This window comes from Astatotilapia calliptera, chromosome 23 (genome assembly GCF_964374335.1).
Source record: "Astatotilapia calliptera chromosome 23, fAstCal68.1, whole genome shotgun sequence".
NCBI classification, from domain to species: Eukaryota; Metazoa; Chordata; class Actinopteri; order Cichliformes; family Cichlidae; genus Astatotilapia; species Astatotilapia calliptera.
In genome coordinates, this window is record NC_137443.1 from 3,410,096 (window position 1) to 3,698,453 (window position 288,358).

The following is a 288,358-nucleotide window of genomic DNA, read 5'->3' on the forward strand; positions in this document are numbered from 1 at the left end:
AAAACAGATCAGTTTTCTCAAGCATTGGGGAAGCAGAAAAAGAGAGAGAGAAGACGAGAGCGACAGAGAGAGACTCAGACAGAGAGCAAAAGAAATGAAAAAAGCGGCCCACACACGATAGAAGGCCTCCCCAGAATTGTGTGTGTGTTCCACTCTCTGCGATGTGGACAGGCTGCGGCTTCCTATGTTTGCACACAGTACCACCGAGAGCTCTGGCCCGGTGCTGATGGCCTCAGCGCACTCCAAAACACCAAACTGGATCTGTCACACTGTGAGTCTAGAGAGTCAACAACAACTTAACAATAGGAAAACACCACTCCAATGGGTCATATCATCCGTCTGTGCGCCGCAGCCATTTTTCACGGAGGGAAAATAAGAGGAGGAGGAGAGAGAGAGAAAGAGAAAGGGTGAGAGAGCCAGAGGGAGGAGCAGAAATGGGAACATGCTGGACATATGGATGTGTTTAAGGACCACCAGGGAAGGGAAACTTGTGCATTTTCGCATAAAGCCCGATAAACTCCAAATATGTAATTACACGGGGTTTAGGGCTTGTCTGTTGCCGATTCATTCAGGAATTTCTGGTTACGTCTCTCTGAGAGTTCGGGTGTAACATGGCTCTTTATCGTTCTCAAGTGGCGGATCTGCTCAGCTTTAGTGCAGCCAGGCCTTCCACTCACACTTAGCCCTGGACCTGCTCAGTGTGAGAGTGCCATTGTGCCCCCACCTATTTAACAAGGCGGTGTGTGAAAGAGGAAAGCAGTCAAAAGAAATACCTCCTACTACATAAAAAAGCCAAAGGAGAGGGACCCTCGTAAACTACCTGCGGCACGTTTAAAGATTTCATCACGTAGCAATATTTATAGTTCTTCGATTCCTTGTCAGTGTTTGTAGCCAATTTGTTGTGCTCCAATAAATAGACTAGCTTATTTATCAGCACACCACATGGCAGCCATTTATTGCGGCTAACAAGAGGCAGATGTGTTTTGTATATGTTTTCACATGCAGGTTTGACGCTCTGACAGGCTGAGACAGATAGCCGAGATGTACAACCTCTGTCCTGACTGCAGGAATGGCTGTAAACATTGGCTCTGATTAAACCGGGCAAAACACAAACATGACTCTTTGGCCATCCTTGAGCCTTATTTGTCTTCCCATGACAAAGGTCTTTGAATCATACACGGGGTGCGTCATTTCGACTGCGACCGAGACATGCGAGCGCCCGGGGAGCGTGCACCTTTTCGTCGGCTGCCTGTGAGGCCTGGGTGTGTGTTTCTCTGTGCGTGTGAAATCCACTCCCGAGCGTAAACACAATGTGTGCCTACACTAACTGAGCGAGCATTCAAAAGTGTCTATTTCTTTGTACTGTCTTGTGTTGCGTGTGCGTGTATAATGTGTGTGCGTGTCTGAGTGTTGCCAATTACCCCAGCTATAAATACAAGATCCCCATCCGTCACTGAGTTTCTGGGTGGCTGCAGCGCCGCCATAATTGGTTTCAGATGGTCACCCAGATCTTTCTCTCTCGGCTGCAGCACCATCACACTGGCTGTGTGTGAGAGAAAGCCACAGGGGAGAGCGAGGTGGAGAGTGGAAAAAAAGAAGAGTGACAGGAGTGAATAAATACAGAGGGAGCACAGGAATAAACAAGCAGACACTAAATGTTTCTTTTGTTCTGAAGTTCTCGTCATCCTGCGTGTGGCGAGCCGGGGAGGGGAAGGAGAATTTAGCTTGTTAACGCAATAAGTGCTCGTGGCTTTTATTTTGGCGTGAGACTGCAGGGATACAATATTTGGATTAGAAACAATAAAACATGGTTATATTTGTTATCAGTTATGAATGCTCATGCAAATACAAAAAGTCAAATATTTGCTGCTTCATGACAGCATTACAGAAACACAAAAATATCATCATTAGTTACATTATTGTAAATTATAGCATCACCGGTAAGAACTTTTTAGTTCCAAAAACATCTATTTAGAATGTATGACTTTTGCTTAATGATATTTCTGTGACGTGTGATCTTACCCAAGGAATTAGTTAAACTAGGCTTAACTGTGAGTTCCCAATCTGGTCCCCGAGGACACATAATCAATGGACTTATTAACAATAAATTAGCAGACTAGACCTATTGATTTCCAAAGGAGAGGACATTGTGACTTGGTGACAGCTGGTAAGAGGTTGAGTCTGAAAAGGCTGGATCAAAAAGAATTACAGGCATAAATTGGTCCACTAAATCCAAAGCTTCATTGGCAGAAATTAAGACACGATGACGTCATTGATGGCATGTCAGAACATTCACCAGCGAGAAATTCATTTTACAGATGGTCCTGTTTTTCTTGTCTTTGTCCCTCCTGCTACGTTAGTATATAATGTCAGTTCAAATGTCCACTTAACAGGACATGTACACTTAATCTTATGCCTTTGAGATCATTAAGTGAAGGATTTTTAGTGTATTAGCTTACTAAACACTTACCCATGTAAAATACATGCGGCATTGTATAGATTACTCATTCCACCTTTAACAAACTCAACTTCTATAAGCTGCAAAACTTCTGTGAAAAAGAATGTGAGAGAATTTCCTTCATTACGAAACTGATTTTCACACAAACACTTTCACACTACTCCCACAGTCCTCTTCTCACTGCACTGCATCTGTGTTGGCCTAAGCTACCTGTTCTCATCACTGCCGTGGGAAAGCAGTTTGAGAGGCATTTTTTCACCCTCTTTGGTCCGTGCTAATGTGGAGGCGGCTCACCAATTATTACAGACGTTTCTAGTCAGTGAAGCCAAGAGCCTGCGGACACGCAGGAATCCTCCACTCCTATAAATCCATTAAATCCCTCTCATTAGAGCGCGGGCCTCATCACTGCGAGCCGGGATGCGTAGCGGCAGGCGCGTGCAGTTTCTCACACCGGGTGTCAGCCTGCCCTCGTGTGCTCCCTTCACACCACAGTCATTACTGGCTTGCTGGGGCTCTAATTGCCTCACTTTGTTCACAACAACACGACATCAGCACAACAACGCACGCAACGCTTATTTTAACTCAAACGTGCACTGTAAAGTTAAGTCAAAGTTAATGCATATACAAAGGCCTGCAGTGAAAAAGCCAGAGTAAAATGCAAGCGTCATCATTTAAACATATTAAAGACTAAACATGAGCAATACTAGTAAATGATCAGTAGCCGACAGCTGGCCAGCATTTCACTGTTTTAGTTACTATAATTACATTATCATGTTGCGTTAGTATATCTTAAGTTTTCCATATAAAAGTGAAGTCCTATTTTTCCTGTAATCCACAGAGCTATATAAAGGAATCAAATGGAAATACTCGAGCAAATCTGGACAAGCACCATATGTAAGTGTACTTGCTTGCTTTCATCCTTGGATCGTAGTGAATAAAGCAGGTTTCCATGTTTAATTTTAGCTCCACAAAGAAGCTGGCGAGCATTCATTACTTCAGCATACACTTGAAAAGAGGCAAACAAACATTCTCGAAAGCTCAGTCTAGCAGTGGGCTAACATTTATGGTTATTATCACTGATTTGATAAAACGCCCAGCTTTGGGCTACAAAATACATTCTAAAGACTTAAAACGAATGGTTTTTTTTGTTTTTTTTACGAGGAGCAATAGCAAAGTGAAGTCCAATTCAGTGGAAGGCCAATTTATAATATTATTCTATTTCCCATAATATAGTATGACACACTCTTAGATTTTATTGTTCGACTGGAAAGTGAGTGAAACAGGAAGCTAAAATAACAAACCCCACTTTTGCCAGGGCGAATTTATTGCAATCCAAAACATCCAACAGGATCAGAGCTCCATTTTTGAAAAGGAAAGTGCACAAGTTGTTTCTATAACACAGCGGAGCCTCAAACTTGATTTATACATGGGTCTATAAATCACTGTGGCATTTTCAACGGTGTCAGCTGAATCCTGTTTTTCACAGTATTCTCTAGCCCGTCTGTCTACAAGTGATACATCTGTGTTAGAGGGGATTAAGACATCAGAGCCTTTCAAGTTCAGTTTATGATAGAATATTAGAATTTCTGCATTTTAACAAATGGACAAGACCGTTGAAAAGAGTAGGCAAGAGAGAGAGTTTGTGTGGAGGAGGAGAGCTCTACCGTACAGAGTAAGAAGGATACTACTGGAGGATGAAGAGGAGGCAAGGAAAACGAAAGGAGGAAGACTGGGAGGTGAAGGAGAGGGCAGTAGGCACTCATCAGGAGGAGAGCTGAGAGGAGCGGAGGCCACAGCGTGGAGAGCAGGCCCTTGTGTAAATGGAGATGTACTAAACCTTTGCTAACCTGCGTTGCCCAAGATAAAATATTTATATATGCTATTGTGAGACAGAGCGCTGGGATGAGCAGAGCCTTAATTTGTTTTCCTCCAGGGTAAATTAATTCCCTCCCCATCATCAACAGAGTGAACCTGCAGTGATTACTGCCTGGTCTGTCTCTAGCTGCTCCTGGAACAAGCACTTGAGAGATTTTAATGGTCAAAGTCCAACTTGCAATTATACTTCATCTGCTCCATACATTTCCATAGATTAAAGGTGAAGCAGATGTGCTTGAGGTGGATGAATACTGTTTCCTCGCTGCCTTTTCTGCTCTCCTTTAACTTTGTATTCGTTTCCTCTCCAATCAGCGTGTTATTTCTTAACATTCGTTCTTAGGTGTTGATTATGAAAACAGTTTAAAACAGCATACTCACCAATGATTTGAAAAGTGCACACAGTCAACTCTTTATGCTTTAGATGTTGGCTACAATATAGTTCCAAGTGGGTATTTATGAGGACATCACTATAAGCAGTGTATACGTACGCACTGTACAGCACGACTTCTCGACACTGATAGATGTAAAAGCAGCATGCAAAGAGTGGAGGCGAGGGAAAATCTGTGTATGCTAACCATATGTAAAGCACACAGTCAAAGGACACAGAGTGCGAACAACACTGGGAGCCCAGCACAGATTGTCACTGATTGTCATACTATTACAGGCAAATAGCAACACTTGGTCGGCCGTCGACAGGGCATAATCATGTGTGACTAACAGCGATGGAGAGAGCGCTACAAAGGAAAGGCGAGATGGTGGAGGTACAGGCTCTTTGTCTCCCCTGCCATCTTCCTCATCTCTGAGTAGCCTGGAGGACGCACAGAACGGGAGATGATAAAAAGATGGAAGCCACTCAAAGTTCAAGGCAGACATGCCCTTTCATCTATTTCAAGACAATCATGTTGGGTTCTACATGTGCATTACTGCAAACTACCAATCTTTGCTGCCAACAGAAGTAGCCAAAAGCAGCAAGAAGTGAAGAGGTGGTGGCACAACTAACTCCTGCATAATACTTTTCTCTTGCAACTTTGATGGGTCTGGCTGTGGAATAGAAGTTCAAATATATGTAAGACAACACACTATTGTTCTTCTGTTTCAACCCCGTCTCCTTTATATCGCAACAGCAAATGCATTCTGACAGAGACATCAAGCCCACAGAATAGCAGTTCCATTTGCAGCAACTAAAGCATGGTTGACATTTTTCATGGTTGTGATTAGGCATTCAAATGAGTTTAAGGGTGAGTATGAGACGGGACATGTTTACTTTATTAACTGAAACCAAAGAGCTTTTGTTGCATAAATCATACCCAGAAGTCAGCACACATAAACGGAAAAAAAAAAGAAAGCTTGGGAGGAAATTAAAAACACACATACATTAAGTCACTTAAATTCAAATATCTCTGGCTGAGCAGTTACTTTACATGCAAAACGGATTTGTAATAATAAAGTAATTAAGAGCTTGGCCAATATGTCAGCCCCACACTCAAAGTAATTTATGTATTTTGACTTGATCATTTGTAGAAATGTATGTACATGTACATGGAGATTGGAGATGATGTTCCAAGCCCCAGGCCCACAGCAGCAAATTTCATACAGTCTTTGTATTTTAGACATGCGTATCATATGAATTCCCCCCAGCTGCATTTATGACTCTGCCATAGTCCTTGTGTATATATCTTATATCTTATGTCAAGTACAGTGGAGTAATCCACACTTTTCACCCCCTACCTCACAAGCACACAGAAAGGAAGTAGTGGTGATTCAGCAGCTCGGATAAGTCAGGCAACGGGTCAGTTGGGAAGCCAGTAAGTCCACCACAGCCCGTGCAGTCTTTGTCTTGTCCTTTAGCATTTCCTCAACACTGGTGGGCAACCACAGCAAGAAAATTACAACCGCTAAGCCCAATTTCCTCTCATGCACCAAGTAAATGCAAGTCCAATGTTAAGAACGGTTTTGATGTTGCTACATGCAGCAGAACCACAACTGGAACTGATGGACAATTAACTTTAACTGTAATTAACCCCAGTCAGTGCTACTGCTTAATCCTCATTGGAGAAGCAGCCTTTCCTGTGTTACTCATCCCGTGTTACTCATTAAATAACCCTGTACACACATATACACACACACACACACACACACATATATATATACACATACATATATATATATATATATACACATATACATATATACATATATATATATATATATATACATATATACATATATATACATATATACATATATATATACATATATACACATATATATATATATATACATATACATATATATATACATATACATATATATATACATATACATATACATATATATATACATATACATATATATATACATATACATATATATATACATATATATATATACATACATATACATACATACATACATATACATACATACATACATACATACATACATATATATATATATATATATATATATATATATATATATATATATATATATATATATATATATATGTATATATATGTATATATATGTGGCGGAGTCAGGAGGCCAGCAGTCAGACAGGACAGAGAGTGCAAAACAGTTCCTGCCACGCAGTCTGATAACGTGTTCATTTCACCCTTACAGTGGAGCAGAAGCCCATGGTTTAATGAATGTAACCTGAGCTCCTTGTTAAACAAACAGGCTGAACCTGTAAGGAAAACCTCCACATCGCCTTTTATTCATCTCTCATTAAAGTTTCTTAGACCTACAGTGAGAGCCAGACAAAACGGCTGCCTTCTATTTCTTTAATCTTTCAATTATAGTTACTGCGTTATTCTGCGTATTTTCATAAAGAAACATTAGAAGCTTGCTGCTGATGGGTTTTGCCCTTTTACAGAATGTGGATGGATAACCTAACTGATAATTCTTGACATGGCTATGGAAGGAAACACATGCTTGATGTAAAGATTCCAGATAAATGATATACATTCCCTTAATTGACATCTATCTGCCTCATACTTCATCCCGTCTCTCTTCTACCCATAATAGACCGATCTAGTCCAACTCTACATTCAAGCTACAAATCGTCTTCTAAACTTTTCAAACTTTATATTTTTACCTTTAGTTGACAGTTGACTTTGTTAGTAGGAAAGTGAGAAAGTTTTGCATGGATATACAGCGATAATAAGAAAAGATCTCTGCAGAAACACATTTTTTATTATTATTTTTTAGATGGTTATGTGGCCTATAATGAAAAAAAGATTCACCCTGCCCACCCTCTTAGTATATGCTTTGCCTCAGCTGCCTATCAAAAACCAATATCCTCAAATTTGATGCAAGTGTTGTTGTTTAAAATTAAGAAAGAAGCTGTGTCTAATGCAGTAAGCCAAACCTAGCTGCTGTGAACTCTAACCTCCTTCAACTGATCTCCATCTCCCCCTTGTTCTTCTTCCATCCTCTCTGTTCCCCCAAGAACTCGCTGTCCAATCTGTGCTGCTGAGGCCGAAAAGTAGACCAAGGATTTAGAGACCTACAAACCCCTTTGTGCCCCCCCTCCCCTACCCACTGCACAAATCCCCAATCCCCCAACCAACCCTCCTCTCCCACACCCCTCTTTTTTTTGACTCTCCAGTCATTTTTAAATACAGTAACACAATCTTAGGGAAAGCTGATATAATCTTTTCTAAACTATAAAAGTCAGTCACCCAGAAAAACATCTGCACGGTCAAATTTAAAACAAACTGTCAGAGAGTCCGGTGTCCCCATAAAGAGGGAGTAGAGCAGGAGGAGAGGTGGGGAGGGGTAAATGGTGGAAAATAAAGAGAAAGGGAGTGATTTTTAGGAGGGAGTTTTAGTGCTTTCCACTTGTGTTACTTAAACGCAAAGCTCCCTCAGGCTATCCGGATCCTTGCAGGGTAAAGCTAAGGCAAGAGCAACGTTACCAATCGTCTTTTATGGCTGCTTGAATTACCAAGTTACTGTCACTGTTTTACAGTCTCTTGACACCTGAGACATCCAAATATGCAAAAGTCCTCACAGCTAACACCTTAACAGGCCCACATTAGTGAAAAATTCACGTTTAGATGAAGCGTACGAAGCGCTGCTGTAGGTAGAATCAGTGCAGGGTAAACATTTAATTAAAATTGCACATTGAAACTTTTATTATCACACAAATGAAGCTGATTTCACTTTTAAAATATGCTTTTGTTAAACTGTACGCCACGCAAAGTGAAAATATAAAAAAGTGACTCCCAATTAGAGAAGCCTTATTAATGCAGTTAATAAAAACAATTAATAAAAAGCTGATGAAAACAAAACTGTTATCAGATCACAGTGTTTGCAACCGACGCCTCCTCAAACACAATTTGTTAATAGCACTCGGACAACAAACAAGCAGAAAGCAGTAATTGTTGGGTTACACTATGATGTTTTCAATATTCAGAATGTATTTCAGCCAGAATCACACTTTATTTATGAGCCTACGCAGAACAGCAAACTGATCCATGAATTCACGGCACCATCTAACATAATCTGACCATGGACGTCAGGAACAGAAGCTCAAGAAAGACTTCAACGTCTTTCTTTCTGATTTATATTTAGCCTTTTTCTCTTTTGTTAAAAATCTATTTCAGTCATAAAATCTAACAGCATCAGTCAGCATGACGGAGAAGCTGAAGACTCCTGTTCATGTCTTTGTTTAATACCAAATATGAAAGAGGAAAAATTCAATAACAGACACTATAGGATTTGGGTGATGTACGTCATTCATGCTTCAAACAATGTAAATTGACCATACAGTTTAAAAAAAGAGAGAGAGAAGAAATCAGAATGGACATATTGTTATTCATCTCAAGGCCTCAAATGTAAACGGGCCTCTACAGAAGGCATTATCCTGGAGTGAGTATAGCTAAACAATCCAACACACTTCAGTCCAATTTCCACGGGTTTTAGGTTAGAATGCCACTGAAGTACACGTTGAACAGGGGGGCACAGTGCCTGCTCTACTCTGCCCCGTCTGTTTTGAGCTGAGTGTTGGATTGGTTTAATTGATTTAATGGGAGAGCATGGAGTCATAGTGGGAGATGGGGAACATGGGATGCTTTAGGGAAGTCAAGTGTGTTGCACTACCTCAACTCGATCTTAGACTGCCTGTGTCAGCTGGCAGAAACAGCCGATGGTGATGATACATGACAGTAAACACAACAGGCGAGTACACACGAGCAGAAAGAGCCACACACGTGAATTTCCTTTCTCACATATAAACACACAGAAATCCATACACACTTGTTCCGAGCCTAGAACATCATGCACCCTGCTAATGGTTTGAATAACACCCAGAGTGGCCTGATAATGCCTTAGTGAGATGTGTTTGTGTGTGTGTGAATGCTGCGTGTTTGTATTCACACACAGTGTGAGGGACACAGTGGCAGAAGCCTGTGCTAATGCCACCCTGAATGGTGTGTCTAATTACTTGGCCTACAGATAGCTTTTAGCTAAATCACCCCGCCTTCTGAAGAGCCAGTATCAACAGTGACAAGGGCCTGGACAATTACATTAGCCCTCTCCCCATCCACCGGGTCCAGCACTAACAATCAGTGTGATTTGCAGCCGCTTCATTGTTGTCATCCCTCTCTCCATGACAATGATGTTTTCCCTGCTGGATAGACAGAGAGACACAGCGAACAACAGAGAGAGAAAAAGGAAAAAGAGAATGCAGAAGAGAGGCCAATATAAGAAGAGAGAGCGAAATAGAGAGGGGAGAGTTGACAGAGAGCTTACTTATGTTAATGTTTGCCCTGCTTGTGTGTTGGCTGCAGCAGAGAGCCGGATAAACCTGGGTGACAGCCGCAAGTGGAGAGAGCTGGTGAATTAATTGATGCTGGAGAGGGGTCTTCTGGATGGATTGCTCACCAGCCCACTGTGCCAAACACCACCACCACACACAGACACACATAAAACCACATTACACCAAGTACAGTAGCCACCCACAGAACAAGCCAAGTATCCAAATCACATTACAGCTAAAGTAGAACTTTCATTCAGCTCTACTTAGTCCTCTTGCATCTGCCAACTATAGCGTGAGTGAATGCAGAATACCGTTTCCCAACATGGATTTTTTACCTCAGACATTCCTCCGGTTTTATTTTCCCTATTTTTCTTTATCTATTTCTCTGACTTGCACATGACTTAACACACACCCAACACAAAATAAGCAAAACTTTTTTTTTTTAAAAGCCAGGGACTAACTTCACAGTGTCTAAATAGGAGGTCTTATGGTTCCTGAGTTCAAGGTCAAATGAAATTTAGCGTTCTAGCTACATCAAACCAGTTGTGCCAGTTTTGAGAACAAAGACTGACACGATTCCTCTGAAAGACCTTTCCTTACTTTTGAAAGCCTTTTTTTTTTTCTTTAACCTCCTAGGACCTGGCATCCACATATGTGGACATCACGTTTTGGGACTAAAATAAAAAGATTTGCTCTACAAGGGCCTAATTTCCACTTACGAGGATATTAGACTGCCACTGTTCTATCGAAATTTAAAACGAATATCCTCTTATGTGGATCTCATTTTTCTCAGAAACAAAAATCAGGTAAAAAAAAAAAATCTGGTAATTCTTTGTTTTTACATTCATCAGGTCCCAATCATGCATGCCACGAAAGAGTTCGGGTCTTAGGGGGTTAAATTAGAACATTTATGATATAACCATGTGTGTCATGATTAGGGATGGGTACCAGTGTCCGGTGCCATGATGGCACCGGTTCTGACATAAACGGTAGTATTCCAGACCGAAAAGCAGCGCACATTTCGGTGCTTTATTTCGGTGCTTTTTTTTCCTGAGCTGTGATACACTTCTAGCTAATCATTTTACGTTTCCGAGGATAGTAGGCGGGTCCAGGTACGTACGTTCTGTTAGAGCAGAGCTACAGATTAAAATGCCCAAGGCGAAGCGGTCAAAAGTCTGGCTGTACTTCACAGCAAAATATGCAAACTCAGCAGCAACAAGTGCTTTAAGCTGATACTGTGATACTGTCAAAGGAGGCAACACCTCGAATCTGATGAAACACCTGGCGACGCATAGCGTTTTTGTTTTTTTTAAAGCCCAGAAATGCGCCGTATGATAGCTTGCTGCGAGACCTCACACCGAGCGCATCTACTGTGCGTGGGTTGCCTGTTATCTGACCCGGAGTTAGCAATATCCCCCAAAAACCCCGAAGAGGAGAGTCCTGGCCCCTAGCCCTGCCAGTGTATCAGAAATGATGAGGATGATGATGCAGCAGCAGCCGTTCTTCTCTGCGTGAGTAGCTTAATGTTGTTCGTGTGTAATTTACGTTGAGTAGGCTAACCACGTTATTACATTAATGCATGTAAGGTGAACTAGCAAACATCATCATAGCTACATGCGGCTGTCTTCTTGTTTGATGGCAGATGCTCCCTTCACCCTGGCCAAAAAGGCTAAAATGACCAAAGAAAAAAGTGGAAAACAGTTAAACATGAGAGGGTTTTGGACAAAGTTTGTGTTTTTTCCATTGTTTAAGCACTGCTTCCAGCCAAGAGTGATACCATATATGCCCCATAGCTGCAGAAAAGGCTAACATTGTTATCTTTTTACAAAAAACCAGCTGAACATGAGAAGTTTTTGGACCAATTTTGTGTTCTCCATTCTTTAAGCACCGGTTTGAGCACCGTTTGAGCACCGGCACCGTTTCAAAAGTACCGATTTGGCACCGGTATCGGATAAAACCTAAACGATATCCATCCCTAGTCATGATATTGTATTGATGAAGGAACTCAGGCAAAGCATAACTAATGCAAAAATCTAATGATCTCATGCTAATAAAACTTGAAAAACAACTGAAAGCACCTGAAAAGGAGAGTTGGAGAACTAGAAAACTCCTGCACTCTTTCATATAGACAGGACTGTGGAGCAAAGTGGTGCCAAATGGGGTTAGATCACTCGACAACAGCCTGTCTCACCCTATTACCCTTTGAGTCTCCCCATACCCCTTTTTGCCCCCCTACCCGTGTTCCTCTGCTCAGGGAGGTGCACTACCAGCTGTAGAACAATGACACCCTCACTGGCTCTTATTGGGTGAATGCATATAGAGACAGAAAAGAGCTTGAAAGGGGACAGTAGGTTGCTCTTAATGTTGAGGGATTTTGCAATAGCTGCAAATATCTAAAGATGCACAGTATCATTGTAGTTGAAGTCTGTGGCTCAAGCTTAAAGAAAATTTGCACTGCAAATATTTCAGTATCTTGCAGTTTAAGGAAATTACAAAAAGGTTGTTGCTTTGGTGAGCTTTTGTGTTTCTAAGATTTAAGTAGTCTTGAGCAGGCTTCTCTATGGAGCTACTGAGTGTTCCCAATGTGCAGAACATAAATTCATAATAAGCACAGCCAGAGCCCAAAAAAACCCCCAAAGTATAGTCACCAACATGGGACATACACGTCACTTCTCCTTGATGTAGATGACATAGATTGGTTCCAGAACCCTTGCTGTGCATTAAACCTAACTGGATGTGACCAGTATTTGGGTTTCTTCCCCGCACCAGAGAGGTGGTATTCACTGCCCCAAAAGCCAGTTTGACTCACTGAGAACTGGACTCCCAAGGCCTTGTCATCTGACTTTATGAATCGCCACCGTTACATGGTGGAAGGATTTAGATCCCCATTATAAATTGACTGGCACTTTTCTGCTTTGAGCACTTTCTTGAGTGCTTTCTTACTATTCACCCATTCACGCATACATTCATACAATCTTTTATTTCTAGGTGTGCTTTTTAATGACATTCACATACACTCACACTCTGAGGGATGCATTGGGGATAAATTAGGTCTGTATCCTGCCCAAGGTTCTTCAAGTTAAAACTCCTCCTGTGTGAGTTGCCTGACTAAGTTCAGCCACATGGGTCTGCCTTCCTGAGGTCCAACCCCTATAAGGGTTGGCGGTGGTAGGATAACCAACCTTACTATTTATTTTCAAGAACAATAATACTTAAAAGTGTCTTATAAGTACTACGGTGTATTTTACCATAACAAATACTTCATACGATCAATAACAGACATAAAATGAATGAATGACTGAATGAATGAATGAATGCCCTTTAAGACTATTTTAATTAAACATGAACAGTCACAGTTCAATATGAGCTTTAAGAATTGCACAGCAGCTGTTTTCTACTTGTGAGTCTCTGTGTACATAGCCTGGATGCAGCAGATTGAGGACAAAATGCACAATGAATCAATAAATAAATGAAAATGAATAATCAAGCGTCATTGATACAGGTTGGAGCCTGAGTGGGGTCATTATTTGTGGGCGGATGCAGGTGGGCGGGTGGACAGGATGGGTGGACTAAGAGGAGTTAAAAGTAGAGCGCTTTTGGAAGCACTCTGGATCTCCTGATGTTAAGGAGGTGCTCCCAGAGGTCCGACACAATGGTACCAGTCAACAACAGAAGCTGGCCTGCCTCTTTTTCATGTCTCTCTCTCTTTCTCACTCTCTCTTAGCCTCAGTGCCTCTTCTCAGTGCCACACAAAAAGCTTGTTGGGGGGATAGTAAGGTAGACGGGTCGAGAGAGCTGCATGGCATTTTAATGGTGGTGGAGAGAGTGAGAGAGGAGGGGAGGTGGTCGGGTTGGATGGGTTAGAAGCAGAGGATCGCCCCCCACTCACACGCACACCCCTACACACACACATAGCAGTATATGGGGCTTTTTATCTGAATGATTGCCCTCAATTAGATCCCTGATCAGAGTAGGTGAGAACAGACAGCTATCTGGAGAGGGGAGGGTTAGGGGTTCAAACCAGTAGAAGGCAAGAAGAGTGAGATGGGGCATCAATCAGTAAAGGGAGCTCTTCCTGCTCATGCTGAGGACCAAAAATGAAATGTGTTTGTGGTTTTCAGTTCATAGACACAGAATGAGTAAAGAAAGAAAGAAAGAAAGAAAAAAAACACAATCAATCTGTTTTTGAAAATACTCTTTTTGGACATTTCACTGCAGAGAAATACAGGACAGTTTGACCACAGGGACAGAAAAAAAAAGACTGAAACGTGCTTTGAGCTTAAAAGCCTTAACAACACATACAATGTTGAGAACAACCACCAGCTGCCACGATGGTGCCAAAACAAACCACTCTGTGTCCTATAAATTACTTTTGTGAAATATACATTTATTTTCCAATAACAACTGAACTGCATGCAAAATAATATTTTTCTTACCCACAATTCGACGCAAATTAAGCTACAAGCCACGTGACATAATACTGATAGGTAGGGCAATAGTTGTTGCTTTACAGCAAGAAGACGAATCTTCTCCCTGTGCATGCCTGTCTCCTCTGAGTACTCTGGTTTTCTCCTACAGCTTAAATACATGATTGTTGGGATAACAGTTGATTCTAAACTGGCATCTGTTATCCCTGTTATGGACTAGAAACATGTCCAATGTGCACCTCCAACCCCTGGGATGAGCCCCAGCCCCCCTTTAACCCTACATTAGATATATTAGTTATGGAAAAGGATGCATTATCAGAAATTACATGTATGTTTCCTTTAGTGTATGATCACCTGTACCAATAAATCACTGTGTTTTCATTAGTTTACAATGAATGTTTTATTCTGGATACAGAGAATGCCTTTTACATTTTAACCCATCTGAAGTGATTGCTACTACAAGTTCTCCTAAGTGTAGTATTCAGTTGGTTGTACTCTGTAACCTCAACGCTAGACGTGAATAAATCCTGCACGCTGGTCTTACAGTGCAACAAAATCTCCAGTAATTTGTAGTTCGCACCTCATCTCTGAGCAATTCCTACAACCTACCTATAAGTTGCATTAACTGACACTAAAATAACACATCTGAAAAACCAATTAAACTCCTGGCAGTTAGCTGGCATTGTGGGGAATAATGGTGTTGTGTTTTGACACTGAAAAAAAATAGGTATAGCAAAAAGAGATCATATCCCCCCGTCCTGCTACGCTGATTTTAAATTATGTTTGTAATGCGTCCCTGAACTTTAACGAGTTTGTCAAATTGCAAAGAAAAAAAAAAACAAGAGTTCTGTCTATTTTCAATGTGGTGAGTTTGCAGGTTTCATTAGTTAAATTGCAGTTTTAAATGCTTTAATCAACGCAAGCAAAATGTAATTTCTTCACTAAATAAATATATATATATATATATATATATATATATATATATATATATATATATATATATATATATATATATATATATATATATATATATATATATATATTTACTTATATTCATTATAATATATATGACTTTTTTACCATTCTGAGATTAAAGACGGAATATTTTTTGCCAGTGAATATATTTCCCTTTCTGTATAAATAGACATAAACTAGCAGTTTAAACATTATGAAAATGTTTTAAAGGAAAATAAGTTCATCGCATTGGTGACAAGCTCCGTCTTTTTCCCCCCCTCCATCTTTGTATGGACTTGTAGTACTTATAGGACTGATAAATCTATCAAATATAACAATAAAAACACCCATTACAGTTGGCTGCCTGTATGAAGGCTGCATGCTATCGCACAGAGCAGCACACTATCACATACACAGGATACAGAAGGTTCAACCATCCCCACTGCTGCCCACTAAATCCCAGTGTTTACTCTGTTTTGTTTTTAATCACAGCAAGCCTAAACTCTAGATGTAATTTTCCACTCTGCATACACCTAAACACAAACACAGACACATAGAAAGATACACATACACATTCACACACACACACGCACTAACACATACAGTACGGTAAACTCAGCTCCACAATTACCCCTCAATTAGAGATAATAACATGACCACTTCCTGACCAATCACCTGCAGTCTTGCTATGACTCACACAGTGTTGCTCTCATACAGACACACACACACACACACACACACACAGTCAGATGGCTTATAAAGTTAGTGGTGGCTGCAGAAATCATTGGTTATTTTGTCTGACCACTGAGCTTTGTGATTTTCTCTGTATCAGGCAGGTGGAGCAAAACCTTTCCCTCATTTTATGGAGACAAATGTTAGCGTTCTGTGGTTTCCTGTATGTGCTGACTGCTGTTGACACACACACATACACACACATGTGTGCGCATGCATGCACACACACACACAATACAGACAGATTTCCTGGCAAAACTGAAATAACCTTTCCTGTCTCCCTGTCTCTCTCATGGATGAGTGAGAGAACACAATCTTTTCCCACTCTATAGCTTCCACTGCCAAGACATCAAAACTTCCACAGTTAGAAAGAACAACTTTCCTCTGCCTACTGAGTATACCTGGAGGACAGAAATTGGTATTTAATAGCTGACCGTATTCCCACGGCAGCCATTTTCAACTTAAGTCACACTCAAGCAGGAAAAATCTGACCCAGATTTACAGCTGAAATCCTTTTGCAGATTCATCTGTTATTAGATCAGCCATGAGGACAGCAAAAGTCAGCATTTCAGTGAAGAAAATAATCATTTTTCTTTCCATTTGTGATACCAGGGATATATTTTTTGTGATTTCTTCAAAAGTTTTTCCTATCTGTTTCTGTGTCAGTACAAAAAATGGATGACACCAAGTTGGGAATCTATAATAGCGGTGCCTTGAGAACAAGCCTAAGGTCCTGAAAGATTTGTTATTTGGAGTTTATTGCAGGCTACGCTTGACTTTATTTAAACTGCAGTGTTCAAACTGTTTAAAAATAGGTTAAGCCAAAGTTCAATAAATGACAGCTCATGATAGTTGATATAGTAACTCAAGGCCTTTACACAGTTTTTCAGGAGCTCAGTTAAAACAGTGACCATGAGAACAAGTGATGGAAATACCTGACACAAGTACTAAATGTTGAACAAATACCTCTCAGCATTAAGCCCAATCTTACGTGGCTGCATCTGAGCACCAACAAGTTAAACAACAGCTTAACAAGCAGGTTCTGACTGCCAATGGAACAAAAATATCCTTTTTGTGGACTTGCAGTATCCGCCCTCTCTGTGTACCATCAGGATTATCAGGGGCTTTAAAGGCCTCCAAACTATTTGTTTTTTCCCCTGTATCGCAGAGTTTATATATATATATATATTAATTAATATCTATATTATTGCTAAAGCACTTTCTGGATGGATGCAAACTGCGTTTCATTACCTTGTACTTGTGGCATGTGCAATGACAATAAAGTTGAATTCTAATCAAAATTATATATAAATAATCTACATCATTTAAAACGATGTAAAAAAGCAAACAAAAAACGCACACACACACACACACACACACACACATATCATCTAACAAGGACTCCTTTAGAGACCACTAGATTGATCAACAGTATATTTGATGTAGGCCACCAGGGATTTATGCTTATGATTTAATCATCTATTGCATCTATTGTAACTGGCCTTTTCATTTTTGTCAATTCCTCCTGTGCATTTCCAAATATTTTACACAGCAGTCTCTGAATATGAAAAAACCCCCAAAGAGTGGGAGGGGAAAACAAAGTTTTAGCATTTTATTTGTTTCTGTCATGGCTGGCACTGCATATAGAACACAAGGTAGCTAGCTAATGTATAATACACCAGTACAAGCACAAATGCCAGCAATGATGTCAGCCACTTACATAAGCCAATTTTTGGTATGTTAAAATACTGATTTTTCAGTAAAACAACATTTTCACTAAGCCGTGGTGTTAGTAATGTTACCCGTGAGTCCAATGAGGACACCATCCCTAATTTTAGTCCAAGTGTGCAGTTTTTACCATGTTCACATTTGCTAAGCGTGACCACATTGCACACATGCACACCAAAAGATTAAAAAGAGAGCCAACTTAAAGAGTGAGCTTTGGCAGTTTGGTAAAATACAACATAGCAGATTAAAAAGAAATTAACAAATAAAAATTTACTTATTTATAAAATATCTAAATGGGAGTAAATGTAATTTAAGCCAAGCGGGTTGTTACAGGCATTTAAAACAGATGCCAAATTGTAATTGACAGTAACATGAACATGAACCAAACAAAGCATCTTCAAACTACACTGTCAGTAGAAAAATGAATTTAACATTACTTACAGATAAAGTCTCTCCTGTACTGACTAGGAATTTAAATAATGACGGTTTATTTAAGGTTGAGATAACACCAGGTACAGCAGGCACATTATAAATAAGTGAATCTTAAAAGTGATGCTTCCATTGAAACAGGAACCATTAACTAGTTTTTGTGGTCCTAGGAACACTTGACTACACACAATAGGCTACAGTTTTAATACTAAGTGGTAGAGCAGTATAGGCAACCAAGTCAGGACAAAAGCTGAACACAGCCTGTACCTTGGAAGAATCCTCTCCACTGAATCATTTCTGTTTGCTGGGAGCCTGATCCACCTCTTCAGCACATCACAGCTCCACAGTTGTAGTTGATAGGTGCTTCCAATGCAAGCAGTTAGTTCGAATCTCTGTGAAACGTATAAGAAAAAAAAAATCCAAGATACACACAGTAAATATAAAAATAATGCATGGACACACACACACAACACTGCAAAATCAACCACATGTAAATGCTTGCATGTGACACACTGACACAAATCCTCAAAGAGCTCTCCCCTCATGTTCATAGGATCATTTAGACTCCAATACAAAACATTAGCGGATTGACACTATCACACCGGCTATCCGGCAGAGCCCTTTTCACACATAATTACTGGCTCTCATTTCCCCCGCCGAGGGAACAGGTGCAGGCGGAGAGGAAGAATCGCTTAGGCCCACTGTCTCCTTGGGCTTAGGGCCTTTTCCTGGCTCTGAGAGGCCTGTATTGACAACGACAGAGGGAGAACGTCAGCGCCAATAAATCACTGTGAACGTGTAAATGCCACTGCACTGCATTCCGCGAAAGAAGGGGAGGCCAAACGGCTACAAGTTCCTTTCTCTTTCTGTTTCTGTTGTTTTAAGACCTTCCCCCTCCTCCCACACACACACACATATATTATCCATGGCTGCCCCCCCCCTCCCTCCCCTCATTCTCTGTTACTGCTCCCCAAAGCAGCTAATAGCATAATTTGAGGAAGAATGTTCCTGGAGTTTCCTGTGAATTCTGCCATTAGTCATCGGAATGACCTCTCTGTTCCTCTCCTTTTCCTTCCCTGTCACTAACATAGCACTGCTCTGAAGCAATAGCTGCCTGGGGAGGAGGGATGTAAATAGGAACCAGAGGTGAGCTTAGTTTAGCCTACGTATGTGTGTGAAAAGCATCTCTACTTACAGTACATATTGTGTTTTCTGTGTATGGGTATGAAAATCAGAGTATGTATGTCTATGTGTGTGTGGGGGGGTCTGTGTGTGTGTGAGTGTGTTAACCCCCCCTCTGCAGGGTGGAGAGGCAGGGCCCCAGTACTTACCCCCTGACACTGAGCTGTTAACCGGGAAAAGTAGAAGAGATGTGTAGGGTGCACTGGGTGGAGGGTTTGTATGTGCATGCATGTGTGTGTGTTGAGTGCAAAAATAGAGTTGTGCAGCACACAGAAGGCAACCAAAAAAAAGTTTATGTCACCACCACCATGATAGCTGACATTACTTGTTTATGTTTCTTTCAGCTCTAATAACCAAAGCAATTATTTGCTTTCACAGCGCAGTTACTACTTTGGCTGCGTTTCTATATAAGATTTATTTGAACTGATTAGAAAACAAGACAGAGAATGGGGTTGTTATGCTGCGCAGTTACGAAAATTACATACATATAAACATCATTGTCTGGGATAAGTTGGCCTTTGCTGTGGTGAGTGTGCAATTAGTGTTGGGGGAGCGAAAGCAAGGACAGTATTCAAAAAGCAAACAGTCGCTGACAAATTTAACTCCAGATGATGCAACATTTGCTGGATTTGGAAACAGAACTGGGAATCTGAAACCAATTATTTACAAAAGGAGATTGGGAAAGACTGAGAGTTAGCTTCATAACAGATGTTTTTGTAACTTATGACTGACTCTGGATAGGATTATTATTAGCAGTTCTGCTCAGGTCTTTCCAACATAATCCTCAGTGGAAGATGTAATTGGCAGACCTTGTTCTATTATTCCAAAACATTTATGTTAAAACCATCAGATCGTCAATTATATTATGTTTCAGACTATAAGATATGGTGGATACAGGGAAAACATGGTGGCCTATATCGATAAAAGTACACAGAAGTCAGTAACGTCAATATATATCAGACATGCACTGTGGTGACACAGTTGTATATAACAGCAGACTCCTCTGTGGCCTTAAGCCTGGTTTTTACCTATCCGTACACTCCTTCCATCCTCCATCCCAACACCCTGAGCCTCTGCACCTCAATCCTCTATTGCGCCACCCCTCCCACATCAAAGACCATCAATCTCCCACAGTACAGGGGGAAAGGCAAATATTTAGAGAAGGACTGAGCCCCCATAAATCTGTAGTAGGAGAGAAAGAGAGAACATGATACACCCTGCTCCTCCAAATTTCTACCCCCACCACCATCGTCAGCGTCCCTTGGCAGTCCTACGTCTCTCTTCCTGTGGCCTCCTAGGAACTGGAGAGGAAGAGAAAAGGAGGTTTGTGGCAACACCAGTGAGGAAGACAACAGAGATTAAGAGATTAACAAAAAGAGAAAGAGAGAACACCCTCCCACACTCTGTAGAAACACACACTCCCCGACAGCCAAAGAAAAACACACTCTCATGCACAAAAAAGGGAGCTCACCACAGCACACATGGGCACAGTGGTTGGACTCCTCTTCTTGGCCTTTGATTTACTACTCTCTCAGTTCCACTTGAGTGAGACTCTAGAATATTAGCAAGTATTTATGTCCCTTTTTCATTTGAAAACAATATGGCTTTCAGCAATAAAGAAAGGAACGCTGCACTGATAGGTCGGGGTTGGGAGGTCACTAGGAAAGTAAATTGGGGGCAGATGAGATCCCGAACAAAGTGGAGCTAGCTAGAAAAATTCCCTGGGTAGAGTATGGGGGCTAGTCCTGAACAGCATAAAGGGAAGCTAGGCACGAGGACAAAGACAGCTATTAGTTTACTGTCTGAAAGATATGTGGATTTTTATATATAAAAATTAATTTTTACTGAAGAATCGAACAAAAATAAATAAAAATGTAAAGGAATTTGACACGTATTAAACATTAGAAGGTAGAGAAGCACACGTACAAATACACACATACACTTGGTCTGAAATACACAGTCACATCCACTTTAAAACTACATTTTTTCAGATCAATGCAGACAAAACCAAGCTGAAAAGCATTAATTATAATAATAACACTGCGCCAAATGTGTTTCTTTCATTAAGAGTCCAAATGAACACTTGCACCCACATTCAGGCATATACCCACACACACTTAGAGAAGTATTCCCGGCAGGCAGCTGTCAGAGAAGTACGAGGGATTTAAGGAGCTTTGCAATACCCCCACTGACTAAGCAAGAGCCTCAGGGGTGAAGGGTATTGATCCCTGTGCAGAATATGCATCCTGCTCTCCTGACAGACTAGTTGATTGACTTTTCAGCCCCACTGGGCAGCAACACAGGCAGATAGAGACACATAAATGCCTTAACATCACTGTGTTTGATATAGTAATACATTTACTTGTCACTGAGATAGAACACAAGTGCAAGGACATACATTATTTGTGGGTCAAATTACATTTGCACATAATGCTAGTGCATGCATGCAGTAGAATACAGTACGTGCATGTATTTTACACACACGCACATTAATGCCTTTACTGCAGTCACCACCACAGCTGCCATATTCATGAGAGGGATCTGCACTGAGCTGCATTATCATGGCCCAGCTTCTGCCTTTGTTCTGCCCTTTGTTGGCTTTTCTGCCCGCCTCTGCCTCTGTCAAATGTCACGTCTCTGCGGACTCTGTATTTTGAGCATCAATGTCAATAATTACACATACAACATTATGGAAGCCCGTAGACCCTCCTGCACAAGACACATTAATACATTTTTATGTGTGTGGTTTTGTGCTTTCTTTCTCCCTTTGTTCACCATATGCCTAAATATGAATTTAAACCGACCTTGCCGTACCTTGCTGTTTTTCATCTCATCTTCCCTGTTTTTGATCACATGCAGTCTGAATGCCAGATCTTCTTAAAATATGTCTAAAGGTACTGCACGACTCCTGTGAGAATCTATTTTTTGGCATCTGGCAAAACCTTTTGACAGCTGGATGACTGTTTGACATTTTTTAACTGCAACACAGAAACACTTATTTGACATTTTATTTAGTTTTGAAGAAATCAAGTTTGAGGCAGTTTATTTATGATTTCCCCTCGTTCACTGCCTTCTTTCCTTCCTATTCGTACTTCAAACACACATATGTAAGCACACATGCTAGATGTGCTTGGGGAAGGACAAAGGTTTGGGATGTGCTGGCAATGGGCACCTAATTGCTTCTTACTGATCCAAATAGTACATCAGAGGCAACAGCACTTCAGTGGACCTCCAATGAGATCCACTACGTTGGGCCTGTTCATTACCCTGCTGACCTCCCAGCTCGACCCCATATATGCACACATATTACACACACACCTCCACCCCTTCACCTACCCCAGCTCATTGTCTCTGGGGTTTAATTGGGGCGATGTTCTCCATTGTGAGCAGGCTCAATGGCTGTGGAGGGCTCCATTGTGGGGCTGAATGAGGGCAGGAGTGTTCATTAGGTGAGTCTCTGAATAAGGCCTTCTGGAGGTAGGGTACTGAGAGCAGGGGGCTGCCGGAGACCTCCGGGGTGGGTGAAACTGCATGCTCTTCTCCTTTCCTCTCGTCCCCTCACTTCTCTTCTTTCTTCTTCTCTCCTCTCCCTGCCGCTCTTCTCCTCTCTGTCCTCACTGCTCCCCTGCTCCTCTCCGGTTGTCTACTTTTCCTTCAACAGCCTGACGCTTGGCCCTGAAAGGCAGCGGCTGCGTTTGTTGGAAGGACAGTCTTTGTCTGTTCCAGGAGAGTGAATTGCAGGAAAAGAAGAGAGAGGGATCAAAGACGGACTACAGAAAAAGCAAGGACCACCTCCTCTGATAGAAGGAGAAAAAGAACCAATGAGTCCCGCACTACGAGAAATTTCATCATTCCTAAGTTTGCATTTGGACCTCGATGCTCAGTGGTGGTCCTTACCAAAATACTTTATGAAACAAAACTATGAAAGTAATAGTTCACTGATGCCTGTGGGGAATATTCTCTACACTTTCCAAGAGTCAGGAAGGTCAGGATATTGCTTCAGCTGCAGAGCAACACTTACTGGGCTTCTGTAGGTCACTTTAGGTTCAGATTGGTAAGCCACCCTGCAAAAAAAAAACCCGTAAATGCTATATAAGCAGTTGGCTTCTGTTAAAGCTCAACTTTCTTCAAGAAAAGCGACAGTTAAGCGAAATAACTGTCTGTCTGGGTTTTGATTTAAATAAAGGCTAAATTCCCAAAAATTGATAGCCGTGCAAAATAAGCACTTATCACGGTAGCATTTCGAATAAATAAATATAAAAACTGAAGGAAGGGAAACAGGTGGGCATTTCTGCACACTGTCTCACTGCTGGAACTGGCAACATCCACACTGGGCTGGCACACAGCCACACTGCCGATCAAGAGACAGAACTGCATCGCAGATTACAGGGATTCTCTGCTCGGCTTTTTTTGTGACCGAGTTTGTTGAAAATTAATTAAAGCAACGGAAAATCCACTTAAAAGAGAAAATCGCAATCAGCTACATCTGATTGGCTTTAAAATGTTAAATTTACCATAGAAAAGTACACACCATTAACTTCATACGGCCACGAGGTTGAGATGGAAACCTTTTAATGTAGAAATCCAATGCCAGCCTTTCCTGTGACTGTTACTTTTCTCAGTCCAGATTGCTGCACTGAAACGTTTAAGCTGCCACGGAGCTGACAGCTTTTGGCAGACCACCGTCAGCCAGCCCTCAAACCACTGCCAGTGGCTGAGTGCTCTGTTGTGAGTGTGGCTTGCAGTCGCACAACGTCTGTGTGACAGACTTGACTTTCACACTGACCAGAGCCCCTTCACCCCTTCCCTGCCCAGCCGCTGATGTCATTATCCCTCTACCGCACACCCATGCATACACACAAACCCACGCATGGAACGTCTCTGGTCTTCCACTCTCCCTTAGCCACTACCTTCCGCTGTTTACATTTCTCTTACTACCCAAAAAACAATACCAGACATCTTGTTCAACACACACACACACACACACACACACACACACACACACACACACACACACACACACACACACACACACACACACACACACACACACACACACACACACACACACATATAAACACAGGCTCAAACTCACGCTTAATGCTAATCTGACGTCATCTGAGTCGTGTGTAGAGTTACACTGGCGTATGTGTACACACAGAGCCAAGTCTCAGAACTGTGTTATTGCTGCCACACGCAAACATACTACCTCTGCTTAACAAGGGTGCGTTCAGGTTTCTGAAACAGGATGATTCATCTGTCTCTCAGTTCACTCTGCAGCTCCCCGACTTCAAACATACTTGCTTTCCTCTCGTCCTCTGACACTATTTATTTTTCTGTCTGAATAGCACACATGAGGCTCTGCATGGACAGTGTACCGTCTGCCTGCTGCCTGGACTGGCACGACTGTTGCAACACACCAGGTGTCGACTTGCAAACAGGAGTACAGACTCGATATTGCAGGTGCAAACACAAATCCCTTTACAGCGGGGCTTTGACTTATATGAAGTCACTTACAGGTGTTATGAACAGTGATCATGTATGACCAATGGCAAGCCTGAGGCATGCTGAGGGGGCGCCCTTTGGGTATAGGTCTGATTTCTGAATCCCAAATGACGGTCTCCTGTCCCTTCCTGTTTAGCCTGGGCGTCTGCCACACATAAACATTTTAGGGGCCTCCTCTGCGCCACAATATGTGGATGTATGAAAGTCAGGGGTAAGAGTCATGGTTTCAATCCCACAGGAAAGCCACCTCCAAGAGGGCCAGTGGAGAAACTGAGTTGAGAAGGGACAGAGTGTGACTCGGCGTGTTTGATTTGGCAAATATTTATGTCAAATGTCCTTCCTGACGCGACCCCACAAAGATTTATGTCTCCTCCAAGGATCAAACCAGAGATCTTTTTGCTTGTTAGGCACATGTGCAAACCCCTTCGCTGCAGAGCAGGGGTCGGCAACCTTTTTTATGATGAGTGCCATCTAAAATTTCCTCACAAGTCAATGTGCCATATGATTGCATTAGCAATAAATGTAATAATGCTCTATATGAACAGTTACACACTATATAGAACAACTTTACAGAATTACATTTGTTTACAGATGTTGGCAGCTATCAGCGAATAGTTATCAGCTATTTTGAAACAAAAAAAATACACTTTTTATCCATAACAGTAAATGAACTGTACAACATGCGAATGTTATTCATGGTCTCCTCACAACAATGAAAATAAACGCTGTTGTGACAATGATGCACACTGTCTTGTTGGTATATGTATGATTTCTATACATTTTACATCAGACAAAAACTTTGGTTGTAAGATTCAGATAATTATTTATTAAAAGCGAGACATTTTAAATAACAATAAAAAAGAAAAGTATTTCTTTGTGCCCCCCTTTCCCTGTTAATGCCCTACCTGCCCCCCTGGCAAAACTTTGCTAGACCCGCCCCTGCACAGTTACCAGCTGTCAGCTACATATAAAAGGATCCTGGTGTTACTTGTCTTGTTGGCAACTCTACTAACTAACCTTATGAATAAAATAAAGTTCACTATCAGTAACATCATAGTCCTACCCAGCTGAATATAAACTCCGTCATTTGTTTTGACATGTTTCAATTTATTTTAGTTTTCTTTTTAGTTATTTATTTTATCTTATCTCATTTTAATTTTCTTTACTTATGCTTTTAGCATGTACAGCACTTTGTGAACTCTGGTTTTATGTTAAAGTGCTTTATAAATAAAGGTGGTATGGTATGGTATGGTATGGTATGGTATGGTATGCTAGCTAGTACGCAGTACGAGTTATTGTAACTGACTGTAAAAAGTCAGCTAACTCCACCTAATCTTGGTTTATATCTGGCCCAGATAGACTGCAGGTCATAACTTCTTACTTGAAGTTCAGTTCACCGCCTCGGGTCTCTCCTCCTCCAGCCTCCCCTTTCCCTCATTCCCCTGCTGGCCTCTGTGGAAGCTCCGCCATAGCAACCACCAAACAACTGAGTTATTTTTACATTTTACACATCGGCCAGCATCTGGCCAATCCACCACCTTTCATTGTTTATACCGTTACAAAAAAACAAAACAACAAACAAAAAAACATCAGCCCATAAAAACGAAAAATCACAGATGACTAGTCTAGCTATGGTCGTGCCATCAGTTAACCCTTCCCATGCCAACTGTGGCATGCGTGCCCAGGGTTGCAGACTCCTGCTGTAGAGCCACACAGAATTACTCAGGCAATATTCCACACTTTTCTTTTTTTGTCAGCAATTCCTTTGAAAGAGCCCAAACAAGAAATGATTTGACTTTCTAATAAGATTGTGCAATTAATTGGAATTTATATTCAAGTACAATTATAGTTGTCGACAATTATGTAAACAAGAAAATGGAAATAAAGCAATTATTGTGCCACTTTCTTTTCTAAACCCAGCACATGCTTTTTCTTCATAGCGCAGGGCTTTTACACCTAAGAATTTAACCTAACTCTTGTGGTAGGTTTCATTCTATTAGAGCAAAAATGACAGAAAGAGGCTTTAGTCATCAAGGAAAGCACACACAGTTCACTGAGGATGAACAAACACAAGTGCAATTTTTGCTAACAAATGTTCAACAAATGCTGTTGTTTCAAAAGTGCAGTCGTTGTGTTAAATAATTGCGATTTTTTTTGTACCTAAAGCCTTGCAATGTGTAATTAATTCTGCTGTGCCGTAGACCTCCGCTCTTGTCCTCACCCCAGCAGATGGCTGTCCTTCCCTGAACCTGGTTCTGCCGGAGGTTTCTTCCTGTTAGAAGGGAGTTCTTCCTTCCCACTGTTGCAAAGTGCTCTCTTGCAGGGGATCATTTGAATGTTGGTGTTTTCTTTGAAGTATTTTAGGGTCTTTAATTTACATATAAAGCACCTCGAGGTGATTGTTGTTATGATTTGGTGCTATATAAATAAAATGAAATTGAATTGAAGTTGGCTAACAATGATAAAATGAGACAAGTTGCAATAGGTGACATGTTCATCGTGACACACATGGACACCATCCTTCTGATGTAAATCCGCAGAAGCCAACAAGTGCACAGTTGTATCCTGTTTTGCAAACTTCTTGCAGACCATTTATATAAAGTTCACTAAAGGAACAATAGATTTACAGGCTGATCAGCAATTTGTTGGTACATGGCCTTCATTGTATTCATGTAGCTCCTTTTAAACTTTAGCAAAGTACTACAAAGAGTTTTGAAAGGTGTATCTCATTTACATATTTCCTCATGGACCAATTGCGGCAGAGCGGCCACGGATACCCAAGGACACTTCTTGGCTTTACAATGCATAAAATCTTACTAACAGGTCTTCTTCTGCCCACCTTGTGTTGACATTTTGCAGGCACTGTGTAACCTGCGCACTTATCACTGTGTACATAGCAACAACTCACAAGCTACAAACAGAAGTCCACTCCATAGGGCGCAAGTTAGCTTTGGATTTAATTATATGTAACAAAAAGGTCACTAGCATAAGTACACATAGTTGTTCTGCTTTGCTCTCTGCTTTTAGGTTGTTTAATTTTGAGCTGTGTATGAAGCAATCAACATGCAATTGTGTGGCTCGCAGAGACCGTATGTTACTTTGTTAAAAGCATCAATTAAATAAACTACAATCACTGGATCAATCACTACAGATGTTTACAACACAGAGCCCACTTAAACAAGGTATGTGCACGTGCGCGCGTGGATGCGTGCAGCACAGATGCAGTTTGAAAGATGAACAGGAAGAACGACTTCCCTGTCCTGTTACTCTGCCATTCTGACTGCTCTGATCACAGGGGACGGATTTGGTCAGAGATAATGAATTCAAGAACACAAACGCAGTGTTGCCGCACCCAACTCCTTCTCATCTCTAACATGGAGGCGAACCGCTATGACACCAGCTGCAAGGGCCACAGAGGGACCACACAGCAGGAGCTCAGTTATTCATCAGTGTGAACATCTAGTTAGGGTTTGGGAATGATAAGACGTTATGGTAACTGTGCAACATGGGCTGTCTGTCCCCAGTGTGATTACGATAATAGTTCCACTCTTACTGCAGACACTGCTGCAAAGAGGAAGTAATTAAAAATTATTTGCCATTATGGTAGGGTTTAACGCAACTGCATAAAACATTGTGTCTCAACTGTCACTGTTTTACTCCTGTAAAGTTCTAAATATTTACAATAATTTTTTTTAAAAACAGAATGCCGTGCCATGAAGTCATCCATAACAAAAACACTTCTATCAGTAATCTCTGTGTATGACACCCGTTATATATTGCATGTGTGTGTGTAAATTCAAGTACATGTATTTACTTTCACATCAGCAGGCTTCCCTGTGTATGTGCTTGAATTACAGCTGAGGGAACTTGGCAACACTTGTCCCCTGTGGCACTGTGAGAATGTTTCACAGACTGTGGCGTAAAATTCTCTAGTTTGTTTGTTTTCTCTGTCTTGGTACCATAAAAACTCAAGGCCATGCAATTGGCACTGCCCTGTTTACTGTACAAACTGAGACTGCAACTCCAGAGAGATGAAGCAGAGTAGCTCGGGGGAACAAATGCCTCCCCATGTTAATTTCCCGCAGAAAGGAAGCCGTAGGGAGTTTGACCAGTAAACAAACATCGGTTTGGGGACTGGGGACGGGTAAAAGATGAATAGAAGACATTAGTGAGTTCTCTCCTCCTTGTTTGGTCCCACTGCTTGTCTTGGGAAATCTGAAACTTGAGTAAAACCACATTACCAAGAAAAAGTGGAGAAGACAACAAAATAAGCGACAAAGACCAAACTAAAAAGAAACTCTTGGTGGTTTTTCTCTATATCCAAGAAGTTTTGTAAAAGCACAGCAACAAAATTCACTTACACAAAGGCCACTGTTGATATGATGAGGACTATTTAAAAAGGGCATCAAATAACAAATTTGGAATAATTTACATCCTATTCCCAAAGCTTGGACACTTAACTCACAGCTTAGGACTGGAAATAAATATTAATGATAAAGTGAATGCATGCCAGATTAACACACTATACTTAATCATACTACAATTAATGAGAACATTGGACATGTTTTAAGAGGCAGAGCTATTCATCCACCAATCAGAGAGTAAGTAGTACAATCCCTGGTTCCTGCAGTCTGCACTGAACTTGGACCCCACCCATCAGAGTCTGAGTTTGGGCAGTTACGGCCCCAGTCCACATCCCTAGAGACCAGTCATCGAAACCACTGACCGCAAAGAAAAACTGTATTCCCCAACCTGTTGGTGAGTGGTTGCTGGAGGTTGCTGAAATCAGTTACAAAGAGGTGGAAAATCTCAGTAGCAGACTGCCTGTGGTTTGCATGCAAGATGCTTACTTGTCTGCAAACACTCAACAATGACTTGCAGAAGTGACACTGTGAGTAAAAGTTGTGCCTTTTGAAATATATCGGCTATAACACTAAGGCAAATTTATTGGTCCTGCCAATTTTCACTGCTCCTTCTTTCATGCAACCCTGGTTGCAGCAACCCTGGTTGCAGCAACCCTGGTTGCAGCAACCCTGGTTGCAGCCGATATAACTTACCAAAGTCAGCAGCATCCAGCAGCCACTTCTCAATTGGTCAGGAAATATATATTTTAGCCTAAGACATGAATGTGGCTTGTAGTAAAAAGTGCTTTGAGTACTCACAGTAGAAAAGTGTTAAGTACTAGTACTACCATAGTTTTACTATGTGTAGAAGTGCAGAAAATTTTAAATGCTACAGGAAGACATCGGACTGTCACCAAGAATTTTTTATTTTCATTAAAAAAAAAACAATTAGACCCAAAAGCTGTTTCTCCTTAGTTGGCACAGTTCAGAATAGCATCATTCTCAAAAGAAAAACCTCATAGCCCAAATGTTAAACACCAGATAAAACAAATGATGTCAAATCTTCCACAAGAAAAAAAGTGATCTGACCTCACTGAGCATCAGTCTAAATATTTGTCTGGTGTAGACCATGCTGGGGGGGGGGGGGGTTCTGTGCTTTTTCCTCTCATTTGCAAATTAATACATTTTGTTTTTTGTTTGTTTGCTTGGAGTTGTTTGTGCATCACCATGTGTGACACAGAAAGAGCAGTTTGTTGTTCATTTTGTTTGTCTGGCTTTATTGACCAACTGCTTCTTATTTCTAGGAAATAAGAACAGAATTTCTAGGGGGGGGGGGGGGGAATAAGAAGTGAGGAAGACAGCCATAATAAAATTGAATTTAAAACCGTTGGACAAAAGCTGAAGGACACTGAAAAGAAGACAGCAAAAAGAAAAGGAAAAACACATCCGTAAGCAATGAACATCCTGGCTAAAGGTGTGCCATCTGGGGCTGAACACTGAGTGGAAGAGAGCTGGGATCTGTAAGAGAGAGAAGGTGGAAGTCCAGCTGGGTCCCATTAGGGCTGGACCACATGTGTTCGTTGGGGGGGAGTGGGATGGGGTGGCGAACCGAGGGGGCAGAAGGGAGCAAAGAGGGCAGCGGGGAGGAAGTGCTGAGAGCGATGGGCCTAGACCCTGTGAAGCTTTATTAGGCCTGTCGTCTGCTCTTCTCACCAGGGCCGCTAACACCCCCTCTGCAACACCCGCCGCCTTACCTCACCTCCCTCCTCCCAGACCTCCATTGCCCTCGGGCACCGCCAGGGCAGAACAGTATAAAACTATTAGAAGGAAGAAGACGGGACTAGACCACCCAGACCCACATATACACACACACAGACACACACACACACACACACACATACACCCATAATGGCTACCAGGAGGAGGCCCCAGCATGAGAGGTGCAGCTGGAAACGGAGAGGGACGTTCACGAACACACACATATGCACTAGAATGACACAAGATGCACACACTGAAGTGGGGTGTATGAGCAAGCAAAGTGTAACAAGGACAGTTGAGTCTTTTATTTAAATGTCAGACGCACATGACGGTTTTCTGCAGTTTCACGTGTTTTACTTGAGTCTAAATCCTGAGGGGACATTAATGTGACATCTGTATTTATGTTCATGGTTTGCAAATTGTGTGTGTGTGTGTGTTCATGTGTGTATTTCTGCCATAACCACCTGTCGGTCTCTGACACCTGTGATTTTGATAGGTACAGACATCAGAGGTGTGTGTGCGAAGGAGAGAGTCATGCATACATCTGGCTACCTTTATTTATTTACGTGGTTGCATTTGACATATCTTACATTCTTGGATGATCCTCTGCCCTTTGCTTTCATACCACCCAACTATCCATCTATCTGTCCTTTCACTGGGGCTGCTTGGACTCGTGAAAAAGGTCGGCCTAGAATTTGGCAAATTCCATGCAGCACCATGAATGGATGTGTCAGTTTTGCTGGAGCAATGATGGCAATCACTCTCCATTGTAAATAAAACTTATCACTGCAAGTTAAGTGCTGCAAGTCCGGTATGTCAACATTAGCATACAGTTCAAAGTGCCTCAGCAGTGGAGGAAGTCCCAGCTTTTACTGTATGTGTGATGCTTTCAGAGAACCTGATGGTGCCCCACAGTGGCTGAGCTTCAAAGCTCCACTTGTATATCCAATGCCACAAAGCCAGTATTTGCTATTGTTATATGAGATAATATCAATGCGAAAAAATATTTAAAATATGTATGCAGAAAAAAAATAAGCGATGACTTGCAGATATAAATGTGAAACACTTACATAAAGAATATTTACTGTTAATGTCTGTAAGATTAAACAAACGAAAAGGCTACTGAAACGTGTTTTATTGTAATTTTAGCCAGCATCACGAAGAAGGAAAATATTGAGGGTCAAAGTCTGATTACAGTTTGTTGTGTTTAAAGGGAACTGAAGGCTTTTTGTTCAGATTTAATCATTCACTTCAGTATCCATTCCAACAAAAAGATTTACTGTGGCAAATCCTTTGCCAAGGTAAGTCCCGGGGTGTGTATGTCACTGTATTAGCTGATACAAGCATCTGAAAGGTGTGTGCACTGGTAGATTTTCCCCTATCAAGCTGCTATAAAAGGACTAGTCTCTTCTCCACCCCTGTCCGGGTCAGGGCCCAACAGGCATAGTTACAAGGTTTAATACTTCAGCCATTCAATCATTACGGCGTTTTATACAGTCTGTCCCCAGGCTTCTCTTGCTCATAAAAAAAATAATATTTGTCTTTCCAGCTGCACAGTGGACCACAGAGTCCTCGTGTTTTATTTTAGTCAGAGCAGTAAAACTGTATTCTTCCCCCTGCCAACCTACTGTACTTCCATGACAAGCTGTTGTTCTTGTTTTGTAACTGTACAAGGGCATGTGTGTGTATGTATGCACTAGGCTGCTTAAGAGTTTAAGAGCTTTTGTTTTTTGGGTTTTTTTTTTATTTATTTTTAAGCTGGAGAGATGATATCACGAGTGATCACACTTTTGTACTTAAATTAAATTTTCCCAATAAAGTTCTGCTTATTTTCTTCCGCGTAAGGAATGAAATGTCACTTGTGTTTAACCTATATTTTAATATTCAATCACTGGGACAGAAAATGTTTGATGGGGAACGTCATTTTCTTTTTGGCTACAGAATTTACAGACTAAACGTGTTTGAGAGCAACATGCACATTAAAAAACGATTTAAATCTATTTAATTCATGATCTTTGGCATAAATGTTTTGTAGATGTTAAATGAACTACAAAGCTCTGTAAGCAAACACAACAAAAACACAGAGAATCCAGGACTTCAGCAAATGAATAACGTCAGCCAGAAATCTGACACATTAAGCATTTTCCTAATTTTTGAAGATAATTTCGTTTTAACGTGAATAAGACAAAGCTATAGGAATGTTGTGCTGAGTTATTGTCAGTTATGTGGTTTAAATTCTTATGAGGCCCATTTGTGTATTTTTTTAGCATTTCCACTTGTAATTTATATATCCAGACAAGTCTGTATATATTATCGGAAACGGTCACCATGGAGGAAGAAGTTTTTTGTCATGCATGCTTATATGAACATGTTGCATGCAAAGCGCTTATCTTATTTGAGTTGCAGTTACCCGCTGGCTATCAGGCATAATTACTAGTCGTTTTTCACCCTCAGAAACAAAGTCACAGAACACAGCCACTTAAGTGTCTGGCAAACAAGCAAGATAAGGACAGACCAAGAGATGAACTGCTAGCTTAACCACATAGAGATGCACTTGAAGTGTGCTGGGGTTTATTGATAGGTCTATTTGACTCAATCCTTTTAGTATGAGACATGTTTTAGTACTCAGCGGTCCTGGCTCTATCCACCATATAAGCTAAACAATTTAAAAGTTCATTTATATAGACATACTTGTGCTTTTGGAAAGGAAATCCTAGGGTGTGAGCTTCAAATGGAATGTTTTTGAAGTGCATACGTTGTTGTCTGTCAGCTATAGAATGCTAGCATCTGAGTTTTCCCTCACGCTGTAAGACTTGCTGCATAAACATTTCCATGCAACACCTGAGCTGGATAACAGAAAAAATATGTTAGAAGTTTTCAGTTTTTCTGAAGAAGAATCCCATATTGGCCATAGTAACTGTGGATTTCTTTTCATATATTAAATAATTCTGTGCTTAGATCATGTTTTTCATTGGTGCAGCGGTTAGGATTGTCCTCACAGCAAAATGGCTCTGAGTGGTTCAAACCCACTGGACAGCTGTGCCCTTTCTGGTTGGTCTCTACATGTGCCTGCATGGGATCTACATATTTGCCTTGGGTATGAATGTGAGCACGAGTAACTCTCTGCATTAGCCCTGCGGTAGACTGGCGACCTATACTCCCTCTTGTCCAATGTTAGATGGGATAGGCTCCAGCCTGGATGATTGGATAAACAGATAGAAGGATGGAGTGCGAAAGTCTTATTTGTAGCCTTAAAGTGTTACATCCTCAGTGTTGACAGAAGTAGCCCTAACTGAATAAATAGTTTTACTTACTTTAAAGATAAATTGTCTACTTTTTTAGTTCTCACTGCCCACATTAAATTCTCACTGTGGAAGTTCAGTAATGACACAAGCAGGTGCTTTCACATGCTGAATTTATTTCATGCTACAACGCAGTTATTAAAGCCTCACAGCTGTCAGGCATCATCAAATAAGAAAATGCTGTTAAAAGATATCCTCACACGTATTAAAAAACTTTTGCTTTAACACAAGTAACACATTGAAAGTAGTAAATGTCCCCTAAAGTGGTGCCCTTCATTATACAGCTGAAGACTAACTATACTTCTTGGATCGGGTATTTTCAGTACTTTACAACACAACAACAACCAGACTTCAGGAAGCATATGAAAAATTACTCAATATTAAAACTGCCAAATATATTAGAAAATCTAGATGATCTTATTCTAGGATATGTGAAAGCTCAAACCTATTTTTAAAGTGTTTCTTAACAATCAATACCAGACGAATCACTCAATTTTCTACAACGTAACAGGGCCCGCTGAGCATTTAAATACACAACGCTGAAGCATTAACCACAAGTGCATGTGTAATTCCACCTTATTAGCTAATCAAGTGAGAGTCGTTGACACATCAGAAAATATGTCTCATTGAGCAAGAGAGGAGACGATAAGACGAGAGAAGAGCCATCTCTTAAAGCTGTTGCTTAGGTCTTTAAATGCTAGAAGACAAACTCGAAGTCCATGAGTGGTCAGGATTGTCATTTATAAAAGTCTCTTGTGTACAGATTTGCTCAAGGTCAGAATTTTGTATTACAAGCGATTTATCAAACCACTAATATCTAAATCAGTTGCTTGGATCTATTTCCAGCACTTACACCCAGAAAGCTGTTGATCTTGTTTGAAATAGAGTAGTCTCAAAAGGAAAGCAGCTCAAAATAGCTGCAAATAACAGATATTTATGTGCATTTCAATTTATGTTAATAATTTAAAATGATGAAGAAAAGTATGGAAACAGCTTGTCATTATGCAGGTCTGCGAGAACGAAAAAGCAAGGACAGTTTGATGGAGTATGTCAGAGGTCGGCTTTGTTAGGGGTATGGATTTGAGAGAGCTGGTGTACATTAATGACCAATGTTTTATCCACTTGTGTGCTAAAGCATAAAAGTAGTCACATAATGGGGAGCTTCAAGTGTTTGTATCAGGTTTTTAGATATTACATGAGCATAAAGGGTTTTTTTCTAACTGGTAAAGTGTAGCTGTACAGTAAGAAGGAGCAGCTATAACCCTGACTGCATCATTACTTGCACCAAACAGAGCAGAGCTACTGCTGTGAGTGGTAAATGGATGTTATGGTTGTGATTCATAGATTTGCTCTACAGGCATTATTGAAGAAACAGTCTTTGAATATTTTCAAACGAACATTAACTCGTGTCCCAGCTCTTTGCTTCCACCATACAGCTTTTAAAAGCTGCATTCCCTTTGAACGCTTCTCTCTCGCTCTGTAATTTCCTCTGTCCACTCTCCATCTCACTTTTTCTCCAACTTTTTTAGCTTGTCTTAAAACTCCTCGCTTATTTCTCCCATGAAACGATGCTGTTGTCCCGTTCATGTTTGCTCACAAAATAAAGTCATGTTTCACGTAAAAACACCTGTCGATTTTCCTCTATGATATGACTCATTATATTTCACGCCTTATCAGATTTTGACAGCGATACAACAGCAATCTGCAGCTACTGCAGAATAAGATGCCAAGCTTGGCTGCTGCTTATCAGCCGTTTACGGTGCTATTAAGCACAGTTCTTTGCCACTTTTTCTACCTTCACAACAATCATCACCATCACCACCATGCACCATCAGAACTTTTATCTACATTGAGCAGGTGTCAAACAGGGAGATTTGAACTCAGTGACCACGACAAAACAGCGCCCACTGCAGCTGGTTACAAGTGTCGTGCATTTAAAGGATTAACTTCTGACTGTTCATCTGCACTGGTGGTAAACTATAACCTTTGATCAATGTATGCTCACTACATAAATCTATTACAGTGAAACCACACAAGACTACACTGGCTGTGTGTATTATTCTGTCTTCTTCTATCATTTTTGTCTTGTATTGCTTAGTAATTGGAAGAAAACTGGTATCCCACTGCACATTTCCAATGTGAGTGATCCAAAGAAGCAGTTTGTTTTAAAGTACAAATATTATGTCACTTGAGTTTTTTATGAGACTCAACTTGTAAAGCCTTTGTGGAGTTTTATGATGGAGCAAACTGTCAAGTAAGCAGGGTAACAACGGACAGCAATCAAGAAAGAGGCCGTGAAAAAAAAAACAAGGCATGGAAAAAAAAATGTATACAAAAAGTGTCGACCTGTGACACCCAGACAATCTTGCACACACACACACACACGCACACACGCACAAAGATATACACATAAAACCATTTGCTGGCTTCTTACGTTTGTTTGCTTTTTTTATTTCATTTGTTTAACTTGCACTTTGAAATGTGCAGGTAGGGTTGATATTTTCATTTTTGTTAAAGCAGGATTTTTTTAACCTTTTACAGCATTTTTCAAATGACTTCCTTGAATCGAACTGAGGTACTCAGAAAAAGAAAGAGAAACTGCAATGGTGAGAGAGCAAGAGAGAAAAGCAGACAGACAGAGGCTTGCATTAGTTATAAAGAAAATGGATGTCAGTCTCTACCCACCATGGAAAGCTGAACCAAACAACCCAAACAAATAAAAAGAAACAGTGTGGAAGATAAAAAGTAAGAAAAAGTGACAGACAGAGGGAAAAATAAACATCCCTGAGGAGTGTGATGTTTGTGAAGGGGAACATGAAGTGGCAGACTGAGTATTCAGTGTCAGGGATAGGCTCGGTTTCCAACTTTAGCATTGTCAACACTCTCACTCCTGCGCCTGATCCTGTGTCATTCTGCAGCCCACCATGTGTTGGCCAGGAAGGGGTTCACCCTCAGAACAGGAGCTGGCGTCACCATCCGTGCCAAAACCACTCCAACTTTACAACACATGGACTCTGCGAACATAACACCGGTGCTCGGTGGAAAACAGCACGCAGGACCAATTCTGTCACGGCCTGGGCCATCTGAGATGAATGTTCTCACTTGATCTTGTTGATCCGTACCTTTACTCCTGCCTGGTTTGGATTTCCCTCCTACCAAACACGTCACACACGAACCCGCCGGATCAGCCTAATAAATTGAAAATGCTTCACTTCTGACAGCTACGTGTCACGTGTGCATCTGACAAAAATACAGTCGCCTAAGAATGGGAAACAAAAGAACTGGAAGATCAAAGATGGGTGTGGATCAGATAGGAGACAGAGTGGGGAGGGAAAAATATGAAAAAAGAAGTCTGAGAGTAATACTGAAGGAGCAAAAACATGTGTGCCTGTTTAACATCGTGTGGGAAGCCAACAGGAGTGTAGTGACTGGCTAAGAGAGAATAGGGTCTGTGGCTGCTAGTGTTTAGGTTTAGCAGTGTCTGATGACAGCTAGCTATTCTTGAATGTGGCTACACGCTGCCCACACTGGGGCTACAGAAGTAGAAATGATAGAAAAATAAAATATGACAAAACAATCCACTCAGCATGACAGCTAAGTGGATTGGTGGACAGATAACAAGGATGTCGGGGTGTATAAACAGATAATGCATTTAAAAACATGAGTCAGTGTGTTGCAAACAAAAATATATTTTCAATTTAGTGGTGTGTTGTGACATTTTGGGATGCTTACTTAGCTTCTCGCCAAGAGTTAATTCAGAAAATTGATACCAGTCTCATGGAGCGCAGCAGTCTGTTTCATCATGCGTAAGATCTGTCAGATGACTTGTTCCTAATATGTCAGCTCGCTGCATATAACACATAGGTTGAGGAAAGCCGTCAGCCTCCATCAACGGAGGATCAACTATGTGTTTGCAGCGGGGTTGCTGGTAAATAAATAAATACATAAGTTAAAATGTAAATTCGGAGTAAACAGCAAGCTTTGTCACAACTGATTTTTGGCTAGTGAGTACCTAGCAGAGTCATAGGAAGTGTGTTTGTTCTGGAACCAAAAACAAGGTTTAGGTCTGATTTATTTTTGTAAGAGGTATCTCCCTTTTCTTGGGCAAACAATGATGCATCCATGCTTCAAAGTTCAGTGTAATATTTTGTAACCACTGGCAGCCAGACCAGTAGATCAAAGGTTTACTGGTGCCTTGGATAAATGACTTTTCAATAAAACGGTTCATTTATTTGTTTGTACATTTCTAGCCACTCTAAAAAAAGCAACTTAAAAGTATGGCCCTGGGACAATGGCCGATCGCTTACGCATTGTGGGAAGACGGCATCAATTAAAATGATACCAAAGTGAAAGCAATCTCTCTCCTTACATGGGAGAACAGCAGTTTGCCTAATTGCATCCATTTTCTCATTTACTGCTTAATTATGCCTAAAGTTAGCCATTGCCTCTGGAGGCGAACCTGTTGTTTTATTATTGTATGTGTGTCCTGTTGTCAACACAACAAGTGTTGATGTCTGTTAAATACTCTAAATACAAAGAGGAAGCAGAGACAAGAGAACAGTCACATTTTCCTACGATTTATCAGCTGAACAGATCAGCATCTTTTACTAATCATCATTATCAAGATGTGCGACAGCCAAGCAGTTAGTTTGTCCGATTGTTTTGATTAAAACATCTTGATTTTTCTTACATATTTTTATTCTCCGTGGAGATATATTTAGTTCTGCGTTTTTGGAGGAGGGGGGCTGAAGGGACTAAATGAGGCATGAATGCATTTTAATGTTATTTTGTGGTCACTCGGACAGTTACCGTGTTGAGGTCATGACAGCAGAGCTTTCAAAAAATGTTATTGAAGCATATCATTTTAATAAAGCACTAAAAGGACTTTTATAATTAGTAAAGCGCTAAAGCAGAGGGAAGATGACAATTTTTTGTTCGTATTTGTTTCTTACATTTCTTCTGGAAAACGCTGCCGAACAGACCTCTGCCAGTTTCCCACTGCTCCCAGTCTGCTGAAGGTAGTCGCAACACAGATATGACTGCTATGATCATTCCATCAAACCCTCCACAAAAACTGAAAAAGCCTACTTCTCCTAATTTCAGACTACTCCATTAACAGCATCATCCCTCTTCCCTAATTTGAAAATCACTCTGTTTGCTTGTGTTTTTCTTAGCACGGGTCTGTATGAAATGAAACACTCAGGCTTTCATTGCTCGATGCCTTTTTTTTATTAAGCCTGGATATTTTATGGTCAAGAGGAATGAATTATATTGGCTAAATGTGGTCTGTTGTTTTAGGACTCGTGCAGCTACTCGATTAGACCAGTCATTTTGGTCTACACCTCATTCTGCAGGCCGTAAAGAGCAAAACCTCAGAAAATGTGCATGTGTAAGCTTTGTGTGGAATAACAATGACACAAGAATAGAAGCAGTACTCTGAGGGAAAGAAAATTCTCTGAAAAACATTAGAAGAAAGGATCAAACAGCCTTAAGCAAATATGGAAGACTTTTTCATCATCCCCACGCACGAATTCAGCATGGACTAGTCCCTTTTCTCGCTCTTCTCTTTCTTGCCTGCTTATATGGACACACAACCATTAACACACAAATAAACACACACAGGGCAGCGATCGCGCTGACCACCCAGCCAGTGCCCTCTGGGCCCCACCTCTCACCTCGCTCAGAGGCACTATAGCTGAGAAAAACTACACCATTCACTTCCTTTACCTCCCTCCCTACCTAGTTCCCCCCTCCCTCCCTCTCTCAGTGCTCCCATTCATGTTGTAACAACTCGTAAAGGAAGGAGACTTTGACCCCCTCTGTAAAAAGCTCCCAATCGCCTCTGTTCATCTGCTGTGTGTAGGAGTGGGCTAGGCAAATTCAGACTGACTTCTCTGGAGATGACGACTGCAATCTCACATCCTGTTCAAAGTCCCGTTGTAAATGTCAGAGCTACTAAAAGGATTTTATTGAAACAAAATACTGACTTGCATTAAAACTCCGTACAAATAGGACTTATACCAAATGTCATGACCAATCCCTTTTAAACAGTACTGTAAACTTAAAAAGGGGTAAGATGAAAAAACACAGCCAAGCTGCTTTTGTATGGCGGCCATTGCTATAAAATTAATGTATGAAAACAAATTTCTCTTAGCACATATGCTTTGGCACAATATTTGCATCGGTACAGTTATCTCCCAGCGATGGGTCAAATAGATCGGTGTTAAAAATGGATTGTGCAGCTTCTCTAAACAACTGCATTAAATTTAGTCTCGTATTGCTAAAATAAACTGTCGAATCATGAGATTAGTGACAAGGTGGAAATACCACGCCATCAGCTTTTAACACGATGCAGACTGTTTCATGTTGTAGCCTACTGCCTCTCAAGTCAAAGTACTCCTGATACGACACTCAAAATGAATGTTTTTCACTTAATAGACTGAATAAGTCGGTGAGTGTTTTCAGTTTACATCTTTGTGCAGTGCTGACAAGCTGAGCTTTCAGCATACAGCGAAAGAAGTTCCAGTCCTGCAAAATGCCTCCCATGAAATTCTCCCTTTAAAGGCTGTAGTGGACATCCCTCTAGAGGGAGCAAATCCTGACTTCTCTGTCTTTTCAAGACTCCAAACTGTTCTGACAACAAGTGTTAGAAACCAATACCGAGTTGTAATTATTTAACAAAAAGACTATGTCAATGCTGCGTATTGCTGGTGTTGCTAGATTCCAAAAGTCAGTTTTCCTCATTCTTTGACTTTATTTCCACTGACAGTCTCCTGCAGATGTGCCATAACTGTGAAATATACTTTACTGATTGTTTGTCTCATAGCTTCTTTTTTTGGCACTTGTACCAAACCCCTTTACATGATGACTTGTGTTTTTGACACTTTGACAGCAGTTTGACTTCTATGGCTGCTAGAATTTTTATTATAAAAATCTACAAAAACAATGAGATTATTTATTTTTTTACCTCTTTTCTGCATTTACCATAGACGGCATAAAACATGGATTTAGCTGCCAGGTTGGAAAAATTAAGCTAATGCTAATGTGCCATAAAGCTGCATTCTGCAAAGCCACCAGGTGGCGATAGCTGTGGTAGCAAACAGACATTTAGTCTGTAGAAGTCTATGAGAAAACGCTTTCTTACTTAACCTTTATAAACACTTTCCTAATGAGTTCATGGGGCCTGTCACTCATTCCAGGTTATACTGAAAACTACATTTAAAAAAATAAATAAACAAATAAAATAAATGTGTTTTAAAATGAAGGATTATTTATGCTCATTGGCTAAGGACTTGTGACTGACAAGTCTTTAGCCAAAGACCAAGAGGTTTGACAGTCAGACCCACCTTTCATCACATTAGGTGTTTTGAAACTAAGATGAAAACACTAATCTCAAGGCTTCAAAACAGAACTTCAAAAACCAGGCGACGACATCACAGTAACTACATCCATCTTTCATACTAGCTGTGGCATTAGTGTATGACTTACCATTGTTTTACAATGGACTGAAGTTGTCTATGTGAGGGCTGTGAGCAGTGCTACTTCATGATTTTCCAGCTCCAGTTCAAAATCATCTGGATTCATTTTTTGAAAGTAATACTTATCACCTTATTTTGGAATTACTACTAATTTACTGTCTTTTCATGCTGCCGTTTTGATCTTTAATGGTGTTTTTTGTGCTTTGACATGTAGACTCTGCTGTCGCTCCCTTCCCTGTCCTGGCCGGATTTTTCACCAAATCGACATTTAACCGATACATCGTCCCCATCGAGCACCATGCAGTTGGAATTTTAGAGGACTGCAGAAAAGTTGCCTTGGCTGAAAACCCTTATCTGTAAGGAAATACCTCCACAAACAGATACAATCGCTCTGCTATAAATTAAGCATGGCACAGGTTGACACTGTAAGATCAGGGAATAGTCCTGTCTTTAATACAGACAACTGAAGAGACAGCTAAACTAAATCCATGCAGGAAAAACGTCAGGCAGACAAGACAAGTCAGGTAGTCTTTTAGTAACTCCAGCCAGGACCATATGTGGGCCCAGTAGTAGAGGAACCAAACAGAGCGCAGAGGTGAGGTGGGATTTGGGGTTCCTGCTTGTAGTGACCTGTTGCTCTATTTTATTTCAATATTAAGTGGAGCTGCTCTTACACAAGCAAGAACAATAGGGAAAAGAATTGCTCTTAATGAGGTTGGTTATGCGCACATTTACTGGTTGAGTTAATAGCTTCTTTTGTCATTTTAACTATTGTATTTTTACTGTAATATTTTCACATGCTTTATGCACATCATACACGCATGAATGGCATATGAGGGACATTTTAATCAGCTTGCAAAGTTGTTTTTCTGCACACACAGTCAAATATGTGGGTTTCTCATAGATGTCCGCACATGTGAATTTTTCATGCATGCTGTTGTTTTCATTACTCACTTCTGTGTGCTTGTGCGTGTGTGTGTTTATGGGCCACTGCAGCCCTCTTTATAAACACATCAGCTGGGCTGACAGTGCACAGCGGGAGGGAAAGAGAGCCTTGAGACAGCCTGAGACAGAGGTCTCATAAAAAATCACTTCTAATTTATTTCCCTCCAAATTGGAAAGTGCACGCTCACACCTGACTAAATCATCACGCGTCAACTGGAGACGGCCCCCCACTGCACGCTGACGAAACCTGATCTCAGTTTTACCGCTCAGGCCAAAGCCAGGCCTGCCAGGGAAACACAGCATCACGCCGCATACATACACAATTCTTAATGGCTTTTGCAGATGTGTTGTTCCTGATAGCCCCTCTAGCCTTGATCCCTAGTTCTCTCTACCTCACTGCACACTTGATCTGACCCACACTAGCAATCAAACCAATCACTATTTTTTTCATTTGTGGTTTACGTAGCCTCCATGTGACCTCTTGCTTTTTGCCACCATCTCCAGTCCAGCCTTTTGCTTCTTTGTATGATTCTACCAGTTTATTTTTCACCTCTCTTCTTCCAACTCTATCACATATCACACTCTATCAATTCAAGGCCTGAGCTAAGGATTCCTGCAGACCGACCTCCCATTCTAAGTGACTCCCATTCGATTTTTCTCTTTGTCCATTTCTTATTATGAATCTCACTACATCTTTCCTGTTGTCCAAGATAGATTGCCTATGTTCTAACATGGCTGCCATAAACCTAACACTACTCAAACAGCAGGGGTGGAGGGGTAGAGGCCATGGAAATATGTGCATGCATTTGGGTCTGTGACATATAATGTGTTTCTACACAAGCATCCACTGATGCAACCCCACCGGTGAGTCACGGGTCCAAAGGGTAAAATAAAGCCCGTTCAATATATGACATACTAACTAACACATCCACTCATATTGCAGCTCGTGTACTATAGGTCCATATCCAGTATCTGATCACAGTTCAACTCATAGTATTTTTACATTTGCCTAATAGAAAAATCAATGCATTTAAGGATTTTAGTTTTAGCATCTTTCATATTACTCATGCCATGGTCACATTTGCTGCTACCTCCTGTAAACCAGAAACGAATCAAAAAGAGATGGAAAAGGAACCTCAACAATTGAAGCTATGGCTGAACTGAGTGTAGATCAGAAGCATTTTGGACATGCTTTTGGGTTTATATGCAAAAGTTTTCCTCTTTAAAATGAATTTATTACAACCTGCAACTAGAAACAACAAGCCAATCGGTTCAGGCTTACTGTAATGTATTTAATCATGCAGGCAGATATGCAGCTAATAAATCTGCACCAAGTGTGTGATGCTATCATGTCAACATGGACCTAAACCTCTGATGAATCTTTCCACCAGCTTATTGAATCTATGGCAGGAAGAACTGATGTGGTAAAAAGGGGATCCAACCCACTACAAAATTTTAAAAAAAAGTAAATATGCAAAGAATTCAAAATTAGTTTGCTTTAAATTAAAAATACTGATATGTCAACAAACATTAACTATGAAAATGTCTAAATTCCTACCAATGAATCTATTAAAAAATCCAAAAGTATCTGGCGCTCAAAGAACGCGCTCCACATATTCATAAAAATCAATGAAATATTTTACTTACTGTTTTGTTTCAGGTGTAGAGATGTGTGTGGCACAAAAGCAGCTGGAAATAGCGCAAGATGAAACCGTCCCATTAACCTTTCCGGATTACCTTTGTCCCTCACGAGCTCCCATCGTCTAAACTCCCTTGTTGGGGGATTCAGTTCTCTTCCAGTCATCCTGGGTTCTTGTAACTTTAAAATCAAAATCCTCGGTAATTCGCTTCACACACAAACTAGCGCTGGCTTAATTGCATTGAGACCAAACTAACCCCAAACGGGTTCACGATAATTAATTGAAATGATAAGAGCTGTCTTCTTTTTTGGCTAACCCCGCCTCCCCATCTGGTCACGTGGTCATAGCTTACTAAACACGGCCCAAACATCACACTTACAGGTTTAATATTTTTGTTTTGTTTTTTTATTTATTTGTTTGTTTTTTGTTTTCCCCCTCGGGTAAACCATTACTTTCCTCTATGTACACCACGTGTTGTTCTACTGCTCACCCCTCTAACTGAGGTCAGTTTGTATTTGCCACCAGTCGAGTTCATGTTTTTGTGTATTACTTTCTTTATTCAGCAGTTTTTATTTGTGAAAATTTAGCTAAATAATCATTAATGTTGCTAAATTTTTCAAACCTGCATCACTTTTGTCTCCCACTTCTGGTAGTTGAAGTGATTACAAAGACATGTTCCCGATCGGTAGTGTTTCATGTCTGTCCTGCCTTTTATTTCTTTAGACTGTCGTCTTTCTGAATGTCAGGTTTCTTTTTCATATGAACAATTTTATTTTTTTACCTTCTAGGATCTCTTCATAGGCTACACAATGCTACCGTTTTGTGTCTGAGATCACATACTAGATGCACTATATCCAGTATATGCACCACTGTTCAAAATACTTTAATGTCAGTAGTATGTGTTTTGTTGGCTGCACCACTGTAGATTGCAAGTCATGAGCTTCACAGTTAGAGACATGTTGTCATGGTAACCTGACCTTGTTTGAGATTGGCCAAGTACGGACAAACATTAAAAATATATATTACATGGGACAAAAAGAAACTTTTTTTTATTTAAATACTTAAGTTGAAGAGTTACTGATGTCAGATCTCAGCTGCCTTTCTCACCGTCAAGCAATGGCCTTGCATTATGAGATATTTATGTTGGCCTGCTGTCCGGTTCTTGCATACTTTGTCATTACACCAGAAATACTTGGCATACTTTTCTCAAATACTACATTAGCATACTAAATAGCAAGTCAGTATCTCATTTTTAATCCAGCACCAGTTCCTGTGGCTAAATCTGTCTTTGTTACTACAGTTGCTTCCCTAGCTATGATCTGCACCAAAACACATATGGCAGTTGTTTTGCTGAATCTTCAGTCTGCATAACCCACCGTGGTTGACTGACCAGTCATGCATGTGTGTTCCAAACACAGATTTGACCTCCATCTGCCCACCACAAATACCGTCCCCCCTCATTATATAATGAAGACTGTGGCTAAGGAGTTGCAAACCAAACAAAACAGCAAATCTCAACATGTCATGTAAAAACAAAAAGTGGTGAGAGAGAATGAGGCAGGGAACAAAACAGTTCACTCATATACAAATAGGCCTAGAAGTGCAGATCTCCACACAACATAGGCTTACCTTAAAAATAGCCAAACACATTAAAGGGCAGACAAATGAGCAGCATGGTAACATACATAATATTTATTGGTCTTGGCACTGGTTTGCCTTTTGTCTCCTTTATTTGTCATTGTGCTGCCTGTTTGCCCTGAATAGTAAAATGAAAAACATGGTGTCCTTCAACCTTAGGATAAAAGCAAAGACTATAGTTAATATTAATAGTAAAGCTGAAAATGATTGTTTAGGTAAATTATATTTTTTAAATCACATTTAATCTAACAGCTGCCTAAGCTCATTGTGGCCAGCAATACCCATTTAGAACACTACATGGACATCTTGCTGAAGTCTTCTCGCTCAATAGCCGACTCCGTTGAAATATTCATTGGTGTTTTGTTCTGAAATGTTTTTAAAACCTGACTAACTTAAAAGATGCTTGAATGTTGATTCTCAGTGGAACTGATAGTACTAGTAGCAGTGACTCTTAGATTGTTTGACATCCTTTTCAGCACAATAATAATTTCTAGTCATCTCTATCTCCCGATCTTCTTGTCAGAAATGAGTAACTGTATTTCTGCTGTCTGTGTGGCGAGCTGTTCATAGATGCACAAATCCAGACATATCAACTTGGGTCCAATTCAATTCAATTCAGTTTTATTCATATAGAGCCAAATCACAACAAAAGTCGCCTCAAGGCGCTTCATAGATACAGAGAAAAACCCAACAATCATATGACCCCCTATGAGCAAGCACTTTGGCGACAGTGGGAAGGAAAAACTCCCTTTTAACAGGAAGAAACCTCCAAGAGAACCAGGCTCAGGGAGGGGCGGGGCCATCTGCTGCGACCGGTTGGGGTGAGAGAAGGAAGACAGGATAAAGACATGCTGTGGAAGAGAGACAGAGGTTAATAACAGATATGATTCAGTGCAGAGAGGTCTGTTAACACATAGTGAGTGAGAAAGGTGACTGGAAAGGAAAAACTCAATGCATCATGGGAATCCCCGGCAGCCTACGTCTATTGCAGCATAACTAAGGGAGGATTCAGGGTCACCTGGTCCAGCCCTAACTATATGCTTTAGCAAAAAGGAAAGTTTGAAGCCTAATCTTGAAAGTAGAAATAGTGTCTGTCTCCTGAATCCAAACTGGAAGCTGGTTCCACAGAAGAGGGGCCTGAAAACTGAAGGCTCTGCCTCCCATTCTACTTTTAAATACTCTAGGAACAACAAGTAGGCCTGCAGTGTGAGAACGAAGTGCTCTAATAGGGTGATATGGTACTACAAGGTCATTAAGATAAGATGGGGCCTGATTATTTAAGACCTTGTATGTGAGGAGCAGGATTTTGAATTCAATTCTGGATTTAACAGGAAGCCAAAACAGGAGAAATCTGCTCTCTCTTTCTAGTCCCTGTCAGGACTCTTGCTGCAGCATTTTGGATTAACTGAAGACCTTTCAGGGAGTTTTTAGGACATCCTGATAATAATGAATTACAGTCGTCCAGCCTGGAAGTAATAAATGCATGAACTAGTTTTTCAGCGTCACTCTGAGACAGGATATTTCTAACTTTAGAGATGTTGCACAAATGGAAGAAAGCAGTCTTACATATTTGTTTAATATGTGCGTTGAAGGACATGTCCTGGTCAAAAATGACTCCAAGGTTCCTCACAGTATTACTGGAGGCCAAGGTAATGCCATCCAGAGTAAGAATCTGCTTAGATACCATATTTCTAAGATTTTCAGGGCCGAGTACAATAACCTCAGTTTGATCTGAATTAAGAAGCAGAAACGTCCTACCTCAGCTTTTGCTGGGACCGTCACAGGAAAGTCCTGCAAAGTTATTTTGCTTTTATCCAATTGTACTTTATTTTGACTAGGCATTCAGGAATGGGAATTGTGTATCAGTTGCTTTTCTCATTGCTGGCATGTTATTCTGACAGTTGCACACTGCAAACTCATAGCAGCGGAGGTTTTGTACACTTGGTTTACCTGTTTTTAAGGCTGCATTCAGACTATCTTAGAGATAAACAATCAGCAAGAAAACTGATCAAGAATCAGTAGGAAAGTGATAAAGAATCACACGTGTAAACAGATTAGCAATACAATCTTTAAAATAATCACGCCTAATACTAACTGATAATCCCTTCGATTCACTTAACATGCTGTAAATTAAGACTGAAATGTAAATAAAGTAAACCTTATTAGTCAAGTCATATTATATAAATGTAAAGAGCATTCTAATAATATGACTTAATTTATTATGACATTATATTGTTTGTTAACAACAATCATCAAGTCAATTTATTTATGAGCACATTTAAAAACAACAAACATTCACCAAAATCCTGAAGTAAAGGATTAAACCATAATCGGCCGTGGTTCAGGGGGTTGGGAAGCTCATCTGTAACCGGAAGGTCGCCGGTTTGATCCCCCAGCTCTCTCTGTCCTGGTCGTTGTGTCCTTGGGCAAGACACTTCACCCTAACGCCTCCTGGTGTTGGCCAGAGGGGCCGATGGCGTGATATGGCAGCCTCGCTTCTGTCAGTCTGCCCCAGGGCAGCTGTGGCTACAACTGTGGTTTGTGTGAATGTGAGAGTGAATGAATAGTGGTATTGTAAAGCGCTTTGGGTGCCTAGAAAAGCGCTATATAAATGCAATCCATAATTATCAATAAAACACCATGAGCTTCTAATTTTAAGGTAAAATTGTTCCAAAGTGTAGGTGCAGCTACAGCAAAGGCTAAATCTCTTCTGCGCTCCTCTTTCATCTGCTTTCTGGTACAATGAGAAGCATCTGGTCAGTTGACCTTAATGATCTTTTGGGACTGGGCATAGTTAAAAGATCAGAAAGGTAAAGAGATGCTAACCCATTTAGTGACTCTTAAAAACAAACAATAAATCTTGAAATCAACTCCAAAGTGCACTGGGAGCCAGTGTGAAGAAGCCAGCTTCAAAAAGTTTAGCGCCATCATTGATTTTATGTTTGCAAGACCGTCAGGCATGATTTTCAAAGGGGTTGTGGAAGAAAATTTTGTGAATCACTGGCATAACACTGAAATGAAATTCCAATTTTTCTGGAAAATTGAACCTAATGGGAGCATGTAGAATGAGAAGAACAGGAACAAGAACTGGTCCTTGGGGGACCCCAGACTGAGAGGGGAGCAGGTGTTAGCGAAAAGCCACCTAAACTGATCGAAAACCTTCTGCCTGTTAAGGAAGATCTAAAACATTGGAGAGCAGCCGCTTTAAGGCCCACACAGCTCTCCAGTCTAGAGATTAGGATACCATAATCCACTGTATCAAATGCACCACTTAGGCCTTAGGTCAAATGCTCACTCAGGTCAAACATATGAAAAATGTTATTACATGTGTGCTTCCACTGAGATATACCAGTAGTCCAAACCAGAAAGCTGTTATATATGGGCCTGTGTTATCTTTTAGCGTCAGTGGTTTTGGACTTGAAATTAAATTTGCACTGACGTATTGTACACATGGATACGGACATGTTTTCCTTCCCATTTATCACCAACTGGTAGCTATGTAGGGCACCAGAGGAGAGACCGAGCAACCTACAGAACAATTCCCTGTCCTCTCATATCCTGTTGGGCCACAGAGGCCAGTTTGTAGGTGAACCTCTGAACTTCATTACATAATGACAGGGGAAGTCATCCGTCAGTGCAGTGAAGTGTGATGGACCGCAGCTATGTCCCCCTTTTTCTCTCCCTCTGTGAGGAAGCCGCCGCTTCCAGTGTGTGAGGCTGACAGCGCAATGAGTCTGAAGTGTTTGTGTAAGCCTAAATCAGTTTGAGAGAGAGTCTGGGGAAGCGATCCAGGGGGCTCAAAAGCGCATGTGTGTGCGTCCCTCCCTAATGATTTATTGTGACAAATGATCGGCCATAAACAAACAGCAAGCAAGCCACCCGCCTGTCCACACAAACAAACAAACAAGCAGAGGAGACGGACAAACAGGCCGTCAGGCAGAGTGATGGCAGAGTTTAAGATGATCAATCAAAGTTCGACAGGCAGGGATGAGTGAGTTCAGTTGGTTGTGATAAACGATTAAGAGTGCACAGTTGTTTGCGTGCTCATGCATGCCTGCACACGGACTGGTATTAATAAGCGTGTGAACATGTGTTTTTGGCATGAATTTAAAAGTATGTGCTGTTGCCAGTCTGGCCGTCATGAGTGCGTATGCGTGTGTTTCGCAGAGAGCAAGTGTGTGCGATGTAACCCAAGCCAGAGCGGCACAACACAGCACCCTGTTCAAAGGCCTGTTTGTATTATTACAGCTTGTGCAGCTGCTCGGTACAGACAAACAAGGCTTAGAGCTCTGAGCTACAAAACACAGACCTCCCACCCCATTGCAGAAACCCCTGTGGTCCAGCCCAGCCCAGCATTGTGGTTCAGAAATGGACAAACAAACGCCTGCGTAGATAAACTGCCAGGCATGAGGAGAAGTTTGCTGGAAAGCAGCAAAGAAGGAATGCAAATTCAGATCACTGCTAAAAGCAGCGTCCATCCTTTGTTTTGTGCTTTCCGTGACTTGTGGAAAAAAATTGTCCATCTGAGTCATTTCTACTGAATTTCCTCTGAACGGGCTCCATCGTTCTTAACTGCAGTGTGCTTTTGTTCTGTTATTAAAGGCGTTTCCATGATGCACAGCTTTGTTTCCAAATGATGTTGTTTATTTCTTTAAAGTAGATATGCTATACTTAGGTCAACATTTATGTAAGGAGGGCCCCTCCATGCGGCATTCTCTCCCTGCGAAAGGTCTGGAAAGTGCCTATACATTTCTACGACGCAGTGTAATGCGTAACGTTAGCTCCTGTCAAAATATTGAGTCTCCATTTCACATTTGCTTTTTAAATCTCACATACTACTGTGAGCAATCACCCTAAAAACAAAATATTGCTTTATATACACAGGGATCAACTTAGAAAGCTGATGAAAATTAATGCCTGTGTTTTTAGTGCAGACTTTTTTTTCCGGCAATATTTCTTCACTGTGTGTACTCAGTGTGCACTTAGTTGCCCTCTGAACAGCGCTCTCCTCTGGAGATCACCACAAATGGATCTGATTGTGGTGATTAAGATCAGAGTAAGCTAACACTCTTGCTCTCCTCTCGCGCCTCTTGCTCCCTCACCTTCTCTAGTCCTCTACTCTGTTCACCTTATTCCATGCCTATGTTTACTCCCCTGCACCCTCTGTCCTCATCACTCGTCTGCCTCACTTCTCCATTCCTCATCTATCCCGCTCTCTTCCTCCTCCTCTCTCCTTGTGTTCCTGCTCCCTCTCTGACTCGGGGTCCCTGTGTGCCTGTATGTAACATCAGTAAAGCTGTCAGGCAGCCAGGCCAAGGTAAACAGCCCAGCACCGGGTTCAGGGGTGATGGGGGCCGAGATGTTTTTCCTCAGGAACCAAGGGACCCCTGGAGGCTTCTGGCTGGGGCCAGGGAGGGGCCAAGGGGGGGAAGATGATCCCCTAAGTTGCCCCCCAAAAGAACGCACACTAACCAGTTTATCTTTTTTTCTCTTCCAGTCGTGATCTTCTGCCTTTTGTCACTTTCCTCCTCATCGCTCTGTTTGTGGTTCTCTCATTCTGCATCTCTCTGCGTTCTGTGTTGGCATCTGTGTACACAGCCCTTCAGCAGCATCTGCTTCACACATATACAGCCATTCATCATCACTCTTATACACACTTTCATTCACAGTCTTTTCCCCAAAGCATTCCTCTGCTGGAACAAAGAAGATATGCACATGTGTGTACCTTTAAAATTTCCTGAATACGTACAGTATGCAGCACCTGGGAGAAGTGAAATCAGGAAAAAAATAAGGCGTTTATTTCAGAATGCAAGCCAGTTAAAGTGAAACAAAAAGAGTATTTTAACTTGATGTGCTTCTGGAAATATTCACTAAATCCATTATGTCAGGAGGATGAGGGGGAAACTGAGGAAGAAAAGAGGAGAAAGAGGATAAGGAAGGATGTCAAGAGGAAAGAAAGGGACACTGCAAAGGGAGAGAAAGAAAATATAGAGAAGGGTTGGGAAAGGAGGAAAGGGGAATAGGGAAGGGATAGAAAGAGATAGGTGTGAAGTGATATCCCTCACCCAGGCGTGACCCCTCTCAGCCCCAGTGCTGCTCTGTCTGAGTGAAGCAGACGGCCCAGAGAAGGAGAGAGAGATAGGGAAAAGCCAGAAGTTGCATATCAGAGCCAGCACTAAAAGCACAGCAACTGGGAACAAGGAGACAGAAAGCTGGAGAGGAAAAGAGAAAGGGATTGCTGGAAGTTAAAGAAGAGTGTGTGTGTGTGGGGGGGGGGGGGGGGGGGTATGAGTTTAAAGGAAGAAGTCAAAGAAGAAATGCAACAGGCAGAGGGGAAAATTGTTGAATGAGGATGGGAGCTGGTCAGGCCAAGAAAAGCATGTAGAATTGAATTAGGGGAGGGAGTGCCACCAAGCAAACCAAGAGGAGAGGAAAGCAGGGGTGCAAAGAGGAAGAAGAGGACCATTACCCTTCGTACATCAGCCGTTACGTCCTTTAGCAGCTGTCGGTGAAGGAAAAAAAAAAGAAATACTGCAGAGTGGATGGAAGGATTACGATAATTGGAAAGGAGTTAAGAAAGGGAGAGCAGATCCGGATGAAAAAGAGGTTAAGACCAGACTTTGCAAATATTGTTTCTTTTTAACCTTTTGCGAGCAACAGGTGGGACTGGTTTAATGGACAGAGGGACACCCAAAGCATTATATGTATTTACTGTGGAAGAACAATTCAAACCCTGAAAGGGTGCCAAGATTTTCCCTGGGTAAAGTTTGTCAGAAAATTAATATTAGTTTACCAATGATTTTATGTGGTTAATCAGTCACAACTCCAATAAATTATTTACTTTTTTGACATTTAAAACTTTTCTCATTGATATTCAATCCAGACCAGATCCTGAAGGGGTAAATGTAAGAATAGAAGGTGAGGGAGCAGGAGAGATCCTTAGCCCAAGAGACCAGTAGGAGTTTAATTTTAAGAGATTTGCTGACATTCCCACCTGCAGACATGAATCCCTAACCTTTTGATAAGCACTTCAGTTATCTGGATGGGTCATGTTATCAATCTGTCTATTTAATTTGTCATCACATCTCCATCTCTCTTCCTCCTCGCCTTCTACTTCTCATCTGTTCTTCTTCCTGTTGTAGTTTCCAGCAGCCTTCCTGTTGCAAGTCCTCATCAATCCCACGCTGCCACAATTGTCTGTGACAGCACACTAACAGGCCTGTGACTGACCTGCCACCCAGACAGCCTGCCCCAACCAGCCACAATATGGTGAAAGACAAACAGGCGGGAACACCAACAACTCATTTCCCTCCTCTCCAGATCTTATTGGTGCCTGACTGCGTGTCCTGCCTCTCTCTGCTAATGCAGTCTAAACTTCTCTCAGCGCAGTCACTGCCTGCTACCTGCCTCCATATCATGCTGTAAAACTGCATGATTGCTCTAGGGTTGCAATGTAGGTCTCTCAGTCAGTCCAGCACTTCAGTCCAGACTGAATAATCCACCCACAGCTGCCATGAATTTTTGCAGACATTCAAGGTTCCCATATAGTAAAACCAAGTAATGCTGATGATCCCATTTTTTTCCTACCAAGAACTTGACATTTGTGGTATTTGAGTAAAATTTCTCATAGGGGACCTATTATGCGTTTTTTTCTCTCATATATATGCTGTTACAATTGTAGATGCTCATATTAAACATGGCCCAAATTTCAAATAAAAGAGTCAACATGTGTGCAAGAAAATAAGTCCAAACCTCAGGATTCAAGCTGCTCTGAAGACCACAGTTCAAACTTTTTTTTCTTCTTCTCTGCATCATATGGTTATCTCAGGCACAGCAGCCGTACCCACCTTCTGTTTCCAAGGGGCAGCTAATCAGAAAAAAATGGTTCAAAGTTGTGATTATCTGGCTTGCCCAACTTCAGGAGCCAAAAACGTGCCATCCCACACTGCACAATATTTATTTATTTATTTATTTATTTATTTATTTATTTATTTATTTATTTATTTATCAGTCATTAAGCTTAAAAAAAAGAGGGGGGGGGGGGGTAGGCTGATTCTCATTTTGATAACAGCAAACAAACAAAACCTGTGGGGCTTTTTTGTTTGTTTGTTTTAGTTAATTCTCCTGTTTAAGAAAAAAAAACAATAAAAGAAAATCATCTGCATTCAGCCGGGTCCCACTTACAGTGGCTCACTTCACAGTTTGAGAACCAGCTGCCTTAAAAAGAGAGTGGGCTACTGGGGGAAGATCCCCACCCCAGTTTCATAGTTAATAGCCTTTCTTGAGGACAAATTTCAGTGGAGGTTTTTACTTTAATAGAAAAAGATTCATTATTTCAACCTTTCATCTCAATTTATGCTTGAAGTTAACATTTGCATTAGAAAACAACGGGAATTTTAAAGTTTGTTTGTTTTTATGAATTATGATCCACACATTGTGTCCAGTTAATATGTTAATTTTCATTTTGTCAAACTTCATAAGGCTTACATTTGATTTTTTTGTTTATTTGTTTGTTTGTTTGTTTTGCAGATGAGACCACATTTACCAAATAAATGTCTTCAAAACTTCCAGTGATCCTATAAACCCAAATAATCTGAAAACGAAAGGCAACTGGAAACCTTTGAATTTCATTTTTTGAAGCCACATTAGTCATCAAACAGACTCTAACACACTAACCAGACTTTTCATTTTTACGACTGCAGATGACCATTGAACAGGAAAATTTCTGCTAATTACCCACACTTTTGTCACTCAGTTCCACTTAGAAATTAATGAACTTCAAGCTGTTTCTCACTGCGGGAACACATCATGGAGAAACAGGAGGAAAGACAGAGTGACTCCACCGTCGTGTTCCTATGCCGAATAGATAAATAGCAAAATCTGTCAAAAATGCAGCATTCCGAGTACGATTATGTCTTGGTGGCACTTTTTGAAATATAGCTTGTGAGTAGGGGTCTTTCTAACTCTTTTGCTCTAACGCTTTTGCTCCCTTTCTCTCTCACACACATACAAACTCCCACTCCCCCACTCTTGATCTACTTAGATCTGCAACATCTAACTGCCACTTAACCTCACTTTCTCTACTTACCCATCTGCTCGCCCCTTCAGCTTCCAATCCATCATCCAGCCGCGCCTCTAGCCCTGTGAAATGACTCTACTAGTCATGAACAACATTAACCTCCCCCATCCAAATGCACACAAACACACGCACACATCGATACACGCACGTACGAGCACACATGTGATCAGATGCCCCTTTACCTCTACTTAGAGTGCAATCTCAAGCTACTTCACCCCTGCATCAGCCTCTCTCTCTGTTGTTTCTCTGCTCTGCTTTCCCTTCTTTATGTGTGACATTTCTCCTCTGGATGGGGCCTCAGAGTAGCCCTATCATCTTTGGCCTTTTCATTTGGCTCGCCTTTGAACCTGGGTTTTCTGTGAACTCCATTGCAATCACACACAGACACACACACACACAGATGAACTCACAGATGTTAAAATACACTCCATTTATGATACATCAGGCCTAATTGGATTTCAGCATTCCAGCCTCAGTACAAAGAACACGTACACGGTCTTGAAATGAACCACAGTGTCTTTATCACATTATTTCTTTTTTTTTATGAACCGACTCAGATTAATAACATGAAAAAGAGGGGAAAAAATCTAAACAAAGGCGTTGCACTCTTTGATGCTTTTCAGGGACGATTTTCATAAATGAGGTGTGTGATGTGTGTGTTGAGTCAACATGTTTGCGGTGTTTAAAGATGGATTTTGTACAGTCATACCTTTGTTAGGCTCATACTGTGTTGTTTTTTTGTCTACCTGCATGCATAGATGAACTATACCGCTAAAAATGACATTTCAAACCAATATAAAACCACAGATACGCTGGCTTTACTTTACTTATCATTTAATAAGAAGAAACATGAGTCCATGTATGCATATTTATGCAGTATTTTCTTGTTTTAACTTATTGTGTCTTCAATAAAGCCCTAAACTCCCTGCAAATCAGAAAATGGGATCCTCCTGCGTTGTTTCTTTTTGCAAATAAAAAACCTCAGCTCTACCAGATGGGACAAAATAATTTAACTGTTTAAGCACAATGTTGTAACCATGGTTTTTTTTTTTTTTTTAATCTCTCTTTATCCACGTCTTTCAGTCTTGTAATTCTTACTGTACACTCTGCCTCTCCACTGAAGTGGCTGCTCGCAGGCTATGTTGCTGCTGACTCTATAACTGATGTTGTGGCTCCTCAGGGCTCTTATGTGCTGAAGAATCATATGGGCCTATATTGTGTGCAATTGTACAGCACTTTCAGCCAATAACTCACATAGAAACTGTATCCACAGCAAAACTCTTCAGGCACAAACACTAACAATAACCACCTATATATATATATTATTTTTCAATCATACATAAACATATAGCAAACAGATCGATATATCTACCTATCTGTTTATAAACGTTTTCCCTTGAGCAGCTGCAGGCATAGACATATTGATGACTTATGAGATTGATAAATAAATAAAAACTTTTGTTTTCGAAAGCACCCTCACCTGGCCTTTAGACTTGGCCAACCACTTTAAATTTAAAATGAACCACACAAATCCTAACCATAAAGTTTTTAAAAACAGTCCCTTTTATTAAGCATGGACTCAAATTAAGTCACAGAGCATATTTTGCACAGAAATTGAATTTTATAAAAAAGAAAACAGCCCCTGTCCATTAGAGCAAGTCTATCCAGGAAAAAAAAAGTGGCCCATGTGATTAACAGTGTCATTTGACAGTCGTTCCTGTCCACATGTGATTTCCTCTGTGTATACAAGCGCTTTCCGCTGGGTGAAATGTGTGCACAATGCGCATGCTCATGGGCTGCAGGGCTCCCTGTGTGCCTTATCCTTGTCAAGTCTGCTTCTCAGATCAACGCTGGTGGCTGACTGTGAGCTGTTCCGAGGAGGAGAAAGTTAGGTGTTGGGGGACCTTAGGGTGTTGGGGAGGTAGTGGGGGTGGTGGGGTGTTCTGGTGGGTCAGCACAGAGAGATTGTAAAGATAGAAATAAATGGACAGCGTGGACACAATGTCTGATAGCAGGTCCAGCTGAGAAAACAAAAATACCCACGGAGCACTAAAACCTGAGGGGTGAAAAGTATGCCGGTCTGGAGAGAGGTCAGATTCCCCACCATATCTAATTCAATTTTACAAACTGTAAGAAAACACGCTGCTGTTGCTGCTGCTGCTGCTGCTGCTCTCCAAGCGCTGGGGAAAATGTGCTGCAAGTATGTCCGTTTTTACACTTCGTGATCAAACTTCTTTCTTCTTCCAGTGAGTCGGAAACGGCAACGTTTCGTTTCGCTTGTTGAGCAAACCGAACAAGGAAGGCTTCTGAATCCCTCCTCGATATTTTTATTAGAAGGGAGATTTTAAAAGATTGGTAGTCTAAAACAGCTTAAAAAATCCGATTCAATATTATTGTTAGATTAAAAAAATAAATAGGAGCTTAAGACTCAGTGGAAAGGATTATCTTTGCTGCTTGCAGTAGTACACGTTACGAGTTTAAAAGACAGCAAACCTGCTAAAATGAAGCCTAATGTTGGGCCAGGGGGACGTGCTTGCACGGTATCTTGTGCTGAATGTGGTCGTGTTTGAAAAGGCCACAAGAGGCTACAGACTGCACAGAGCTGCATGCGCTCTTGCTGGTGGTCCAGTCGGGCCTGGTAAAGACATTAGTGCAGCATTCTGGGAGGACGGGGAGTCCCATAGACAGCGCTCACTTCTCTAAATAAACATTAGTCTTAAAAAGTTTGGCCCCACGACCTCAGCGTGATCGCATTTCACTCTGGATAGTAAACTTGAATTTTATCACGAGGTTTTCGACGACTTTTGAAAACACACATTCACGCTGGAAAATAAAAATAGACGTCAGATTAAACAAAAAGTTCGTGTTCACATTTTGGTGAGAAATACACTTGCAACCAAGTTTGAAGTATAATCATTATGCTCTTGAAACCCACCAGCCCTGTGATCAATTAACAACCAAACACGCTGAAGCTGGCCTACAGTAGACTGGCGGGAGTACACGTGTGCATAATTTGTCCTCGCTTAAAAGAACTGGGATCAGTTCCTTCATTAGAAGAAAGATTTGTGTATTTAAATATGAATGTTTGTTATAAGTGGCTCGCTGATAATAACGGTTTAATTCATATTAAATACACGAAAGGGCAAATCTGAAGGTTTAACATCCACACTTTTGTCAACAACCCGATTTAATTAAAACAATAGCAACATAATGCTTTTTCCCGCTGTTTGTTCTATGGGGGTTAAATTAAACGCTTTATCTGCTCGGAGAATATATCCTAAATCAATAATTATAGGCTTTGATAAGTGGGTCGCAGCCATTAATCGCAGTAGATCCTTGCTGTGAGTCTAACGCGCTGGCATCAAAGGTCAACTGGAAGAAGCCAGTAAAAGCGCCCGCAGTGACACCGCTCAGTGTGCAAGAGCGACGGGCAGCAGCTGCGCCTCTCTGTCAAAGCGATAGAGAAAAGTGTTGCACTGTCGCCTTTCCGTTAGTGCGGCTAAGCCAAACCGGGGAGACGGACTGCGGGAGGAGAAACCGAGTGCCAAACATAAGGTCCGAGGACTACCTGAGGGCCTTACAAGGCACTCGTTAGGTCCCTTTTCGATGTAGCCCTAAATGCATCGAAAGTGAGTGTGCAATGCTTTCAGATCAATAGTTCTGGGGGGATTCTAAGGGAGGATACGACACACTCACATGACACTTCAACCTGAGGATGAGGATCAAGTGCTCAGGTCCCAAAAACTGTCGCTCACCAATCATTTTTCAGAAATCCCTACTTGTGTGATAGAATAAGAGCGTAAATTCAATTAAAAACGGAACCAATACACGAATACAAACAGCTAAAATAAAAAAAACAGAAACTTTAAAATAACTTAGACATTGTTTATGTAGAAAACAAACTGTATTTTCTCCTATAAGTGCTCTCCGTGTGCTACATGATCTGTCACTGTAGTGTTTTTGTTTTTCTAAATTTTGCTGATATGCGCAACTATGTGTTGCGCATTGTGCCATTTCTTTAAACTGCTTCCAGAGACAGATGTGTGAACAGTCACGGGATCGCGTACGCGCAGGCCTTCAGTGGCGTGCAAAGCAGATGTACCCCTAAGTCCACGTATGTGGCCATTAAAAGAATGTATACCAATTTGCGCACAGGCGACACATTTATTAGTCACGGGCACTTCCCAAAGCTTTATTTTATCCACGTGGATCGTAAAATATGACAAATTAAAAATGACCAATAAAAAAAACTTTTTTTTAAATCCAGTAAACACGAACCAGACTTTATACGATCCCCACTCTTCTTAAACAGGCTAGAATGACGGGTGCAGTAGCCTTACCTGATATCATATTCTGGTGATCCTTGCGCAGTAATACTATCTTCAGTCATTAATACCCCTGCCCCGATAAAGCGTGTGTGTGCATAGACCAGGCAGGCCATCGTCTTTATTTTCTGCAGCAGGTGTTCTTTTAGTCTGTCGAGTCGGCAGGGCGAAGATCTTCCAAAGTTAATATTGTGTTTCCAGAGATGATGGGGAGTTCACTGTCCTCGCTTTGTTTACACATTCTAAATTAATTAAGCGAAGGATTCCTCTGTCTGTTGCAAAAACACGGAGGCTGGAGGGAGGCTGGGTGCAGCGAGGGGAGGCTGTGATTTATTGCGGCGGTGCAGATATAGGGCCGCGGATCGCCTCTCCTCCAGGCCGGGGAGCCGCGGACCGAGCCAACATTCCTGTGCGGGGGCGAGAAAGGGAGGCTCGCCTGCACGCACATAAAAACACAAGGGACGTGGAGAGGGTGATCTCTATGGGACAAGAAATGGTCATGTATACAAGTGAAAGTATCTGGGGGGAAAGTGCATAAAAATGAAGGAAGGAAGCCTCACCAGTGCTTTCACAAGTCGAGGGGAAACAACGTGGAGTGTCTCTGTCTATGTGTGTGTGTCCAGAATGTCCCCACCAGTATAACGAGAATGGTTTGTTTTTATTATTAGCACACTCCAGAGTTATCCCAACTGTGCAGCAGCAGGTTTTATAATTATGTATCCAGGCAGGCCTGTAGGAGCATAACCAGCGGAGGTTAAGGAGGAATCTGATTTCTCTCATCAGAGGAATCTGTTTGTATCATAGAACAAAGTTGACGGATTTTAAAGCTTATAGATGAATCTTTTAAAATAGGAAGCCAGCTTTTGTGCCTTTAAGGCTACAGGAGGCGGGTATTCTCATCCTACATATTGGCATCTTTATATTATATTATATTATATTATATTATATTATATTATATTATATTATATTATATTATATTATATTATATTATATTATATTATATTATATATGAGTAAACGTGACTATTCTCTTAACACCCCGAAATCAGGAACTTGACCTTGATTATCGTACGCAGTCACACATCCCGCAGAAAAATCACACACACACTCATGGTGTCCTTGTACTGTCAGCGCACTCTGTCCTTACGTCCTTCAAGATGCAGCGGTGAACGATGCATCGATCGGGGGCATGACGTTATTGGCAGGGCTGTGAGATATTTAAGTAAAACGATTTTATTCAATCCTCTGGGGTCATATAGTGTGTACTGAAAAACATTAATAATAATCATCATTATCATCATCATCATAATCCTGGTTACCATATAATTTATTATTATTATTATTATTATTATTATTATTATTATTATTATTATTATTATTATTATTATTATTATTATTACTATATGACCTAGCTCTTTATTTTTCCCGAGGACTTGAAGAGCCTAAAGGGAACAAATATTTAGAATGAAATGAAAATAGTTCTAAATGTATGTTGACATCTAAAGCCTATAAATAAATTTTAGCGGGTTTAAGGCTGCTTATACGCCCAAGCAGGGGCATATGGAAGCGGTTAGAAAGAGACTGGAATTGCCCCGAAAACTAAAATGTGTTTATGGTGACTGTTGAGTCATTTGGCTGTCACTTCACATAGCACTCAGTTATTTCGTTTGAGGGAAAACGTCACGAAAATGACGAATGTCGTTGTGGTGTCGGGATCAAGTCGCAGTCTGGTGCTGAAAGCACGGGTGGTCTCGGAGTGACAACAGCACCAAAGAACTTTATGAAGCATTAAGCTATCAGTGTGCATGCAGTGATTACATGCTGCGTGGGACTTGCATGACAAATTAAAGAGTGTTTTTAAAGATGCGCCCCTGATATCTTTGTGTTTGTGCTCGTTGCTCGCAGTGGTTTGAGGAAGAGCAAGTTCCACTTCTATTCTGGTCACAAGCCTTTAATCTTACAGCAGAGATGGAGCTTGGATGGTCAGTGCGCATTCGAGCTGAAAATCCATACAAATTAGTTCAGTCTCAAATGGTCCGTTTTCAAAGCTCTTTCCCTCTGCATGAACCTCCCCGTGGCGGATCTGTAGCTTGCATTAAAAGTCTCGCGATTTTTATTGGCTTCGTTTTCGTTCCTGTCGTTATTTAACCGTTTAACCACCTCTGCACACGCTTGATGTGGATTTTAATGGTCTGATGCGGCGCATAATGACTCCCTATCAGCGTGGGCGTGCGGAGAAAACTCTCAATAGTGCGCTAATGTTTTTTCCACCTCATTTACTCTGCAAATTATACATAGAGGATATCAATTAACACTGTGGATATACCGGGAGAGGCGCTAATCATAATGATTTCCCAAAAGCTGTATGCGACTTTTATTAGTTGTCCAATTTTAGCTAACAAGGAGAGGAGAAGAAATAGAAATGAAATAAAGGCTGCTTCTGAGTAAAGAAAGTAGTCATGTGTTGGTTTTCGTTTCAAAGACTTTCAGTGAGCTGTGCTGAGGGGAAAACACAGGAGTCAGCCCTCCCACCCTTCATCCTTAATAATCATCTGTCAAAACACCCACAAACTAATTTAACCATTTGCGCACAGATCTGGTAAATAAAAGAGGCTTTACACCAGCTTCTGTCTGGAAACATGTGCTCCAACAACTCTGAAAAAGACCAATAGGCCTGTTTTCTGTAGCCGGACTTGTCCCACTGTTTCTTTTGAACGTATCCCGAGACAACACAGATGACATGAAAGCCGAGCAAACCGAGGGCCTTTTGAGAAGATTGCTTTTCAGGGTCCAAATGCATGTGGCTGGTCTCACAGGGGACCGCTCGCTGTGCGCACATTCACTCCCCTGGGCCAGGGGTCCACACTGACAACATCAACAAACGGCCAAAAAGCCGCATTATGGTGGATTAGGAGCCTGGTGAAAAATGCTGCTACAAATTAGCAACGAAAGCCCAAAAGACCGTGGGTATATCCTTGTTCACTTTCAATTACAGACCGCCGAGGCCCGCTAATGTTCCCATTCATTTAAAGCCTTTGTAAGTCGCTAGAAAATGGTCCTTTACAAGCGAGCAAGAGCCACACAAGGGGAATGCATGCCCACTGTTGCGTGATATTCCTGAGTGTTATAAACGTCGAGCCGTGTTTGAAACATTTAAAACCGAATTTTGTGGGTTTCGTTTCTCACAGCTTAAATTAGTCTTAATTTAGCGGACTGCATGCCCAGGACGCCAAATTGGTTTAATTGGTCAAATCAACACCTGAATTAGTCACATTTAGGAATTGAACGACTGATACATCGTTAAAACTGTGGGTTATTCAGGTGGGCAGGATATGGACTGTAAGTGTCATTATAAATAAATAAATAAAAGTAGCTTAAATGCAATGAAATCTACGACATTTAGTTTTCAGTTTAAAAAATTGTTGCAAATATAACATGAATGCAATTCGTTATTGTTCAGTCTATGGCGTCGAGTCTGCTTGAAGGTCATCTTCCCATGCAATAAAAAAAAACATTTCTTTAAGTCACAAACATTTATTATTCTTGTCATTACAACAAAAATGACCTATGAACATTTAGGTGTTTTTCTATTGGCAACACATGACATACTGTATGCTTCACAGATTAAATTGCGAATAGGTAGGAACGAACAATTAAAAGATTGAGAGAGGTAATACGCTCTTTAATACCAAAAGTCACATAGCCTAAGGGTCCACTGACAACATGAAATGATATTGTCACAAATTTACCATGTAGAGAAGATTCAGGGGGAGTGATAGTGGAAAAATTGTAGTGTTATTTTTTTAAATTTCAGAAACACCCCTTTGTCTCCGTGTGCTTTCTAAGTAAAAACCTGAGTTTACAGTCTCTTGTCAGCATATCTCAACAACAGTGCCACTTTTTCTATAGACACAAAATAAAAATAAAAAACAATATAAATCAGAATAAAATTCTCAATTGTATTTTGGAAAAAAAAATCAAAAATAATCCCCCGTAACCACTTAGGACAAATTTAACTTATGTTAAAATAACAGACTCCTTTTTTCCCCTCCACTGACAATTGAAGGCCACACGCCACACTGCAGGCCAGCATTATTTAAAAAGCTCCCTCTCCGAGTTTCTCTTGCTTTTGTCTCTCAATATTATACACATATTTACACCCTATAAATAAACCTGTCTCTCCTCGTACACTGTTAAGAAACTGGGAGAACAAGAAACATTCTTACTTCCCGAAGAATGTTTACCCTACCTTCACAGAGGACGACGCCACAATTGATTTTTTTTCATGAAAAATATTCAGAGGGCATTCTGGCAGTCTTTTCTTTTTCTCCTATTTCTTAAAAAGGGCAAGTGTTCATATTCGGTGTTTTACTGGAAAAAGTTTGACTCTGCGGCCCAGGTTGTAATATGCTCTCCTGTGCTAAGTTCAAATGACTTGAGGCAGAGGCCAGTGCTGGGGTCAGCATGGCCAGAATCTGAGCCTGGCTTCCCGGCTGTGCGCTGTAGGAAGAAGCGGTGGAGTTGGCTGCACCAATGATATTATCAATGGAGAACGAAGGTCGACTCGGGGCGCTGGAGTCCGTCTTGAGGGGTGGCAGAGAGGGGCTTAGCTGAGGATAAAAAGGCTTTCTTAAATCGGTCCCTAAAAGGGAGGGCAGATGATGCGGCGCGGGGAATATGGAGGCTGATGAGGGCAAGGTGCAGGGGGCGTTAGGGAACGGGAAGGAACCACCTGTGTGGTGTGGGTGGTAAGGGTTGTGGGCTGCGTGGAAGTTCTGCAGCTGAAGTCCATAGTTGTATCCATACGGCGCATATCCAAATCCTGGTAGAAAGCCACCGGAGTCCCTGAGGATATCATTATTTTGGTGCCTCTTGAAGCGCTTCCGCCTGCGCAAGAAGCTCCCGTTGTCGAACATGTCTGCGGAATCCGGGTCGAGAGTCCAGTAGTTGCCCTTCCCGGGGTTGCCGGGCTCCCGTGGGATTTTCACAAAGCAGTCGTTAAGGGAAAGGTTGTGACGAATGGAGTTTTGCCACGCAGGGAATTTTTCCCGGTAATAGGGAAATCTATTGCTAATAAACTCGCAGATCTCACTCAGAGTGAGACGTTTCTTGGGGCTCTGCAGGATGGCCATGGTGATCAGAGCGATGTAAGAGTACGGTGGTTTCACAAGTGCACTTTTTCTGGGTTTGTCCCCAATCGCAGTCCCGGTCTCTGCATTGGACCCGACCTGATCTGACGGGCAGTCAGAGCTGCTGAGCCCTGGAGAGGCAACCCTCTCGGCCGTGTTCTGGGAGTAATTATCGTCCGAGTCATTGTCGAAGTTGAAGTCATGGTGGATGTACTTTCCGTCTTTTCCAACCGATATGTCACCACCAACCACATCGATGTCCACATCCTCGGACAATGCAGAGCTGTCGGACATATCCGTCCCTAAAGTCATCCTTGGAGTTGCCGCTTGTCTTCCTCCTCTCTCCCAGATTTCCTCCTGCTCTCGTCCGGTGAGGCTACAGAGCGAGAGCGCGCACACACCCTTCCTCTCTGCCTTACAACCACACAAGGGTTTTATTGCAGCTTTATCTCCAACTACCGAAATCACACATGGCTAAAATTGAAAAAGACAAATAACTCTTTGACCTGTGGATTTGGCGTGTCCTCGGAGTCCGAGTCTGGTCAAGCGGGGCCGTGCGACGCTCTCATCGAGAAAACTTCTGGGAGTCACGCGTAAAAAAAATAGAGTCAAAGATCAACGATCTTGCACCGATAAGAAGTCGTGTTTTCCTCAGACACGATGGTTTCCGTCTGTGATCACTTCAAGCTTATTCTTATTGTTCAAAAACCTACTTCGGGGCATCCAAATGTCTTTTCAAAAAAGCTTTTACGCACAAGATTGGGTAGGTATCCAGCCAGACTGTCACACTATCCTCCTTAGTGCTCAAAAGGTATTTATAGGGCCACGCTGATCACGTGGTCTTTGAGTCACTGTTACCAGGAACTGGACGAAATTATCCAGCAAAAAACAATATTTGCATTTGCTCTTGAATATTATATCATATGTTAAAATGTTATACTAATAACAGAAGCACTCAAGTCTACACAGGTTGAAACGACATCAGTTGTTCCCTTGTATATGTACATATTTTAAGACCTCCAAGTGCGAAGATCTCAAATATTCTGTGCATATTTTATGCTTTATCAGAGGGAAAAGAATATAAGAAATAGGTATGTGAATGTATGTGTTAAAAGTGAAAAACTGTCTTACTGGTAGCTTCTTATTCACTTTAAAAAAAGAAAGAAAAAAGTTTCATACCTGGACATGAAGTGTTTGATTCACTTAAAGAAGACACCGTGACTTCAGGGGAAGGTGCACCACTGATGGTGACTGATCAGAAAAAAGATTATAAAATTATTATTATCATTATTGATAATAATAATAAAAATAATAAAATGATAATAATAATAATAATAAAAATAATAAAATAATAATAATAATAATAATAATAATAATAATAATAATAATGCACGCATATTGAGAGAAATCAAAATTTTGAATCTGTTCATAAAGTAAAAAAGATGGAAAAGAAAAGATAATAACAATCTGCAGCTCAAGTTATTATTATTACTAGTATTGTTATAAAGCTTTTTAATTGAGGTTAATTTATGAAGTAGAGTGCACAGCACTTTAAAATCCGAGTGTGAAATAGATTTTTTTTTTAAATATACATATTTTACTAAAATAGTCCTCGACACGTTTTGGTTTTTTTTTTTTGTTCAGTAATTTACATTTTTCTTTCGATTTTATCTAATGTAACGTAACCTTAAATCCGTTTTGTTTATTCAAGTATCCAAAGTGCTGCATAAATAAGTTGTACAAGCGGAGCATGCACAACTGTCTGAAAGGTTTCAGACAGGCGCATAATTCCGTGATTCAAACGAAGAAAAAATTCTCACGGGTTTAGTGTTTTCCTCATCAACAATTCGCAGCATTATTCGTGGGCATTTTTTGCATATTTTACAGTGTTACACGGGGGTATAGTGTGCCGCAACCTGCTTCAATTCATCTTCGTGAAAGGCCAGGAGCAGATGACAAAGTGCAATGTGTGCGGGCTTATTTAAAGCAGGCGGGCATTCCAGTTCATTATGGGGCAGAAACATCGAATTACTGTAATGCGTTTACATCAGCACCCCATTAATCCTAGCTACAGGTCAAACAGCAAACAGATCAGATTCATATATGTCATATTTTTTGCTTTTAGGGTGGGTTTTTTGTTTGTTTGTTTTTGGGTTTGGGAAAGTCAAAGAACAAGACTTTCATGCGTTTTCGACGACACTTGTTTTCTTTATGTTGTTTGTTGCCTTTTCTTGAACAGTGTGTGTGTGTGTGTGTGTGTGTGTGTGTGTGTGTGTGTGTGTGTGTGTGTGTGTGTGTGTGTGTGTGTGTGTGTGTTGTTTTTACTGATAGAGCAAGTTCAAATCGAGCATGCGTAACCTTAAACATGGAAGCGCTTGCTGATCTATGTGTCCTGCTCTCTGACCTGCCTGTCACAAGTCTTTAAAAATCTGAAATAGACGCTCTGACACCTGCCTGACAGCTACCCAAGAGACATAACACATTAACTTATATTAGATCATTCTTACGGAACCCAAGGCCCAGCCTTAGTTTTATTCACAGGTCAGCGAAAATATTGCTCTTATTTGTTTATTTATTCCCTCTATTATCTTTTAAAACACCGACCATATGTCACAATGACCTGCCTTACGAACAGAAGGGGTAGCAATTCGCATTGCCTTCATTTGATAACTAATGCTGGTTTTTTTACTTACAGTATAACCAATGAATTAATTATATACATATTTACGTAAAAATATTGTCAGTCTACTTAATGCTACGTGTGTAATCACGTGGAAGTAAGAAGAGTAAGAGTTACCGGAGCTTTTGAGAAGTTATCATCTTTTAAAGCTTCAGTAGGCGTTAGTTCATATTCTCTGCGACTCTCAAAAAGAAGAGGCTTATTTCAGTTTATGGTGTTAAGGCGCCCTCTGCTGTTTGCAGAGCAGTGATGATTAAAGTCTTGCACTCGCAGGTGAGACTAGCTGTGACTCATTCAAGCAGCAAATCGGTAAAACTTGCACTGACTGGCAGAGGTTATTGAAACATTCTCACGTAATGAGGAAACCACTTTATACAATGCAAAAGCCTTTGTTAGAAAAATTAATATAGTTTTATTTTTTTTATAATGCCAGAGAAGTACATAACTTCTATATTAGGCTATAAAATATCAACTACTGTTGATGTGCAACACAACCCTTCCTGAAATAAACTGTCTGGCTGAATAGACGGTTAGTGCTTGACTTGAGGTTAAGGGAGCAGATTGTACTGTGAGACTAACACCTGCTGAAAACTCATATGTAATGTAAATGAAGCCTGGTATAGCTACACATGAGCGCCTGCTGGATATTATTTTTAAATTGATGGCAAATAAAGAATAAAAATGTGATCATAATGACTGGATTGTGGCTTTCCTGGATGTCCTTTGGGATACTTAAAAAAGAACATTTTGCTTAAACAGTCACATTGTGTGTCTCAAACCTTCAGTGCGTTTTGTTGACGTAAGCACTTTTCAGCACTTGAATATGAAAATTAGATTGAGATTGCATCTCAGTGATGAAACACGAACACCGAACAAGACTTACCAACAAAATAAAAATTTAAATAAGCTCATTTCAAAAAATCAGAAAGTGTTTTCACTGGTGACTGCTCTTCAAAATATGTTCGGGTAAATCATAATTCAAAAAGTTAATGATTAAAAAACTTAATGGAGGGTGGAGAAAATTATACAAGCTGGACACGTCGTGCCTTTGCTTCCACCTAGTGGTGAGGCAGCTGTCCGAGTCCTTCGGCGACTTCAGCGCTTCAGAGTTATCTAATAAAAGTTTTGGGGCGTTTTTGCTGAATACACGGTTGTTGTGATTGGTTGGCGTGAGGTTTGGGCGGTGATGAGCAGACCTGGACTTTGAATTTGACTTTTCTGTTAGAATTGTTAGAAATTGTTGGGTTTTATCCTTCAAACGGAACAACCATTACAGTTTATACTTGCAAGTAAGTGCTTTACTCATGGGTATGTTTGCGTTTCCACAAATTTGTCCCAGGTGCCTAAAACGGAATGTTTTTCTTACACCTTTCTTCAATCTGTATTATAAGTCAAATATAAGTCATATAACTGTTTACACGATAATTTATCCCAGAGATAAAAAAAAAATTGTCCCAGCTGTTGTCTGAAACATATTTTGTCTCCGGCAATAACTGCTGTGCACACTTTCTTTATGTCCTTATTTCATTAGATTACCAGGAAATTAATTTCCACAAAATACGGCTCATATGTGGCTCTTTTTTTGTTGTTTTCTTTTCTTGTGTTGTATTGCTGTTGTTACAATTCACAAGTCTAGAAAATTACATGTAAAAATCCATAAAGAGGAAAAGCCTACAAGATATTAAAGATTATTATAGCAGGGATGCTTAACATAGCATAACAGTAATTAATAATTAATTAACAAATTTAAAAAAAAGGCTTAATGCAGGTTTTGGGGCATTTATTTATTTATTTTTACAGTTTGAGTATCTTTGTTAAATCGCCATGCATCTTTGCTAACCTGAATTCCATGTGATTGGTATCAAATTCAAGAATGATGGTAAAGATGATTTTATTTTTAGTTTTGAGTCTAGTTTTTTAATTGAACACTTCTCAATAAAAACTCTATTTGTTTTATGTCATTTATTATTGATTATGTCAGTGAAATACATTTAAAATATAATTATTCATTCGTGCATTTGAACACAGAAAGTTCGAGTCTACCTGTACCCAACTCAAGACGTCATTTTAAAAGTGTGGATTTTGAATGGTTCATTGGTGATTCGTGGTGATGCAATGATTCATTCCAAAGAACTGACTAAAGTGGTTTATTTGTGAACTGGTTTAATATTTTCTCACACCAATTTAGGTTAAATCAATGTAAGAAAACTGTGTTCATAGATTTTAGCTTGTATTGACATGGAATCTTTTAAAAATAAATATTACCCATTTTCATAGTTTTAAAGTTTTAAATGGTCAAGGAAAAAGGCTACATTTACTTTACTGTAAAAATCCTTTTTATTTCCTTTTTATATCCTTTGTCGCGTGTAATGCTAACACCCTTCCTTTAATAAAGTCTTTACATCAGCACAATATTTACATAAAAAAACAGCAGACGTGAAACAGCAGACGTGAACAGTCTATAAGTCTATAAGAAACATGTAAACTTAAAAACAAACGGCAAAATACAGGAAATACGAAAGCAGTGTTTCACAGATTAGTACATATTGAGATACACTCATGGAATGTGTCAAACTAAATGGCTTTACACCTTTTCAAATAGGAATGTTTCATAGTGAGGCTCGGTCTTATTGTGTCATGTCCTTTTGAGCTTGGCAAAAATTAAATTCCGAAATTCCAGCGTGAACTAAATCTATTATTTATTGTTATGCTGACTGAATAATATGGACCTTTTATTTTTAAGCTGTTCTTCTGATTAATTTGGGGCTTTTTCCTTTAATGGGCAATTTAGGTCTAGAATCCTTCCTGTCTGCACTCAATTAAGTTTTTAGTTTTCATCTTACATATACCGCTCTAATCCTGACGCAAAGTTGGCTTGTCTCATGTAAGTGTTGTTGTAGTTCATGGGGCTGGAGAGGCCCAGTAGCTGCTCCGAGTGCTCGGCGCAGGAGCTCGGGCGCAATGCCGGTAGGGAGAGCCGGTTGCTCGTACAGTACACTTGGGAGCTGCCCGGGGAGAATCCGGACTGGGTCATGGTGGGTAGATTTGGAGGAGAAGCCGGAGAGGAATATGGGTACCCGGTGGTCAGGTTGGATGAAAGGTTCCCGCTGTTTCTGCTCAGCATGTTCGCTGACGGGTTGACAGTCTGAGTCTGGAAGCAAGCAGACGGGTCGGCGCCGGTTACCGAGCAGCTGGAGGTCATAGTGCTCAGATCGCCTCCACCCAGTCCCAGCGCTTGGGAGTTGAGGTCCCCAACTGGGCCGCTCTGCACAACCGTCTGCTGACTGATGATGTTGTCGATGCTGAACATGCGCGGCTGTCCTTGGCTGACTCCAGCAGAGGTCTGGTAATGATGCAGCATGGCTGGGTGTGGGGATGTGGCCGTCAGCTGAGAGCCGTAACCTGACCCTATGCCGGCATACAGGGCGTTTGGATACGAAGGCCTTCCCATTGGCGTCGGCGTAAAAGCGCTGGAGCTCTGCATGTAACCGGGGTATGTGCTAACGTCTGTGCGCTTGAATCTTTTCCTTCTCCTCAAAAAACTTCCGTTGTCAAACATGTCCTCAGCTGCGGGGTCTAACGTCCAGTAATTGCCTTTACCTGGTCTGCCGGGCTCCCGGGGGATCTTCACAAAGCAGTCATTGAGCGTGAGGTTGTGGCGGATTGAGTTCTGCCACTTCTTCGAGTTCTCCCTGTAGAAAGGAAAGCGCTCCATTATGAACTTATAAATGCCCCCTAAGGTGAGTTTCCTCTCCGGGGAGTTGGCAATGGCCATTGCGATGAGAGCGATGTAGCTGTAGGGAGGCTTCCCCCTCTGGACGGGCCTCTTCCTCCTGCGGCTCCCCGAGGGCAGGTGCTCTTCAGTCTGACCCAGAGCGCCTCCGTCCTCCGTGTTGGGACTGTTTCCTCGGGGCTCGGACTTGATCAAAATGCTTTCCTTTGACCGGGCCTGCAGCATCAAAGGCGGCGGAGGCAGTGGCGAGTCCAGGCTCACATTTGGAGACATGACAACAGGACTTGCCTCGGCAGGTGATTGCTCTGCGGTCATGTTGCACATGCCAGAGAAGTAGGAATAATTTGCTAGATTCATAAAAGAACCAATGCAACGATCGCCTTTTTGTCGAAATGATCAGCAGGGGAAAGAATCAACCAGGTGCATGTACAGCCCCTTGCTCTGGCCCCTATCCTGCCCTGGTGTTTGGGGTAGTGTGTGTGTCAGTTCAGGTGAGAGAAAGGCGTTGACAGTTTTATATGACAGGGCAGGAATGACGCCACTGAGTAGCCAGTGACGACTGAGGCAGGAGGACCCACCGAGTACTCACCCAGAAATTGACAATTTTCTAACAGACTGCTGTTTATATAATACAAAGACTTGCATGTAATGCTAAATTTTTAGATTGTAAAAAGTGTTGTATTTTTACATTGTAGGATTTAACATCTTTAATCAGAAGAGGCCCGTATATGGCAGAACCAAACAATAATATTGCATTTATTTGTCATTCTCACATGGATGTAATGTTTGAGACACTAACAAAAATTTTAGTGGCGATGCATTCTCTGTCTCTCTCTCTCTCTTTCTCCTTGTGTGTCTTTATCTCAGCTGCTCTCTCTGTGCTTTCACTAATGCCTGTGTGTATATCCAGGGCAGAAACAACACTCGGAGAGCTGCTCCATGCTACTCCAAACCCAACAGCCAATCCACCAATTGAAAAATAATAACAAGCCACTGAAAACAAGCAATTGAGCTATCAAAGCTTTTGGGCAAGAAAAGTAAATATCCCTTCATTTCATTTTCATTTTTGGAGAGTGATAATCAAACACTCCCCGTGGTGTAGAGGAGAGGTGTTATCTTATGGATTTTGAAGTAAAAACAGGGTTGTGCACACAGTTGGTATGCAGACAACACTCTTTGAAGACCAGAACTTGAAAGTGCTTTTAATTGATCATTCAGGCAAAAAAGAAGGCTGAAGTTAATTGCACAGGTAAAACGCACAGAGATGAACTACCAGTGTTTAAAATGTGGGTTAAGGTGTTGAAGCGAGCTGAAGGGAAGCTTAATAATGTCAATGACATCCAAGCAACAAATTAAAGGAAAACCCAGGATAGAAGTGGTGGAATCCCTCGAAGAGTTCATAAGTAAATATTACGTGAGCAGTGTTATAAGTCACGCAATCACCAAAAATCAAATTCAACAACAACACATCACACAAGGTTACATTTTTTGGTAGAAGGGTCAAATCTATGACAAACTAAACTGGGAGCATGCATTTGCCAGACACCATATTGGAATATTTTTTGTTGTTTTTCCTTTTAGTTGATCTCCCAAATATTACTGTACAAATATGTGGTAAATCATTGACAACTAGGTAGAACAGATCCATGGAGACAGAGCGATGATGTTCAAAAGAAGAAAGACGAGATGGCTCGTTTTCCTTCCAACATGAGTAACACAAATAAAAAAGTTTTGACAACAGCCAGACCAAAGCTATTAATCATCGCTGCCCACTCTTCTCCCAGATGCCTTTTCCCCCCGATCACCCTCTCTCTGCCAGCACACAGGAGCTGCCACCTCTTCCCACAGATGACTGGACCCCTCCCCACCCAGCCACAGCTCAGACAACACTAAGCCCAGCTAGCTACTCACAGCCAGTGGCTAACAGCTTCAGACAGGCGTGGGAGCGGGGATGTATCCAAGCAGGATCTGCCCCCAGAGCTGTCAGGTCAGGCAGGACAAACAGGGGCTCAGGCCAGGAAACGAGGCCTTCTGCCTCGGGGCCTGCGGCCTCTTGCTAATCCCCACCCTGACCACCTCATTACCCTGTCAGAGCCTTCACACCTCTCTGTACCTCAACACTATCAGTACATTAGTCATGTTGTACGGCCAGTCTGCATGCTTGTTTCTCTGTCACACCGTACTTTTACTTATTTTATTATGTTGTGGCTAGTCAAGAAAAAGCCCGCTACAGTAAAACATTTTAAATTAAGTCTATGGATGTGGGAGAATTAATCTAAAATGTAGAACAAGAGAAGTTACCAGCACCCAAAAAGTGGAAGTTTCATCTTAGAGTACAAAAACCCTGCTTAATTCTTAATAACTGCAAGAATAGTGACTAAAACTAACTCCAACTCTTAGCTGCAATCCAGTTGTTTAATATGTTTAATAGCTCCATTAGAACATTTTTCATCAAATTAAACTTTCATACATTTGCTATTTTTTATATTTAACTGTATATTAGACTGTAGTCAGTCAGTTGGAGTAACTTCACTGGTGGGAAATATTTGTTTGTTTTTTCGTTAGAAAAAACCCGACTTCCTTAAACCCCTCTGAACCTATGCTGTATTCTAAAGCGAGATGAATCATGTATCATATCGACAGGATTTTAACTGGAAACTACTTGGTAAGTGACAAATTATTTTAACGTAGAATCCCCCAAATTCACTATAATTCACTTTATAAGAGCATGAAGACAAAATATGAACAGGTAACTTTTTTACCAACATCAGACACACAGTTAAACGTCGCAGCCACTGTGCTTTAAAGGGTAAACATGAACTAATTAGACCGCCATTCACTGGACACTTTTTTAGTTCCACCCGTTTCACTGCGCATTAACCTAAATATATAATCAGCCACTCACATCACAACATAATGCATTTAGACATGGTCAAGTCAACATGCTGAAGTTCAAACTGAGCATCAGAATAGAGAAGAAAGTTGATTTAAGTGACTTTGAATGTGATATGGTTATTAGTACCACATGTACTGGTCAGAATATTTCAAACTGCTAGTCTGCTGGGATTTTCCCACAAAATCATATTTAGGGGTTACAGAGAATGGTCTGAAAAGGAGAAAAATATCAACTCAGAGCTGATAGGAAAGCAACAGTAACTCAACTAACCACTTGTTACAACCAAGGTGTGCAGAATAGCATCTCTGATACAGTCCTCACAGATTCGCCAGAATTGGACAATAGAAGATTGAAAAGCATTGTCTTGTCTGACGAGTCATGATTTCTTCTGCCACATTCAAATGGTACAGTCAGAATTTGGTATAAACAACATGAAAACGTGGATCCTTCCTGCCTTTAATTAACAGCTCAGGCTTCTGCTGGTGGTGTAATCATGTGGGGGAGATTTTTTCATACACTTCGGGTTGCTTAGTACTGACTGAGCATCATTTAAACACCACAGACTGCTTAAATATGCTTGATGGACATGTCCGCCCTTTTATGACCACAGTGTACCCTGCTTCTGAAGTCTCCTTGCAAGAGGATGACACACTACCACAAAGCTCAAATCACCTCAAACTGGTTTCTTGAAGATGACAATGACTTCACTGTGTAGTCATCTACAGTCACCAGATTTCGATCAAATAGACTTTTGGGATGTGGTGGGATGGATGTGCAGCTCACAAATCTGCATCAGTGGGATGATGCTATCATGTCAATACTGAATGTTTCCAGCACCTTGTTCAATCTATGCTGCAAATAATGAAGACGCTTATGAAAGCAAAAAGCAGTCCAACAATACTAGCAATGTGCATCTAACAAAGTGTCCTGTGAGTGTAAACTGGATGCTTATTTAAGGGTAATCGAATGAAGGAAAGATAGCTACTTCATCTCAGACAGACAATTTCACATGTCCAGTTTTATTTTGTTCTAAATGTTGATTCCACATTGTGCCGCCACACTGGATATTACATCCATCCTGAACCACTTCAGCCAGAGTTTGACATTGGGGGAATTTTCTCTCAGGAACTGATCATAAGTTTGCAAGATTTTCTGAACCACTTATGCCACTGGTAGGAAATCATGTAGCACGACTCCTACAGCATGTACTTTTCCAGTTTTGTTTTAATGTTCTTCACAAGTTTTAGCAAATCTCAGTTACATTTCCAGTCATATTTCCCAGTTTGCTAAGAGATTCACTGATGGTAGCAAGTTCACAGGTTCTCTTTTCCTTTTCCATGAAATCCTGAGAAGTACTGAGGGTGAGATGGATGGACAAAGTTGCTGAGTAAACACTTGGAATCTATTCATTCGCACAGTGGCTCCAGGGGATGGGGAGGAGGGGTTCATGAGAAAAAGTGGGGGAATGAATGAGCGAGGGACAGAGGGAAAGAGAGGGAGACACAGAGAGAGAAACACACGGGAGAGCGCAACCTTTTTCTTGCTCAAGCTCATCAAGTACGGGCCAGGGCTCCTGAAAACGCAGGGATTACCAGGGAACAGGGGCTGTACTGGCCAGGGCCGCCTCTGCTCACTCCTGCACTGCACGCTACACTGCCCCGCTAAAGCACAGCGCATGGTTCTCACACACACACACACACACACACACACACACACACACACACACACACACACACACACACACACACACACACACACAAATCAGTCATGCTTGATGCTTACATATAAGGTAATCAGAATCAGAATCAGAAACTTTATTGTCATTGTCATGAGAACAACGAAATTAAGAATGGTCCCCGATCATTGCATCATCCCTAGCAATATCAAAATATAATATAATCATATCTCATTTTCAAAATTTCACATGAACACACACAGATAAAAAAAAGAGTGAATATATGCATCATAAATAGCTTTATAATTACTTCACAAGTAGTAATTTAAAAGTAATCATCTCTAATTATTATTATTATAATTTTTACATTTTGGGACGTTAATGCAATAATAAACTGTCTAGAGCAAACCCCAGTTTTCTACTACTGACCTCTGACCATTCAAATGAAGAAACAGACTTTACTTAATACAGAATATACAGTTTATTCTGCAATCGTTCCTTCACCAGGCAACATAAACCTTTGACCCATTGCTATATGATTAAAGATGTGCTACTTAAGTTGCTTCCTGGATAAATACTTGTCTGCCCCCAAGACACCCAGACAATCCCTCAGCCTTGGGCAATGCAGTGAGGGATGCTGCAAAATACATACGTTAGACTGAACACCAAGCAGAGGTCAAATCCTGTTAAGGTAAACACAAACAATGAGGAAGTGAGCAACATGTGCATAAAGTGGAAAACATGACCATCTGACAGAGTCTGATGAAATGCTTCAGGGGATTCTTTTAGCAAGAAGCAAGCGGTGCATAAACAGAAAACTGAAGGTTAAGGAGAAGGGAAAGCAAAATATAACGGCGAAACTTTTAGTGTTGATGTCTAAGCCAAAAAATATCAAAATAACTGACTGTTAACATCATTAAAGGAATAATTTGGCCACTTTAGAAATGCATCCATTAGAAAGATGAGAGGATTAAGTCCACTCTTTCCATTAAATATAAAGTTATAGTAGGAGATGGCTAGCTTAGCATACACAGTGAAAGCAAGCAAACAGCAAGCCTTGGTATATCCTATCTGAAGGATTAAAGAATTCACCTAACATCTTAAGTGCTCTCTAATTTAACATTGCATAGCCTAATATAGGTATTTCCAGACTTTCTACCCATTTGCTATTATAATGGACTAGTTCTTATACAGCACTTTCCACTGGTGCTGTGTGATACTACAAAAATTGGCATTTATCCGATACCAAGTAAATACAGAGCCCATACTCCCAACACCAATATCGATACTTTTAACCTATAAAGGCAGCTTATGTATGGGAGAGCAGGGCGTTATGAGTTATGAGATGAATATTCATCAATTTGCAAATTCTGAACATATTTTAATGATCACTAAATTATTTGTACTTTCTTCTATAATTGAATAATCTGTCAAAACACACCTTACAGTTTCAGCGGGTGTTTGTAAAGCTGGGTTTTTCTGGAGACCTGGAATGTAAATGTTCCTGTCTCTAAAGCACTTTGGGTCAACTTGTGTTGTTTAAATGTGCTACAGGCTATAAATAAAATATAGATGACAGTCAACACAAAAACATTCAAACATTTTTCATACTGGATGTTTAAGAAAAAAATTTTTTTAACCACAATTCAAACTTTTACATACTGAACTTATAAGATGGAAACAAAGTATCACTTTCATTTTGCTAGTATTGATCCAATACCAATACTGGCGCTGGTGTACTATCACTAATGATACTACCCATATTTGGATCCATCTGCCCACATTTACTTTCCACTATAAATCTCATTCACCCAATCGCATTCATTTTATCTAACATTCACACATACACTCAGATCAGGGACAACTTCATGTTCAGTATCTTGCCCAAGGTAACTTTGACACAAGGACACGATTGATCCAACAACCTTCCAATTGGTAAACGATCCGCTCTACTACCTGAGCCATAGCCACCCTAGTTTAATGACATAAAACACAGAAGTTCTTATATTTAGGGGCTAAAGTAGTCAGAGAAAACAACAAACAGCCTCGTTATAATAAAGTGAAGAGGCAAACACTGCCCTAATACTCCGCTTCTTAGTATGATCAGTCAACAGGGGGAAGCTTGCTGAGTGTAAAGGTCTTGGCTGACTGGTCTGTAGGTGCTTTTCTATAACAAGAGCCGCTGACAGAAGAGCAAACAGAGGAAACCATACACCCCTCTGTCCTGGAGAGCTGAGGTGGCCAGAAAACAAAGGAAGGAAATTCTTTGTCTGCTGAAAATAGTTTCACATAGATAAATAAAAACATAATAATGAAACCTTGTTTAAAGCATTAAATATACCCACAAGCAAACCTTTAAACAGAAGGAAATATAGAGCATGGTGATCTAATTCAGATACTGAACGTTGGAAATACTGTTTGTTGGCTTTACTGTATGAGGTACTGTGTTTTTGAAGCATTCCTGAGAGGCTATGTGGACCAGACTGGCAGACTGGGTGATGAGTAAAAGCTCACCACAGAGGGAAGAAAGGCATGGCTGGCTTGTGTCTGTTTACATATTATCAAATGCACACAGATGTTAGGAGTAAATACAAGTGTTTTACTCTTCAAAGCTGTTTCACCTTGCATTATAATCATCCCAAACTGCAGAGCAGAGTATCAGTGAGGTCACAGTGACATAGGTAAATCCTTCATTAGACGTCAGAGTTTCGGAGCAGAGTGAAAAGGCAAGAGAGGTGGGCTCAGAGCGGAGACAAGGACTTTCATTCAGCTCCTCCATGTCTCCTTGTAAAACTATCTTTCAACATGCACTTCTCACTCTTTCAGTGCAAGCCTTCAAGCTTCAAGCTTCAAGCTTTGAATGTCTTATTTTACTCCAGAAAGGAAGCAAAAGGAAGCCACATTTCCAGTAGAACATTAATTTTATTTAATCACAAGTATTACAAACTGACACCAAAAGTGTCAGTGTTTATGTCACCATCATTAACAACACTTCTTGTATATCTCAAAGCAGTCATTGGTGCTGGCATTGCCTGGTGGTGAGAGATGGCCAGCAAGCATGCAAGCACACAGCAGCCATCTTCAAGGCATTATTACTCTGAGAGAGAAGAGAGTCGCGATAAGACCCGGCCTTTACACAGACTGATAATGTAGGGTTAAGGTGTCTCTCTCTCACACACACACACAAACTGTATGCACACACAAATACAGGCATGCACTTGTGTGTGAGATCAGTTTTAGTGCCAAGTCCAAATGGTCAGCCTTCATCGTGAAAAACTCATTAAAACAGAAAGGTCAGAATAAAAGTAGTTTCAAAGGCTGGATGTTTTCCAACACGTATAAATATAAAATATGAAGAAAAAAAATCTTACTGGGAATGGAAACGCTTTTCTACTCTATTTGAGCACTCAAACGACTTTATATAACATGCTTTGTTCACACAAGCAGATTTTTCTACACTCAAGCGCTTTCTATCATTCACACACAGATGAACGCACTGGAGAGCAACTCTGCCCAAGGATACTTTCGTAGTGGAGCAGCCAGGGATTGAATCACCAACCTTCTGATTAGTAAATGATCTGGTTGACCTCCTGAGCTACAGTCACCTCAAATAGACAAGGATAAGAAGAAATAAGAATATAAAGCCAAAAGTACATTCAGTTTTAGATACCCAGTTATTCTTATGTTCCCTCTTGCTGTCTACTTCTAATGGTTTGTGTGCTCATTTCTGTGGAAGGGACTTAAGACAGAAGTAGCTGACCAATGTTTGCCATCCAGTACCACACCCTGTCTCCTCCTATTGTCCTTCCTGTTGTTTAAGACTAGCCTATACAGGTGGGATAAGCATTCAGTATGTCTTCTAAGACCAGTGTACACAAACCACCACAAGTAAGATAACTAACTAAGCAGATATTCACATATGGGCTGAAGATACACATGTAGGTACATGCATCAGGTCTGCATGTTCTCCTCTGCATCTGTCTGTGAACAGGTTCCAGCCAGGTCATCTCTGTTCTTCTGACACCCCAAAGAGATTAGCTCCAGACACCTCTTGACCCTCAACAGAAACAAAAACAAAAAAGAAATCAAAACGTCTTTACATCAACTGAAATGCAGAACAAATACAGACTTAAATGTAGTTTAAAAATTATTTTTTTTAATTAGTCCTTTATTTATCAAGGTAAAAATCTCACTAAGATTAAAGATCTCGTCTCCAAGAGAGACCTGGTGTCATGGCAACAAAAGTCAAAAACACATGCACCACATAACTACATAGCAATTAAAATAAATACAATATTCCGTACAAATATGTGAAAAATATACAATAACAGCTTTTAGCTTTTTAGTGAATGAAGTTTACATGAATGTCAAAGAAGTTGAGCTTACACTGACAGTGGATGCAGGCTCTTACACCCATCTAGTGGTTACCAGATCAACTGCAGTCTCTGAAATTACCTGAGGTCAGTAGGAATTCTTTTTTCCAACCATAATTTGACTGGAGATCCTCGGCTTGGTCACAATATGCAGTTAATCCTATAAGAGTTAAGTATAAGTTTTTTAATTACAGTCATTTTTATATATAGTGGCCATATTAAATTGTGACTGGACAATTGTAATTGAAAAATTAGGGCCAGGCGAGGTCTATTCTTTCATTATTTAATGACAAATTAAGAAACTAAAAGATCTGGAGTTGATCCCAAGTGTTGAACTTGCAATTTGTAGCGTTTCATTAGAATTCAGTCAGTGCAAGTGAAGGGGGCCATAATTAACCCCCACATAAATCTATTAGAGAAAGTTGCAAAATCAGCAATCTGGTTCCATCTTAAAAAGAATGAATACTCTGGAACACCAAAAGGTCAGGAAGATCATGGAAGACAACCAAAGAAGATGATCACAGAATTCTCTCTGTGGTAAAGAAGAAAAAAATCAGAACATCTACCCAAGTAAAGAACACTCTCAATGAGGTATGAGTATCATTATCCAGGGTTTACAGCAGGGTGCCATCCACTAGTTACACTTAAGAATGGGAAGGGCAGATTAAACTTTGAGAAAACATCTAGAAGACATCCACAAACAAGCAACAGCTGAAAAGTGCTGCAGTAAAGAGAGAAAAACAGTATTTGGTGATATCCATGAATTTTAGGCTGCAAAGGATTTTCAACCAACGAATAAAAACTGTTTTTATACTTAAAATTGTTGAAATTGTCCTTAATTTTGAGCTTCTCAAAATAGGGAATTGTGTATAAAAAGACAGTTAATGCAGTTAAACCCCATAAGGTAAACCTGAAAGTCTGCACTTCAGTCAGAGCTTGACTGCATGATTCAAAATCCACTGTGGTGGTGTACAGAGGCACATTTGCAGAAAATTGTCCCAGTTTGCAAAATCCTAAGGCTGTAACTCTATGTGCAAAGACAATTGTTGCTGTTAAAAATGAAGCAAGCTTCAGAATAAGGAGAAGGAACTTAACTAGAGCTTATGGGATATTCTGAAGGAAAAGATTACGTAGCTACAAATCGTTTAGTAAAAAAACTAATTTAGATAAGCCGTGATAACTGTACTTACTTCAGTACTGTAGGTGCAACAGACATTCCAGTTGCTTTTAAACGTCGAACGCGGAACAAAAGCGTGAGTTCATGTTTCTTCCGGTTTACAGAGTCGGCGTACAGGCGGTTTTCTTCAAAACATTATGGCGTCGAGAAGAGCGACAACAGTTCCAAGTAGTTTTAAAAGTATCCCCACCGACTCTAAAAGGTAGTTTCTATATTCCCTTTTTCTTTTACACTGCTGTTGTAACATTCTCCGGTGTGTGATTTGTTTTAAATTGTAGCTTATTTTAATGTGCAGAAAACACACTGAAGCTCAGCGGTTTTTCTTTGACGCACTATATATTCTTTTCTTTAGCGACAGGCCTAGACGTATTTAGAAATAGTTTATAAGTAGAAATACATTTACAAGAATTTTTTTGTGTAAAGAAAGCTCAGGATAGCTCGGCTAACATTATAGCGTCTGGCTTAGCATACTTTCTGTTTGTTCCATTTTCGTCCTCATTTCTGTATCCTTTATTTCTTCTCAGTTCAAAAAGCAGTAACCCTGCTAATAAAGCCAACAACGTCGGATCTGTGAAGAAAACTGTTAAATGTAAGTATGCGATACTACTATGGGCTTAATAGATTTTACCTACAGCTGTCAGTGTCAGACATCACATTAATTTATAGTCCTAAAAACTCCTCAAAGGGTCTTCCACAAGGTATTTGAGCTGATCACTGTCTATGTGATTTTCCACAAAAGATCTAATAATGCAACTCAATTTGCATGATAGCTGTTAGGTATAAATAAAATAATCATGACACAATTTTTCTAGAACTTGCTGAACTATTTTTCGTTTATAGAGGACTTTAGTGATGTGAGGCTTGCACAGATGTGTTACAACAGGGGTGGGGAACTCCAGGCCTCAAGGGCCGGTGTCCTGCAGGTTTTAGATAGCACCCTTGGTCAACAGACCTGAATCAAATGATTAGTTCATTGCCAAGCCTCTGGAGAACTTCATGACATGTTGAGGACGTAATATAGCCATTTAAATCAGCTGTGTTGGATCAAGGACTCGTCTAAAACCTGCAGGACACCAAGGCAGTTGGGGCCTGGAGTTTCCCGCCCCTGTGTTACAGCAACATTCAGCCTAAATGTTTTTTTTCTTTCTTAAATAATATCCATAAATGTCCTCATTAATCTTTAGTAAGTGGGACTGTTGTTAAGTCTCGATATCTTCAGTCTGCTGAGAAGACATCTCTTTCAAAGGTAATGCTATTTTTATTTCTGTTTTTCTGTACAATATGTGCTTCACTTGTTCATTAGATACATCGTTCTTCATCGTTTTACATAGCTTTCAAAGCTAAGATGTTGAGATATTGTCTTCAGCCTCACATTTATATTTAGCACACGTCTTAATTTCATCTTGAATTTTGCTGTCACGTTTTTCATACTGATTGCATCTCTGTAAACATTAACAGAGTAACTCACTGACCAATGAGTCGAACACTGTGCCACGACCATCTTCACCAAAACCCACAGGTGTCAAACCAAAGGCGGGTACTCCGACTAGACGCTCAATGGCCCCATATGCAACATGTAAGTAATCCCTGTGGCCATAGTTGTGACTGTGGGTGCTGATTCAGACATGTATAGTAAGTGTTGTGTGCTGTAATCATATTATCAGCTTTATAAAAAGCTTTTATTTTCATCTGTCAAGACTTTGATGCAGATCAGAGGTATCCAGTTCACTTTAGAGCTCAGTAATTAGGTCTACCTTAGCCAACATGCCAATAAAATCATGCATTATGATAATAGATTTACAAGTAGGCTGCCAAACAACCAAGTCACAACCACTTGAAATATTACAGCTACTGGCAGTTTTTAGTTTTGGACTGCAAAAGATCTTGTATCATGAAGTTTACAATACTGCATGCGATCTAGCCTTCTGGAGAGAAATTGGATACACATAAAAATAAAATAAAAATTTAAAAAGAGAGAAGTGAGAAAATCCCTCACTTTGGCTCTTCTAAGATAAAACTTTCCAACTACATTCCATCAGTTTGAGACTTGATGGAATGTAGTTTTATGCCTCTTTTCAGTTCAGCGGCTTTCCAAATCCACTGTTCCTGGATATGGATGTGCTCTGCTTGTATATTTTTTTTTTTAAAAAAGGGACAATGGAAATTATGTGTTCTGAAAAAATATTATCAACTGACAAATGGATACAGTCAGCTATTTAGATTGATTCTAGTTGAATTGTTTTCAGTTAATATCTTTAGTAATGCAAAAAACACAGCATCTGAGTAAGCGTCTATGGTCTAAATCAGCGGTCCCCAACCTTTTTTGCACTACGGACCGGTTTATGCCTGACAATATTTTCACGGACCGGCCTTTAAGGTGTCGCGGATAAATGCAACAAAATAAAACTAGTACCAGTACTGAAAAAAAGATTTATTCATAACACATGTGAAAAGACCCAGGAAAACTGAGTTAGCGATAAAAATGATAACAAAATAACACTGAAAACCAATAAAAACCCTGAAAACTATACATTTCACACCTGAGCCTCAACTCTCGCGGCCTGGTACCAAACGACTCACGTACCGGTACCGGTCCGAGGCCCGGGGGTTAGGGACCGCTGGTCTAAATGATAGCTGTAAATAACACATTCACATTTTTCTTCCTTTTTAGCAATGATGTCACGTGAAAATGAAGCATCACTTCTTGGGAAAAGTGTTCTGCAGTCCACATTCTCAGATAATCCCCGCTTTCGACCAGATTTAGATATTTCGGTTATCAAAGGTAAACTGAATAAAAATGCTGAAAATTTTTTATGATTTGGACTGTCCTGTAACTTTGTTTTTTGTTCTATCTCCCAAGATCGAACAGTCATTGAAAATGCAGTAGAACCTGAAAGAAATCCAGAGAATGAAAAGATGATGGTTGAGATGGAAACATTTCTTCTGGCCTACCTCACAGCTAAGGTTAGTTGATGTAATAGATCTGATAATAGTTCAGTTAGTGTACAGTAAGATGCTAAGTAAAAACATAGTCATCTATTTTATTATTTTGGTGACTTCTACATCGAGAGATATTATGCTTACAATTTTTTACTTAAGATGGAGAGCAATACAGCAAAACTCAAGGCTGAGGCAGAAACAAAGATTCTGCAAGCAATGGAGGAAGAGCAGTCATTGCATGATGAGGTCAAGGAGAAGAAACGTCAGTACCTCCTTGCAGAAAAGAAACGGCTGGTGAATGAACTGCTGGATTTGCAGGTCTGGAATAATAAATGGTGTTTTCCTTTTTTAACATGCGTTTTAATTAATACTGTTGTGTGTTCTGTTGTGGCACTGCTTACAACACTTGTAAGCAGATGAAGCATGGTTCTCTAAAATCTGCTGGTAGATGTCTGTGTTGATTTTGGACATGAAAAATGCAGTGATCTGGACCTGGATTCTGTGACACTGGCCTTCATTCACTCCTTGTGAATCTCTCACATGTCCTTGAATCAACTTTTCTTGACAATCCTCTGAGTTCTGTGCAGCTTTTCCTACCACATTTTTTTTCCTATTTGTTGATAAGATAACAAATAGGAAAGATTGGGGAAACCTGCAGTCAGCTGAGACTGAAGAAGTCACTTGGATGAGTGACGAAACGTTTCTCCCACAAAACGCTACGTCCAGATGAACAGAATCAACTTTTGGAGAGGTCCTATTTGTTGACTTCCTATTAATATGCTTTAGTACAGCACTCTGTGAGCATTCAGCCTTTGCTGTCCTCTAGAGGGTGTCGATCATTGTCACCTGAGCTGTGTCCCAATTCAGGGGCTGCATCCTTTGGAGGATCGGGCCTTTGCGGTCTACGTGGGCCAGCTCCTTCAAAGACCAAGAAGTGTGAGGCTGTGAAATGGGATGGTCTAGCCTTCAGATTTGTTTGTATTTGAAAAGAGTAAGAAGAAAAATCTTACAACCAAGTAGCTGCCGTCATTGAATTCTGGGATAGGTTGGGCCACGACGGATACACCCGGCCCATCCTTCAAATTCGGGGAAATGAAGGACTCATTTTTCGGCTGCATTTGGAGCCTTCGAGTTGGGACAGCCTTCATCACCTGGCTGTGAGGTAATCGGCCTTCAAATGCGGCTTCCGAAGGATGCAGCCCCTGAATAGCACTGGACAACTGTCATCGGTTTTCCTCATGTGGCAGCTGTTAACCAAAATCATCAAAATTAAAACAAAAAAGGCTTGAAATATTTCACTTTAAACATACTGAATATAAACTATATTAAACCTTTACTTTTTTTAATTAAGTTACAATTGTTTTTTTGGGTTTTTTTTTTATGATTCTAGTTTTTGGTGACGCACTAGTATATTTAATGTCCATTTGAATTTTGGGTTAACTAATGCGAAAATACACTTAGGTAGCAAACTTTGGTTCTTTTGTACACTCTTTTGAATCAAGCTGGATTCTATTAATGTCTGGTCAAAACATGTTTTCGAAATGAAAAATGGTGGACACACAAAGCGTATAATTGATTCATGTTCTATAATTATTGCCCCTCAGGTTGCTACACTGACTCCTGTGGCAGAGGCTGTTGGTCAGTTTACAAAGGACTACAAGTCTTTTGCTACAGCTGTTGACACCACCCGACATGAGCTGCCTGTTAAGAATTTCTACATTGATGGAGATAGACGTGAATTTCTAGGTAATTTTTACGTTAAACTCATAAGTACGATTTAAAAAAACAAACAAACAAAAAAAACCACAAAATTGCACTGATGCAGACTCCATTAAGCCTCCATATAAATGTTTTGATCTACTACTTATGTTGGTGAAATTTAAAAGCTACATGGAGAAATCCTTTCTATGTCAAACTGTTGACAGGAGGAGGATACACACACACACACACACACACACACACACACACACTAATTTAAAAATATACTTGATTTAGCTGTGGTTTAATAACAAAGTGCCCAGCAGGGGGGTGCTCTGACTGGAAAAATAAAAAAGACTTAAAGAACTGCATTTAAAAATAAATAAAATAAAATTCTTCCATGAATCAAGTTTTGCTTGGGCTCTGTTGCTTGGATTTTACAGGATAGTGGTATACTGTAAGGCTATGGTAAGAGCCTTGTTTTAAGTCTAATTATATATTTAGAAATATATTTTTCAGGCATTTACATGAGTGATTACACGAGTGATTACATGATCCATTTAAAACTACCATGGGCTTTTGTTACAACAAAAGTCATATGTGGTATGTAGCTTGGAGAAAATTATTGTTTTCTGATCTCTCTTTTTTTTTTTTTTTTTTTTTAATAAATTTAAATTGAACCCTTTCAGATAAAGCTGTGGCATCCTTAAAGGAGAGTGAGAAATTGCTGTTGGAGTGCACAGAGGGTGATTATAAGGACAACAGCACATCTCTGGAGTGCCTTCGAGACATAAAAGTAACATCAAAGGACATCAGTCAGCAGCTGTCCGGGTAGGCGCATGTATAAAGAATGTTGTGTTTTGCTGTGTTAGGTTATGATTGTTTTGTTCCTTCACAGGTTGTGTAACAGTGTGGGTATGGCAGCTTTATCAAAACCTTTTAAAAACAATCACTTTTATTTTTAGTTTTATTTTTTTTCCCCTCCCAGGGCCTTTAAGGAGCAGCTGGAACTGTCATCACTGGTCTGTCGTCAAAGAATCTATGTGCAGCAGAGCACAGAGGAGGAGCAGCTGGGCAGTTCAAGATCCAGAGAGCTCTACTGCCCCAAACACTGAAGGATCGCATTCAGCATGGCATACACAGAACAAGCACTTTGGATATGCTCCAACTCCACATGTTTTATGATTTCTATATATTCACAGGTTTTGTCTGTTTTTGTGTGTACTGTGTAGGTGTACATTTGTGATTTTCTTTGTGGTTGTGTTGTAATGTTGTAAATGTGGACTAATTGCTTCTTTATAGATGTGACCAATAAATACAAGAAAGAATTTAGATTTTGCAGACTATGAAAAATCGCATTGCACTAAGAATCCATAATATCCTAACCAAGGTTGCTGAATACAGAGGAGTTTGAAACTTTGATCAAATAACTCTAACATACTTTGTCACTAAATCACAAACTTGTGATATCTCAGAAATTGGCAAAATTATTAATTTGATTTATGAGTCTAACAACGCGTTTGAATTTTTGTTCGACCCCTTATGTGTGCTTGTTTTATTTTGCAATTTTAACTAAACATCAAAAACTACGTTTTAAAGTCATAAAACATTCGACCTTAAATGAGTCCATCCTCACCCGGATGTGACGTTAATCAAGACAACAATGGGTCATTTCTATTGGTAGTTTGTGGAAAGTGACGACCTTCCCTTTACTGAGAGCCAATGAATCGCAGGAGAAGCCGTCGCATGTGAGTAAAACATTTATTTCACATAAAGTGAGCATTTCTTAAAATTGTATTATAAACCAAATGTCAGTTGTATGTTTTTTGCTTCGAAAAACAGATGTTTGCGTGGAAATAACGATGTGTTTTTGTTTGGTAGCCAACCGTCCAGACCGCTAGCTAGCCGTCCAAGTTAGACATTAGCATGATGGTCAGCGCTGCAGTAACACCTGTGGCAGATATATATATGTATGTGTATATGCGGTGATTTATCCTTTACACATTGCATGCACGACACCGTATCCTTTGTTGCGTTGTGTTATTCTAACCCTGAATCTGCAAAGGAGCAAGAGAGGTATTTTAAGATTTGGGGCTTCCTGTTTTAGCGGTGGGATGAAAACGTTATATTAAAAAAAGTTGCTTGTTGCACATTTACTTGGATAAAACTCGAATATGCACATTATAATACAAATGTTAGCAAAACGTTTATGCTGCAGTTTAAAAATGTTGAATTGGCGCATGTATGAGGATAGTGAGACGGTGGTGGCGTGTGCAGTAGCGGGCATCAGTACTGAGATTTTCCTTGTTTGCAGTGGTGATGGACAGGCTGACAGATGAGGTCAGGCAGGAGTCTCAATGGACCATGATCTCTGCAGATGATATTGTGTTCTTTAGCGAGAGTATGGTGCAGGTATGCTCTGGCGATGAGAGGAATAAAAGTCAGTAGAAGCTAGACAGAGTACATGTGTGAATAAGAGGGATTAACGCGCAACAGCGAAGTTGTAAGAAGTAGCGGTATTGAAGGTAGGTACGTTTAGATACCTGGGGGCAGCCATCAAAACCAAAAGACAAGAGAACAGAAGAAGAGGGTGCAAGTAGGGTGGAGCAGGAGGATACAAATCTTGGGACACATTTGTGACAGATAGCAGCAAGAGAAAAGGGGAAGACCTATGAGATGGTGAGACCTGATCTGTGGTTTGGAGACAGTGGCACTGACAAAAAGACAGGAGGCTAAGCTGAAGATGCTAGGATTTCCATTGAGAATGACCACAGGATTGCAAAGATAGGGACGGTTCAGGTTGAGCAGTTTGGGGGCAAAGTTGGAAGCAAAGATGAGACCAGAGAAAGCGGTAAGAGCAAAGAAAATGTATTCAGCTCCAGAGATAGTCCTTGTTCTATTCAGCAGTTATTGTTGAGTTTTGTGGACCAGCTGATGAGCCAGTTCTCCACCTTCTGCAGGGGCTAGCTACAGTGGCTTCTACCTCACAGCAGTTCCCTGGTGTAGAACTACCATCGTCAGCTCCAGTTCAGTTGAAGCTCCAGGAACACAATCCCCAAGGATGACATTTATCCATATATCATCTTTGCTTTCAAAGACTGAGTATAAGCGGTAATGTTAAGATGATGCTGGGAAAGATCATGATTTTAGAGGCAGCACAGAAATGAAGTAGCAGCCTCTGTTGTTTACCGTGGCAGACGGATTCAGGCACAAAGCAGGGCTCATTTAAGTTTGCTTGACAACGAGTAGAGATTACTTGTTGTTGAAAAAGGTAAATATGAGGTAAAAGGTGCTTCTAATACTTGCTTTGCAATATCAATATTAATTACTAATTAAACTGTCAATCAAACAGATCTCACTCACAGAGGAGGGGTGCACCATCAGAAGGACAATGGAGACAAAGGGATAAAGAGCAGTGGCAAGGTGAAGGGAAAGCACAAGTTAGACAGGCGGACGAGGAGGAGCAGAAACCCAGACAGCATGAAGAGGACATGGTGCCAAAAGGGACCTGCCAAACGATGTGCCCCGCTCAGGAGTTACGGGATCGTGAGGCTCAGAACCGACTTCACCATTTTGAAATGTTACCAGGCACAGAGAAAGATCGGCGGCCAAAAGGAGACCCATCGCGTGCCGTTAAGGAGTATTCCAGACCAGCAGCTGGGAAGGACTCAACCAAACCGAGTGACCTCAGACCACCTCCTGTGCTGCTGAAAACTGTTAACTACCTTATTAATGACATTGCAGCCGCCCCGAGCCTGTATCCATGGACTGAGGTACGTAATATTTACACCGATCGTTCAAATTGTTGATTTCCACAAAAGCTTGGGACTTTGTGTAACAGTAAATAAGTCCAACCTTTTTTCAATATTTTAAAACTGGATGATGGCAACAGATTTTAAAAATGTTGGAAAAGGAAAGAAAGGCTGTAAAATGTGTAAAATACTGCATTCACAAGAGTCTTTCTGAAGTAACATTTCTCAGCAAAAATCATTTCATTGTTTATGGTACATAATATCAGGAAATGATTCATGTTTAATAACTGAATTGGTGACTTAGAAATTCAACTTTTGTTATTATTTAAAGACAGCTAAAGAATTTAAATTTAGGGCCCATTTATTTATTGTGCAGAAGTGTGTGTTACCATCTTCAAAACAACATGCACGTGCAGAAGCCAGTTCTTTATTTTACCAAGAACCTAACGGTGCTTTGACAAAAAGTGCAGTTGTAAAGCTTTAATTTTTGTTGTTGTCATAATCCCAATTCTTGAACCTTCCTGTCTTAAACTTGCTGTAGGTTATTCTGCTATATAAATTTAAACTGTATTGCAAGTGATTCTTACAAGGGATTTATGCTTCAGCGGGAAATCTACAGCGTTGCTACGTTGTAACTAATCGTTGGGTCGACATAGGCTACTTGCTGTGAGTGACTCTTTCAATGTGGTCACTTCCCCCTGTGCATTACTATTGCTACAGCTACTTTTTTGCTGCAGTTTTTGAATTTATCAGTGAAAGAATAACAATCGCTTTCTCTTGAACAAATAATCATGACATCGATATAAACACTCACAAATGTCAGCAAATTCTTGAAGGGAGATTGGTGAAACTATCAGAATGAATGTGAGCAAATGTACAAAGAAGTGGAAAAATTTAAAGATACAAATATACTTGCCCCCGAAAATAACTAACCACAACAAAGAGGCGGGTCACAGCTCGCTGTACAACCCAGGGACATTACAACAAGGTAATTAAAACATAATACACCAGCACAAGCATAAATGCCAGCAACGACATTAGCCACCTACGTAGGTTATGTTATAGCCTCTCTCCAGCAGAAGTCTAAATCAAGCCTTGCAGGGAACGACAAATATTTCACTGTCTGTTCATTTTAAAATATGTGAAAATATCTGATGGAAAAATAGCAAAACAGAATCTATCATCGTAGATTAAAGATGACTAATTTGTTGTTTACTTATTTGTTGTCGCGCAGGTTTATACCTTTGTCTTTGACCGTCTTCGTGCTGTGAAGCAGGACATGATCATCCAGAGGATGTCAGGATTGGACTGCGTGGGCATTTTAGAGCGAACCGTTCGTTTCCTCATCTATGCCTCTTATCGTCTTTGTGGGGAGCCGCTGCGTCTCTACGACCCACGTATCAATGATATACACCTGCAGGAATACCTCAGCTGGTTGCTGGATTGCTACATGACCAAAACAGGACCTCATCCCAACCAAGAAGAGTTCCAGTCGCTCAGTTTGCTGTACAACTTGGGTTGGTGACTTTGTTTATCATCTGCTATTTTGGTGTATTTGTATGCATGTTCAAGCTGGAAGTCATGCATGCATTAGTTCAGTGTTGTGCAAACAGATTTTTGATGCAGGGAATGTTTTTAAAAATTAAGGACTCCTCCACGTCCTCCAGAAAGCAATTAATTTTGTATGCTTTATTTTCTCTTACAGGTTCAGCTCGCACTATGCAGCACACCATGCAACTCCCATTGCGACTACGCAGCACTCCAAACATCAAACTTGCTCTTTTCATCAACCAAGCTTTCCTTGAGAGAAACCCTGTCCGTTTGCTTCGGTTGGCTCAAAAGCTAAACTTCCTACAGACCTGTGCGCTGCACCGTCACCTGATGACATGTCGTCAAGATCTGCTGCTCGTATACAGCCACGGATACAGCAGCCGCAACTGTCGCTTTCCTCTTGACAGACTGGCTAAGCTCTTGTTCTTAGACGCATCACTTACAGCTCAACTGTGCCGGTCATGTGGAGTTGAGGTTAACAAGGACAATCAAGTAGTATTCTCCAAAGCTGCTTTCACGGAGCCGGGACAAGGAACACTGCACTGTAAACTGTATCACAGCATAGCATCTGAGAAACAGAGAGATCTCACTGTTAAGAATATTGTTCAGAGCTGTGTTGAGACAAATAAGAAGTAAACAAGCCATACAAATACCGCTCGGTATTCTTATAAATTAGGAAATTGACTGTTTGTTTGTTTTTTAAGAAATCTGGACTGTCACTGAGCTGATGGCCACGAGTTACATTAAGATGTGAATTACTTTTATATTACTACCAATATTTTGTGTTGATGTTTCCCTTGAGTATTTTTTTACAAGAACTGTACAGAAATTCAAAGGTGTAACTGTTTACTCATTCTTATAAATTCAAATTTTGGAATCATTTTAATAAATTTGGTTACAGTCGAAATACAATGGTGGTCAGAAGTTTACATACATCATGGATTTGATTGTCGTGGTAATTTTGAGCTTTTTAATGATTTCTTTCTTTAATGGCTGGAATGACTGTAAAGTGTACGTCTTTAAAGGCTTTTTCTTTAAAAACAAAATGAATTTATTTAGGATTTTCTGTAATCCACACAGGCTCGTGCACTCACTTCATTTGTTAGTAAGTGGTTCTGAAGGTTCTACAGTGTCTTCTACCTTGACAAGACTTATTAACTTATGGTGATCATCATCAACTGAAACTGGTAGTTTCTTTGCCAGTTTAAAAAACAAAAGGATTTGTCAGCACTCGTTGGACTGACCAGTAGTCGGCACAATGTTAAAAGTCCAAGGAACTTGGTGTAGATCTAAGAAGGAGAATTGTAGATTTGGGATAGTATCTTGGGGTCATTTCTAAACAACTGCATTCTAAGATCACCAGTTCAAGCAATTGTACGCAAGTACTAGTTATTCAGTTATTCACTGTCACCCAGACGTTCACCCTCAGATGAGAGGAACTTGATTACGACGTTCAGGAACCACAAAAGCTCAAGCCTGCCATGAACTGAAAACTGCTGGTTATCCAGCATCACTGTATACAGTGAAGTGGGCTTTACATCAACATGGACTGAGAGTGTGTGACCAAAAGGCCCTGCTCCAAAATTGACACCTTCCAGTCCAACTGAAATTTGCAGCTGCCCACATGGACGAGCCTGTTTTGGTGCCAGTGGTAGTGGTGCATTGCGCAGTGGACGGAATAATGAAGCGTGACTATCTCCAAATTCTTCAACCTTACCACAAAAATCAACAGTTAAACGGTTGAAACATGAACACAGCTGGGTGATCCAACAGGACAATGATCCCGAACAGATCAAAATTTATTTGAAAACGAATAAAGAAGGCTAACGTTAAGCTTCTGGAAGCTAGGATACGCTTAAACGCCTTACCAGGAAACCAATTTAAATGAACTTTACTAAAAACATGTATACTGTACAATCATTCCACCCTGGACAAACAGCAGTTCGAAAAAGTAAATAAAAGACCAAAATAACCATGACATTCATGAGTGTATGTAGACTTCACGACTGCATCTAAACCTAAGTGCCACTAGAGGGCAGCAGATATCTTATCAGGGCATCAATGAACTCCAAAAGTGCAAATTTAAGTGAGTAAAACTGTTATAATCATGCCTTCAGTAATTGAATTGTGTCATTCACACCGCTTGGCATTTCTGTTGTGTTTCATAACAAAACAGAGTAGCTGCAGATTTGAGATATTCTGACTTTTTGGCTGAGCTAAAAACGTGCAGATAGTTTTTAGTGGCTAAAAGGACACGTTGCTACTGTTTCTTAAGCTGGTCTCATTCATGCTCTCTGCAGAGAAGAGAAGGTATCAAAGCGAAAGAAGCGCCGTCTGAAGCCTCTCAACGCGATGCTGTAGGAGCGGAAAAAAAGACCATCCGACTTGAGATCACCAGGAACAACCGGGACAGCGAGAGCTGCGCGGATTTTAGATGTCAAACAAATCGTAACGGTGACATTTCTCCGCGCTGAAGTGGGAGGACACTTACAAATTGTAATGCTGAAATATGAGAGAGCGAAGCCGGGGCGGGTGAAGGCACATGGGTGAGGACTGCTCGTATACTCCGGGCTCTAAAAGACGAAAAAAAAAAAGGCACGATTTGCTTGGACCTGGATTTGGCGAAGACAGATGAATTCATTAAGTTGATCTTTGGTTCTCAACGGAGCTCTGCACACCTTTCTCTCCTACCGATCTCAATGGATAAATAGATAGACCGTGAGGGCTGGGATTAAATTTCATTTAACATTTAATCAGGGCTTTCAGAGCCAGTCTCATTCAGACGGTAAAGACTGTATCCTGAAGTATCCTGGGCTCTGGAGCCAAAATGTTACGGTTGTCTCTGACAGCTTTGAGGCTTTCGTGGATTTTGTACATCTGCACCGTGAGCACAAGTTCTGCACAAGAAAGACAGTAAGTAGCCTGTGTTACATGTGGTGTCTTTGAGCTGCTGTGTGCTCTACTACAAGCATTTCCCGGTGCTTTAAGTATGGATAGACTGTGATTGTTCATTGAAAAACTTTTAAAAATTATCTTTAAAAATAGTTTTATTTAAACTGAGTGCATTTCATTGTACGGATCAGTCAGATTAAAACCTTTTTGTGAATAAGCCACAATTTAATGTTATTACTGTCCCAACCACACTGCCACTAATGTATTGTTGTCATACTTTCATTAATTGTGTTACTAACCTGTGAGGTTGTCACACAGAGTGATGCATTAGGTCAATGATAGCCCATAACTTGCCAAATATGAATAGATGCACTCCTGTGTGTCTTTCATTGTTGTTTTGTTTAACCCAGACCCAGGACGGATTCTATCAGTCAGGTGCTTGAGGGGTTAATTGTGACCTTGGGAGATAACAGACCAACTAGTTGTAGCCAGGGGCGTAATTTCCAGGGGGGTTAGGGGGGTTATGACCCCCCCCCCCCTCCCCCCAATAATCAGACCCAACCAATATACCCCCCCCCCCCCTCTCCTCCCCCCAATAAAATTATGAATTATCTTGCATAAATAGGATGTTGATTTTCTTTACTCATTTCAGGTATTACCAGCAAAATAGTTGCATGTCTAATCATCTGGGAATTTACCCAGATTTATTTATTTAGACAGAGATCAGCACAAAGTTACGCCGATGGTTGTAGCAATTCTTCCAGGAAGAGAGGAGGGGTTACTATCAAACTCAAGCTAAAGCAGATCTTTTTGTGAAGCTTTAAACAAGTTAGCTTAGAAGTTTAAGCAATGAGCAAAACATGAAACCATGTGACTCTTAAAAGCTTCACCTACACATGAGAGCAGGCTCTTAACTCCCACAGGACAAAAGTTGAGCAAAAACAATTAGAACTTGAGTAAATGGAGCCATGTGACTGAAATAAGCACGGTCTCCACCACCTGATCCCAGCTCATCCAAGAGCTGGTTAAACTCACTGTAGATCAAACGCACAGAGTCAATTTCCTCTTATTATCCTCATTCTCCCGAAAGCCTTATTTTCCAGGGGATTTTCTCATGACTTTTTCTCTCTCTCAGGAACTGCAGTTGCCTCTAGCTGTAATGCCGTTGTGCTGTAATGCCAACCACCTGATCCTTCTCTCATGCATGCAACTGGGCTTGTGCTCAAGGATTTGCTCACCTCTAATTTGTGTGATCTTCAGTTAAGTTGTTAAGGGGTGAGTTGGCCCAGTCGAAAAAAGCTGCAAGGCTGGGGTGAGCAAGCAATGAGTTAGACTAACAGGAAGATATTTACACTTGCGTTGCTGTATCAGCCTCGGTCATCACATGGTCAAAAATAATTAAACTGACTGAGTCTCAAACACAGCTCAACATTTGGTGGACACTTCAGTGAACTTGCTCCACACACTCTGGTGATTGAGTCATACTGGAGCATGCTAACAAGAGCACCTATTATTCTACCTTTGTTACCTGAGAGAAGTAGCCCCTTTGTGCCAGAAGGCATGTTCTTTCAAAATAAAACTTAAATTGAACCCCCCCCCCCCCCCACACACACACACACACACACACACACACACACACACACACCCTAGACTCTTAATAAGCATCAAAGAATGACCTTTGCTCTGTGACCTCAGTGACAGGTCCCCTTCCCTCAATTAAATGTCAGAGTGACTGTGAGGAATCTCAGCCACTATTTTTCCAAACAGATGTCGAGGTTCTGTCAGAGGGTGCCGGACCACCCAAAGAAAACATTAAAGCAACAAGCTCAGTGGTCGTCAGGCACTGCATCCCTGGTGAAAACTGCAATTAACCTTGTGCGTGCACGGAAGTGAAAAAGATGAAGCGAGACAGAAAAAAATGTGTATTTACACCTGGTCTCCAATCTCCTTTTGCCTCCCTTGCCATCACCTGTATTCTCCCCCTACTGTCATCTCACCTCACTTTACCCCCTTGCTCCCTCCTTCCTTTAAACTCTTTCCCTCTCTCTGCCCTCCTGCTCTTCTCTCAGGGGTTACTTGGTCGCTGCACCCTCTGTCTTTCGAGCAGGCGTCGAGGAGAGCGTGAGCGTAACCATCTTTAACGCGAAAGCAGAAACCCGCGTCCAGGTGCAGCTGTCGGTGAAGGGACAGACGGTTGCCCACAGCCATGGCTCAGTGCTCGGTGAGAACAAATTCTTTAAGCTAAAGTTACACTGGCACAGTGGGTTACGTTTGGAAACAAAGCATGCACTGACAAGTTAGGCAAGCTAAAAGATACCCCCTTTATGTCACTGTTTTCAAAGGATGCAGGCAGGCAAAATATACACATAGATTAAAGAACACACACACACAGACGGTGTGAGCCTCTGCTACAAGACAAGCTTTGGCTTTTATATAGATTATCTGTGACTGAAGGCATCAGTTCAGTCCAACTCATCGGCCACTTAATGTACACACTGTGTGATTTGTTTGACAGCATAGATAGATGGTGCTGACTCTGCTTAGAGGAGACAGGTTGCAGCTGGAACAGCAACTGAACTGACTTAACCACAGCGCTTACAGTTAAAGCATGTTAGAAGCATGCATTTTATTGATCACTTTACAGATCTGTGAGAAACTGAGGTTTAGTTTAGCTTGGTTTATTAAGATCCCTATTAGCTGTAGCAGCACAGCAGCTATTCTTCCTGGGGTCACAGATCTCTACACTTTGACTGTAACTGATTACTCAAAGCCGTACAGCATCTTAACAAAAACAAAACGAACCACACATGCAAACAATCAAACAGCTCCTCACAACACAAATGGTGTTCCGCATCAAGCTAGGCACTGATGACATACTATTCGTACGTGCACACTAGTTCTGCTACATTGGCAATGAATTCTATTCCATAACAGACCAATAGAAAACTGCTCTACTGATTGAACTGGTTCTTGCTGTGAGTTATAAAATCTCTCTGTGGCGTGTTTGGTAGAATAATTTGTCATTCATTTTCAAACAAAATCATTGGAGTGTTTGTAACAAAAGCATGAGGCGTTTGTGCATTGTTACAATGTTTGTTCTGTACACACAACAAAGGACAGCATGTGCTGCTCTGTTTTCTACCACTTGCTACTTCTTAATCTACTTCTTTGTGCCACGTAATGTTGGGCAATAATCAAGATGAGACAATATCAAAGTCTGGACAAATTGTTTCATTGGGTTTGGTTTCAAAAACTTTGCACATCCTTTAACTACAGAAATCCAGTTTTTCCCCATTTTAGCGAATAGCTTATTAATGTGTTGAGTCTCAGGGACTTGATCATCAAGCACATCGTTAATAGAAACCTCTAAAAGAGTGGTTGTAACCCAACAAAACCCATTCAAAGTCAATTTATTCCTCTATCTATTTGCACTTAAATCTGAGGTGCAGTCAGTGGTCTAATCGAGTGTGTATGGCAGAGCCTGTGGGGGGAAAAAATCTTACTTTAAATCTCACTTTTTCTCCTTTTAGACAAAGGCGCCATCAAACTAAAGGTGAGTGGAACTTTGTGTGCCACTAAGTGCGCTTTTATTTTCTCAGCAGCGGTGACAGCTGCACAGTAGTGAGAGCCCCCTGTCCGCTGTGTGCACATTCCTCAAGCAACATGCAAATCAACACTAACATTATTTGTAATGCAACATCTGTCTCTGCTCATTCATTGGGAATAAGGTAACAGCCTCGATATAATATGCAACAGCTGTTGACGTGCATGTATGGTCCGCCGCCCCCGAAGGCTGGAATAGATCAATCTAGTATGCACGACTTTTAGAGATTCTTTGCCTCTGTCTCTCTCTCTCCCTTCCCTTCTCATAACCTCTACCCTCATTCTCGTAAAATACTGTCGCGTGAAGCGTACTCTGTTGGAGGCTGACGTCTTCTCTGCTTTTTTTTTTTTTTTTTTAAATCTGTTTTTGTTATTCTGGAGCTTTTGTTCTCTAGAAAATGAAATTGAATAAATCACGGCCAATAATTCAGCCTCGAGTAAACACTTCAGTCCTAATTTACGTTTTCAGTTCCCGCTGACTTTGCTTTTGTATGCGTTTATGGATGTGTGTATACGCCACCAGGTTCCCTCGGGGCTGAGAGGCCAGGCCCACCTGAAGGTCTGGGGGAACCGTCACCTCGCGGAAGGAGGTTACATTTTCCACAACTACACCACCGTCACCGTGGAGAGCAAGGGCACAGCTGTGTTCATCCAGACTGACAAACCCATCTACAAACCCAAACATAAAGGTTCCCTCATAGTGCACCTGGTAGTTAATCAGTTAATCACAGAGTAATGCCAGTTAGTGGAAATAAGTCAGGGGATGCAGGCATGTTGATGCTGCATTTGAGCTGTACAAATGTTGTAGACATAGCTGCTGATTGCATAATTAAGGATTTCAACCCATCAAATGACTTCAGACAGCTGGGGTTGTTTTCTTTAGAAGTATCAAGATTTTCATGTGCGTGCAGATTTTTCTGATTAGAAACACGAAAGACTTATTTTAAGATTATTGCATTTCTTTTTTTGTCTTTAGTTCTCATCAACGTTTACACAGTTGACCCTGACTTGAGGCCAGTAAACGAGAAGGTAATTCCGAATTGATCTCATATTCAGACAAATATTAAAGCAATTTGTCGTGCTTCTTCAGCAGATTCACAATAAACAGTAAACCCATTGAATGATAATCTTTAATAAAAATGGGTTGGGTTATTAGCAAAACCTGTGTTTTTACGACAGAGTTGACAGACAGACTTTGATTTATGACCGAGTGTTTACTACAGGCATACTTTTCCACCTTTTAATTGGTGGAGTTAAGAGGAGAAACTTTGCACTGTGTGCAAGAAAATGTACAGTTGCCTATTTACTGTAGCCAAGCTAGACTCATTTCTCTTGGAATGTTAGCAATGACTCCAAAAATACTGTGCAACTGTGCACACAGACAGCTTATTGAGGTTTGCAGCTATAAAGGTACATTGCAGGTAAAAGGGCAATACTTAATTGTACAGACAGAAAATTGTTGAAATCGAAATGAATGGGATGAAGCATAGAGATAAAACACAGGATTTGTACTTTTTTTTAAGCAACTTTATTGCAACTTTTTCTTGTGTTTCTCTCTTTTGTTCTTTTTTTTTTTTGCAGATTGAGGCATATATTTTGGTGAGTGCAGGCTGACAGGACCACCCAGGGTTGGCAGAGCCACGTCCGGGATGGGACAGTGGCAATTTTAGTTCCCAGCCTGCTTGGAGATTACAGAGCAGAAGTCAGGGCAGCTCACCTAGATAACAGGGTGCTCTTTGGACCAGTACAAGGATAAACAACATGAAAGGAACCTCTTTTCTTCTCTTCTCTTCTCTTCTCCTTTGTCTTTTTGTATCTGTACATCTACAACACACTATAATCCCTGTATTAGCAAACCTAGCTCACATTGGATCTTCATTCATCTTTCCAGATCTTAGGAAATATTTGGAAAACACCAAGCAAAGACTTCATGGGAAGCGAAGAAAAGCTTATACATGAGTTAACAGTAGCAACAAGCACACAGATGCATTTTTCTTCCTCAGTTATAGACTACAGTATATGTTATTTTTGGAAAGAGTTTTAAAAGTATTTTGGAAAATATATCAGAACCCAGATATCTGGGTCAAGTTCAGTGAGGGGACTGTTCAGCAATAATAAAACTATTTATGACTTTTTCTATTGTGTGATAACAACATTCACTGAGCAACTAAACTTGTACCGCATTTTTGTTTCGGTATGTGAAGTAAAGGAATCTTAACATTGGTTTGTGACATCCTGCTTTGATCTTCCAGGATCCACGAGGATCCAGGATGGTGCAGTGGAGAGGGCTTAATTCTGTCTGCTGTGGTGAGCCGCATCATTTGCAGTATTTTTACATCATCTTTGTGTAAGCTGCACGTTTACATTTCATTGCTAGGTTGCTCTGGGGGATTGAATTAAAACACTACTTTTCTGGACTCATAATTGAAGAACGGTGATATATGATTGCTACAGTTTGGTTAATCACTATCAAGGACACAGGAATTAAATGTGTTAATTAGATTTTTGCGTCCTGTAGGGGTGGTGAACATGAGCTTTCCTCTGTCTGACCAGCCTGTGTTGGGAGATTGGTTTGTCTTCGTGGAGGTGCAGGGCCACACCTATAACAAGTCGTTTGAAGTGCAGAAATATGGTGAGGACCTACACACTGTCGCACACCTGCCATTGTTTATTGAGAGCACTGTAATGAGTGTGTGTGTGTATGTTTTTTTTAACATTGTAGGCTGTTTTAAATGCCTGTCTTTTTATTTCAAGTTGTGTTAAAAGCATATTTACTGTTTTACTCTACTAAAATGTGTGTAGTTGTCAAATAATATATTACAAATAAACAGCAAGGCTATTGATGTATAAGATATAACACAAGAAAAAGTTCAAAAAAAAAATATTGTGCTGCCTCTCTTTCAGTGGCACCCAAATTTGAGTTGGTGATTGATCCACCGCGCTACATCCTTGATCTGAACTTATGTGAGCAGGCCACAGTCAGGGCCAGGTAAGTCACTAAATATTCAGCGCTGTACGAAAGTGGAACAAGACTTTAACCTGGACTTGTGGAGTGTTTTCTTTGTTTCTTTGTTTACACTAATCAGCCACAGCATAAAAACCATTGACTATGGTGAAGTCATAATCTCATTCCAGTGCAGCACTCTTCTGAGAAACGGTGGGTACTTACGTGCGGACTTTGACACACAGCGCCTGCTAAACATTCTTGCAAAATGGGACATCTTCCCATGGTAGTAGCCTCCTCCTTTAGGGGGTGTGCTCTCATATGCCACATATCAAAAACTGCACAGGATCAGCTTAAAGGACACATTAAAGCGCACAAAGCGTTCACCTGATCTCTAAACTTAACTACCAGCATGACAGAGCAGCCATGGGGTGCACTAGAACAACCCTGGTCCACAGAGCCCACTGCCATTGTCCCGGTGCTATACATCACATGAAATCCCAGCAGGTATTGTTTCCATGCCCCCACAAGTCAGAGCAGTTTTGAAAGAATGAAGGGGACTTACTCAGTGGTAAGCAGTGTTGGTCAAGTTACTTGAAAAAAGTAATCAGTAACTAATTACTGATTACTTCCCCCAAAAAGTAATCCCGTTACTTTACTGATTACTTATTTTCAAAAGTAATTAATTACTTAGTTACTTTTTTAAAAAACGATTTACAACCTGAAGAGGTGATAAAGCAATAGATCTCTCAGCCCAATTCTACTTTTTCTGCATAATCCATCATACAAAATGTAATCAAATGGAAAAGTCTCTTTTTTTTTAAACTTGTTTTATCAGTTTTAATCTTTTAACTTTATGCATCAAGCAAAAATTAAATTATATGCAACATTCTCTGACTTGAAGAAATTAGTTTAACATTTAAACCTATTTTCTGCACATTCCAGCACATAAAATAAAAATATTTTTTGTGTTTACACTCAGTCTTTCAAATAGATGCAAGTAAAACACAGCAGAAAATAAATAAAGTCAAAGACTCAGTGGTCCTGTTGCTCTATTTTCACCTGTAAAGCAGGAGCAGGGTAGGCGGAGGTTTACCCTGGTGCAGGTGTGCCGCAGCGGTCAGGTGAAGAATCCGCGAGTTTCTCTGTGAGTTTCCCATTACGTCGTTGCGCACTCGGTGCTTGTTTAGGGGTTTTTTTCGGTGTAAAAATAAGTTTTCTTCCCACGCACAGCGGACACTAATGTTTTTGTCACTTTTTATGGAATCAAACTCAAAGTAAGGTCAGTACTTCCACGCTTCAAACGCTGCACGCTCATACTCTCTCTGCACTCGATATATGATCCATTGTTGATCTGCACACAGCTGTTATCACAAACGTCGCACTCGCTTACGTCACTGTCATGAGACATTCTCGCAAAAAAATCATGGTTTTAGTAACGCAGTAACGCAGCGTTCCTACGGGAAAGTAACGTAATCTAATTACCGTTTTTGCAATAGTAATCCCTTACTTTACTCGTTACTTGAAAAAAGTAATCAGATTACATGTCCATCTCTGATAATAGGTTATAAATGTTTTTTATTATTGTAATGTTTATTTACAATACAACAAAAAAGAACATCAATTTTACACTCTGGCATGTCACTCTTATGCAGATATACCTTTGGGAAACCCGTAACTGGGAAGTTGACAGTAAATATGACGGTGAATGGGGTCGGCTACTACCGCCATGAGATGGGCCATCCTGTCATAAAAACTATGGAGGTTAGTTTATTTAATCCCTATTCTACATGCTTTGTGAATGTATTAGAGACTTCCAAGCTGATATGGAAACAGGGTTGTTGATTGATTGTTGTTTTGTCTTCAGAGTTCCTTCAAAGTGCTACTGTTTTATGCATACACTGTAAATCATTGTTATTATCTAAGAGGTTAAGCTCCAAACCCTGACACCAAAATTATACATGTCCTGCTGTACCTGATTACATCTTTTCTGCTGTCAGATCAAAGGCTCTGCAAATTTCAGTCTGTGCGTCAAAGACATGATGCCCTTGGATGTGGCTGATCACTTCAGAGGGACTGTTAGCATTTGGGCTTCTGTGACCAGTGTAGATGGAAGCAAGCAAGCCACATTTGATGATTCCACACCAGTCCATAAACAGCTCATTGACATCAAGTACTCTAAGGATACACGCAAACAGTTCAAGCCTGGTCTGCCTTACAAAGGGAAGGTGAGAGCCCACAAAAAAGTTATTGGCACCGTGGGGAAAAAAAGAGAAGAGAAATACGAATCAGCTTGGATCTTCATCTCACTGGGATTTGCTTTGAGAAGAGCTCAGAGTATATTTATTTGTTGTGCTTTTTAAATAAAGTATGACTTTAACTGCTAGTCAGTTAGATGCTAAAGCTAAATTAAGCCTGTATGCAGCCATGTACATTACTGATTCACAAATGAGTCTGCATTTGCACACTCAGTCGTTTTCCCTCTGCTTTGTAGATCGAGGTCACCTATCCTGATGGGAGCCCTGCTGAAGGGGTAAAGGTGCGCGTTAAAGCAGAGCTGACCCCGAAGGACAACGTCTATACCAGCGAGCTAATCTCCAAGGACGGTCAGGCCACCTTTGAGATCCCTTCCATCCCGGCAGCTGCTCAGTATGTCTGGCTTGAGGTCAGAACTTCCTATTGTCACGTAATATAAACAGAGTGATGCAAGAAGTAATTTGAAGCTAATCTTAATTGCATTTTCTTGACAAAGACCAAGGTGATATCCATTGAGGACAGGACAGTTGGAAACCAGTACTTGCCCAGCTACCTTTCTATCAGTAGTTGGTACTCTCCTAGCAGGTGTCACATCCAGATCCAAAGTCCCAGCACCCCGCTCAAGGTAGGTGTGACCTTTTTCGGTGGTATGAGTTTCTTGCTTAACTTTGGATGATTTAAACATGTTTCAAAACATCAGATTGTGAAGTATATTTATATCTGTCTGCATGTATAGGTTGGACAAGAGGCAGAAGTGGCTCTCAAATCCACTTGTCCCTGTAACTTCACCCTGCATTACGAGGTAGCATCCAGGGGAAACATTGTCCTATCAGGCCAACAGGCAGCCAACCTGACAGCCTCCCACAGAGGAAAAAGGGCCACAGTCACCTTTGACAAGAACATTCACAGCACCCACCTGCCTCCTTCTGCTTCTGGTACTCATTTCTTCTTATTACAACTCTAACTTCACTGTCATCCAGGTAATTTTAAGAGCTAAAGTTTCACAGAATAATCCTTTGATGAATCAGCTTTTTTTTTCTTTCATTGTTGTAGTGCTTGGGAAATCAGTGTCCAAGCTTCTCAATCGTAGTGGTCTTTGACATCAGAATGCCAGATAGTTTTGGAGAAAGCACTGTCACCCTGTCACTCTGCCAGATGTTGCAGGCTCTTCCTCCCAGACTGAGATGGACAGATGTGTGTCCTACCTACGTTTTCCTGTTAGTCACAGCATGGCACCACTCAGCCGTCTGCTGGTCTACTATGTGAGGGAAAACGGTGAGGGTGTCACAGACAGTCTGCAAATCCCTGTCAAGCCCGAGTTTGAGAACCAGGTTTGGAAACAGAACTATTATAACTTAATTTATCCAGAGAAAAGTACTGCAGTTGGTACTGTTGCATATGCTTGTTACGAAAACACCAGTGTTTTTGGATATACAAAATTAAGTTTGTCTTTTCATGTTTTGTTTGGGGGTTTTTTTGCTGCTAAAATAGCGATTTATTAAAACCCGGAGAAAAGGGTGCACTCTCTGTATACACCTTGGAGCTGAGCCTAAGTATCCATGCACCAACCATTACACCACAGTGTAATGTCTGTAAACAAACAGCTGTGTTGGCTTGGGAGAGATCCCCAGTTCCTGCCTGCATTAGGTGGAGTTAACTCCCTGAAGTATTTACAGCTCTCTGGTATGCCCTTACAACACTAAGTGTGTGTGTGTGTTGTGCGTATGTGTGCCGGAGGAGGGGGTTGTGAGGGCAGGATGAGACAGCAGCCGCACAGGCCGCAGGCAGATAGGTGGGGTCATGACAGGAGAGGATGACAGGTTACAGAATGGTGAAAGGAGGGCAGCGGAACCGATTAACGGTGTTAATTTGTGATTTTGTGCTGGTGAGAAATAGTTCTGATTTGTGAAAGCTGACTCTGGCCATCCCTCCCTCTTTCAAAGGCTGTAGTTTTCCACTCTCAGTCAGAGCTTTCCAAAGTTTGCTGCTTAGAATTCTCAGACTGATATTATTCCGAATGCCACTGAGGATCTGCCAGCTAGTGCTGAAATTATTTAGTTTTTGACCTGACAGTTTGATATTTGATATTGACATTTTGATAGATATTTCAGATTTTTCTCTTTCATGAGGGAAACATTCAGTCTTCTGGTTCAAGTTTTATGTTCAAGTGACCAATTTGAAGACATCTCTGTGAACCTTTTCAGTAAACTTATAACCGTACAGTCTTACAAATTCACAATTCTGTGGAGCGGAAATGTGTTAAATGCACCTTGTTTATGCAGAATGCACTTATGTGTCATGTTTTGGATTGCAGGTATCTATTTCTATGTCGACCAATGAGTCCATGCCGGGGGACTCGGTGACCCTGCGCGTTCGGGCTCAGAGGGGATCCTGTGTTTGCGTGGCCACTGTAGATAAGAGTCTTTACCTGCTGAAGCCCGACTTTCAGCTGAGTCCTGAAAAGGTTGGTCATATTTATAGATTATGGCGATATTACACTTTAATAAACAATCGATTAAAGCGTTCTGTAACTTAAAATCGCTTTATAGTATAGATTTAGAGAGCTGGTTTAAATTACTTTCTTAGATCGTAGTTTTTAAGATGTTACCTGCTGTATTTTTGTAAATAACTTTACTTTTACTGTAACTTTATATAAATATGTTTTTCACTCTGCAGGTGTTTAAAGAGCTGGCAGAGTTTGATGTTTCAGACGCTTTCAACATTCCTAAAGATGACGGACACTTCTGGTGGCCTGGGCTGACGGCAAAAAGACGGAGGCGGTCCTCTGTGTTCCCATGGCACTGGGACATCACTAAGGACGCGCGCTTTGCTTTTACAGTGAGAACATACACTTAGTGAAAGAGCTCAGCTAGTGCTGTCACTGGGTTAAAAGGTAATCGTACTAGTGCGTGCAGATGTTTACTTCTCTCTATATTTAATACAGGAAACGGGACTGGTTGTGATGACAGATATGGTGAGTTTAAACCATCGGCAGAGTGGGGGCATGTACACAGATGAAGCTGTTCCTGCCTTTCAACCGCACACCTCTACCTTGGTGGCTGCTATGCCCTCCCGCCCCACAAACAGGTACAGGATGTTCTTTATAGGTGTCCAAGGCTGTCCACTGGGCATCAGCAAACTCTAATGATCTCATACCTAAAAATGTGCAAATTGTATTATTCAACGTTTTCATAAATGGCGTGAAAGTTCTTCTTGTACCAGCCGACGTTTCTTTATATTTTACTTTTCATTTTTTTAAAGTGGTTTTGAGAAATAGTTCTCCAGGCTTTTTGAAGGACTTTTAAAGTTTCTCTTTAGGCACTGGCTGCTTTTGCATTCATTTTGATGACCATGACCATTTTTCATGGAAATGATTGTCTATGTGACGCTTAACTCTGTTGAATCATTCAAACATAAAAAGGGCCCCTAACTCAAGGGATGAACCAGTCTTGTGTCTACACATAATGGGCAACTTAGCAAAAAAAGCATTTTAAATTGTATCGTTAGACACTTTGTTACTAGCAGCCCGCTGCAAAATTAAATCATTTCTTCATTTTTTTAGTTGAATCTACAAAAATCTCTATTTGTCAGCGTTTTTGCACCATTGAGGTGATTCCTAAAGAGCTGTAGCCAAAAACTAGCGTGTCCTTAAAAAATGAGGAAATTGGACAAATCCAACAAAGACCTGACACAGGACCTAAGAGATTAATCTGGCCCCTCAACTGATCCATCTGCTGTTCACTACTGCCCGCTGTTCATCAGAATTTATCTCTGTTAAAGGGTGGCTGTCAAAGAAGCCATTGTAAAGGAAGGGAAACAGGGGAAAAGGCTGAGGTTTGCCAAAGAACTGGACTAAAAACCATTGGCAACGGGTCTCATGGAGTGATGAATCCAAAATTGGCATTTTTTGTTCAAATTGTTGTCAGTATGTATGGAGGAGGTCAGGAGAGAGGTGCAGCAGTGAGTGTCTACAGCCCTCTGTAAAGTACGGTAGAGGCTCTGTCAAAAACTACCATCAGATTTTGATCTGCCATGCAGTGCAGCTGGAAAGTATCTGATTGGCTGCAGCGTTATTCAAATAACATCCAAAGAAAAGCTTTGAATTTCCTTTAAGAAGCCTGGAGAACTCTTCCTGAAAAATACTTAGAGAAATCAGAAGAAAGCTCATTCAAGAGATTTATTTGTTAGAACTATACAAATAATTGCATTTGTGCAAAACACATTAAATAATGTGTTTTGCACATAAATTGAAATTTGGCAGTTTTCTGGCAAGATATAAAGGAATGAGGGGTGGATCAAGACTTTTACACAGGACATTATAAATTTTAAAAACATGAATTATAGGAAACTAGCTTATCAAATACCATACTCTATTGGTATTAAAAGCCAAACTGTGAGCCACCTGGGTGTGGTGTCATGTCATAGTCAAGGTTATTCAGTTGTTTTTGTGTATGTTGGCTCATTAACTGATAAAAACAGATGATCCTTGTCTGTTTTGGAGGTTCTTTTAAACCATTAAATTTGTGTACTTGTATGTATTACTCCACCCTCTTTAATGTCAGAGGGAAAAAAGTGGTTATTATTGTTGAAGAAGATTAACTGTAATCCTTCACTGGACCACACACTGTAATATGGGCATGTACTTTACCGAAAACAAGGAATCTGAACGCAAACCCATAACAGAATAATAATTACATCAAGATCGCCCTCTTTGTTTGATTTCACATGTTAGGCCTGCATTCCCCTGTGCTACAAATACTTTTCATTTTAGTGCCGAACTTCAAACACATGATGTGACTTATCATTGTGGAATTTTAAATAGTATATTTTTCCATTATGTTGTTATTTTATTAGCTAAAGCTTTTTCACTGATGTCTTCTTGTGTTTTGGCTGTAGAGTAGAGAGGCGGAGGCGTACATTTTTCCCAGAGACTTGGGTGTGGCACTGCCTCAACGTCAGGTATTTAAATCTTTAAATAATATTTGTCTTGTGTGAGCGTGTCTGTGTGTCTGCGTTACTTGCCTCTGGCTAGATATATCAGGTGCAACAGATTGTCTATCCTTTTATGTGATTTAGTGCTTGAGAGAATAGAGAAATGGAAAAGAGAGGAGCAAATGTGGGAAAAAAATGATAGCGTGAAAAAGATACAGGAAAAATATTTACAGAGAGCAAAAAGGAGGTGAGAAATATGTGAAAAGCAGAATATAGGTAGAAGAAGAAAGGCGAGAGTAGAGCTGGAAGAAAAAAGATTGGAGAGTACTGGAAAGGAAAACGTGAACATGACAGACTCTTGGAAGAAATTTGTGAGAGGAAAGGTGCGAGGCGGTGCTGTATGCCAGACGGCCGATCTTCCATCATGCAGCAGCATCCGCCACTTCTCCCACTGGGTGTGAAATGCCTCATTCAATCTTGGAACAGACTCTTACTTTCTCAAGAGCTCCTTCCATTCATGTTTAGCCAATATAAATGAATTGCCCATAGATTTCCATATGCTTGATTCCCTTGGATGGGACTTCAGCTCTCACTAATTTCCTGTGAAGTGCAGAGCTCTGATTTTTCCTTAAAAGTATATTAAAATGGATTTTGGACGGCTTTGATCAAAAGGAAGGCTGTACATGCAGTTTTTGAAGTTTATTGTGCCCTCTTGCAGTTTGCCAAGACCAACATCCAGTGAGCGCTGCCAATAATGACTCCAGCTCATTTCTTTCAAAGAAACAGATTGGGTCAACACCTGACCGTCCCTTGAAACCGTCCATTTTAGAGTGTTTGCTGTAGTTATATTGGTGCAGATGTTGGTGTTGACACAGGTGCTAACATTAAAGTAATCTCCAGCCTTTGATCAAGCTCTTCCTTGTAGTTGATGAATTTTAATAGCTTGTCTTAAAAAGAAAATATGCTCGAATTATTTTATTCCACTGTTGTATCTCCACGTAACAGCTCTGAAACTGGGGAAGCTGAACTGCACCTGGATGCGCCGGATTCAATCACCACATGGGTGGCAGAAGTTGTTTCCCTGTCCGAGCAGAAGGGGTTGGCGTTAGGAACGAGAGCAGAGCTTCGCACCTTCAAGCGCTTCTTTGTGGACTTTACGCTGCCCTACAGCTTAATCAGAGGGGAGCAGACCAAAGTTCCCCTCACCGTCTACAACTACCTGCCTACCTGCTCTGCGGTAAGATGTTTTCTTAATGTGGCAGATGGACAGGTCTCTGACATTAGTTCCTAGCAACTGCCTTCAAGTACAATCTTGACATCATATTCTTTAAGACAGGACATGTCACATCTGTGCTTTTTAATCATTTATGACTTGTAAACCATCGCAGAACATATTTTTTAATACATTTTCACTAATTATAGGTTTGTATGACATGTTATGCAAACTCTTGACAGTTAGTTTTAACACTAATCCTAAAATGACTCCATCTAAACTTGCTAAGAGTCTATTAGAACATCAAGTTAGGAACCACAATGACGTCACTGAGACGTCTCTTCCTATTTAAAGGCAGTTTTTCCTTCCCACTGTCGCCAAGTGCTTCTTTACATGGACTCGTTGGCTTTTCTCGCTATTATCGTAGGGTCTTTAACTTACAATATAAAGCACCTTAAGACAACTGTGATTTGGTGCTGTATAACAGACCATTCTCACTCCTGAGGCGTAATATACCGACGATTTGTCACGTCCCAAGGTGTTAAATAGGAACGCGCCCGGCGCGAAAGGTGACCTTCAGCATTCTTATGCTGCGTGCTGGGTTGTGGATGAAATCCAGTAGAACGACGGTCCCGTGGTAATAGACGTTCCAGCCATGTATTCCAGCCCTAACCATAACCTCATCCCTAACCTTAACCACCACTTTAATGACGTTAGATAGTGTTTTCCAAAGCGATTTAAGTAAAATAAACGTACATGTGTAGATTCATTCCAAACGGTTCTCCTGTTTCCTAATTTTTCCGATCTCGTAATATAGAGACGTGTTGGGTGCCCGGAAGCGTAATATACCGACGATTTGTCACCTAGCGTCAAATGTTACGCTTTGGGAGTGAGAATGTGTTGCGTATAAGTAAAAATGACATTAAAATTGTATTAAAGTGAAGAAGAGCAACCCATAATGTAGCGCCCGAAAAATTAAAAGACCACACTAGGCAAATATCTCAGTAATCTGAATTTGATAGTTAAATAAAAGACGTAGGCAGACAGACAGACTGCTCACAACTCTCACTATGATCAGACCCCAGATTTGGTTAAGAAAAAGGTTTCTAAGAGGAAAAGAGAGAAGGATCATCAAAAAAGAAACTGCAGGTTTGTCAGTCAAATGAGGCATAAAGTAGGTGCTCCGTTTAGTTGTTAGACAGAAGTAGGTCAACGATAAGCTGATAAAATCCATAGTCATAGAGATTTGGGAATCTTGGAACGGGATGAAACCAGCCAACACACAAATGAGTTCTCAAACCACTTCAGGACCCCTTAGAACACCTCGTTCCAGCGGATCTTTATGCAGAGCTTGTGGTTCAGACCGGATACGTCTTGGAATTTGTCCAGTCCTTCATTTTGTTCATAGCTCTGCACTAAAAATGGCACATGCCATAAATCACAGAGGATTATCCAGGTAGGAAATATTAAAATATAAGATGCAAATAACTGTGTTGATCTATTTCTTTAAATTATTATTTCTGCATGTATCAGAACTGGTTCGATATTATATACACATGCAGAACAAATATTTTCAACTGAAATAACTTCTTCGGTAGTAAGTATAGGTTTGTAATGTGACCATGAAGAGATTAGCCTAGTATGTTTGTTTCAGCACTTACTCCGAAGAGCCTTCTAAGCTCTGTCCTGGCCTTAAATGGGTCCATCCTGCACGCCATACGGATGACATCATGATGTTTGCAGATGAGCCTGTTAAATGGCCTGTGCGTGTGTTGCCCTGATGTCATGTTAGGTGAATATGCAAACCAGAATAGCCCATCCTTTGATGTCCACCCCAGCAACATGTGATTCCTATATTTTCTGCTCAGTTATTTATGACTTGTGGCATGCGGATAAAGAACAGTTAAAAGATCCTTCTGCATTACTGAGCCCTGTGAAAATTGGACGATGAGTGGAACTTAATCCTTCAGGGAGTTTGAGAAGCATGAGTCAGTCAGCATGGAAAATTCACAGTGTGATTTAAAAAATTCGCCCTTGCTTTCAGAGCTTTGATGAAGCACGCTATATGAGGGAGGGGCGTGCCTAACAGATATGATGTCATTAAAGGCTATCAGAGGAGATCGCTTTTCTCTGATTTGTCTCTTCTTCTCCTCTCCACTCGCAGGTTCATTTAAAAGTGTCGGTTCCAGAGGGCATCAAGTTTGTTGGCCATCCTGGAAAGCTTTATCTCACCAGGAAGAAGTGTGTTGCTCCTGGAGAGGCTGCTCCTACAAATATTGTATTGTCGTTCACTGAGCTGGGATCAGTTAACATCACAGGTATCCACAGAGCTCAGTCAAATTCATAAAACTCGCTTATTATTTTATTTCTAGTACTACGTTGATAAAGTGGCAGAAATGTTTTAATTAGGAAGCCATAATTATTTTGTTGGGACACGTATATGTGAGCCACAGGGCAAAGTCAGAGGGCAATTTTTCACTTCTTCCAACTGTGGAGAAGCATCTGTGCAGCAGTGCATGCTCATGGATGGTGATTGTGTTACCAGTACTATAAAAGCACAGACCTGACAATGCCATAAAGTTCCCATTCTCTAGATCAGCCATTCTTTAGAAAAAAAGAATGATGCAAGGTTTTGATGCTAATGTGAATGTTACAAGATTGATTTGTGCTGACTCATGGAAATGGCCTTATTTGCATTCTTTAGTGGCGTGGCACTTACAAGCAACAGCAAGCTTTCACCAGGACTTTGGTCCACTCAGTGTGATTCCACACAAAAGGGCGAGCCTATGACTGAGGAAAGCTTTGCTGGCCAAGGAGCCGTGTGTGTGATCTGGTCACCCACCCAGGTTACAAATAGTCCCCTCCGGAGCGCATGTGAAAACAAAGCAGGCCAGCAGTGGGGGAGTAACCAGAGCTGCACTGTGACACTCAGTGGCATGTTGATGAGTTTGCAGGTCACTGGCGGCCAATGGGCCCCCCATGGCCCCACTCCTAGTCCACTAGCCCCTTGTGTTTCCTTCTCACTACACACACACAAAGAGACACAATTGGCACAGGGCCACATTTCCAGTGGGCTCCCCAGCAAAAGAACTGGGAATCCTTTTACAGATATGCTTGTCTTGTCTAATGTATTTTGATGTCTGGAAATTTTGCAAAACATATTTATTTGACTGCTGATCATCTCACTAAGAAACTAATTAAGGTAATTAGAAAAAAAAAAGTATCCCAAATATACTTACAGAAGTACAGATGGGAACAGGCTCACTATGCCTCATTTCCCTGGCTAAAGAAGAGCAACTGCTCAAGCCACTGTCTCTGAAGCTGCATATGGTGTCAAGAAAAACAAAATCTTAAGCTGACTTTTGTTCTGTACACAGCTCGTGCCATTGCCTTTAGTGAACCAGGCTGCTGCTCAGATGGATTCCAGATAGGCAAAATAAGTAACGACATGATCCAAGGCCAGGACTATGTCCGTAGGACTGTCCTGGTTGAGGTAAGAAAGCTGAGATTTTCCTTTAATGTTTTTTTTAATCCTTTAATCTTTTAATAAGAAAGAACTACTTTTTTATTGTTTGTTTTGTGTATTTCTGTAATGTTTTTCTGCATCTTTTCTCTTGCTGCCACCCTGTTTACAGCCAGAAGGCCTGCCCAGAGAATACACCTACAGTGTTTTCTTCTGTCCAAATGGTCAGTGTAAATCATTTTTAATTGATATAGCATAATGAGAATAAACTTTACAAAGTTCAAGTTTATTTTGCATTTCATTTCTCAGAGAGGATTCATATTTCTACCCCCAACAAATATGAGTATCAGTATGTGAAAAAGCCAAGCAGGATGAACCAGTTCCTGGTGGCAGTAAAGACACACAACGATGCCCATTTTGCCCTCTCTGCCAGTCCCCACGACAGCGTAGAGATGCTGGAGATCGTACTCGGGGGCAGGCAGAACACTCGTTCCTGGATTTCCGCTGGCAAAATGGGCGAGCCTCTTGTCAGCGTCCCTACGCCAGGGATCCTGTCTTGGGATGAGTTCCGCAGCTTTTGGATCAGTTGGAAGGGAGGTGTGGTACAGGTAAGAAGAGAAAGGAATCATAGATGTAACACTTCCAAATGTACGGCAGATTTGCTTCGAGGTTGTGCTCGGATGCTCTGACACAAAAAGAAGTGCGGCAGGCCATGGGGTCTGTGTGTTAGGAGAGCTGGCGTCGTTTTTACTGGTGTGCCTCTGGGTGAACTCACACTTAACAGGGGACACTGAGGGCAGTCGATGATCCATGGCCAAGGACTTGCATGGCAGTGAATGGCTGGCACACCACTTCCCGGCTCCAGCCACAGCATTAATTAGACTTGCACCATTCACCAAAGGCAGTAATTAAAAAGCCGCGTATTACTTCCCAAAGTACTTTGGGAATACATTTATTTTCTACAACACCAATAGCGTTGGGAAATGGATGAGTTTCATGGTCTTATGGTGTAATGTGATTATGAAATTAAACTCTTATACGGGAGAGCAAGTGTGCTCTGCATGGGTCTGTGTGAGTGTTTGTTTTTGGGATTATCTGTGGGAGGTGCATGAATCACAATGGCATCACCAACAGCTGGAAGAAGGACCAGCTGGAAAGGAACTGTACCAGTAGGTTCACAAACCTATCCCATAAAAATTAAAATCTTTAACACTGTTAGCATGTTCATATGGGTTTTTATATATATATATGCTATGAGAGAAGTCAAAGCCATGGCTAAGAATTTTCACTTTGTACCTCTATATGTACCAGTGACAGTCTTAAAAACACAGATTCAAACAGCCAGCGTGTCTATGAAGGTACCATTATTTGGTAGTTGGTATCCTACTCTAAGCCCAACGCAGAGTTTTCTGCTAAGACAATGGGACAATGAGAGCAAATTGAAATAGCATTGGGTTAACTTATAGCTTTATTAAACTTGCATGCAGTGTGTTGGCGCTATTGCTTGTGAGAAAAGAGAGGGGGGGTTTCTTTTCTACTTCCTGTATCCATTTTCTAAAAACTTCCCTGATGTTTTGGTTGGTTGGTTGGTTGGTTGGTGGTTAACCAGGACCAGGAGGGCACCTGCTTTGTAACACACTAGTGGAAATCCCTTATTTTATTCAGTTTGAATGGGTACCATCCAGGCAGTGCCCACTGTGGATTTGGGACCTTTTCCATCTCCTGATCGTCTGGATGGATGTTGTGTCTTGCTTTAAGTAGCAAGAGAACCCAGTTATGAGTTATGAGACTGCAGATGCAGTCAAACAATAAAGGGGTGAGGAGGGAACTGAGTTCTTGGAGCATAGTTTCAGTAACAGATTATCTGTCAGCTATCTTGGGTCTAATCTGTGCCAATGTTTTTGTTGGTATCGTCTATAATGGGGCAAAAATAATGAAACATTTCAAGCAAATGCAGAATAATAATTACAAATAATTATTCCTGCGTTCCTTCCAGGTGGGCCATGGTTTACATCCAACCAATGAATCGGTCATCCTGCGATGGGCAGGCCAATTCACAGGACAGGTTTGACACTTTTATGACATCTTTGTTCCAACTCCAGGAAATATCTTTAGAGATCATTTCTGTAAAAATACCTTTTTTTTTCATCCAGGTGCGGCACATAGGCTTTTCTACAGGCTGGGGCTCAGTAGGGGAGTTCAAGATTTGGAGGAAGGAAGACTCTGATGACAACCACAATGAGGCTTTCACACTTGGAGTCCCACAAAACATGGTGCCTGGATCAGAAAGAGCTGCTGCATTTATGATTGGTAAACTGTTTTCTGGTTGGATGCTTATATAGTCCATATACTATTATTACTTCCACCATTGTGTCATTTACATCTGAAAAAAAAACTATTTTAGATCATGCAATCCTCAAGCGAATGGAACTAATATACAGCACATTTTGCAGTGTCAGTAAGTGAAGTGTGTTTGTGTATCTTGCTCTAATATCAGGTGATGTTATGGGGCCAACTTTGCATAACCTGGACAAGCTCTTGAGGCTACCCTTTGGGTGTGGTGAGCAGAACATGATCCACTTTGCCCCCAATGTCTTTGTTTTGAAGTATCTGCAGAAGACCAGGCAGCTCAGCCCTGAGGTTGAAAATGAAGCAACTGACTACTTACTTCAAGGTAAAGAAACTGAATCCTAACAAATCGCTTCCTTGGATCAGATATTCAGTATTTTCTTTTCCTCGTAGGTTAAATATGACCTCCTCGCTTAGACAAGCTCTGATGGTCTCTTTAGAATTATTTTTTCATGTCCAAATGTGCTTGAGCTGCCATCAGAGTATTTAAGATGAATAATATATTAACGAGATGCTGAGTTAACTCAGTAACACCAATATGGTGATTCTTAAACATATGGATTACTTTCAGTACCACAGATTCTGCCATTTGTGCCCTCCCAAATACCCACCGATGTAAACCCAGTTAGAGACCAGCGCTTTAAACACAGGAACAAGGAAGTTATTTAAGTTCTTCAAGAGTGTGTCATGAATTTCAACAAGTCAAATCCTTTCTGGCATGAAGCTGCGCAAAGTGGCGTCATGCTCAAAGAAAGGAATGATTTCTAACAGTTTGCTGTTTTCTTAAAGTTATGCATCATTGGGCTGTCTGCAATCAACAAGAATATAGTTTACCTTGAATAACAGAGTTCATTTATCAGACAAAAAGTTTTTTGGCAGCGGAGCCTTGGACTGGCTGGGATTCAAAACTTTGAATCGTAACCCGAAACATAAAGGTTTATTCAGAGTTATCAAGATTAGTCTTTGTCCCTCACAAAGATATAAAAGGAAAACTTCAACTTTAATAAATGTCAATAGGCTTTATTATTGTGCCACACAAGGACAGGTCACCCTGCACATATATGTAAATTCAAGAGTTTGCCTTTGACACTGGGGCTGACCCTAAAACAAAGTGGAAATTCAGCTACCGAGTGTTTACTGTCTTAGGTACAGCAACAAATGTTTGAATATTGGTAAATTATTATATTGTGGGCTATTTTTCTTGTTCGTTTGTGTTTTTTAAGACCTGAAAACTATGCTGGATTCACCCTCTTGGAGGCAAGCACCAGAACATCTTTGCACAGTTTGCTTCGTTGCATAGTTGCAAGTGAAACCACTTGACTGCATATGTAAGAACATCGAGAGCATGTCCGAGTAAATGTTCTGTTTTCCTTCATTTATTTAGTCGCAGCACACTATGCACCACAGAGCTGGGTGAAGAATCAGAAATCAATGCCAAAAGAGAATTTTAGGGATCCAAGAATACCACAAATGTTATATTTTTGAAATGTATTTGAATTTTTTGGCTACCTTTTAATATACCGTGTTTAGTTTCACTGCGTTGATTCTGGTCTGCCTGATCTTCCAAGCTCACACGGGCTAGTTAACATGGTGGTGCTTCTCCTGCACATTACTTTTATTCTGTGCACATTTCTGCAGTGGTGGATAAAAACGAAAAAAATACATCCACCTCGAGATTTATCAGCAAACCTGAAAAAGATGTACATAATTTCTGCGTGTTCTTAGGAACCAACCTTTCTTACAGTACTCTCTTCTCATCCAGGCTACCAGAGACAGCTGACCTACAAGCGGCGGGATGGATCATACAGTGCTTTCGGAGAGAGGGATTCCTCTGGCAGCATGTGGTAAGTAGCTGTAGGTGTAGTTGCTGAAATGTGCACAACACATACCATCTAAGCTATGCTTGGCTGTAGCCACATTCTTCAGCTTTCAGTGGGACATAGGTTGCCGGCCAAAGCAGTAAAGTTTTTATCAAAACCTTCGTACTCTGTGCTCATATTAATCTATTCCTGTTGGTATGTTTAAATCTCTGAGTTTTTCCCTTTCGAGTGTTTACTGCATGTTTACAGTGCCTGGAGGCAGGCAGGCAGACAACCATGTTAATATTTATAAAACTCAATTCGGTTGTCTCAATGGGGAGCTCCACTGCTTGTATTTTGAGGCCCACGCAGAATGTACATACCTCTGGTTGATTTATGAACTGAGGTGGGTATTGTGATATTTAGTAGAGCTAACACCGTGAAACAGCAGGTTACATAAATGACAGAGAATCATAAACAAACTGCATAATTGGATCCCTGAGGTAGGCAAAGTTGTCAAGATTTATTTGCAATTAATCAGGGTTCATATCCGTAGCGCTGAGTGGACCCATGCTGCTTTGGCCCCACAAACAAGCTCTTAATGCCACTATTGGAGACAGTGTTATAAGTTGTCTGGAGCCACTTTACCAAAAAGGTTTTACCTTTTTTTGACATGGTCTAGAAAATAGAAATGGTGCATGTCTCCTTATGACTCACTACCTGGGTGTAATTGGTAACATTAAACCGCTGCTGAAAGCTTGAACTCTTCCCCTGATGACTGTGAGAGGATATGAGGATGTAACCAGCAGCGGTTTGGAGTTTTCCTTGGCACCCAGGGTAACAAGTGTGGGCTGTGGGCACAACACAGATGGACACAGATGGTGAACATTCAGTAAAACTGCATCAGACACTTTATGAATCCATCAACAACATGTTTGCATCCAAAACAAGCCCAGCTTTTGCTTCAGACTCCGGGTTCATGAGCAGAGCACTGCTTTACTGCCTGCTTAAAAGCAGCTGTAATGCAGTGTTAATGTATCCCAGGATGTGAAAATGTATCAGTATGGAAATTGACAGGGTTTAATGAAAATACAGAGCAGAATGACACAGGCTGGCAATAATGGTTAGGTGTGTAGCGCTAATGATCTCTGATGCCAAGGCCGTTAACAGTTCACAAACTGGGCTGAACGTTCGCTGACTTGATGTTGTGCAAAAGTAGAGAAACGCTGGCAAAGAAAGAAATTATGAGATGTGTTTCTGACCCTTTACCTCTTTCATTCTTATGGTGATAAGAATTAAAAGACCAATATTTTGCAAATACAAAAATATAGAGATAGAAGAAGCAAGTGATGACTTCACCCAGTCATTCGCACTGGAGCTGAGTTTAAGCTGAGTGCAGGGCTGTCAAAAATAAAGCCCGGGGACCAGAATCAGCTCGGTAAACACTCCAATCCAGCCCAGCTTTGGAAAATGTAAAGTAGGGCCTAAATTTTCAACTTTTATCTTAACTTTTAGAATTTTTTTCTAATGATAAAGACATTCCCATGGCCATTCTTACTACACTGAAGTAATTAAGTAATAGTTAACAATTAAAGGACCGAAAAGTTCTCCTATAGAAATTTCTTTTTTTTACAGTGTCCACAGTTAAAACAATAAATAGGGCATTCCTTAGAATTAACAGACACCTGGGCAATGAGAAGCCACATCTTTTTCTGTAATTTTACACATTTCCTTTTTCCAATTCTTACCCCAAAGAGTTGTGCTGACAGATATTTTTCATTTACTTCAAGCAGAATTTCTTTATCATACAGAAAAACTGAGACATACAATTGAATTTGCACTTCTTTTTCTTATATTAAGATATCTCCAAGATTAAATGTGCATTTTAACCTCTATACACTGACAGAAAGGAGAGTTTCACTGATCCGACCCACATCAAAGTGATTTGTATGCGGCCCACAATGTAAAATGACTTCGACATCCCTGGCCTAGAGATTCGCTTTATGGTCCACACCATCTCTTCTGGTTGGAGCCAGGATGTTCCAAATATGGGAAGGGAGCTAGAGCAGACGAGTGCCACTTGATCCTGACTGGGGTGCATAGCTAATGTGTACACATTGTACTTAATGCCAAAATTGCCTTGTCAGTCTCTCTAGACCAGGCATGTCTTTTAAGCCAACCACGCCCCTAGAAATACCTCCTTTCAGGCCTGATATTTGCTTCATATTGGAATTAATTTCAAGATGATCACCAGCACACCGAATCGTATGAAGTGGGTTTAGCGAATGACATCACATGGACTTGTGGAACCAATTTACAGACTTACTATTTAATGAGAGAGGTTGACTCATTTTCATTTGGGGTCTATTGAAGGCAGAGATTCCTGTTTTGTTTTGTTTTTTTTAAGCCAGCACCTGGTGATATTGTACTTTAAAGTACTTCTGGATTGTCTTCAATTTAAGATGTGAAGCCCGTTCACTGACAACATCAGTTTCCCCTCACTTAATCCCTAATGTGACCTTTACCCCTAAAAGTAATTGAAGCCTTGAACTTCATTTCAAACTAGAGGTATGAATTCACTATTCGGATACAATTACAAGATTTTTACATTCCCCCTGCACAATATTTTTAATATTCCAGGCAGACAGTAAATAAAACTTCAGAGTGAAGGCTGTCTTGCAAACTGCAATAAGCCTTCAAATTGTCTTGTATTCTTTAATTTTAGCTAAAAGAATAAAGCAAAGTTGTAGTAAATCAAAATGTGCTTTAAAAACTTGTTGCTTTTTCCTTATATAATTATCCTTAATAATAGGGTTTAGTTCTTGGCTCTACGTGTTGAGACCGGCATGTCATTTGTGTCTCGACCCAAAGGTTGATCTGACAGCATTAGCAGGGTTACAGGCTGAATACCTGAGATTAAAAGAACTGATACACAATGCTGTATTAACTTAATATCTGTTTCCATTCCTGTGCCAAACCTGTATGTCAGTGTTTGTGTTGTCGCTTGCCTTCTATTTGCAGATGTGTTGTAAAATATGTTTTAAAGTAAAGCCATTTACTGTGTTAACTATATGATATATATAGTGAATCCAGGCTCGTTACAGTAACGATAAGCACTTTCTCTGAATCCACCTCGTAAAATTCTCCTTAACGCTTATCAACCTCAGCTTTATCATGGAGCACACCCATGTATTGTCTCAGAAAAGTCCTTTAGCTCTGACGGGGCTGAATAAGTGTAGCTCATAGAGAGGATTTGGATGTGTGGAGTCAGAAAACAGGAGAAACAATAAGTGAAGGCGAGAGTCGTGAGATGGTGACCTTAGTCGTGGGGTGAGTGGTGGAAGTGAGCTTGTCTACTGCTTCCTTCCTTCTCCAAGCTAAATCATATTTACATTTTCCAGTACCTTTCCCTGAAGCCTAACATTTAAAGTCAGTGACACAATATCACTTAACATTATAAAAATTCCAGCGGACTTGTGGCTTCAGCCCTAGTTTTGTCTCTGGGGAGGAATAATCCAGGTTCCAACCACGGAAGATTTAATGTTTTTGGTTTATGAGTGCAAAGATCTTTTTTTCCAGTTCATCCCCTCTGGTACTCTTTTCTTGGAGTGTGATCTCACTTACAAGCTGCGTTGAGAAACTAGAGTGTGACCTGTTTGTTTATTCCGTTATTTCTCTCTTGTGTTTCTTTCTCTTTGTTGTAAACAGCTTACCTCATCCTGTGAGTCTCTTTTGGTAAGGGGGTGCTGTAATGGAATGTCTTGCTGTCACTGAGCAGTTGTTGGCCAGAGACTGCTGCTTTCTACCAGTACCGGGAGGTCTGTTGTTTATGGATGCGTGTATGTTTATTAGCTCAGCCGTGTCCCCCTGGGCTGACCTTAGCCTTTCTCCATTTCTCCCCTGGTTCTTCTCCACTGTGGCCCACTAAAGCCACAGCTCATAAACTCTCAGTTGCACTCCCAGGCCAACTGGATTCCCAACCTTCGTTCCTGATATTCATGTTTGTGTAAGTTTCGGAATGCTTTCGGGGAATCTTCGAATCACAACCAGAAACATACTTGATTGGCCCGTGTGCAATTTCACATTCCCAAGAGCACAGCTGCCGCATCCTGTAGCACTGATCAAACCCTGCCGCACCCATCTGCTCCCCTCCTTACTTCCTTGCTTTTTTCCATTTCATCAGCTCCATCTATACATACCAGTCCTCTTGGAAAACAACATCCCAACATTTATGGACGTCTCTATCAGCCCCTCTTCCCATTTGTTGACAGATAGAAAGAGTGTGGAAAAACGTCTCAGTCCACTGAAATAGTGATTCCATATGTTGTCAGAGATCTTTGATATCTTTTCCTTTCCCTTACTCGTCTTTTTTTCTCTCACCTCCATCTGTCCTTCCTCTAAGGTTGACAGCATTTGTGCTGAAGTCCTTTGCCGAGTCTCAAGGCTTCATCTACATCGACCCCGATGAGCTTCATGCAGCCAAGTCTTGGCTCATCAAGCATCAGGGAGATGACGGCTCCTTCCCCGCTATGGGACGCATCCTCAACAAAGACCTGCAGGTAGGGCTGTGTCTACATAGATGTGAGGTGACAGATGTTTAATTTTCTGTGCTTGCAAAGCAGGAACGGGTGTAAGAAGTAGATTGGATAGACAAGATGGATAATGGCATTGATTGAGAGGGCAATAATCACATAAATTTACAGCATGAACCTGGTGTCAGACTTTTTAGCTAAAGGATTTCTGGACCGATGAATACATTTAAAGTTTAACTATATATATACTGCAGAGAAATGAGAGCCGAGATGTTATTAAGTGAAAACATGTCTGGTTTTGACCACAGGGAGGAATCCATGGGAAGATTTCACTTACAGCTTATGTGGTAGCAGCTCTGTTGGAGACAGGGATGACCACAGAGGTAAGCAGGCCAGCAGCACTGAATGACACTGCAGACTATTTATTCCTCTCGCTTCACAGTTGCTCCTCAGGGGCAAACGAAATAGTGTTGAATTAGGCAGGCCTAAACAAACCCACTAAAACATGCTAAAGTTTCTCATTTTGACTAATACGTCACGTAAAATCAACGCAGTGGTGTAAAATTTGATTCATGGTTTCATCCAGTCTCAAAGTGAGGTGCTTTACTTAATAAAACATACCTGCTCTATACTCCTAAAGTCCTTCCTCGCAGCCTGGGTCGTGTGTGGACATATCGCTGCATTCCTCATAGTTGTGAAGATGGATGTGTTGGCAGTCCGCCTACTCAAATTTGTTATGCCCCAGTGCTGCTAATGTACCATCTTATCACGTTTAGGACTACTTCAAAAGTTTCAGGCTGATGTGCAGAGACATTTGATTCCCATGAAAGACACCTCTGTTGCATTGCTCTCTTTCTGCCATCTGTTTTTTCCCTTTGTCCCTCCGCTTTGCTCTATTTTTTTCCCACCTTGCTTTTTCTTTATTCTCCTACTAGTAGCCGCCCTCGATAAATAAACATTAGTGTTCACTAAAAGAAATGGAAAAGTTAGGAAAAGAGTCTTCTATGATCGTCCTCAGCGTGTGCTGGAAATTCCTTAAACATGAAAGCCTCCAAACCTCAGATTGTTTTTGTCTTTGCTCAACAATCGTCCAGATAGTTGACTCTTTATTTAGCATTTCCTCCGCCTGGCTCCTCTCCACCCATCTGTCTTTCCCCCCTTCCTCTTCTATCTCTCCCAGAAGGTTTCTTCTGAGAATCTGTGCTTTTACAACTGATAAAAACCAAAAAGGTATCCTTCACTTCAAAGCAGTACACCCCCCTCCCCCCCCCCTCCCCCCCCTTCAATTTCACTTAATTAAAAGATGACTGCTGCAATTACAGTGAGTGGCTCTGGAGGCCTATCATCGCATGGATGAGAGGGAAGGTCACGTCTGCATGAGATGAAAGTCACTCTCAACTTTTTAATGGCTAAAATGAGTGTTTATTCAATAACTACTGTCGTGTTTTTGGACAGAGCAGCCTCTAAAAAATATTAGGTTGGTGATGATTTTGTGTGTGTGTGTGTTTGCATTGGGGACACGGGATTAAAAGTGTAGCAGTAGTTTCAATAAGTAAAAGCTATATCTGATGATCCTGGGATATAGAATTGCACAAACAGACCAAATCACTATAACCCACTCTGTTATTTGCAATGTAAACTATAGAGATTTTGTCGCAATGTTAACAGCGCATTAAATGTGAAATGCAAAATTCTGCTTCACCCATGAACAGCGGACATCAGCTATTAGATATGAAATGTGTTTGTATCAAGGCATACACATATTTCTGCCAATATGACACTGAGTAGAACATTTTTACAGATTCTAGAAAAATGTCTCTATGCCACATTTTGTAAACTTTTGATCACACGTTCATCTGTGTTTGCCCTGTGGTCTTTCTTGTCTGGTCCAGGAAGAGAAAGTGGCAGTGGCTAAAGCCAAGGACTTTCTGGAAGGGAACACATACACTGCTGATGATCCTTACACTACCGCTCTGTCTGCATATGCCTTGGCGCTGCTACGCAGTCCTTATGCCCCGCTGGCCTTGCGCCGCCTCAACCACATGGCTATCACCCAAGGTACCACTATGAGCAATACTGTTAGTAGTAGTAGTATTTTAAATCAGAACTTAACCAGGAAAATTGAATCAAGTATTTTTTGTAACCACGACAATATTGCACGTTAAAATGTAGAGATTTAGATATTCTTTGGTCAAATCTTTGTAGCAAAACAAAAGTATTACTGGTTTATATTTACAGCTTCCTGCTCACAATTTGAACAAGCAGTCAGGCCCAAACTATAGGAGAGCAGCTACTTTAAAACCAGCTGCTGCAGTATTCAGCAGCAGTTCGCTCCACCCCTCCCTTTCCCCTTGTCTTTCTTATCTTATTGTTGATTTCCTTTGGCCATTTCCTTGTCTTCCTCTTGCCTGAAACGTTCTGCAAGTTTGGCAGATTTAACAACGTTGCAGGCGTCAGGGGGAGTGGGGCTCTTCCTTGATAGCAATAATTTTATTCCCCAGGTACAGTAAAGGCATAGGGTGGGGTAGCAAAAGGATAATCAGGATAACGATCCATGAAATATCTAGCATAGTTAGTGAGCCCACAGTGAGCTAATGTGTTGAACTTTGCTTGTTTCACTTTGTCTTTGGGCTGGCACCGTCCCCATTCTGGTGTGGATGTTTTCTTTTAGTTTTTATCAAAGGAGATTGATGGAAGGAGCGGTGAGTCGTTACCCCTGCCTGTCTGTTTCACCTGGTTTGTCTTTATAGATGGACTAACCCACTGGAGTTTAACTGGGAGCACAATGACAGATGAAGACACTTTCATGGGCTTCAGTGATGGCCTCGCTCAGTCAGGTATATTGTACATCTGCAGAATAGCTCCTGCCTGTGTAATATAATGCAAAGGAGGTGACAGCACAGTACTATACACTAGCTTTGAATTAGCCTCTGTCAATAAAAACACACTGAGAAAATATACTGCCCTTCAAAATCAGTTTTTATTTGTAGTGGTATCAGCAGAAGTGGAGATGACCGCGTACGGTCTTTTGACCTACACGCTGCTGGGGGATGTGGCATCTGCCCTACCCGTCGTCAAATGGCTCTCCCAGCAAAGGAATGCCTTGGGTGGCTTCTCCTCCACACAGGTACCTCTGTTTTTCTTTTCTATATTTTGTTGTAGATTAAATTAACTATAAGTAATAAATGACAGCAAACTGTCTTTCAGTGTTATGGACAGTTACTACTAAAGTATAAATTGTTAACTTGATGCTTCTTGAAAACCCCTTGTGCCAGGACACATGTGTGGCTCTGCATGCTTTGTCGGAGTATGCCATCCTGTCTTATGTCGGAGGGGTAAACCTCACTATCTCACTGGCCTCCACCAACCTTGACTTCCAGGAGACCTTTGAACTCAATAGGGACAACAAGAAGCTCCTCCAGAGTGCCAAGGTAACCTGAATACATGGTCTAGTTTAATGTCAAGGCTGTTCAGCGTTTTTGCACACAGGTCATGAAGGAAAAGGAAGAAGTTGTCCTTACGCACATGTACCACACAGCAGGATATACACACATCTAGTTTAGGCTAGCGTGGTCACACACACAACACCCACTCGGTCGCTGTGAATCCTTCTGACAATAAACAAGCTATCCTCATGTGGGAGCAACAAAGGACGAACTCTGCAATATCTAATGTCTTGAAAAGTCTGGAACTGCAGTGCGGTGTGTGAAGATGACCTAATTTGACAGCGCTTTATCAAAAATGAAATCCCTTAATCATTACCAGTACTTGAGGTGGTAAATCCTCCTTAAGAGAACCCAGTGCACTTTAATGCAGTTTAGGAGCTGTGATTGATGAGCAGTTATGTACCAGAGCCACACACCGGTATTAAACATTAATCCCCGTTTCCGTGTTCAACTGTGCAGTAGCCAGGACCTTTTGATACTGCCAAACCATACCAGGCTTAACTGGGCCGGATTTCCCAAAAGCACCTTGTTGGTCTGTTGATTTAATAACTGGATTTATACAAACCTGACAGCTTGGGCATGAACTACCTTGGCCAGAGCACTGTGGTGTCAGGTCAGCACTACTCTGTGTGTGTGTGTGTGTGTGTGTGTGTGTGTGTGTGTGTGTGTGTGTGTGTGTGTGTGTGTGCGTGTGTGTGTGTGTGTGCGTGTGTGTGTGTGTGCGTGTGTGTGTGTGAGAGAGAGAGAGAGAGAGAGAGAAAGCGCTCCATCAGCCAGCTGGAGTGGTTCAGGTGAGAGTTCAGTAGGTTCTCTCTGCCAGGCATATTCCTCCACTGTGATTAGTAGTGTCATCTTAATTGGGGCAATTAAGGCCTGCTGGTTAGTAGCCAGGGAACCACAAGTGGCAGTGTAGCAGCCTACAGCATTCATTCACTTGATAAATGACTCATTCACCTCTCTCTGCCCCCCTGACTCTCTTTGTTTCTCCTCTCTCTCCCATTTTTTCAGATCCCCAGTATCCCCACAGGCCTTTTCGTCAGCGCTAAAGGAGAAGGCTGCTGTCTCATGCAGGTACTGTGCTACTACAGACACAGGCTCACACAAACACACATTTGCATTCTTGAAAATTGCCCAAAATTGAACTTTAATGCAATGCTTATTTCAGTGACTCACAGCAACACTCTGCCAGTAGGGGAGAGGCTCCATAACGCCTCAAATTCCAACATGAAATTTGAAATGATCTGGCATAATTTGGCCAGTTGTTTTGGGGTGTGTTGATCCCTGTTGTCTCTCCCTGTCTTGTCACAGACAAACAAAAGCCCCTTTTATAAACAGAAAGAGTTATTTTTCTTTGTAGACGATGACCGTGCCTCTCTTCTTATCACTCATACTCAAACATGTGTCGGCTTTAAAACTAAACAAGTTGTAAATGAAAAAGCATGTGCGATCAAAGATGTTTACAGTCCCATTTTCCGAATCCTGTATTTGAAATCTGACTTGATTTGAACGAGGCACTAGAGGATGTGGTGGTCGGCTTCCAGCTCTCTCCCCTCTGCACGGTTCCCACACACAAACATGTTTTTTTTCTTCACACCTCTCTCCCTCTCTGCTTTCCCCATATCCACACCTCTCCGTGAGTCAACACACCTCTCTGTCAGCCCCTGGGGCCAGCAGCACCTGGGCTCTAATGAAATACTTGAGCGGTCCTGCCTGTGTATGTGTTTGTAGGCATGCAATGAGTATATGCAGTTGCCTCAGGAATATCATTTAGCAGCTCTGCTAGGGTCTCGGGTAACACTGAATGATTTATCAGAAATGTGGACAGTTCTGTTGAGAATAATCTTCTGTGAAATGAAAACGAGCATCAAAGCAGTGAATTGTCCCCAGGCTAAAACACAGGCTGCTGAATGCATTTCTGTTGTCCACAGAATATGATTTGCAGTTTATACTTTAAAGACCTTTTCTGCTTTCACTTTTTGATGTTAGAGGTTATAAAAGAAGGCGTCAAATTTTTAAACATTTTGTTACTTTATTTTTATTTTACTGACCGTGTTGGTATTTTTTTTTTTAAAGTAAAGCTTCCATCCAAAAAATGAAATAATTTGGTTGAAAACAAAAGGCTTCACCTCTGTAAGATCAAAGTTAATGAAGAGGAAATAATCAGATTTCACTTTTTTAGAATAAACTTGAAATACGACAAGGACTACTAATCAAGATTTAATATCCGGATCACAAAGGAGCATTTGAAGTCTACAAGACCAACAGGTCACAGTCATACTACTGGCTTTATAAGACAGAACTGTTCTTAGGCATCAATGTTTTTCAGTTAGCATAAGGCACCTCGAGGAATAATAATATTACTATTTGCATTTATCATTAAACCTGTGGTATGGAAAAAGTGGTTGTTAGATTCAACTTGAGGGGAGCGTGAATGTCGATAACAGCTTTAATGGTTGTCCATTAAGCAACATAATGATACAGGGGAACGTTGGGGAAATACTAAAGTCAGCAGGCTTCATGAAATATGTGAGCTTTTACCATAATTTGGAAAATAGTTGCAAAATGATGGAAAAATGCAGTCATGGTAAAAATAAAGTACACTCACTTTCACTTCTAAGAGCTTACGCAACAGGACATAACGACATTCTGTTCCTTGGAAGGTCTTAAAATTGCGTAAACACAACCTCAGATGAACAACAAAACATGATGTATTACATCCGTCATTATTTAATCAAAAGCCAAAATGAAGAAGCAGTATGTGAAAAATGAAGTACACCTTTACTCCTTCCACGGGAATTAAGAAGGTGCTGCTAATCAGATGCAGTTGATTACTTGATCATCAGCAAGTGTGACCATGTTTGTAGAAGCAGAGGTTTTGGCAGTTTGGAGGTCTGGAGCATTCAGGTGTGTTCACACAATGCCAGGAAGAAAAGTCATCAACAGTGATCTTGGAGAAGTAATTGTAGCTCCCCATCAATCTGGAAAGGGTTAGAAAACCATTTCCAAACAATCTTAAGTCCATCATTCTCCAGTGAGACATATAATTCACAAGTAGAAAAAAATTTAAACAATCTTCCCAGGAGTGAACATCCCAGCAAATTTGCTCCAAGATCTGACTATTCATTTCTCAGGGAAACAGTCCAAAAGTTGAGAGGTACATCTCAGACTCAATAGACCTCTGCTAGCATGTAAATGTTAAAGTTCGTGGCAGTACAGTTAGAAAAGGACTACCGTATTTTTCGGACCATAAGGCACACTGGATTATAAGGCGCATTAAGCGAAACAAAACAGTCAGATAAGTCAAACTTTACTCAACTCATTCTTCTTGCTTCCTCCACTTCTGTACCATTGATTCATTAATGTTGAATTCTTTGCCAGCTGCTCTATTCTCATGTTACTGCAGTATATTAATGACTAACCTCGTACTGTTGATGGATTATCTCAGTTGTTTTCCTGACTGAAGTTTGGTCTGTTTACAGCATCCTGCCATGCGATTGCATTTGTCCCTAACCATCGGGAACCCTCACGTTAACTTTTATCGAGTGGTAAAAAGTTAGCGTTCATCCTCCAGCTTCACTGTGTTTGTGTTATGCTAACATAGCTGTGTCGCTAGCGATCACGTAGCACATCATTATATACCAGCTAGCCCAACTTCAGTAACCCTACAAAAGTGCTGTTTAGTTTTCTGTCTTGATTTATGTTGGAAGTGATAGCAGAGCTGTACCTTTTAATTTTTTCGGAAATCTCTCAGTCAGAACATGCTATATCGTGTTTAGGTGGAAACTAGCGAGCTAACTTATGCTAACTCTAACTCCATTAAATTGAATAAATTCTGTTTTCATGGATGCCTGGATGTTAAACTTAATTGTTACACCTGGTAAAGCAGCAACGCTGATCATTTTATTAAAGATGAAAGAATTTAGACAGTTTTTAACTCTCAGTGATGCCGCAGTGTTCGTGCGACTTTGGGACCTGAACCCAGATTACTCCGCGAGGCTCCTGACTACGGTAGCCCTAATGCTCCGACAATCCATCAACCGGTGCAGCTTCGTAGCTTACCAAAGTCGTGCTAAAACATTTTTGACAGGTTTTTTTGAGCACCATGTACAACATAAAGTTGGTTCGAGGTCAGTAAGCAGAACCAGAAGTCATACATAAGGGGCACTGGATTATAAGGCACACTGTCGATTTTTTGAAAAATTAAAGGATTTTAAGTGCACCTTATAGTCCAAAAAATACGATAAACAAGTGTGGCCTATTTGGAAGGGTTGCCAGGAGAAAGTCTTTTCTCTCTAAAAAAGCATGGCAGTACAGCTTACATGTATGTTTGCAAAATTCACCCAACGTCTGGAACAATGTCCTTCGGATGAAATGATACCAAAATGGAGATGTTTGACCCTCATGTACAGCACCATGTGTGAAGAAACCCACGTACAGGATAAACTCATACTGTAGATCATTGGTTAAATGATCGCCAAACAATATTTGTTTATGCAGACCTGCCTGACTGTGGGGGGCTAGTCCAACCGGAATAGTATGGTGGGGGGAGTTTTGTTCTTCCGGTACTACCATTGTGTTTTGTCGTGTGCTGGAGTACGCATTAAAGTTTTACAGCGGACCAACATCCAGAGTGATCATTGGCTCGTCACATCACACGAGAGTGCTACACATACCAAGTGTTACGCACGGTGGTGGCGAGGTGATGACTTTGGCTTGTTTTGCAATCACTGAATCAACCATGAACTTTTTTGTATACTAAAGTATTCTAGCGTCACATGTGAGGAAGGGGTGTTCACACTCGACTTCTTGGTCTTGGCTTTGCTTTTATTAAAAAAAAAAAGAATCACCTGTGTTGTTGGTCATCTGAGTTTGTATGTGCTTTTATTATGTCCTGATAAGTAAAACCTTAGGATTGACAGAGGTTGTGCTTTCTTTCTACTATAACTGTAGCTCAGTGGTACAGACCCTGAAGCCACATTGCTAGCGTGCCTGATTTTCACAAGTATCTCCTTCTCTCTGTGTGTCTGTAGATCGACGTGTCTTATAATGTACCTGACCCAGTTTCCAAGCCAGCCTTTCATCTCAAGGTGGATCTGAAAGAGCCTTTTCAGGAACGAAACCTACAGCCCCTCTCCTCCTCCTCCTCCTCTGCCCGTCATTCTACTTCACGATCCCGGAGCCGCGCTGACAACCGCTCTGAGCTTAACTGGAAGCGACGGGCACCCATTGACGATGATGACCCAGCAGCCCACCAGGACAAATTGGATTATCACATCTCATTAGAAGTTTGTGCAAGGTAAATGATTACCACACACTTACACACAGAGCTGGGGAAAAACATGTATTCATCGCCAATCCTTTGTCTAGGTGGCTTCATTCAGGCTCGTCTAACATGGCTGTCATAGAAGTACCTATGATTTCTGGTTTCCGAGCAGATGTCGAAAGTCTAGAGCGGGTATGTAATCGCACATGACCACACTTTAAAAGAGGCATTTAGCATTTAGCCATAGTGACTGACATATTGCTGGACAGGCAGGTAATCAGGTAGTTGACTAAACTGAAAAGAAGGTAGAAAGAGACAGATTCATCTTGAGGCCATTTAACAATAATGAGTATGTCATGGAATTGATCAAACCCCTTTGCAAACACCACGCTCACACGCTTCACAACCTTCACAACCAAACAGGATGCAACATTTAATTCACTCACATAAACAAACACACACATTTGAGATATTGTTGGGTTTTAGCGTAAATAGCACAGTGAAGCATTCTGTCCCGTGTTGTTTGACAGCACAGCGCCGGAAAACATCCTTCAGATAGAGGCAGGTCATTTAACTACTGCATGTTATGCAATATGTGCTGCTGAAATGTTATATTCATGTGTCTGCATTAGGGCTGCCACAAACGATTATTTTGATAGTCGACTAGTCACCGATTATTTTTGCGATTAGTCGACTAATCAGATCATCATCCATTAGACGTAAAACTACAGCTTATTGCACCAGCAGCATCTGCTTTTATATAACTATCATTAGCTTACAGCTTTAAGTGTTTAAGGTCTGTGCTAACTAAAAATAAAGACAAGATGATAGTTTATTGAATTTTAATGAAATTTGCAGATTGTTTCGGTGAAGATTAATAAACTCCTTGCTATCTAAAATATAACAGGACACTGGAGTATATTCTGGAGCATCTCACACTTCTGATAATCAGCTGTCTGCTTGACGTTTATTCAGCTGTGTAAAAACTATAACTTTAATCTCATCCAAACCGATTTACTCAGGAACAAATAAAATACTTAAAAAAAAAGCCAAACAATAACATTTTAAGTTATCTAAGTGACTCATATATATTTAACCTGAGTAGCGAAAGACGGCGGTGGGTTTGAAAACGATTTGCGGGGAGTCCGGTGTTCTCACGGCGCTAGTGAGCCTAGCCCCCGGCTCGCTAACGAGCTAGTGGGTAACAGATGTCTCCGAAAACGTCGGAGCGCTTTTGAAAATATGTGGTGTCCTGATAAACTGAGCCGATATTTGAGGTTTACACAGCTACATTCTCGCCTGAAAATATGTTAAACGTTTATTTTGTGACCCAGAAAGAATAATAAGAGTAATATTAAAACTAACCAGCTGCCGCCATTGTTGGAAACTGCGCTGGGCCGCGCTATGAATTCTGGGACACAGCTGCTTCTTCTTCTTCTTCTTCTTCGGGGTTTAACGGTAGCTGACATCCTTGTACATGCAATGCTGCCATCTTCTGTTTCAGTCCGTTATTACACTCTTAAATCCTGCCACTTATTCCTGCGTCTTTTGTGATCGTACAAAGTTTCAAACGACGCGTCGACTATTAAATCAGTCGTCGACGATTTTGATAGTCGACGTAATCGTGACTAGTCGACAAATCGTGGCAGCCCTAGTCTGCATGTGTGTGTATGTGTCTTGCTGATGGGGATCATTTTTAACTTGGAGGTTAAAAGTCGTCAGGCCTCTCTGGGCTTACGAGACCGTAGACATACACTTCACTAGGCCATGTGGGGTACATAGAAAACTTGTAAAGTGTAGAGTTGACAGACAGCATTATGCTGGATGGATGAAATGAGTAATGGAGAGTAAGGTAAATTTAAGGGCTGTATCAAGGTCAGCCCTCCAGCCACCAATCTGAAACTTGTCCCTCATTACTAGACAGTTATAGGGCTAAAGTCTGCAGGCTTCCACCTCCAAAAGAGCCACCTCTCTGGCTACCTGGAGAGATGTAAAACACGCATACTCATACACACATAGTACTGTGAGTATATCAGTCATGACTGACCCGAGTTGTAGTGGCTAACAAGCTCAGTTTACACCCCTGGAGTTTTACTGCTGCCTGCCCGACTGCCACTTGCATTCCTCAGTTTATGGTGGCAAGCTTGGCTTCTGCAGTGATGTCTAGTTGCATTCATTGATGCTGCAGTACTGAATGATTAGTCCAGTGACTGACTGGGAGCTGCCACAGCCATGGCCTCTTATCACCCAATATAATGAGCTTTCTTTAACAACCCAGGGCACTTTGGGGGTATAACATTTGAGCAATGGGAGTTCATGAGCAATTTTTGGTTATTATATAGACAAACAATGCTCTCGTAAACAGTGTGTAAGTGTGTGTGTCGTGGTGGCGCCAGCTCAGGCTGAGCACCTCATAAACCCCTGCTGTCCAAAGGCTGCCACCTCTGACAGAATGAAAATCCCCTGGTGGGGGGAATTAACTGCTGGCTCTCTATGCACACACTCTGATTCTTAGTAAACAGCATCCTCGTCGGTCATTCATACCGTCCTAATTATTAGACCGTAACAAAAGCCAGGCCTGCCTATTTCAAATTCTTCCTTCCATATTTAGTGGTGAGTCGAATACAATTCTATTGCAGAGACAAATTTTTGTGACTATTAAGTTACATACAGGCGAACGTGACACGTGGCAACAGTAACGTTGCATTCGCAAGGGGATGATGAATACAAAAATCCCAAGAATACTGATGTTAAATGTTTTTAAAAAACATATAGACATGAAAATTGCTCCTTGTGTGGTGATGTTAATGCAAAGTTTCATTCATATTGCCCCAGGGTACATACAGGAATATATACATACAAACCCTATGATCATTATAGTAAGATGTTCATGTAAACATGATTATTTGTGCATAATTTAACTACTTAGAAAAAGCCTTTCTGAGTCTTTTTCATTTTCCACTGTGGACATGACTTCATGATAGAGTGGGTATGGTTTGCATTTCTGTTGTTGCTCACACATGCCACACAATAATAGAAATTCTTTATATTCACTACAGTCATAATCTGTACAAGCAGAAAAGGGAGCATTTTAGTTAAATAATAATATCCTAGATGCACTGTAGTGTAGTGGTCACGGGGTTAACATAAGAACTGTGGGTTTTCTTTCATGTTTAACATATTATATTTACTGGTCTGTGTACGGTAAACCTCGGTTGGCATGAGGTGGAGCTGTCCAGACTGCTGTGGTGCTGATTACTGCTAATGTCCATTGTTAATGACTTCTCTGCATGTTCATATATAAATACTGGAGCCGTACATGTAGCTGACTTAGCTGGATGCCATGCATTATGCGTTTTTAAATTGACATTTTATAATCTTACTCGACTGCAATTTTAGAAAATCTAAACACGTTTTTATCAGGATCTGATAAAAAGGACCTTTAATTCTTCTCAATAGGTACAAAGGCAAGAGATATTCACAAACCCCTTCCAGCATTATAAAATCAACGTTATTAAACTTTTACTATTTTAAATGAGAATGTCAAGAGATCGAGGTTAATATTTGCGTATGAAGCTTGATTTCTTTATGTACTGTGCTGGTCAACAGCTGCTTATGGACAAGAGAGTCGGTCTGAAGAGATATGAGCTGAATGGGAGAAAAGTGTTGTTCTACTTTGATGAGGTGAGTGCAATCAAAATTCTTGATTGCTGCGTCTGATTTTGCACACCTGTTGCATCACTGTAAACACAAGATAAAAAGAACCTCTGATTTATTTATTTGGTTTTTTTAAGCAGGTTTAATAATACCCATGTTTGTGTCTGTATTCATGTGTATGTGGGCTAGGGTGCTTTCATAAGTCTTTCTCTGTTTCGACCTTTTGTAGATTCCCAGCCAGTGTATGACGTGCGTGGCCTTCCAAGCTGTCAGGGAGTACATTGTGGGCAAGACGGCGCCTGTTCCGGTCAAGATCTATGACTACTACGAACCAGGTGTGCCTCTGATGAATATTTTAACCCTTTAAAGCCTGAACTGTGAAATAATTGCCATAAAATTCATATTATTTGAAACTGGAGTGTTTATTGAACCTTTTGACAATAAATAAATACATATTAATATGCATGAATCATATTTGCTACATTCTGCATTTTGTTTTTGCAGTTTATTGCTTAAATATATTGTCTGATATATTAAGACTTTTTTAATAGGGGAGAAAATCACACTGATGATGAAGAAGTCTTAAAAACTCTGGGCATTAAGAGCTTAAGTGCTCCTCTTTAAGGAGTTAAACAATTTTTTTTATGACCTACTAATGGTGAGCTTCATTGTTTCATGTGTGTGGATGTGTGAACATGCTCGTGTGGGTCTGTGCTTGTTGTGCAGCTTTCGAGGCTACCCGGTTCTACAATGTTAGTGAGAGCAGTCCACTTGCACGGGAGCTGTGTGATGGACCTACGTGCAATGAGGTGGAAAGTTCAACCAATCAGTGGATAGGTGAGAAACATGTGCAGCGCTCCTAAAAGTGTGGAAAGGTCTCACTTTCATGAATCTAATGAAAAATTCTGTTTCTGCAGGTTTTGTGCAGGCGAACCAGTGCAACAATGTGTTTGGCTGTCTGGAGGAGGAGCGGTTTGAGCGCTGCACGTGCTACAGGGATTGCGGTTACGATGGGGATCCTGTTTGTGGGTCAGATGGGCAGCTCTACCAGAACCAGTGTCAGATGGAGGTCTTTGCCTGCAGAAATGGCACAAGAATCAAGCAGGTTCCGTTGTCCCAGTGTCCAGACGGTAAGAGCTCTGTCATCACGCATCATCTCATCTGTTCACAGATTCTGGACCTCTTTGTTTAACCTTAGTTTTTTTTTTTTTTTTTTTTTTTAAATGCCTCTAATAGTGATGTTTGCACAATACCATAGCCAAGCTGCAGACCAAAGACTCTCCCAAATCCTGGATTTGTAGTGATTAAAATAGGTCTGGTTCCTGTTGACATTTGTTTCCACCCAATGGCTGAACAAACATTTGAGCAATCACAGTTTAGGCAGTGGTAAGAATAGATCCGTCATGTCTGTTCATCAAAAATGTATTTCAAGTTTTTGCAAGTCCACATGTTAAAAAGTTGTGAAAACATCCTCTGCCAAGTTCAGTATCAACAGAAAATGTCACAGACCAGATTTATACCTGACTCGCATCACAAAGGATGGCTGAATGAATGATCCAAAACTACTGTTAAATTATTGTGTACATGTCCACATTTCTCTCTGTTCTGGAAGAGAAATGTCACAGAAATAGACAAATTTCAGTTAATATAAAGCATGTGTCATTTCATTTCTCTATACAGTTAGTGGTCTGTGGCTCTCGGGCATTAACAGCGTGCCCCAGTGTATTTTTCCTTAACTGTATGTGTTTTTCCCAACTCTCATTGTAGGTTAATGGGCTCATATGAATGTGTAATCCTCATTTTTTCCTTTATTTTTATTTGCGTCTGTTCATGTACACATGCCTCTGTGTATGCAGTGATCTGAGTTTGGGAAACAGCTGTTCAGGTGTTGAGCTGATTACTGAATGAGTTTGGGTTGTTTTTTTTTGGGGGGGGGGGGGGGGGGGGACTACCCATCGCACCCCAACCCCCCACCCCCACCATCCTCTCTCACTCGCTGCTGTATTACAGGGCTCCCTCCAAATGACAGAGTGCTTTTGTCCAGCCTTTGAAATCCTTGTCACATTCCTTTCCGACGCACAGCCCAACAACAAAGGAGCCTTCATGTTGTGGAGCAGATTGGGAAAAGGCATAGACAAAACTGTGGTGGGAAAAGACCTCAGTTTGTGCCAAGTCGTTCATGCTAGAGATTATCAAAAGGATTGTATTTTTTTGTTTAGGGCCCTCTGACCTTGTTTGTTTGTGTACAGTTGTGCGAGGGAGATTCATGCCACCGTTTCCCAGTTTTGAAAAGGAAAAAGATATGATTTGCTTCCACACATGGCCTCCTGGCCATGCTTTGGCCCCTGCTATTTTTGGATAGATAGAATTTAGTGCGAGCCTCTGTTCAGACTGAGTGTGCATCATTGTCTTGCCAAGAAGTGTTGCTCAGTGGGGTGGATAATGCTTCTGGCCAGTATTTAGATTATGCAACAATGAAACTCTGTTGAATTCATTACTTGTTTTTTAGGTGCTGTGGCAGCCACATAAATGTGAATAATCTAACATGTGTCTGTTTATACTTCCAGTGAAGACCACGGAGGACAGGCAACCAATAGTGAGTCAGGAAACTGAGCAACCCTCAGTGCCTGTACACACAGGTAGCCTCCCATATCACACCTTTTCCCCACTTACACAGCTTTGCATTCTTTCATCTCCTCTCTGCACTTTCTATGCATTTTTTCTCAAACTCGTAGTTTGTCTTAGAGACAAAGCTTTGCTTTTTTTTTCTTGTTTTCCTTCATTATTTACATGTTTTAAAGAGCCGAAAGCAAATCTACTGACTAATCCACTTTTGCTGCCATTATAGGTGAAACTCTATTTCTATGTTAACTAAATGTAAATGCAGTGGGCAGTGAGCAACCCCGTGTTTGTGGCACATTGGAGTTTGCAAGGGCAGGGAAGAAGAAAGGATTTAAGACCAGGATGAAAAGGTTGAGACAGTGTGTAAGGGCAGTAAAGCTAAAAAGGAGAAAAAAGAGTGAAGGGGACGACCAGGAGATGGGATCAGAAAAGAGAAAAGGAACAGGGTCAGTGGGAGAGTATAGGAAAGTAGATATGCAGGTGGGGCGTACGGCAGCACATTCCCCTGCCACCACGTCATGTTTTTACAGTCTGTGTGATAAATAGGTGGATCGTTTTCAAACAGCCGGCTTGATTGTTGCTCTGTCATGAGCTTAGATCAGCTGCCATTTTCAGGGAGGCAGCCAGAAAATTCCTGATAGGATGTTTGGCTGTGCGTGCAAGGAGGATGTAGCTGTGTTACATTTGGCAGTGCAAGCATAAAAAAAAAACAGTCATTCACAAGCTGCAGGAGCGTGTACTTGCATACTGTGTGCGCACACCGCATGCTGTTATATGTACATGATTTTAAACTCGGCCTGCATGAAAGTCTGAGTTGCCTACAGGTGCGTGTGTGTGTGTGTGTGTGTGTGTGCGTGCGTGTGCGCGCACCCCGTGTGGCACAGCCTGCACTGACTTGTTGCTGAGCCCGCTACCCTCGGTAGCTGCAGTTCACTAAGCTTCTCTCACTCAAAGGTCTCCTTAGTACAAAAGCCAATGCTTCACACTCACCACTGGAATGTTGTTTCGCACTTACACAAACACACACACATATCTATACGTGCACACATAACGCATACACTTCCTGCATGTCCATACAGGCAGATATTTGCCCACACACAGAGACACACGTGCACACTCATCTAGAATAAGATAACCCTGGGGTGATTAGATTGAATAAGTACTGTAAAAACACTGTCATTGTAAACCATTAGAATGTTCACTACATGCCAGATAAGTGCACCGAGAGTGTAATGGGTGAATGTGAGTCTTGCCATGAACCTGACAGTTTCCAGTGTAACAGCGGAGGACGCTGGAGCTCTGGAATTAGCTTCCTTGTGCAGACTTGTCATGTCGGTGACCTTCTGCCAGAGGACAACATACAGTAGAATACCTATACAGGCATTCCTTCAGCTGATTTTTGGTCATCACACATACATTTCTTTTTGGTTACAGACTTTACAAAATTCCCACATCATATTTGTCTTAAATTTGTTTAACTCTCACCATATGTGCTGCAGGCCTCAAAGAAGGAAACTCTGATTGCAGGCTACTCAGAATAAAGCGAACTTTCATAAAGCTATACCTTGAAAAGACCGATTCAAGCCTAGCACGCTTATACGAGGAGACAACATTTTAAGCAAGGTGCGACCCCTGCTGTGTGTGATGTGGTATTGCTCCTCAAGAGGTCCAGATGTGCAGTATATTAGAGGTGTCCTGTGGAGCTGTCTCGCAAGCCAGCAGGGTTAGGTTTAGATTTAGTGTTGCTAGCCAGGATTACGATCTGCATCCTGCAGGTCTAAAAACATTTTTCTTTCTCACAGTTTACATCACTATTTACTTCTTAAAAGTCTTCCTCATCCCTGTGTTGAAACATTGATATGTTTTTCGTGGCACATTACCACCCCCTGTAGTTTAGTGTAGTAGTACAACACCAACTATATATATATTCACATCAGGACAGATTTTTAGAGTATCCATGACAGCCAGAACTTTCATTTTTATCTCGCCTACCTTGTCTCTGTGTTTCTCACTAACCCTGTTCTCTCCAGGCGAAGAGGAGCAGGGCTCTATGGCAGAGGTGTCCTACTACTCCTATGAATACGACCCAGACTCTGATCCTTTCCTTGCTGATGCAGAGGGAGGGGACCATTTTGATCTTCCTGAAGGCGGCAGGGGTGTGGAGCATAACGTGCTCCTGCCAGTAGATTCCCAGCTACCCACACTGGACACAAAAAACACCCCTGAGCGATGGTATGAGCTACATCTTTGATGTATTTGTTTAACAGACTTTGGATTAGTAGACCTCTCTGATGTTTTCTAGGTATCTGGAAGAGTCTGTTGTGGATATTCATCTTTGGTAATAATATTAAAGGAATAAAAAAGCAGTTGTACATCTCCCAATATTATGTCTCCACAGACTTCAGCAAGACTTTCCCCTATAAAGAGGACATTTAATCTCCCCTGTTCCCAAATGACACCTCGGTATATATCAATAAAGTGGTTTGATGACCATTAGCTTTCCAGTTTTTCCAAGGGTAGCTGCACAGGGAGAGACTGTCCTCACTTACTTTTGATAAAAACCCAGTCACTTTGTTTTAAAGGCTTCAAGAGTTACTCCTAGGAGGCTTTCAAGGGATAAAGAGTTAAAGATGATTCTTTAAAGAACATATGTTCTGTTTTCTTGTCATCTACAGAAACACTCCCAGAGTGAAGCCATACCCACCTCCGAATTGTACATTATTTGTGAATATGCTAGTGAATGGAAAGAGAAGAGAGACTTGCTGAAAGGAAGACATGGGGGGGTCTGGAGAATGAGTGTTTGACCTTGTGTGAGTCAGAGTGGATGCATTTATAAGCCTGTGTGTGCGCTTGGATGTGACTGTGTACGTTTTTTATTAAGCTAGTATCCTCCAGACTTGTATTTTTCCTCCTCTAGACTCCTAGTAATCAATAGGCACAATATCATATTTGTTAATCACTGTACTGCCATAATAATCACTAGAAGAAATAATCAAGTATTTATGTTTGTAATTACACCTGATGTTATGCAACGTATTTTGTTATATTTTCTATCTGTGGTATTTATTTTTAGATAGAGATCATATCATTTTTATTTTCTAAGTCGCCCCCTCAGTACAATCTACCTGCCCCTTGTGGATTTTTAAGATGTATGCTATACTATCCAAGGCATTTTTCTTTTTCTTTCATAGCAAGCTTTAACCCAGTTATTGCAATGTTTGATGAAATTCCTCTTCTGGTATCCTGCTGGAAAACAGACATATGCTAACCATATGCTTTACGGAAACATAAGCTGAAATGTTTTTCATTTTAAAGATTTTTGGGGGGCATTTTTGTCTTATTAGACAGCAGAGTAGAGATTGACAAGAAACACAAGGAGGCAGAAGGGGACTGGCATGCAACAAAGGCCTCTGGCCGACTCTGACTTTTACAGTTCGACCCAGCTGTAGTGTTTCTGAAACTATTCTGCCAAGATACCAGCATCTCCTCTCACCATTGAGATTTGATTGTACAGCTCATAAGCTATTTTATTTTTTTGTTCAATTTTGATCTTTGAAGCAGTCAAGTTAAAAATATTAAAGAATAATAAAGAATGAAGTTTTGATTTCTGTAAAAGTACCAAATTTGATCAAATGTAACCCAGATCGATATCAAATATTGTGATTTTTAAAACAAATGAGAATAAAATTTGTATGCAGTTTAGGCCTTTGGTTTTGTTACTTCACTACCTGTGTTTCTCCAACTGACTCACTGAGATATCTGCATCTGCAGCACAGTACGTGTCTCTTTTTTCAACTAGCAGAGCTGCAGTGCAGTTCTTTATGAGAGATGTGTTGCTCCATTTCCCTTAAATGGACGGTGAAGTCAGCAGTCAACTGTATTATACTCAGCTGTTTCAAAGGGCCTTCTGCTTTCACTCTCTTATTCCTTGTATGTAGCTGCATTAGAGACAGAAAGCATGTTAGTGTGTGTGAATTTGTACCTAACTGCATAGAATAGAATAGAATAGAATAGAATAGAATAGAATAGAATAGAATAGCCTTTATTGTCATTGTACAGAGTACAGCAAAATTGGAGTGCCACTCCCTTGGTGCAAGATTCAATAATAAATATAAATGTAAAATATAAAAAGTACAATAAAACAATCGCAAGTATTCAAACAATAGTAAATAAGATATATACAGGATAGCAGCATACTTGCACATGTTTGAGCCTTAATGTGTTGGTGTTATTTAGGTTGCCAAAGGAGGGCACCCCCAGGAGAGAGTTAAAGCCTGTGAAAGTTTAATGTTTGCTTACTGCACGTCACTTGTCGACCCTCTCGGTTACAGTTGTCTCTGGAAACTGGCAGATCAGGCCTTTAAACCGAATCAAATCAACACATAACTGTGTCTGGAAAGTGTGCTTGGCTCGAGGTTAAGGTTGATAAATCAGGGGGTTGTTAATTCACTGTGTATTCCATCAGTTCAACAGGAGATGCCAAAATACAGGTTCATGTGTGCTGCACTACATTTGACTCTGGTTTGGGGTTTTATAGCGTGTACTCTGCATCAAAGCGTTGCTGTGCTTGTTCATTCATTTTAAAGGAAATCTTCTCTCTGCGTTCGTACTTACAGAAATAATATAAAGCCATGTGGCTGCACTGTATAGAGATCTGGTACCGTCAGCAGCGTGAGGCCAAATTTGAAGTTATCAAACTCTGAGCAGTGACAGCTGATGTAGCTGCTCATTCTGAATGGAAAACTTTGTTCTTGTTGTGACAACGAGGCAGCGGTGCAGGGGACCAGGCTGCAGCAAGCTACCCTCAGCAGTCTCCGTGGCAACTGTACGCATGGCTGAAGAGTGATATTGCGTCTCCACGCTGTGATGAGCAGAAAGAGTCAAAAGAGAAAGGACGGAGAGGGGGATCTTGGTTTCATGGTTTGCGGGGGGAGCGAGCTAGCGTTACATGAGAGTGAATCGGAGTGATGACATTGTTTCTAAGTGCCAGCTGAGTGCACCTATACACCTACCCCCATGGAGGAAGGGCTAATGACCTGTCCAAGCATCCACTGATGAAGCATTTGGACAAAGGGGCAAACGGGCAGACAGAGTAAACCCTATCCAGGGTAGATCCTCCTCTGTTGTTGACACTTTGACAAGCATTATAGGTCTCAGGTTTCCTGATTGCTTTGGAGGAAATTGGTGATTGATCCTAGATCAGGCAGGGTTCTGGGTTTCTAAAGTCACCTGGGGCTTTGGTGATGCTGGATCAAGAGGAAGCACAGATATCTAACAAAAAAGAAACAGACAATAGACCAAGAGCAGCCTGAATGAAGGAATCACTTGCGCCTCTGAATCTGATGACTGAATTTCCTGAAGCCTGCCTCACTTTTAGCTGAAAAGGGACATTACCTGTGCAAAGACCCCAGTTCAGCTATTTTTATTTATTTATTTTTAAATGGTTTTACGAGCATATAATGCCCAGAGCAATCTGATACTTCTATAGAACCACTACCATTGCTGGACTCCTGAAGTAACTATCAATTCTGCAAAGAGTAAGATGGAGAAAAAATACCCAGTAATTGCTGGACGAGAAAAAGGTAAGTCATCGTGAATAATGATCATGGTTCTTTTTTTAAATGTAAATTAATATTTACAAATAAATATCAGTAGCTTAATATACTGCAGTTAAGCAGAGTGGGTCGTTTTGCAGTGGGCAGACCTGTCAGGACTTGCTCCACTCTGTGAAAAAAATGCTCCCACCTTGTTAGCTGTTTGACATAGTGTGCATAATAGTGTTTCATTCAAGGCTGAAAACTGGAAGGCTAATCTCTAAAATTCACATGAATATTAATTTGTATTGTCTAGTTATCTTAGGCAAAATTATACAGACCTTATTTGCAGAGAACCTTACATAAAGCTGCGTTCACAATCAAAGGAGCCACTGTCACTTTAGAATTGTCCACATGTATGATTTTTGTAAACTGGATGTAATTTAAGACACTTGTATTTTGAGGTTATGGCAACTTTGTGACATCTTCTGCTGTTTCAAGGGCCTGGACCTGGTCGCTATGGGCTTCCTCCCACTATTGGATTTATTGGCCATGACTTCACAAAGTCAACTAGCCCTGCCTACACTTTCCATGGAAGGATGACTGATAATAGTGAGCACTGCTCTTGCTTTATGGTTTATCAGAAGTGGGTACTTTGAGGGCTAGTTTTCAAGTTTAACTTAAAGCTAACTAAAGTTTTACTTTTTCTTTTGCAGATTTTTTTCTTTTTATTTATTCTATGACTAACTAAATAACGCCTTTTTTTTGTCAAACTGCTGATTTAGGACACAAATTAGCTGAAAGCATTACAGTCACCAATACACACATTTCACAGAATTTGTGTACAGTAATTTATAATGTTTATGTCTTTGTTTTCACAATGATTTCCTCTCCTGTAAAAATGATCTCACAAAAATTTCCGTTTGGTGTGATGTCAAATTCAACCACTAGGTGGAGACAAGACGTTTTTCTTCACTTTTTGTTATTTTTTTAAAACTGCATCTACAGATTTTCAGGATCAAATCAAATCAAACTAAGCAAAAAGAATGAAAAGAAGTTTACTCTTTAAAAATATACATTTGTAATTATCCAATTAATTTTTAACAGTATATAGTGTTGACTCCAGTCCAGGGCCTCGGTATCACATTGATGCAAGAATCACTCGATTTGGAAAGGATGGCACACCTGCATACTCAATGCTGGGTAAAGTCAAAGCCCAGAGTAAGTATGCTTTCCTTCATTATTGGAGTTTATTTTAAAATTAATTGTGACATATTGTATATCAGTCAGATCAATAGATTAGTGAAGAAAACATGTACTTTTGACCCTTCTGGAGAACCCCATGTGATTGTCTTCTGCTCACTAGAGGAGCTTTTCCACACACCAGGACCCGGTGCATACAGCCCTGAGAGAGCCCCACCATGCAACCTGCAGCGCAGACCTCCATCCTACACCATGGGCTCTCGCACACACTACCGCAGTGTTGACTCGGTCCCAGCTCCCAACAAGTACTCTCTACCGCCACTTATGGGCGCTCAAGTCCCAAACAAGGCATCCAGTGCAAGCTACACAATATCAGGTGGTCTCAGCATAGGGGGACCATCTGAGGATTTAGCCAAGACTCCTGCGCCTTGCAGATACAATAGTACAGACCCAAATGTTTATCTGCTCCGACGGCCAGCGTTTTCCATGTCGGGACGTCACAGTTTACCCAGAGATGGCACCAAGAAACCAGGTCCAGGAACATATAATCCAGAGAAAGTTACAGTCCACAAGGCCCGGGCACCAGCCTACTCCCTGGGTATCAGACACTCAGAATTTGTTACTCCACTTATTGTCAATATTTCTGACTAAACAGTCATCTGAGAGAAAATTACATCATCCTTCAATTAAATAAAAAGAAAAGCAGCAAGTATTAAGGAATTAGCATATTTTATTTGTCCAGTATCAAAGAACTTGACAAATCAACCATAACGGAGAGCCAAATGTATATCAAGAAATAACATATGCACATAAAATACATACATTCAAGGAATTATCAAGAAATGTTTTAACAAAAATGTTAGGGATGTCATTGGTTTGAGCAAAATAAAATCATATGCTCATATGGCCATTTAGTAAATAGATCAGTCTTGACAACATTACACCTAAAGATAAAAAAAAATTGGTAAATTGTACAATTGACAGGCAAACTTCCACCTTCAAATTGTTTTAAGTTATCATTCACAGTGAAAACAAGACATTTTTGTCTCTCATAACCTCTAAAAACTGAGGAAATTTGAATGAAGAAACACAAAAATATATACACACAAAACTACAGGGCATCTACACAATATATCACAACACATAGATTTATGTGCAGGACAGATATAGGATCGAAAGACAATACATATCAGCAGAGGAGATAGCAGGTATTTTAACAGACAGCTTCCCCTTTAATCCTTTGGGAGAGGCCTTCTGAAAAGCAGTATGTGTGGCTCTAGGGAGTAAAGCAAGAAAGGATCTGTCAGCATCATCAGTAAGTCATCAAACACAGTCAAGCCTACAGCTGTACATCGTCTACACCCAAATTTGATCGTGGCCAAATAATGCAGTGTAGAAGCTGTACAATGACAGATTCAATTCTTATGTCAACTTTAGCATAATACTCATATGCTGTTGAAAGTATATTGAAGGGGTTTCAAACACGGGGGCCAAATGCAGCTCAGCAAATGCAGAGCCAAGTCAAAATTTTGTTATCAACTTATTGAAATTGAAAAAATAAGAATTTTGAGTTAGTAAGTCAAAATCTTGAGACAATAACCTGAAATTTTAGACTTAGAGCTTTTTATTGTCATTGTGCAGTTTCTTGCACAGTGAAATTGGGTAGCTGGACCACAAAGGTGCAAAAATAAGAAGAGAAAACAATATACAACAAGGGGGGAAATAAATAAGAAAATAAAATAAAAAGCAATATATGTATACATATATGCGAGTGAAACTATATACACATGCTGCATGCGTAAGAAACATTGAAACAGAAACATTGTGGGTCTGTATACAAGGGCAATTATAAAATATAATAATTGAAATGGTATGGATGTCAAAAAAACGTTCTTATGTTTGTTTATTTTTACCAACAATAACAAGGTTCTATAGGGTAATTATTAAATGTTTTTAGTCAGTAAAACACCTTGCCGTTACCAGCGTTTCTTCACATGACTGATAATTTATGGACATTTAATTCAGATTGCTTGGATCATAAAAAAAAAAAAACAAACAAACACAAAAAACCAAACAAAAAAACCCCAATATTGCTTCTTTCCAAAAAAATTAACATTTAAATCTTCTCTAATTTTGTATATTCACTGTGATCTACACATTTTAATATATCTTCCTGGGAACCAAGGAAAAAAAGAATCTTCCCATTGAACTTTTTTGTGATTACCATCCTCTTTGGAGCTAAAAGAGGCCACCCAAACACATGGGATATCAATGGAAAGCCCAGAATGTCCTCCATTTAGTCCCTCAGGACTTAGTAGTATAGCTCAAATAAGTCAAAAGATATAGACCAAAAACAAATGCCCATTACAAAGGACATAAATGAATAGGCTGGTTCTCAGGAGGATGTGTCATAATGGTACTGGCTGTTTTTAAAACAAACAAAACAAAACACCTTCTTGAAATTGTGCTTATTTTTCTTACAGTTTCTCAGGGTCTCAACCATCTCTCCTGTGGATGTACTACTTCTTACCCACACAAGATCAAACTAGGCTCTTATGAGTTTGGCCCTGATATAGGGTCACCATGAAAATCACCCTGATATAGTCATCCCTCTTCTTTGATACATATACCAGGAAGAGATCTGTTCATAATGGCCAATAGAATACACACCATGTAAAAAGGCTGAGCTAAAGCTAAAGGCTTCAGCGTAGAGTGAGCAATGTTATGGCCTGTAAATGGTAAGTGGCCTGTATTTGTATAGCGCTTTACACTACATTCAGTCATTCACACATTGGTGATGGCAAGCTACAATGTAGCCACAGCTGCTGGGGCGCACTGACAGAGGGGAGGCTGTTATAGCTTTTTTTTTTTTATAATAGCAACCCTGATCATTCCCTGGAGACGCTTTCCTACTCAAGTGACAGTAAACAGATGGTGAAATGTCTGGTTTAAAACAAAAAAAGAAAAGAGCCCTAAAACACATATTTGCTTTTACTGTGCTTCATAGTTTTCCAAAGGTTTGACAAATACACAGAAACGTGGTATTTTCACCACCTTAGATTCAAAGAATGATGACGTCAATTTGTAGTTCTTTAGATGCACACATGGGCGTCTGACTTAATTTTCAAGACAAGACTGAGGAAAATGTGAACTTATCCTTCACACCGTGATTACTGACCTGGTTTATGGATCATGTAGTGAATCCAGCCCTGGCTCTGTTGGACTCCAAGTCCTCTCCACTCTTCTTCTGTCATCAGGTGGGAGGAGGGCACCAGTTTGGACAGCTGCTTAGGAAGCACAACATGCCTGAGGATGGAAATATAACAAACATATTGTTAATTGCCTACTAGGGGTCAGACAGTTTATTTTGATATATTTTAATATCAACTGCTAACGCTAACACAAGACGTCTCAATTTACAGCGGCAATAAGTTATCTCCACCACGTTCAAAAGCTACTTTGACCTTAGCTAATTACTCGAACTAAATTAACGGACTCTTGAAAACGTTAAAAACACAATACCTGTACTCGAAGTCGTCATCGGTGTACTTGTCAGAATAGAAAATCTGTTTTTTCGACATTTTCAGTTGACAAAAGCAACAAAACTGAGCTTCAAAGAGCTGATATTGGATAATGTGAACCAAATATGTTCGCTAGCAGTATCTACAAGCTCAACGAACTACTGTCATCTGCCGCTGTTTTCTGGGGATGATTCAAACCCCAACGGTTACCCGCACTCCCCTGATTGGTCAAAGCAGCAGCACGCGGACTTAACAGGATCGTCTATTCAAAGAAAGATGACTCCCTCCGCAAGGAAAACACAAGCCTTGAGGCGAAGCGCTATCGCGATAGAATTTGTACATTTAACGGTATATTAGGAATGGCTATATATAAGATTTAAAAAAAATACGTTTTTGATTTTTTAAACCCAAGGTTTGTGTTGTATTTTGAAAAGTTTGTGGTCGTTTTGTCAGATATGTTGAGAAGTTGACACAGTAAAAGATCTTCGGCTCTCAATTATCTCTGCTACGTAGTTGATCTTCTGCAAGAGAGGACTTTTGACGTAGACGAGCCGACAACGGAGGGTAAACTTTCAGGAGAAAAGTACACAGGGTTGGCGATGTATCCACTGGGGGTGAAATCGTATGTATGATTCACTTCTATACTTTCTGTTCGACCTGTGGTGTATTCACAACAGCATGGGAATATTACGGAGCCCCGCAGAACACTTAGCATGACTACATACATTTTATTATTTTTAAAAAGCACTTTTGTCATAGAACACTGAAAGTGAATATGGCAAAAATATTTAGAAAAGCATCCATCAGCATTATCAGTAAGTGATTAAACAGTACAGTCAAGATGCAGGTCGTTTACACCCAACTTTCATAGCCAAATTTTATATATATGTTTTGTATAAATAGCCTTATATTCTCAGTCTACTAACTTACTGCGAACTCATTTTACATTTTAACCAAATAACATCTTAAATTTTCTGTGCTGCAGGTACCTTATGACGTTTTGTTGTATTAGGTTGTGTCAGTGGCTGCTAATGAGTGGTGTGTTATTCAGAGCAGGATTTGTTCCACTTGTATATGTAAATTCATGAGGTAAATCCGTTGACTCTTGAAATACAGAGAAAAAAAATGTGTGAATTAAATTGGAATTGGTATCATTTGTAGAATGAAAGTGGAAGTAAGAGTTTGAGGAAATAACATGAACACTTTAATTTTATACATGACACTCAAGTGTTTTGCCAGGGAAAATGGGGAACAGAAAATACAGAGAAAGGCTACTGCATCTGTCAACATGCATCGATTACATCTGGTTTATCAGTAACTTTTTATACTCTAGCAAACAACCACTGCAGTGGTCATGTAGCAGCTTTCTCACAGCCTGACACAGGTAAGATCCATGCTTCTTTCTAACTTTAAGATTGCAAATGTGTCAGTCGCATGCCTGTATAATCTATTATCTTGTTACTATTGTTCTGAATGAATTGGGCTGTAGTTTGTTTACTGTAGTTGTTCTAGAGTTGGTGTTGGATAAATGCCATGGTCTCCAGGTTCTCCAGATTCTCTGAAGCGCTGTAGAAATCCCGTGAATTACAGACCTTTCTTCAGCTTTTTGGCATGACAGAGTGTTGGGTTAGACACAATATATTTCTAGAAACTTGTTTTGGGGAATAGGTTTTCCTTCTGTCTTCTGTGTCAGTATCCTTTTTACTACTGTACCTGTTTACGTGATTCGACTGAAAATCATCGTTTAACTCGCTTTATGTTTCTCACAGAGAATCCTGACTCCTGATGCGTACCTTCTGTTGCCTTTGTGTAAGACGGAGGAATGCAGTTGTGAGAGAGAAGCAGGAAAGAGGTTGAACGGGGGAAAGGGAAAAAGAGAGAGCAGCTAAAAGGATCTTGCTGAGATGGCTGATTGTTCTCTTGGGAGACGGTTGGGAGGGAGATGGGAAGGGAATTCAGGCAGATGGAATAGGGTGGATGTTTTTAGAGATGTAGTCCCTTAGGAGAGTGGCTGCATTGTTTTCTTTGTGAAGTCTTTGCCTATAACCAGGATCAATTATAAGCATACACCAAATCATACAAAATTCACTTTAACTAAATGGACAGGAAATTTTCTGATATTCATCAACATCCAAACTCAATACCCTAAATATTTTAACTTTATATCTCAATTTAGCTAGTTCTAGAGCTTTGTTCTTCTGTTGCTGTACATTTGTGTTATTTGTTTTTATGCGATTTACAGTAGTGTTGGTTACTTTTTGAACATGTGAATTTAAATTAAGGACATTATTTTGTGTTAGTTATCAAAATGCAGAGACAGTTGAAATACAGAAGGCATAGATAAAAAATAAACAGAAAATCCATAGATAAGAAAAATTCCAAATGATAATGAACTGACAATGGATGGGCAAGATGCTTCGGATGTTTCCAGCCTCTCGCCCAGTGTTAGCTGGGATCCCAGCTGGTTAAGTGGTTAAGTGGATGGATATATCGTTTTATTTCAGTCATATTTTTACCGTCTTAAAAGCAATGCAGCCTTTTTTATAATCTTAATATCACTGTTTTTTTTTATTGTCGGAGGTCAAATGCTGGCATAGAGTTCATTTGAGGAGTAGATTCCAAAATGTAATGATTACTGGCTCCAATTACTGCCTTGCTGAATGTACTTTATGTAGAAACACAGGTGCTCTGTAGTGTCAATGTGTACGTGTGTCTGGGAGCCGGGTGGTTCAGGCAGATGTGTTTTGGCTAATACAGTCTGAGAGCAGCTGGGCAGGGCTAATAGACCAATGACATCATCCAAAGAGAGAGAGAAGAGAGAGAGCAAGACTGGGAGCACAGCTTGCCTAAGGCAGGGAGAGGGAGCGGGGCAGCTCAGTGAGGAGAGCAGCATGAGAGCGGGACAGTGTGTGTGTGTGAACGGGAGAGGACCAGACAGCATTCAGTTGACTTTGACAAGGATATAAGACCAACAAGATTTTCCTGCTAGTTTTCTTCTCCTCCTTCTTTGCACCTTTCCCCCTCCCCTTCCCCCCTTTCCCCTTTTTCTTCCATCCTGTGGCAGTTATCCCCACTCACAGGTCCTGCTTCAGGCGGCTACTCCGGGCATGCTCCTTAAGCCAAAGTATGACCGCTTTCGCAATGAGTCTGTGACCTCCTCCGACGACCTAATGCAGAGCTTAGCCATGAGCGGCAAAGTTGTGGCCACACCAGTGGTTCCCTCCTCCACGCCAAGCCTTCCTCTGCCTCCTTTGCCTCCCCTGGATCCCAGTGCCAGGTCCTCCTCTTCTGCTGGGGCTATGGCCTTGGCCGACTCTCCTTGCCTGGATGGGGAACAAGATGCCACGACAACCTTCTGCATGCTCATTCCTAAGATGCCTCAGTGGAAATTCTCCAACTCCCTGCTTAGCCGGAGTCCATCCAACTCCAGTTCCAGCTCCAATTCTAGCAAGGACTCGGGCAAGACAGCGGCAGCTACTTCCCAGGCCTCTGTCACGTCTTCTTCATCATCACACAGGCCTGGTGGTGGAGCCTCAGCCAGTGGCCCAGTGGCGAGCCTTGCAGCAGTGCTTAACTCCTGTGACCCGGTGTGTGTCACTCCTTGTTCCCTACAGGCCATTCGGGGGCAGCGAGCAGTAGCAGCGGCAAATTCTGCCAGTCCAGGGGGGCACGTATTTGGAGCCGCAGAGGTCATGGCGAGCCCCGGTGGCTCCAGCAACTTCAGATCGGGAATGACGCGCAGCACAAGGGTCGAAGGCATGTGGCTTGGGGGAGAGGACTTCAACCAGAAGGGCAGCTTCATCCACAAACCCTCTCAAGGCTGGCTGCACCCTGACAAGAAGATAGTAGGACAAGGAGCGTCCTACATTGTCAGGGTAAGCTAGCTGGCACTTTTTTATTTTCTTCAAAGAAATAAAAAACAACCAAAGGAAATATGCAGTAACTTTTTTCAGGTGCTCATCAATGAGTAAAGAGAACAAGATAATTGCAGAATATTAAATATATGACCCCACTTAAATATTCTCTGTCTGACTGCACAGAAGACAAAAGGACACCTCACTATCAGGCAGTTTGTTATGCAGCTCATGTGGGAAGACTGGGGAACACATAATTTAATCCAGATAGATGGCTGAGCGTTGCTCATTGGGAGACAGCATGCAGGCGTCAGGGTGGAGAGAGATAAACCATGAAATTATGTGTACAGACTGTAGAAAGGATTGTGGTTCAGCTGCACTGTTTACCAAAGGTAGAATTTATCATACTGTACTTAAACAATGAGAATCTGTATTTATAGAGCTTGTAACTTAGGTCTGATTGTAAGCTCCCACTGCAAGCTTGTGGGAGTGGTTGCTCTTTGTTTTGTTTCGGGATTGTTTACGTTCTTGTGTGCAATGAATTATTATGATTTTACCCATAAAATGTTAATTACTGCATCTCAGCATAGTCGATACCAAATGTTTATTTCATTATCATGAAAATATGCTCAATAAAGCTTTTTTATTATTCTGTAAATTTGTATCAAAATAAACTGATACATATAGAAATGAATGTGATCATTTCGAATGATATAGATAAATCTGAGTTTCAAAGAAATCTTGTTCTCAATCCGAGCTCGCTGTGTTTACAAAGGGCTACCAGCCTGAGCAGAATGCTCGATGTCCCCTCAGCAATCCCCCATAACTGTTCACCTCTGCCCCTGTGCTCTCCTCCTCCTCAAACTAATGACATGACTCTTGATTAGCCCAGACTGGGGCCCAAGCACGCTTTCTAATAACATTATACAGGCACCATTCATTCCCATATTCAATTACATTTAATCACAGTCATTTGCATCATATGATGTGGAAGAGGATGGTTGGATCTGTATGGGAGCAGTCCAAATGTCGATTACATATGAGCTCTCACAGCCAGGAAGGGCTTTCTGAAATGGATAACAAGTGCTCTTTTCATATCTGACTCATAATCATATTAATGATGGGACCAGGCTTTTAACAGCTTGTTGTTGTCATCAGAAAATGCCCTCTGACTATTGCAGATGACCTGAAAGAGCCAGTGTTTGAACGTGTTTCACGCCTCTTAACGTAGTACTTCAGGAGACATGTATGTGCAGCATGCATTTCAATGGGAAATCTATGCAGGGAGGCGTAGTCTCTGCATGTATTAGTGTCAGAGTGATGGTTGATTTCTGCTGCACCTTGCCATTTTTAAGCAGCACGGCCACTATGCTGAGCGACTCTCATTCTCTCACTCACATATTCATACATATCCACTCCTCTGCTGGGAAAGACACAAATCAGATTTTTAGCAATGCTCTTACTCGCTCTCTCTCCCTCTCTCTCGCTGCATAGCCACGTCGAGATCTGTGTCTGGCCTGCATCTGCCGCCTCTGCTAGTCAGGATTTTGCACCGACCATCAAAACACCGCTTCTGCTAAATCATTTGCAGAGAGAGAGACAAACTGTTTCTATTTTGTGTTTTTCACTTATTTCACTATCAAAGCGAAGCATAAATATTTGCAATGTGATTGCCTGTTGCTAATTGATGCAGTTTCTAGAAGGGTCCGTAGACTTGAGTTGTTGTAATTTTACTGTCATATATTTTTGAATATGCTCTGCGTAGTGTGCAGTTAAACAGGAATAGAGAGTAACTAATCACATACTTTTATCTGATCATCCTTTACTACATGGCTGTTGTTTTGTTGTAAAATCTGATCACATTGGCTAATAAACTTCTTTTGGAAATCTTTTACAGTGACAAACGATATAATTTGGCAATTATTTATGTCAAAGGCAGCCGCTACAGCAAAACACGGCTAAAGAGGACATGCTAATGTTATTAAATTTCTAAGGAATGTGTCTTGGAAAGTCTACGTCCCTGTAGTCATAGCAATAGTGTGCAAGAGACTTGGCCAAAAGGACAAGAGTGCAGATAGGGTGATAGAAGTAGGGATGTTGCATCAGTAGATTGAGTTTGTGACAATGGAAGCATTGGCAGAGAGAGGGAAAGAAAAAAGAGAGGGACAATTTCTCTGATGGAAGACGTCCCTCATGTCCAAATCTTGTTAGTGAGCTCGTTATGTTCTCTGGCTCAGAGGTCCCACTCTGTTTCTCTCTCCGTCTCTCCAAATAAGTTTCACAAAGAGCTGTGCTTTACATCCCCAATGCAATGTGCTGCATTTAAGATGAGTGTCACATGTTTTTAAGGAGGCTGCGATTCAATCAGTGTAGCAAAAAACACAGGAAAAAATGTTAATTATTAATATTCAATGTTGCATCTGTTGTTTTTACGTATTCATGGGTTTATTTACCTATGCAGCAGGAATGTGGTAGATGGTAGAAGCTTTTTTAAATGAGTTATTATCTCCGAGTTGGTTTTTAGAGACTGATTATGGCAGGCAAACAAATGCCAAGCAATTCGTTCACCACTTCATCTTTTCATGATAACCACACAGATATGCAAATAAGATGTAGAGGGCGTACTCACATGCTGATTGTTTACGCAAACACACTCACATCCCCCAGAGGGCTGAGAAGCTGCAGTTTATCCATGATTTGGAGCTCTGAGTGCTGCTAATCTAGTCACAGTGCCATTAGCACCCCAACCTGACAGGCATTAGGAAGCTGCTCAGCTGGGACCTTCCCACTGGAGGACACTACATTAATGGGCTATATGGGGATTTGATTTAGATTACTGTTGAAAGTAATCACATGTACCAACAGAGTATAGTCTATTGTGAACGTAACATCTCTTTCTGGAAGTGTTGTGGTGTAGTTAAAAATACAAACTTAATTTAAATGCAGCGCATGTTTATAGTTCTGTATTTTTGAATAGTTTCATTCAATTATCTTTTCAGATCATAAAAACATATTTGAACATATCATGAGTTTATTTTTAAATTAAAAATAAGGTATTTAACTTAGATTTTAATGATTTTTCTCCCTTTGGTTTTTTCTTTACAGTACATGGGATGCATTGAGGTGCTGAAATCAATGCGATCCCTGGACTTCACCACACGCACTCAAGTGACAAGGTAAGCTGGTAACCGTCATATCTGACAGTGTAGATGTGTAGTATTAATTGAAGTGTGAAGAGTTTTTTTTAAATATATATATATATACTATATATAAATACTTTTGCTTTAGCATGGCCAATAGATTTACACTTGTCACATTAGTCTTTTTTGATCAAGAGCCACAACTTTGAATTTCAAGTTTACGTTGCAGTGGAGCTGTCCAATAACTCATGCACTTGCAAGAACTACATGCATGAAGACAGCAGTTATAGTGTGGGACTGTTAAGAGATAAACAGAGCTGCTGTATTTGTGTTCACTGGCATCAAAGGCCAGAAGGTTACACATTAAACTATGCCTCAGGGCCTTACTATGTCTGTGTCTTGGTGTTTTTATGCCCTACACGTCATGTTATTGTTATAAAAACAGGGTTTTTTGCACTCCTCAACCTCATGGGAGAAGTCCTTTTCCCCACTCCCTCCCTGTCTGCCTCGCTCTCTGTCTCTCACCCTCTCCTCTCTCCTGCACAATCGATCGGCAGTAATCTGAGCCCACCGTGCATCCGAGGCTTAAGTGCAGGGGGGAGGAGGTAGCAGAGATGGAGTGATGGAGAGGGAGATCTATTATTGATGATGTTCGTTAATGACTGTAGAAAGCTGCAGTGGTCCCCATGAACGCACCCTGCTGGATAATGTCTGCGGCTGTAACTTCTTGAGGGGGGAGGAGGAGGAGGAGGAGGAAGATGTCCAAAACAAAGCAGCAAAACAAAATGTTTGCACTGGGAGTAGCCATAGAGAGTAAGATGGCTATGTCTGGTCTTGTTTTTATGTGACTGACTGACTCATGATTATTTCCAGCAATGATGAATGTTTTTTGTTTGCATTCCTGTCGTGGTTGATTTTAAAGTCCCATTTAAGTGTGTTTACCCCTCGGTCAAGGTCAGAGGGGCCCTTTTCACCTAGTAGCTCACATAAGGCATTTTTTAAAAATTCAAAATAGGTTCAAGTCCTCCATGATGCTAACAACACAAGGCTTTTGTTCCTGGGTCTTTCCTTACTTTGTTTGCCAAAGTCGTGATATGTGTGTATGTGAATTGCTGGATATCATTTAAAGGCAGCACAGTAAGGGCTTACATATCCATTCAGAACAGGCCATTCTTCAGCTTCCTGACTTATACACAACTTGATTTAGTCCTGGAAGACCACAACGAAACAGTCAGTAGCTTCCAGTATTTCAAAAATGTAATTCAGCTCCAGGATTTAAAGAAGGTGCTTTCTCTTAACAGTCCTCTCTGTGTTTTTTGCCGTTTAACTGCAAAATGAGTGAAACGAGGTGCAGCATTTTATTGTAGTCGAAAACAACAGCTCATCTCTCCCCCCCTCCTCTGTCTCCTCCTCCTCCTCCCTCTGCTCTCTCATCAGCATGAGTCATTCGAACATTGTGGTGTTTTTCAAAAATCCCTGAGAAGACTTTTACTCGAGATGGGGCCCGGGACGCTGCTTTTTAAATATTTACGAGCCACTTGATAGGGGCAGCTAGGTTCTTGATTGTTCCCACTGTCCCCTGGCAGAGAGCGTGTGAGCTCCCGCCTCAAATCCACTTTATGGCTCAGCCGTGCCATCATGCTCACACAGGGACAGACCCTTTAAATGCCCATTAGGCAGTCATTCCCAGGAGTTATATCAGTTTTATCACCAACTTGTAACAAATGTGCAGGGAGAATTGCACTGCAGAAAATTAATGCTAATGCCCTAAAGAGGTCTTATACACTATTTACTTTTTATTTTCTTCATCTGATGCTGTTTATTCTCCCATAGAATTTAAATTCCCAAGTTATTCATCAACAGATGAATGCTGTTATTGTTTTCTTTCTCGGGTTAACATTTCCAACATTAATGGATAAGAATGTTGTGACTTTCTTATCTATTTTCGTGACCTTTGAACTACGATTTGCCTACGACCTATGGGCTTGTTTGGAGGAAGGGAAAACGTCTGTTCATGTTTAACCTAACGTTTTCCATTGCTGTGGGGCGGCGTTTTGTGTTGTGACTCAGTTTTCTGTATTTTTGCACAGACAACACAAGTCCATATGATTTATACGTTATATAATATTATTATTATTACAAATGGCTGATAATCAGTGACCAGTATATTCGTCTTTAGTCTGATCTGAAATCTTTCTTCATGTTTCTCTTTAGGGAAGCCATCAACAGACTGTGCGAAGCTGTGCCAGGTGGAAAGGGGGCTTGGAGGAAGAAGGTTAACAGTAATTTATAATTCTAACATACATGCAGTACTTTTGACAAGCAGTCAATAGTAATTTTATATACACACAAGATGTATTAAAATAACAACAAAGGGTAGAAAGGACTGCTGCTGCTCCATGCGGCTGTTTTTCTGGTAACTAATATACAGTATGACATTTTTATCTGTATCTACAACTGAAGCTATATAACTGTAATTTTCATCGTATCCTTTATTTTGTAGGTTCCAAACAAAGCTCTGCAGTCAGTCATGGGGAAGAGTAACCTACGATTTGCAGGCATGAGCATCGCAGTCAATATTTCCATCGATGGTATTAATCTGCTCATTCCTACCACACGACAGGTTAGCTGATACTTAATTAAGGTGGCGAATGTACTTGCATGACCACAATGTGATTAAGACCTTTATAATGTGCCAGCTATTATTTTTGCATTTTTCTTTATTCCTATAGCTTAGCTTTACATTGACGTTAGCATATTTTCTCTTAACTGTTAATCACTGGGTAAAATATGTGCGAAATCACTGATGAGATAAAAAAAAATTCTTTGTTGGAAGTTTGTAGTGAACAATTTTACACTCCTATGTGAATATTATAAATAAATACCACTTTTGTGAGGTACAGAGTCAAACCTTTAACCTTTAATTGGGACTTTGCCCAGTTGTCCATTATGTGTAGATACAACAGGTTCATCGCTGGATTTAGGTGCCTTTTTTATGCTTGAATGAGTAATAGGCCAGAGTTAGGTGGCTAAACAAACAAACAAAAACATGAAAACAGTTAAAAAGCAGCCAATGTCCAAAGAAAAACTTTGAAAGATTTTCAGAAAACCTGGAGGGCTGTTGCTCAAGACCACTTTATAAGAATTCAAAGAAATTTTAGCTCCTTGGAAGCAAAATATGAAGAAATGAGGGGTGGGTCAAAACTTTTACACAGTACTGTACATTCATTGACAAAATAACGAATGGCTTCCTTTCTCTTTCAGGTGATAGCTCATCATCCCTTGCAGTCCATCTCATTTGCCTCTGGGGGAGACACAGTGAGTGCAGCATTTAACATTTACTCTCCATTAAATTGTTGGAATGAACATTTTGCCTATGCAAACATGTATGACTTGAATTAATCGTTAACAGTCTCGAGCTTCAAAAATTACTGATGGTTTTGATTTATCGAGCTGATTTTCCCCCAAACTGATATGTTGCAGGACACACCTGATTATGTTGCATATGTGTCCAAAGACCCAGTGAATCAGAGAGGTATGTTCTAAAAAGGTTCCCTTTCTCCTTCCATACATTTTGCCACTAGACAAACACGTTTATTTTGTAAGGCAAAATAAGTTGCATTAGAAAATAATGTCTGTTGTCTTTTTTACTGTGGATTATAACATTACTATTGCGATATCTATAGACATTTTTTCTTAAAAATGCTTTGATTCCACCTCTAACTGTATTATGTGGTCTGTCTGTGGCTTAATTACAATTATTATGGGTTTAGGGTGGGTGAGACTGTAACAATAACAGTACAAAATCATTTAAAAACAATATTTTATTAACAATATTGATGATTTGATTTTATCATTTGCATTGTAAACATTAGTATTTCATTTTTAAACATCACAATTATTTAAAAAAAACTAAAGTATATAAAATGTGGTAATATGCCGGTGTCGTAAACCAGTATTGTTATAAAATATCAGCCTATTGCACCACAAAATATACTTTGTTGGAAATTAAATAGCTAATAAACATTGTGTTTGCTGATGTCTTAAAAAATATTAATATTTTAAAAATCCACATATGTAGAAGCCAATAAACTATTGGCTCATTGCTGTACCGGGAGTTTGAATAGCTCGTGGCAACTTTTTAACTCCTCACTCTCTCTCTCTCTTTTTCTTTCAGCATGTCATATCCTGGAGTGCTCAGATGGTTTAGCCCAAAGTGTCATCAGTACCCTCGGCCAAGCCTTCGAGCTGCAGTTCAAACAGTATCTGCACAGTCCACCAAAAACCATGACATCTGTGGAGAGGTAACAGAAAGTCCTGCCACTTCTCACGTACTTAACTGGATAAAAAAAGATGTTAAGAGTTGTTGTTACTCTCCTTAAAATCAGTGACATCGGTGAAGCGGTGGGATATTGACTCATAAATTATCCCAACGTGTCAAATAGAAAAATCTAGTATGTTGACTTCATGTAACAAAAGCACCAAAAAACACTTCAGTTTAAGACTCCCAGGACTGTATACATCCCAAGCATTCTTACCAGCAGCTGTCAGACTCTATAATGCAGCTTAACACTCTTTTGGTCATCTTACTCACCAGCTTGTTTGTTTACTGCACATTTTATACATATCTCTGTACAATTTTTATATTTTTCTATACATATTCTGTACATTGTTACCTGTATATACCTGTATATACGAACCTCGGTTGCTTGTGTCTTCCTTTTATATTTTACTTTCACTTGCTGTAAGAGCTTTGTAACACCGAAATTTCTCATCCGTGGGATAATAAAGGTTTATTCTATTCTAAGCATCCAGCAGAAAGAGCTTATCCACCACCAACCTGATCTAGTTTAGAGTTCTCAGATTTCTTTCTTATTTATTACAAGGAGATGTGATACTTTGTTCTTGTATTTCTTCAAAATCAGTCTTACAGTGTTGTAAATACATAGATTTTCTCACACATGAGATGCTACCGCAGCGATGCCACTGCAGTCACCAGAATAAGTCCAGACAAGCAGTTTGTTTCTTCCTGGTTTCAAATAAACATCTTCTCAATTTCGGATGTGGAGATGTTACTTGATCAGAACAAATCAATTTAACAACGCTGATTTCCTCCTCAAATTAATGCTGTAACGTTAACATCATTATAGAAATGAATACATAATCATATTTGGAAGTCGTGGTTAAAATACAGTTTTTTGCTGTCTTTATTTGGACATGTAGTTCTGTTGTCAGACTTACACTCACAGTATATTTCTCCTTAGGTCTGCCAGGACAGAAGAACCAATTTGGAGGGATGATGAGGACTTCTCTGAGCCGGATTACTATAACCGTATTCCAGGGAAGGAGCCTCCTGTTGGAGGTGTGGTAGACTCCAGACTCAGGCCCAGTGGAACCCTCATTGGTCACATGCACACTCAACCACAGAGCAAGACAGCAGCTCAGGTGAGTGTCCTGACATGGCTATAGAAATACTGTTAAATCAGGCTCTGCATGTTGTAGCTCTACTGTAGCTGAATCCAGTTTTGAGGTAATTGCATATTGTGTATTTATATTTTTCTATTTGTACGGTGTATTTCTGCTTCTCCAAATTTCATCGAGAAGACCTCCGGTGCATTTTTGTGTAAAACTGTAAAACCTGCATGCTTGCACTACAGACTAAACTAAAACATCTGGTCATTATCATGAAGTATTGGATTAATGTTTCGAACAGAACTCTCTGACATCTCCCTCGTGAACTGGTGACTGATGTGTTTTCATGCTCCTGCCTCATATTGTTACATGGAATTAAAGCATAGGATCATGAAAATATACTCCATAACTGTGCCTGCAGCATAATTGCCTAAGACAAATACGATTACACGAAGAGCCTTGGGTTCTCTGTAGCCTATCAGGTGAAAGGACCCATTGCCCCCTTTGTTGCAACTTGTTCACAACAGGGTGACATGCTGCAGCTAATGTTTCAAATAGAGTGCTTCGAAACTACATTATGCAGGGACACGAGATGAGAGTTCTTGGTTATACAGATCCAGATGTATTTAGGTTGTGTTCTTGTGGTGTGATTATGTGTTAGCAGATGAGCTCACCAGCCAGGAGAGATCAAGCATCTCACCAGCCTGGTCAGCTGTGTTATGAGCTTCACTGGGACACGGAGACAACCTGCAGCTCAGGTGAGACATCCTGTGGCAGGGAGCAGCTGTAACAGCTAAAACATTGTGACCTTTTAGATTAGTTTTTATAATACAGTTGTTATATAGAGGTGATGTACTTAACTGGGGGGATTTCAAACAGGTTTTTAAATGAAGGATTTTTTTTTTTTAAATATATGAGTTGCAATGTTTTCTAGTCACATACTAAACAATGAGGATTGTCAGATTTGTTTTGTGTATATATTTATGTTAAATTGTCTCTGAAGGAGGTTAGTTGTTTTTTTCCATCCTTATTGTATTACAAAGCTAATCATCACAGTTCTCATTGCCTGAGGGAGCTCAGCGTTTGCCCTCTTAATTAACAGAAATAGGATCTTGGCATTTTTAATAAGGCCCCCTTCATACTTCATATTGTTTATCATCTTTAACTAGACTGATGCTAGGAGGATGATCAAGATAGGTACGACAATTAACTTTTTCCTTTCAAAAATATAGAAAATAATAGTTAGACTTTTAGTAGTTGGAAATTTTAAGTGACATTTTGTGATTTTTTTTTCTTTTATATAATCAGTTGTTTCCGTTAGCAGCAAACAGTGCTGTAGCACGGGGCAGAAACTAGTGAATGAAACGCATTTTGTGCGCACCTTTCTGTCTTAGGTCTGACATCAGATGGTTATTTGTGTGCTGACGGTCAGCCTCCAGGCAGCAGAGACTATGAGGAGCATCAATATGTTAACACCCAGAGTCTGGAAAACCTGGATTCACTCACTCAGGGTCCTGATGGGCACAGAGGCACCAGGGCACCAGAGAGTCCCAAAAAGGATCTCTTTGACATGAGTAAGTCCCTGCCTATGACATCTTCGGACATATATATAACAGAACGACAGCCAGACTTTCTCTCAAATGTTTGATTCCCACCAGATTCCCTTTTTGACACCGTCCTTTTACGATTATCCACGGATCTTTTACTAGTTAGGCAGACCACTACACTATGAGGAAACAACAAAACCTTGTGAAACATCTCAAGCGCCTTTGTCGTCTCTGTAGGGCCCTTTGAGGATGCCCTGAAACTCCATGAGGCCTGTGGTGTTGGGTCCACTATATCTGGAGGCTCTGGTGCTGAGGGAGGAGTGGGAGGTGGTCGGGTGTTGGAGGATCAGTGGCCCAGCCCTCCACGACGCAGAGCCCCCGTTGCTCCAAATGAGGAGCAGCTTCGCCGTGAGCCCTGGTACCACAGCCGGATGAGCCGGCGAGACGCAGAAAAACTCCTGAGCCGGGACGGAGATTTTCTGGTAAGGGAGAGCACTACCAATCCTGGCCAGTATGTGCTAAGCGGCCTGCACCGTGGCCTCCCTAAACACTTACTGCTAGTGGACCCTGAAGGAGTGGTGAGTCTCTTAAGAAGTAGTTTCAATAAATCACACTGCTTATTTGTTTTGTTATGAAGTTACACTGGTGTACTCCTTTTGTTTTGCTTTTCCCTTCAAAAAAAAGGTCCGGACCAAAGACATGTTATTTGAGAGCATAACCCACCTCGTCTCGTTTCACCTGAAGAATGAGCTGCCTATTGTAGCAGCAGAGAGTGAGCTTCATCTCAAACGGGGTGTGAGGAGGAAGCAGTGAATTACCTGGACCTGTGTGGGACTGTAAGATAGCAGTATACACTATGGACTTTTCAAACCAGATACATGAATAATTTAAGGTTTATAATGCAGACGTAAAGCAAGGAGTGCATGCTAACATTATCATTTTAAAAAGCATTGCTATTTCTTTACATTGTTGAGGTGTTCAATTTGTCTTTAACTGCAAAGGGGAGGTTCACATTTTAGCGTGTAGATTATTTAGATTCACACACTTGGTTACAATAGATCTAAGTAGAAATAATGTAGTATTTCTTTCTCTCTCGTTCTACAGTGCTAAATTCCTATGTGCCCATACAAATCACATAAAAACTGAATCTAGGACTCATTATGGGATGATTTTTCAACGGGAAGAAAGAATATCAGCAATACTTTCTTTCCATGGACAATCCTTCTAAGGAGTCTGCAGTATCTGATATATCCCTGTACTTCTGCTTGTTGACTACCAGGATAAACCAAATATCCCTCATCTGTCATAAACTCCTCAGCATGCAGTTATTAAGCTAACAAACCAACCAGGATCCACAGTCTGTGCTGTGCCCGAGCTGGATAATCACCAACCGAGGTCAAAAATTAAACTGACAACCTGTCTGGAGAGGAGCCAACCTCAGGAAATCACAAAAGGATTTAATGCACAGTGAAGAAAAGCCTGTAATTGTGAAGTTCTTCCTTTAAACCACAACTTGCATGACTAGTAAGTCACAGGTTATTCAAATCAACCAGTTGTGGGAATCACCAGAACAAACTGTCACTAATTTTCTGGTGCACCAAAAAATTCAAAACAAGATGTCCAGTTCGTCCAGTAGTTCATCTCGGTACAAATGCAGGAAATGAAAATTCTGCAACTGTTTAGAATGTAAAGACTGTTAAATGCTCATGTTCAAGGTCTGCAGTATCTGAATTTATAACAGCCACAAAGCCTTTATTGTTTCTCTGAGCTATTTTAAGCCTCACATGCATCAAAAAAAAGCATAATCATGATACACCGATTAGCCCCAACATTAAAACCACTGACAGGTGAAGCGCACATCACTGATTTACCTGGGAAACATTGGGTCCTGGCATTCAAGTGGAAGCTATCTCGAGACATCAACCACATAAACAAGTTCCAAGTAACAGCAACCTCAAGTGCTTTCCTCAGGAACAGTTGCAGAACATGACAAACAGTGCAAGCTGTTGAAACAGCCCGCCTCCCTGCAGGTTCTGTTTTCGGCCACAAGATGGGCCAGAACAAGCCAATCCACTGCACCGACTCCATGCAAAGAGCCAGACAACACGGCGCACCCCAAAACATCACCTGTCGCTGCACCGATCGGTCAGAGCCGTTTAGGTGGAACAAGCGGGATCTACACAATGGATGCTTTTAATGTGGCTTTAGTGTATTTATCAGTGCAGTGGAGATCGATACATTGTCCTGACTGAGAAGTTTGATCACATTTGCTATTAAATCTTCTATTTGTGCTGTTTGTAAGGGCTGTTCATTATTTTAGGAAGTCATGTGTGGTAAAAACTCCTCCGCATTAATGCTCAGTATAGCCATGCCCGTTCTCCCCAGCCTCCCCCACTTCAGTGCCTTAATAACTACACTGACAGGCGTTTGTGTCAGCGTGTATATAATGTGCATTTATGCTCTTGTTGCAAAAGAACAGTTTTCTTGCCACGCCAATGAGTAAATGAACAAACTTCAGGATGATTCAAAGTTGTGTACATGTAAACAGTAATGGAAGCTGCTCTTGTTTTGGGGTGAATGAGTAATACTGTCTATGATGGTCTTAAATGTTATCGTCTTATATGTGTGTCCCTCAGAGTTTTTAAGTCAGAGGTCAGTCATAGACATGTTAAAGAAGGAGCTTAATTTTTCCCAGCTCAGGGAAGTGCATCACTTTATTGTCCTTATTCCCTGTCTGTACATTTTACTGACTTGCTGTTTTTTTTTTTTTGCTCCACAGCGTTTCATTCCCAGTTTTGACACTGTAATACTTTAAAATTATTTTGTCTGCTTTCTGCCCTTTTCCCCCTCTCTGTTCTTGGCTACTTAAGTTTAATCAGGCCCTCCTTTGTTCTTAGCCTCATAAATGCACATAAAGATGAGGTAAACTTCAACAGTTTTTTTGCGAGATCCAGATCATTGTCATTCTTTTGTATCTCCCCTCAGGAATTTCCTGGACCTTTTCTTCTATGATTAACTGACTGACCTTTTGTTAATAAAATGTATTAAAAAAAGGTGGGTTGTCTTTGTGAGCATAAGTTTAACCATCTAACCAACAAGCAAAAGATCCATGTTTAGATCCCACCTAATAGGGCACAAATCCCACTGGGGTTGTGTTAGGAACGGCATCGGATGATCAAAAATGCAGTACAACTTTTTGTGAGTAAGGAAGCAGCTGAAAGTTGTTTACACCGTGTTTTTATCCTCACAAAGTATAAATGGTTGTATGCAGGTATTTCAGGCATATTAGTTGGTTCAAATATTGTGTCTCTAGCTTCCTTAATGTATGTGTATAGCTGCTGCAGAGGGTCATGGATCAGGATGGCCAGAACAGCATGCTGGCTTACATACTGTAAAATAAGGACCCTTAGTGTTTTAAATACGCATTTGACATATTACTATGCATTTTTCTCGCACACTCCATAGTATAGTTACTGGAATGGATCCTATATTTGTGTGCTAATGTATCGGGTCCACAGTTAAGCCCAGAGTCAGTCAACCGACACTCTTTGATGGATCACTTTAAAAAGAACACAGTGAACCGCAGAGAATTTATCTTCTTTTTTTAATTAAAACTATTATATAAAAAAAAAACAAATCAATGCATCTGGTATCGTCTAAATATTCACTCTGTCACATTCACATTCTGCTTTCATAAACTCCTCACATACTACACAATAAAGGCACTCCATGTTCCATTTTTCTATCGGTTGTTTGGGTTACTACATTACAAGCATGCAGCTATACCTGACCACAGATCAGTTGTATTTGGCTTTATACTGGGTACTGGTCCCACAGGCTGCTGTGATAGAGCTGCTATGCTGCCCTGTAGAGGGGACTGGAGCTGAGAGAAACTTGCAGATGCTCTAAATTTCATTGCCCCTCGTGTGTCATCTTCAGGATCTGGAGTAGCAAATGCTGCACCTCTTCATCCATGCGACCCTGTTGACAGACGATGATGCCATCTTGAAATGAAAGGTAACCGATACTGCAAATAGCAGTCCAAGATACTTGTATTTCCAGAAAAACAATGTCACCAACTAAACATTACAATAACTGTCCCATTTTAAGAGAGGCATCAAGAAGACAATTCCTACCTGCTAAAAGCATTAAAGGTAAGCAACTATGCAGCCAGCTCAACAACATAGAACAATAAATTATAGCTAGCACGCCAAAAGGTAATAACAAATGAACAATGAACTGAACACAGACACACAAACAAATCCTCAACAAATTTCCATTTCAGTCCTAATTGTTGTGCATATGAGTGCACTGAACTGACCTGCACAGCTGCCAGTAAGTGTGAGCGGTATACAGTCACCACTTTTTTGTGCTTTCTCTCCCAATCCTGCAAAAAAAGGACAATATCATTATCATATTACAGTACAAATCTGTCTACAACCCAGTCAGGCCTTTCCAGTCATCAAGTGTAGATCTTTTAACTGTTCCCAGAATTAGATCCAAGTGCACTAAAAGCTGACTTCAGTTATTGTGGTTGTGTTCATTTGAATAAGCTCCCTGCTGGCCTCAGATCAATTATATCTATCCAAACATTTAGAATGAAAAACCACTCAAAACCTTTTTATTCGTCCAGACTTATGAGTACATTTTCCCTTTGAATCTAATAGATCACCTGGAGCTGTTGAGTGAGGATGGCAATCCTATTCTGCAGAGCCATTTGCTGTCCAGGGTTACCATGATGGGTTGATGAGGAGGAAGAGGTGATTCCGAGAGGAGGCGAGAGAGCCCCCAGGGCCTCTTTCAGTCGGAACACCTCCTTTGACAGCTCTGTTATCTGCACACATATTGAACACATCACTTTTCACAACCTTGTTCTTCAAGAGCAGCCGTGAACTTCATGAACAGCTAGCATCTCACCTTGCGGTCCTTCTCTTTCACGAGGCTCTGCGATTCCTGGATGTCTTTGTGGAGTTCCTGGATATGGGTTGACTGGGCTTGTAGTTCAGCAAGTTGTTTTTGAACTGTGGCGAGCTGCGACTCTGCGACCTGCCGCTCACTCTTGTTAAAGAGTGCCTCCCTTTGTACCTGGAATACCTGCAGTAGACAAATAATACCAACAGTCTCATCCTGCCTCTTAATAAAAAAAAAATCTCTGCATTTAGCCGTTTAGTTTATTATTTAAATGCAACAGCAGATGTGAAGGAAAATTCAATTTGGAGTGTCCCTAAAATGAGATTAGATGTACTTTATTTATCCCACATTTGGGAAGTTAATTTTTTTACAGCAATTAAAATCAATTAAATGCAAAAATATATAATAAAAACTTAAATTAGTAGGATAGCTGTATTGCTTTCTGCTGTTTTGTTATATTTTGAATTGCTAGTGCACAAGCAAATTTAGTACATGACTCAGATGGGTCATTGCAGCAAAAAGTACAGAAGTAATGGAGTAGGATAATGTAAAGGCAGGCAGGAGGGCATCAAGGCCCACAGCTACTGCTGCTGTTGCAAAACAATAACATCTGAGGTCTCACATAATATCATAGACACACAGACCTCAGTGCAGGTCTTCTCGTGTTTACGAGTAAGATCGTTGAAACGGGCCGTGACGGCGTTGATCTCAGCCTGCAAAGAGAGCCGAAGGGCCTCGTGATCCTCCTTAGAAATCAGACCCTGTTCTGCAGCCTTCTGGGATTTCAGCTCTCTCAGTTCCATCTCCTTCTCACTCAGAGCATCCCGAGCTGCTGCTGCACCGCTCTCACTTTCCTGCAGGGCGTGCTGGAGCTCTGCCTGTGAGACGAGCCAGGATTAACTGAAGAGTTTTATTCCGTCTGACCATGTGTGCATTTAAAACAAACTTCTAAAATTTGGAAATTCAATATCAGTATTATTATTATTATTATCATATGCCATTTAATAATGTGCAAGATGGCAAGGTTCATTAACAAGGGATCTGTTTGCTTAAGAGTTGTGGTTGAATAAAATTAAAAGCAGAAGGAGAAGTCAACTAAAAGCACATGTGCATAGCTCTTACTTCTCTCCATACCTCAATAAACAATTTAAAGAAACTGCAAATGCCCATTTTGTAATTCGTTGTATTTAATATTAAAGATTTTTCAGGAAAAAATGGAGGCATCATTCAGGCCCTGAAGTTTCATGCTTCAGATAAAATGTATTAATTTTCACTGCAGGCAGATTCACTCACAATTAGCTTTTTACAGAACAATTACAGCAACTTATTACTGTATATTGTGCACGTGAGTTAAGGTGATGAAAAAATGTGAACCTGTCCTTTAAAAGTGGAGGAAATGGTTTTCCTTCCATTTATCAACAAGCTTCTTCTGCTGAGTCTATATTTAACATATTTAAGAAGAGCCCGGCCTTATCAGCTACTTTTGATCACTGACCTTTTGAGCTGTTATTATCATATTTGTACATTTCTGCTGACCTTGACTTTCTCATGCTCCTCTTTGGGAATGGCATCCTGCATGGCCTGCAGTTTAGCCTCCAGTGAGGCAGCCTGCTCCTCAGCATGGCCCCGAAGGGTTTTTTCTTCCTGGAGCTCTTGCAGTGTCTGAGCAAGTTGTTCTGACACCGCCGACAGCGCCTCTTTATGTTTCGCAAGTGGCACCGTGTCCTTCAGCTGCAGGGCGTCCTGTGCCCGGCTCTCTCGCTCGGCGCACAGACAATCCAGAGCCTGAGCTGCTTCCTGCCTCGCTACTTCAAGTTCTTCTCTCACTGCTGCTAAGGTGCGTCTGGAGTGCTCTGATTGGACAGAGGCACAAATAATAACACATGAACTCAACCTGTGAACTAAATACAATGGTTTTCTACTCATGCAAAATGACACTGCATTATCAGTTGTACCTGATATGACTGAGGGCTCTGAACTCTCTGAATGCTCTTCCTCCTCTTCTTCATCTTCCTCTTCTCCGTGTGGTGGAGGTCTGAGTCTCTCCAGCTCCAGGAGGGCATCGTTGAGCCTTCTAGCCACATCCGCCCTCTCCCTTGCCAGCTGCTCACACTGGAGTCCCAGATTCACCTGCACCTCCTCCAGCTCCGAGCGGGGCACACATTTCCTCAGTTCTCCCTCTAGCTCGTGCAAACGCTCCTGAAGGCGATGGACCTGATCTCCATCTCCTGCTCCGCCTCTATCTTTTTCTGATAACCTGCTCTCTGCCAGGGCTGCCTCCAACTTAGCAACGTTGTCACGTAGGCACTTCACTGTTTCTGTATCTTCTATTTTGTCTTCTTTCTCCTCTTCCTCTTTTGTAGACTCCTTCTGGGCCAGAGCAGCCTGGAGTTCCTTTACTTTCTCTGTCAGCTGTTTGATTATGTCACTGTCCGAATTGCTCTGACCCCCAGCCTCACCCGTTCTTTTAGAAAGCTCCTCCTCCAACTCTGTCACCCTGGCTCTCAGCTGCTCTGCCTCCTGGCTCAGGCCTTCCTCTGAAGCCCCAGCACCTGCTGCAGCAATATCCCCTATACCACACTCCACAGAAAGCACCCCGACACGCATCTGCTCCTTTAGCTCCTCCAGCTCAGATTTGGAAGAGGCCAACTGCTCCTCCAGCTCACGCAGCTTCTCCTTCAGAGCTTCTGTATTCTCTGAATCTGCAGCTCCTCCCTGAGAGCGCTCATCATCACTGCAAAACAACAGAGACTTGAAGTGAAATTAAGAAAACATGCTATATTCATATGAGTCAGACGTTTAGTTATTACAGAAAACAACACAAGGTGATGTCCTCAAAAAACAAAAAACAAAAAAAACCCAACGTAAATTCTAATCAATTATAAATATTTAGCCTTTATGAAAACAAGTGACATACAGCTTATTGTTAAACAAACAAGGGTGTAAATGAGTGACTGCTTCAGAATTAGATAACACTTTCTCAGTGTATTATTGAAGTGTTTTGTTGCTTAGCTGCAACACAGATGAGGTTTTATATTTTTTCAAAGAAAAATAATACACATGATGCAACAGCAGTCATGAAACCTTATGTCACGAGGACTCAATTTGTAAACAAGCACATTTTAGAATGAAGGCCAGAGCCAGTGAACGGGAACTCTTCCTGTGATTCTAGTTTGAAGTGGTAGTATTTCAAATAAATTCTTACTGCTGCTCTTCCACACTTGAAGCCTCTGCTGAAGCCTGGGCCTGAGAGAAGCGCTCCTGAAGGGTTTCATACTCTTTTCTCAGGGTTTCATACTGAACGAGAGGGACAAAGTCCGAACTGGAGGTCTGCATGTCTGTGTCATCCTTCTCGAACATCTCCAACATCTGTACACAACAGAGGTGAAACTATAGCAGCTTATTAAAAACTCAGTTAGCTTCAATATGTGAGCCCAACAGAATGTGCACAGAAAATTCAGGTAGTGTCGTTAGAGTACCACGTTTTTGTGACAGTGTGAGCACATGAGCATATACTGCCAGTTCAATTCAATTTTACTTCAGTTTATTTAAGTCTTTATTGAGTTTGGACTTTTCATGTTTCCAGTGGGGAATGAACAATCACACTATAACAGAATGCTTCATAAAACCATCAGCACTAATAAGCTCTGATTAACTTCAACTAGCATGAACCGGTCAGCATAGAACGCCTGCAAAATGCCTCCATGTCTACATCTGATGTTGCTGTGTTCTATTTATACCTAAATGAACTAACTGCCTGGGTACATTAGTGCACCAAAGTGAAGCATCCCAAAGTTTAAGTGGTCATGACTAATGCTTGAATGAAGGACACTCAGCAACTCTTGAAACAGAATCTTCATCTCTTGCCAGGAAACCAATTAATACTCTTTTGACTACCAATTTATCTTTGTTAATGAGCCAACATAATGAAGGCATGAAAATGGTGTCTGTGCATGTGTGAGAGTAGGTACTTATGCATTAGCTGTGTATTTATGCATTTATGCTGCCTGACCTGAACTTTCAGAACAAGTTCAGCATTCTGGGAAGTAAGTTCCTCTATTTGTTTATGCAGCTCAGCAACAGCTCCTGGGTCTGCAGGGGCAGGAGAGGGGCTGACTGAGTCAATGTCCGTTTGAGAAGAGGCCTCATCCTGAGCAGGGGAGGCTCTGGAGCGCTTGGAGAGCAGCTTTTCTAGAGCGAAAGTTAAAAAGAAACAAAGACAAAAATAAATCAGCATGACTCCCTGACATGAAAGATGTAAGAATACCCAAGTGGCACAGCAATGACACCGGCATGAAGTGCATGCACGCTCTGTGCTAGGGACGGGAACGGTCACAAATATTTGGATCGCATACCTGGGAAGTCCAGCATTTCATCCAGGTCCTCAGAGTCACTCGCCCCAATACCATGGACTGCTTTCAGTTCCTCAAGCAGTTTGTCCCTCTCTGCCTCTGCCTCCTCCAGACGTTTCTTTAGTTGGGAAAGCTAGTGAGCAAACACACATAATATTGGCCACTGCAGTTGCATTCAGAAAGTACAATTTCAATCACTCATGGTTTAAACAAAATAAGGGAATGCACGCAAGGCATTAAGGAGACTCTTGTTCAGTACCTCCTCCAAGGCAGAGAGGGCACTCTGCTGCTGCTGCTCCAAGGCTTTGATCTTCTGGAGCAGACGGCCTCTCTCCAGTCGCAGCCGCCGAATCTCCTCAAACACCTCCTCGTCTTCAGCCTAAAACAAAACAAGCAAAAAACAACCCAACACAAAATAATTAAACCAACGATAGTCTGCCTTTTATGTTAAGATAAAGGAAGAAACCCTTAAAAGCCAAATAAGAGCCAACATTACAGTGCTAACCTGGGGTGACTGCTGGGTTTCTTGAGGCTGGGGAGAGGGAGGTGGGGACTGGGACTGATGGGGCTCTGGAGAGTGGGCAGGAGGAGCTGAACTCTGGGACTTTTGGGAAGGTGGCACACCCTGCATTTTTGAGATCAGAAAAAAAATAATCAAGAGAATCACATCACACAGATCAATAAACAATCCAGTTAATGTCTTGAGAAGCAATGTTGTAGCTTAGAGATTTCACCAAAGAAATGATGGTACAATTAGTATAAACAGGGACACCTGCCAATTCTTTCAGAGTGCCAAGTGGAGCTGTAAACTAAAAATTCATTCACATCTTTTTATTTCCTACAGTCAATCAAAAGAAAATCTTAGGTGTAACATTTCTCAACTATTAAACTAATATCACTTCATGTTTAGGGTACAGGAGATACTGACAACACTGAACAGAGAAATGTTTCGTGCCCACTAACATGTTTCTTACAGTACCTGAAGAGGAGACCGAGGTGGTGGAGGAGCTTTCCGTTTGCGGGGGGTAGTCCCCCCTTGCACTGATGAAGCGGCTGAGGGGGTTTGAGAAGGCTGCATTGAGGTGAGAGGGTGATAACAAGCAAGCAAAGATCAAACTCAACTTAAAAAACAAACAAAAGGGAAAAAATGGAGAAAATCAAGATGAGACAAAAGGTCGCCAACTAAAGAGAAAGAAAGCCAACACAAAGAAAGCAGCACAAAAAAAACAAAACGAAAAAAACAATGACCTCATATTGGAAAACATGCACAATATGATTGCCAAAGTGAGCCATGATCTCATTTATGGAAGGAGTGATGCAGCACAAGAATATGCAACATTACCTCCTCCCCTGCGCCCTCAGAGACTATGTATGCATAGGGAAAGAAACATTAAAGCACTTAAACCTCACTTGCACAGAGACTCAGAAAACAGCTAGAAAAACATGCAGACAATGCCCTGAAATCCCTTTCTAATATGCAGTTTACATGGGTGCCATTCATGTATTATGCAGTAAATCTATGAAAATCTCTCAAATTATTATGAACCGATGTGGTCAGGCATCATGTGCACACCAAATTACCTCCTTCATCTTCTCAAAAAAAGTCAAACATCTGTTTTCCATGTAACCTATCAGCAAAGTCTTTGTTGAGAGATAAAAGCGGAAGCAGCCTTTTTCATTTTTATGCCCCACTTTACAATCACGCCCAGCTGTCCTTCTGATCCACTTCCCTCTATTACAGTTGTTTTCCAAGGAGGCCAATGAGAATGTCTGGATCTGGAATATCACAGCAACTCAAACCATACTCTGGGTCTGATTATCTCTGGAAAGTCACTGTGTACCATGTGTTACAGTGGGGATCAGAGTAGCTGTGTTTTCACCATTCCCAAACATTCAGTAATTTGATTGATTATCTGAGCTGCACTACTGAGACAGGTCTTTTGAGATCTTAGAACAAAAGCAAATGCAAACACTACTGAAAGAAAACTTGGGCCTCATACCTGAAGGTACTCCATCCTGCAGCATCTCAATGATACGTTGGTTGCCTGTGGTTACGCTGTAGTCGGTAGCTTTGTGTCCGAGGCCGTCGACCAGCTGTGTGTTGGCCCCACCTCTCAGCAGAGCCTCTACAGTCTCAACGCTGTCACTCTCACAGGCCAGCATCAACGCAGACCTGTGACCCCACACAATATATAATTACAAGGCAATAAAAAAAATACTTACGATGAGGAATGCAATACAAAAAGAAACTACAGAAGTATTAGAGAATGTTTATTTCTTTCCAGGCCTTCACTTACATATTGTGCAGAGTTATCTCGTTTGGCATGTCAATCATTGCAAAATAAAATATGCTAAAAAAAGGCGCAATGTTTCATTTTGTTCAAAGTTTCCAGTTATAAAAGTCAGGATGTGTTTTGAAAAACAAAAAACAAACACACTGCAGGATACTCAATATGAAGCAGAAAATACTGCAGTTTTTCATTTTATGTCAAATTTGTGTCTTTTCCCTTGTTAATTTTAACCCGAGGACTGTTCTCTAGTAATCCTCTCCAAGGGGCCATCTAAAGCCAACCCGAAAGCTGTTGCCCCAGCTGGAGATCCTGACCTGCATCCCTCCAAATCTCTCGACTACTGGAGTAATTCTATGGGAATCCTTTCTGCAGACCCAGACTGCTGTGGGAGTAATCCTGAAGAGATTTTATTTTTGTTCTAGCTTAGCTAGAGGGTTCTAGTGGTTTCATGACACTTTCTAGTGATGTGAAATTCCAACCTGTTTGACACTTCAGTCATTGCATCTATAATGATTTCAAGAAACAGGAAATGAAGGCCCAAGCAGTCATACCCTGCCTCACCAAGCCATGCAAGGAAAACAATATTTGGGATACTATCAATAACAGTTCACTACCTTCCTTGATTATCTTGTATGTTTGCATTTGCACCTCGACCCAATAGAAAGACACACAGTTCCACTCTACTCATCTGGGCTGCCAATATCAGAGGGGTGGCCCCGTCCTGAAAAAAATAAATAAAAATAAAATTTATTTTGGGTCAGCAAAAACAGCAAACCAAACAGCTAAATTGTCAAACTTACAGTGTCCTGTGCATCCAGATTGGCTTTAAAGTCCCACAGGGTCTCAGTGCAGGACATGCAACCACTGACCGCTGTGAGTATAACCAGCGTTCAGGCAATTAAAAGTTTGCATATAGTACGTTTTGCAATGACATGATTAAATTCAACTGAATTTCTAAACAGAACGATCAATAAAATCTTGTTATAAGCAAACTGTTATGGAATTAAATAAACTGGTGTAATAATTTTATGCTGTAACAGCGACCTGCAAGATGGAGCGGTGTCCTTCCAATGCTGTCCGTGCAGTCTACCGCCATTCGTTCCTGTTAGAGGAAACAAGCACGCATCATTGGTAACCGGATAAATATTTAAAATAATGGCCATTATTTTTATTAATGATTTCAATAATTAATTGATTAGCTATGGTGTCATTGTTGGGGTTTTTTTTTTTACCTGTAACAGCCTCTTTAAGCACTCAGACTGGCCATTTTTGGCTGCAAGATGAAGGGCGCTGAAGCCTGGAGTCAGACAGTTACATGTATTTTATAAACAGCCCAGTGGCTTACAGGATACAACTATGTTTCTGTTTAATAAAATCCCTCACCGGCTCCATCGGTGACGCTGATGTCTGCACCATGAGAGATGATAACCTCCAGACAATCTAGCCGGCCTCGGGATACAGAGAGGTGAAGCCTGTCAGGAGAAACAGGACATGCCACCACATCTTACAGGTGAGAGGATAAAAATAAAAATGGCTTTTATTTCTGCATTTCTATTGCAAAATGTCACAATTAGTGATCCTTCTCATCAGTTAAGTTTCAGCTCAAGATTCTAGTTACTTTTATTTACACTTGTGGTCATAGATTGACATTCCCTAATTATGGACATGAATGTGATTGTAATTTAAGTTTTTTAATGATTTCTTTGGACAGTTTTTTTTCCAGAGTTTTTGTCTAAGGTGCACTTTTTGGTAACTGTTGGTAAGTTTCTGGCACAGGTCTAGCTGATATTTGACCACTCTTCTTGGCATAAATGGTAGAGTTCATTTGAACTGGTTGGCTTCCTGGTACTACCTGGATACAAATTTTCAACAGGGTTGAAGGCACAGCAGACTTAGGCACTCAACTTACGCCGACTTGCCCTCAGCATCCAGCTTGGTAGGACAGAGACCTTTTTTGACAATGAGAGCTGAGACTTTATCGGGTTCATTCTGCTCCACAGCCTGCAAGAGCCTTTCATCACTCTTACTCCAGTCCTGACTCTGAGGGGGCCAAAACAGAGAACAGGTCACCACGAAAACTGATACCGTACCACTTCTCTTACCATTCAACACAACAGTTGACTGAGAAATATGGAGCAGTTAGAATGGGCAACAACTAGTGATAATGATCCAGTAAAGAAAAGAAAAACACAGTAAAGACAACAGAGCACAACAATTTTATAGTTTATGCAAAATAACTTAAATACAGAAATATTATAAACTACGGAGGCAAAAAAATCACTTATATTTCTATGTGATACCTACTGGCAGCGGTAGCAGGCTGAAACAAGGACAGAACCTCTTCATCAGGCTATAAACAGGCTGTTGAGGATCCATGCTGCTAACAGGGTGTCACACACAACTAAATACAGCTACAGTATACGAAGCCACCGCAGTGTTTCCTATCAGACAATACACACTGCCACCTGGCTTCATAACAATACAAACACACTCCAAATGATCGAGAGAAAAAATCAGCTACCCCTAAGTTTCTTTAAGCTACCCTTTAGAGGTCAGAGCAAAAACACAGCAAAGCTCTACCTACCAGAGAATTTATGCTCTTGTGAAATCATACCTCCAGTGAAAACGAAGGACTGTCACACATAAACTGTGACGCACTTACACATAACACAGCTATTTTCTGTCCTCCCTCTCCGCATTTAAAACAGCATCCTTTCGTCCTGCTCCAGCTGCTAGCAGAGTCGTAACAGTCTATCCACTGCACCACACACACTCTCCCTCCTTTCCTCACTGCCCTCCTTTCTCTAACCTAACATTTTCTCTTGTGCCTTCCTCTCTATAGCCACCTCATTTCTTTTCTTCATTAGTTTTTTTTTTTTTTTGCCAGGTCTTCCAACAGTACCCCTTGGCGTCAGCGTCACAGATCTGTGCCTCTGCAGCTTCAGAGTAGGGCCTGTGCGATGTGAGGACTCAGCAAAAACAGGAAAAGGGAGCTGGACAAGCTGCACGCTGCTCTGCAGGTTTGGGACGTCATTTATAGGGAACGGGAGAAAAGCAAGACACAAACACAAATAGGTACAAACCACAAAAACAGGACAGCCCGAACTAGCAATTTTACCTATCTGGCCTCTTGGAGTGTTAAGTTATAGTCCACACAGTCTCACCTAAAGAGGTAACCTTCATTGCCACTAAGTCAGGGTGATACAGCAAAAAGAAAAGCCTATAATTGTTCTAAAAGCATCACCACCATGAAAATGCTAACACAAGTAGGTCTAGTTAGATAAACCAGCAACTTTCAGTGCAGCCTATCAGTTTGAATACACCACACTGCATCGTGTAGAGGATTGCTATAATTCTCTGTTGGTTCTTATTTAAAAAGTAAAGTTAACATTTTAAACAGCTTTCATGTGAAAAGGGATGACAGCAGGATAATAGGAGCTATTTGTGTGTGCATGTGTGTGTGTGCAGGTACATGTGAATAATTGAGGGCTACCTGAGATCTCTGGTTACAGCTGCAGTCTGGAGACAGTCCTGCCTTCCTGCTGCTCAGTGACACCAAATCCCACTGCCCCCCATTACACATACACACAGAAAGCAACCTGGGACTGTATAAATGACTACATAACACAGTCCAGTTCAACACCTTAACATTCATTTAAAAACCAAATAACTTGAAGCAGCATATCAGACAGGTGTGCTCCTTTAAAACATACCCACCTGTAAAACTCAAGATGCCACACAACAGATGGCTCTTACCTCAATCTTTTTAAATTTTGCTTTCAGGCTTTTCATAACGGTTGGACAGCCTTTGTCTAAACAGGTGCACTGCAAAGTAAGAATAAAAAAAAAGAGCTAAAGTTAAAATGCTAGTGTAATTCTCAGTGGGTCTTAAGGAGGGTTTGATTCATTTACCCATTACTCAGCTCTCAACAGTGGACCAGCCACAGGGTTAGTACTAAAATTTGGGGAGTACATAGGGAATGCACCACCAGGCTAGCATCAACACTAACGCAGTTCATGCAGACACACAATTACACAGCTGGAGAAACGTGCAGCCTACCCGTGGACGACCGTCTAGCTCCAGGTGAGGGTTTCATCTGTCCCACGAGCTCCTCGCGGCAAAATACTGAAGTCACTGCTGCCTGGCGGACAGCAAGAATGCGCCCGCCCTAATCGTAAATTAACCAATCAGCACTGCAGGAAACGCCGGATCAGCGTTTGATTGGAGATGATGGATGGCAACTTTGTTCTGTCGCGTGCAGCACAGCCAGCCAAAGGCAGACTTGTTCTAAAAGTTGTGGTTTCAAGACGCGTAGAGAAGCAGTGACGAGCACAGGCGTTTCATAGGGTGATGGTGACATTATCGAGGTATTACGTCATATATGATTTGTTGTTTTGTCGCTGTTTTCTGCGGGTAGTGGTAGCGGTGGGAAAGTTCCACAGTTTAGAAAATTTTAGCCAATCACAGAAAGTAAACCTCACCAATGGCAACACTGGAGGGCCCGACCCCGGAAGCAAACACCTTTATGTAATAAGAAAGAGTGAGGTGAGGGAAAATAGAATTTACCTTAATGTTACTGTATTACAGGTGCCACGTAAAGACTAGTGTGTGTTTTACTAGGCTGATTCGCTTTACTGCCTCTGCGGTTTATTTTTGTTTTTTTGTTTGCAGTTGCTCTGTTCTTTGTCATAACTGCAAGTAACTGACAAGTAAGTTAACTGTGGTTAAAGTGGGACACTGGTGTGCTCATGCTTATTAAAGAGCACATGGAATGCAATGCACACCAACCACCAAATGAGGGCAGTCGATGCAAGGCAGATGAAGCTATGGAAATCCGCTGCTTCTACAGGTCTGCTTTGCACCCCCCTCACTATCTCCTTTTGTCAAGGCAAACGCTTATGCTGACATTAAGATTAAACTCAAGGCTTTGATATATGTGTGCATCACTGTGTATGTGTGAAACCTGTAGTATGTTTGTGTTTGTCAAATTTCATAAATGATAGCACATTGAAGCCAAAATCTGAGTGAAGCTTGGAGTTCAGAGGAAATGTCACCTCTATATTTAGCCCGTTATAATGAGGCAGCCTTATTAATTCTATGAAAAGAAAAATACAGAGCTTCTTTTTCTGTTATGTAACTGCGGTTATTTTGCATGGAAAAAACTGCAGTCACTATTTACCTGTCTGATTGTGTGCCTGTCAGTCTGACTGTCTCTGATTTCATGTCGGTGAGAGATCCAAATTTTCCATTTCAGTTTTTCTCCCCTCTGTGCTCTCCATGTGTCCTCCTCTTGCTCACTCTGACAGCTTGCATGTCTGTTCATCTCTGATTGTTCCATCTACTGCTTAGTCTCTGTCTTTGAGTTCTGGCTTTCACCCTGGTCGGGATGGAAATAAAAAATTAGATGTGTCCTCAATATGGTACTCGCTAGGGGGTTAGAGGAGGTGTTGGATTGAAGGGATTGTGCAGATGAAAAAAGGGGAAGGTGTGACTAAGGGGAGGGGGAAGAGAAGAGATATTACAGCTACAGTGAAAGATATGAGAGGAGATAAAAATTCAAAGGTGGAAAAGAAAGGGCAGGGGAAGAGATATCGGGAGCTAGTAAAGCTCCAGGAAATAATGACAACCAAAAGATGGCTTTTTTCCGTTGTCATCTGGGAGAAAAGATTGTAGGTAATTTGATAACATGATTTTGTGGGGACGGCATATTTTTGTTAATAAATATATGGATCTAATTCCTATAAGATAAAATCTTTAGCACAATGCCCATATGATAACGACTGATTCTCAGACTACTTAAACCTCACAATGAGACTTTGTTTTCAACTCTGGAAACTTTCTTTTCCCCAATAAGAATAATGGCAGGCATTTAGTGGCTAGTGAAATTGAATCCCTTCTTCACATTTACTGCTTCACTGCTATAATTGATTTAAATTGAGCTGCAGGGCCCACAAAGATTTGCATTCACACTAATAAAGTGCACTCAGATTTTTTTCAGAAACACCTGGAGCCATGTTTTTGATCTCTTGACCCTCTTTAGGTATGGAGCCAGTACTTGGTAAACACTGGTGGAGACAGACTCAGTAGGCACAATGGCGGAGATGTAAAAAGCTAGATGGGATAATGTTGATGGCTGTGCTGATAGCGTGGTGGGGGTGGATTCTAGCTTGCTGACCTCATCCTTTCTCTCTCACCCCTGGGAGAAAGTGAGCTCATAAAGAAAGAGGCATTTACGGTCTTTTAACAGACTTAGATGGTCCTTAACCGCTGTTGCACACAATCCAATTTTCCTGCCTGTGCAGTGGATGATGTGACGTTTGTGAGAGGATGAAACACATTCAGAGAGGTCAGTAAGGATTGAAAAGAGAAGATGAAACACAAACATCCTTAAGTTTTTCCTCAGAGTGGATGGGACTTGATGCCTTTTGGCATCTTGTTTGTGTGGTAGGGCTTTCTTTTGTTTGGTCCCTACAACCCTGATCATGTTGTCAACTGCGTGGGAAGCAGATGACATTTTCAGTACTATTAGTGCGTTTGAAGTTCCCAGTTGTTAAAGGCAAAATCATTTAACTTACCTAGACTGACGCTGAAACATTAAAATTGTCCAATGATGTCATGCGAATAAATAATGCACAAGTTTGGATGACATTCGTGCGAGGTGTTTTTTTGTTTTTTCTTTATTTCAGCTCCTAGATTCAGTTTTTGATTTGTGCTCCTCGTGCACCGCTTTAAGAGGATGCAGCTATTGTTGAAGCATGTGCGATGTGCAGATATTTCAATGAATGAACGGTCGGCTGACTGCGAAAGGGAGTAGGATGATATTCCACAGGGAATGAAGCACCTCCCCTTTAATCGCTCGGTTGAGTTTCTCTCGGAGCTGTAGTCGGTCTCGTCACTCGCGCATTTTCCGCCAGTCGTTGGAGGAACTCTGCTGGATTTCAGGGCTCTTGTGTTAGAAAGGATACTGTTTGTTTTGGTTTTTTTCTTGTGCTTTTGTGGAATAAAAAGTGGAAGTAGAAGGTTTTGACACTTGTCGGTGTCGTTTTGTTGTCATCGAGATGGAAAAACGCGGAATTAAGCATCCAAAGTGGCTGAAGGACTGAATTGGCTGGGTGAGTGAATGTGCTTTCGGAGCGCAGCGCTCGCTCTGGCGTTTAAATTCAGTGTTTTGGTCATTGCTTTTGAGGGGAAGTTTAGGGAAATCCGCGTATCTTCGGCTTTCTGAAATAAGACTGGGTCAAAACTGAACTTATTAATTTGTTTTCCTCAAATTCCAAAAAGTGAAATCGTTAGAATTTAAAACAACTTATATTTATTTAACTCCTCGTCTATTTCTAATATTCTCTTCCACACTTTGCTTTTACTTTTGTATCACCGCGTTAGAGTCGCCTTTTATTGCTGGGGTGTGAAATGTAATTGCAGCCTTGGGCAAAGTCCAGATGCCAGACGTTATTGCTCCCTGCGTAAAACAAAAGGAGTGCGTAAAGCCCAGCTGTCGGTGTAGTTTAATGTCACACGAATGCATGTAAAAGCACCGAAATCGTGGCTCTGTGATCAGGGGGAGATAATCCTACACAAATATTGTTAGTGAAGCAGGACCTGTGGATTATTATCGTCGCGGGGTTTTTTTTTTATAATTGAAAGATTTAATTTTTAATCATTGACCTGTCACATTTAGAAAAGCACAAAATCTCACAAAGCAAATCCAGCACATAGCTCACAAAGCCTTACAAGAAAAAAAGGTAAAGCAATAACCCTTTATCTGTCCATGTCTATCTCCTCCAGCCTCCTGCTCTCCCTTCACCACACACTGGCATATTTGGAGTGGAAATGGCCAAGTGGTTAAAAGACTATCTGAGCTTTGGCAAGAAGGTGCCTCCACAGCCTCCAACACCAGACTACACAGAGAGCGAGATCCTCAAAGCCTATCGGCTCCAGAGAGACCTCGATTTTGAAGATCCCTATGAGGACTCAGAAAATAGATCCAGGGGAGAGTCTGGAACTTCTGAACCTGCAACACCTGTCTATGGGTCTCCCATGAAGTCATCCAGTGTGGACGTGAAGTCTCCTAAACACAGACTGATCAAAGTGGACTCACAGGAACTGGGACGCACCAAGATCCTACTTAGCACCATCTCTTTAGAGGATCAGCAAGAGCCCGTGAGTTTCTCTTTGTACCTATATAAGGAAAAATGTAGGCGATGACAAGCTTTTTATGTGGCCTATCTCTTGAGAACTAGAGGGATGACCGGAAGGCTAGCGAAGGAAAGAAACTCTCCCACTTCTCTCATCCCATTTTCATCATTGTGACAGTTTTATTGATCAGACTCCATAAGCAAGTGACTTTAATTTGTGTCTGAAATATGTGTTGTTTACATAAATCATGATATGTCCTATGCAACACATAATCTTACTACCTTAGATTGAAGAAAGAATTATTGATGGCTTGAGCGGACCATTGAATCAGAGAGGGTCACAGTCCCCTGAGTTTATGTCCTATAAATAATAGATGTGGTTTGGTTTTGCAAGCTGAGAGAGACCTCCACATGAGCAGATGTTAGGAACCATATACTGTATGGTGTATGGTGATATGTCAAGGGCCAAAGGGAGCTGAAATTTATTCTTTGGCGCTGTTTGGGTCATCAGGACTGTATTGCTCTCTTGGCTGCGTGCGCTGCATATTGTGCTGTAGAAAAGCTACTGAGAATTACAAAAAAAAGGCAGATGTTAACAGAACGACTGAAGAAAAAAATAAAAATCTTACAGCAGTATGGTGTACACATCAACTCGGCAACATATGTTGAATAAGTTATGGAATATTTCCGGCTTTTCATCACTGCAGTTAAATCTATGACTCCACTCATGGAAAATGCTACAAGTGCAAATGTCCTGAAGTGGCTTGAAGTAGCAGTCTTAACTGAAGTCAATAGCTCCCCTCTCTGCCCCACTCTTCTTCTGTTCTCATTAATTTCCCATGGTCTGTGGGAACATCCGCATTCTAATTAACATTGCAGATTCCTGTGCATTGATAGATAACCTGTTACAGAATCAACATGGGATTAGGATGTAATTTTACCAGGGCGTGGATGTGTTTATCTTGAAATTGGCCAGCAAGTCTCGCTACAGTGATTTCCTTTGTCAGAGAGTGACAGACAAAGAACATTGTGCGTGCGCATGGGTTTGTAGATGCATGTGCGACCATATGCTTTCCTATGTAGCTGTCACTGTGCCAGATTACAACTGTTTTCCTCCTGTGCTTGTAAGAAAGAACAAATGCCACCAACTGGACATTTCCCTCTTTAATCTCCTCTTCTCTACCTTCAGCCAAAAACTGGGTCGTGCTAAGATAGGATGATTTCTCACTGTGTTGTTTATTCATTTAATGTGACAAGAAAGATGCAGTATGTTTCCTTCAAGGGATTCAAGAGTTAACTGCCTTGATTAGCTGCTAAATATAGTATACACGGTAATGCCGTACATGTGTATTTGTTTGTGAGCAAACACCTATTTAGCATGCCATTGAGTGGGGATCTTTCTGTGCAGCACTCCTTACTTTTTTGGCATTAACATGGAGACTGTGATTCCCAATTATCCAAAAAACTCTTGTTTTCTAGGATTGGCTCGTTTGATGTGCAACTCCAGAAATGATGGATAAAAGTCCAACTAATTATAGCCTGTCGCTGGACTTCTAGCTCCTTTTGAAAATGTGACTCATTATACTGAGTCAGCATTTTCTTTCCAGAGGGTCAAGTTAAAGTTGTGTAAATCTTCTCTTTCATGAGGAAGTTTGTTTTGTCCTTTAGGTGGTGCCGTCCGCTCCGTTGGCTGGAGACACAGATTATTCGGACCCATTTGATGCTCGACTGAACCACCGACCAGACCCAGATCTTCGACCTGTTCCCTGTGAAAACAACGGCTATATGGAGCCCTATGAGGCCCAAAGGGTCATAACAGGTCAGGGGGCCCTTAACACCCTAATCTAACCAGTCCCAGTTTTGCCACAGGTTTTAATTTTTTTTCTCATCCTTGGCCTTTTTCATCTAAATGTCACCCTCTTTCCTGCAGCTTCAGAATACAACAGCTGGATGTGTTACTGATTTTAGCAGATGGCATTACGTCACCTTAATGGTATCTTCTCTTCATTAGCTCCTTGTACATTTTAGGTTCAGGTTACTTTATTTGTACCCAGAGGTAGATTTGGTCTGCAGTAGTACGTCATCCATCTTCACATGCACATTTTGAGTACAAGTACAGACATAATACAAAATACTAAGAAATAAATAATAATACCAAATTTGCACAACGTCATGTAGGACAGCCTGTAGGATGACTCGTTCATGTGAGTGATGGCTGCTTGAATAAAGCTTTGTTGTTTTGCACTTTGGTGCCAGAAACCTCGTCCAGAACGCAGAAACCTGCTATGAAAAATACAAATATAACTGAACCAGTGAACCACTGTAACTGTCTGTTGTACAGGGATGCTGGGTTCATCTGTGGCTTACTAAACATCCTGATTAGAAAGATTTTATGATAATTTTTAAAGTATTTCTTGGTCTGTTTCCAAGCTACACAGCCAAACCATTACCTCCATCGAGCTGCTTCTCAGCCCTCGGGTCATTCATAGTCAAGACTGTGCCCTCCAGCTTGGAGGCGCCCAAAGTATAAAGCTTGTGGAATAAGTGCCGTTTTACTTCCTGAAGCACATTTTTATAGACTTGTGAAGTTTTTATTCTTGCATGATTGTTTCTATAACATAATGTTGCTTTAACTTCCCATTTTTTAAATTTTCTCTCATTTTTGTTACTCTTTCTCGTTCACATTGCTGCACTTTGCAAACACTGGTTTTAAAGTTGCTATAAAAGTAAAATTGTCATTCTTAATATACGCAGCTCTTACATGTAAATGCAAGTAACAAAATCACCGATATGTAATTTGTCAGCTCTCCCTTTACTGAACAAAACCAGAAGACCAATATAACAATCCTTTTCTCTGTAGTTCAGTATAAATATCGTATAATATGTTATTTAATTGCTACATTTATTCACCACCTTGAGCCTTGTAACAGACCATCCCAGAGTATTTTAGCAGCCAGCTGTGTCAGTTCTCAGCCTCACGAAAAGTCCCTTTAAAGAGTCTAGCCACGATACAGTCTTGAACCCCTCCCCACCTCTGTGATTATTTTCTCCCACATCGTCTAGCTCACATCTATCGTTTTCCATTTGTCTCTCCTGCTATAACATCTCTGTCTGCCCCTTTAGCCCCTCTCTCTCCCTCATCTGTCCTAGTCATTTAGTGTGAAAGCCTGCCCCCTCCTCTCTCTCCATTTCTCTATCTCACTTCATCTCAAGGGCTCTCCCCGGCCCTGAGGGGAGTCATTGGCTGTCACTCTAATCTGTCCGTTACCGAATTTTGTGCCCTGTCCTTTCTCCGCCGTCACTTGTGCTGCCCTTTTAGTCGTCACGTGAAATTCATAATATCATGGATAAGTGCATGGTGCATCCCTTCCTTCGCCTAAACCAAGAAATGCTGGAGAATTTGTTTTGTGGTTCAGCTGGATGGAGCTATTGGAGAGATAAGATGTGCAGTGGTGATGGCGCAGCATTTGGGAGGCCATTGTAAAATTTCTTTCACTGACATTGCATTGAGTCTGTCACTCCTGGGCTGTCTGTCTGCCTGCTTTTGTCTGTCCCTCTGTCTGTCTAAATCTGCTGTTTCCCGCTAAAGAACAGCAAAGCAGCAAAATCAGGTGCGCAATCAGAATTTTAATGATCTCACACAAAGACTGTCCTGAAAACGGTACTTTTTAGTAGTAAAGATCTTTAATGCTTACTCTTCTTAAGCAGCTTCGTCGTGATTCTTAAATTGTGCTCGTGGGGATAAAAGATTGGTCTCCCAACACGTCTGCATGCCTAAACACTCAGCAGACTTCCTGTCGTCATTCCCTTCTATCTCCAGTGTCTGTCACTCTGTCAAATTGCTGTTTTCTTACTCCCGCCACCCCACCCCCTGCTTGTGTTTTTCTCCATCGTGTTTTCTGTGAATTTATCATTTTATTTCCTTCATGTCGGTTTTTATCTCCCGACCTTCATCTTTTCCATCTCCAGGCTGCCACGGCACCACGGGTTCCCAGCGCAGGTAGAGCAGCATACAGCCCCGCTGTGCTTCTGTCTCAATGACTTAACATCAAACACTGACAGACCCCAATCCTCCCTCCGCCCTTCCTTGCCTTTCTCTCGCGTCCTCCTCTTGTTTCCTCATTGCTTCCCTTTCCCCTTCCTTTTCCTACGGCTCCACCACATCCTCTCCTCCTCTTTCCCTCGCTTCTCTGCCTTGCTCCTTCTCTTTTACGATTTGCCCTCCACCCTCATCTCCATTACCTCTGGGTCTTTCCCGAGGGGCCCACCACTTGGTCACCATGGTGATTACAAGACCGCCCAATAACTGTATCTTGCTGTGTGAAGGTTAAAGTTTTTCTCTGCCTTTCGAAAGCAAACCTTTCCATCTACTCTTCCTTACAAAACAACCAGATGTGTGCACAGAAATGTCTGCTCTTCTATTTTTTCCTCTCATTTTCACTACTAACACTACTTTGTTTTTTTAAAGCGGGCACATTTCTGAGGTCTACATATAAAAAGCCATTGCTGATTGGTATTGCTGCAGCATAGAGGCTCTCACTGATGCATTTGGAAATCAAATTTTCACCTCTTGGTTGCATCAATAACCTTAAAGCCTTTTATCTCATGGCCACGTTTGACTCCACATAACAGTTGCAGGTGCCAAGTAGCATTTGTTGGTTGAAAACCCGCAGAGAAGGTAATGAAAATGTTAACAGGGAATTGCGGATGCTGTGTTGAGCTGTGCAAGATTGCTACTGGGATTCAGGTTGGACAAGAGGAGGGGTGGTGGGCTGTCTACTGTGTTGCTGCTCAGCATCTACCCCAAGGCATCATTAAGCCCCCCCATATGAGATTCTGAGCTCACAGCAAGCTGTGCAAACATAATTTGTCTCTTTCCCCTAATTCTAGTCGAGGCAGAGCTCAACAGGCTTCGTTTAAATTTTTTAGCTCAGAATAATATTAGCATAGGGGAACGTCATCTGTGTCAGATAATATTTTGTAATGTTATCTGTTTTCTTTCAGACTGGTTAAACGCGATGCAACAGACATATTTTTGCATGTATATGTTCGTGGCGATGTATGAACTTGTGTTCTTTTGGATCTGACGTGACAGAGCTGCAGCGTAACCCAGGAGGAGGACAGGCGCGTGGAGGGCTGCAGCTCTATGACACCCCCTATGAAGACATCCGAGGCCAGTGTCTGGGTTTGGTGTATGGAGAAGCTCAAGAAGAGGGCAAGGAGAGCAGCAGACTGCCGCAAGATGACGAGAGACCGGCTGATGAATATGACCAACCCTGGGAATGGAAAAAGGACAACATCTCTAAAGCTTTTGCAGGTAGTTAGAAAACTAACTGTAGTGCTTTTTTAAACCTTTGTCAATATTTTCCAGATTATAGGTTATTTAATGCATTTCCCACAAAATGTAAGCAATGGAGACTCTGAACTGCGCTTTGTTTTATAGTTATACTGCCTAATTAGGTAGTAATTTATGAAGAAGCGGTGAATCACACCATTTCCCTTCAGTCAGTGTTAAGAGAAACAGATGAAAGTTTTCCTTTTTCACATGTCACACAAAACAGGACATGATTCACTTCAGAGGCGCTGCTCACTGCTGATAATGTCCTGTTTAATTTAAATGAGGCTGTTGCCTGGATAGAGCATGCAGGACGCATGATGCCCACTCACTCACTATTATTTTACTGGACAATTACACGTGTTATTCTCACACGGGGGCATTTGAACATTTGCATTCTCATCGGCACTCCATCAGGTAATATATATATAGAAAGGTTTGGGGTTGCAGTGAATGTGTGAAACTGCTTTAGTCAATGCAGTCTCACATAATAACAGGTTATTTGCAAAGAAAAGTGCCCACATATTGGCAGTTCTCTATTCTGTTAAAAGTACCTCGGAGTAAACCTGTGAATGCCTATCAGACGAGAGTTCTTGAAACCAGATGGTGTGATGTTAGTCTGATCCATGAGGCATGTTTAGTTTTTCAAATTTAGTTTTAGCTTTTTAAAAAAAAAAAAGAATCTGTAGAATATGTCAAGATGGTTAAAATCAGGATTCAAATGTTCTGTTTTTAAAGGTCAGAGCACTCCTAGGAGCACACAGACAACCCCTACTGCTGATACTACATGGCGAAATAATCGTCTAACTCTCTTGACCTTTAATATAGTTATTACACCCCCTCAACCCCACCCAGTCATTACATCTCCAACCCTTTTTCCCTGGAAATAGCGAGGGCTCTGACTTTCACTCTCATTTCAAATGACGAAAAGCCTCTCTTTTAATGTTTAAATGCTTTCTGGTGAATATTGATTTCTTGCTGTCACACATGTGGCTGACCGTGGACTTAATCTATGAAGTGATCATTAAAACCAATAATGGTTTCTTCTGTGTCCGTATGGGGGGAAAAGGAATAGTTGTCAAGAAGAGACGGATAAAGATCAACATTGTCATATTAGCTACAGTATGTCTTCAAAAATTTACATAGCGTGTCATTTTTCCCATTTGCTAAAGCTGTGTAGTTCATGTCTCACATCTCGTTATGTTCCATATAAGGAGTCAAGTTGGAGGGAAAGAATGAACTGGGAATGAAAGAGACTGAGGGGTAAAGCGAAACACAGTAGGACTGATAGATGATTTAGGAGTGGATCAGTGCAAGGCATTGCCAGGCCAAGCCAGTCTAATTGAGCTGCATCTCCAAGTCACCAAGGTCAAGGTGATGGGATAATAAATCAACTTGCCTTGTCCTCACTCCCCTCCAATACCACTCTCCTCCCTTCTCTTTCCCTGGTGTGTATGCCCACCACCCCATCCCCCTCTTCTCAGTTAATTACATGCCTACATGTGCGTGACTGATCTAGTGCTAATAGGAGAGTCATGGTCAGTACACCATTGTCAGACACATACACACTTTCAGAATCCTATCCATGCACACTGTGTTCATGCCCAAATCGCGCTACGCAGAGGAGCAATGAAAAGACACGGTAACCTATTTGAGAGTGATTTCAAAGAGGTGCATGGCAGTTCATTTAAAATCTAATATCACTTTTCACCTACTTAGCATTTATTCCTGCTTTATCTGTCATTTACTTCCTCTTCAGCTTTTCTTCCTGTTGCCACATACACCGTGCACTCCTGCAGAGGAGCGCTTACAGCACCATTAGAGAACGCAGTGGAGGAAAACGCTTGTGCAGCTCGAGTCGTCTGACCCCTTGTTTTTTCCATTTGGAGTCAGCACTCTGAGCTGGCGTGCTGTCTGTCTGAGCACAGCAAAGCACTGAAGTGTAAACACACAAACAGTATTTTCCATTCTCACTTTAATCCATATTCCCAGGCCCTCTCAGCGTTGCTAGGCATGGCCCACTTGCAAGGATGGGGAGAGATGGGGAGGTCAGAGAAATAGAGGGATGTAAAGAAGGGGAAAAAATGACACGAGAACTAGGTAAGAGAGTAAGAAAGATCCAAAGAGAGATGAAAACGGAGAGAATGCTAGCTGGAGCGTAATAGGAAGGGACATCCAAGGTTATGGTATGTTTGGTGGCACCTCACTGGATGTTTTTTGGAGTCCCAGTGCCTCTGCGGGGAGGGGCGGTGAGGGGTATTAATGGTCGGGAGCTATGGCGAGGTGTGGAGGAAGGAGAGTCAGGGCCATTGTAGCGGGGTGCAATCAGTCATCCACTAACGCAGGCTCACACATACACAGCAGCCGTGACAGGGCTGTCCCCTCAGCCCTTCGTCCCTGCGGATGTGACATACTCACTCAGATAACCTGCTGAAGGGGGCAGCGGGGAGGGGGATGCTATCTGCCAGCATCCCTACATCATCACCCACTCATATGCACAAATATACACACACACATAAAATAGAGTTTCTACTAGGTTTCCCAGCTCTGATTATCACCATGCACCTAATTCAAGGGTGTTGCGTGCTGTTGGCACAGATGAGTGTGTGGCTGTGGGGGAGTTGGGAGGATTGCTGTTGCATATTGTGTGTGGATCTGTCTGCACTGCATTCATGCGAAAGCTTCTCTGATTGTGATTTTCACAGCTTATCCGTGGTTACATGTAATCACATGGATGAATATTGAACGCTGTAGCTGTATTTCATATATTATCAAAAATAAGCTTGCCTCCAAAGCATTGTACTTATTTTCCGTTGGTTGCCAGGTCCATATCAGCCAGTGCTGTGAGGTTGAGCCTGTCAGTGCCCGAGGAGTCGGACATGACAGGCCTCTCTCAGCCCAGTGGGTTTTAATTGCAACGTTAGAAAGCTGTCACTAGTTACTACCATCCAGCTCAAATTACAGCAGTCATTAATTCCTGGAAGTTAATAGACGGTCCACCAGTGAGAGATTGGCCCTGCAGCCATTCAGCATTATTAGTGAGCTAATGAAAGGCACAGTCTTATTAGTTCTCCGATGGCCACACTTAATGAACAGATGAGTGGGCGTATAAGGTATTTCATGTTTTTGTATTTTATAGTCCACGACAATAGCTTTGAGCCATGTGATGCCAGTGATGGCTGTGTGAAGTCTGAAAGAGTGGGCACATGATGAGAGAGGCACAAATCAGCTGGAAATCTGGAAAAGGGAAGCTGAATGAATAACATTGCCACCCCTAGTGATTACTATTATGGTGCCATTGAGCAAAGCACTTATCCTCCACTTGTTCCTGTGCAGCTGCTCATTAGGCACCACCAAAGGACTGCACCTCCCCATACACAGAAGCTGCTCATTATGAATATTTTGCATCCTAAAAGCAAGGTGGTGGTGAATTCAGGGCTTATTTGGGTCTAGCTTCAGAATAAGTCTTGCAGCACAAAAATACATTAAAGTGAAATAGTTATGAATCTATAGTGCATTTTTCTTTTTAAATACAGTGCATTAAATATACATAAATTAGCTTATTTCAGGCTAAAAAGAAGGTGAAATTTCCACTTCTGTTGCAGTAGGGATTTTGCAGCCTGTGCAAGTATAGCACTGGTAAATGTACCATAGTTTAAAAACCCTGCATTGTGGCAAGGTATTACTCACCGGAGCAGCAGATTCATACTGGTGACTTTTATGTTTGACTTTTGATGGCTCTTCTTCCATTTCCATTGTGCAATTAGCATTTTTGGGTTTTTTTAGTCAAATGTTTTGATAACTAGGTGATTGCTGTGAATTTTGGTTTATACTTTCGCATTTCCCAAACTGTTTTGATGATTCGTTAACTTTTCATACATCATCAGGTCAGAATTTTGATATGCTTTGGTTTGTGTTTTATGTGCAGCGATGGATTACTCTAGCAGTATTATTTCTGTAAGCATGTTATCATGGTGCTGCTAGGATTTAGCTCTTAGTACTGATGCATTTAAAAAGTAGGTTGTGCTAGCGGAGAATTGCTTGATGAATGTAAAAACAAAGAATTACCAGATTTTTTTTCTTTTTTACCAGATTTTTGTTTCTGAGAAAAATGAGATCCACATATGAGGACATTCGTTTTAAATTTTGATAGAACATTGGCAGCATAATGTCCTCGTAAGTGGACATCAGGCCCTTATAGAGCAAAATTTAGTATTTTGGTCTAGACAACCCCAAATGTGATGCCCACATATTTGGACACCAGGGCCCTATTTCAGGAAGCCGGTTTAGAAAACTCAGAGTGAAAAACGATACTCAGGGTTGAGTAACCCCGAACTGTCCAACTCGGAATATTCGGTTTCAGAAAGGCTGATAACAATTAGTTCAATCAACGTGGAGTTGCTTTAACCCCAAGTTAAGCGCGCGCACGAGGATACATAAAGCCCTGATTAGTGGAGCACAGATTAAGCGAGTCACCATGGAGACGGAGGGAAAGAAGGCGCGGTCAATGTATTTTACAGCGCTTGAGGCCGAAATTCTGATGGCAGTATAGGGCTTTGGAGCGTGATGTCACGGGGGTGGGCGATAACATGCAAATTTTGCGGGACAAAAGTAACACAGCCTCAGCTACAAAAGAAAGGGAGCATGCATGGCAAAACATTGCCGACAGAGTCAATGCGTGAGTGTTAATTTAAACATTGATCTAGGGATTTCCACCCATTTAACACGTTATTTTATTATATTTTATTTTATTTTTTATTTCATACATTTTATTTTGTGATGTGATTTGAGCGCAGGTGCAACCCAACAGGCCCCAAACGTTCCTGGCAGCAAGTAAAAATGAAATATAAAAATATAGTCCAAACAGGTAAGGTGTAATTGTATTATGAGCCATAGTGCTTGGTCTGTTTGTCCGATGTAAATCAATTGCAGTTAGAGGCTACATTAATTTTCTTTCTGTAAGCACTTATTGAAATTATCTGAGCACATTACAAGTACATATTTGCTTACTCTATATTCTCAAATGTGACCCGTTATAGCCAACAGAAAAAAAGCGGAGGCCTGAAAAACAGGTGGGGGTCCTCCACCACCACCACTCACAGAGGCTGAGCAGTTGGCTTCCACATTTGTGATAATGTTGGCAGCATCACATATGATCTTCACAGTGCAGAGAACACAAATTAGCATCCATTACTATAATGAAATAATTTGTTAGTTTGAAATGCTACAGGGAACTATGTACCTGTACATTAATGCTGTGGAAAGACTTCCTGTTCACATAGTCTCCTTCATTTACTGAAGGAGCAATGATTGGAATGCGAGTGCCATCTGTACAGCCAATCACGCCTGGGAACCGTGAGAATAAATGTAACATTTAAGTAGTAGTTCAAATATCACCACATCATGAATTAAGTTTTGTTCATCCTGATACCTGCAATTTTGTGGCATCCCTCTTTGATAAATCTTGTGGGTCTGTGACCGGGGAACACCACAAACGAGTGCAGGAGACGTTTCAGTGCTACTGTAACATTCCTGACTGCCCGACAGACGGTAGCCTTGGAAACGTGCTCAGTGTCACCAATATTGTACAGAAAGCTCCCGTTTGCAAAGAAACGGAGTGCGGTACAAAGAATATGTAATGGACTGAGCGCATGTCCGCGATGTGTCACATGCGCAATATATGGCCTGAGGATGTTATTCAAATAACTTATTGATTGTGCTGAGAAACGGTAACGTTCGCACAGGAAATCATCAGGTAATGATAAAATGTCCATACGCGCTCTGATCACTCTCTCCCGGCGGAGAGCTCTGCGGAGTATTTGGGCTTCAAGATCTACTGGCTCTTCAAGGAAGGGACACGCCATGTCCGACACTTCCTACTGTCAGGTTTCCGACAAAGAGGCGGGGACAGTCAGGGTTAGTTGTAGTAAACCTGCTAGGGGGCAGGTTAGCTTCACGGAGTGTGTCGTCATAGTGACTCACTCAGGCTTCAGCTGAACTCGCTTTGTGAAACCGAAAAACCAGAGTTTTCGTTAACTCAGGGTATACTTAGTCAGACTTTGCACTAAACCGGCTTCCTGAAATAGGGCCCAGGTCCTAGGAGGTTAAAGATAAAGACAACAGTGTGCGTGATTCTAGCTGAATATTTAATTATTCTTCTTGGCAGAAATGGAAGAGTTCATTTAAATTGGCTGGTTTCCTGGTACGGACCATGCTTTGAAAAATAATCCACAATTTTTTAATAGGGTTCAGGTTGGGGCTTTGGGAAGGTCTGTCTGGATTGTTTATGTTAGCCTACTTTATTCATTAAAAAATGTTTGTTTGGTATCATTTTACTATTGGAACACACAGTTATGTCCAAGCCCCAGAATATGATGGTACCACCACCATGCATGATTGTTGTTATAGTGCTTTTAGGTTTGAAAGCTTCTACTTTACTACTGCAAACATTTTGTTATTGTAGACAAATAGCTCTGTTTTTTTTTTTTTCTCATTTAATCATAAAACTTTCCTCCAGAAGGCTTTTGGCTTGAATATGTGAGTAGCTGCAAATTTAAGTTAAGCTAGGGGGTGTCCGTCTTAGGGCAGGGCCTTTTTCTTGGTCAGTACTTTCTCAGTCCATGGTGATGTGCAACAGACGTCAGTGTGGACAGTGACCGCCGGTGTTCCAACACTTTCCAGTTCATCAGGGTTGAACCTTGGTGGTTTCTGGTGTGTTGCTAAACATCCTAACCGATCCTAGAAATCTCATCTTAAAATTTTCCTTCTTAGATCTTCACTGAGTTCCTTGAACTTTGCCATTGTTCTGAGCATTGGCCAATCCAATGAGCCCTCACAAGCATATCCTGCTTAAGAGAAACTACCAGTTGTAGTCAATGATGATGTTATTAATGATGTTAATAAGCCATGGCCTTGTCAAGGTAAACATTGTAGAACGAGTATAACTTGTTAACAGATTTAAGTGATTGTGTTTGTGTATATTTGAGCCTGTATGTATACTTTTGAACATGTGTGGATTAGGAAAAGAATTAGCTCAAACCTGTGCATCCAGTCCTCGTTTTTCAAATGTAAATGTGTATGAAAACTTTTGATCACAGCTGTATGACCTTTTATCTGCAGGCAATTGCTTTGCAGGTTGTCCAAGAAAATATACAGATGAATAGTTCAAATCCTTCTCTTAACTAAATGGCACCGTAAGCCAGATGCTGAAGGGAGGTTTAAAGTGTTCATGATTACCAAAGTAGATGCTTTTTTGTGCAAAGCTTGCAAAGACACCATGACAAATGGGGTGTGCGTATAGGCTTTATCTTGATGCATGTACTCTGACAAGGCAAGGTTCCCAGGGCTACCCTGAACATGCGCGTGTGTGTCTGCATGTTTGTTTGTGTGTGTGTCTATACAGTAACCTGTGTGTGTGTTTGTGTGTGTGTGTGTGTGAGGGGAAAAAAGGAAACAGCAAATGAGATTTCCATTTCTGGATTGATGCTGCTCTCTGTATCTCTAAGCAGGCCCTGGGGGCATCTGACCAGTCTCTTCATCAATTTACTCACACAATAGACTCTGCCCGCCTTCCGTCTTTCCCTTTTCCCTCCTTCAGCCTAAACCTTGACTGGCATTAATGAAAAGACATTTCATTTGTGTCTCTTCTTCACTGGCCTGTACGAGAGATAACAGAAGTAGAGTAGGGCAAGAAAAGAGATGATCAAGGTAGCCTGAAAAGAAAGACAATGTCCCAGTTAAAGGGGGAAACGGGTGAAGGAGTAGTGATGAAGAAGGAGGAATGTTCAGCATGGAGAAAAAAAAGACGGAGAGCACTATAAATCCGGAGGGACATGGATATAATGTAGGTCTGTAAAATGAAGAAAGAAACGATGGGTAAGGAGTTGTTATAGAAAGGGAACTTGTTTGAATATACATTTTTCTGGTATAAGGTGATAATTATAAATCTTACTGGCGTCTTTGTGTCCAGCAGAAGGTCTTTGTGTGTAGAGACACGCTGTGATGCCAGAGGTATTTGGAAAAACAGCTGTCTTCATTACTGGACCTAATGATGCTGTTATATTGTCTTTGTCTGCTCTCCCTTAATTATGAGGACACAGAAAACAGCTGGTGCACTTGAAAAGTTACTTATCCATCACATGAGGAGATGTGTCCTCTGTGCAACACGCAGAGTCAAACCTACTCTCATTTCCCTCCCCCTCAGATCATTTCTGGTAATTGTCAGCAGGTATTTTCGGCAACAGGAGATCTTGGCAGGCCACAAATGGCTGTTACCTGCTTCATTATCTGGGTTAAAAATGGATAAAAAAAACACTCTTTTTTTTGCATAGACATTATTTACTTTACAAATGAAAAAGATTGCCTTTGTTTATTGATGTGGGCGCGCATTTGTCTGTAAACCATTATTCTCATTGTTTTGTATCGATGAACTTTCTGTGGATGACAGACCCACAGGTTCCATTAGGAGTGAATGGAAAACAGATGTTCCCTGGTAGTAAATCAGTGACATGCTGTGAGTGTGTGAATTTGAATAAGTGTGTGTGTGTCTGTGTGTGTGTGCTTGCTTGGGATTCAGTCTTTTGTTATTAAATGGAGGAGCTCTGTGGTTTGTGCTGTAATGCTTCTGCTCAGTCTTTTCCAGAAGAGAAATGCATTTGGATCGCAAAGATAACCTGTTTTTTTCTTTTGTTTCTTTAAACTAAAAAAAAACTAAAAAAAAGATGTCCATCAAAGCTCTTGTATTACAGCCCTTCAATAAATTAAGTGAGTCTCATATCGTGTCCTCATGAAGTGTTTGATGCTCTACCACAAAATACCACCTTTGATATACGGGTGCAGCCCTCCCTGTTACAGATGGGCTGTTGTAGTCTTTGTAGCATGTGTGCAAAGGTCACAGCACAAGTTACACAGTCACAAAATCTGTCTTCTGTCTGACAGTTTCAGTTACTTTCTGAGCAGTTATTATTTAATACGTGAATGTAACCTGATATTTAAGGAGCAGTAAGGGTTCCCAGACTGTTGTTGCTGCTGATTCAGTCGCTTTATTTTTCCCCCAGTACTTTTCACGCCTTACATAAATAATGCCCCCCCCCCAATATTAGTAAGTCAGTGTTAACTTTTTGCAGATTTCCCAGCATCTTACTTGTCTGGTGTTTGTATTTGTCTGACTACGAATATTTCGCCAGTTTTTGAAGGTTTCGTACTCTCAGGCTTGTTCTTGGTGATAATCAAGGCTAGTGCAGTAACATGAGGTGTCTAAATAGAAGTTGTGCGATCAATAAAGAAATTAAGTAAAACACCTTGAAACCAGTGTGTTGTTAAAAATATTCAGTCGGATTCAGTTAAAGATGAGTCGTTTTTCTATTAAAGCAAAAATCTACAAATGATGTGAGACGGGATAAACAGCTGAACCACTTCAGTCTTTCAAGAATTATTAAATTTTTAAGTCAGTTTTTTGATGAGCGAGCGCAATTAAGATTCAAGAATACCAGACAAACAATAGGAGTAAAAATGAGGAAGCTTGATGGACTTTTCTCCTCCTGTAACACGCCACTAGCTGAGGTTATCTCTAACTCAGATGGCTGAGCACATTTTTGATCTCTAATAAATTGTCTCAGCTGTCTCCAATTTCTCTTTCTCTCTTCTTGTTACCCTTCACTTGCTTTTGTGTGCTTCTGATGTTAAACCTTCCTCTCGTTCCACACATCCCTCTCAGTTTTACTTGAGAATTAGAGGTGTGAAATGTGATGTGGAGGTGAGCTGACAGGCAGCAGAGTGTTGCAGTGGCAGCGTTTTCGGGGTTTCAGGTTAAATGTGTGCATGTGTGCGTGTGGACCTGTGTTTGCGTGCGTGTCTCCCATTGAGGGGTGCCAGGCCACACTTTAATCCTGGCTTGAGCGGAGGTGCGGCCCGCTCCAGATGGGGCCATTGTACTGCGCCATGCATCAATAATTCACCGAGAGCCAGAGAAAGTGGCGGAGTGTGTCTGCCTGTTCAATAATTAACCAGGGAGGGAGAGAGGCATGTATGTACAGCCCGGGTCTCTTTCCAAACGCCCATTCAAATGGCCTTTGATGTCGTGGGCCTAGGGGGTCTTTGGATTTGTCGGCTCATTAAGATGTCACCCCTCTTTCCCTTTTATTTGTTTTGTAATCCGTTTTTGCGGTGAGCAGGAGCTGAATGCACAGTGTGAAGCTGGAAAGATGCATAATGTACGTGTGTCTCCTTGTGTGTCTGTGTGTGTAAGGCTGCGGTAATGACTGTTACATTAGATGGTCGCCTGCCATGGTATATAATGAGCTATTTTCAGATCTGCCTCGGAGTGCACCTTCAGTAGCTTTTTCGCTGTAGGTACGACGGTAAATGGAGCATGTTTCGTCCCCACGCGTCACAGTTTCTCTGTCACGCTGCGCTGTGGGTTGTCTTGCATATGAAATCCTTGTTTTCATTACATCTAATGCTAAGGGACAGTTTCTTAAGATGAACTTATAGAGATAAATAACCCACGCCTGACATCTCCTGCTCTCTCTGTTTCATTTTCTTTGCTTTCTTTAGTCTTCTCTTCCACAATAAATTACTTTAAATATTGGCTGTGAAACACTACGCTATGTTTGTTCACGTGTGTGGAGAAAGAGGAGAGAGAAGGTACAGTATATCACTTCTCCCCTTCTGCCTAGGTTTAGTTAACTGCGCTGAATGGCACTACATATCTCTCATTTGACACGTCTTCTCTCCTACTCTCAGCTTCCTCTTTCTTTTCTTTCTTTTTTTCTTTGTCACGTCGACTTCTCACTTCTCTTCACTCTAAAATCTTGCACCCAAGTTCACTTTCACTCCTTAATCATCACCGTTTTCCTCACTTGTCTGTTTTTTCATGCTTAACTTTGCTTAAACCCATCTGTTGTTTTCTCACTCCTTTTTCTCTTGCCTCCTCCCTGCTCCCGCCTTTTATTAGAAATGAGGGAGTTGGCGGAGTTGCCTTGGCCTGCCCCTGTGGGTCAGCTGGAGGAGGAGCACCCCACCAAAGAACAAGGTGACCTCTCACCCTGAACACCAACAGCCCCCTTCCCCTACTTTCCTTCTTCAACCCAAGCACTGAAACATGCAGTCGCCCTGACCTATATGACCCAAGCTGTTGTCCTGCATCTGCTCTGCCTCCACTCTGAGCCACCAGCGGCCTGCATCTGCAGCACCTGCGTCTGTCCCTGCCTGTTGTAACTGTTGGATGTGGTGTTGGGGGATGTAAGCACTCCCTTCTTACCGCATTCCCCTCGTGCATCAACCATGCATGAAAAGCTCCCCATAAACGAGGATGTCGGCTGTGTTCATGTCAGGGTACTTAGTAGTGCTGTGGTGCACTTAATGTTTAATTACAAGTTCACTAGGTTCAATTTCACAAAATTCAGGCAGAAAAGGGGTAAATAACACTTCAGTCTCTGTAATTTGCTCCAAAGTAGTATTGGTACAGTCAACATCGAGTAATCTGCATTGTCTACTGCAAACAAAGACATGTGCGAGAAGGAAGCAGAGAAGACGCTAAATTCCTGCATTCCGCTGCCCCCCTAATCTTACAAACCCACCGATCGTGGTAATTGTGATAATACTGCTGATAGTTTTGTCACTGTTGGACCCCGACGTGCTGTCCTGTAGTGTGACCCACCCATGAGGCCTATGCCGCATGCGCAGCTTTGCAGTAGCCCGATGTCTAATGTTTACCCTAGTCTGGCTGAGAGGCTTAATCCCTTTTGATAATATTGCTGTGTAAATAACATGACTCACTCTTTCTGTCCCCGCCTGCCAACAGTGCAGTTTGATAATACAGAGTGGGATCGCTCCTCATCGCCAACAGAGCGGTTGCGTCCCCTGGGGCCCAGATCCAGTCCGCTGGCGGGAGGGGGAATGAAGTTTCGAATGCCCCACGAAGGCCTCACAATGGTGGGGGAGAGAGTGGACCCTACTCTGCCTCTGGAAAAGCAGGTGTATGTATGCTGTCTTTTTTGAAACCCATAGAAAGTCAGCATCATCAGTTTCTGTTTATCAGTATGGGCCATACTAGTCAGGTTTTAATCAGATTAAGAGGCCTGCATGCTCTGATGTTCAGTTACTTCTGACAGGAAATGACTGAGTGCCCTAGATGCTGTCACTTCATTTACATTCACTGTAACACAGGATAAAGACATTTCTACAGGCATCAAACTGTACGGGCAATGCAGTGAATGATTCAGTGTTCAAACACAGATCACTCCAAGTACATTGAAGAGTTGGATGTTCAGATGTAGAATCAAACCAGGTGCTTCATAACGCAGATTCATGTGTTGTAAATTAACAAGAAAAGTCTACAAACATATATGCTTTGCTGCTATGCGCATACCTAAGGCATCCCTATAAAAGTGGTTTTGAAATTGGGGGATTGTAGGTCCCACGAAAAAAATAAAATAAAAAAAGCCAAAGCTTGTCTGATTGCACTGCTTTGATCTATTAAGGGCTTGGGCACATTAAAGTGAAACGATTATGTGTTTCGGCTAAGCAGCACTCATCAGACCTTACAGGACTGAGTAAGGTTAGAACGAGAGCTAATTAAGTCAGAACATTAAAAACACACATTTACTTTAGTCTTAATTTCAGACATCATTGGTGTAATTTATGTGCTGTTTCTGCGCACATTAAGGGTCGTTTTACTAATGAAATCCAAGCACACACACCCCTTAAGCACAGATACACATTCAAACACACATGCAACACTCTGGGTTGCTCTCACAAGCCTGAACCTTTGTACACATTCACATGAGGATGGTGTTGATTATTACGCTCCATTACTCCCTGATGATCTCTTAGAGGCTGTTTTGAGCTTTGTGGTTTCCTCCGCGAGAAAACAGCATCTCTGTCAGTCTGTAACATACAGCACCCCTTGCTCAGACATCTCCTAATAAAAGCTCATCGTTATAGAAATGGATATTGCAATATCCTTTTTTTTTGTAGCCCCCCCCCCCCCCCCCCCCCCCCTTTAATGACACTCCAAAGATTCTTTGCACTATCAGTCTGTCCAACGCTTATGTTCACACTGAAGGTTTTCAGCAGTGAGTGATGCACTGCAATAAAATTCTGTCTGGACATTCATGCTAGCCAAGAGAAAGAACTGATGGGTTTGGCATTTGCAGTTTTAAGTGCTCAGCTGTTGGATGAATTGCAGCGAACTTTGCTTCAGATATCTGTGTCCCACTGAGGATGCATTTAATTTGTGTGATCCCACAACCTGCTAGCAGGCATCCTGGCTTGTTGACATTTTAGAGCTAGGAAAGTAAAATGTGTGGTGCTCTGAGTTTGTCATCATTACATTCTTTGTAATAATAAAAAAAAAATGAAGAAAGAAGGAAAAACTTTACTCTCGGGTCCACATTGTACCAAAGACTGCTGCTGCACGTACCGGGGTCAATCTTACAATATATTTTTATAACACATGTCAACATCTGTTCCCAAAGGTGTAAAACTGACCCTTTTTTTGTTTATTGGTTTTGGCTTTTTTCCCCTCATGCCTTGTCATGTCTTTATGCGTTTGCTCAGATGGTACCACGGCTCGCTGTCACGTTCGGAAGCGGAGTCGCTGCTTACACTGTGTAAAGAGTGTAGCTACTTGGTGAGGAACAGTCAGGCCAACCGCTCGGACTACTCCCTCTCTCTTCGGTAAGAAACACACGCATGCATGCACACGCAACAACAGGCAGCATAACACCTGAGCACCCTTTCAGATGAACAGCTATACAGTTTAATTGCATCTTTCTCTTTTTTTCTTGCCAAGTGTGGTAGGAGGAGTGTGTGGAAAGTATGTGTGTGTCACCACCTGAGCTACTGATATTATATTGCAGTCTCCCACACCGCTCCATCTGTCTCTCCCCCTTCTCTCCCCCTCCCTTCCCTTTACCATCACCTCCACTTAAGATCACTGCCACACTGATTCTCCTCCCGATACTCATTTGCAGGGCACAATACTGCTTATCTGGTCAAATCTCTCCCTTGTAATTACTAGCATGATCCATTGTCCTGGCCTCACCACCATTCTCCCATCAGCGGTCTGTCCTCACACCAACCTTGGGTTCTCTCTGTGGCCTTCCTTCACGGCCCCAGCGGGCCTTCTAAGTGGTAATCAGCCAGGTAGAGCACACTTCAGTGCACACATCATCCTCCACATAATCACTAATGAATATGAATTACCTTCTGTGGGACACACAAGAAGGAAATTAGGCAGAGAGAGGAGAGAGGGAAGAGGAGCGTGAGGGGAGAGGGAGGCACAGTGTGTCACCGTGTTGTGCTGACATATAAACAAGCTCATGCATTACTCATTTACATGAGAAGATGGATGTGACACACACACGCACATTTTTCTCCAGCAACAAGGTCAGTACTGGTAATGGTTCAACAGCTGGAAAATGTGCAGGAGAAGTCATATATCCAGAAACTCTTTGAACCATAAAGAAGCTGGCCTTCACTGAAGTCAACCTTCAGGGTCCAGCTAAAGCAATATGATCCTGAGATCTACTGACATACATCACTAAAAGACACCAAAAAGACAAGCAACCTGATGAATACAAAAAAAAGCTTTGTTAAGAAGAACTGACTTTAAAGCTTAAAAAAAAAAAGATAAAGTGCTTTCAGATGCCACCTTATTCCCAAAAGGGTTACCACAATGGATGAATCTGCATGTTTGATTTTACAGAGATTTATAACTTGTTGTTGTGACCCCCAGAGTCTGGTTTTTTTTTCTCCTAATACTAATTTGAACCCTTAAAATCTGTAAAAGCCCAACTCAGGTATGTGTATCTTCATAATCCTTTGGGTTTTACCATCTAGTGCAGTGGTTTAACTAAACTGGCTGATCTTGTGCCAGTACCATAGCTAGAAAAGGTAGACTAAGCTACTGAAATAAGACTAAACTATTGAAATAAGGGAGAAAACTGTCCTTCTATGAAGATGTATCAGTTTAATCTTTATCAAGGTGTTTTGGCTGATTGGTAGGCTTTTTTTTTTTTTTAATTTAATACCAACAATAGAACCTTCAGAAAGATTCTTTGTGTAATAACAAGCAGTACTACCTACATTTGATCAAAAAATGCATTATCTGTATGTTTTGGGGTGGGTTTATTTTCGGCCATTGCTCTTATCTGTCCTTGGAAAATGTGAACCCCACCTACGCTATTCTAAGATTACACAGAAATGTGAACAATAGAAGCAGTGACTGATTAAGGATGTTTTAATGGAGACAGGAGGAAGCCGTGTCAAAGTGAGTCAGCACTGAAGTAGGCAGGCCTGCTAGGTTTAAACCAACATGTAATATGCACAAGAACTGGTAGGTTGTAATCTACCATTTAGTACAAAGAATCCCCAAACATACAGGACTGGATGGAAACACGCTGTCAACTCTGAGCTCTGACATGATGAAGCGTCTGGCTCTGGTGCTCAGGAAGCCAGTGGGACGTTACATACTGCCGGTTGTTTGGCTGTTTATAGTTGCAGTGAGTGCTTTTGGTTTCACTGCTCTTCAAAATTTAATTTGGTTTACTTGAACAATGATAATTATGGTGACCGGTTTCAGCCCTTGTCTTTCCCTCCGCTTCTATAATTAGACATACATCATGGCTGGCTGGCTGGCTCTTAAAGGGGAAGTCCTGTCGCGCTGCACCGATTTTAAAGGGGAGGTGTGGTCCTGTGAGCGGAGCCACTTTCACAGTCTGGAGCATTCATCTTTCTCGCTCTCCCTCTGACTTTGTGTTTCTCTACCATGTGTTAAAACACCGCTTATCCATCCATCATAATGTCACTTCCTTCCTAATTTGTGACATGGTGTTAAATGTTGGTTAAAATTGTGTCCTCAAAGCGAAAGAAAAAAAGGCGTGAGCATAAATCTGGCCTGTCACTTTCACCGTCATTACGTGACAAAATGTGTGGAAGCCTGAATGGTGTTTTATGTGCCCTACATTTAATGTCATCCCTCTTCTTTTTTTTGCTCTTTCTCCTTTTTATGTCCGTCCTCAATCTACGGTTCTGCTTTCACTCTCACAGGAGCTGTCAAGGTTTCATGCACATGAAGTTCACCCAGTGTAAAGATGGCAAGTACGTGCTGGGACAGAACAGCCCGCCCTTTGACACCATCCCAGAGCTCATCCACTTTTACACCACACACAAACTCCCGATCAGAGGCGCTGAGCACCTGTCCTTGCTATTCCCAGTGCTGGTGCAGACACTCTGACCGCCCTGGAGCGCCCTTTCAGTGATCAGACACTTCAAACATGAATGTTTGACTGGATCTACCCAGTGGAGTGAAAGCGTTCTCCTCTATTTTGACTGGAAGACTTTTGATGATTCAACACATGAGGAGCTTATCTTACCTACCACTGCTGTGTACCCGTGCCAAGCTGAAACATCTTGGGGACTGATTCACGTGAAATGCAGTACCTGAACTTGAGGCACCTTTTCTCTCTCATCCAAACGAGGCTGACTTAAGGACAAAAAAAACGTTCATTTCATTGCATTTCTTTCCAGTGGATGTTTGCAGAGCTCCGAAGAGGAGAAAGTGTGTATTCTGAATGTACCGAAGACCAGCAGGAGACTGAGATTAAATTATTGCTGTTCCACATTAACACCTCATCGACACTGGTAAAATATTGCTGTTGTTAGGTGAAAACCTTGCAGCCATTGTGCTGATTTTTCATATTTCTGCTAGAATCAGTCAGTTGAGTTTTACTGTATCAGATTAGATTCCTTCTTCATCCTCAGGCTTGGGAAACCCTTTTGTAAACATTGAAAAATCCATGTTGCAAGTATGCTATTTTCAAGTGTAAAAGGTTTTTACCAGCAGCAGTTATATTCCAAAAGCTTTTCTACATAAAGTCTTGCTTATTTCCATCCAGTCAGTTCCGTACAGTTTTCTATTGATTTGCTTGACAGAGTTACGTTGTTGATTTTCCTTCATAAGCGAAGAGAAGCTGTGTTGTATTTGCCTTGAGCTCACTGACCTTTTATCTCTTGTTTCTTGCATTTGAAAGACAATACTGGGTTTATAAAAGCTGGTCTCGTCTTTGACTAACTTAAAGATAAGATAAGCCCAGAAACTGAGGAGAAGGTTCATATGAAGAAAGAGATGCGAATCAAATATTGAAAGCCAAAACAAATTGGGATTATTAAGAACACTGGCTATATTAAATCACATTTGATTGAATATTGCACAATTTTTGTCTGGCATAGTCATTACATGCTGTTAGTAGAAGATTCAGTTCAATTCAATTCAATTTTATTTATACAGCGCCAAATCACAACAACAGTCGCCTCAAGGTGCTTTATATTGTAAGGTAGACCCTACATTAATACATACAGAGAAAAACCCAACAATCATATGACCCCCTATGAGCAAGCACTTTGGCAACAGTGGGAAGCAAAAACTCCCTTTTAACAGGAAGAACCAGGCTCAGGGAGGGGCGGGGCTATCTGCCACGACCGGTTGGGGTGAGAGAAGGAAGACAGGATAAAAGACAAGATGTGGAAGAGAGACAGAGATTAATTATGATTCAATGCAGAGAGGTCTATTAACACATAGTGAGTGAGAAAGGTGACTGAAGAAGAAATACTCAATGCATCATGGGAATCCCCCGGCAGCCTACACCTATTGCAGGATAACTAAGGGAGGATTGAGGGTCACCTGGTCCAGCCCTAACTATATGCTTTAGCAAAAAGGAAAGTTTTAAGTCCAATCTTAAAAGTAGAGATGGTGTCTGTCTCCCGAATCCAAACTGGAAGCTGGTTCCAGAGGCCCTCTTGAAGATGAATTAGATGTTTGCAAAATGGGATGGAGTCTCATTGCTGCTGTCTGGTAACAGCACTGACTGTGTGGTTTAAAACTCCTGTTAGGAAAGGGATGGTTTCTACCAGACACATTCGAAAGGAAAATTAATTTCAATCATTGTTTCTTAAGGCTATAAAAATGAAAATTTAAAAAAGGCGCGAAGATGTTAGGTTGCACTCTATAACCTCTGCATTACCCTGTAAACAAATCAGTGTTTTTAAAGGGTTGTCTTGTACATTTTTAATCACAATTAGTGGTTCCTGACTTGGGGAGGAAATGTAGAAGATTTGGAAACAATAAAAATCTCATTTCTGCTTTGCAACATTTTTTTAATTTTTTACTCATTTTGATTTTCTTATTATGAAATAATTTTCTTTGTTTGTTTGCAATTTACCTCCTTTGGAAAAGCTACTGGGGAATGGGAAATAGCAGAATAACTGCTTACAGCTTAGATGTGCATCCTGTGAGTAGTTCTAACACGTTGATGTTAGTCATGTGTAATAAAGGTTAGGAACCACTAATGTAGGCGGGAAAAACCTTCCAAAATATTCTGATTAAGAGCATTGCTGATGAAATTGTATACAATAGGCTCCTTTGCAGCAGGAGAAAAGAGGCACAAAGGACTTGGCAAGATTGCGTGCTTCACATACTCAAACACACACGCACACACATTTGCTTTCCTTCATCCATTAACAGCAGGGTTGGGAGGGAGAGGGTGAGAACTAGGGGTGAGGTGTGGCTGAGGAGGGGTGAGGCAGTCCTCATTATTTGGGCTGCGCTGCAGTGAAAAGCACTGGGATTGCTTTCATTACTGAGGCAAATGAAATAGCAGAGGCTGATTACCCGCGTGACGGAGAGAGGAGACGAGCTGGATCACCCTGTTTTGGGGAGAAAGAGTGAAGGGGGGAAAATGGGAGGGAGGGAGATGAAGAAAGTGAGGAGGAGCAGGAGGGATGGGAGGGAGACGCAGCCTGGCTGTACTTCCCCAATAAGACTCCAAACAAGTGTGCGCGTGGGTGTTTGTGAGTCTAAGAGTGAGACGGTGACATTACGGGGAGGGGGGGCTGCTTCAGTCCCATTTTTTCAAACAAGCCTCCCTGGGGAGGAATATGAATAATAACGACAGCGGGAATGCAGCATGTAAAAATCAAACAAATATTCCCACATTTTTCTGGCTTTTGTCTAGCGCTTAGCTGTTCTCTGCTTTGAAGGGTGTTTTTATTCGATTTTCTTTTGTTTTTATCAGACAGAAACTTGCCTACTGTTAAGCTATATTTTTATGAGCGCATTTGTGAAGGTTGGAGAAGTGGCTCCATCCCTTCAGCAATATCCAGTAATTCGGAAAAATGTGTGTCTTGCACTGTGTCTGTCTGTGTGTGTGTGTGTGTGTGTGCGCGCGAGCGGCTGTCATATCAGAATCAGAATGTGTGTAATGTCAGATGTGGTGGGTGTCGGCGATTATGCGGTGACGCCAGCTGTTAATCCATCAGATAAGCTTGGAGGAATGAACACCTGTGATCACCTCAGAGCCAGACAGCATTTAGGGAACCACATAACGTATACACACAGATCCATAACATGCAAGTAGAAGTATTCAATACATAAATGGATTTCTTACAGTTTAGATACCTTTTGTTTCAGGGTCAAAGTCTTGCTGTTGTAGAAGCCTGATTGTGAAAAGAACACAAAGACGTAAAAATTTTGGTTGTTTTACGAGACATTTCGGTGGGGACTAGGTGACCCATCCGAATATTGCAGTGTTTAAACCCGGACCTGATGACAGACTCAGACATCTGTTGTGTTTAATGAATGTTATGTAGAAATATTTATTCCATCTCCAGCCCCAAGTTGCCTTGGGCTTTAACATTTATGAGATGCACACTTTGGATCTTCAGCCTCAGTTTCTCTTTCGCACAATATTGCACAGAAACCTCCAGGCTGTTTGCATGCACAGAGGCAGGGAATTAGCCAGCTGTGCACACAAACTCAGTGCCACAAGTGAGGGACGGGACATGCATGTCAGACTAAGAGGCCGCCATCCTCCCTCTCACTTAAACCCCTATTCCAGACATGTTAATCCCTACAGTTGTGGCAGGCAGGCGTACAAGAGATAAATTGGAGGTCAGTGTGAGCAGGTGTGTGTTTGCCGTCAGAGCCTGCCAGAAGACTGCAATCAGAGAAGGCTGGGTGAGGGAGGCAGCTGCTGTTTTGGGGGGTTTTGAGAGGGAAGGAATCTTGAAGAGATTGCTTACCCACTCCTGCCACCTATCTGTTCAGCTGTTGCCGAACGGCTGGTTGCTCAGACTGATGAAAACATGACGTGTGTTCATTTAATCAGGTACTGTATTTAATTTTTCTTTTGCAAGAGAGACCCGGGTACTGCAAAATAGAACAAAGATGAGCTTGTTTAACACACCACACGCAATCACACTCAGGTTTAAAATGCACACTCACTGACCATGGAGTTCTGGTGACTGTGCAGGGCATTTGAGATAATTTGAGCTTTGTGACAGCCGTCAGAAAAAAAAGTACACTGTGGTCAAAAACGGGCCAGCAACAGTAATCAGGTAGGCTGTGGTATTTAAACAATGCTCATTTTGGTACTAAGAGGCTCAAAATATTCCGGGAAAATAACCCCCACACAATTACATCACCACCACCAACCTAAACTGCTGCCATGACGGAGCCATTCAGCTTGTTCATGCCAAATTCTGACCTACCATCCATATGTTGCAGTTACAATCAAGACTCATCAGACCAGGCAACATGTTTCCGTCTGAACTGTAGTCTCAGTTTCTTATTCTCACACTGTAGTCCAGTGGCTTCATTTTTCCATTTGTACTACATTCAGATATAATCTTTTGTATACTTTGGTTGTAACAAGTGGTTATTTGAGTTACTGTTGTCTTCCAATCAACTCAAAGCAGTCTGGCCATTCTTCTTTGATCTCTCGAGCGCTGCCGCTCACTGGATATTTTCTCTTTTATGGACCATTTCCTGTAAACCCTGGAGATGGTTTGTGAGAAAATGAGAAATATTCATACCGGCCAGTCGGGCACAAACAACCACGGCACATTAAAACTCACTTAAATCTCCTCTCTTCCTCATTCTGATCCTCTAAAGTTCAGCAGGTCGTCTTGACCATGAATGAGCATAAACGCATTAAGTTGTTGCCATGTGATTGGGTGATTCGATATTTGTGTTTACGGGCAGTTAAACTGGTATACCTAATTATGTGGCCGGTGAAATATTAAATTCCATTTATGTGGTGCAATGCATTAGACTTCAGACTTTCTAGGTGTGGTATTTGTGTGGCGTCATGACAGATAACCTGATAAACTGGAGATATGATGTCCTCCTTGAGCCTTTCTGGGAGACATTAAAATATTACTTTACAAAAATCTCCTGTTTTTGTTGCCTGCATGTCGTGTAGTTTGTGTAGTTTGGGTGATGAACACAATATTAATTCCTGCAAACAGACACAGAGCACAGATGAAAAATACTTCAGACTGTTTTTGGACAGCTGATCATGACAGAATAAAATATTTCCACTATCAAGCGCAGACATGATGGCTAGGAATAAAGATAAAAATAGATGAAAACAGAGTCTCTATTCTCATATGAAAAACCAGTAAGTAAGTCTCTCAGCATTTAATCAGACATAAATAGGTCATTAGGTAATTTCTCTAGCAAATATTACTGTTTATGTGAAAATGTGCAGTTTTCTTTGTCTCTGTTTTTTTACCATTCACACTGTTATTAAGCCAATAGGCTGTTTAAAACCATCTAAGCAGGCTTTGGAAAATGGAGATGAGAATTTTTCTGTTATTTTCACACAGTTTGTAGAAGGATTAGTACATTAATCAAAAATCAATTAAGAGTGAATAATTAGTCGCAGCCCTACAAGCCACAGAATTGGCTCTGTGCTCATCTTTGATCAGATATTGTCTCGTGGTTGTCTAGTATATTAAGATGTTTTTGTTGATGCTGAGAAACAAAAAGTAAAAAATGAAAAAATGACTTAGCTGAGATGATAAAAAAGGCTGTCAAATTCAACTATTCTGCTTTCATTCTACTTGATCAGCACTAGACAGGAGAATTAATGGCAATGGGGTGCTGAGGGGAATGCTGGGAGGAGTGTCCACCAATCCAAATCTCAGCAAGCTCCTCCAGATATCCTCCTGCAAAGTGACCTTTGCCTCGGCTCCCTCGGCTTCATCCCACCTGCTCCCTAGATAAAGCCCCGTGATCCTTATCACCAAAGTCTGTTTGAGTCTTTGCTCTCTTTGTTCCACGTGTAATTACACTGTATTGAATCGAGGAGATGAATGATTCCCTCCTCTGGTGAGAGTGGTACAACTCGGCTGCAGAGCAGGGAATGGCTTCAACTCGGGAGCTCCCAGCGTGAGTGGCCGCCTCAAATGGGACCCCTCGCAGCTCTCGGCCTGGCTCCACTCCACCTCCAAGCTACATCAAAAAGGGACTTGAGAATGACAGAAGTGTTTCATACTGGCACATTCAGTGACTGGACCAGATGGAGTCTTTGTTCTTTCTCTGAAACACGCGGCGTGCACACGTCTGTGCACAAAAACGGGATGTGTGCAAATGCATGCACACGCATGCACACTTCCTCAGCACACAGCGGTATAAAGCCAGGATTGTGATGATGGGAGGGGGTGTGATTCTCTTGTCCTCCGTTGTGTTCACATTAGTCATATGCAAATAAGCATTGTGCACAGAGAATAACACAAATCTACCATGTCTAAATCCTTAAAGAACACTAGTCATGGCTATTTAGTTAACATGATTTATTAAGGTGATTGACCTAGTTAGCACACAGACCATTTACGGTGTTTGCTTCAGGTACTGGAGAAATTGAATCTGTCATAGCTTGGATTTGAAGAACAGGATTATTATTTAGAAAAACAACATTTATTCACTTTTCTACTTTATGTCTTCACAGTCCCCAAATTAAGGCCCCTGGGCTAAAGTCCTTTTCTTTATCTGGGCATAGATGTTGGGCAAAGAAAGAAGGCTTTTGGATTAGAAAATGATGCCGACATGTGCAACATTGTGTCTTTTATTTCCACCTTTTTGTTTTCTCTCTTAAAAAATAATGACTGTTGTCTGCTTCTGTGTTTGTTAAGAAGGTTTTGTACAAAAATCATTATCAGTGGCAGTAAGTGATGTTAGGAAACCACAGCTGATATATACTGTAAGTTATTATAGGTTTATATTATTAAACGTTTGCCAGCACATCTCCAACACTGTAAAGCAGGTTATTTCAAGAAAATGTACTTGGGTCAACCAAGAACTGTCTGTCATTTCAAGACAGACTGACATCTTTTTATGACTTTCTTCTAATACGTTGATCCAAATACAAGGTCAGAATGAAAAAAGGGGTTCTAAAATCAGCTGGAAACTGTAATTCACTGTACTTTCTTAACACATAAAGTACACATACATACTACACACGTCCTTAAATAACATTTCAGCCAACACCACTACAGTCAAAAGAAAATCTTAGGTTACATTTGTAGTCATTTGTAAATGTTAGTGTAGCTTTGTTTTGGGACCTCCCCACCCTTTCTCATAAAGCATAAAAACATAAGGAGCTCACCTCCCCACTCTGGAGGCAGCTGGAGGAGTGAGATCAGTAGCAAAATCCCAGCATAGAACTGAGCAGTAAAAGGGGTGGAATACAGGTGGCTTGCAAAGAGGCTTGCAAAGATACCGCAGCTCTGGGCAGGTTAAGTCAGCATGGACTGTTTTGCTGAGATTTGGCGAGTGGAATGTCTCAAACTGCTTCAGCTGAGCCGTCACCCGGTGCTTGGTGACACTGAGATCAGCTGATCTGCACAGCTGTTAAATACTTTGGTCCCTGTAAAAATCCCACATTGTTGTAATCTTGACCACTGTGATTGTGTTGCTTCTATTTTGGACAATTCTGCCTATGATTTTTTTCCCCCAAGTTATTTATTCATTCCTTGTTTTTCATTGTATTGTCTATGTTTTGGAGTAGCAGTCCATCTTGCTGTTACATTATTTGTACATGATAGTGCCAGAATATTTAGTTTACTTTTTTTTGCCATGACATTAAAAGATTTATCTCAAACTCCAAACTTTATGTTAAGGAGGGGATGAAGAATAATCATCCTTTTTGGAATAGATTTAATTTAACGTGTTTTAAATATCGCTGGATCCCCTCGGTGAAATTTCTGAGAGTGAAATTTTCTATAATTCTGTATGTTGCTTATTTTTATGGATTTTTATTTATCTTCTATTCTTTGCAAACCTGTTTTCAGACCAAAAAAAGACAGATTTAGCGGAACTAAAATGAGGATGTGATTTAATAAAGCAATGGTGAGGATGAAGCAGAGATTGGGTAAACTGTTTCAGGAAACACAGGATACACTGTCTATAAATCACACTACACAGCTCAACATTTGGACATTTTCCGGTGTTCCACGTGGCATAAGGCCACAATCATCCCCAGCTAATTCAGAAAAGAACGTGTTCAGACATTTCTGACAGGAAGCAGTCAGTGACCTTTAAGCTGGAAATGTTCGGCCGGTATTGCGTCCTCGCTGTCTCTCTTCATCAGAACTGGAAGTGCAGAGCCGAGACACATCCTTTAGCTGAGGCAAGTATAAAATGCCACTCTGACAGCACCTGTCTGGTCTAGCGGTGCAGTAAAAAGATCAAACTCTGCTCATTTGTCAGCTCAGTGTAAAAGTACGCTTTAGTGCAGCAGTATTTTAGGACAAAAACAAACAAATTCTTTCCTTGTCTTTAGTTATCAACGTCTAGAAAATATGCTGCTTACACATCTGATTATTATCTGTTATACTCTGCCAATCAAATCATTCACACAGGTATCACTCTTTTTTTGTTAAAGAAACATCCTAAATGATTTTCATAGAATTCATACAACACCCAGACTGTTTTTCCACAGTAGCCACAAGTAGTATGCCTTTTATCGGCAAATTACCTCACTGACTGGAAAGATCAAGTCATAATAAGGATGAAGAATTTTTTTTGCATTATTCATCAGCGTCTGACCCATGTCTGCATGTGTAGGCGTGTAAGATAGCAGGAACGTGCTCCCATTAGGGTATTAAATGAGTGCAGCAGGTTAAATCTGATGACATTTCTTCTCTCCTCTGTGAAAAGCAATTAATAAACCAACGGCAAATTATACCGCACATTAATAAATGTGTGGAATTCACGGCTTAGGCTTCAATAAGGATCTTATGAAGGATTGATAGTAGTAGAATCTGCCATTCATTTGGCAAAAGGTTTTTATCATCGGGTTTTATGACTATTCTTTAGCAAATTTATGCAGCTGGCGATCACAGGGACAGACGAAAAGAGAGGAAGGGGATTCGGAACGAGCCCCTGATTCCATAAAACAAAATGACGCATGAAAATCGGATAAAAGCGAATAGAATTTTATTTGCTATTTAACGTATCAGGCAATACATCACCCTCAGCATAAATGTCATTTACAGTCTACAACTTTTAAATAATTCACATCCAACACTCGTATTTACTAGTGGTTAGTTGATGGGCAAGTGGTTTGTAGATGTGCTGATGAGACCCTAAAATTTTCATGATTGTCGCTATTAGCCAGGCCGATTTTGCTCACAGTGTAGCTTCTGTTGACCTGAACCTGAAATGTCCATGAGTTGAATCCCACAAATTAACACCACCTCCTGCAGCACTACCATCAGGGCATACTTTACTATGTTGCCCACTAGTGGTAAGAATCAACTACTAGCAGTGTCATTTTTCCTTCAACCAACAGGTTTTTTGTTGTTTTTGGTTTGTAATTATGCACATCACAGCCTGATGAGGCTGCTAGTCTGGCACTAAACTTATAGAATAGGTTTCTCTCACAGTGCATTGCAAATAATCAATAATAAAGTGAACAGTAAAGTCCTAGTACCATGATGGGTTTCATGCACACAAAGCAAAAAACAAACAAAAAATAAAACACTGATGTGTAGCATTAAGGTGGCAAATGTTCTCACAGAAAATAAATAGACTATCAGTCAAGTAATGAAAAATGCAGGTGTTTGAAGATTTCCTGCGTATAGTACATGCAAAAAAAAGAAAAGTGCAAGAATTTGATCATTTTGCTTAAAATGACAAGAAAAAAAAACCAACTCAATGACAGACAAAACACTAAAAGAGTAAATCATGCTTTACGGCATCCCCAGTCAATATGAATTCAATGTCAAAAATTTCTAAATCCAAGTAAGTCTCCGACGCTGTATTCGAGCGAGTTTAGTGTTGGAAAAGACATCTGAGTTCCTGTAAATAGTGGCTTTAAGAGTTCCTTTGTACTATGATTCAGAATCAGATGCATTTGGTTCCAAATGAATTTCTGAATGTATTTATCATTACTTCATCTAAGCCATGCTTCCCAAACGACACTGTACAAGCAAAAAGTGGCTGGTAGCAGGATTATATCAGACCAGTCTGTTTCTGTGTAACTGTAACACCTCATTTAGGCTTTTCCATTTAAAACTTGTTGAGGGCTGGCAGCGCTCCCGCCTTCACAAGTACAGCTGAAAGCAGGTCTGCTGGCCCTGAAGGATGGGGCACGGCAGTGGCGGAGGGATCTCCGTGCTTGTTGTCTAAGTTCACAGGTGTGGGAACCTTCCCTCTATTCATTGTAGACTTCCCATCCCCGCTCCCCCCTCCTCCACCAAAACTTGTCTTGCTGTTTTCTCCTGTGGGGATGATTGTCCCTAGGTTGGGGTTGCCCACTGCAGGAGTCCCAGTGTGCTCCATGCTGGTCTGACAACAGCACAGCAACCGGAAAAATGCGCTTCTCATTTCTCTGCTGGACAGAGTATATATGAGGGGGTTAAGGGCAGAGTTGAGTACAGCAAGGGCAATGAACCAGTCCACCTGGTAGAGAACAGGGCACTTATCTGGACTGCAACCAACATCCAGCAGGAGCAGGAGAAACAAGGGAGACCAGCACATGACAAAAACCCCAAGCACAATAACCACCGTACGAAGCAAGGCCAACGAACGCTCTGAAGGCCGGCTGCTCACCCTGCGGCTACTGGAGGTCACCAGACGGTAGATCCTGATGTAGAGTATAATGATGGCCACCAACAGGGCACTGAACACACTGATGCAGAAAGCAATATAACTCTTAGCATAGAGCGGCAGCACTGTGGAGCAGGAAGGCAGATTGTTTAGGCAGTTCCAGCCCAGGCTGGGCAGAGCACTCAGCAGTACCGACACAAGCCAGCAGGCTACCAGCAGTGCTAGAAGCCGACCTCGACCTGCTGTCTCGCAGGGGCGCAGACGCACCATTGTCATGTGCCTCTCGATCCCAATGGCCAGAAGGCTGAAGGTAGAAGCGCTGAGGGCTACGAACATGCTGCCTTCTCTGGCCAGCCACTCCAGTGGTGTCAAGAAGAAGGTTTTGGGTCCCGAGGTAAAGATGTTAACCATGTAAGCCACCCCAGCCAGCAGGTCTGACAACGCTAGGTTTCCAATGAGAAAGTACATACGGCTATGGAAGCGCTTATTCCTCCAGATGGCGAGGAGAACTGTAATGTTCTCCAGAACAATCAGCACGCAGATGAGAAGCAGCAGCACCATTTTACAGGCCCCACTGACGCGGGGCCGTTCCCACTTTCCCGAGTGGTTGTAGTGGATGACTATGACAGGGTTCATCCCCTCCTCTATTTGATTACTCATACTGCCTGGCCCTTCTTGACCTTCCTCGGTCACACAGCAGAGGGCGGCACAGCACTGGACACAGAGGCAAGGGTGGTCAAGTTGGCAGAGTCACATCCTTTGAGGAGCCTGTGAAGAAAAGTTAAAAGATAACGTTTAAAAATTACTCGGTTTTCTCTGAGCTTGGGAACTAAAGAAGATTATTCTATAGAAACATCAAATCTGCATTGAAAAAAGGAAAGTATTGCCAGTTTAAAGCTATGCAACTAAGCAAATAAGTACATCAGAACAAAAATCCCTTCAGACAAGTGTCCTGACAAAGACAGCAGTGGCACTTACAGGTTAAATAGAACACAGTCTCATGAAGAAACTGAAAACAATCAGATGATCTAAACTGCCCGTTCTTTTGTTCTATCCACTACCACTTACTTCAAGTACTTACATTTTTGGCATTATAGTTGAATAATGAGTCTAGGGAGTGTTTATGTCATCATTTATTATTCTTTCTTTCTTTTCCTTAAAAAAAGAAAAGACTTTTATAGAGGTCTTTAAATGATCCAGAAATGCCCGCCTCACAATGACGCTGAACATAAATTAAGTTTCTTCCAGTTTCAGAAACAAGGCACAGTGTTACAGCCAACTTCTTTACAGAAGTAAAAAATGCCAGAGGCTTTAATTGAAATCCTGCCTCTGCGTAACTTTCCTCTTCCTGACTTTCCTGTTTTGTGAAAGTTATCAAAAATGACATAGAGCTCGTGCATTGTTAGCGCACAGTCTTTGCGCAATCGGTGTGTTTTTCTTCGCTCCCGCAACAGTATGCTAGAAAGTTATCCTACCTGTCAGAATGATGTGGCTCGTTTGAACATCCCTGCAATGAGCAGATTTCCAAAAATGTCGAAGTTGTTGTTTTATTTGTTTTTTCCTCTCGTGCGTAAAGACGCAGAATTGATGCGTTCCAAAAAGGCGATATACTCGATGTAAAATTAAAGTTTCATGTCCTTGTCCGCTTAAAAATAGCAGTAAAGTAAAGACCTCGTTAATATCCACAGTAGGTTCTGTCCTAACTTTCCAGCGTCCTCTCACTTTGACTCTCCAGCTTCCAGCTTTGACTGTCCCGGTCTCACCCCTCACAGCCAACGGGGCGGGATTTTCCCTCACCTCTCCATTTGGTTTTCACCATTAATTATGAGTCAGGAGAGAAGTCGAACCCACGCGAGTCATTGCGCTATACTTTTGAGCCGTGCAGTGTGAATGATACCGTTTATTTTCCAAGTGTAGGTCAAAGCGATTTGTTTTTGTTCTCCGTGGTCAAAGGACAGCTGACTATTTCAGAGAAGAACGTCTAATTTGTTTCTTCCAGTGTGTCATAAAATTGCTGCTCTTACTTGTTGCAACACATAATAGATTTTGCCCGTTGGGCCTTAATACGCCGCTTGCATTACATCACTGTAGCACGCCTGTTGTTTTGATCGTTTGATGTTTACCAGTATAAAATCATATTCCTTAAAAACATCGGAAATGTTGCAGAGGAAAATCACAAACCAAAGTATATCACTCTATCCAAAGGTTAATATTTCATTTTCATAACACAATCAGCCATCTGTGGAATATTCTCCTCCACTGACAGGCCAAGAAGTTGCTGGAATCCACTCATTGTTTTTCATGCTCAGATAAAGGATCACTGAGTCCCTTTAGTGCTCTAGGAGTGTGAGATAGGTCAGACCTCTCCCATTGGAGCCAACTGGAAGGATGGAAAAGGAAGAGTTACAAATTTCTTATCCTTTTATGCACTTTCTCTGAACAGATAAGATACTGGGGTATTACGTACATGGGTGTCATCTCTAGCTTGTGGAGTTCTGACAGTTTGGTCATTGCAGAAAGGTCCATATTGGCGAAAAGGGTTAGGGATGGATTTGTGAGTTCCAAAAAGGAGATATACTCAATGTAAAATCAAAGGTTCATGTCCTTGTCTGCTTAAAAAGTAGTAAAGTTGACCTCCTTAATATCCACAGTAGGTTCTGTACTAACTTTCTAGCATCCTTTCACTTTGACTCTCCAGCTTTGACTGTCCCAGTCTCATCAGTCCTGGCCAGCAGGGTGGTATTTTCCTTCAACTCTTCATTTGGTTTTAACTATTAATTATGAGTCAGAAGGGAGTCAGAACAGCATTCAAAGGGAAAAAACAAAAATGAAATTGGACATAAGTAAGAAGGTAGAAAACACTATGGCAAGCCTTATCATTATTGCATAAAACCACTTTATTTAGTGTACCTTCTTAGTATCAGGTTGGATCTCCTTTTGCCTTCTGTCCATTACACCACATCCCAAAGGTCTGTCAAGCCCATTTCAGTAGAGTGAATTTATTGTCATGTTCAAGAAACCAGTTTGAGATTATTTGATCTCTGTGGCATGGCTTGTCAGAAGATGGGTACACTGGTTATAAAGTGACAGTCCCATTGATATCAAGGTAACAAAATGTGCCAACAAAATATCCCTGATAGTATTACACCACCATCGTGAACTTGAACCGCTGACAGAAGGCAGGATGGGTCCATGGTTTCATATTGTTTACAACAAATTCTGAAATTAGAGCAAGCGACATTTTTTCAAGCTTCTATTCCCTAACATTGGTGGGCACGTGTGAACTCGTGGTGTGGTTTTCCCTGTTACTGCTTCAGGGTTCAGTGTTGTGCAGTCGGAGATGCTGTTTTGCATACCTTGGTGGTAATGAGTGGTTGTTTGGCTCGGTGTTCCCTTCATATCAGCTTCATGGACTCTGGCCATTCTCTCCTGACCTCTGGCATCAACGAGGCATTTTCACCCAGAGAATTGCAGCCCACTGGATTTTTCCTCTTTTTTTCTCTTTTTTTCGATGTTCTCTGATGTTTCAGTGTTCTCTGGTTGTGTGAGAAAATCCCAGTACATCAACAGTTTTCGAAATACTCACACCAGTCCAACTGGCATCATCACTGATTCCATATTCAAAGTCACTCAAATTGCCTTTATTCTCTAATCTGATGCTTGGTTAGAACTTCGGCAGGTTGTCGTTACCGTGCCCAAATTCCTAAAATGCGCTACTTTGCTGCCATGTGATTGGCCAATTGAATATTTGCATAAATGAGAAACTAAACAGGTATACCAGAGGAATGAATGGTGCTTTCCCCACTTTTCCTGCTATAGTGTAACAATGGAGAGACTATTTTAATTCCTGACATTATTGATTTGTAACAAATCAAACATAAGCTTTCAGTGTTAAGTAAAGACGGATAAATAGTAGTGAGACCACGTTCCCCCACTTTATGTGGAAACTAACTGCACTGCATTTTTATCTGCATAAATTCACTCAAGTTTATGAAAGTTAACACTCTCGTAGGAAATCTGCCCTAAAAACAGTAAGAAATTTGCTGATCTGTGGTTGTATACCTACTGAAACCTAAAGAAAACTGGCAAAAAAACGCTCAAGGAGTTGTGAACAGTTATAACAGTTATGGGAAGAAAAAGAAATGACAAGAGAAAAGTATAAGCGCATGGAAAAAATTAGCTTTTCATTTAGCTTTCAATAAAAAACAGCCATTTGTCAATAACATGATCGATGTTAAACCTATAACCAGCATAATTTGTGTGTCTGTTTAGGTTACATATACTTTGAATGTGACTACGTTTCAGTCATTTCGACCTAAAAGTGAAAGTAAAAAAAATACAAAACTACACATGAATATACTGCAGTGAAGTTTAAGGACGGGATCCAAGGCCTTGTTCTGCGGTCACAGATTGATTTGACTTGTGCTGCTCGATAAGACTATTCCAAGGCAAGGTAGTCATCCTTGATATGTTTTAAAAGCATCTAAAAAAGAAGTGAAAGCGGGGGCTATTTTGTTTTGTTTTCCCTTTTTCTCTTTTCTAAGAATGGCTCTGTTTTTCAAAGTGTCCATCACTTCCATTTTTTTGTTTTCACATTCTTTGTTTTTCCTGGATCGAAAGAGCTTGAGCAGCATTGGACAGGGTGGAAAATGGCTCTTCTGGCTAACTCAGACCGACAGCGTAACAAATAGTGATGAAAAGAAGAAGAGATGGTAAGAGACAGAAAAAGCAGGAGGCCAAGGTGCAGCCGAGCAGACAGCTTCTTCTTATTCCCGCTGTATCGCTGGCTCTGTGATATCACAGATAGTGAGCGGTTACAGGCAGCCTGGCCCTCTTACAAATGTCAGCCCAGGGATGGTAGATTAATGAATGACCTCCACAGCTGTTGACTTTACCCTGAGAGCAAGAGATGTACAGACACTCTGACAACACATTTATAACCAAAGAAAAACACTCCAAAGGCCTTGGCTCGGTGTTGGATACACACTTCCTAGATTTTTGGTGCTGTGTTGGAAAGAGGAAATGCTTCAGGTCACCAGATCCTGAAAACTAGGCCCAGTAATTTGCCATTGCTCTGCTGTGTGTGTGTGCATTGTGCATATGCATGCACATTAGTGAGTGAGTCAGGGCACAATGACGCAAGCTCCAGTGGTGAGTTAGATGTTTGGGAATGCAAAGTGTAGTGGGAGCGAAGAAGGAGCTGTGGTGGTGGAAAAGGAAGGCCTCTTAGGCCGTAGACCCACTGCCCTCCACTCCTGCTGTTTACCCACACCCACTAAAAAAATGTTCTGTTACAAAATTAGACATACATAGATTTACAGTACGTATATTAAGTATGCACACATTGTTATTATTTATTAACGATGAATTTGAGAATATTTTATGTCCTCGATAAGTAAATGACAACTGATGTACCACCGTAATCCAACTTTTGATGGGCACCATGCAGATATATGTAACAATAAATGTAATGTGTGCGTTACATTTGATTAGATTGGTTTCCTTAACTTCTTTAATAACTACATTTGGTTGAAGTTTGGAAGAGAACAGCATTAGACTCTATTTTCCTTTGGTTCGCAAATCCATCTGTTGTTGATGAAAATAGCCAAATTTCAGTTTGTATAAACCATGCAACCATTTGGCAGGCTGAAAGGACTGAGCTCAAGAAGAGACCGACCAGTGTTTGATTTATCTTTAGTGTGACAGAGAATGTTAGTAAAGACAAAACTTTTCCTTCGTTTCTAAAGGGCTGCCAGTTTCTGTCTGCTTTTTGGTGGAAGTATCCACCACAAGTATCTGTCTGAGGACGGGGGCTAAGGTTACATCAGTGTTTGTCTGAGTTTTTGGGCAGAGAAGATATGGCCAGACTTTTTTTTTTTTACCTGATGGCATTTGGTTTGTGAAATTGCCAAACTACATCATAACTAATAGGTATGAATCGAATTTAGGTATTCAAATTCAAGTAGTGTTGTGACATGTCTAAATGTCTAAATTGAGCGTTTGAGCTGTTAGCTCTGGGGCAGTCACCACAGCCTTTGGGTTTTGGAATCTAGACTTTTGGCTGGATAGTGACATGTTGTTTGGAGGAACCTCTGGATATACTAATTTGGTGTAGCCCCCATTTATTAATTTCAGTTTTGGGTTTGGTTGCTGGAATTTTGCCAAAGCGGTGCAGATTTGTTTTCTAGAACTCTCTCATCATGGGAACATTTTGCTTTCAGTTGAGAGGTTAGCAAATCTGACAGATGTTTTTCTTTTCTTTTCTTTTTTGCTTATAGCTATTTGGCAGAGGATCTCTGTAACATTATTCACAAAATGAATATTCATTGAAAGGTTGAAAGGATGAGTTTTTTTCACAGTTTTATGTGTGCATGTACATGTGCAAACATGTTGACTGAAATTTATAGTTGGGGAATTCCATGTAAAAACCTTTAGTTTACAATCTTGTACATGCACAGTCATGAGGAAAAGAAGGTTTTCACAAGACTCTGTGCGGTCTATGAAAAACTAAGTAGATTCCATGACTCAGTAACTTGTAGAACCACATTTAGTAGCAATAACCTGAAAGTTATTGCAGGCATTTCTTTATGCACATCCCTCTTTAAACTCATATCAGTGTTTAAGTTGAATTGAGACTCGGACTTTGACTGGACCACTTATATATATATATATATATATATATATATATATATATATATATATATATTAGGGGTGCAACGATACACAAAATTCACGGTTCGGTTCGATACTTTGGTGTCACGGTTCGATATTTTTTCGATACAAAAAAAAATGTTCGTGCCTTTTTAATTTGTCATTTATTAAAATTATAAATATATATTTTAACTCAAAAGTACAGTTTTTAAATTTAACCCTAACCCTTGTGCGTGTTTTTTATTTTGACAGCGAATGCGCACCTGCGGACCACTTATGTGCAGCCCTGGTTATTTAGCTCATCATATCACAGCCACAGAAATTATTTTGTCCATGAAACCATAAAGCTGCACTTTCTTTTTGCCTTATAGTCTGATTTGTCATAACTTCTCCGTTTTGTGGTAAGCTTTTCCTTGGCTGTCACTTCTTCACCCTGACCTGTCTTATATCTGTCTGTGAAGGTTCTCAGTCATCCAGGTCATCGTAGTCAAATATATATCCTGCTGCTTTTACACACGCACTCACATAAGCTCAGCGATTCTCTGCGCGATCAACCTCTCACATGTTTAAGCTGCGGGAGATTTCACTTGTCATGTTTGCATAGTAAGCTAACAATTAATAAAACGATGTCAGAGGAATTGGTGCGCAAATTATCATCACTCACCAATCAGTGCTGTCGCTCTCTATACACAGTTCGCACGATTGCAAAGTGAAAGCAAAAAACAAGCGCAAATTCAAACGCGATTTCAATATGTCACATATTGACAGTGGCTCACCGATGCCAATGACATAATTACCCAGCTACATTTCTGAAAGAATGCAAAAGCATTGACATATATTTTTCCTTCCTACAATAGCCCGACGGGCAGGGCAGAGATAGATTTTGGTAGCCCGACTGGAAAAATCGCTAGCCCCGGGACGTCGGGCAGGCGATTTTGCGAGCCCTGTATCTGATTGAGGAATCACTCATCTTTGGAAAAGAGTGTTTATTACAGAGAAATGGCTCTTTCCAAAATAAAAGCTATACTATACGCTTCTTCTGGGCTATATTCTCAGCAGCATATTGTAGCGGGTCAGGGCTGTTCGGGGTTCTGTTTGTACAGTTATGTTTTGTTTATGTTGCCATAGTGACGGGTGACGCCCTCTCGCTGCGACGGTGTGTCCTTCCGGGGTCAGAGGGCGCCCTGTGTGTTGTTGTTGTTGTTGCTGTGCGGTTGCCGCGCTGAGCAGTTAGCTAGCGGCAGTGTTCTTCTGCAGATGTCAATAAACGGCTGTGCTCCCTGGCTAGCTCACAGGAAGCAAGACCAAACGACACCTCCGTCTCCTCGTTGTCTGAGCTCGCCACAATATTAAACATATCAGGTCCCCATAAGGAGAATCATGTGCTAACGGCTGTCTAAATGACTCGGGTAAAGTTTGTAGCATGCATGCTTGTTGTTTTTGTCTGCTTCCACTTGTCTTTGCACTAGGATGATGTCGGCGTAAATGTGCAGTCATATTCGTTGTGTTCCCTCTAGTGCTGTCAGCATTAATCTCGTTGAAATGACATTAACGCCACAACACGGCAAATCTCCGTTAACGAGCTACCCCTGCATGGGGCTAGACGGCCAACACGTTAACGAGCTAACTGCGCTAACACACTAGTTCCCACCCATGTAATTGAGCATTGCTGGCACATCCAACATACTGTTTTACTTTAGTCCATGACGCGCTTACCTTCAGGGTCATACATCACATGAAAACCAAAATAATTCCAAACGCCAGATCTGAATGAGGGTGGGGGAGGTTCAATTTGCCATGTTGCAAGGAGAGCTTAACTTCTGTCTCGCTAGCTTGCCCTGCGCTCTTCCTTCTGATGATGCTGTCTGTGTTGAACGCTCAGTGGATCTGCGCTCGACAGTGCAGCCTAGGCGGAGTAGTCGAACACAGATTCACTGAGCGCTCAACACAGACAGCATCGTCAGAAGGAAAGCTGATAAAATAAATTACAAATGTTGTATTGTTCGATACATATGCGTACCGAACCGAAAGCACTGTATCGAACGGTTCAATATCGATACGAGTATCGTTGCACCCCTAATATATATATATATATATATATATATATATATATATATATATAAATATATATATATATATATATATATGTGTATATATGTATATATGTATATATGTATATATATGTATATATATATGTATGTATATGTATATATGTATGTATATGTATATATGTATGTATATGTATATATGTATATATATATATATGTGTGTATATATATATATATATATATATATATATATATATATATATATATATATATATACGTATTTATATGTGCGGGTGTGTGTATATACATAAACATGTTTACTATTTAATACATGTTACTAACTTGTGTTTAATTATTGTATTTTTATTTATAATGTGTCAGTATATTTATCTTATTTAAGTTTTTATTTGTAATGACCATAGAGAGCCTTCAATCTTGAGTCTGGAATCCTTTAAATTCATCAAAATTTAAACATCAAAAGCCTTATAACACTTAAAGCATCTTCTCACACAACAAAAGTGAAGACTCACCCACACTTTTTGTTTACATTTGTCTTTATTATTGCATTATGACATCCACGGTGGAAACAAACCACAGATCAAGATTGCACAGCTGCAACCAAACTAATGATCACAAATATTAAAATGAAAGCAGCTCTACTGCTTAGAGGCAAAATTATTTATTCTGATTTTCAAATCACTTTCCAGATCACCTCAGACTACATCAGTGACTTCCTTTTAATTCCTGACAGATTAAAAAAAAAACTCTGCTGGTGTCGATTGAAGCGACTGATGGTTCTAAGAGAAATGGATCTGTTTACAGTTTTTTGCAACTTTTATTTGGTTTTATTTTAAAACATCCTCTCTGTTTACCTCACTCGCTTGGTTACTTATTACTAAAACATAAATGCATTCTCTCTTTTGGGGTTTAGTGTTTTTTTTTTAAATTTCATTATCGAATATGCACAAAAATTGAGGTATTATTCCTTTGATTTCCCCGGAGTAAAAATATTCTATTTGCACTTAGCGGATCCAAACAGAAAATTACAGCAATAACAACAAAACCCCCTGTTTGATTCTGCTCAGCCCACATGATTTTAACATTATCTGGATACTGAGTACCATCACATATTTTCTTTCGTGAATCATGTTACCTCACTGTTGGAGGCTGTGAGTAGAGTTCTGAGGGCTGATAGTGTATCTGGAGGACTGGTGCTGCTGGTGGGTTATCAGCAGAGGTCTGAAATCTTTAAGGGCACAAGGTGACTGCCTGTCTGAGATACAGCCATACTGCTTCTTTTAGATAACGTTCTTATCTGCATTTAGCTCAAAATAGTTCCATCAAAGGACGCACAGCTGGAATAATAATTGGAGGACAGATGGATGTACATATTTAGCGGTAAGTTAGCTTTGTTAACTGGCACAGTTACATTACATTAAGATTCCATCAAAGTCTCTCTTTTATATACATAAACACACACACACACACACACACAGGTGCAGGAAGATATGAACGTAGGATATGGGAAGATAAAGCGACGTGTGATTTGACAAAGACTTCATCCTGCTTGTAATCAGTTGTCAGGGGGGAGGAAGGCAGAGGAATTATCAGCTAGAAATCCTCAGTCAGCCCTTCTTGGTTCACACTCTCACACACACAAACACGCAAACACACCCTTCTTGCTGTGCACTTTGGAAAAGTGTGAAAAAAAAACTGATCTGAGACAGGAGGTTGAGATCTCTTGTGTTGCAAAATTCATGTTCAGAAACAGCTGCATGACTTAAACTCTCAAGATTCGCAGTAAAACACAATGAAAAAGCTGTGGACCTCAAAATAACATTGAGTGCATGTAAACACAGCTCCATATCTGAACTTCTCATCGTCCAGCCCCCGCCCCACCCCCAACTTTGAAATGTCACCATCTATTTTCTCACACAATAAGCCTGCGACTTCACATGTCAAGATCTTTATGATGTTATTTATATTCTTTAGGGCTCTAAACACTAAACTTCAAACTATTTGCCAGAAAAAAATGGTAAAAATAACTTGGACCCCTCTCATGTAAACAGTCATGCCCAATTTTCTCAGAACTGCTTCTCTAATGTCTGGGAAAGAATCCTCTGTGTGTGCGTGCATGTGTGTAAGACGAATGAGTTTTTCTGTAGGCATGATGCATGTCTGCGTCTAATTACTTTTGTGTGTGTGTTTCCGTACTCCGTTTTCATGTGGTTTTCATGACTATTTGTCAAACACAAACATTTAAGAGGCCGTCATGCAGAAGAAAATATGCATCCTTTACATTCAGGAATTATGCATCCTGTTTTTTCAGGTTTATTTTCACCGCCTGTTATTTTTACGGCTGCTGTTCTTTACGATGATGTCAAAGGTGCATTTCCCTTGAGATGAGCCCAGTGTGTCTGCTCCACACATGTACCGCTGACCCCAATCAGACACTATCCGCTACCCCCACATCCACCATTACCAGCAATCTTCCCAAGTGCAGAGAAACCCTTTACCGAACCCCACACTCTCAGTTCCTAAAAAGAAAGGCAGCAGAAGCCTGAGAAAGAACTAACCCACTGACAGAAGCATACCAGGCTCAATCTACAAATGCCATCAGTGCAGATTTAGAATCACTCAGACCTTTGAAAGACGAGCACGTGCATGCTTTCCCCTCCCTGTCCTTTAACTAGTAGCACAAAGTGGTACACAGATCCGACCTCACGAACAGTGCAGATCTAAATTCATAAACAAAGCTAAATTATACAACAGTAGATACACATACACTCAATGGCCAATTCATTAGGTACACATGTTGGAGTGAAAAGGTGATTTCAGTGACTTTGAAGTGGCACGGTGCCTGTAGTTCACGTGGACTCACCGAAACTGCAGAAAGCATATCAGAAAAAATGTTGCCTGGCCTGATAAGTCTCGATTTCAGCATCTGAGTGGCAGGGTCAGAATTAGACCATGTCCATGTCTGTGTGACATCAGCATATGCATCTTCCAGCTGCTTCCACTAAACTAAATGTGGTCACTTGAAACTTTTTACTTTTAACTTTTTTACTACTTTTTACTTTTAAAATGTTGATATGCTCAGTTTTCTTATAGAGAGTTGTATTTGTATCTTATCTTATGCCTGCAACACACCTAGACTTAAACAAGGTATAAAATTTGTTACGTGGTACAAAAGGGAAAAACACTTTCTTTTCATCAGTATATAAAAGTAAGTACGTAAATAAGTATTTGCTTGTCACTATATCGTTTTGTTTTTCCTCAATTTTCATCAAAAATGTATTTAACAAATGTTGCATACATTACATAAAAGTTCTGTATTGCGTTATCTTTCTACAGAGGCTGGCTCTTTGGTCTTGTTTCCATTCTTTCTGCTAAGTCAAGCTAACCACCTGCTAACTAGCTTAAAAAGTTTACGATTTCTTAGTTTGATTTGTATCTTATCTTGTGGCTGCAGAGCACCACACGCCCACAGCTGTGTCCACATTGTTTTTCTAAATTACATTTTTTTTAAGGCATTAAATAAGATTTAAAATATATACTGTGACAGGCTAGGACAGAACTCTTTCTTTTCATCAGTATACAATAGTAGGAATATAAGTAAGTATTAGCTTGTCACAATATGTTAGTTTTTCTAGCAAAGTCAAGCTAAGCTAGCACTAGCTACTCAGTTTGGCATTTGTTTTCTCCTCTTACTTGCAAAAAGGGTAACAAAATTCATCCATCCATCCATTTTTTTTCACTTGTCCGGGCCCGGGTTGCGGGTGCAGTAACCTAAGTAGAGAAGCCCAGACCTCCTTCAGCTTGGGATATAACAAGGTGTTCACAGGGCAGCTGAGAGGTATAATCTCTCCATGCATGTGCTGGGTCTGCCCCAGGGCCTGCACCCTGTGGGACATGCCCAGAACACCTCACCCAGGAGGCACTACTCTCAGTCCCTCCTGGATGGCCAAACTACTCGCGCCTCTCACTGGGCCAGTCACCCTTCGGAGGAAGTTCATTTTCCCCGCTTGTATCCGCGATCTCGTTCTTTCGGTGACTACCCACAGCTCGTGACCATAGCTGAGGGTAGGGACATAGATCGACAAGTAATCGAGAGCTTCGCTTTTACACTCAGCTCTCTCTTAACCACGACAAACTGGTAAATTTGTTAAAGTACGGTGTAACAAAATTAATAACTAATTTTTCAGCATGTCAGTTGTTGTATAGCATGTTAATGCACAATTACAAGTTTAAATTTTTTGTATAATACAAAAAAGTCTTCGGGTGAGGGCCTCCAGCTCGCACTGGAACGGTTCGCAGCCGAGTGTGAAGCAGCGGGAATGAGGATCAGCACCTCCAAATCTGAGGCCATGGTTCTCAGCCGGAAAAGGGTGGAGTGCCCACTCCGGGTCGGGGATGAGTTCCTGCCCCAAGTGGAGGAGTTCAAGTATCTCGGGGTCTTGTTCGCGAGTGATGGGAGAAGGGAGCCGGAGATCGACAGACGGATTGGGGCTGCAGCTGCAGTAATGCGGACGCTGCACCGGTCCGTCGTGGTGAAGAGGGAGCTGAGTGTAAAAGCGAAGCTCTCAATTTACCGGTCGATCTACGTCCCTACCCTCACCTATGGCTACGAGCTGTGGGTAGTGACCGAAAGAACGAGATCGCGGATACAAGCGGCAGAAATGAGCTTCCTCCGAAGGGTGGCTGGCCTCTCCCTTAGAGATAGGGTGAGAAGTTCGGCCATCCGGGAGGGGCTCAGAGTAGAGCAGCTGCTGCTCCACATCGAAAGGAGCCAGCTGAGGTGGTTCGGGCATCTGACAAGGATGCCCCCTGGGCGCCTCCTGGGTGAGGTGTTCCAGGCATGTCCCACCGGGAGGAGGCCCCGGGGCAGACCCAGGACACGCTGGAGAGATTATATCTCTCGGCTGGCCTGGGAACGCCTTGGTATTCCCCCGGATAAGCTGGAGGAGGTGGCTGGGGAGAGGGAGGTCTGGGCCTCTTTGCTTAGGCTGCTGCCCCCGCGACCCGGCCCCGGACAAAGCGGATGAAGATGGATGGATGGACAAAAAAGTCTTACATTTTTTAAATATTATAAAATGTAAATGAGGAAAATGAAGTTATGTTGGTTCAGCTGATCAAATTGCTCTTCAGATATGGTTACTACATTAACAGACATTTCAAATACTTTCTATTGCTATAAAAAAACACTCTGCAGACACATTTTGCTCTGATCTCTTAGCTTTTTAACTAAAGTTCATTGTGTTCTGTATATAACTCTTGAATTTTTCAGAGATTTCAAGGTAAGCCACTAACTATAAGGAGCTTCCTATAGTGCTGATAAATTAAACAGCAAAACCCTTTCATATATGAGGCTGGACTATGTGGACATGCTCAGGGGCATTCTGACAGAACGTGACCTTGCCATAGTCACTGTTTGAGATGAATGGTGCATGTTTGTGAATGAATTACTGTGTGAATGGTGTTCAGCCAGGGTACCAGTCTCTCGCTGACAGTGGGCTCTGTGGTCTGTGTGACATAGCGATGGTTCACATAAAGAAAGGCTCGATAGAGATCTGCAGAGGTAGTAAAGGCTGCCATGGTGACCACTCAACCAGCAACAACAATAAGACAGGTTGGCCATCGGACACAGCAATCCTAAAGCTCTCTGGCTCCAGGGACATGCCGGACAAAATAAAGGCTAAAACACACACTTCACATCTCATTAGACAGGCCCACTGTGATAACCGACTAAGGGCCCAACAAAGGTTGACTTGACCATGTAACCTTCCCAAAATCTGCATGTGAGGAATACAAATCATCAAATGTTTACCTGGTAGACCTGCTTGTAAAGAATAATTATTACCCCTCTAACATACTTTTACTTAGAAACCCTTTGTCATACCAAAACAGCCATGATACTTAAAATGTTTGCATGGTTTTTAAAATAAAAATAAAAACAGACTGCAAGACAGGCTGTTTTTATAGCAAGACTGTTTTCCTAGAGATCCATGCTGGAGTAACCCATTTACAAAGTGGCTTCATATTGTCTTACTGAAGTAATCCCCCCAGTTCACCTTAAATGAGTTCAGGCCCAGAGAAGGGATTTCCAGAGGTCACATAAATGCAGCAATGAACTGTGGATTTAATGTAATGCATAAAACACTAGGACATTACAGGATCATATCAGTTTTCATGAAAGTTTAAAACAGGGAGCAGGAAAACAACCAGAGGAAGCACTCACAGAACAGGTTTAAAGACTGATAAACCAACCTTCATTATTATGGTCAAAAGAAGAGAAAACAATAACAAAAAAGAAAAATGGGGCAATAAACAGGAACTCACAAAGTTGCGGTAAACAGACGCTCTGGCTGAGAGCACTTACCAACTGACGCTTTAAATATACAACAGGTAATGAAGGAAGTGGAGCACTGACTAATGTAATGACACACAAGTAAAAATAAATACAAGACACATTAGAAAAATGACAGGAAGTAACTTGACAGGGAAACGCGTAGGCTGAAGCTCAAGGAATCAAATAGAAACCACAGCCTCAACCACAAACAGAAAGTAGATTTCAAGGGTGGCAACAACTAAACTGAGAATAAAATCATTAAAAAAAAAAACAGCAAACATTCACCATGCAAAACTCAAAAAGATCTCAATCAAGAACACAAACACAGAAAAGCAAAACTACAAATAGTGAACCCATCATAGAACCCACATGTCAGTACAAAAACTGCAGACACAGTGTAGACACAACCAACCAAGGGTGCATGACAGTTTTGTTGCAATAGTGCCTAAGGGCCTGAATATCACATCCATTTCATTCCAACACAAATTATCTGACTCTACTAAGGAGTAATGATTATAATTCAGTTTTAAAAGTTTGGTTACTGAGAAGAGTTACTTTTGAGTTATTTGCCCAGGCAATGCATCAGTGTTTTTCCACCCGTTTATGTTAAGCTTCAAAAAAACTTGTTTTTTAAGCATGTTTTTGTCATGCAGCCTGGTACAATGGTGTTAGCACTGTTGCCTCACATAGTGTTGGGGAGTAACGGAATACATGTACCGGCGTTACGGATTTAAAATACAAAATATAAGTAACTGTATTTTGCTACAGTTACCGTTTAAATAGGTGATAATTAGAATACAGTTACTTTGTTGAAATAATTGGATTACACGGTGGTCTTTTCCTGTTTCATATGTTTGCCTATGGCCTCTCTAATTTTGGTAATTAAATGCATTGCCGGAAATCCAAACAAAACATGCAATAAGATGCTCTAATGTAAGCGTCCTGTTAATGTCGGTGGTGTCAGTTACACGGTGGACCCGGAGCCAGCACAACAGAGCCAGCAGTGCACGGGCAGGAATAGATTTCTTACTTAGAAACTCCAACACCACTTCATATTTAAAGAAGAAAGGGATGGGTGAAATCTGACCGTGCAATGCAAAGTCTGTTTGTCAGCAACCTGCTGCTCTCAGCGTCAAAAGACTCCACCTCCAACCTAAAGAAACATCTGGAAGTAAGTTCTTTTTTTAAAAACTAACGTTAGCCTACTGCAACTACCTTGTTTTAGTTGTCCGACCTTTTTAAAAAAAAGTTTTCCCATCGACATCAAACTGAAACCAGTCACTCTAATTTATTAAATTTTGACATTATAGTAAGTTAACTGAGTGTAGATAGATATATTTGATTGCATAAGTATAATTACAATCAAATCACACATTACTGCGACTCTTTCATTTAAGTAAAGCACTGAATTTCAGTTCCTGGTCAACATGCTTTCACTGGCACACAGGTTTGAAATGTTCAAATTCCTCAGATTGAACACAGTGATGAGTAATGATGTTTTCAGCCACTGTATACTAAATGTGTTACAAAAGCTCGGGCCATCTGCGGGGCACATGTTGCTGCAGTTCATCTGGTGACACATACACATTTCCAAGAAGGCACACAGCGGTTCAGAAGTCTACCTTTGTTTATGATTCCAACACATGATGGTCCATCACACTGTTGAGATCACAGCAGTCTGCTCCACCTCCCATCCAGCCAGCCAGTCATGCCACATCTGTCATCTTCTCCCTGCGAGTGTGCTGTGGGAGCTCTGGTGGTTTCTGAGAGGGTCTAACAATGGCATGTTGAGAAAATGTGGCTGTGATCGTCACAGTTTGTTTATTGATGAAGGCTGAAAGGAACAAGCAAGAGGAATGAGGGTGGAAGAGGTGTACTGGAGTTGCCCGGGGAGAATGTGCTGTTAAAATAAATGAACTGCTCTGCAAACGGTAGATCCAGCAGCAGTGTGTCAGATCCAGTTCTGTATAAGCTTTGTGCGGCTGCTGTATAAGCACTAAAGATTTGCCTGCTTTGTGAGATCATCCTTTCCTACAGGAAAGCCATAAAGCCAATGTCTCCACAACGTCTCTGACTGAGGTAAAGTAAATCTGACATTTGCACAGACATGCACAAACACACACACATGCAGACACGCACAAACCTTGCACAATGCACAACTGCCACGACCTTGCCCTCGCCTTGGACCTCTGGACCATTTTCCCTGGAGGCTAAAGTAAAACAATCAAACCACAGGAAAGTAGACATATGTCTCCAACACAGCCGTCACCTTTACAAGCCACCATTCTGGAAACACACACACATGCACACACTTCTTAAAACATTGTCTTCTAGATAAGATCTCTAAATTGTTATGAAAAGCTAGCAGTCGCAAATAAGAAGGGCAATTTATCTTGTGTTTGTAGGTTTTGAACTTGTCTCCAGCACCCATATTTCAGCCTGCTGTACTGCTACAGTTCCCATCTTGGTTCTGCACCTTATCATACTGCTGAGGTGCTCATCAGAGCAAAGGCTTATCAAGGTGAGACGAATAAAAACAGGGAAACTTGCATTTCTAAAGAGGTTGGGCCTCTTTGTTTCCTCTGCAATTCTCAACCCAATGGATTTTTTTGTGTCTTGTTTTTTGTGGACACATGCCAAAAGATAAAGACCTGACCTCTCAGTGGACTGCCAGTTCTCTGAGACCGTCACCACAAAGGCACTCGCTCACTTGGCATTCTTGTTGTCTTGGAACATTTTACTTCCAATATAGCCGTAAACCGTTTAAGGGAAAACAGTCATCATGGAAAATTACCACACCACTTTTGTTAACAATCAGAATAGAGACGGGCACAGGCTACTGGGACAGGTTTTCCTACTTTAGTTTAGGTTGTTCGTTATTAAGTATGATCATTGCAAACACATATAAATATAAACTGAAAAATGCTATTTAAAAAATCAATAAGGAATATGAACAATTTCCATGGAGCAAGATTGAGTGACTTATGTGATCTACAGTAGCAAACCAGCGACCGTTAAGTAATGGCGTAACATTTCAAACAGCCTGTATCCACTCATATGACTGTGAGCCAGTAAAAGGCAGCTGGTTACGATCGCAGATTAACTGTGGATTGGGAACAGTAGACAGGTTGTGTGCTGTATCTATGGGACTTGTGTGTACACACACCAGTGGGTCTTCAGAGTGAAAGGCCTATGTGTCTGGGCGTCAGTGACTTAATGACACCACTTACCGCCCTAATTCACACTCAGGTTCTTGTACATATTTTGAAAAAATAACACGAACGGAAATCCTGCAAACAGAGAATCACTTGTGTCAGTCAGATGGGAGATGTTTGACCTGCTTTGATCCTTCTTCTGGGTTAAAATAGAATTTTGTTGACGCTTTAGTGCAACGGGCATCATTTGGTAATGTTGCACATTAACTACCTGAAAAACGATGCCTTTTAAAAAAAGATGAAATGTTTCAAGTCAACTCAGCTGCTGAGCTACTAATGAAATAAGTTGGGGCCAAAAATGGTAAATCTGAGGAAACGTGGTTTGGAGACTTTCTGTGAAACGGAGAGTGATATGGGAGTCAGAGGGTGGAGCAGCACTAAAAGGGGACAGGGCAGAACCACATACAAATTTCCACTCCTGTGTTTTTATTTGAGCTTGTTGTGTCTCACAGGAAATGCCCACAACTGTTCCACGAAAACATCTTTTTCTACAGGAAAAGTCATGCAGACTATTAATAAAATACGAGGACAGAATATGCTGTTAGGATATGAGTGTAACCATAGCATATATTTTTGTATTTTACATTAAGTTATTCCCAGTTCAGTAAAAGTAACTCTGCAATTTGCATTTGTCACTTTATATGAAACAATTAAGACTCTGCAAAAGCACAGGAAAGGAAAAAAATGTCAGTCTTGCCCCACCTCAGGTTTCCCCTCTCTTCTAAGTCGTGCTTTGATAACTCACACTGGGCAACATTGTTTTGCCATGAAATAGCTTGTACTCATGATTCAGATCCTGTGCTACCAAATCACTGCCCAGGCAGGCATCTAACATTAACTGGAGTTTGTTCACACGCACACCAACACAATACACGGAAACTCAAGTCTCCCGAGTCTTATTATATCACCTACGACTGTATTCATCTTTGTATTATTGGTCATAATATATAACAGCGCTAACATTCTTTACCGCACTTGATCTTTAGCACCCAAACAAATCAGAGATCACCTCCTGTAGATAAGAAGTATGACATCCTGAGATCTCTTTGAACATTTACTTTCTTTCTTTTTTTACACAGAGTGTGAGCCTGCTTGGGTATGACACGTGAGGCTGAGAAGCAATGTGAAATATCACACGGGGAGGGGGGTGCCTCACTCTCAACACACGCTGTCGGTTGCACGACCTCCTGTGTTTTGCTGTCTCTTTCAGTGTGTTGGTTTAGTGGGGAATCCAAATAGAAGCCCTAAATCCCAGTTAATCTGTCACATCATTGGGGAAGCTAGACACTCCACGGTGAGGCTATCAGATCATCAGCTTTTCACTGGTCTACTGCGTCCCCGCTGAGACACAAACATCCTGTTTAGAGAGAGAGAAAGAGAAAGAGAATGAAATTCCAGTGAATATCCTGAATAAGTGAATGAGAACGGGTAACGGCAAGTATGTCTTACAAAAGGTGGGTAGAAAGTTCCAGAACTACCTGGGGCTAGAGACAGGATTGTCAGGACCCGTGTTTGCATTTCTTAGAATTTGTGTCCATGCAGGATCACTAAGTGTAGAAGATGAGGGATGTTAATAAGCCTAGAGAAACCTGGGATGGAAACATGCCAGCCAGTACCCTGAAAATAAGACCACTTATATCTAAAATGTACTGCTATAAAACTTTTGAAAACCCCCCAGACATGTATACTAAATGTAGAACTAATAGAGCTAATGGTTAAGAAAACTTGTAGTTTGTGAAACAGAGTAGTTTAGTGCCAAGCTCGAGCTCCTGAGTTGAACAATACATAAGTCAGCATTGCCCCCTTGTGGAATGGTAGTTACAGTGTAAAAGAAAGCATACTGTTACATATAATTTGTCATATGTTTTGAAAAAATATTTAGAGGCCTTATTCTGAGTCACATCAGACAGAAGAGAAAGATTTAAAACGAAGACAGAAATCAGGACAAAGCTTCACTGTTCCTTAAAAGAATAAAGAAAGAAACATTGTAAACAGAAAATGTATAGGTCAGCATTATTCTAGCAACATTGTAAACACTTTGCAGTGATGTACGTGCACAGGAGACCAGTTACACAAGGTATTTCTATTGTCGTACTTTATTAAAAGTACAGTTTAATATATGTTTTAAATGCATTAAACACAGCTCAGTATACGAAGAATAAAACAGATGTTTAAAGTTAAAAAAGGAGGTTCGTGTTTTTACACAGCTTGACATTTTTTGTGTTACACTGGGTGAGCTGTGGTGGTTAAAAAGTTGATAATCATGAGCTCGGTAAAGAAATGAACGCGGTCAGCCACACTTAAAAAACAAAAAGTCATTCCCAGGAAGTCACTTGAGGAGTAAGGAAATAACTTCTTCCTCCCATTCTTTTCTAATTACTTTGTGAAATAAGGAACTACAAAAGGTGAAACAGATCAGCTGCAGATAGTGAAACTACTCCAAAATGCTTTGCTTGTTGGTTTTCCACCTCCTCCCAAACTATGTCAACACCAAGTTTTATTTACAACGTACAAAAAAGTTGATTTCCTGTTCCTGTTGATGTTAAATTAAAACAAACTACCAAAGTAGGCATCCATTAGCTCCCCAGCTACCCAGTACCTTACCCAAAATAATTTACACACTTTGTCAAATCATAGATTACCATTTTAATACTTAAGTTAGTAATTAAAAAAACATTTAACTACTTTGTAGTAGTTTTAATTGCATTACAGTGTCACTTTTCATATTACAAAAAACCTCTGTATATTTGGCTTTTATTAAATCAATCCCAAGATTACTAAATGTGTTTTCAGTGCATCATTTCTGAAACATTTATCACATGGGATGAGATCACATTTCTTTGCTGCACAGTTGGCATTTCACTTTGACTCTTGTGACAACTTAGTGCTTACCACGTGTCTAAGTTGCACTCAGGCAGAGCAATCACTAATCGCATACAGTGCATCCAGCGATCCATTTTAAACGACCGCACATATTCACAATCATCGCAAACAAATGCCCATGTCACAAACACCCACCTCTGTTACTGTTTTTACTTTTCTGTGCAAAGCAGTTGTTCTGGAACAAACCCTAATGTGCCCTGAGGCCTATCAGCTGACTGCTACCCTGTAGCATTCTGCTGGGGCTCGTGAGGTTGTCAGGATAGCACAGCTTCCAAACGAGTCTCAGATTGGACAGTCTGAACCTCCTGACGTGAGTTCTTCTTTTGAAAAACATATGTACCGAGTAAAAAAAAAAAAAACATCTGATCTTCTGTGTGCTCTAATGAACATTTTAACATCTAATCACTTACATCACGTTGTAATGTCTGCAGTGTGTCCTCTCTGTGTTTACATTTCTCTGACTTTCTGCTCTGTCTTAAAAAAAGACACTGGGTGATAGCTGTTACATTGTAACAGTCAAGCTGACTTTTAACAAATGAAAATAGTTACAACTTAATGCACAGTTTATGTATTTCTTACATTTCATTTTACACATATTTTATGTTAAAGCAGTTTATAAAACATACAGTACACTTAACAGAAAATGAGTCATAAAAAGAGAGACAGTATGAGACACTAAATATAATCCCTGCTTCACATCTGCCTCTCATCTGGAGCTGGAACAGGTAGTCCTCCCCATAACAGCATGGTGTTCGTGGGTCATGGTTCAGTCCCAGATCCCTGTGATGCACAGCTAATTCTCCTGTATTAACACCACATGCAGAATATTTTTTAAACTGAATCGGGGTGTTTAGTTAGGGTTAGGGTTTTCAGTGTACCCTCAATCCAGGAATCAGAGAAAATTAAGGATAATTTGGATTAATGATCCACTCTGTCTTTCAATTCAATTTTATTTATACAGCACCAAACCACAACAACAGTCGCCTCAAGGTGCTTTATATTGTAAGGTGGACCCTACAATAATACATACAGAGAAAAAGCCCAACAATCATATGACCCCCTATGAGCAGCACTTTGGCAACAGTGGGAAGGAAAAACTTCCTTTTAACAGGAAGAAACCTCCGGCAGAACCAGGCTCAGGGAGGGGCGGGGGCGTCTGCTGTGACCAGTTGGGGTGAGAGAAGGAAGACAGGATAAAGACATGCTGTGGAAGAGAGACAGATTAATAACAAGTCTGATTCAGCAGAGAGGTCTATTAACGCATAGTGAGTAAGAAAAGTGACTGAAAAGGAAATACTCAATGCATCATGGGAATCCCCCAGCAGCCTACACCTAAGGGAGGATTCAGGGTCACCTGGTCCAGCCCTAACTATATGCTTTAGCAAAAAGGAAAGTTTGAAGCCTAATCTTAAAAGTAGAGATAGTGTCTGTCTCCTGAATCCAAACGGGGCCTGAAAACTGAAGGCTCTCCCTCCCATTCTACTTTTAAATACTCTAGGAACAAAAACTAAGCCTACAGTGCGAGAGTGAAGTGCTCTAATGGGTTAATATGGTACTATAAGGTCATTCAATTGTGGATTTAACAGGGAGCCAATGAAGGGAAGCCAATACAGGAGAAATCTGCTCTCTCCCTGTCAGGACTCTGGGCATGTCTTAAAATCAGGATTCACAAGTTGTAGTTTGTCTGGAATACCAGGCAAAGTCTTCATCTTCTTCTTTTGGTTGCTTCCTTTAGGCATCACAGGAGTGGATCATCTAAATCCATCTCACCCTATCCCTAGCATGCTCCTCCGTCACACCAATCCCATGCACGTCTTCCTTCACTACATCCATGAATCTTCTTTGTAATTTTCTGTCTCTCTGATCTTGCAGCTCCTGATCACTTCTAATGAAAACCTTAGCATCTCCAGCTCCACATCTTGTCTTTCTGCCAGTGCCACTGTCTCCCAACCTGACGTCATAGCATTGCCTTTTCGCTCTTCCTCCTTCCATCACAAATCACTCCTGACAGTCGTCTCTACCCGCTCCACCCTGCCTGCACTCTCTTCTTCGCCTCTTGTATGCATAGTCTGTTGCTTTGAATGGCTGACCTTTGGTATGGGCATACTATTCAAAGCATTATATATAATAGATGGAATATAAAGTAAAGACACCATGTTTGTTTACTCCTCAGTTGAATTGCTCAGATTTGTATGTCTACAGAACCACAGAGTGAAGGCATTTTCCTCACTTATCACCCAGTCCAGACATTAAACAGACTTTGCAATACACATGCCCTCCACTTACCAGCAGTATTCACACAAATACCCATATAATACTAAATACGTAGGCATAATCTAAGCAGTCTATACTGAATATACAACTTTCAAGAGTCCTCAATATCTTAGTTTGCTTCACTTTGGGGTTTTTTTCTTAATAACAGTTTCTAATTTTAAAAATGCACACAAAGTTTGGAGAAGGAGAGAAACAGCTTGTGATCTGAAGCATACCACATTTCTGCCAAAGATAGTGGAGGCAATGTTATGGAATGGGCATGTATGGCTGCCAGTGGAACTGGGCCACTACTGTTTGATGCTGTGACTGCTGATGGAAGTAGCAGGACAAATTGTGAAGGGTACACTGTCTGCTAAGATTCAACCAAATACTGCAAAATTGATTGAACAGTGCTTTGCAGTGCAAAGGGGATAATGAACCAAAAAGTAATGCATGAATATCAAATAGCAAAGTCAGTCACCTGATCTCTCTTATCAGTCGTCCATGCTTTTGTCACTAAAAAAAAGCATGAGACACAAACAAACAACAACCGAAGGGAACTTGTTCATCTCAAGGGAAGAAACACAGCTTTTGGGTTTGGGACTCCTAACAGTCATTGAATGAATTTGATTTTCAACCAAGAATTAAAAACAATTGTTATACTGAAAATTATGCTTATTTGACTCTACAAGTACAGAAATAAGTATAAAAATCTCATTCTTAATAAGATAAAGCAATACTTTTGTTAAACACTTGGAATTAATGCTGAAAGTCTGCACTTCAGTCACATCTTGATTATTTGATTTTAAAAATCCACTATGGTGATGCACAGAGGTAAAAATACAAAAGTGACACTGTCCAAATACTTACGGCCCTGACAGTAAACTTATAAAAATAACTTTTACACTCCACTTCTGTTTTGTTCATTTTTCTCTAAGTATGAATATTTGGAAGGTAGTTTTCACATAAGGCACAAACTGCTTTTTTCCCCTGCATGCCATAAAAGTCTAGGTCTGTGTGCTAACATGACTTCTTTCATTGAGTTATGATTTTTTTTTCCTAGTGTGTGACAGAAGCAAAACCTCCTTAACAAGCTAGTATAAATACCACTTTAGGTCATTTATTATTATTATTATGCATAACTACTATCTCAGATATAAATGTTGTTTACTAGAAATTACAACTGATGATATTTGTTGAAGATGTAAATGGTAGATAACAAATCTCTCCCCAGTTGAGTCCAAGAGCTTACGCTCATCTGTTGTTATGTGCATAACCAGTTATGCACATATTATGCATAAATTATTGCTACATTCAAAAAGAAGGTACTATTTTTAACCCCTCATCAATTGCTTCCCTTTTTGGGGCAGGGATAGCTCAGTAGGTAAAGTGGTCGCCCCATGATCGGAAGGTCGGCGGTTCGAATCCACTTAACGGCTACCCTGAGGTACCCCTGAGCAAGGTACCGTCCCTACACACTGCTCCCCGGGCGCCTGCTTAGTGGGCTGCCCACTGCTTCACTGAGTGAATGGGTCAAATGCAGAGAAAAACAAGTAATTTCCCCATGGGGATCAATAAAGTATCCATTATTATTATTATTATTTCTCATTTTGTGATGGAAGGATTTGTTAAGTATAGTGTTTGTAACATTTACACTTTCATACAACTTTTAGCACCAACAAAGTCTTACCTTACACAAACATTCACTTGCTTGTTTTGTGGACAACTTTCACCTTCTCACATAAAGCATAAACTCTCAGTTAATGAGTCCCAAAGAAACAAAGGGAATGAGTGTCATTGCTTGTATGACCCCACTCTCAGTGAGGGAGTTTATCACTGTCTCTTATAGCCTACTGTTTGTACACATGTTGATTTATGTCCAATCTCTTCAATATGTAAAACAACAACAACATGACATAATTAACAAGATGATGACAGACATATTGAACCATGTAAAAACAAATGTAGGGTAATATAATAGCTTTACTATTACTAGACTGTAGTTCTGTCATGGCTGTGTGGCAGGCAGGCAGGAAAAGGGACCCAACATGCAGGACTCACAAAGACAGGACTGGAACTCAAAACGCAGCTTTAATGCTGGAAAAATCTCCTTGAAAACAACTCACAAAAACACAAAACTCGGAACAGAGGACCTGAGGACCTGAAACACTGGAACACGACAGGACAGAGCGCAAAGGCAAACACAGGGCTTATATACACAGGCGAGTAATCAGGGAATGGGAAACAGGAGGGAGACACAGCTGGGAGAGATTAGGGCTAACGAGACGGGGGCAGGTAAAACTAAATACACTGACATAGGACTGGGACTATCAAAATAAAACAGGAAATAAGAAACAAATCACAAAGACGCAAACTTGACACTGAGAGCTCGACAGGCAGAATATAACACATAAAACAAAGAAGAGTGGGTGGTAGGGGGTCCAGGAACTTAACCAAACTAGAGTCGACTGAGACTGCTCAGGAGGCCGACCCGGGGGCTGACAGCACAGGAGTCCGAGCAGTTCAGGTGGCCGACCCGGAGGCCAGTGACAGAGACAAAACGGGTCTAGAGGCCGACCACAGGGAAGGCAGTGGCGGCGACAAAGCAGTTCATGTGGCCGACCGCGCTGACGGCAGCAGCGTCGACAGAGCAGGTCCGGAGGCAGACCACGCGGGAGGCAGTGGCGGCAGCGACCTTGTTCAGGGGGTTGCCCTCAACAGCGATGAAGTCCAGCTAGAGGCCTGGAAAGTGGCTGGCAGAGGTGAGCTGGACCAGACGAGGCGGGACCAGACGAGGCGTGGCAGCTGCGTATCCAGACGGCAGCGTGGCAGCTGCGGGTGGTGGCGCTGCAGGCGATGGCGTGGAAGCCCCTGATGAAGGCACTGCAGGCGACGCAGGAGGTGGCAGATTGGTTTCAGAGCCGTCAGCGGCCACAAGGTGCTGAAGCGAGTCCTCCGACCCTTCATCAATGACGGACGGCTGAAGCGGCTCCTCGGGCCCCTCAGCAGAGATGGCTGAAGCGGCTCCTCGTACCCTCCAGCGGAGACAGGCAGCTGAACGGGCCCCCCCGAACCCTCCAGCGGAGACAGGCTCAGGGCCAGCAGGCACGGAGACCTCTGGCAGGGACGAGACAGGACCAGCAGGCACGGAGACCAACAGGCACGGAGACCTCTGGCAAGAACGAAGCTGGTTGGAGCTGCACAGGACAGTGGCTTTGTTCTGGCAGCGCTGACACGGTGCAGTTCTCAGGTGGCTGCTTAATCTTCAGGGTTCCAGAATCAGCTGGGGACTGAGATCTAGCCTCTGGGGAGGCCCTGGAGTAAATAAATGTACCTAAAGCAGCTAAGTTATGAGAAACACCCAGGGTGGGAATGAGATTTCCTCCCTGCATAGAGATGATGATGACTGAGTGGCTGACAGAATTGAAGACTGAACTGGGGACAGCTGAGCAGCTGAACGCGCTTCAGGCTGGGCAGCTGATCCAAAAAACATAGCCCCAGAATAAATAGTCCCATTGTCCAAAGCAACAGAAAAATTGTCTTTTTCACTCACCACAGCCTGTGAGTGATATCGCGAAATCTGGCTGAGGGGTGACGCTCTGGTGGCGCAGCCGTCACTTCCTCCTCGGTGATGGTTCCGGTGAGCCGGGCAACTCCAAATCCGGCAGGCAGCACATCCTTCTCCGAGCTGGGTGAGTAAGTGGTAGCAGCAGGGGAATGCAGATGAAGCTCATTAAGGAAAATCTCCTGTATGAGTGGGTGAAGAGAGTCCAAAAGCCAGGGGAGACCGGAAACCAGTTGCTGTAGCCGGTAGGTTACAGCACGCTGAAACTCCTCCTCTGGATGATTCAGCCACAGGTCACATAATTTATTCACTGAATAAATTATATCCTCCTTAAGCTCATCAGATGGGACGAGTTCTGCTGGGTCCATGTACTGGTCGCGTCGTTCTATCATGGCTGTGTGGCAGGCAGGCAGGAAAAGGGACCCAACATGCAGGACTCACAAAGACAGGACTGGAACTCAAGACGCAGCTTTAATGCTGGAAAAATCTCCTTGAAAATAACTCTCACAAAAACTAAACTCAGAACTGGACCACGAGAACCACACAGCATGGCGACAGTACGACAGGACAGAGCACAAAGGCAAACACAGGGCTTATATACACAGGCGAGTAATCAGGGAATGGGAAACAGGAGGGAGACACAGCTGGGAGAGATTAGGGCTAACGAGACAGGGGCAGGTAAAACTGAATACACTGACATAGGACTGGGACTATCAAAATAAAACAGGAAATAAGAAACAAATCACAAAGACGCAAACTTGACACAGAGAGCTCGACAGGCAGAATATAACACATAAAACAGAGAAGACAGTGACTTAAACTAGAGGCCAGAACAAGAAATAACGTAAAGAGAACAAAACCAAGAATAACCCTTAATACAAAATCAAACCAGCACAACTGAAAACCCCAAACAAATCATAATTTAGAAAAACACCAAAACAGAAACAGAAAAAGCTGGGTCAAAATGATCCAGAACCGTGACAAGTTCAGTCTCAAGAAAAGTTCTCTGGGCTTCTTGAAAGACATTCAAAGCTCTTATTTGGATCTTGGCTGCTTTTTGTTCTGTTCTGTGTCAAAATGATCCCACACACGGGCTCTGGGGAGTTCATTTCCATGACTTATAGGGCTCCATTGTATCTTCTTGTATCCAGGTGTGCTTTTACTGCACTGGCCGTGTGTTTGGGAACCCTGTCACAAAGCCATTGCCAATCAGATGCTTTCCAGATGCTTTCCATCTTGCATTAAAATTTGACTCTACTTTTATGTGTCCAAAATTCCATCAATTTTTGACAAATCCCCAACCCCACTGACTGAAATGCAGCCATGCACCATGACAGAGCCTCCACCATGCTTTACACTCACTGCTGTACCTCTCTCCTGACCTCCTCTGCAAATACTGACAACAATTTGAACCACAAATGTCAAATTTGTATTCACCACTTCGTGAGACCTATTGTCACCGATGTTCAGTTCAGCTCTGGTATAATTTTTCTCTTTTTCCCTCATTAAGATGAGCTTCTGGATCAACTGAAGGGCCTGATGCATGTCTCAGATCCTGTGTCAGGTCTTCTTCATATCTCTTAGGGACATGAATTCCAGATACTGTTCATCTGCTGTAGATAGCCTTTAGCCCACTTCTACTTTTGTTCTCCACATGTCCAGCTGTTGTAAAAGACAAACTGCACCAAGTTTCTATACCAAGGTATACCAATTTTTGGCTCATAGCTATTTGGGAAGCACCCTGATGGTCCAGAAATATTATTTTGTGCCCGTGTTATCTTTTGCATTCGACACAGATTCAACTAAAGAAATAGGAACAGATTATATGTGTTTCAGCTGTTAGTAACAAAGTGCCTGAAGACACAATTTAAAATGAGGGCTTTGCTAAGCTGTCTGGTTCGTCTCATGAGTTAGGTGCTTTTCTCTGCTTCGGTGATTCAAAGGTAAAGTGAACAAGAAAAAGCTTCCTCATGAAATGGTCAGGTACAACTGGACTAAAAATAATTGAAAAAGCAACCAATGTCCAAAGAAAAATTTTGAAGGACCTTCAGAAACCATTTTATAAAATTACAAGAAAGTCTGGCTCCTTGAAAGCAAAATGTAAAGAGATAAGAGGTGGCGCAAGACTTTGAAGACGTTGAATAGTATTTATGCAAATACTATGCCATCCTACGCAGACATTCTTCAGTTAACGGTATTTAACAAGTTTTTTTTAATCTTCTTAGTTAAATGTTGATACTTTTTGTTTTCCCACTGCTTCTTTTTTCTTTTTTAATATTCTCACCTTCGTTGCTTGATATTCAAGTTTAGTTGAGGCATGTCAGAGAATATGGTGACAACACGTAGAGCTACATTATATGCTTCTATAATCGCTGACAACTTTGAGCAGTCACTGGCTGAGGACAAAGCCATATAAGCAATCTTTATCTGCTTTGGCCATGTCCTGTCCCCTCCTCCACTCGCATAATCAGCACAAACCGTAGTGTCTTTCAGCAACCGCACGTGGACGTGTTGGTAAAGGGGGGCATTTACATTTAACTTAAAGATGCGTTCAGTGCCAAACTATTGTTTACTAATTTAATAGCAGAAGAGCAGAAATTGGGTCACTATTATGTTAAGTTTTAACGCGAAGAATAATTGAACTGATCAGTCGATACATTTCCCTTTTCTTTTTCTAGTAATATTTTTAGAATTGTTACTTACAGTAAAACAACATTTTTAGAGATGATACCGAAAGTGTTGGTTCGGGGCGATTTAAAAAAGTTACTTAAAACTACGAAGGATTTTTAAAAAAAAAAAGTTGTAAACTTAAACAAAATGAACTAAACTACTGAAAAAAAGTCATTGTAACTGTGTGCGACGCTGCACTGCAGCCGCTGTTGCTGAATCGTTGCGGCAATAAACGGAGCAGCAGAGAAGAGTAGACCTACAACATCCGGGCAATAGTCAGCTTGCGCAGAAACGGAATGGCGGAGGTAAGTGAGCGAAAACGAGAAATGTAATGACCCAAATGTTAGAGAAGCTGGGCCGAATTTAAGACTTCTGTCACTCCGTACGATACACAAGACTGCCGAGGGTTTGGCCGGCTGGTGAACGACCGCTGAAAGAGAGCTACGGGGGCTATTTAACTGGGAAGCGGCGGAAGAAATGGAGAACCTCTCCAGCGTATCGCCTCTCTCCGCGTTCTTGGCTTTAAAGAGCCATTCCCTCAGCCTTGATAGTAAAGCCGTAGAAAACAATAGGGAGCCCGGTAGGGTCTAACACGGGGGTGCTGAACTATTTCAGGTGTGCCTTGCCGGCGAAGTGGGTTTAGTGAAAAAGTTGGGAGACATGTCATGACTCGGCGGCGGTAAACTCCGACCGTCTCTTTCAGAAATATTGAGAAGTAGTTATTTCCTTCTTGCCACTCGTAGCGAGCCGGAGAGAGGAAGAGGCGTTCAGCACCAAGTCGCAGGAAAGCGCCCCTGGTCAGTCAGACAGCGACCGACGGGTTGGGAGATTTTTGGTGACTTTTGGCGTCGTGAGAAGTAGATTATAATCTAATTTAGAGAGCGCTTGGACTTCATGTGAAGTAGGTTTGGGCGAGATTCTTGTACGGTTACTGCTGTAAGCGTGTTACCCAAAGTTTCCCACTATGGTTATAAACTCTTTATGTGGCCTTCATCCTGTACGTACATTGTATCTGATTAGTTCAGGCCAAAGCCGAGCCTGGAATCGTGTCGATGAATCAGGAAAACCACCGTGAAGCTTTTTTTGTTAATGTAGTATCACAGCAAAACCGACCATCCTGTGGTGACAATTCACAATGAGCTCTTGGACATTTAAATATCTTTAAAGTTACATTACATTGCGCTTAAACTTCCCACAAGTGCTATGATCAATCTGTTATTAAGTTTAACACCTAAGTCTGGATAGCAGAAGGTCTCATAAGTTGAAAGAAGAGCCCTTGAAAAGTGAGGAGTCAGCTGACCTGTAATGGGATGAGCCAGGATCAGCCACTATTTGATCCTGTGTTGTTCATGTGTTCATTTGTGCGAGTGCCACGGCACCATTTTAATGTACTGTGCTATTTTACATGAGTTTGAATGCAACATAACAGACATACTGTCTTTATCTATGTGCATGTTTGTAGGTGGGTGATAAGCATCTAAACATGAATGCAGAGCTTGTGGCCTAGTGGAGAGTGGAGGAGATACAGCAATGAAGGCCCTCATCTGGAGAAGCAGAAGTCTTTACGGGTCTTAGAGGAGTTGGAGGAGGAGAAGAGTCCTCGCTCGATGAAGATGGCGACACCATCCCACACTGTATGATCACGTTCTGCCATGTTTATATGTGTGATAAACACAAAAATATTCAGCAAAATAGCTTCCTGTGATTATGGGAACCTTATAGTTGCAGGGTGTACTACATCACTGACAGTAATGGCATCGACTATTATTGTTCAGTACAGTTTTGTTACTCTAAAGTCATGTAACATTTGCTTTTGAAATAATTCAGTTACTAGTTCATAGAAATTTTAACAGCAGCGTTTTTTGACAAAAACGAAAAACAGTCTGAGGACCAAAATCTATCAACATACTGCAAGTGAATGTGAATTTTAATAATTACTCTAACCAGCAGCATCGATAACTCTTAATAAACCCCCCTTTTTATGGGCATTATTTGCCTTCAATATAACATTTCAACAGAATTATTTTAAATTGTAGTTTAACAGAGGAGTAAATATGAAGTTGAAGTTGATGAGTTTCAGTACCTGACATCAACCATCCAAAGCAACAGACAGTGCACAAGAGAGGTGTAGAAGAGAGCGCAGGCAGGGTGGAGTGGGTGGAGAGGAGTGTCAGGGGTGATTTGTGACAGAAGTATAGCAGGAAGAGTGAAAAGAAAGGTTTATAAGATGGCAATAAGGTGGTGGAGTTAGGAATGAGTACATCAGAGGGACAATTCAGGTCGAGCAGTTTGGAGAAAAAAGTTAGAGGGAAGCTGAGATGTTTTGACATGTGCAGAGGAGAGAAAGGCAGGCAGCAGGAAAATAGGAAGATTCATAGATGCAGTGAAGGAAGACATGCAGAGGGTTGGTGTGACAGAGGAGGATGCTAGGGATAGGGTGCGATGGAGGCAGATCATCCACTGTGGCGACTCCTAAAGGGAGCAGTCAAAGAAGAAGATGATTTAAATAATCAACGCAACCATTTACTTTTCTCATAATCTCTACGTCTGTTGTCATAACATGTAAAGTAAAGAAATATTCATTTTTACCTTTAAAAATGCTGAAATTCTGAACACCGTGTTCAGGAAATGACATGGGACGTGCAGATGTTGACTCTGACATTTTTACAGAACAGTTCAATTACTTTGAGTAAACTGAGTACACTCTGGGGGTGTTTTAGGCATCTTACAAGGAGACTGCTCAATCAGTCTGATGGCATTATTTGGACAGACCAGGGAAAAGTGTCAAGTGTGCTTGAGATAGCTAAACTGACAGACATGTAGATGATTTTCAAGAAATGTGGGTGTTATTTATACATTTCTGTGGTTTCTTTCCCTCTTATACCCCATCACCTCCCCTCCACCTGTCACTGCCTCCCTCTGTGCCTTATTTGTAGGCCAGTGAGCTTCCCTTGGAGGAGCTGTTGGCTTTCTATGGCTATACAGTATCAGATCCAGAGAAGGAGACCTGTCACATGGCTGCCAGTTTGCCAGACATGACACTGGACAAGGTATACAACCTGAGGTGCACAGAACACACCCGTGGCCTCATTCATCTTTCATTTATTCATCAAAACAGATTTTGATTGGTCGAATTGGTCAGAGAACTTTTGAGAATCAGTCAAAAATATCAAATTGAATGATTGTACATCTAATGAATATGCTAACTCTGTTTTTCTATTTTTACTGTTCTGTCTTTTGTTTTTATTTTTTTGTCTTATTATATGTTTGGTTTAGGATCAGATAACTGAGGATCTCTTCCCTGGGGAGCAGGAAGAATCATTAGCCGACGATCTCACCCCCTCAGTCACCTCAAACACCTCGGATCTGCTTCGCCGCATCCAAGGTAACACCCAGGGAGACACGCATTAACACATTTTCATATAACACTAAAACTCGCTGAAATTTTCTGAGCTAAAGAAAGGTTCGCAGTTTGAAATTGAATCGAATCGAATTTCTGGTGCTTTGATGACATTTCAAATAACACAACCTGTCAGGGTTTGTGATCCTAGGGAAATGCACTCATAATAAGCATTGATTTTATACAGTTCTGTGGAAGTTGTTATGAGATGTTCCTGTCTGATAGCATATATGTGTCACTCTTCATATGACACCATTAAATCAAAGGCAGAGAGATATTTCAATCTACAGGAGTTTTAATATATTGAAACAGTCATATCCAGATAGTGATTCTATGTGAAAGGTGCTGACTCTATAAAACATGAAAACCAAATGTACAGCAGGTATGCAGCTTTAGTGTTGTTCATGGTGCACAGACTGAACACACTGAACAGGTTAAAAAGAGGAGGTGCCACTTTGCTCATTGATGTTGTGCATATTCTGCTTTATACTGAATTGTGGTTCATACTGAGTTAGATGCAGTGTATAGTCATTTTATTTTTTATCATGACTATAAAGAATTGTGGTTTTAAATATGCTTAAGATTCCCTTTCTTAATCAGCAGAAAGCTTTGGCTTTTAAGATGGCATGGAAAATCTTGTGGCGTTATTTGAATGTTCTCCTGATCTTTCTCTAATATTTCATGTGTTTTAGGTGGAGACAAAGACACGTTGATCAGTTCATCAGATGAAGACTCTGATGATGTCTCTATTCCATCCAATGAAGAGCAAAAGGTGGGTTACTGAGCATAGTAATCTTATTTTGACTAAGTGACTCTCAATCACCTTTAAGTTTAAGGGAGACACATTACGTTGCAACTTGTCTTTATGGGAAAGCAAATCAGATAAAATGCCAATAGCAAGACAGTTAGGCAGCAATAAAATATGGGTTATCAACCCTTTGGTAATGGTTCTTTTGATCAGTGCAATCAAAGGCTGAATATACACTAGGCTTTGGTTACATTTATATAAACATGACACTTTTTCCTGCTCTGGCACTAATTATAATTCAAAGTTAGGCTACTGAGCTGAGACCTAATTTCAACAGAACCACGATGCTTTTAATGGGCTGGCCAAAAATGCTCTACTTAAGAAAATTCAAATTCATATAAGCCAGAGAAATGGTTAATAGGAAAAAAATCTCCCAAGTTCTAAAACCACAGTGGCTCAGCTTTCTAAATGTAACAGCTTGTTTTGGACAGGCCTGTGTTTCTCATGGTTGTAGGTCGACACAAAGAACACTAACATGTGTACATTTTAAAATAAAATTTCAGCTTTTATAGGCATGATCACACGTTTCACAATTATGACTATTCATGTTTGGATTTCCTGTTTAGGAGATCATGGTTGGCTCCATGTATCAGGCAAAAATCCCTCCAATCAGCCCGTACACCTACCAGGAGAGAGGTAAGCAACTGAAATTGTCATTTTTGACAGTTGTTCTGATATATATACACACATATATATTAGGGGTGCAACGATACACAAAATTCACGGTTCGGTTCGATACTTTGGTGTCACGGTTCGATATTTTTTCGATACAAAAAAATGTTCATGCCTTTTTAATTTGTCATTTATTAAAATTATAAATATATATTTTAACTCAAACGTACAGTTTTTAAATTTAATGTTGCTGAAACAACAAAGTAATAAAAAAAATAAATCTATCTGATGGAGAAATCACTAATCTTTGGAAAAGAGAGTTTATTACAGAGAAATGGCTCTTTCCAAAATAAAAGCTATACTATCCGCTTCTTCTGGGCTATATTCTCAGCAGCATATTAAACATATCAGGTCCCCATAAGGAGAATCCTGTGCTAACGGCTGTCTAAATGACTCGGGTAAAGTTTGTAGCATGCGTGCTTGTTGTTTTTGTCTGCTTCGACTTGTCTTTGCACGAGGATGATGTCGGAGTAAATGTGCAGTCATATTCGTTGTGTTCCCACTAGTGCTGTCAGCGTTAATCTGAAATGACGTTAACGCCACAACACGGCAAATCTCCGTTAACGTGCTGCCGTCCAGCGTCAACACGTTAACGAGAAAACTGTGCTAACGCACTAGTTCCCACCCATGTAATTGAGCATTGCGTGGCACATCCAACATACTGTTTTACTTTAGTCCATGACGCGCTTACCTTCAGGGTCATACTTCACATGAAAACCAAAATAGTTCCAAAGGCCAGATCTGAATGAGGGTAGGGGTGGAAGTTTGCCATGTTGCAACGAGCTTCTGTCTTGCTAGCTTGCGCTGTGCTCAGTAATGGATCTGCGCTCGACAGTGCAGCCTAGGCGGAGTAGTCGAACGCAGATCCACTGAGCTCTCAACACAGACAGCATCGTCAGAAGAAAAGTTGATAAAATAAATTAAAAATTTTGTATTGTTCGATACATTTGCGTACCGAACCGAAAGCACTGTATCAAACGGTTCAATATCGATATGAGTATCGTTGCACCCCTAATATATATATACATATATATACTCGACTCGGAAGTAGACCTGTTGCTCTGTCTGTGGCTTTTCATCACACTCGGGGACCACAGTGTTGTTTTCCGTAGACATTTCCCTCGTTGCCGGGTTTCAAAAATGGCGATGTTGAGTTTCGTGAATGAGACTCTCTTGACTCATTAAGTGACACCGCTGACCAGCCAATCGGTGGCATGCAGTCTGACGATGTCACATTTTAGTATCTGCTCAGATCACTTGGAACCCCGGCCAAGCATGTGTACCTTGTGCCTGGTACGTTTTTTTAGGAATGATCTAATGGAAAATCCTGAAAACTGTGGTGAACCGTGGCGAGTTGATCAGATGGTACTAATGGAAGAGGGGATTACGTGTTTAGTACTGTGTCCAAGCACTTTTGACTCCCCAGAGTTGGTGTGATTGATGTGTACTGTGCTGTGACCTGCTTCAAGATGTAGGACCAGCACAGTTCTGTTGGACTCAGCTCAGTGTGCAGAGTGTGGTCGTGCTGCCTTCATTAAAAATTGCTGTTACATTATTAACAAATCTATAAGGAATGTGGGAGGACAATTTGTCACTGCTTCTAAAAAACCGCCCAAATACATCCACAAAAAAATACATCAACCTCATTGTGCTCGGCAAGACTGCCTTTCAAAGCATGTTGATGCATGAAAGAGAGAGTGAGTGTGAAAGAGAGGAGCTGAGGCACTGAGAAAAACCGAGGTGTATTCAAGTCCATAATGTAAAGCACAGTGCAAACACGAACACGATACAGAGTAAACGTGTCTAATGTGTCCGCTGTAAGTCTGAGAAACTGTGCCTGTCACCCTCTAGCTTACAGCACCGAAGACCAGTTGTTGTGGAGGCCAGGGGTTCTGCCAGTGCATGAAGTGGAGGAGTTCTTGCTGAATGCACAAAGACCCCGTGGCCAGGAGGAGGCAGTAGGAACCGAGGAGGTCATTGTCCAAGACAATGAACAGGTACATCTCAGCAAACACTGCTGGCTACTTTTGTTTGTTTAAGCTAGTCTGTAGTAACACGTAAGCGCCCCTCTTCAGTAACGAAGTATTCTTCCTTCATGGCAATGTCGCAACTGCCCCCCACACAAAGGCGAATGACTCATCTTAACCAGTTTTTAGCTGTGGTAAAATATAATAAATGTGCCTTCTGTACACGCTGAAAGAAACAAACAGCTGGATAAAAAGAAGTCCATGTATTATTAGATCTGTGTACTTGAAGATTTTACTTTTGTCTTGTTATTCAGATGTCTGGATTACTAACCTCATCCCAATCTCCTTAAGACGTTTCAGAAGACTTCTTCTACTTGTCTCGTTTAGTCTGCATTACCTGAACTCATAGTGGACCATGGCTAAACATGGTCAGCCTTTATGTCCATAATCAAGAGTTCTTGTTTTCTTTAACTTGCCTTAAACCGAGAGGTAAGTCTTCACTGAGTGACAGTTTTTGTGTTTCCTCTAAACCTTCAGGCACTGTACGAGTTAGTGAAATGCAACTTTAATGTCGAAGAAGCACTGAGGCGATTTCGTTTCAACGTGAAAGTATTCAGTGGTAAGAACTATCCCGTTGTGCTACTTTCCCCAACTGGGCATTTTACACCTTTGTGAACAACCCAGAATAAGTTTGTAATAATGATTGATAGTATGTAAATTTAAAGTCATCAGAAAATCGTTGCACCCATATGTCACAGGTTTTTGCAGTTACAGTGTTTTATACAATTTTTTAATCCATTAGCAAGGGCAAAACTTAACTGAGGAATTCCCAGACATGAAACTGTGGCCTATTTTCAACCATTGACCCTAGTTAGGCATTTATACCCACAACACACAAAATTTTATCATATTTAGTTACATAAAACCGTTACCATACTATACAATATAGATACAAGTCAATAAATAGAGATAACTAGGGAAAAACATAAATAAAATGAAATGCACATAAAACGATACAGAAATTAACAAATGATTTTTATTTGCCATTAACCAAAATTTGACTTTTAATAAGATTCAATATCTATAATTAATTTGATTTCAGGAGGCCTGACAGGACATGCTTCCTGAATAGGTGACAGGTCATTATGGCGAATGCTGATTGTCCAAATTAAACACCAGATCTTTGATGTGGTGTTTTACAGTGTCCAACATGGTCCTAGTGACTGCCGTCACCGTCTTATGCATCTAGAGGTATGCGGCCAGTCTGCATTTAAAAACTACTTTAACACAAAAGATATGAATGAAAACATCAAAACTAAGTGGACTGTATTTTTTTAAATTCATTATTTAGAGTCTGTTTATAAAAAGATAGAAGGTGCTTAGTTGTAGATGGTGATACTTAGACCCATACTGTCATAAAATATCACAAATTGCGAAAATATGAAAGAATGCATAAACAGCTGGGCTGCTGCAAAGTTCATCTAGTGTTGAATAAGATTGAAAACACTCAGATTGGTCTTAACAGTCTTTGAATTTGTTTCATGTTTATCAAATTTGAGTTGCGGATCTCAAATTATTATTAAAAACGTAAAATGTTATCATCAGCCTCTGGGTAGCTTGCAGGCAAATCACTGATAAACAGAGTGCAAAGCATTGGAACAAGTAGCAGTCCTTGGGGAATGCCCATTCTGTTTTTCAATAGTTTCACTAATTTTCTTTCTTGTTCATCCATCACACACTGCACATTTGGGTATATTGTGATTGGCAGTGTCAAATGCGTTTTTTAGATCAAGAATAACAAGACCCTCAAAAGTTTGTGTGTATTCCACCCCCACAAAACTGCCACCAAAAAAGCCCTTAATGGTGTTAGTAAAATAACAGGTTACTATTTCTGCGTAATATTTTGGTCTAAAGCCGAATTGTTTCAGGGAAAAGAATTGATTGGTCTGTAGATGTGTAAATAGTTGTGTTACCACAACATTTTCAAGTATCCATGACAAAAAAGCGAGTATGAAAAAAGTTCAGTCGTTGAAAGTCAGCCTCCCCTGGTCTTCTCAATAAAGCCTGTGTTAGAATTAGATCTGCAGTAACAGCATACCAGTGTCAATGAAAAATCTGTGGTATTCTTAATAAAAGAGAGAAATGCAGGCTTATTCAACAACCCAAGGCCAGTGTAATTCTTTTCCGGTGCAAAGTATGACGTTTCATTACCATTTCGGTGGAACTATAGCTGCCAACTTCATCACTGCAGAGAAGGAATAACTCACTGATGTGACCTCATGACCTTCAAATCAGAAATGAGCCTCCAGTTTAAGACCAGTTTTATTATGCTAGAAACAGGAAAGCAAAATTAACAGATTATGATATTAAGAGTGTCACTTTTCATTTCAGTTTTTCTGTTCTATTTAGTTTATGTGATTGTAATTACAATTATGTAAAAATGTAAAATTATTATGTAGTTTTATAAACTTATTTTTGATGTCCGCTGTCTTTAGAAGAGCTCTGCTCCTGGAGCGAGGAGGAGTGCAGGAACTTTGAGCATGGGTATCGAGTTTATGGGAAAAACTTCCACCTCATTCAGGCAAATAAGGTGAGCACCCAGAGGATGACCTGCTACCTGATATGCTGATTTAAAAGGGTTGACTATTTTCCGCTAATGCAAAAACAACCTCTTCTTATCCACAGGTACGAACACGCTCAGTGGGCGAGTGTGTGGAGTATTACTACATGTGGAAGAAGTCTGAGCGTCACAAGTACTTTACTCAGCAGGCTACCAGGCTGAGCCGCAAGAAGTACAGCCTGCAATCAGGGAGCATGTGAGTGTTGCTGGGACACCAATCTGAAGATAACCAGAGTCTTTTAGATAAAAGGTGCAATCAGAAAGAACGGCACATAAAAAGCAAGAACAGCCATCGGATTTCAGGTTTGTCTCCTTGTGGAGCACTGCACTGCTCCCCGCTGCTCCCATCTGTCCACTTGCATCTTAATTATGGCCAACAAATTCACTCAAACCTCTTTGTGAATTTGTCCTGTACTCCACAATGAAATCTAAATGGAAACAGTTTGGACTACAGAAATCCAGCAAATGTACATGTGCAAGTGATCCGAGTGGGACTTTACAGAGAGCAGTTCTGAAGTGTTAAAGTGTTGCACAAGGAGACAGCCTTGAAGGGGAAACCTGCTTTTAGGAATGTGTCAGGAAGTACTTCCAAACTCTGCCATATCAAACATGCTCTCCAGAGTAGCTCAAAGTAGCTTTAAGATTTTTGGTTTTTTTCTGATCCCTGCAAAAATTTTGGTATTTTGTTTTTCTAAATGGTAAAAATGGTAAATGGCCTGTATTTGTATAGCGCTTTACTAGTCCCTAAGGACCCCAAAGCGCTTTACACTACATCCAGTCATCCACCCATTCACACACACATTCACACACTGGTGATGGCAGCTACATTGTAGCCACAGCCACCCTGGGGCGCACTGACAGTATGTATGATTCTGTCTCATAACAGAATCATACAAAAACTATGAAGCTCATTTTCATGACACTTGATAAAGAGGTAGAGTTCGGGTAAAGGAAGTGCTCATTTACACTTTGGTACATGTCTAGAATCACTTCCTGTAAAATTGCCAGATAGGCTTTGGACTTCAGAGAGGTCTACTTTCTAAGCGTGAGACCTGTCAGGTAGCTCAAGGATCAATTCTAAATCTCTTACTTTTTAATTCTTACATGCTGCCATTGGGCAGTATTTTCATGAGACACGGCCTCCTTAATATTCTGTGGGTTACTGATGATCCTGATGGTATTGATGATCTCTTGCTCGCTCAGTTTTAGATTAAACTGGTCTAGATGTTGCAGAATTTTTAAGAACATGATAAATAAAAATTGTTGACCTAACTTGCAAATTAGAAAACCTGATGCGCGCTTTTAGTGCGTTATTAGGTTAAACCATTGTTACGCTCTTTCTCCAGTCCACCGAATAAAAGGTCTACACTAAAACTACATCAGGTTACACCAGATGACCTATTACAACTGGAACCTGGAAGGGCCTAATTCTTCATTCCCACATGTTTTTGCTTCACTTTAACAGCATTTTGACAAATTCCACCTCACTTGATCTGTAAGAAAATAAAGTTTTCGTGAGCTATCTGTTAAAGTCTCTCACCTCAAAGGACGTCTAAAGATGCTGGTGGTCTGCAAAGAGCTGGTTAATCCAAGTTATATGAACAGATTTTACAACAACTACTGTCTGAGTGAAAACTGTGAGCTCTGTAGGTCGCAAACACATAATTTATCAGAGCTGGAAGTAGTTCTGCTGTGTGTTGCAGGGAGGATGGAGACCAGGATGGGGAGGTTGTGGAACTCGAGGGAAACAACAGTTCCACAAGGTTGTTGCCTCACAGCTCCATGGGCACAGGGCAGCTGGAGTCCCCGTTACCTCCACAGTCGAACCTGGACCAGGACAAACAAGGTAAAAACCAGAGGTCGCCTCATAAAAACACCTGACGTGATGGCTCAGATGGAAGCTCTTTATATTTACTTTGGTGAGCTCTTGCCACACAAAATGTCCTTTCTTACAGAGAACTAAAATAATATTCAAATAATAGTGAAGCAAAGGCTTCAGTCTAAAGTGTTATTAACTGTGGCCTTAAGTTCAAAGTAAAGACACAAGCTTCTTCTTCTTCTTCACAAAAGAAAAAGTAGATAAACAAAAGTTTCAGTGTCTGATAAAACTGAATCTATGTATGTTTACCCATCTTTTTGTACATAAACCATTTACATGCCATGTGAAACATACATGCCAAATCATCTTTCAGTCATGTTATACATGGGCTCCATTGATTTCCTGTTTGTTTATATATTCTTCCTGTTTATTTTGACATATTTATTATCCCTGTCTCATATGAAACATTTTATGTCTCCCTTCCTTTGTTTTCCCCAATATTTTCATGGTATACATTTGTTTTGTGTTGTGTTTTTGCTCGCATGTATGCACGTCTGCGCGTGTGTCTGTGTGTGCGCGCTTGGGCATGTTGTGCATGTTGATGGTGCTCCAGAAGAAGAGGGCCGCCCCAGGCGCAGACGAACTCCCCGTTTTCTCTTAAAGCCATGACCTCAGTCCACTCAGGCCACAGACAGCAGGTTGAGCAGCCTGCAGGTAAAGAGGATGAGTACAGAAAACTAAAATAATGTGGTCACTGGGAAATAATCAGACAAATAAATAGACAAAGTTTAATGAGAAAGGAAAGAAACGGGTCTAATGTAAACAGCCTCCTCTGGCTGTGTAATAATTAGCGCATTTGCAAATAGTGTCTGAATAATGTTGGAGATGTTATTTAAAATATTGCTTTTTGCTTTTTTCCCTTTGTTTTTTCCAAATACAGTTTTTTCCCTTATATACCGTCACATCTTTTCAAAATAAGACTGCTGTATTAAAATAAACTTCAAAATCAGTGTAGCAAAAAAAAATGCATTTATTGCAGTGGCTCGCTGATATACACAGCACAGCATGTGTAGAATTCACAGTATAAAACATGCAGTAAACAGAGTTGTGTAGATATTTCAGATAGTTCATAATCTCCTCATATGAGGAAGATGTTTGAGGAGATTACCCAGCAAACATGGTTCAAACTGCGACGTCGCGTCCCTGGTCAGGACAGGTCGGGGTGCGACGCCGATGTAGAGCGATGGATGTAGATGTTGTTTCCGCATAGAACAAAAGGGACGTCGGCTCGTCTCTTAAACGGTGAGAAATGAATATTAAGTTATTGCAAAGATGGAATGATAGCCATTTTTATTATTTATTCATTATTTTTTCACAACTAATATGTGGTTGTGAGCAGATATCCACATGAATATTTCCGTGGATTTTACATCGTCACGTACTCACAGAGTCGTGCTCCTGGAATCTTTTTAAATGTTTTAAATAAACAACACTTTTAAGTTGTTTTCAGTTTCGTAAATCTGAATTTCTTTTCATTTTTTTGTTGGTGAATTTAGCACATTGGACAATTATTCCCTCTCTGTCTGCGACGTCGACTCAGGAATGCTTCATTCAAACATGAAGTTCGGTTTTCTCGACCTGAAAGCGTGAGGTCACGAGTTTGAGTCACCACTAAGGTTTCTTCTTTTCTTCTCATGCTTTTCTTGAGAGAATTTAATTTCTATTTCCTTTATTCTGACAGTAAAACAGAATTTTTAAACACAAACTTTCTCGTGCTTGAAAATCTAACAAGGACGTTCGACAAGAACCTCGTTTATGTTAGGAAGTTGGTGCTGATGTGAAGGTAACATTCTTGATATCGGTTCAGCTTTCATTTTGGAACTATGACTATCGTTCGAGAAAAGACCGCCAGCCGTTTAAATGTTTGCTGGGTACTCTGTAGTAGAAATAGGTACGCTAGAAGAGCACAAAAGCACTCCTCAGATGCCATTGTAACCATAGACATCAAACATACATCCTAGAATATATGACAACAGTAATGGAGGTTTTATTAATCTGTCGTCCTGTGAATTTCTATACGTCTGTCCAGATGGCGAGCTGGTGATGGGCTTGTCAGAGCTGTGCGGCGACGAGTGTCCTCAGCAGCTGTTCGGATGTCCTTTCTCTCTCCCGCCCATAGACGGCCTGCAGGAATCTGGCTCAGATAGTTGTTGTCCTTCAGCTCCAGTCCAGCTCCAGTCTCAGCTCTTTGCTGAGACCTCCCAGTGGGCCTGCGGGAACTCTCCGGCCCTCCATGACAACCACGGGCTCCCAAACTCTTGTTTCTTTCAGCTACACATGCGTGGCGAACATTTACTTTCTGAGGGCCCTGACTGTGGCACAGTGAGCGGTGGGGCCAGTGCTTCCCACATGCTGCAGGTGGAATTTAGCCTGCCGTCCTCTTCATCATCCTCAACCGCTGTCCTCCCGTCACACTTCCAGGCATTCAGCAGTTTGCTTCACCCCTCACCCGTCCAGCATCCTCGCTCTCTCACACAGTGAAGGGGACATGGAGATATCTAAGTGGTACTCTGTGTAATTTGCCCTGTGTGTTTTTGGTTGGTAGTGATCTTTTACAGCAGGGTGAAAAAGAAATGAGAGGACAAAAAGTGCGTTAATGCAACTTGCTTGAAAACAGATGGACCTATTACCTGTGTTAGCAGGTGACTTGTGTGCCTCTTCTTAAAAGGAGGCGCTCGAATCCTACGCCCATTGTGGAATGATGACTGTGTTAATCACTACTTTCAGGCATTGATTATATGCTGCTGTCCATTATTCCTGAAACTGATTATTGACAATGTTGACCACTGCTGCTTTGTTTTCTTATTTATCAGAACAGACAAATTTGACTGCTGCTCAGATTTGGTTTTCCCCCCCAGATTCTTACCGTGAATACAGACAACATGACTGTTTTTATGCTCTTCATATCAGTCAGCATTTTCACTGCTGCAGCCATTTCAGATCTGCTATTGGACTGTACCTCACCTGATGTAATACGGGGGTGGGGGGGTCTGACTACAGAGTAGTTTATTTAAACATTAACTTAAAATGTTTTCTCCTTTCTTGGCCCTACATATCTGCTTTGTCTTTATTCTACACAAAAGTTCATCTTTCTTAAGATTTAAAAAAATATGAACACCTTAAAGGAAAAAAAGTTCTACGGTTGATTTGAATATGCAGCAATGTAGGAGCCTAATGGGGCGCAATAACTTCCTGTTTTATTGTATTTTATTTCTTTTTTAAATTTCCTTTCTTTTTGCTTCTGTGGAAATTTTCCTCTTTTTTCCCACCACTGAAAATGTATATAGATTTATAAAGGTGCAGGGTTTTGTCATCAGTCATGAACACCATTTCTCGTATGATGAATAACTGCTACCATGACGAGCCTGTTTCATATAATGGGCTTAAAAATGAAAGACTGAAATATAAAACTTTACATGCTAAGCTGCCATATACAGAAGTGAGAATACCCGTGTGCAATATCGCTGAAATATAAAACGGTTCACGAGTGAAATATTTCCACCACATAAAGATAAAACAAAAACATAAAATATACATAAGCACAAAAACAAACAAACGCAGTTGTGGTCAGAAGCTTACACACGAGTCATCATGTGCATGAATGTCATTGAAATCTGGGGCTTTTAATTATTTCTTTGAACTGTTCAGTTTCTGGGGAGTCATCTTTAATGACTTTACAAACATGAATTGTGTTTGAATTTGTTTTCGATCTTCACTAATCCACACAATGTCAAAAATGTACATAGAGCTTTTCAGATTTATACATTTGGTTAAATTTCCTTTATCGACCTGCAGCTGAACCAGACACCTTAGTAGCTGACATTTCCAGCTGTAAATTTCTCCCCTCTTCTTGGCAGATTTGGTAGAGTTCATACCCATGATGTATGTAAACTTCTGACCACAACAAAAAGATCAGCGACAAGTCAGAAAATCTGATTACTGAAACCAAAACAAGTCCTTCTCAGATCTCCAGTTAGCCTGGATCCATTAACATGAGCATCAGAACGTACAGTTTATTTATTTATGGGTGTCTATCAGCAAAAGAACAGATGCATAAATAATCAGAAGAAGTAGATCAAACCACAGTAGCTGTTCTCTAGCACGGGCTAGCTCTTGAAAACACAGCCACGTGTTAGATGACTCACATACGTTCACCACAACGAACAGGAAGTCTCTCTCCAGCACAAAACTGTTACAAACATGAGAAGAAGCCTGACGCTTATTAGGAGCAGATTTCTTAGTCAGATGACGGATGAATTTGTTTTCCCTAGATTTGTTCCAGCATGTTTAGCATAAGCTGGGCCAAGACCACCACAGTGAATACAGTCCCAGCAGTGAGGCAGGGAGGTGGGACTGTGGCTGGATGAAGTGTTGGGGGAATGTTTCTTGATATCTTGATAAATGTCTTTAGATAAATTACTGGTTGACAGGATGACTCCAAGTCTCCAGAATTTTCAAAAAAGATTGTCACTGCCAAAAGTACCATAGGAAGAAAATAGTTTAAACTGAGACGACCACATCTGAATCCAACAGAGCACCATATGAGTATTTTAAAGAGAAAGGCAGAGCAACAAGGAGCAGCTGAGAGGACTGTCGAACATTGAAGCCAACACGCTGAGTAATTAAAAAAATCAAGATTTTTGTTGCTGTTTTGTCTGTTTTTAATATAATAAATTAAATGTTTTAATAAAATATTTAAAAAAAATTAAAAACTTCAGTTTTATAGATTAAATGTGACCTTGCTGTAAGAATATTGATATTACATGTGTTGCCTTCCAGCTAGTGCCTTGGAGGTTGTTTTTTATTTTAATTTTCTATGTATATCCCATCCAAAGGGCACTTCAAATAAAGCAACAAAGAATCCAGAAGATGAACAAACTCATATATTGCTCGTGTTTTTATTTTAGCATAAAACCCAATTGCCCAAAGTTTGACTTAAACATTCAACAGTGTAGTGATGCTGCACGAGTGGACTTAATGCTTTTTCCACTCTGATGAATGAAGGTGAACAGTTTTCTCAGTTTCTGGTAAAATGATGCTTTTTGTAAAGTCAGTCATCACTCCGAACATCCAGAGAGGAAAGTGGTTTATATTTACAGCTTGTTGGTCCGAGACGTCGTGTGTGAAGATTATGCCATCATAGAAGTTCAGAGACCTGCTTGTCTCAAGTTCCCAGGTAAGTCCCACCTTTGATCTGAGGAATTCCCCGTTCTTCTCTTCGAGCCTCATATATTTAAAATGACAAGTTTTTAGTTTATAATTGATCATTTATTGAACCATGCTGGCATGTCCCAAAACCTCTGCAAGCCACAAAGTGACTGAGAGCCTTGACTGAATGAAAAGAGCACTCAGCTAACAAATCTTAAAAAAGAGGCGAACATGATGATGACTCAAGAGATGATGAATGCCAGTTTATATATATATATATTTGTATAGTGCATGATACACAGCATACTATTAAATTGACTCTTACTGGAACAATTTCATGGATTCTTTTGGTAATTTCACAGAATCATAATTGTACATATGTAATGTGTACATTGATGTACTAAACTTGCATGTCTGTAAGTTTTAGTCCAAGTTGCACAGAAAACAAAGATTTGGCCCCAGCTGTTTCCTTCCATCTATCCCTGTTTCTCTTCTCTCTGTGCTGGGCCTTTCAGTCCTCCAGGTTTAATGCTGGTTTCAGATCAGTGCTTGTTTTGTTGTTAAATGCTTATATATGCAGGCACTTTGGATAAGACAATAAAGGAAAACTAGTACAATTATTTTTATATTATTATTTTTGTCTGTATATTTTCTTTGTCTTTATGATCTTTGCTTTTAAGACATAAAAAAAATTACTCATGAAAAAAGCAGACTTTTATCTGGCCTTTTTCTCTACATTTGTTATTTGCAAAGGAAAAGGAGTTAATTTAACAGCATTTCTCTTTTCTTCATTATTATCATTATTATTTTTTACTAGCATATTTATCCATCTATAAGCTTCTGCTTCTTTCTTATTTGTTTGTAATCGCTTTGAAAAAGTTAAAAAATAAATAAATAGAACAATGGAAATGTTCAATTTATTCCTAAAGTATTATTGGTTTTCACAGGTGATGTGGCACCACTTGTTTGTGCAATACGCAGTGTTCTACAAAAATATGAAATCTTAACAGCTAATAGTTGCGGTGGGAGAAATTGATTGCAAAAGAGCCATAGCTCAGCTGCTCCAGTAGCTCTCAGACTTGATCTTTAATGATGGCCACTTTTCTTAAGAAAAGCTCTTTGTTTTCCTTTTTTTCTGTCTTTCTTTCTTTTTTCTTTAATATAATTGTTATATGTTTATATCAATATTTTTGCTGTGTTATCCCCCTCTGTTTATAGTAAAACAGCAACTGTTAATGGGCCTGTTGCTGGTTAACCTGGCTCCAAATGTAGCTGTTAACACATTCACTTTAATAGTCCACAAGGAAACACCAACCCACCTTCAGGGGATCATGAGTGCTGATCCCAAGCCTGGGTTGTGTCAGGAAGTATAAAACCAGTGCCAGATCACATGTGGATCTATCCGCTGTGGAGACTACGTTGGGAAATCAGAAGCTGAACCAGAACAGAGTTTGCTGTCAGTACAACTTTAATTCTGCCCAAATTTTTACCCCTCTAGATTTTGTGTTTTACCATCTTAAGAGATTTTGCCTTTGTGTCCTCTCCACTGTTATTTAAACAGCTTTGTGCCTTCTTACTACTTGATTCTCTAGCGCCCTCTTGTGGTACCAGGCTGCAGGTAAAGACCCAGAACAGCAGTGCAGCTTTCCTACGTTGTACGCGGACCATGGCCCCGTGGAGAAGCATGGACTTCATCACTCAGTAAAAACAAAGGCAGAAAAAAAAGAAAGTTCAATTAAATATTATATATAATTTTTAGGAAGGTTTACAATAAGTCAACCTAATTCCGCCACTGCCACTGATTTGTCAGCTGTGTTTCTGACATATTGGGGCCTTTTCTCACAGATTAACGATGCAGCACTAAAATATTTAACAGACTCTTCTCAACAAGAAGCAAAGTTATGCTGCGAGTCTACTCTGCAACCTAAGGCCTGAAAGTTTTTAATATTAAAGCTCAAATGGGAAGACGGGAGTGTTTGTTTTATGACTGTGTGAGCTGACGTATATAACAGTAAAGAGGTTCGTCACTGACATGCCACACTGATAATATTTTATCCATATATTTCCCTTCTTTTTATGGTCTTTATCTTTTAAAACTGAATATAATTACTTCTCAGAACTTCTATATATTTCAGCATACTGTTTTCTGGCCTGGTTCCCGACAGTACGCCCTTCATTTATTGACATTTATGAGCTGGGTTCAGATAAATGATGGAAGGTCTTGTTTGTTGCTGGTAATGCTACTTTGCTCCATGCTGTCTGTGTGGATTTATGGGTCAGCGTGTGCTCCCACACAACAGCGCGTGAGCTAATTGGCAATTTCAGCAGTACCCTCATGGATTCAGTGCAGTGATCAAGTACAGCAAAGGAAAGAAAGTATTACATTCACACCAATGTTTGGTAGTGGGTGTATACTCTCCAAGGTAACAATCCGAAGGAGGGCAATCTAGCTAAAGGTCCCCAAGCTGCTGCATGTGTATGAGCAATGGAAGATTCATGTGTGCAAAGTAAGAAATCTCACAAAGAAACCTAAGAAAAATAAGAAAGACACAGAAAACATTTATTTTTGAGTGTTAAATCTCATCATACGTTGAAATGACTCAAGAAGACATGTTGATACATATCCATGACAACAGAAGTCCTCAACACTGTCTAAAACAGAGCCATAGATGACGGGTTTAGTGAGCAACAGGCAAGATACGGCCTTCATAAAGAGTATCATTTTATATTTACTTGGGTTAAGTGTTTTTTAATCTCATATCAAAATTTATTTGATGTGTTGAAACATTAAAGTGTGATAAATACAGAAACAAAGAACTCAGGGAAGGAGGCAAATGCTTTTTTCTCTTCATCACGAATGATGGCTTTCCAGATGTGGAAACTAATGGCACTAATGCAACTCTATACTGTCAGAGATGTAGCTAAGACACCATTTATATACTTAATCATCTCACTGACCTGTTGCCAGTGAAACTAATAAGTCGGAAAACGTTCCTCCAGTATTTTGAGACTAATATTATAGCTAATATTTTCCATGAAGTAGTAAAATGTCTCAGTTTAAACATTTGATAAGTGTTCTGTGCTCATTGTAATAAAATATGAGACAAAACTGTGGTTTTATATGCTACATTAAGCACATTAAAAACAAAGAAACATGAATGCAAAAAACATGCTAGTAACAACAATACCAACACCTTCTCATGTAGATGTTTCCACCTTTGCTCAGGTGTTACCAAACTGGGTCACCTTAAATAAGGTTCCAGTTGCAGAGCAATTCAAAACCACTCCATTCAAACACTTTTTCATGAGAGTATTGCAGTATTTATCCTCCTCATTAATGAAATTACAATCACTCCAGTTGAATAACTCAGACTGAAAAAATAAATGGACATTACCTTCTACAGAAATGATAATGAAGCCTACTAGCATGCCTGAATTGTTGCTTTAGCAAGATATTTGACACTCAGACAGCTTTCAGAGACTCACCCAGTGGCCTAGAATTTAAGCAAAGAATGCTTAAGCACTCTGAAACATCTTAGACTCTCTGTGCTGACTCTTAACTGTCTGTTAAGATGCCCTGCTTCATGTCAAGGGGCTTGACATTGACTAACTGTGAGAAACATCACAAGCTTGTTCATTAATTGCCAGACTGGAAAGCTTCCCACTGGAATCTGAAATCTGGCAAGTAACAGAAAGTGTAAGCACAACACAAGAATTTCAAGGACCTTTATACCTTTGTGTTGAATGAAGCTGAGATCACCTACAGTCCTATCTTTCACTCTGTTCATTCATCAGACCGTGAGAAGTCAAAGAGACACTGAAAGAAACAAGGTCACCTCTCAAACAGCTGAGCATGAGAACGAGAAGAAGATTGGACCAGTAGAAAACTGCAGCTCCATGCATTCTTTCCCAGGCATCAGCTCCATGTGTGTTAAAAGTTCACAAAGGTGTGTATCCACCACTCAACACTCAAATAATACTACATTCACCTACCACAAAAAAAGAGAGATGGATGCAAAGAAACGACACAAGCTTCAGGAGCTCAGTGATACCCTGATCCAGATCTGGGAGATCTCCCTGGACGCCATCTGTCTTCTCATTAGGAGCATGCCCTGATGTTGTCAGACATGCATACAGGCACGTGGAAGTCAAACAAACTTGTGAGTACCATTCACAGATGCTGCAATGAAATATTTGCAAAAGGGACCCGCCTGCCGCATCATTTTGTCACTTTGATCTGCAGGGTGACAATTGATGTGGCATCCTTTTGTTCCTAATACATTATTCAGCATTATTTTTGTGACCTCACGTGTTTTCAAAGTCTTTCTTTAATTTTTTTGAGCAGCTGATTACAAGTGTTGGTGCTTGCTTTGATGGAAGCACCAGGACTTGATCTGACCACCCATCAGTTTAAAGCAGGTTCCTCAATTGGATGTGCAAACTATGTCCACGCTGAGGATGCTAGCCTGCCAGAGTTGCACATAAACTCTTTGCCATGTGGGCACTCTGACTACACAGCTTCATGGTAAATGCCAAATACATGTTGAGAGTTTACCACCTTCTGAGACAAACCAGGAGTGAGAATGTGGACGTTGTATTCAGTGATCTGCCACTAGAGAGCGCTCTCAGTCTTGGGAAAACATTTTGAGTCTGACCACTTCTGACTTATTAAGAACCTTAAGGATCACATTAAGCGTGCGTGTAAAGACAGGAAAAGACAAGGTTTCTTTGTTCAGACTCTTTACTCGATCTGCAGAAATAACATAAGCAGAACAAGCTGCTTGAACATCAAGCAGACTTGCAGTTAAGAGTTATGATGACTTAGTACAGGACCTCCTGCTTGGATCAACCTACATGCATGAAGATGTGCAGCTGTTTCGTTCTGATAGGACAGTCATGCTGACACATCACCAGGCGATAAGGTGCACCAGGGTGTTAGAAGACTTTGAAATGAAAACTAAACACACATTTACAGATGAAAATAGTTATTTAGTTGTTCATTTTAATGGATCTCCAAATTTGTTTGATTGACCGAGTGACTGATTAATTGGTTACTTTAATGAAATGACAAATTGTGGTCAATTTGGGGAGGAAACAAAAAAGAATCAATGTGTTGGCTGATGGCATCTTTCTCTGTTTTCAGTGAGTCATACATAAAACCATAGATTTTTTTCACCTCAGAGTCTGTTGCAGAGTTTCTCAGCTTTTAGCTCATTATTTTTCTCCTGCAAACCTTTCTCCTTTGAGAGTGTGTTGCTCAGCACCTCCTGACTTATAACTAGTCTTATAAGTACTCAAAGTTTCATAAACCTTGACTTTCATTGAGAGTAATTCTTTTCTTCAAGGCATCAGCGTTATTTTCTCAGCTTGTGCTTATATTTCCAAGCTTCTTCATTCAGAACCTTTCTGTAGACCTTCACGTGAGTTTTAATTAGGACTTTGCTCTGTGCCTGCATGGTGCCACCTTCTCCTCAGCTTCCAGTTAAAGGTATCTGTCCTTTAAAGTTTGTTCGATCTGCAGCTGATGGTTGACAACAGCTTCCAATTTGTCCTTTTCATTGTGTTTAACCGCACAGAGCCTCTCCCGTATTTACTTTTTCTTTCATTCTTGAAGAGATTCTGGCGTTCCCGTCGTAAGGCATCACTGTGATGACTCAAGGCCTCTTTTGACACTACACTGTTGTGGTTTCTTGCAGAGATTTTGCTCTGGATGTGTCTGTGGATCTCCTGAATCTCCTGTTGCGAAGCTTCATTCTGCTGCTTTTGTGACATCCAGTGAGTTTGGTTGCTCATGCTTGTCCTTGAGTTGCTGGATTTCCTTTTGCATTGCTGTGTTTTGTTGTCTAATTTTCTCTGTGGACTTTTTTTTATCTCACCACACATTTCCTCAAAGGCTATTTTGTTGTGGACCTCTTCCTCTATGTGCTCAAGTTCATTATTGAGCACCTCATGCTGCTGGTTTATGGCTTCACGTTCTGCTTTAATTTAATTAAAGTCAATGGCCATGGCTATGTCTTTCAGGCTTTTGTTAAATTTGTTGCTACAGAGTGTGAATTTTATAGTTCAGCTCCTCATTAGCTTTAGAAATTTCATCAGAAAAGCTGTGACTCTGGAACAGTTTGTTGAGCTCATGAATTTGGAGTTGCAGGGTGTCAAGCTGCCAGCTGATGGCTTGCAGGCTCACATTAATGGTGCTGTAGCTGGCTGCTTCACCTCTCTGTTCCTGGTGGAGGTCTGTGTTGGCACACCCTGCAGACTCCTGTTGGCTGCAAATCACTTTTTGCTTTCTTAAAGCTGGTCAGTGAAATATGCCTGTCTGCATTATATTTACTACAGCTACATAAAAATAATAAGAGACTGATCGCACTCAAAAATGCTTGGTGTCCATAACTGTAACGGTACAATCTCCAAAATGCAAAGCAAGTTTCCCAACAAACATGAACAATAGTTCCACTGATTTTAGCATGTTAACATTTTCCCTGCAGTGTTCATGAATGTGTCAGTTTAAGAGGAATAATATTTCTGCAGTATTCTTGGCGTTTTATACGACAATCTGCTCCTTGTGCATTGTTCTCCATCTCTGTATTGATGTGTTTGAATTTCTTGAGTTTTCACTTCAAGTTTCTAGTTTGTATTGTAAAAAATATATTATATATATTTTATACTTTATATTGTAAAAATGAGACCCAACAATATTAGAAAGAAAACCTCAACAATCAGATTATCCCCTGTAAGTGTGGACTTGGTGACAGTGGGAAAGAAAAACCTCCGTTAAACAGTAAGAAAGCCAGACTGATAACTCACTGATCTACACGCTCAGGTCAGTAGTGTACACATTTAATGTTATACCTGAAATTTGAATCTGTTCATCTGGATGCAGCATTTCTATGTCCACATGGGATTTCCTTTTCTGGATTGTTGAGCATGAACAAGTACCACAACCATTCATTCCCGTATGAATGTACACTACACTTGTGAAGCTCTTGCCTGCTCAGTATGAATGACTCTGTGAATCCCTGTTTCTAGCTTCTGTACTGTAAACTGGGGGCGAATGGGTTTGGGGGGAGGATCATATTTCTGGCTTCTTCTGGCACCTAAAAGAAGCCGTCTATGGTTAGGAACAACCAGAAGGGGGCAGAGAAGCCATAGCTTTAAAATGACTCCAAGTATGCAGCTCTCTGTTGTTCTGTGTGTTGTTGATGTTTACTTTGCACGCTATAACATTTTAATTTATCTACTGAGTTGATTTTACTGCTTAAAAACGTGTAAAATTCAAGTAAAGCTTCAGTGTGTGCATGCAAGATTATCTGCTTAACTCAAGGATGCTGAACTAATATACTTCGGGGGGTAAACGTGATGTTTGGCATGCAAACAGAGTGAACTGTTAATGCACACTCATGACTTAAAGCTCTACACACATGACTGCATGCAGACAGCAAACCTTGTAATGACTGGCGGAGGGGAAACATCCTGACTGCCTGGGGCATAAAGCACTGTGGCCTGGAGTCCTACTGATGTAAAGTCATGCTAATTTTGCTTCAGCCGCAGGATGCCTTGTAAAACTCTCCCTGGTTTTGTTGGGATGTAAATTCTGTCTTCTACCAAGTGTGCTCAGTCCTAACTTATATAAAAGGGTTGGCTAATATGTTTACTTCTTAGCCATACTTTAATATCTCTCTTTTATATGTGTGAGAGGGGTTTGGGGGAAGAAAGATCTCAAGAGAAAATGGCACCAAGTTTGTTGTGTGGGTGTGATTTAAGAAATGGGAGCTGGATATTCACGTGAGGCTGCTTTAGTTCATTTAAGTAAACGTTAATAATTAACCCCATCAGTCAATTCCTTCTGTTAATACATTTATCCGTTTCGGGAAATGGCATCTTCCTTCTTCCTTCGTATTTTAAATCCGAGTGCACTTTTTTCAGCTCCAATTAAAGCAGTAATTGAGTCGTCTCTACTGAACATACATGAAAGGCGTAACACTGGCAAAAGCACAAAGAGAAAAAAACTTCTTCCTCCCTGTTTTCTGCGCACATGTGCGCAAAAGCTCGGTGCCTGGTGGTGATCGGATGAAGAGAAGAGCCAGACGAGGAAGCAAGGAGGAGGGATCAGGAGCAGTGGCGTGGTTTGACCGGAGTTTATTCTGGATTCTGCGGACGCCTCCGTCACAGTTCAATCGGATGGTCTCTCTCTGGTCTTTATTTGATACCCAAATCAGTTATGTGCGCAAAAGGACGCAGAGCGTCAGAGGTGTGCTGCTCCGAAAGGAGTTTGGATAAAGTGGCGCTATAAGAAACTTACACACCTCCGCTGTCACTGTCATCGCAGCACAGGTACGAACCAGGATCCCGGAAGAACTCGTTGTACGGGTTACCCTTTGTTTTTAGAGTTACTTGTACGTTTCTGAGTGAACGAACTCAGATGGACTTGTTTACTTTATTCAAGAAAAAAATTATCTCTCAAAGTTTCTGATTGTAAAGTAAATTAGCGGAAAGAAAATGAAGGATCAGAAGAAGAAGAAGCTGTTCGTGGTGGTGGATGTGCTGTGCGTTACAGCTGGTAAGTTAACAACCTGTTCCTTTTATTTAGCACACGGACAATGCGCAAAAGTCGGCAGGCGTCGCTGGTAATATATTTGTGGCTACATCCGTTTCTTCTCATAATTCGCATTTTTTGTGTGTGTTTTGCACCGATAACAGCAGCTTAGGGTCTCTTGTAGTAATGGGAACTCAGCGGTGTTTGTTTATTTGCACGTTAAACTCAAGCGCGATTTTTTTTTAATCAGACAAAAGGTTTTCTGGCTGGCTGCTGATTTTAATCTCTGTTGCTGATCCAGCAGCTGGACTGCCACACTCGGGTCTGGCGCTAAATGAGCAGCCTGTCACTCACTTTGTTTATGGAGATCCGGGCTGGGATAACGTCCCGGCCTTAAATGTTGGTGCAATTTCACCATGGCAGAACATAAGAGGAAATCTCAGTGTCATCCTCCTCGCAAGCTTGCATGCTTCAACCTACTCACCAAAACTTTGCAGGACTTTACAGTGCCCCAGGAAGCTGAATATTTGTTTATGGAAATCTGATACGCATGTGTGCGCCCCGCTTATTCCACATATTTTGTCTGCCAGGAATCCTAAAAAGACTGCTCCCAACTTCCTACGTTTGGTGCATTTTGGTACATTTGACTTTCTGCTGCGCTCGGAAACGGATGTTCCGCGTTTAACTTCAGGCAGAAACAGTATTTTCTGCTGTAACCAATGAACTAATATGTATCGGATTCGTCTCCTCCCTCCTCTGGATAGTGTCAGAAAATGCACCATACTAACAAACATTGTAGTAACAGCTTTCCACACTGATGAGAGTCTTTTGACATTCATCTTCAAGGTATGGACCACGATTAGGGAAGAAACAATGAATCCATTACTGGAGATTTACACGAACTGTATGAAATTACTTAATCAGTGCAGCTGTATCAATAACTCAATGCATTATAAAGATAATATTAATGTCACCGTATTCAGATTTGCATGATGAAAATAACCATGTACATACTGTACAGACTTTTGACAGACGTGTGAATCTTTTAATAATTAGCTGAGATTCAAAGGGGGTTTGTTAAAAACATATAAATACAGATGCCAAAATAAATAAATCACCGGGTTTAATAATCTGACAAATGTTTTCATCATAAAGATAATGATTAGATCAACTTTATCAAACAAAAAAACAACAAACATAAAAAGTCTGAGCTGACATGTCCAGAAGAAGTTGTTTTCAGATGCGGACACAAGGATAATATGCACATGTGGAATATACCAGTGTGGTGGGAGGTTGGTTCACTGTGTTAATGCCACATGAGCACGACAGCCATCTGTTTTGCAACGGTCTGGTGTTTGGCACCTTGTTTATCACTTGTTTTGTCTCGGTTCTACCGGTGAGGTACAAAAGAGGAAGGAGTTCAGGACAAAGACTTCCAGGGCCCCCACTCCATCCCGGGCTTTACAAAGAGCTTAGGAGTATTTTCCATCAGTGGGAATATCCACAGACTGCTGAACATGATCAGCCTTACCATTTGATTGTCACAAGTCTGGGATTAATGTCTGGGTTGGTCGGATGGTTGGTCAGATCTCGATGGATTATCCACCCTTTTTGCCTTCGCTTTCCCTACTGCCACCCATGTCATTCACCCAAATAATCGTCAAGTCAACCCCAAGTTTATGTGAGGTTTCCCCAGGCGTGTAATAACAACACGATAGAGCTTATAATTATGCTGACCATTAGCCTGTATGGAAACAGTGTTGAGTTGGGTTTCTTCTGCATTTTCAGACTGTTTACATTTCTTGAATTTGTGAGCCTTTCAAATCTGCCTTTTTCTTCTCTCTGGACTTTTGCTCAGCCGAAGAAATATGTCTCACATTCAGCAGACTGCCTTCATCTATCCTTTGTTCAGGAATCCAAAGGCCAAAATCAATGGTAACATGAAAGAAAGATTTCTTTGGCATGCTCTCTATCTCTTTCACCCTGCCCTGCCCAGGTCAAACTACACTGATAACTGGTGGTATCATACGAATAGATGTGCCTCTGTCTTTTTTGTTGTGGTTTTTTGTTTAATACAGTCCACAACACAGTTACTGAGCACCTTAATGGATGAATGTGGTGTAAAATAGCTGGTTTGTGGTAGTTTACTGATGCCTTCCTACTCGAGGTCTGTCGTATTGTGTATTATTTGTCTAGTTTAAGCCTCCTGTCTCTTTTTCTTTTGTGAGGGACATTTGAGGTTGTTGTACTCGTCAAAGATCTACCTTGGTTTTGAATTTCTTGTTTATTGTGAGCTTCTGGCCTCGGTTCTTCGTCTATTCTTCCTCCCTTCCTCCCACTCTCCCTACCCCGTCTGTGTAAGTCTACACTCAGCACAAATAGATATTGGGTGTTGGCTCGAGAAAGGAAAGACCGGGTTTTAACCTCTCCCTGCCCACAGCTCTGCAGGTGTAACATGTATGTCACAGCTCACCTCATTTCATGGGTGCTCCTGTTGGAAAAATGAATGACATTTTGAATCGTGAGTAATGCGCTCGATAATACACCAGGCCAATAGACTAAATGGCCTTGGGGCGAGGCACTGCCAACACATTCTTGTTTTCCCATGTGTCCGCTCGTTATTGTCTGTAAGATTGTGCCAAACCTGTTCTGTGTCATTGATTGCTGACCCACTTACAAAACGTGTTATGTATGTATTGTACAGTATGTAAAAGTTGATATTATGTAAAAGAAACATACCTGCATTTCTTAAAATGGTGTTAGAGTCCATCCATCCGTCTCTTCTGCTTATTCTAATTAGGGTCACGGGGGCTGGAGCCAATCTCTAAGATTTACAGTATTTTATAATTTTGTTTTCAGAGAATTGTATACTTATCACTTATCACTCTGCATTTGTTGGTTTCTTTTGCACAGCTAAAGAACAATGGCAGCAGAGTTTTTGATTTGCGCCTGGCCTGCACATATCAAGTTGTTCTCAGTATTTTATATGATCACAATCACAGTGACACATACAATAGCGCTTGCTCACAGATTCCCACGGCAGGAAAACTGTCAGACTTTCTACACATTTCATTGCATTTTTTACTCTAAATGCACTCTGTCCCCTTGCTGTGTTGCTTGCCAACCCTGGTTAGTTTGTCGGTGAAGCCATCCAGCGGAGTCTTCTGGGAGCCGGGCCTCTCATGTGGTTTTTGTTGGTAAGACTGATTGGCTTGAGTTCTCAGAGCAAAGCTATGAAGATGCTTGATGGGAATGGTTTTCCTTAGGAGAGCCATGTCATGGAAACTGAAGCCCTTTTAAACAAACAGACACGTTCCACTGAGAGAACTTAGTTTCTTTATATTTTGGTTGCTGATATTCAAATAATTTTAAATCGTTGAAAGTGAGGTTGAGCGTGGAATTCAGGTATTTTTTAGGCATACATTGATTATTTTTGACTGTTTGTTTCTACAGTTTTTTTAAGTTTTTATTTGTATGTTCTTTTATGTAGCTCTGCCATGTCGACATCCAATATTCTATTTTTCTGTATATTTATTGATGTTTATTACAGGATACCCACTGCTCTTTGCAGATCTACGTTATTATTTTGGACTTTAGCAGAGCTTAGCATGATTCACAGTTCAAAATAATCTTTGTTTTGGTGTAACCCCCCAATTCGTGCACTCTGGAATAAGCTCTATAAGCACTTCTCTCCTTAGGTAACCTTTTTTTCTGAATGATGAACAGCAGGTGTTTGGGGCTGCTGTGCTCACTGCCAGAGCTGTCACTGACATCATATAAAACCTCGAGTATCAAAAATGTAAACAGTGCTGTTTGATCACTAGAAAAAGATACGAGCTGTAAATAAGCCAAACGCAGTCTAAAAGACATGTTTCTTGTTAATGTCGATCAAAACTAGATTTTAAGGACTAATCCAAACAAGCTGGGAACGTATAAAGGCAACATCAAATATATACAGGATAAAGTACGACACAGCAAGGCAGCAGTTTATTTAGTAAGGTCAGGATTATTCATTGTAGCTGCACACATCAGACTGCCTTTTAACTCCTCCCGCAGGCCTTTCTGGTTTAGGTTGAAACCTGTGTGGCCTACTTCTTTGATCCCCTCCAAACCCAGACTCTTTGATTGCTCACCCAGATTTAGCTGCTCTCCCACCACTCGCACAGCCTCGCCTGCCGCCATGTCTCCTTCTGCTCTGCTTGAAGCTAAGCACGCGTAAATGATGGACGGAGTGAAACAGTGGGATTAAAAATAAAGAATGGACCACAGCAGCAGCAGGATTTGGTGTGACTGGTGAAGTTGGGCGTTCCTCATGTGAATTAGAATTCCAGAGGCCTACGCCGGCAGAGGTTGTAGGCTCAGCACATACCTTCCACATTAGTCAGTCCAGCTTGGAGGGGCGACAGTTAGAAGGAGAGAGAGCTTTAGCTGGTTTTTTAACTGCAACACATCTTCTTGAGCATGACCTGCTTTGACATAAAAACATGTTTGAATTGGAGGGAACAAACGAAGGAGAGAAATTTTTATTCAAAGGAATAAAAAGTGGAAACACTCCAGCTAAAAGAAAGGGGGGGAGAGCCTCCCTCTGTCCTCATCCACGCAGGCTGGAATTGGAAGCAGTCAGGAATTGAGTAAATGACTAAAGAGTGACACAGATTTCTAAGAAGCGGTGAAATGTAAGATGAAAGTAAAACAGTCAACAGGAAGAAAAGAAGGCTAGAAATACAATAAGAAGAAGGTGACCTTCATGCTGCAAAGGCAGGAAACCAGAGTGGAAGAAATTAGATGGAAGAGCAAATGTTCCAGCTACGACCCCGAAGGGAGGGCATCCTAAGGGCATGGGAACACCCATCTCACGCCACACACAGGCTATGCACTCTTTAGGTATGCATAATAAAAACCCAGACTGTATGTTTTTCAAATTAGGGAACATAATTGTCCATCTGTGTGGTTATGCAGGTGCAGCAAGTTATGTCAGAGAAACCACGGTGAGTAGGTGTCAGTTATTCTCAAACTATGACTTCCAGATAATCATGGCAGTTTGACTGAAGGGACTAAGGTCTCCAGAGCAGAAAAATGGACCCTGTACAGCAAATACATGTAGACATGAAAAGGAGGGAAGGGAAATGGAAGAAAAAGACCTAAGCTAGCAGAGGATGTGACGGGCCTTGAATGTCAGCACCAGAGTGCGATTGTGGTCCAAATGGTCCTGCATAATTGCACATCTACCAGCTAAATAAAGCATTACCCAGTGAGGCCTCTATATTTACAACAGAGGGAGAAGTGTGTGGGAGGACACTGTGATCGAGTGAGTGACAGAAAGAGAAGAATGAATGGCTTTAAGCATGACAGAGAAACAGGATGTGATTCAGCAGCGGTGGAAAGAATGAACATGCTGCTGTTGTTCATGTATCAATTAATGCAGAAATCTCCTTCTGACTGAGCTGGATTCCTCAGACAGTCATTCTCAGTTACTCTCATATAGCTTCATTTTGCTCTAGTATCCATTGTAGCAGTGGGAGTCACCAAGGTATTACTGCAAAGTGGAACCAAAGACTCTAAAGTGAACCTTCTTTAAACGGAGGCAGAAGGACTGCACATTAGAGGCTCAGGCAGGAGCGTTTCCTGGCCACATTTTCCTCTCTCAATCTTTGGAGGAAACATCCAAAAACAAGGCTTTTCGCACGCTAAAGAAATAAGTCTACTCTTTTTATTGTTACTTCCATGTATTCTGTGTTCTTTCAGATTTTCTCAACAGAAAAATCTCCAGTAGAGTCAGAGACACTGCTCGGTCTTTAAGTGGAGGCAGCTCTGGAGCAATGTCAGTTTGGGTTGTGGGATTGTCTCGTGGTATGCTGGAGGCCTATTTTGTGTGCCGATGGGTCTAATTTTGTCTGAAAACTGTGTTGGAGTATGTCTGCTTTTCCAGAGACTGGCTGGTTTGTTTCTTGCAGATATTATACGCAGGGGGACTGCTCATGAGACACACTCGCATACGCACCTCAGGGCGTACCATTTATTTTGCCCATGAGAGCAGTCCAGACTCCTTACATCATTTTATTTCTGCCATTTCCCCCCCTTTTCATCTGAGCTTCTGATTCACGACTTAAAAGTTAAAGGCAGGTGTCAGCTGAATTAGTGCTTCATGGATGAAAACAGACATGAAAAATTAATACTTTTTTTACAAGTCAGAGGGGCTTTTTAAAGACCTGCAGGCTGACTTCATTCAGTCCATAAACCCTGTCCTGTTAAGAGGATTTAGTAAGCATTAAAAAACATAAAGATATTGAGCTGATGAGATGAATACATTTTTGCAGGCAGTAGAATAATGGTGATGATGGACATGCAAAAGCTGTTTAGCCATGTGTGAATTTGTGCGATATTTCATTAGCTGGCACATCATTTTAAAGGTTTTTTCCCCCTTAATTCTTCTCCTGCTTTGCTGTGATTAATGGCCTGGTTCTATCATGTGACTCCAGCATAGAAATAATTATGTTGTACTGCTGCTTGACATTTACCATTCTGTGTTAGGTAAATAAACTTCTCTCTAGAGTTTGTCTAGGCCAACCTTATAAAAACCTTCAAACTTGGTGCTATGTATTCATGGAGGTAGGTTTCATTTAAACCTGACTCTGATTTTAGTGCAACTATTTTTTCCTGACTCCACAGAGAAATAAAAAGTAGTAGTTGTTGGGGTTTTTTTTAAGTTTGCTCCATTTTTTCCAGCTGGTAGCAGGATGCAGGATACAGATGGATAAGCTGCCACCCAAAAGCCACATCAGTAAATCTGCATCAGCGAGCTCCCCTGTGGTGCTTCAGACAGGATGTTAGTTAAATATAAGAGACTGTATTACACTACAGTTATCACAGACAGGATTTGGTGGCTGTAACAGGAAAATGTGTGGAATAGGACTTTAAAATCCTGGTTTACCACATCCTGCACACTGGAGTCCTGTGCTCATGCAGTGATTGGTGGGAATCTGCCACACAGTGAAAGGTGACAACCAGCTGCTGCTTGTAATGTTACTGGTCTTAGAAATAAAATAATAAATGTACTTAAACTGCCTGTAGGCACTAAAATTACTTAAACATTTATGGCTGCTGCATGTAACAATAGTTGCATGTTTTGGAAAATGTTTCTGATTGTTTTTACGCATAGTGGGAAAGCTTCCCACGTCCTCCCCAGGGTACTTTGATTAGAAAGACTAGTCTGGCAAAAGGCTTTTAAATAAATTTACTTTGTGACTGAACACTGTCTTTGTTAAAGGTAACGTCTCTACTTTTTTTCCTTCAATGTTTGTCTAGTCTAAATCCAGCTCCATCAAGGCCAGGTCAGCAGGGGTCAATGCACAATCATGTGTTCATCCAATTGAGCACTATTGTTTATTCTGCTCTCAGCACAAAGCCTGTATTTTGCTGCTGCCTTTGCTCACTGAGCCCATAAAACCCTTTGTCCACAGGTGTGCAGGCGATATGTCTCTATATCCCATCTCATCCCGTGTCACCTTCGACATAGAGAGATAAGATCAAGTGCATGTTATTCTTCTTCTGTCATCATACATGGCCTGTTGCCGAGAATACTGAACAATAGCGAGGGGTATTTCTAAGAATTTGAGTTGTTAAATGTACTGAAGTGACAGTTTTCGGGTCCACTTACAAACTAAGTAGTGCTTTTCTTTGTGACAGTGTTCATACATTTGCAGTAGGCTGTTCTCCGATATCTGTCACGAGGTGGAATTAAACATGGAATCAACAGAGCATTTATCTCAGCTGAATCCCAATCCGCCTTCCTCTTGTATATTTTCCTTTAGTTTCAGTCTTAATGGTCTCTCATCAGTCAGGTTCACTGGAAGTCTTCCTAGAAATATGTCAAGGGCAGACTTTTTTTGCTTTTAAATGGGAGGGGTGCACAGTTCATTTACGCAGAAATTCAATGCTATTGGTGAGTGAACTTTTCAAGTTCTTGCGATGCTTTTGCATTGCTGTTTTTGTTGCATTTCACATGCAGGCACTTGGTATTTTCACAGTGGGCCCAAGACTGTCCGCCTTCTATGGATAGCAGTATTAGGGTGGAGAACACATTCCTTACTAGGGCTGGAACACCTGATCATTTCCAGCCATTTGTCAGTTGATTGTTTAGTCTTTGACTTCTCTAATGAATGTCAGAAATACCCGTAACCCTATAAAACTACAAGTTTGCAGTGCCATGTGAGGGACAAAAGATACCTATACCTGTGCATATAAGGCCTTTGTCTCACATATTGTCTAAATCTCACATATTGTCTAAATCTCCCTAGGTGGAATTCACCACTCTGCATTGTAGCCTTGAAAGGGGATCGCCAAAGACAGCTAGAAGCTCGTTTTAATTGGGTCACATTGCTAAGATGTAGAAATAAGTATCAGCTGTTTTTCAGCAGTCTCATATCTTCAAGTCTCATTTGAGCTTCTGCAAATTTAACAGGTTTTTGATTCACATAGCAAAGAAGCAATTTGCAAAATGTATTCAGAAACTGTTTATTAGTTCTTCACATTCTGAAATGTGCTTGTTAGTGAGTGTCTGTTAGACAGAGAGGAAGATGGTGAGCGTGTGGTTTAGGAATTGAGTTTTCTGAACCTCTCGAGGACATCATGCATTCTCGGGGGAGCTGTAAGCAGCTATATTTGGGCTTATTTTGCACACAACCACATGCCTGCAGGAATTTGTGTACAGTTTTTTAACTGTTTATATTGTACACATGGGTATATGTCTGATGTCTGATCTTTTTTTTTTCTTTTTGCATATACTCATGAATATAAAATCTATTTCCCACTGTGTATTTTTGCCTACATTTAAAGCACAAAATGTGTTTCTCCTTGTGGGTTGTTTTCATCCTTGTGAACTTAGCATTTATCCTTAGAAAAAAATTTCATCCCCCAAGTTAGGACATGAGATAATGTCTGAAAAATACAGAAAAATAGCCAAATGTGTTTTTCTACCTCATTAGTCTTTGATTTTAAAGTACATTAACTTGGATCTGGGATCCTCTTATGTGCCGCCCAATCACGGCCGAAACCCAGGAACTTCTGTTACATCACAGTCGAACACCTATGCATCCATCTCATCCCAGCAAGAGCAAAATTTATCCAGATATGCAATTAGTCTAACATAATAAGACTGTTCATCTGGTTTGTTTTCCCTCCAGCGGCACTGCCTTTCATCATTATGACCATTGTCTCCAAGCCATACCAAAGAGGCATTTACTGCAATGATGACAGCATCAAGTATCCCCTAAAACTAGACACCATCACCCCCGGTATGCTGGCAGCTATCACCATCTGCTGCACTCTCGTCATTGTAAGTGTAACAGGACGTTTCATGACATTGTTCTAGCTGACTTTACTCATTTGACACAATTCTATGGATGCATTTTGCCAGAACTTGACAATAAGTTGATATAGAAGTAGGAGAAGACTTTTTATGTAATGGAGGAAAAATGTGGGGGAAAAAACCCAAGAAATAATCTTTGATTTTTTTTATTCTCTCTCCTCAGATCTCATCTGGAGAGGCTTATCTGGTCTACAGACAGAGGATTCAGTCTAACACACAGTTCAATCAGTATATAGCTGCACTCTACAAGGTAGTAGGCACCTTTCTGTTTGGAGGAGCTGTCAGCCAGTCACTTACTGACCTTGCAAAGTACACTATTGGGCGTCCAAGGCCAAACTTCATGGCAGTATGTGCACCGAAAGTCTGCACAGGATACATGCTGGTGATCAACTGCACTGGGACTCCTGAGGATGTCACAGAGTCTAGGTAGGAGGGAAAGAACTTCCATCAGTTTCTTTATAGAGGAAACAAGAACCTCACACAAATTACACAGATTGTAACATACTGTAAATCAAAAAAAAAACAGACATTGTCTGTGAAAAGGAAGTCTAACACATTTTACATGATATTGATGCTGCAAAATGCTACTGTACAAATATCCTGTGTAAAGCAGTTACATCTGAATTGTGTTTTTTCTCTAGATTGTCCTTCTATTCTGGTCACTCCTCTTTTAGCATGTACTGCATGCTTTTCCTAGCGGTAAGTACAGAACGTGAGCTTCAAGAAATAAAACCCATCTCTCTGTACAGTTAAAAAAAATTAAATAAAAAAACTCCTAAACCTCTGGGCTCCTTTAAGAGCATTCTCATGCATTTAGATCTGTACTCAGAGACATAAAAGGGAAAAGTGGAGTCCAGGGGAAGAATGTAGTGAGACAAATGATCTGGAATAGTCTGCAACCCTTTTCCCAGCAATGATGAAGGCAAAGCACGAGCTCTGACCTGTCTTCCAGGCCTATTCAGCTCATTCCACTTGGCCCCATCTCTTTGTTTTAAAAGGCACCGCAGCTAGACAGCAAGCTCCAAGCAAAGCAGCTTTTATTTTTTTCAGTTCCAAGAAAAGAGCGTCCAGCTAGTGTCCATTCCTGTCTTTGGCACTCTCTGTTTTGCAGGCATATGCTGCAAACAAACATAGAGCTCAGCTGTGACATCCAGCCCTTGTCCTCTGGGCTGCCTTGAAAGAGTATGCTATAGTGCTGAATGCAGCGTAGCTGTATGGCAGGCGGACGGTGGTGCGATGCCAATTTTTACACCTTTAACAGCAGCCGAGCAGAGTTTTTAACTATTGCCAGATTCATATTTTGTTGGCATCGGTGCTTTCCAGCATAAATGGGGTTCGAGTCTGTGGAGAACATAAATTAGATTTGTACTCAGCACCTTTTTAAAGTTAAATCTAATTTGAGAGGTGCCAGCTACTGTTTTCACTGCAAACTCAAGCACCAAAGTCATAGGCTTTTTTTTAAAGGATCCAACCAGTATCTTGATAGTGCTGCAGTTTAAGCACATTTAGAAATGGCAGAAATTTCCCTACTTTACTGTTTTGTTAGCATATCACATTGCAGTTATGATGTATGATGCAGTGTTGCCATAATATAACTGGTGACTATGCTGTTATGTATTGGTGTGATAACCTTTTTAGGTTCCAGCAGTGCTAATAGTATCATTGCTCTCTTTTTCCTCTCTGTTTCCACCTCCAGCTTTACGTGCAGGCGAGATTTGTGGCAAAGTGGGCCAGACTTCTCCGGCCCACCATCCAGTTCTTCCTGGTGGCCTTCGCGGTTTATGTGGGTTACACCCGAGTCTCTGATTACAAGCACCATTGGAGCGATGTGCTGGTGGGGCTGCTGCAGGGAGCGCTTGTTGCTTTGCTAAATGTGAGTCTCCACGGCAACGTCCTACAAGATAAATGCTACAAAAATTAGTGATTTTATAGTAACACAGCCATTACTTTTAAAAGCTTACACCTGGGAACTTTTGCCAGTTTTTCTTTTTACTTCTCCTCTTGAGAATTTATGATTACATGGAGACTTTTTTTCATTACATTTTTTGCACCACCAGCTTCCTACCTGATGACATATTAACTTTGCATCTTAGTCCTGTGGTTTCCAAGTGCTGGAAAGGCAAACACGGGTGTGACCGTCTAAATCATAAAAATGACATTTAGTGGAAACGTTAGCAGAATAGCTCAAAACATATATTTTATTCCCAAAGTTAAAAGCCATGTAGAGAGGAAGCATGAGTAGAGTGAAGTGTGACAGCAGCATGGTGTGTCTTGATACAAACCCACATACTCACAGCTGGCAGGTAACAAGTCCATTCACCTGCTTCATCCAGCTGGGCTTCTTTATTGTTTGGCCACTTCCCTGTTATGATTGAACCACTGTCAGCTCTGCCTCGTGGAAATTCTGGAGTGGTAGAGCGTGTGTTTGTGTGTCTGTGTGTGTCCATGCATGATTAATTGGGATGTGAGCCTGCACCTTTGGCCTTCACAGTGCTGCGCGCAATTAGAGACCCTCCTGGGCATAGGATTTTATGGTCTGCAGGGGTTGTGCCTGCTCTCTGTGTGTTCCTCTCTGATGTGTGTGAGAGTCTGCGTTAGTGTGTCATTTAACAGCTGTTCACAGTCCTCTCCAGACACGTGTAATCACAGTTTCCAGCTCTGCCCGACCTCCTCAGTGTCCCTTACTTGTTTATACTCCAATCTCTGTAGCACAAATAATTTTCTAAGTGACCTGCAATCTTGTCTGGCTTCCTTTTTTTGTCCCCTCTTAATCTCTCCTTTCCTCTCCTCTGCAGGTGCACTTTGTGTCGGATTTCTTCGAGAAGTGTCCTAAACGTTCCAAGAGGCCGGGCACTCGCGATGGTGAGGAACCAGAAAGGAAACCCAGCGTGCAGATTGCAGACTCTGAGAACAGCAACCATTACAACTACCACAGTCGTGGCACTGTGTGATAGTGGACTTAGGAACAAAGACTGCAAACCTGCAGACCACAAACCTGTGTGATAGCGTCAAATCCAGGGGCTTCAACCTGGTTAGATCAGGTAATAACCTGGGTTATATGCAATCCTGACTCTTCAGGATGCCTTCTGTCCTGGAACTGTGTCAAATTTTAATGTTTTGGTAAGTTTTGCAATCGGCCCTTTGTATTTGTGTTTTAAAAAAGAAAGGAAAAGCTAGACTTCTGGCCTGTAACTTTCAACCTCTTTTCTCTGCATCAACCACTCACTTTCCACCTGCTCCACTGGACTGAGGGATGCAGCCCATCCCTAGGCACCTGAGACACAACCATGACACTTTTCTCCTGTAAGAGAGAAAGAAGCATATTTTCAAGCTATCATTATTAACGGTAAAGCAAAAAAAGCTTTACCAAATGCAACATGGGTAACATTGTTACCTGTGTTAGCAATGCAGGTTTCAATAGCTGTAAGCTTCCAGTGTCTTTTTCCAGCACACTGACAAAATAATGTCAGATAAAAGTCTCTCTGCATTTGGGTTGATACATATTCTACTTTCTTTACTCATTACTTGCAAATTAGGGTTGTTATTATTATACAGTATGCATGTTATCTGTTCCAGAATGGATCAGTGACAGCACCTAGATTTCAGTTATACAGAGCGAATGCAGTGATAACCTAAAAGTGCCTGAAAAGTGCCAAAAACTGCACCAGAATCTGGGCACGGTTTCAGAATTCAAAGCAGCTATTTCACTTCCAGTGAGTTCTTTAATTTTAATTAAAACTACACCGATTAATGGAGCTTTAACATCAGAGTGTATTTTTTGATTTGTGAAAGTAGAAAACCAAATTTGTCTAGAATAATTGTAACGAGAAGAATGTTCAGGCAGGAATGTTTCTAAGTGTTGATGGATTCATGTCATTTTATTGGACCTACAGTAGAAGAATACTGAATTTCTGACTGTCGGTTAACTTATTTTCCTATATAATGCCATCCTGTTGACAGCATGTCTCAAAAGCTAAAATACAGGTTTTTTCCTGGCAGTCGACCAAATCGTGGAGTCCGTGTCACCTCGTTCAACAGACATCTATGGATCTTGCTGCCTGTTTGATAAACACATTTTTAAAATGCTTGAGTAAATATTACCCGAATTAACAATGTTGTTATAATTTTTTATTACATTGCTGATTTTGTGGTGGTTTTTCTTTGGCTCTGGCTAAAATCTTATTGGCATGTGGCCCTAAAAACTCCTGAAACGTTAGCTATAGACCATCCAGAGCTGCTTACATGAGCTGTAGAGCCGGTTAACCAACATGGGAAACAAGAACATCCAGTAATGTTTCATAACTGCCGTACAAACAGATCTGTGTCTCTGCTAGAACAAACATTTTGTTCTTAAAGTGCTAGACAGGTTTACCAGCTGACAACACACTAATTAGATTAGTGCTCATTCATGTTGGCAGACTTCACTAACTGTCATGTGATATCACTGATTTCATTACGTTTAGCATGAAACTGAGCTAAGGTGAGGACACATCGAATCTTCAGCTTTTAGGCTCATGTCCAGACTGGAAAGTTTCTGAAATGTAAACATGTAATTGTGGATTAGATTAATGATTTGTTTGATCACCTATGTGAAATGGACTGCAGTAGCAGACACCATTGATGCCTGTAGCTTTTATTTCTGCTGGACTTGATGTGTCATACCACTACTATACAATCAATCAAATATTAAGAAACGTTGCCTCTATCTTGTGTCCCTTTTCCACTTTTTTTCTAATTTTTTGTTAGAAAAAAAAAAATTTGTTTAGCAAATAATAATCAAAGATGGACGAGACAGCCATTTTGAAAGTGGTTAATAAGTTATTTTGAATATAAAATGTTCTTTATGTACTTTTATAAGGTTGGAAGTGCCAGCTCTAAGGTTTTTTGTGCAATCACCCCAGCTTGCCACTATGAGCCACAAATACTGTATCCATGAATGCTATAAGACATGTTTTTAAGTTTTGTGAAGTACGTGTGTGTTTATACACCTATATTTGAAATAAATAACAGACAACAAAAAGAATGATTAATATATAAATTGTATGCTTTTATTTCAAATGTAGGGATGTTTTAGTCTTACCTGTACAGTGTGCTTTGGCCCGGGATTTCTCAGACTGGTGCCTGTTGGATTTGCTACACAAACAAATCCAATTCCAGGTCCAAACGGATGCCAGATGCCTTGGCAGGGCTCTTAAATGGCTGCTGTAATGATGAAGTGTTACATACCCAGCTGTGTATTTGAAGCTTGTAACACTGCTCTGGTTCCACTTCAAACATTGGTCCATGTTCCTTTTCCCCTTCCTGTGCTGATGAATGGTGTGCATAAGGTCTCATGTGTAGATCTTGTACAGTGTATAAACAAGCACCGGGATGATGGACAATAGATCAGACAGACCACAAACCTGATAGGCTGATGGACTTGGTGAGAAAAGAACACAGAGGGAATCTTAACTGGCAGTGACTGTGAGGCCCCAAAGCTGTGCTCTAGTGGGGGTGGGGTATCCTATGGCAAACCTTAGTCCACAGGGATTTCCACACATTTAAAGTGCACATTTACAACAAGAAGCATCTGGAAGTGGTTGCACAGATGTGCAATGCTCTGCTTGTGCTTGCTACTTATATCTAAAGCATGTGTTTAAAACTCAACCTGACGAATGGCAGAAAATAGGGATGGGTACCGGTGTCATGGCACCGGTTCTGACATAAACGGTAGTAACCAGACCGAAAAGCAGCGCACATTTCAGTGCTTTATTTCGGTGCTTTTTTTTCCTGGGCTGTGATACAAGTCTAGCCAATCATTTTACGTTTCCGAGGATAGTACGCGGGTCCAGGTACGTACGTTCTGTTAGAGCAGAGCTACAGATTAAAAATGTCCAAGGCGAAGCGGTTAAAAGTCTGGCTGTACTTCACAGCAAAATATGCAAACTCAGCAGCAACAAGTGCTTTAAGCTGATACTGTGATACTGTCAAAGGAGGTAACTCCTCGAATCCGATGAAACACCTGGCGACGCATAGCGTTTTTTTTAAAAGCCGAGAAATGCGCCGTATCTGATAGCTTGCTGCGAGACTTCACACCGTGCACGTCGGGTGGGTTGCCAGTTATCGGGCCCGGAGCAACATCCCCCAAAAACCCGAAGAATAGAGTCCTGGCCCCTCGCCCTGCCAGTGTAGCAGAAATGATGAGGATGATGATGGCAGCAGCAGCCGTTCTTCTCTGCATGAGTAGCTTCATGTTGTTCGTGTGTAATTTACGTTGAGTAGGCTAACCACGTTATTACATTAATGCATGTAAGGTGAACTAGCAAACATCATCATAGCTACATGCGGCTGTCCTCTTGTTTGATGGCAGATACTCCCTTCACCCTGGCCAAAAAGGCTAAAATGACCAAAGAAAAAGTGGGAAACAGTTAAACATGAGAGGGTTTGAGTTTGTGTTTTTTCCATTGTTTAAGCACTGCTTCCAGCCAAGAGTGATGCCACATAGCTGCAGAGATATGCCACATAGCTGCAGAAAAGGCTAACATTGTTATCTTTTTACAAAAAAAACCAGCTGAACGTGAGAGGTTTTTGGACCAATTTTGTGTTCTCCATTCTTTAAGCACCGGTTCGAGCACCGTTTAAGTACCGGCACCGTTTCAAAAGTACCGATTTGGCACCGGTATCGGATAAAACCTAAACGATACCCATCCCTAGCAGAAAATGAGGATGACGGTGTAGAGGTATCATGGTGTTCGACTCCCCTCAAGCTTTTTGGAAACTAAAGTTCTCAGCTGGCGATAAGTCTCCATGTGTATGCTTTATTGGTTTAATACTTTAGATTTGATACTTCTGTTTATATATCGACTTGTGCCTGTGGTTCATGTTGTGTTTGCTTGTGTGTAACCTATAGATTATATCTATAGTCTTTAAAGCAGCAAATTTTAAATAAAGTTATAATTTACACTTCAAATGTATTGTTGGAATGTATCTCTTTAGCATGACTGATGTTACAATACAAGCAGAGCTGACTATGAAAAGCGTTAACAATAAGATTTGAAGCTTCATAGATTTCATATATAATATAGATATTGCCATGCTTTATAAAGGCATTACTTCAGGTTTAGGTTGCTGAAGAGAGTTATGTGAAAGGAGCTTGCAAAGAAAAGCGTCTGGACTTCTTTAAGTTGCTTGAAGACGTTTCACCTCTCATCCGAGAAGCTTCTTCAGTTCTAGGGTCAAATGGTGGAGAGTCCCAGATTTAAACCTAGTGGGAGTATCCGATCGTTCAGTCTGACGTCACTAGCCGTGTCTGGGCCTAAACTCTGCTGCAGGTCCATATATCAAATGATCACTATGGCATTACTGAGAGTTAAAACACTGTCTTAAGTCTTTCATCTTTAATAAAATGATCAGCCTTCTCCTCTACCAGGTGTAACAACTGAGTTTAACATCCAGGCATCCATGAAAACGGAATTTATGACATTTAACGGAGTTAGAAGTTAGCAGGAAGTTAGCTCGCTAGCTTCAATCTAAATATAATATAGCATGTCCTGACTGCAGGGTTTTGGAAACAAATTAAAATGTACAGCTCTGTTATCACTTCCAGCATAAATGAAGACAGAAAACTAAACAGCAGCGACGTTTGTAGGGTTACTGAAGTTGGGCTAGCTGGTATATAATGATGTGCTACGTGACCGCTAGCGACACAGCTATGTTAGCATAATATAAACAAGCTAACTTTTTTCCCACTCGATAAAAGTTAACGTGAGTGTTCTCGGTGGTCAGGAACAAATGTAATCGCATGGCAGGATGCTGTAAAAGGACCAAACTTCAGCCAGGAGAACAACTGAGATAATCCATCCACAATACGAGGTTAGTCATTCATATACTGCTGCATGGGCTGGGCTGTAGTTACATCCTAAGGTTTTAAAAACTGAGCTTAAATAAATGATTAGCGGTAATAAAAGCCGAGGGAGGTCAGCGGTGATCACTGACTGTTTTAGGAGCTTTTTGAGATTAAATAGAAGAAAATACAAAACATTAAACATGTTAACAACACAAAAGCCATATTAAACGCAGACTACTTTAGGCCCGGAAGTAGGATTCATCACGTCATCACTTAATAATCCCCACAGAGGGACAAAAGGACCCCCTGATGATCCTCTAATTGCCTGAGCCAAGGTGTGAAACTGGGTGTGGGTTCCAATCAGCCAGCAAGAGAGTTATGTGAAAGAATCACAGGGTCACATAAAGGTACTGAGCCATAATTCTAGCTCTAGATACTGTTAATATTTCACGTGTTCTCAGTATTATATAGGCCAGTTTTGACTCAAGAATTACTAATAATGATTGTGTGTAATTAATCTTAAATTAGAGATCTATTTGAAATATTAGATATTGAAATGTCAGTCCCTCTGACTTTAGTAATGATTGATCCTTATTTAAAGTTTCAGAGACAAGAGATGGTATCTATCATTAAATTTCCCAAACCTCTACTGCTCAGTTGACTTCTGTTCAATTCAGTTTTATTTATATAGCATCAAATCACAACAACGGTTGCCACGTGCTTTATATTGTAAGGACCCTACCATAATAGAGAGAAAACCCCAATTAGCCAAACAATGAGCACTTGTTGACAGTGGGAAGGAAAAACTGAATTTTAACAGAAAGAAACCTGTTCTGCCAGAGGTTTGATGGCGTGACAAAAGACACATTGTGAAAAAGAGATTAATAATAGTAATTAAATGCAAAGTGGTGTATAAAAATATAGTGAGTGAAGAAGAAGCTCTCGGTGCATCAGGGGAAACCCTCAGCAGCCAAGACTTATTGCAGCATAACTCAGGGAGGATTCAGGGCCACCTGATGCTGCGAATAAGCTGCATCAGCTGTAATGTTCGTTTTTTGTAAAGCACTTTTTAAATGAGAATGAGTTCACTGCGTCGACAGGCTGGAGTCAAAGACGGATTTTTCCTTGTCTGGCTGAGTTTACTGAGCAGCAGCGCTATTTTATACAATAAAATAATCTCTTTTCCCAGAAACATCCAAACAGTTTACAACACAGCAGGTTTTTAACTCACAGACTGGAATATTTTATATTAGAAGTGAGGAGAAGAAAATGGACAACCTGTTATGCTGTTAACTGTTTGGATGGGATTTTAAATACCTTCATATAATATACTCAGGTGCCTTTAAACCCCTCTGGTTTTATCTCAGCCTGGTTCTAATTTATTTTTAGATTATGTATAGTGCTTGCAGGGGCAGATCTCATGTCTGCGTTAGGGCACCCTCTAACCTCTGTATGACCTCTGTTCCACGTGTGCACCACGTAAGATTGGTCCTTTGGTGTTTTACTATTTCATATTTTCAAATGGCAGCAGGTACCTTTCTCTGCAGAAACATGGGAAAATGTGGTTGTAATACAAATATTTCTTTTTGACAGTGTCAAGGTTTAGTATAATCTCTGTCACCACTGTCCCATAAACAAATACACACAGATAGGGATGGACTGGTTCACGGTTCCAAGATTCCCTAAACCACAATTTTCCTTGATTTGACCCACACCGGTGAAATTTGAACAGGAGCAGCCTCAATATACACAAATTTGGTGCACTTGTACAGTGGTGTAAAATTTAAAAAATATTTTCATTTTTGTGTTTTTGTGGTCACTTTTGGAAAAGTCAGTGACTTTTATAGTAAATAAATCACATTTAGGGAATTTTTGCTGCTTTCAAACGTCAAAATGGGGAATATTTGACTCGCACAGTATGTGAGGTTTCAGATATACCAAATGCTTTGAGTGCTGCTGCACTGAAATTCTTATTTAGTTTTACCTTGGGAGACATACTGAATAAATGTATTTTTTTTCATCATGAAAAAAAAATCCTGTTGCTGATGAATCAGGAAGGGTTAATCAAGCCTCGCTCTGCTGTCTCAGTGCGTCTCGGCTGGAGAATGGAACAAGCCACAAAAATAAACACATATATTTATAACGAAATAAACACTGGACCCACGGGGTACATTTGTGGGAGTTTTGTTGGCAGCGGTACTGAAAACCACTACCATTCCTCATTTAAAACAATATTACTCACTTGCATGTTGTGAAAGTTACGCAGACACAGGGTGATTTTTTTTACTGCGATGTCAAAACAAGTAGAAATGGAAAACACTAAGGTCTTCTATTTACGTGACTATTTAGCCATTTAGCTGCTTCTTCTTCAGGGTGATTTACAATATGTGAGTTCACCGCTGTGTCATTAATTTCTCCAGAGAAATGCATACTATACCCCTACTGAATATATTACCCTGCAGGTCTGGTGAAAAATATAACCCTTTGTGTCACGAGATGTTGATAACCAGGGCATTTATGAGTTTACTAAACAATTAACTAAAGGTTAATGAAAGATTAAAGAAATATTTCAGGTAGAGTGCAGACAGAGATTCCACTGGTTTTAGATTTTTTTAAAAAGAAGAAGAAGAGGAAGAAATATTCAGTAATGATGGTAGTGATGCATCAAAATCCTAATTTGATTGTGCCTTAACATCCTGTACTTAACTAAAAGTAGTAGTGGTAGTTCCAACCATAGACTCTGTGTATGGTTATGTATACTTAGACCCATGACTCACGCGCTGTTTGGTGAACTCCTGTTTGGATCATTTTATTTTAGCCCTTTGGCCCCTGCTAGTGTTTAGGAAACAGTGGTGTGTAAAGTTATCAGCTAACTAGGAAGCTTGCTTAACAAGCCGTTTCCATAGATCCTGTGTACAGACAGGAGAGTGTGGTGTGCAAAAGTCTATATTATTACCAAAATAAATCATAGAGCTATTCATCACCTGCTCAAGTGTAGCAGAAGTAAGAACAATGTTTTTTGTCAGCTGAATGGGAATAAATAGAAACACTCTAATCTGTACTTAAGCTACTTTCTGCAGTTCCAGTATTTCACTCCTTTCAAGGGCATGTTCAAAAAGCACAAAAACAAAAAACAACAAATGGATCGGATCTACTCTACGGAAACAAGCTGAAAAATATTCCTTAGAAGCCATCACAAACCATGAATGGTCCCGTCCTCCGAGATGGAATTATGTGAATGACTGAGAGTCTGGTGCGAAGTGGCTCTTGAGATGACTGGTTTTGGAAAAACCTCAGCACTGAAAGCAGTAACGCATGACAGAAAAAGACTTAGTTGCCAGTATTTTGATGCTGCGGTAGACAACGCTGGATGTTATATACTCACTTTGGTCAACGTCCCCGTGGAAGATGGCCATATATTTAAAACAGGAAGGGGTGCTGCTTGAAATCCTATTTCACACAATGAAAATCATCTTATTTAGAACTCTTTTCTTCTTAATTCGTCCCTTTTTTCTCTTCCTCTTGCTGTATCTTTGTAACTATGAGTGAATTTCTGATGGAAAAATTATAGTTTTTAATATAATGAGGGGAAGTGATAATCAATCACAATAATCTGTATTGTCTATCTCAGTTTATGGACAGAGAGAAAGGGAGTATGCAAGTAGAAAAGGGAAGGTCGGAATCAGACATGAGCTGTTTTATATAAGCAGAAGTGGCTCCAGTGTTTAATTTAATTGTTCTGTGGCTTCTATTGAGCTGGAACTGATTATATCATATTTTCAGCACTTAAAGGGGGGCAGGCATCTAAATCAATTAGTGTTTAGAGTCTCATAACCACAGATATGCATGGGGCACCACTATTGGAACTACTGGTGCTACTGACTGAGAATATCTTTTTACTCTGTAAACTTTAGCAGGTTTTTTTTCCTTCTTTTTTGCTTTTTGATGCGGAAAACTAGTTTCATCTAGCGCTATTAGTACATTGCTGTATGATGTTAATTTTGAAAATTACCATTTTTTCCCCTCCAGTATTGATTTGGAGGTGTTACAGGGAGCAGCTTTTGTTACTTTCTCATGCTGGAAGCCAGTGGAGACATTTTTAGCTTGGCTCTGTATTCTAGCAATTAAAATGCCTCCAGAAATGAGCAGCTAGTCTCTGTTGTTTTTCTCTTCCTATTATAGACAGCAGCTAGTCCTTTCATCATCGCTAAACGCTATGCTTCTGCAAAGAGACACA

General features: G+C 41.0%; 13 protein-coding genes and 2 long non-coding RNA genes across 32 annotated transcripts; 8 read left to right on the plus strand and 7 right to left on the minus strand.

Annotated features, from left to right (window-relative positions):
- Nucleotides 1-8,462: 8,462 nt before the first annotated feature.
- On the minus strand, nt 8,463-44,694 carry LOC113015621 (uncharacterized). Its single transcript, XR_013905594.1, has 4 exons — nt 44,528-44,694; nt 18,635-18,759; nt 10,091-10,229; nt 8,463-9,968 (listed from the first exon to the last, which is right to left on the minus strand). It is a non-coding gene; the product is annotated as an uncharacterized LOC113015621 (long non-coding RNA).
- Nucleotides 44,695-63,075: 18,381 nt separating this feature from the next.
- foxd2 (forkhead box D2) lies at nt 63,076-65,477 on the minus strand. The gene is made up of 2 exons (XM_026160193.2): nt 65,197-65,477; nt 63,076-65,100 (listed from the first exon to the last, which is right to left on the minus strand). Exon 2 carries the CDS (start codon nt 65,000-65,002, stop codon nt 63,899-63,901), a length of 1,104 nt encoding a protein of 367 aa, XP_026015978.1. The 5' UTR covers nt 65,003-65,100; nt 65,197-65,477; the 3' UTR covers nt 63,076-63,898.
- Nucleotides 65,478-69,688: 4,211 nt separating this feature from the next.
- On the minus strand, nt 69,689-71,602 carry foxe3 (forkhead box E3). Its single transcript, XM_026159435.2, has one exon. The coding sequence runs from the start codon at nt 71,458-71,460 to the stop codon at nt 70,210-70,212; it is 1,251 nt and encodes a 416-aa protein (XP_026015220.1). The 5' UTR covers nt 71,461-71,602; the 3' UTR covers nt 69,689-70,209.
- Nucleotides 71,603-78,576: 6,974 nt separating this feature from the next.
- Nucleotides 78,577-81,358, minus strand: LOC113015793 (uncharacterized). Its single transcript, XR_003271158.2, has 3 exons — nt 81,238-81,358; nt 80,130-80,207; nt 78,577-79,731 (listed from the first exon to the last, which is right to left on the minus strand). It is a non-coding gene; the product is annotated as an uncharacterized LOC113015793 (long non-coding RNA).
- On the plus strand, nt 81,273-87,194 carry haus8 (HAUS augmin like complex subunit 8). Its single transcript, XM_026158087.2, has 10 exons — nt 81,273-81,426; nt 81,749-81,813; nt 82,409-82,470; nt 82,683-82,800; nt 83,896-84,006; nt 84,085-84,188; nt 84,324-84,482; nt 85,769-85,910; nt 86,552-86,693; nt 86,851-87,194. Exons 1-10 carry the CDS (start codon nt 81,362-81,364, stop codon nt 86,975-86,977), a joined length of 1,095 nt encoding a protein of 364 aa, XP_026013872.1. The 5' UTR covers nt 81,273-81,361; the 3' UTR covers nt 86,978-87,194.
- Nucleotides 87,195-87,367: 173 nt separating this feature from the next.
- On the plus strand, nt 87,368-92,077 carry sac3d1 (SAC3 domain containing 1). Of its 4 annotated transcripts, none has more exons than XM_080297503.1 (5): nt 87,593-87,610; nt 88,177-88,274; nt 89,215-89,635; nt 90,849-91,131; nt 91,320-92,077. In XM_080297503.1, the coding sequence occupies exons 2-5, from the start codon at nt 88,240-88,242 to the stop codon at nt 91,799-91,801; spliced, it is 1,221 nt and encodes a 406-aa protein (XP_080153629.1). In that variant the 5' UTR covers nt 87,593-87,610; nt 88,177-88,239; the 3' UTR covers nt 91,802-92,077. The 4 variants fall into 4 exon arrangements, with proteins under 4 accessions (XP_026013871.2, XP_080153629.1, XP_026013870.2 ...); XM_080297505.1 differs by lacking the exons at nt 87,593-87,610; nt 88,177-88,274 and adding exons at nt 88,305-88,713; nt 88,823-89,133; XM_026158086.2 differs by lacking the exon at nt 88,177-88,274 and having other exon boundaries at nt 87,368-87,610.
- A 141-nt stretch (nt 92,078-92,218) lies between these two features.
- Nucleotides 92,219-139,838, plus strand: cpamd8 (C3 and PZP like alpha-2-macroglobulin domain containing 8). The gene is made up of 44 exons (XM_026158082.2): nt 92,219-94,078; nt 96,127-96,278; nt 97,588-97,610; nt 98,184-98,349; nt 98,637-98,689; nt 99,242-99,259; nt 99,913-99,967; nt 100,179-100,292; nt 100,565-100,649; nt 102,260-102,368; nt 102,605-102,832; nt 103,099-103,269; nt 103,357-103,485; nt 103,597-103,795; nt 104,016-104,191; nt 105,175-105,324; nt 105,537-105,698; nt 105,805-105,947; nt 107,757-107,819; nt 108,798-109,029; nt 111,170-111,323; nt 112,383-112,498; nt 112,641-112,692; nt 112,778-113,076; nt 114,465-114,533; nt 114,622-114,778; nt 114,966-115,142; nt 116,580-116,661; nt 121,019-121,175; nt 121,457-121,531; nt 123,041-123,206; nt 123,899-123,985; nt 124,139-124,275; nt 124,424-124,579; nt 125,603-125,665; nt 129,625-129,890; nt 129,962-130,049; nt 133,467-133,541; nt 133,744-133,849; nt 134,241-134,351; nt 134,432-134,644; nt 136,082-136,153; nt 138,167-138,368; nt 138,812-139,838. Coding segments are annotated over exons 1-44 (5,595 nt in total). The 5' UTR covers nt 92,219-93,992; the 3' UTR covers nt 138,813-139,838.
- A 1,840-nt stretch (nt 139,839-141,678) lies between these two features.
- Nucleotides 141,679-143,878, plus strand: cimap1d (CIMAP1 family member D). Its single transcript, XM_080297079.1, is given in 5 exon segments — nt 141,679-141,718; nt 142,172-142,282; nt 142,778-142,895; nt 142,969-142,985; nt 143,037-143,878. Coding segments are annotated over 5 exon segments (774 nt in total). The 3' UTR covers nt 143,525-143,878.
- Nucleotides 143,586-146,610, minus strand: cks2 (CDC28 protein kinase regulatory subunit 2). Its single transcript, XM_026158685.2, has 3 exons — nt 146,396-146,610; nt 146,052-146,179; nt 143,586-144,149 (listed from the first exon to the last, which is right to left on the minus strand). Exons 1-3 carry the CDS (start codon nt 146,452-146,454, stop codon nt 144,106-144,108), a joined length of 231 nt encoding a protein of 76 aa, XP_026014470.1. The 5' UTR covers nt 146,455-146,610; the 3' UTR covers nt 143,586-144,105.
- Nucleotides 146,611-146,751: 141 nt separating this feature from the next.
- On the plus strand, nt 146,752-163,417 carry shc2 (SHC (Src homology 2 domain containing) transforming protein 2). Of its 6 annotated transcripts, none has more exons than XM_026158682.2 (15): nt 146,752-147,016; nt 147,728-147,778; nt 149,459-150,269; nt 153,354-153,424; nt 155,603-155,663; nt 155,892-156,011; nt 156,653-156,706; nt 156,872-156,923; nt 157,566-157,692; nt 158,653-158,833; nt 159,462-159,558; nt 160,195-160,374; nt 160,585-160,925; nt 161,032-161,183; nt 161,452-163,417. In XM_026158682.2, the coding sequence occupies exons 3-14, from the start codon at nt 149,502-149,504 to the stop codon at nt 161,158-161,160; spliced, it is 2,181 nt and encodes a 726-aa protein (XP_026014467.1). In that variant the 5' UTR covers nt 146,752-147,016; nt 147,728-147,778; nt 149,459-149,501; the 3' UTR covers nt 161,161-161,183; nt 161,452-163,417. The 6 variants fall into 6 exon arrangements, with proteins under 6 accessions (XP_026014467.1, XP_026014468.1, XP_080153633.1 ...); XM_026158683.2 differs by having other exon boundaries at nt 150,009-150,269; XM_080297507.1 differs by having other exon boundaries at nt 146,752-147,778; nt 150,009-150,269.
- A 515-nt stretch (nt 163,418-163,932) lies between these two features.
- Nucleotides 163,933-176,044, minus strand: ankrd24 (ankyrin repeat domain 24). The gene is made up of 22 exons (XM_026158841.2): nt 175,962-176,044; nt 175,658-175,726; nt 173,811-173,941; nt 173,285-173,373; nt 173,134-173,198; nt 172,946-173,003; nt 172,702-172,772; nt 172,516-172,622; nt 171,611-171,783; nt 170,590-170,663; nt 170,116-170,235; nt 169,870-169,989; nt 169,614-169,743; nt 169,271-169,449; nt 168,464-168,627; nt 167,214-167,992; nt 166,795-167,111; nt 165,903-166,136; nt 165,265-165,441; nt 165,020-165,181; nt 164,669-164,734; nt 163,933-164,328 (listed from the first exon to the last, which is right to left on the minus strand). Exons 2-22 carry the CDS (start codon nt 175,691-175,693, stop codon nt 164,260-164,262), a joined length of 3,321 nt encoding a protein of 1,106 aa, XP_026014626.1. The 5' UTR covers nt 175,694-175,726; nt 175,962-176,044; the 3' UTR covers nt 163,933-164,259.
- Nucleotides 176,045-176,129: 85 nt separating this feature from the next.
- shdb (Src homology 2 domain containing transforming protein D, b) lies at nt 176,130-203,524 on the plus strand. 6 transcript variants are annotated; one of them, XM_026158847.2, is made up of 9 exons: nt 176,299-176,447; nt 176,574-176,751; nt 179,688-180,062; nt 181,706-181,856; nt 185,133-185,354; nt 196,327-196,404; nt 197,176-197,350; nt 198,933-199,052; nt 201,426-203,524. In XM_026158847.2, exons 3-9 carry the CDS (start codon nt 179,733-179,735, stop codon nt 201,610-201,612), a joined length of 1,263 nt encoding a protein of 420 aa, XP_026014632.1. In that variant the 5' UTR covers nt 176,299-176,447; nt 176,574-176,751; nt 179,688-179,732; the 3' UTR covers nt 201,613-203,524. The 6 variants fall into 6 exon arrangements, with proteins under 6 accessions (XP_026014631.1, XP_026014630.1, XP_026014632.1 ...); XM_026158846.2 differs by lacking the exons at nt 176,299-176,447; nt 176,574-176,751 and adding an exon at nt 176,130-176,269; XM_026158845.2 differs by lacking the exon at nt 176,574-176,751 and having other exon boundaries at nt 176,294-176,447.
- Nucleotides 203,525-209,534: 6,010 nt separating this feature from the next.
- s1pr3a (sphingosine-1-phosphate receptor 3a) lies at nt 209,535-214,558 on the minus strand. The gene is made up of 2 exons (XM_026159673.2): nt 213,744-214,558; nt 209,535-213,036 (listed from the first exon to the last, which is right to left on the minus strand). The coding sequence occupies exon 2, from the start codon at nt 212,926-212,928 to the stop codon at nt 211,729-211,731; it is 1,200 nt and encodes a 399-aa protein (XP_026015458.1). The 5' UTR covers nt 212,929-213,036; nt 213,744-214,558; the 3' UTR covers nt 209,535-211,728.
- Nucleotides 214,559-241,725: 27,167 nt separating this feature from the next.
- Nucleotides 241,726-258,126, plus strand: mier2 (mesoderm induction early response 1, family member 2). Of its 4 annotated transcripts, none has more exons than XM_026159679.2 (13): nt 241,726-242,207; nt 243,365-243,536; nt 244,839-244,952; nt 245,179-245,287; nt 245,995-246,074; nt 246,677-246,746; nt 248,634-248,779; nt 249,287-249,368; nt 251,245-251,339; nt 251,435-251,565; nt 253,073-253,215; nt 253,805-253,902; nt 255,278-256,301. In XM_026159679.2, exons 2-12 carry the CDS (start codon nt 243,390-243,392, stop codon nt 253,855-253,857), a joined length of 1,170 nt encoding a protein of 389 aa, XP_026015464.1. In that variant the 5' UTR covers nt 241,726-242,207; nt 243,365-243,389; the 3' UTR covers nt 253,858-253,902; nt 255,278-256,301. The 4 variants fall into 4 exon arrangements, with proteins under 4 accessions (XP_026015464.1, XP_026015463.1, XP_026015462.1 ...); XM_026159678.2 differs by having other exon boundaries at nt 253,802-253,902; nt 255,278-256,002; XM_026159677.2 differs by lacking the exon at nt 253,805-253,902 and having other exon boundaries at nt 255,278-258,126.
- An 8,324-nt stretch (nt 258,127-266,450) lies between these two features.
- Nucleotides 266,451-283,245, plus strand: plpp2b (phospholipid phosphatase 2b). 2 transcript variants are annotated; one of them, XM_080297125.1, is made up of 6 exons: nt 266,451-266,727; nt 276,112-276,263; nt 276,460-276,722; nt 276,938-276,995; nt 277,993-278,169; nt 279,092-283,245. In XM_080297125.1, the coding sequence occupies exons 2-6, from the start codon at nt 276,132-276,134 to the stop codon at nt 279,245-279,247; spliced, it is 786 nt and encodes a 261-aa protein (XP_080153251.1). In that variant the 5' UTR covers nt 266,451-266,727; nt 276,112-276,131; the 3' UTR covers nt 279,248-283,245. The 2 variants fall into 2 exon arrangements, with proteins under 2 accessions (XP_080153251.1, XP_026015303.1); XM_026159518.2 differs by having other exon boundaries at nt 266,452-266,953.
- The last annotated feature ends 5,113 nt before the right edge of the window (nt 283,246-288,358 follow it).

Coding starts and splice junctions, on each gene's coding strand:
- foxd2 (XM_026160193.2), bottom strand. CDS start 65,002: ATGACTTTAGGGACGGATATGTCCGACAGCTCTGCATTGTCCGAGGAT.
- foxe3 (XM_026159435.2), bottom strand. CDS start 71,460: ATGAATCTAGCAAATTATTCCTACTTCTCTGGCATGTGCAACATGACC.
- haus8 (XM_026158087.2), top strand. CDS start 81,362: ATGGCGTCGAGAAGAGCGACAACAGTTCCAAGTAGTTTTAAAAGTATC. Junction 81,814..82,408: donor TGTGAAGAAAACTGTTAAAT/GTAAGTATGCGA, acceptor ATTAATCTTTAG/TAAGTGGGACTGTTGTTAAG. Junction 84,189..84,323: donor TGGCCTACCTCACAGCTAAG/GTTAGTTGATGT, acceptor TTTTTACTTAAG/ATGGAGAGCAATACAGCAAA.
- sac3d1 (XM_026158085.2), top strand. CDS start 87,871: ATGCACGACACCGTATCCTTTGTTGCGTTGTGTTATTCTAACCCTGAA. Junction 89,636..90,848: donor GCCTGTATCCATGGACTGAG/GTACGTAATATT, acceptor GTTGTCGCGCAG/GTTTATACCTTTGTCTTTGA. Junction 91,132..91,319: donor CAGTTTGCTGTACAACTTGG/GTTGGTGACTTT, acceptor TTTCTCTTACAG/GTTCAGCTCGCACTATGCAG.
- cpamd8 (XM_026158082.2), top strand. CDS start 93,993: ATGTTACGGTTGTCTCTGACAGCTTTGAGGCTTTCGTGGATTTTGTAC. Junction 96,279..97,587: donor CAGCCATGGCTCAGTGCTCG/GTGAGAACAAAT, acceptor TTCTCCTTTTAG/ACAAAGGCGCCATCAAACTA. Junction 100,650..102,259: donor CAGGCCACAGTCAGGGCCAG/GTAAGTCACTAA, acceptor ACTCTTATGCAG/ATATACCTTTGGGAAACCCG.
- cks2 (XM_026158685.2), bottom strand. CDS start 146,454: ATGTCGAAAAAACAGATTTTCTATTCTGACAAGTACACCGATGACGAC. Junction 146,180..146,395: donor GATGACGACTTCGAGTACAG/GTATTGTGTTTT, acceptor TTCCATCCTCAG/GCATGTTGTGCTTCCTAAGC. Junction 144,150..146,051: donor CTACATGATCCATAAACCAG/GTCAGTAATCAC, acceptor TTTACTCCCTAG/AGCCACACATACTGCTTTTC.
- shc2 (XM_026158678.2), top strand. CDS start 149,502: ATGCTCCTTAAGCCAAAGTATGACCGCTTTCGCAATGAGTCTGTGACC. Junction 157,693..158,652: donor ACCATGACATCTGTGGAGAG/GTAACAGAAAGT, acceptor ATTTCTCCTTAG/GTCTGCCAGGACAGAAGAAC. Junction 158,834..159,461: donor AGAGCAAGACAGCAGCTCAG/GTGAGTGTCCTG, acceptor ATTATGTGTTAG/CAGATGAGCTCACCAGCCAG.
- ankrd24 (XM_026158841.2), bottom strand. CDS start 175,693: ATGAAAAGCCTGAAAGCAAAATTTAAAAAGATTGAG. Junction 172,623..172,701: donor ATCTGGATGCACAGGACACT/GTAAGTTTGACA, acceptor TATTTTTTTCAG/GACGGGGCCACCCCTCTGAT. Junction 165,442..165,902: donor ACGAGAAGACCTGCACTGAG/GTCTGTGTGTCT, acceptor TGTCTACTGCAG/GTATTCCAGGTACAAAGGGA.
- shdb (XM_026158846.2), top strand. CDS start 179,733: ATGGCCAAGTGGTTAAAAGACTATCTGAGCTTTGGCAAGAAGGTGCCT. Junction 185,355..196,326: donor CATCTCTAAAGCTTTTGCAG/GTAGTTAGAAAA, acceptor GCCTTTTATTAG/AAATGAGGGAGTTGGCGGAG. Junction 199,053..201,425: donor GACTACTCCCTCTCTCTTCG/GTAAGAAACACA, acceptor TCACTCTCACAG/GAGCTGTCAAGGTTTCATGC.
- s1pr3a (XM_026159673.2), bottom strand. CDS start 212,928: ATGAGTAATCAAATAGAGGAGGGGATGAACCCTGTCATAGTCATCCAC.
- mier2 (XM_026159677.2), top strand. CDS start 243,390: ATGCAGAGCTTGTGGCCTAGTGGAGAGTGGAGGAGATACAGCAATGAA. Junction 243,537..244,838: donor TGGCGACACCATCCCACACT/GTATGATCACGT, acceptor CCTTATTTGTAG/GCCAGTGAGCTTCCCTTGGA. Junction 253,216..255,277: donor CCTGGACCAGGACAAACAAG/GTAAAAACCAGA, acceptor ACGTCTGTCCAG/ATGGCGAGCTGGTGATGGGC.
- plpp2b (XM_026159518.2), top strand. CDS start 266,893: ATGAAGGATCAGAAGAAGAAGAAGCTGTTCGTGGTGGTGGATGTGCTG. Junction 266,954..276,111: donor TGTGCTGTGCGTTACAGCTG/GTAAGTTAACAA, acceptor TTTTCCCTCCAG/CGGCACTGCCTTTCATCATT. Junction 278,170..279,091: donor CGCTTGTTGCTTTGCTAAAT/GTGAGTCTCCAC, acceptor TCTCCTCTGCAG/GTGCACTTTGTGTCGGATTT.